Source organism: Cetorhinus maximus, chromosome 15 (assembly GCF_964194155.1).
Source record: "Cetorhinus maximus chromosome 15, sCetMax3.hap1.1, whole genome shotgun sequence".
Taxonomy (NCBI): Eukaryota; Metazoa; Chordata; class Chondrichthyes; order Lamniformes; family Cetorhinidae; genus Cetorhinus; species Cetorhinus maximus.
The window spans coordinates 84662668-84884110 of NC_135893.1; the positions used below are offsets into that span (position 1 = coordinate 84662668).

Below are 221443 nucleotides of genomic sequence, written 5' to 3' on the forward strand. Positions count from 1 at the left end.
TGGATAGCTCACTCTATTTCTGTATTTATTCCATGAGCCCATTGTTCAGATTGCTTTCTAATACAATAAACAAGGATTGAAACTCTTTCGAGTTACCAACAGTCACAGATTGCAACTTCTTTCAAGTACAATCACAGTTCTTGGTTTTCCGGGAGTGGGACATGAACCCACAACCCTCTGATTCAAAGGCGAGGGTGCTATGAACTGAGCCACAGCTGACACCTCTAAACAAGGATTGAACAAGAACAAACTTTTATTTCATGAATAAAATAGACACAGCTGGTTAACAGGTAAGATTAGAGTCTTTCCATTGCATGAATTCCATGAATCTGGTAACCAAATGGAGCATTAGAATCAGTTCCCACTCTGGCTAAATCCATGGGGTCCCACTTCACCATTCAATAGTTCACATGGAACAGGCCCCGACTCAGTGTCCTTAACTGCAATAGATTGGGTTAATTTGTCAAATATCCAAATTTATCAATCGAACCTAAACTACTTTCTTTTGAGAGAGAGACCCAAGATACTACAACAATTTCCAGTGGTGCAGAAAAAAGCTTTAATAGCATTTGTGGTTTTGATAGGGAAAGTTTCTTTCTCTTGTTGGGGGATTGGTAGAAATAAATCATCAAATTAATGGTTACCAGATTCATCAACACTGTGTTGATTAAGCTTTTTGTAAAACCTTGTACTCTATGGCAGGATAGATTTAAAGAAAACTAGAACTAGGCTATTTCATCCTAATAAATGGAAATCCTGCAATGGAAAGACTCTAATCATCAAATTAACATTCCATGAGCAGAGAGGTTATAAGACATTTCCCTTGGAAGGGTCTTATTTGCAATTATTTATTGGGGTATTGCACTGTCATCTTAACTCTCCAAGATTGTCACTGACCTTGAATACCAGCCTGGCTCAGTATTGGTGTCTAGAGTTGTCACTGGAAACTGAGGTTTTACCCACTCAGGTCCAATTGAGCAAGTAGCCAGAAGTCCATTAGTTCTCGGTGCTGGTAAGCTGTGCAGTGTGTTGGTTAAATTCCAGTGTTACCCCAGTATTCATTTGTGGGTCCAAATCCAGGACTCTACCAACCTGTAACTCAGCTGGCTGAAGGTAAGCAGTGTGTCCTTGCGAGGAAACAATGTGCATTCTACATCAGGCAAACAGAAATGCAATCAGTAGCTTTCTCCCCAGCTTGTTTATATTGAGCCCAGGAAGTTATCTATTTGTTTACTTGAATTTATTTTTGCACTAATCTATTTTCTACAACCATTGCCAGGCTTGTCACTGTTCCACACAGTGACCCCATGTGTTACTCTATCACAGGACACAGACACTTTGATGAATGAGCTATTCAAAGGGATCACATTACACACAGTCCCAGAAAATCACAAGGAATATGATCCAAATTCAATGGTCATAGATTCATCCAAATAATGATGCGTGTCTGTATTATGGACATGTTGATGCGTTGCTCTACTATAACATTGTAAGGCTAAGTACAGCAATGATGGTGGTTAGCCAGGTATCTGATGGTTTGGTTGGTGTTATGTTGGGCAATTGAATTGAGATGTGGGGTTAGGGAATTTGGATTGGAGAGATTGTATAAATGGAGAGCTTGGGATGGTGATTGTTTCGACAGCAATTCCCCATTTTAACTGATGGTTTTGAGGCAGTGTAAGTGGTTCTCATCCCTGGAAAGCAGAGGTTTCAAATATTTAAAAGTTGGAATCTGGTGATGTCATTGGTGCCTGGAAGCTATCCAAATCCCAAATTGTGCAAGTAGGGGTTGTGTCAGCGTAAATTGGACACATCCAGGGCCGGAGGCAGCAGAGAAAGGAAATTCTTGACATATTTTGAATGGTTTCCTTGTGGGCCAGGAGGAGTAGAATAAAACTAATATCTATTTCCATCTCCTTTCAGCCCAATGTTTAGTTTAGTGCAGTGCAGTTACTGTTCCCATCTTTGTCCTACCCTGTGCTTCTATGCTGTCCTGGTCCCAAAGTGGGAAAGACATAGAACAGCAGGCTGACTGGAGATAATGCAGACAGAGAGGAGGCTTGTCATTGCAAGCAGATCTGCCCTGTGACTGCTGGCAGTGCACTGACATCACTCCTGGATCTGCACACATATCAGGTCCTGTTAGAATTAAAGACATAAGAAATGCGTCATAAAGAGAGATCACACAGAGAACCATCTCAACACTAATCACAAAGATCTCACCCACACAAAAACATGAACATCTTAAAATAATTCACAATTTGGTCACACAATGCCGTAACTAAATACATATTACAAAAAAAACTTATGTCTGATATCAATTTTGACCATAAAATGCCCCGTGAGGAAATTATAGCGGAACAGTTTAATAACTTCATGTTAAAGACTTCCAACATCTTGCTTGTGAATGTCAGTCTATTGAAATTCAAAGGTAATTTTCAGTGGAGTAAAGAACTGATAATATTAGTCCCCATCTCATGACGAGTGTGAAGAAAGACAGAATCACTGTGAAGCAGACCAGGTGGAACGTGCAGCAAGTCAGCATCACTGTGAAGCAGACCAGGAGGAACGTGCAGCAAGTCAGCATCACTGTGAAGCAGACCAGGAGGAACGTGCAGCAAGTCAGCATCACTGTGAAGCAAACCAGGAGGAACGTGCAGCAACTTAGCATCACTGTGAAGCAGACCAGGAGGAATGTGCAGCAAGTCAGCATCACTGTGAAGCAGACCAGGAGGAATGTGCAGCAAGTCAGCATCACTATGAAGCAGACCAGGAGGAACGTGCAGTAACTTAGCATCACTGTGAAGCAGACCAGGAGGAATGTGCAGCAGGTTAGCATCACTGTGAAGCAGACCAGGAGGAATGTGCAGCAAGTCAGCATCACTGTGAAGCAGACCAGGAGGAATGTGCAGCAAGTCAGCATCACTGTGAAGCAGACCAGGAGGAATGTGCAGCAAGTCAGCATCACTGTGAAGCAGACCAGGAGGAATGTGCAGCAAGTCAGCATCACTGTGAAGCAGACCAGGAGGAATGTGCAGCAAGTCAGCATCATTGTGAAGCAGACCAGGAGGAATGTGCAGCAAGTCAGCATCACTATGAAGCAGACCAGGAGGAACGTGCAGTAACTTAGCATCACTGTGAAGCAGACCAGGAGGAATGTGCAGCAGGTTAGCATCACTGTGAAGCAGACCAGGAGGAATGTGCAGCAAGTCAGCATCACTGTGAAGCAGACCAGGAGGAATGTGCAGCAAGTCAGCATCACTGTGAAGCAGACCGGGAGGAATGTGCAGCAAGTCAGCATCACTGTGAAGCAGACCAGGAGGAATGTGCAGCAAGTCAGCATCACTGTGAAGCAGACCGGGAGGAGCATGCAGCAAGTCAGCATCACTGTGAAGCAGACCAGGAGGAATGTGCAGCAAGTCAGCATCACTGTGAAGCAGACCAGGAGGAATGTGCAGCAAGTCAGCATCACTATGAAGCAGACTGGGAGAAGTGTGTAGCAGATCGGGATCACTGAAGCAGACTGGGAGTAGCAAGCAGCATCACTATGAAGCAGACCAGGAGGAGCATGCAGCAGATCATGAGCACTGTGAAGCAGATTAGGATCGCTGTAAAGCAGGCAGGGAAAGGTGTGCACCAGGTCGGGACCATTTAAGTGAGAGGGGAAAAAAAATCAAACTGTGATATCATAGGAAGGCTGAAAGTAGATTGGCTGGTGGGTCTTGTTTCCTTTTCTCCAAAGTTAGGAGTAGGGAAATTAAAAGTTTCATTTTTTTTATAAGGGTTAAGTAACTGAATGAAAGTGAAAGATAAAAAGAAATTCTGAAATGCCATCATTGTTCAGCGCTGGACTAAAACTATCATACATTTTTCTTGTGGGTAATTAGCAGCTGTACGGAAGTGTTATGATCCTAGCTGACATTAATAGTGGACAAGTCACATCCAGAGTGAAACCTGGCTTGATGGACCCTAACTTTTTTTTTCTAGAAACTGTGGAAGAAAGTTACTGAACAAATTCACAGGAGTCTGCCGATAAGCATTTAACACAAAGAATAAATTATTTATTAAAACAAGAAAAATGAACGATATTACACCAGACAAAAAGGTTGGAAAGATCTCAATACAAACACAAGATGATTCAAATTCACACCATTTCTTCACCCCAGCAATATCTTTACAGGTACAAAAACCAGTGAAGAGTTACCACTGGCTTGACAGAAAGGCTTCTCACTTAGGATTGGCACAGTTGCAAACAGTTTTCTTCCAGTAAATTCCTCAGCATTCATTTGATGCTTCTCACCCAACTTGTATCTCTCCCTGTGACACACAAAAACTGCACTCTAAACTCAGTTTCTTTAACTGCAGAGCAAACAAAGGAATTCCCTAAACTCAGTCTTCCAGTAGCACTATTACTAAACCGATCACTTTACTAAGTCCTATGACTGATTTTTCAGTCAACTACTGTCCCAATAGCCTTGTAGTTTGTCTTCTTAGAGAGCTGAAAATCCCTGTCTTCTCTCTCTGATGAACATTGAAAACTCTCCCTCTCTCAACCCGTCTTTTTCTGTGTCTGTGTCACTAGATCACTGTTGCTAGGCAACAGTAAAGCTTTTCTATTTTTTTTTCCAGAATCACTTAACTTTCAATCTCTTTTACTCATCTCTTTAACTTCAGGGGTTATAAAATCTCATTATAATGTATATTTACAAACAAACCCAAAAGACCTGAAACCTTTTGGTCCCAAGTCTATCCAGATTCCCAGGGACTAAGGTCCATAAATAAAACCTAAATGAAACAGAAACCATTTTTACCTTTCTTTACACAAATATATATAAATTCAACTTAGAAATTATACATAGTTCATAACAGAAGTAACTGGATGAAATATTGTATATTTAAATGCTTGTAATTGTCTAGGAAAAGATTACTAAATAAAGATGCATTGAAAGTAAAGAAGCAGTTTCTAGGTATCCTACTTCAGGGTCAGTGGTGCTTTTCATCTTGCAGTAATAACACTATCATTCAGAAAAAATTTGTAAGACCACCAGTTAAATTTCTGAAACGTTGGAGCCCATTCAGCAATGATTGAGGAATTAGAACACAGAAATCAGTGCTAATAAAACTCAAGTGGTTTCTATTCCTAGCAGCCGATCTACACCACCTGTTTTACAGCTGCAAAGTCGGAAATCTATCGTCTTGTCAGTTTGTTAAATTCTGATTTGTGAGTTTATTCAGCAGATAGTGTAACACAACAGTAACTGAGATTAATGAACTTGCTGTGTCCTTTTAAAACATAAGGATTCTCGAACACTCAATATTGAGCTGTGAGTTTCCAGAAACCAGGGTGATTCAGGAAGATAAGCCCAGCAACTACAGGCCAGTCAGTTTAACTTCGGTGGTGGGGAAACTTCTAGAAACAATAATTTGGGACAAAATTAATAATCATATGGACAATAATAATACAAATAAAAACAGAAAATGTTGGTAAAACTCAGCAGGTCTGGCAGCATCTGGAGAGAGAAACAGAGTTAATGTTTTGAGTGTGCATGATTCTGCTTCAGAGCTAAAAACATAAAGTCAAATGTACAAATATGGGTTAATTAAGGAAAGCCAGCATAGATTTCTTAAGGGAAAATCATATTTGACTAACTTGCTGGAGTTTTTTCAAAAGGTAACAGAGAGGGTTGCTATTGCTGTAGTGACTTCCAAAAGGCATTTGGTACAGTGCCAAACAACAGGCTTGTGAGCAAAGTTATAGCTCACAGGACAAAAGGGACAGTAGCAACACAGAAACAGAATTGATAGAGTGACAAGAAATAGGGTAGTGGTTAATGGATGCTTTTCGTGCTGGAGGAAGGTTTGTAGTGGAGTTCCCCAGGGGTCAGTGTTTGGACTCTTGCTTTTCCTGATATATTTTAATGACCTAGACCTTGGCGTACAGGGCACCATTTCAAAGTTTCCAGACGATACAAAACTTGGAAACATTGTGAACTGTGAGGAAGGTAGTGTAGAACTTCAACAGGACATAGTCAAATCGGTTGAATGGGTGAACAGGTGGCTGATGGAGTTCAATGCAGAGAAGTGTGAAGTGGTCCATTTTGATAGGAAGAACTGGAGAGACAATGGAAAATGAAGGGTACAACTCTAAAGGGGGTGGAGGAGCAGAGGGTCCTGGTGTACATGTGCATAAATCATTGCAGGTGGCAGGACAAGCTGACAGAGCAGTTAATATAGCATACAGTATGCTGGGCCTTATTAATAGGGGCATAAACTACAATAGCAAAGAGATTCTGTTGAATTTGTATAAGTCACTAGTTTGGCCTCAGTATTGTGTCCAGTTTGGAGTGCCGCACTTTAGGATGTGAAGGCATTACAGGGGGTGCACAAAAGATTCATGAGAATGGTTCCTGGGATGAGGACCTTCAGCAATGAAGATGGATTGGGGAATTTATGACTGTTTTCCTTAGAGAAAAGAAGGTTGAGAGGAGATTTGGTAGAGGTATTCAAAAGCATGAGGGGTCGGGACACAGTAGATAAGTAGAAACTATTCCCACTCTGTTCTAGGGAGGTGATGGTGTAGTGGTATTGTCGCTGGAGTAGTAATCTAGAAACCTAGGCTAGTGTTCTGGGTTCGAATCCCACCATGGCAGATAGTGAAATTTGAATTCAATAAAAATCTAGAATTAAAGGTCTAATGATTATTGGAAAAACTCATCTGGTTCACTATTGCCCTTTAGGAGAAGGAAATCTGCCATCTTTGTCTGGCCTATGACTCCAGACCCACAGCAATGTGGTTGACTCTTAGCTGCCCGCTGAAATAGCCTAGCAAGCCACTCAAGTTTCTTAAGGGCAATTAGGGATGGGCAATAAATGCTGGCCTAGGCAGTTACACATCCCATGAATGAATTTTAAAAAAGCTTGTGAAAGTAATCTGCTTCTTTTACGAAAGTGTTATGAGTGGTTAAGGTCAGATGAAGAATATCTGAAAGGGAAGAATGTGCAGGGTTATGGGAAGAAGGCAGGAGAATGGTACTAGGTGAGTTGCTCATTTGGAGAGCCAGTGCAGATACGATGGGCCAAATGGCCTCCTTCTGCGCTGTAATAATTGATTCATTTGGGAATTATATCAAATTGAAGACAGATGACTTTGGAACCCAGGATTGGTCTCCATCACCTGGGTTTATTCCTACCCTTCTTACTGCCTTTGAGGTTTTCAAACACTGACTTATTCCCAGTGATGTTTAAGAAGTGAATAATCCTGAAGCTTTCAGGCACTTTCGTACATTCTTAGGCTAGACAGGGACAGAGAGCCCAAGTTTCAGCTGCAGCATGATTAGGATGTCATTTCTTGGTGCAATTGCTGTTTGTAATTCCAACAACTGCAAGCAAGAGAGCCCCTCATCTGAATTAATTTCCAGCATGGTTTGTGCTTTTGTTACCTCTAGATTGGACTATTCCAATGCATTCCTGCCTCAGCTTCTATATTCTATCCTGCATTCAATGAGGTCATCCAAAATATTGCTGTCCCTGTCTTAACCCGCTGCTAGAACTGTTCACTAATCACCCCTGTACTCGCTGAGCACATTGGCTCCTGGTAAGGAAACATCTTAGTTTTAAAATTTTCATCCTTGTTTTCAAACCCCACCATGGCCTAGTTCCTCCCCATCTCTGTAATCTCCTCCAGCCCCAAATCCTCCGAGACATCTGCGCTTCTCTAATTCTGGCCTCTTGTACAATCCTAATTATAATAGCTCCACCATCGGTGGCTGTACCTTCAGTCGCCTAGGTCCCAAACTCTAGAATTCCCTCCCCCAACTCTCTGCTTCTTTATGTTTTCCTCCATTCTGATGCTCCTTAAAACCTACCTCTTTGACCAAACTGTTGGTCATCTGACCTAATATCTTTTATGGCTCAGTGTCATACTTTGTTTCATAATGCTCCTCTGAAGCACCTTGGGATGTTTTATTATGTTAAAGGCGCTTATATAAATATTTGTTGTTGTTCTGGTTCCTGGACTCTGAGAACTTTCTTGTTCTCCACACTTGGGAGCCCAAAGCTTTTTTCCCACAATAATTACAGTCAACCTTCAAAACTGTGGAATTCACATTTGGGGTGAATTTTTTTTAATCTAAGCTAAATACTGAGATTATACCCATCAGTTATGTTGATGCTAGTTTTTATTAGTAGGTCTGTTTCCAACGGTAACCTCTGTTCAGCACTACTCACAACACACAAACCCAGTGTTTCATGGCACAGGCTGTGAGAAGACCATGCATTCAGTCTCTAAATACCGTTATTAAAGTCGAGCTTAGCTGCATGCTGGAAATACGAACAACTCTACCAGTCACTTCAACAACAACTTGAGCCATTAATGTGGTAATAGGTCCCAATGTTTACGGGAGCGATGATTTAGCAATTTGACATACAACAGGTTTTTTAGAGTAACTACCTGCACCTGCCTCTGAAAAACACTTCCATTTCTATGGCACCTTTCACAACTTCAGCATCTCACAAACCGCTTCACGGCCAATCAAGTTTCGAAATGTAGTCACTGTTGTAATGTAGGAAACACGGCAGCTGCATTTACACACAGCGAGCTCCCACAAATAGCAATGTAATAATCACCAGACAAATCTGCTCCAGTGATGTGGTTTCAAGGATAAATATTGGTCCCAGGACCTACTGAGGAGATTTAGCAGTTAGGATTTGTCACTCAGTAAGTTTACTCAGTAAAGCACGGGATCCACACTTGGCTCCAGGCTAATCCAAGTTTTGGGCCGAATTAACCAATCTCTGGCAGATTGGTGGGTGGGGGCAGGGACAGGGAATAATTAGACGAACATACAAATTAGGAGCAGGAGTAAGCCATTCAGCCCCTCAAGCCTGCTCCACCAGTCAATAAGATCATGGCTGATCTGATTGTGACCTCGACTTCACATTCCACCTGCCCCTGATAACCTTTGACTCCCTTGTTAGTCAAGAATCTATCTATCTACATCTTAAAATTGTTCAATGACCCTACCTCCACCGCTCTCTGGGAGAGAGTTCCAAAGATCTACGACCCTCAAAGAAAAACTTTATTCTCAGCTGTCTTAAATGGGAGACCTCTTATTTCTAAACTGTGTCCCCTGGCTCTAGTCTTTCCCACAAGGGGAAACATCCTTTCAGTATCCATACTGTCAAGTCCCCTCAGGATCTTGTGTTTCAGTAAGATCGCTTCTCATTCTTCTGAATTCCAATGGATACAGGCCCAGCCTGTCTAACCTTTCCTCATAAGATAACCCCCATCCCAGGAATCAGTCGATTAGCTAGTGTTCACACTCCAGCCCATGCTGGAGACAAGTGGATATTGAGCAAAAGCAGATCAAGCTTGGCTATGATGCCGCTTGTGGTGGAACATTCATTGTTAAACCTACAGAAATATAACTACTTGGGAATGTTTTAATAGTAACAGAAAATGCACTAATAAAAGGCAGAGAATAAAGGAAAAGTGCCCCATAATATTTAATATATAATTGTAAGAATTTAAATGTAAATAAATATACCCTGAAATATTTTAATCCTAAAAATATTTTGTACTTTAAGTGTTTAAAGATGTACTTCTAAATATTTAATACATACCAAAAATATTTAATATATACCCTGTAATAATGTCTCCATATATTCAATTTATAATCCACTATATTAAAATATTTTGATAATATTTAATAAAGACACATTAAATAGTTAATCTTCAGTTTCCTGAGAAACTATTGCACCAATTCTCTCAACTTCTTGTACATATTGTACACTAAACAGAGCCCCTGCGCACAATCACAATTGATGTCACTCTACATACACTAGTATATCACAGAGCACAGAATCAGAACAAAGATTCCAATTCATATGCAATCTTTCCACACAATTTGTCAAATATTTATTAAATTTTATGTTTTCAAACAATTTCCTCATTATACAGAATAACACTAAGCTCTTGTTTATTAATAGATTGTTTTTCAGTAACACAGATTATCAAGTATTGCTTTGATTATTCTGGTATAATGTTCAACTTTTCCTATGTCTGTCAATGTGTGTGGATCCCTGTCCAGGTCCCTATCCCTATGCCATTGTCCCCCTGTCCGGGTCCCTGTCCTCCTATCGGTGTGTGCCGCTCCCTGTCCTCCTGTCACTGTGTGCAGGTCCTTGTCCCACTATCACTGTGTGCGGGTTCCTGTCAGTGTGCGATCCCTGCCCGTGTGTGGATCCCTGTCCTTGTCCCACTATCACTGTGTGCGGATCCCTGTCCCCTGTCCGTGTGTATGGATTCCTGTCCCTGTCATTGTGTGCGGATTCCCATCCCCCATCACTGTGTGCGGATTCCTGTCTGACTATTTTACCCAGTTCTTGATGAATTACTCAGCAGAGTCTGTCTCCTCTTTTCTAGAGAGAGAGTTGACTTTTTATTCATGACCTAAACGGATGTCATTTTCCCAAAATCCTATTACAAGTAGTTACAGCGTGTCTGTCACAGGGATCGCTCTCTAACCCACGCTCTGTGAAACTCCTGAGATGTCTGCTTGTATATCAAACCTCTGATTTCCCCTTGATCTTGACTCAGCTGCTACCAGATCCAGGTTAAGAAAGTGAAACGTTAACTTGCTCGGGGTGACACCTCTGGACTTTGTACCTTGTTTGTTGGATGTGTCAAAAGCATCTGTATGCAGGACACAATGGCACAGAAATCCCATGCTCCTCAGATGATGAAGTGAAATGATCCTCGAAGGAAAGAATAAGAAGCATACAGAGCAGGAAGAGTATCAGAAATAAACTGACTGTTCTCATCCTTGCATTCAAATCCCTTCACAGCCTCTCCCCTCTCTATCTCTGAAATGTTCTCCAGCCCCACAGCCCTCTGAGATCCCGATGCTCCTCCAATTCTGGAGCTTCACTGGTTTTAATTGGTGGCCGTACCTTCAGTTACCTTGGTCCTAAGTTTTACAATTCCCTGCTAAAACCCCTCTACCTTGCTTTCCTCCTTTAAGGCACTGCTTAAAGCTAAGTTTTTGATCATCTGTCCTAATATCTCACGCAGCTCGGTGTCGAATTTTGCTTTGTAATGCTCATGTGAAGCACCTTGAGACAACTTACCATAAGATGTCATATCAATGTTAAGTTGCTGTTGCCACCAGATATTTTTATCTCTTGTAATTCATTAAACATTTCTGTAAAGCAGACACATTGTAAAGGATTCTCTCCCTGTTTTATATTTTAGACTCAACCTAAAATTTGTATCCGTCTAAAGTGTAAATGTGGCTCTCCCACTGGCTCAGTTAGTAAAGCTCGCGTGTAACTGGACACAATGGATTGAACGGCCTCCTTCTGTGCTGTGAGCTTCAATGCCCTTTCTCTCCGGACGTCACGAGCAGAAGGGCTCACGCTTGTGGATGCCAAAAGGTGGGTCGGGGTGGGAGAAAATAAAGTTAAAAGGTAGAACTGGCGTGACTTAGCAAAATGGCAGAGGTGGTGCAATGAATTGCTCCTGTTCCTTCTCTGTGGAGAATTCACTAATCTCAACCAGGGGGTTAGGAGAGGTTCCACAATTGGCCCAGGGACTCATTGATTGGACGGGTTGGTCGGCTCACCAAATCTCCATTGCCAGAGTCCTGCTGGGAAGGTGTGTGTGTGGGCGCGAGATAAAGACAGCACATATTCTATTCCAGTAAATTTCATAGAATTTACAGCACAGAAAAAAGCCATTCAGCCCAACTGATCTTATGCTGGTGTTTATGCTACCACCCTACTTCATGTCCTCGATCCTTCTATTCCTTTCTTCCTCATATAAATATCTAGTCAGCCCCTAAAATCACAGGGGGGGTGGGGGAAGGATGTTAAACTCTGGGTTTATTTAAAATTCTGTGTCACAGGCTGTATTCCAATGGTTAAACATGTAAGGCACCTACTATTTACAGTGCCTGCCTAGATTAGTTTTATAGTCATTAAAGCAGTTTAATGTTTAACCTGCATGAAAGGCAGAAATCAAAAACGTCTTGCAGCTTTGGGAACAAAGGTCAGGACTATTTGCCCTTCACTCCCACTTTCTACTGCATGATCAGCATTGGCACCCAACATCAAAAGCTCCTTAGATACAAAAGCAAAGAACTGCGGTTGCTGGAAATCCAAAACAAAAACAAAAATACCTGGAAAAACTCAGCAGGTCCGGCAGCATTGGTGGAGAGGAGCACAGTTGACGTTTCGAGTCCTCATGACCCTTCAACAGAACTCAGACCTGCTGAGTTTTTCCAGGTGTTTTTGTTATCAAAAGCTCCTTAATCCCTTCACATGAACTCTTTTTTTATTGGAGAACTAAGATGAAGGGACGAGGCTCACACAATGCAGGTAACCATATTATACATGTATATTTACTGGAAATCTACCATCATTCAGTGGCCAAGAAAAGTAAACCAGCCAGAACAATCAAAAATACACACTCACTCTGATTTTCATCTTACAACTTTACCAACAAACACACTGAAAGGTTAAAGTTCACATCCATATGCTGTGTGAATGAAGCTCAAGATTACAGGCCACACATGGTGTCTGTTGATCAATCATTATTCACTGATCAGGAATGCAAATGACCACATCTGGATTCCCAATCAGCCCTCATGTGATCAGTAGCTCACACCCTGGATAACACTGCATTAAATTCATTTGCATTGTTCAAAATAATCATGTAGAAACATAGTCCAACACAAAGTCAAATGCAAACTCTGAAAATATATTTATCTTTTCATTAAAGGAAAGGTACAGAAAGACTTTCTCATTTAAAAATCACAAGAATATAACAATTTATGTTTACTGACTCAAAGAATTTTACTACAAGACAATTTTTAGACAAACAGGAGCAAAGTAAATTCCAGTTCCACAGTTAACAAGCACAATGATCTGAAGATGTGATTAATGGTTTACCTCCGTCTGTTGCCTTTTCAAATTAGGTCTTATTCTGCCCTCTTTTCCTTCTTTGTAAACTGAAAACTGCAGCACAATATACGCAATGGGTGGCTGCAATCAAATTAGAAAACCTGCAAATCCGGATAGCTTGGTGAGTTGCAGCGACTGGGAAGGTGCCAGGTTCAATCTCTGGCCCCTGTTGAGGTAACTGATGTTAGCTGGGGAAAGCAACTAGGGACCAGTAATTGGCCTCTGAGCTCAGACAACGAGTAAGGTGGGGAAAGAGACTCCAGCATATTGATCAGGAAACCTGTCTTACCTGCAGCTTTCCCACTGGAGTTAAATAGTCTGCTACCCTCACTATAATGACCCAAATGCAACTAAAGATCACTTGGCCAAGGCACCAGAGGACAGCTGGTACCAGGAGAGAAGGGGAGAATGCAGACCAAATTCAATAGGGAAGCAAAAGGCACCTACAAGTGAAAGGGGCCGCATCAAAATCTCCTTAGCTGCTGATATTGGTCAGAACCATTCAATGATGGGTCATGCAATGGCCAAACAGGAGCACGAGACAAAACCCAATGCGTACATTGACATAACAGGCTGACATGCAAACATACATTTTACATGGACTGAACAGGATCAGGAGGCTTAATTTATTGTGGGAGCAGTAAATGTGTATTGGGTCAAATGACTGGGAAACTGGCAAAAAAGAGTTGGGAGGGCTTGGCCTTTTGGGAGTGTTAGCTCTTAGCTCCTTTGAGCCAGTCACTCTGGATGATTCTACAGTTGTTATGCCCACGACTGTAGTTTGGGGAATGGGGGAAAACAACTGGCACTGCAATCGAGACAGTTTTTTTTAAAACTGCACAGCAGAAAGCATTCACAATCCATCCTTCCCCTTGAGAGCAGCAAATCAGACAGACAAATGGCACGGTCCAGAGGAATGGGGCATGCAGGCATCGTGTTCCTGATCTTAGGTGCAGCAATGTGGAGTGGCAGTGAAGGAGGAGTCATTTGGAAGCAATTCTCAATAATTCCAGCCAACTGAGTCAGAGCAGCAATGGAGCTTGGAGACACAAGTTACCTGGTTTGAATATTCTCCTGCCAAATTAGTGGATGCTTTGGATCCAGAGAAAAAGTGGTAAAAATAACTAGTGGGAGGAAGAAGCAGAAATAAATTTACCATTTAAAAAAAACAAAAATCAAAGCAGAAAACATGCAGCATTTCACAGGAAAAGGAGAAATTTTCAGGGATATTGGGAAACAGCAAGGGAGTAGGAGGATAGTTCTAAGAGCTGGAACAGACATGATGGGCTGAATGGCTTCCTCTTGTGCTGGATCATTCAATCTCACTCCGCTTTGTAGATAGAAGAGTGCAAAGGTAATGAGAATTTGTATATTTTAGACCGTGTTCTCAGGGTCTGTTCTGTTAAATTTAATCATGTCCAACAAAAACAACAATCCCTTTTCAAAACTGACACCTAAATGCCATTGGAATACAAATGAGGAATAGAACAGACCTAAGCGTGATCCGCCATTCAGGTACAGTCTTGAATGAGTTTGGTATTGGAACAAATGCAATGCTTTTCTGCGTGAGAGTTCAACTGTTTTACAGGAGCTATATTTTCCATCACCTGAGCAAGCGTGAAGTCACATCTTATTCTATTTAAACAAAGCAGAGTGATAGCTTCTCCTCCAGTATCAACAGTCCTGTCTTGTATTGAAACCCTTGGACCCAATTTAATTTCTTGCCAGCAAAGAAATTCAAGCTGGTAAATATCCCTCAGGGATTAGAATTTACAACATTGAACCAGACCATTCAGCTAAACTGGTCTACGCTGGTGTTTATGCTCTGCATGGGCTATAACTAGATGATGTCAGCACAATAACATCTTGATGCTGTTCAAGTGATGCCCTTCTGGAGCTATAGCACTGGAACCTAACTACGATGTCCCAAGATATTTTTGGTGCCACAAACTAATTGCAAGAGGTTGGTAGGATGACACCAGGCATGAAATGAGCAAACATACAAGAGCTGCTCATTATTTCTCACAATACAAAGGAAATGTCACTTTTAATCAAGTGTCAGGGCTGTTCTTGGCTGAGGCAGTGACTCCAATTGACAGCTGCTGCACCAGAAATGGAAATTGAAAGGTTGCGTTTTCCATGTTGGGGCTAAGGCACGTCGGTAGCACAAGATAGACGGTTTGACATAGAAGATGCTAAGAGAGTCTAGAACTAAGGGTCAGTCTCAGAATAAGGAGCTGGCATTTAGGACTGAGGTGAGCAAACACTTCTTCACTCAAAGGGCTGTGAATCTTTGGAATTCCCTACCCTAGAACATGTTCAGTCGATGATCATATTCAAGACTGAGATTGATAAAGTTTTGGACACTAAGGGAATCAAGAAATATGGGGATGGGGATAGGGACCAAAAGTGGAACTGAGGTAAAGATCAGCCATTATCATATGGAAAGGTTTAGGGGGCTCAAGGGACTAAATGGTTTACTCCAGCACCTATTTCTCATTCTCTGATAGAAAGCACTTGAAATGGCGTGTCCCATTCGCCAGCATTCATATTTCTCATGTTATAAGCTCAAACATTAAACACTTTACAAGGTTAGGCACAAGGCTCCACAGAGCTGGTGAGCTAATAGCCACTCTGCCCTTTAAAGGTTAGTAGGAAGACAGAGAATGGATGAGGGATGGGAGTGGATTTTAAGTCCCAGAAATACTCTCTCTGTGTATCACGTTTATGACTATTTTATATTAGTACGCTTTTAATCAAACATGTACATCATAGGACAGTTAAACATGGAACACTGCATTTAAAAAAAATACTACTTTTTACCAAAAGGAACTCTATCACTAATTCACACTACAAATATGATCCAGTACATTGGATCTCAAAGCTGATGAGACAGGCCTGTGACCTGTAATGATAAGGACACTGGGCGTGTCACCTCCACCAGTCACATAATGGCAAAAATACAAAACCAAGAGATTTCAGAGCTAAAGGTGGGTAAATTAATTTGAGATACAGATCAGCCATGAGCTGACTGAATGGTGGAACAGGCTGGAGAGGATGAATGGCCTCCTCCTGTTCCTAACATCATGTCCCAAAACAGGAATTATGATTAGGATTTCAACACAGGAAGTGAGGAACTTGGAAAAGTCAACGATTAAGGACATGTTGATGTAAGTGAGATTTGAATCTTCATCAAATTCAGGAAAGGCCACTAAGAACTATTGAAAACAAGTGATTAAAGAAAGAGCTGCATCCTCAGGACATGTCAAGGCAGATAATATTCAATAAGTTACTTATTTTTTTGAAGTGTAGTTACTGTTGTTGTGTAGTTAAACACTGCAATCAATTATACATTAAGTGCATCATTTCCCTGATGGATGAGTTTGTGATATAGCTTTGTACCTGTTTATCCAGAGATGAGATTTTACAGAGATCGTGAGAATCAAAATTGTACAGATATTTGGTGCAGTTTCAGAAGCAGGTTGCTGTGGGTGTACGTGTACCCTCTCTTCTACACAGAGAGAGGCACTAACTAGACTGCACCGACAATGCACAGGCCTTTGTAGAATCCAAATTTCCGTTACTTTACTCAGCCAGAGCCTGCGAAGATGACAGGAGGTTATGGTCTCTGCACCAACAATATCTAAAAGTACGATGAAATACTCTGGGGTATTCTTTTCCTTATATGAAAAAATACATCAGTGCATCGAGTTGCAAACTCTGGTATAAAAATATTGTGAGAAACTGTTTCTCGTATCTTTGCTGATGTACCCTGGTTTTTGCTCACCCAATTATTCCACAGAACAGAGGGGTTTTACTTTACAATCAAGTAGCATGTTGTAAGAGGCTGACACTAAAATACATCGCCTGAAAAATGTGCCACTTGCAGTTTAACCAGGGCTTTGCTGGTGAACATGATGAGCTGCTTAGTGGAGTAGAGGAACAATAAGCCCCGAAGAACCAGGAGGTAGCAAAAGGACAGGATATGTTGACCAAATATTGAGATGAGAAGGTGCAGAGCTAAACACACATTGGTAGTAGCTGCCAACGGTGTAGTTGGAGTAAGTTAAGCAACTTTCCACAGCTCAGACTGGTCAAGTCTCCTGTCCAGTAGATACTTTAACAGTTATAGAGAGAAAAGTCCATTCTTACATGTCTTGTCAAAATACTTGGGCACAAGCTCCTTATTCAATTCTTTCACCATTAAAGCTGATTGCTTCTCCCTGTACCCCGAACCAAATCCCAAATATAGCTGTGAGTAAAATCCCACAGGATGGCAAATCAGCGCTCACTCCCCCAACGCTGTTAAGCTCCGCCTCTAGGACACCGTCCACTTTGTGCTGGCCAGCTGTCTCCTGCTATTTCTGCCTGGCCAGTGCTTTATAGATGCCGAGTCCCAAGAAGGCAACAATGGTGGCTCCAAATGTGATTCGTAGCCAGAAGGATGTGATGCTGAGCTCTGCATCATTCAGGTCACTGCAGGAAACGTAAGAGAGAGAGAGAGAGAGATAGAGGTCAGTGAGGATAAATGGGACAGCTGTGGGCCCCAGCTGTTGCTATGCAAAGGGACCAAGGTTACAGCAGGTGAATATGTAAACGGGATGTGATCATCACATGAAAATCATCAATGCAAATGCACGTTTCCTGGGGGCGGGGGAACTCAATAACCTTCATTTCCAGGCCATGAGATGTTGCCCAACTCATGGAAAACTCTATGGGAAGATTGGTCTCTGGGAGAACTTGCTTACGTACTGCAACCATGGCTCCTGCACAGTGCCCCTTACCATCTCTCCAAACACAGCTACTACGAGGCACTGAGCAGATAGCTGCAGTACTTCCAATGCAGCTGCAAAGTGGTCAACGGCAAATTGTAGTGTAGACAACTCACACTGTCCTGGCACACCCGCCCTCACCCCACCCCCCACTCCACACTGGTATTGACCGAAACCTTGCTGAGTGGATTCTTCAGATCCCAGTGACTGGTGAACACATTCAAGCTCAGGAGCCCAGTGAGTTCTGAATCCCAAAGTGATACAGCAATGTGAGGTTTATAAAATGAAGAAGGGAACAGACTGTACTTGAGTTGACAGTTTCTTCCAACCAGGGGTCACAATCTCAAGTTATTTAAGGCCAGATCAAGGTTAGAGGTTCAGGAGGTGGTCCTTTTCCCAGAGGATAGTGGATTTCTGAAACAGGCTGGCAGCTCGCGTGTGGATGCGGAATCACGGAATTCCTTCAAACGAGAGCTGGAGCCGTTTCTGGTTGGGGGAGGTGACCTTGTTCAAGAAGCAGGTACTTCAATCAGGGCCAGAATGGACAACCGATCTACTTCTACCAAATACTCAACCTTCCCTTCACTTCTTTAAACCCAACCACATCCATCTTCTCTATTCACACCCTTACTCTGCTCTCTGGCACAACCCAAGAACACCCCCACCTCCCAATTCCACCTGAAATACTAATCCCCTCCCAACTCATATTATCTGCCCATCAATCTGTGCCAATTGAACCCTCCCTCAGAGGGAAACCAGGGACCACAGCACCAGGTGAACTTCACAACAATCTTCTGGCAAAACCGGGAACATTGCAGGATACTCACGGGAATGCTGCGGCAAGTGCGAGCCGGGAGTAGATCTGTGAGTTTGTTGCTTCGTCGCTGTTGCAGCTGAAATGAAATGGGGCTGGGAGTCTGTGTTTGTAGCAGAATTCTACAGGCGTGATCCCATGTTCCTGCTTTTGTTCGGGCAAATCAGCCTTTGATGCGACAAAGATGCAGGGGATTCTGCTCTCCATGTAGTGTTCCTACAGAGACACAAACCATACAACTACTGTGGCTACAAGAGCAGGTCAGAGGCTGGGAATTCTGCAGCAAGTAACTCACCTCTTGACTCCCCAAAGCTTGTCCAACATCTACAAGGCATATGTTAATAGTGTGATAGAATATTCTCCACTTGCCTGGATGAATGCAACTCCAACAACACTCAAGAAGCCTGACACCACCTAAGATAAAGCAGCCACCTTAAACAGTCACTCAGTGGCAACAGTATGTACCATTGACAAAATGCAGTGCAGCAACTCACCAAGGCTTCTTTGACAGCACTTTCCAAACCCAGGACCGCTGTTGCCTAGAAGAACAAGGGCAGCAGACACATGGGAACAGCACCACATGCAAGCCCATCTCTGAGTCATACACAATCTTGACTTGGAACTATATCACTGTTCATTCACTGTCGCTGGGTCAAAACCCTGGAACTCCCACCTTAACAGCACTGTGGGTGTACCCACACCACATGGACAGCAGCGGTTCAAGGTGGCGGCTCATCCCACCTTCTCAAGGGCAACTAGAGATGGGTAATAAATGCTGGCCTTGCCAGCAAGAATGAATAATTTATTTTTTTAAATAGCTGCTATAACTTCACACTTCACTTGGGATGTGGAGTGGATGACCCTGGGTCTGGCGCTAGTTACACATCCTGTTCGACTTTTCTTTCTCTTGGAAGTTAACGGAAAGGGAGATTGGAAAGGGTGTACAATGAGCAGAAGCTCCAATATCACACCCCTCTCCTGGAGCATCCAATCAAAAGCCCTACTAGTGATGTCAATTATTCCCGTAGGTGGGCATCTGTATAAGAGTCCATCTTTCATACATTGCCAGTACAAGCAATGCACACCAATGTGACCATTTCTATTAGATATCAAGGTGGGGGGTAAAGAAAGAACTTTAATTTCTATAGCACCTTTCACAACCTCAGGACATGCCAATGTGCTTTACAGTTAATGAAGTACTATTTTTTGAAGTGTAAACACCGTTATAACATAGAAAAAGCCTTAGCCAATTTGCGCACAGCAAGCTCCCATAAACAGCAATGTAATAGTGACCACATAACTGGCTTTTAGGTGTACTTTGAGGGATAAATATTGGCCCAGGACACCAGGGAGAACTCCTCTGCTCCTCTTCAAAACAGTGTCATGAGTTCTTTTATATCTATCTGAGAGGGCTTTCAGGACCTCAGTTTAAAGTATTGAGATGCCCTGAGAGCAATAATAAAATTCAGTATAAATCCAAGGCTTTTGTTCCTCATTCCTCGGTCTGCAAAGGCCAACTTCCTGGAGTGCACAAGATACTACGGAGGCATGCAAAACTACCTCGAGCCTGTTCCAGATCCTGGTCTGTTACTTATGTCAATCAGACAGCAGCTCACCTTGTAAATACTGGCACAGTAGTTGAAGGATTTGGCATCAGTGATATCATACATCAAACAGGCAACATCACAGGCGGCACTGGAGGCTTTCAGGAACTCGGTATCAACATCCACCTCATGCAGCTAGGGCACAGAGAGGCACAAGTGAGCATATCATTCTATTGTTGGATGCAGAGAGACATACAAACAGTCAGAAACAGAGATAGAGGTGAGACAGAGGCATACATAAAGACATACAGACATACACAGAGGATGAATACATATATGTACACACACATACTGGGAGAGTGCATACACACATTCTGGGACACACAGACATGCAGGGAAAGACACACGGTGAGTACACACAAACACTGCATCAGTACACACCTCCCTCACAACATACCCGACACCAAAGTTTGAGAAAGCAGTGTACTGCAGTAACATATTAACATCTATTTAGAGTGTTTCAGTGATGATGTTAATGGTAGTAATTGTGCTGGAATTTATTGCTGCGCTGGTACGAATCCTCCACCACCTGTTATTCTAAGGACTCAGGTGCTTACTATTAAATACTTGTCCTGGCTGTTGACTTGCACAGTGTTGATTGTGAAGTCAGAGACATCTCTGCCCATCTCACTCTGCACCTGAAACAAAAGGACAAAGATCTTTAAAGAAGCATCATAACCCTGAGCTTTATTACAGTATGAACTTTCGATTTGTTTAGCATTGCAGTACGCCATGTGTGTATTTACTTGTTTGTTCTTGGAATGTGGGCAACACCAGCAAGTTTGCATTTAATGCCCATTCCAGTTGCCCTGATGGACCTTCTTAAACCATTGCAATCCGTGAGGTGATGCTATTCATGATGATGTTAGGTAGGAAATTTCAGGATTCTGAGCCAGCACTAATGAAGGAACACATGACCCATACCTTCATTTATATAGTGCCTTTAACATAGTAAAATGTTCCAAAGTATTTCACAGGGGCATGATCAAACAAAATTTGACAGCCAGTCACACATAAGGAGATATTAGGACAGGTAATCAAAAGCTTGATCAAAGGAGTAGGTTTGAAGGAGCATCTTAAATGCAGTGAGTTTAGGGAGGAACTTCAGAGTTTCCAGGAAGTTGAAGGCACAGCCGTCAATGGTGGAGCAATTAAAATTGGGAATGCTCATGAGCAAAGAGCTGGAGGAGCACAGATATTTCAGAAGGTTGTAGGGCTTGAGGAGCTTACTGAGATAGGGAGAGGTGAGGCAATGGAGGATTTTGAAAATAAGGATATGAGGCAGAGGGAGCAGGCAGGCTTTGGGCAAACATTCCTCAGTGGGAGCAACTCCACGTACATGAGCTAACACCGCACCCATGCCACACAACTAAGGGAGTAAGGGGGACAAGATCAACACCTGACTGATGTCCAATGGGAGGGGTATTAACCCTACCTTCAAACTCCGCCCCAGGAAGGCCTGCAAGAACGCCGTTTTCCCCGTGCCCTTTGGTCCGATTACTTTACACAGAAACACATTCCTCTGAGTCTGTCCTTTCTCCAGGTCCAGCTTCTTACTCCGAGTGACTGAAACAGTATTATTTTAAGATAAAAAGCATCAACCTTTTGGTGTGACGACAGGTAGTGAAATACATGTGAGAAATCCAGCAACGCTAAGCTTGGGAATCAGCCATGGGCATTATACAGGAGCAGGAGGAGGCAAGGTTCCACTCCTGAAGGCATCAGTGTGACAAGAATTAGTCCCACAGGTCCTCCCAAGGGACCATTCCTCATGTAAGTCCAACGAATGCCGGTGGGCTATTCCACTATAAGGTGCATCAAAGCAGTGTCCTCACATAGAAACAGGAGGAGGTATTCAGCCCCCTGTTCCTGTTCCATTATTCAGTTAGATTGAAGCTCATCTGTACCTTGCCCCCTTTGTTCTGTAACCCTAATACCTTTACCTAACAAAATCTCAGCTTTGAAATTTTTAATTGGCTCCCCAACCTCAACAGCTTTTTTTGAGAGGTGGGGGGAATGCAGGGAGAAGGAGATCCAGTTTCCACTATCCTTTGTGTGTAGAAAGATCATTCCTCAACAAACTTGCTCTAAAATCATCTTAAACACCTGAACTCTAGGCACATTCACACATGATAACAGAGACATCACAGAATGACAGACCAGGCTGATCTTTCTCCAGCTCAGAGGTACCGAAAGCAATTATATAGCTGTTTAAGCTCTGCTTCCGCGCATCCAGAGGTCCATACGCCATAAACACCATCTAAAGCTGTGGTGAGCCATTCTATAGATGGTGTCAGAGTGAGCCAAGTGTTGCTCCCTACCTGTGATGGCTGCTGTCTGGGATTCTTGCTCCATGATGGTGGTGTAACCCAGGTATCCCAAATACTCTATGCAGCGATGGACATCCAGGTAGGCTGTGAACCTATCCAGGAAAAACCAAAGGGGAGTGAGCTGCTTCTCAGTTAATGCAGAGTCCAGGCCAGGTGGCAAACAATAATCATTTCAACAGGGTCTGGGTTCAGGGGCAGCTGATTTAAGTTTCTTGCAGCTCCAGAAGCCTGCCAAACTTGTTGGACATTCAAGTGACCAATGTTTGAAACATGCTGCAAAGTTTTTCCTCCAATCAAAGGCTTTTTTCTCTCTTCATTTGCTGCTGATAGGCTGGACGAGCAGCAAAGAGTGGGAAGTCCCAGGGCCTGGGACAACAGGCAACTGAAACTGTAGGGCTCAGGGGAGCCTCAGCACGAAGCAGCTGGAGTGGTGGGGTCCAGGGGAGCCTCAACGGAGCGCGAGACAACTGGAGCGCGGCCCATTGGCGTCTGAGTGAGTGAGTCTGTGTGAGGGGAGAGGGGGACGGGGAGAGAAGAGACAGAGAGGGTGAGGGGCGAGGGGAGAGGGCGAGGGGAGAGGGCGAGGGGAGAGGGCGAGGGGAGAGGGCGAGGGGAGAGGGCGAGGCGAGGGGGCGAGGCGAGGGGGCGAGGGGAGGGGCGAGGGGAGGGGGCGAGGGGAGGGGGCGAGGGGAGGGGGAGAGGGGAGGGGGCGAGGGGAAGAGAGCGAGAGGGGGGGAAGAGAGTGTGAGAGAGAGAGTGAGAGTGGGGAGGAAGAGAGAGAGGGTGGGGGGGAGAGAGAGAGAGAGGGTGGGGGGGAGAGAGAGAGAGAGAGGGTGGGGGGGAGAGAAAGAGAGAGTTGGGGGGAGAGAGAGAGAGTGGGGGGGAAGAGGGAGAGAGAGAGACAGATTGGGGGGAAGAGGGAGAGAGAGAGAGTGGGTGGGGGGGAAGAGGGAGAGAGAGAGAGAGTGGGTGGGGGGAAGAGAGGGAGAGAGTGGGAGGGCAAGAGAGGGAGAGTGGGGGGGGGGAAGAACCATAGAAAAGTTACAGCACAGAAGGCCATTCAGCCCATCTTGTCCATGCCAACCATGAGGACACCCAGGTACCCTTCCTAATCCCACCTTCCTGCACCCGGCCCATAGCCCTGCAGCTTACAGCACTTTAGGTGCAGATTCAGGTACTTTTGAAGAGAGAGAGAAAGTGGGTGGGGGGGGGGGGAGGGGAAAGAGAGAAAGTGAGGTGGGAGGGAAGAGGGTGGGGGGGGAGGGAGAATGTGGGGAGAGAGAGTGTGGTGAGACAGTGATCCATATAAATTCCTTGGCTGTGATGGCCTGAGGATGTGAAATACAGTATAGTGTTTGTATTCCCTGCTGCCAGCTTTGCATGGAATTTACAGCACAGAAACAGGGCATTTGGCCCAACTCATCTAGGTTGATGTTTATGTTCCACACAAGCCTCCTCCCACCCCTTTTGATCACATTTTCAGGGTAACCTCCAGCTTCTTTCTTCCTCATGTTTATCAAGTTCCTTGAATGTATCTATACTAGAATGGTTACAGCACAGAAGGAGGCCATTCTGCACATTGTCTCTGTGTCAGTTCTCTGCAACAACAATTCAGCTAGTCCCGCTCCTCCACCTTTTCCCTGTAGCCCTGTTAAATCTTCTCTTCAAATAATTACCCAGTTCCTTTTTGAAAACCACAGTTGAATCGACCTCCACCACACACTCAAGGGGTGCATTCCAGATCCAATCCACTTGTTGCACAAAGTTTTTCCTCCTGTTGCCTCCGGTTCTTTTGTTAATCACCACAGGATTCTTGGCCTTCTGCCAATGGAACCAGTTCTTTCCCATTTACTCTATCCAGAACTCTCATGATTTTGAGCATGTCTAACAAATCTCCTCTCAACCTTTTCTTCTCCAAGGAGAAGAGCCCCAGCTTCGCCAATCTATCCACATAACTGAAGTCTCTCATCCTCAGAACAACCGTTCTTGTAAATCTTTTCTGCACCCTTTCTAAAACCATCACATCTTTCCAATTGAGGTTGAACCAGTGTTTTATGAAGATTCATAACTTGCTTGTTTTTGTACTCTGCGCCTATTTATAAAACCCAGGGTTCAGGTTAATTTATTAACCGCTTTCTCAACCTGCCCTGCCACCTTCAATGATTTATGCACATATACACCCAGGTGCCTCTGCTCCTGCATTTCCTTTAGAATTGTACCCTTTGTTTTATGTCACCTCCCCTCATTCTTCTGAGGAAATGTATCACTTCACTCTTCTCTACGTTAAATACCATCTGCCATGTGTCTGCCCATTCCACCAGCCTGTCGATGTCCTCTTGAAGTCTATCACTATCCTCCTCACAGTTCACAATACTTCCAAGTCTTGCATCATCTTCAAATTTTGAAATTGTGCCCTGTACTAATTGTGCCCAGGTCTAAGTTATAAATATAAATCAAAAAAAGCAGTGGCCCCTCTATATACCATCCCCTAGTCAGAAGTAAGTAGTTTTCTGTAATTCATGTTTTAGTAGGCTTGAATTAAATAATTAAATTGTTGAATAATGATTCAAAATGCCACATGATATTGGGCACATTATTTTTCACGTAAAAAGCGTAGTTTTACTGACATTTGGGGGCTCAAATGATTAATACATAGGAAAATGATGTAATAGTAGATTTAGAAATGATATGGCCAACACATTTTCTTAGAGCTCCTACACCACTGGGTGGATGGGAAGACTGAGTTGGAAGGTGGGGGATGGGGTGACTGGGTGTTGGGGCAGAGGAGGGGGTGAGGGAAAGGGAGAACGGGTGGTGGAGGAGAGGCTGACTGGGCGATGAGAGTGACTGGGTGGGGGAGGTGGTGACTGAGCTGTGGGGGTGACTGGGGAGGGGTGATGAGGTAGTAGTGGGAGGAGCCCCAACAATCCTGTCCCTTTTCAGAAATAATAAAAAAAACTACATGGCTACCATCAAATCCCTTTATTCCTTTTCTCCCTAGAAATGCATCCCATTGTCTCTCGAACACAACAGCACTGAAAGAAAGATTTTATATTTATACAACACCTTTTACGACTTCAAAACGCCCAAAGTTCTTCGCAGCCAATGAAGTACTTTTGAAGTGTAGTCACTGTTATCATGTAGGAAATGTGGCAACCAATTTGTGCACAGCAAGCTTCCACAAACAGCAGTGAAATGAAAGGACAGGTAATCTGTTTTAGTGATGTTGATTGAGCGATAAATTTTGGCCAAGATACCAAGAATAACTCCCCTGCCCTTCTAAAGAATAGTGCCTTGGAATCTCTTATATCCTCATGAGGCGGCAAACAGGGCCTTGGTTTAACATCTCATCCGGAAATTCCTTCAGTACTGCACCGAAGTGTCAGCCTTAAAGGTTTTGTGTTTTAGTCTCCAAGAGGCTAAAGGCAAGGAGATTTGAACTCATGATCTTCTGATTCAGGCGAGAGTGATATGCACTGAGCTGCAGCTAAGACTGTCCACTTTGGCAGTCTCACCTGAACGAACAGCCTACCACATTACTTTCTGAGACAAAAATCACCCAACTTAAGATTTTATCTAACTTGTCTCTTCTGCTATGTGAACTCTTTAGCTCTGTCTGATTTACTTAACCTTCTGGGGCAGTCAAATACATAGGTAGTACCTCCAAGGGGATTGAGCTCTGAGAACTACCCCAATAAATGTTAACAGCGTTGACAAACACACACAGTTACAGACAAACACTTACGTCCAGTGACACAGATAGCCATGAAGAGTGATCCAGCCCCTCTCATCTGTGCACACTGTGTTAAAGACCTCTGGGCCCCAGGGGAAGTAGGGAAATACAGTGAATAAATTCTTCAATTCAATTGGAGACAGAACGTTATCATTATCCTGTGAGCAAGAAAATCACAGGTGAGACAGGAAGCATGCCCCAAGTAACCTGCCCTTCCCTCCCACCCATGCTGCAGATCTCAAGAGAAAGCTACTTACTGCATCATACTTTTCAAAGATTTGCTGCAGGAACATGTAGGTGCAGTGATTCAACTCAGTTGTACAATTGTAAGGAACTCGCAACCTGCAAAGAAGTATGCAGCTGATGAATTACAGATTCCTGCAAACGTCCACAGCGTGATCCCAACAAGCTACTATAGCAATGACCACCATTATTGGATTAGAGGTCAACATGTTGCATGGTTTAAATCATGTATGTGGGGCAGGAGAGGAGATACTCTTTGTTTGTGCTGGAAACATCCAGTTGTATGGTTGGAACTGATGGCTATTTTAATTTGATAGAGTTTTTAATCCAGCTTTGTTCACTAGGCCAACTTAAAAACAGTTTCTGAATTGATAGCTCTTCTACACTTTGGGCTCAGATTCATGGAATATAGAAGCAACAACCATTAAGAGCAAATCATACTGTCTCTTCATCCCAAGTGCTCTGTGCTCCTTTGTAGACTTATTAACAGCTCCATGTGGGGATCAGATATCATCCATTAAACTTCTCAGTTGTGACATTAATTGTTCTAATTGCCAGTCTGCCCACATCAACAACATCTGCTGGTGTGCCCAATCTGAATTGAAGACAGACACTCCCAGAAGCATGACTGTAACACTATATCCTCAGCTTACTGTTACTTACGGAGGATGAAGGTAGTCGTCTGTCAGCTCCAAGTTATCATCGTAGCCGAACTTTCGTAGAACGGTCCATGTGGTTTCGTGTCTTCCGCGCTGGATAAACAACATGTTCAAGAAAAGGAAACCTGGGAGGGGTTAGGATGGGGCGGGGGTGTACAGGTTTAGTCAAATGTGAGCAGTGTGTTCAAACTGCCAGCTGTGCCTATTTAAATCAAGAACCGTCACCACCTCATTTACCAAGAATAAAACGTCACAGCTTTGCACTCTGCATGAGACACTGTAGTTCAGAAACAAATTAAACAGGGCACAGGGAGGCATCCCTCAAGCTGTTCATACACAAAACACAATCACAACTGTGCTGCTTTGAATAAGCAGTTGGGAGGAGAGAGGAGTAGGGTTGAAGTGGGGGTTGGCGGTCGGTGTGGAGAGATTGCTGTGAACTCTACATAATATCAGAAAGGCGGAGCAGGCAGGATCCTCATCAGTTAAGTTGCACAGAGTCTTCAAGTTTTTTTTATGTCATAAGTTCAATGCAGCTTCATTACTTGAGGATAATGGCTACTCTAGGGCCTGACCCAGCATTGCTGCCTTCAGAAAATATTCTATTGGTCTATTACTAACTATTACAAATAATAATAGAAATTTAATTTGAATATTGAACAAACACCCATTGAGCCTGTGCCCACCCTCTGAAAGAGCGACCCAATCAGCCTGATCTTTCCCCATAACCCTGAAAATATTTCCTTTTTAAAAATAAAGCTCTCCCTACATGTTGGATCTGGGTCATACATACATTGTTCAATCAGAAGAGAATTCTCCAGGAATAGTAACTGAGATCTTACCTGCTAATCTATTCTGAGGAGTGAAGTTCCCTTTGACTCTATGGGCAGGATTTCCCGGTCGACGAGCGGGGAGGGCGGGGCCCGCTCGCTGATGTCACCCCGCGTCATTTTCAATTTTCAGGTCGGCGGGGGTGCAGCCAAATCAGCTGTGTGCCCGCTGACCTGTCAACAGCTAATTGAGGCCATTGAAAAAGTAATTTACATCATTAATGGACCTGCCCGTCCAACCTTAAGGTTGGCGAGCAGGCCGGGAGCCCTGGCGGGCTTCAGAGAAAGCATGGAACCTCATCCACGGGTGGGATGAGCTTCATGTAGATTTTTAAAAATTTAATAAAAGTTTAACTAAAAGTGATGGACATGTCCCAGCTCAAGGGACAGTGTCAAATGAGGGGACATGTCAGGGAAATTTTATTTTTCTATTTTTAACGTTTTTTAATTTGGAGCTGATCTCCCTGAGGCAGCACTTAGCCTCAGGGAGATGAGTGCGCTCTTTCGTACGCATGCGCGAAAGAGCGCATTCTCGGCTTAGGGAATCCCCTCTACCGCACAGGGAGCACATAGCGCTTCCTGGTGGACGTCACACTGGGCGAGCCTTGATTGGCCCGCCCACGTAAAATGGCAGCATGCCCCCAATTGGGGGCGCCGATCGGAGGCAAGCCTGCACGTTACCGCTCCTGAACATTCCCGCCCACACCCAACGGGGGGGGAAAATTCTGCCCTATGGCTCGGATATGGTTCAGGTCCACTCTACAAGCCTCAATTCAACAGACTGAGCTTTGCAAACATCCCCTGACCCCTTGACAGAAAGTTAACATCTAAACAAGAAATCATGTTATATCTCTGGTGCATTTGAATTGTAAACCACTTACCACTTAAAGTCAGCCCATCATCCAGGATTCCATCAGGTGTGTTTTTCCAGACTACAGTTTTAACATCTTCTAAAGCTTGTGGTGATAAGGGGTTCCTGAAACAGTATTTCTGAATGAAGAAATCAGAAAGTACGCAGTGAGGTCAAAACTGTGATGTGGATTAGCTCCTGAAATACTTGATCTCAGTTTCGGGTCTGTTTGCATTTACTGATTGAGACTCTGTTACAGTCCCTGATCCAGTCCCCATCACACCTGGTGGGGACTGCCCAATGTCCATTATATGTACTGGAGTCCGTACTCACTCTCTGGTCCAATCTCTACTGCAGCACCTCAATCCACAGTTACCAGACCTGTCTATATTACATGCATTGGGATCCACCTAATCCACATCACCCATCTCCATCCTCACACTTCAAACCGCTTCAGTTACCAATCCAACTTTTGGGTACATTTCCACCCAAACAAATCCCTTATCAAACAAACTCTTTAACTTAAGTTAATCAAGTGAGTCCCTTTTTAAAGATGACCTATCAAGTGGGACTGCAGGCTAGCAAATCCCCTCTCATACAATCTTACAGCACAGAAGCTGGCTATTGGCCCTTTAATTGGATTATCCAAACAGTCCCATTCCCCTGCCCTTTCCCCATAGGTTTTCAAATCAGTCTTATCCAATTAATTTTGAAAGTTTCTACTGAATCTGCTTCCACCCGCCTTTCAGGCAGCACATAGTGGATCATGACTGCCCTCTGTAAAAACATTCTCCTCCCCATCCTTCTGGTTTTTTTTGCCAATGATTTTGAATGGGTAGCCTGGGAGAGCTGCTGTACAGTAAAATCTAAAGAAATTACAGGTTAAAAAAAATTGGAGAAAACATTAGCAAATCTAAAGCTCTACACCTGGAGAGAAGGCCTTTCATCAGAGTTATAAAGCTATAGAATTCAATTACAGTTAATGACTGAGGCAGCCTGGGATGGGGAGGAGTTGCCGGACCAGGCAGGAGGAGGGGCCAGATGGGAGGAGGGGCCAGACCAGACAGGACCAAAGGGAAGAAGGGCCGGACTGGACGTGAAGCGGGGCCAGACCGGACGTAAAGCCGGACTGGACGTGGGGGTGGTGGGGGTCGGGGGGTGGTGGGGGTCGGGGGGTGGTGGGGGTCGGGGGGGTCGGGGGGGTCGGGGGGAGGGGGTGGTGGGGGTCGGGGGGAGGGGGTGGTGGGGGTCGGGGGGAGGGGGTGGTGGGGGTCGGGGGGAGGGGGTGGTGGGGGTCGGGGGTGGTGGGGGTCGGGGGGAGGGGGTGGTGGGGGTCGGGGGCGGTGGGGGTCGGGGGGAGGGGATGGTGGGGGTCGGGGGCGGTGGGGGTCGGGGGGAGGGGGCGGTGGGGGTCGGGGGCGGTGGGGGTCGGGGGCGGTGGGGGTCGGGGGCGGTGGGGGTCGGGGGCGGTGGGGGTCGGGGGGAGGTGGGGGTCGGGGGGAGGGGGCGGTGGAGGTCGGGGGGAGGTGGCGGTGGGGGTCGGGGGTCGGGGGGGAGGGGGCGGTGGGGGTCGGGGGGAGGGGGCGGTGGGGGTCGGGGGGAGGGGGCGGTGGGGGGAGGTGGTGGGGGGAGGTGGTGGGGGGAGGGGGGAGGTGGTGGGGGGAGGGGGGAGGTGGTGGGGGGAGGTGGTGGGGGGAGGGGGGAGGAGGGGGTGGTGGTCGGGGATCAGACGTGAGTGAGTGGGTGAGTGAGTGAGGCGGGGAGGACACAAATGGCCAAACGAGGTGAGGAAGGGATATAAGGGGCCAAACAGGGTGGGGGTGAGGAAGAGGAGTCAGGTGTGGGGAAGAGGGATCAGACGGTGGGGGTGTGGTGGGGAGGTGCTTTCATACAGAGTTATGAGGCTGTGGAATTCAATTCAGGATTAGTGACTGAGGCTGAAACTGTCAATTTTCAAGATCAGGTTGGAAAAATGGATGAAAAAAAAGGGGTCAAAGGGAAATGGGAACAGAGTGGGTAAATCAGACTAGGATTATTTGCTCACGTGAACGGTAAACACTAACATAGCTTGGAAGGACCAAATGGTCTGTCTCATTATTTTAACTTCTGAGTATTCCGTGTATAAGGGGAACCTTACTGAGGTATATAAAATATTAACTGGCACAGATAAAATCAAGACAGATTAAAAAGTTAAGTTATAAAAGATTAAGTTATAAACAAGTATAACAAAAGATTTTTAGTCAAAGAGTGTGAGGCACAGAATAGGCCAAAAAATTCAGAATAATGATGCTCTAATGGGTGAGTTTGAGTATTGAGAAAGAAGTTTCATCGGGCCAAATGCCCTTTTTCATCCTGACTGATATAAGCAGCACAAAGTACATTAAGTTAACCTAGTGCGTTGTCCATTTGAACAATTAATTACCTGAAAAAAGTTCATCTCCGTGTCATTGAGAATCCGATCGTTGTCCAGGTCAGAGATGTTGAAGATCCGAGTCAGGGCTTGAACACACGAAGGTTTCAGCTAGAACACACACAGCTTCATCAGCCAGGAACAAATGGGCAATCTTACTGGGGTCAAATGCAGCATGACCCCTTAAAACAATATTTGCCAGGTAAAGGCTGGAAAGGTATTGGCCAGAGACGTGCTAAGTAATTAGACTCACACAAGTTTGATAAATAAAATCAGCAACACAGAACGCTTCACTTGGCTGTGATTCCCTTCCGATGAATCAGTGAGCTTTTCCTTCCCACTTTTAGGTGTCTTCTGGCAATTATCGTTTGGCCAACAACATGCGAGAGTGGCCTTTATTAAAAAATTAATTCTCGAAATATGGGCAACACTGACATATCTTGCCCAAATCTAGTTACCCTGAGAAGGTGGTGGTGATGGGCCTTCTTCTTGAACTATTGCATTTGTTGTAGCAGTTTGATACAACCAAGATGCTGCTAGACCATTTCAGAGGGCAGTTAGGAATCAACCATGACAGTATGGGACTGGATCACACATTGGTTCAGGCCAGGTAAGGACAGCAGATTTCCTTCCCTAAAGTGAACCAGAGTTTTTTTTAAGGCAATTGGAAGCTTCACAGCCACTTTCACCCATTAGGGGGAGGCGGTGGCATAGTGATATTGTCACTGGACTAGTATTCCAGAGACCTGGAGTAATGCTCTGGGTTCGACCAGTGAATAACTCAGGACCTGGGTTTGAACCTCATGGCAGATGGTGGAATTTGAATTCAATAAAAATCCGGAAATAAAAGTCTAATGGTGACCACAAAACCATTGCCGATGGTCGTAAAAACCCATCTGGTTCACTAATGCCCTTTAGGGAAGGAAATCTGCTGTCCGACATGTGACTCCACACAGACACCCATAGCAATATGGTTGACTCTTAAATGTTCTCTGAACAACGACAATTAGGGATGAGCAATAAATGCCTAGCCACCGACACCCGCATCCCATTTACGAATAGAAAAACACAGATTTTTAATTCCATATTTTTTACAAAAACTGAATGTGAATTCTCAAATTTGAATTCACGATCTCTGTAATGTACAAGGCTAATGGGTAGGCTAGTGCTTATCGTTTAAAACCAGTTTAAAGTTTAAAAGCCGTTTAAAACCCTGTAATGGCCTAACAGTTAACATACCTTTGGTGAAGCACAGAGACCAGATGGTCCCAAGTTCAATAAGTGCAAGGACTTTCTTAAAAACATAGAGCCACTGTGTTAAATTAAGCACAAAGAACAGTTTATTTCGATAGCATCTTTTATGACCTCAGAGCATCCCAAAGTCATTCTCAGGTTGGCAGGCTCTGACGAGTGGAGTCAATGCTTGGGACCCAGCTCTTCACAATCTATATCAATGATTTGGATGTGGGGACCAAATGTAATATTTCCAAGTTTGCTGATGACACAAAACTTGGTCAGAACATGAGTTGTGAGGAGGATGCAAAGAGGTTTCAAGGGGATTTAGACAGGCGAAGGTGGGCAAGAACTCCCTAGATGGAATACAATGTGGAAAAATGTGAAGTCATCCACTTTGGTAGGAAAAACAAAAATGTAGAATGTTTCTTAAATGATGAAAGATTGGGAACTGTTGATGTCCAAAGGGACCTAGGTGTCTTTGTTCATAAGTCACTGAAAGGTAACATGCAGATGCAGCAAACAATTAGGAAGGAAAATGATATGCTGGCCTTTATTGCAAGAAGATTTGAGTACAGGAGTAAAGGAGTCTTGCTGCAATTGTACACAGCCTTGATGAGACCGCACTAGAGTATCGTGTACAGTTTTGGTCTCCTTACCTAAAGAAGGATATACTTGCCATAGAGGGAGTGCAATGAAGGTTCACCAGACTGATCCTTGGGATGGCAGAACTCTCTTATGAGGAGAGATTGAGGAGACAGTGTCTATATTGTCTAGAGTTTAGAAGAATGAGAGGTGATCTCAGCAAAGCATACAAAAGTCTTACAGGGCTCAGCAGGGTAGATGCTGGAAGGATGATTCCCCTGGCTGTGGGAGGGGTCTAGAACCGGGCCCACAGTCTCAGAATACGAGGTAGGCTATCATGATTGAGATGAGGAGGAATTTCTTCACTCAGAGGGTGGTGAATTTTTGGAATTCTCTACCCAAGAAAGCTGCGGAGACTCAGTCATTATGTTCAAGATGGAGATCAATTAATTTCTACATATTAAAGACATCAAGGGATATGGAGATAGTGAGGGAAAATGGCATTGAGGTAGAAGATCAGCCATGATCTAGCTGAATGGTAGAAAAGGCTCAAGGGACCAAATGACCTACTCCTGCTCCTATTTCCTATGCTTGTGTGTTCCAAAGAATTTTACAGCTAATGAAACATTGTCACTGTTATAATATAGGAAATACAGCAGCCAACTTGTGTATAGCAAAGCTCCACAAACATCAGTATGATAATGATCAGATATTTTTAAGCGTTGGCTAAGGGACAAATATGGGCCAGGACACCAAAAGAACTCTTCTGTGTAGGTGCCATGGGATCTTTTACAGCCACCCGAGAGGGCAGACAAGGCTTCAATTTAACACCTCATTCCAAAGATGACACCTTCAACATTTTATTGGCTTGAGGTTGCGTTTCTTAGGTGGCATGAATTGTCAGCCAAAGAGGCATATGGACAGTGTACAATGGAGCTGGGCTCAAGGGCACATAGCTCCGTCGAAAGGAAAGTAACGTTACCTCGTTATGTTACCTGTTTATCTTCCGGGTTATATAGGGGTGCGGTTGGGTGCAGGACAGCCTTCTGTGCATAGAAGAACAGCTCTGAAATATTCTTCAGATTTTTAGCAGAACACTGCAAGAGACAAAGAAGCATAACATGTGAAACCGTGGTATGGGAAGGGTGAAAGAGAGAGAGAGGAGAGATGGGAGGCAGGCAGAGCCAGATGGACATCGTCAAGAAAGAAGGTCAGTTTTTCCCAGCACCTTCCCCTGCTGCCCAATAAGCAGGTGCGAGTATGGCAAGCTGACTGAGGTGTGGCACTTCACTGATAATCTATGAGATCAGAATTCAACAAATCAGGAATTGAAAATGAGAATCTGCGTTCTAGTCCCTCACGGTGGAACAGACTGGACATCCTGGGCACTGGTTATTAGGAGTGGTTTACTGCCTTTTAATGGGCGGGAGGGTGGATCTCAATGCACCCAAAGAATTAAGTTCACAGCAACCTTCTGCCAAACAGCTTGCAGCCCCGTGTCTGTATTTACCATGCAGTGAACACTAAACTGTCAGGATTGTCACAAAAACACAACTGGTTCACTCTGTTCTTTAAGAAAGGAAATCTGCCATCCTTACCTGGTCTGGGCCGATATGTCATTCCAGTCCCACACCAACATGGTTGACTCTTAACTGCCCTCTGAAGTGGGTGAGCAAGTCATTCAGGTGTAAGACCATCTTGTCAGGGCAATGGAGGATGAGCAATGAATGCTGGCCTTTCTAGTGGACTGCAGAAGGATGAGCAAACTGACCATGGCACTGTGGTACAGGGAGCCATTCAAGTGGGGCGCGTGAAAAGGAAGGTAGCAGTGGTGGTAGGTGACAGTACAGTTAGGGGAACAGACACTGCAGCAAAGATTGTGAGTCCTGAAAACTGTGTTGCCTGTCTGATGCCAGGGTTAAGGACATCGCCTCAGAGCTGGAGAGGATGGTGGAGTGGGAGGGGAAGGATCCAGTTGTCATGGTCCACGTGGGTATCAACAACATAAGTAGGAATAAGAAAGAGGCTCTGCTAAGGGAATATGAGCAGCTAAGTGCCAAATTAGAAAGCAGAATTATAAATGTAGTCATCTTTAAATTGCTACCTGAGCTACAAGAAATTGGCATTGGGAAAATAAGATCAGAGAGATGAATACATGGGAAATGGGTTTCAATTCACGGGGCACTGGCACCAGTACTGAGGAAAGAGGGAGCTGTTCCATTGAGACTGGCTTCACTTGAACCACAGTGGGACCAGTGTTCTGGCAAATCGAATCGAATTGAAGCCACAATCAGATAAGCCATGATCTTATTGAATGGCAGAGCAGGCTGAAGTGGCCAAATGGCCTCCTCCTGTTCCAATTTTTCATGTTCTTATGTTTAGCGGAACCCACATCCGAGAACAAATGTTTTATAAAAAGTGTTTATATTACTGGGGCAACTGTCTAATTATTTCCTGGAGTTGCAGTCTGTTTAATCAGAGATTTTCACATTGCATGTCTCACCTCCACACAGGTCTCAATTTCCATAAACTGGTTCATGATAGGTAGAATTGTTTCCATGGAGCTGGCTCCTTGCAGGTCTGATTTGTTACCCACCAGGATCACTGGAATTCTAGGAGAAACAAATGAGAATTCAAACAAAAGAGCTAGACTAAAAATAAATAATTGATAAAAACATGTGCCAGCAAAACACCTGGACCAGAAAGCCTCTAGTCTCTACAGCTCAGCTACTGAGATTTCAGGTATGTCATTTTCCTAACACATAAATCAACAGCAATACAATTATAAGGTGCCTTTAATATAGTCCCAAGGTGCTTCACAGGAGTGAAATCAGAAAAAAAACTGGACAGCAAGATCGCAATATTAGGAGGAAGAAAGAGTTGGTTTTGAGGAGGGGGGCGCGTTTAGTAGAATTCCAGAATGGCACTGTACTTCCGAGGGGCAGAATGACCTGCTCCTGTTTCCATAATTACCATTATTACTTTGCAGCATTGGGGAAGCGCAGATGAAATCGCCACTTCCCAGATTCTGTGCAGTCAACCCCAGAAACATGGACTTACCTGTTGCCCTTTTCAGTGCTGCCATTTACCAAAGGAATCCATTTACTCTGGATCTGGAAAACAGCAGCAAGAGAACAGTTTGACACTTCCATCTGAGGACAACTAAACCATCAGGTTGGGGAATGCTACATTAACCCCTTCAGTAATTGAGAGTACATTTAACTCATTTACCCCAGCAAATCTCACTGCTTGTTTCACAAGTTCACTGTCTCCATTAAATCCAGACTGAATTGGATAAGTTTTATTTCACCTCTGGTGATTCAATTGGCATTTCTATCCCGTTTTCAATATTTGTTCCTCATTTTCTTACACCCTGTAGTCAATTTGGAAAGATTTATATTTTAATTGGGAAAGTGTGTAAAGTTGCAGGCTATTCATGACATTCCTGGAATATTATATGTAGTGTAGAACACAGAAACAAACCACTTCGCTCAAACTTGCATAGAAATAGCCTGCTCACTGATGTTCAGTCTGGGTTCCGGCAGGATCACTCAGCTCCTGATCTCGTTACAACTTTGGTTCAAACATGGACAAAAGAGCTGAACTCCAGAGGTGAGATGTGTGACTGCCCTTGACATCAAAGCAGCATTTGACTGAGTATGGCATCAAGAAGCCCTAGCAAAACTGGAGTCAAAGGGAATCAGGGGGAAATCCCTCTGTAGGTTGGAGTCATACCTAGCACAGAGGAAGATGGTTGTGGTTGTTGGAGATCAATCTTCTCAGTTCCAGGGCATCACTGCAGGAGTTCCTCAGGGCAGTGTCCTCGGCCCAATCATCTTCAGCTGCTTCATCAATGGCCTTCCTTCCATCATAAGGGCAGAGGTGAGGAAGTTCACTGATGATTGCACAATATTCAGCACCTTTCGCAACTCCTCAGATACTGAAGCAGTCCATTTACAAATGCAGCAAGAGCTGGACAATATCCAGGCTTGGGCTGACAAGTGGCAAGTAACATTCACACCACACAAGTGTCAGGCAATGACCATCCCCAAGAGAGAATCTAACCATCGTCCCCTTGACATTCAATGCCATTACCATCGCCGAAACCCCCACTATCAACATCCTGGGGATTACCGTTGACCAGAAACTGAACTGGACTAGCCATATAAATACTGTGTCTACAAGAGCAGGTCAGAGGTTAGGAATCATGCAGCATGTAACTCACCTCCTGACTCCCCAAAACCTGTCCACCATCTACAAGGCACAAATCAGGAGTGTGATGCAATACTCTCCACTTGCCTGGATGAGTGCAGCTCCCACAACACTCAAGAAACTTGACACCGTCCAGGACAAAGCAGCCCTTTTGACTGACACCCCAGCCACAAACATTCAATCCCTCCACCACCAACGCACAGCGGCAGCAGTGCGTACCATTTACAGGATGCACTGCAGGAACTCACCAACGCTCCTTAGACAGCACCTTCCAAAGCCACGACCACTACCATCTAGAAGGACAAGGGAAGGATTCACATGGGAACACCACCATCTGCAAGTTCCCCTCCAAGCCACACACCATCCTGACTTGGAAATATATCGCCGTGCCATCGCTAGGTCAAAATCCTGGAACTCCCTTCCTAACAGCACTGTGGGTGTAGCTACACCACATAGACAGCAGCGGTTCAAGAAGGCAGCTCACCACCACCTACGGATGGGCAATAAATGCTGGCCTTGCCAGCGACACCCACATCCCATGAATGAATAAAAAAAAAAGTGCCAGTGTTTATACTTTACATGAGCCTTACCCCTCCCACCCCACCCCTCTTCATCTCACCCTATCAATATATCCTTCTGTTTCTTTCCCTCTCATGTGTTTATCTAGCTTTGCCCTTAAACATTAAACTCTATTTGCTTAACCACTCCCTGTGGTAGTGAGCTCCACATTCTCGCCACTCTGTGTGTAAAGAAGTTTCTCTAAAATTCCTTATTGAATTTATTAGTGACTATCGTATATTTATGACCCTTGGTTTTGGTCATGCCCACAAGTGGAAACATCTCATTTACATCTAGCCTACAAAATCCCTTCATTATTTTAGAGATCTCAATCAGGTCACCCTTCAACCTTTCCTTTTCTAGAGAAAGGGGCTTCAACCTGTTCAGTCTTTCCTGATAATTGTGCTTTCTCAGTTCTGGTTTCAGAATGTGTTTTCACAAAATGACTCCAACCAGGGGAGAGTTTCCCCCTGGTTCCCATTGACTCCAGTTTTGCTAGGGTTCCTTGATGCCACACTCGGTCAAATGCTGCCTTGATGTCAAGGGCAGTCACTCTCACATCACCTCAGAATTCAGCTCTTCTGTCCATGTTTGAACCAAGGCTGTAATGAGGTCAGGAGCTGAGTGGCCCTGGCGGAACCCAAACTGAGCATCAGTGAGCAGGTTATTGCTAAACAAATGGTGCTTGATAGCACCGTTGGTAACCCCTTCCATCACTATGCTGATGATCGAGAGAAGGCAGATGGGGCGGTAATTGGCTGGGTTGGACTTGCCCTGCTTTGTGTGTATAGGACATATCTGGGCAATTTTCCACATTGCCGGTTAGACGCTAGCATTGTAGCTGTACTGGAACAGCTTGGCTAGGGGCGCAGCAAGTTCTGGAGCACAAGTCTTCAGTACTATTGCCAGAATATTGTCAGGGCCCATAGCCCGGTGGGACAGGACATACCTAGGGATGGTGATGGTGGTATAAAAACAGAAAATGCTGGAAAAAAATCAGGAGGCCAGGCAGCATCTGTGAAGAGAGAAACAATGTTAACGTTTTGAGTCCGTATGCCTCTTCTTCAGACTCTTTGACCTGGCATCGGATATTAGTTAACCAGATGGGTTTTTAATAACAATCCAGATATTTATTGAATTCAAATTTCACCATCTGCTGTGGTGGGATTCAAACCTGGATCTCTGATTACTAGTACAGTGACAATAGCACTATGCCACCGCACCGTCTCCTTCCCTAAAAGCAAGTCTGGTCTGTGCAATCAATCCAAGTCACAGCATAAAATGCTACCAGCAGCTGCTGATTGGTCAGCCATGAATGAAAGAAGCGCTTTGCTAGACTACAGCAGGCTCCACATGCTGCAAAGCTGATTCAGGATCGCCTTGAACAGGGATTTAGGGCAGTGACAATGCACAACGAAATTAAAATTCAGTCATGTTGGTCGAGCGGGACTAAAATCCTCCTGATCGCAGTATTAATCTTGTGAAAGGATCGTCTTTGAGGAGGAGTTTCTGTGTTGTGATGCACTGAGAGGAACTGATATGAAATTAATCAGTCTTGTAGGTTTAGATTTCAGTCTAAAACAGACCTTTGGAATGGATGACCTAGATTTCACTGCACACAGGCTCCCAACACAAATTCTAAAGTTAGAAATTGAGCATGTCAGCACAATATATCAGGCACACAAGACATGCATCTCATTTATCAGTTGCAACTCTGCGCTCACTCAGCTACGAGTGGCAGGCAACGTTTAACAACTTTTCTAGCTCCCAGGTAAACACAAACATACATGCACCAAGCACCAGTTTCAGATCTCAGTTGTAACTCTCCATTCTTCCGTGCACACATTTACAATACCAGGTTGATGACGAGAGCTATGCTCACAGGGAACTGTGCGACCCGGCAAGGACAGAGTAACATTCTTTCCCCACTCCAGAGATTTGAGATTTCAGCAAGATGAGAATTTTTTAATTAAATAATGAGTTGTTGTGATCTGGAATGTGAAAGGATGGTGGAAACAAATTCAATAGCAACTTTCAAAAGAAAATTGAAGGATTGGTAGGGCAATGGAACTATGTGGATTTCTCTTTCAATGAGCCAACACGGGCATGATAGGTTAAATGAGCTCTTCTGAGCTTTATCATTTCGATTCTACGATAATCCAGGCCAAAACTCTCAGTGCAGCACAGAGGGAATGCTGTGCTGTCAGAGATGCCGTCTTTCCATGCAACAATAAAACCTGAGGTCTGTTTACCATCTCAGTGGACAGTGAAGGAGGGAGATCATCTGGCCCATCTTGTCTATTCCGGTTCTTTGTTAGAGAAATCCCAAATTAATCACATTGCTCCCACTCTCTCCCCTAAACCCTTTATCAATCCCAAACCAATCCCATTGCTCCTGCTTTCTCCCTGTAGTTGTGTATCAATACCAATTTAATCCCATTGGCCCACTCTCTTCCTGTAGCCCTGTATCAATCCCAAATTAATCCAACTGCTCTACTCTCTCCCTGTAGCCCTGTGCCAAGCCCAAACTAATATCACTTTCACCGCGTGCCCTGTATCAATCCCAAACTGGTCCCTTATCTTCAACTCCTTCAAATATTTATTCAAGTTTCCCTTAACAGATGATTCCCGCATCAACTACTCGCTGGGGCAAAGCATTCCAGGCTCCAACAAATCTGTGTGTAAAGTGATCTCTCCTAAGCTCACTCTCAATGATAATCTCTCAATTGTGACTCTCCAACCAGAGGAAACAACCTCTCTCTATTCACTCTAAAACTTCTAGTTTAAAAAAAATTCTACTAAATCTTCTCTTCACCTCCCCTGCTCCAGCGGGAACAGTTCCAGTATCACAAACCTCTGCTCAAATTCCCCATTGCTGGTATCCTAGTGAATCAATGCTGAGTACTTTGTAAGGCTTTATTAACGTTCCTATAACGGGGTGCCCAAATTGTGACCAAGCCATTGCCTTGTGCAAGTTTATCCTCATTCTCTTAAACACTATTGATAAAACCCAATTTATTTCTGGTCTGGTTTATGGTTTTGTTTATTGTGCAGAAGAAATTCCGATCATAGTCATTTGCTTCCTGAATGACCTCAGGTACAAGGTGACTCACTGAACTAATTTTTCCAGGAACCACTGCATATTATAAAGTGTAAAGTAACACAAGGTGGTACAGTACCTTTTCGATGGTGCTTTCTTTATTTACATCATACACAACGCAAACCACATTTGCCTGAAAAGAGACAGAGGAAGAAGATATAAGCACTTGGCGTATCAGTAGTGAATGCTTTGTCATGGGTTCTGTAGCAACTCTCAGGGACTGAGGAGTAGTACCTCTGATTCCAAAGCAGGGGAGGGGGAAGTTGGGTATGCAAAGAAAAGCCTAGGAGCTTCTGTAGAGAGTGGAGAGTCCAAGAGGAGGGAGGGAAAGAGTGGAGAAAGCGTGAGAGAGGGAGAAGCAAAGTGTACCACCCACCATGCTATACAACAGTGAGCAATCCAGACCTGACCCTCCAATTCCCAGTCTGTACTGCGTGAACCGATCAGTGCCTTTGGGCTAACAATCCTGATCATCATGGGTGTTGGGTATAGACAGGGTCAGTAGAGCAATGATGGCCCCATCTCCTTCAGGGAAACACTGATAGTTCTTTGAAGGAGTAACATGCAGTGCGGATAAAGGGTAGCCTGTAGATGTGCTGTACTTGGATTTCCAGAAGGCATTTGATAAGGTGCCACATCAAAGATTATTGCAGAAAATAAAAACTCACGTTGTAGGGGGTAACATATTAGCATGGATAGGAGATTGGCTGGCTGGCAGAAAACAGAGGGTATGCAAAAATGGGTCTTTTTCTGATTGGCAAGATGTCACAAGTGGAGTCCTGCAGGGGTATGTGCTGGGGCCTAATTTTACAATTTATATCAATGACTTAGATGAGGGGATTGAAGGCATGATAGCTAAATTTGCAGATGACACAAAGATAGGTAGGAAAGTATGTTGTGAAGAGGACATAAGGAGGTTGCACGCACATGTAGATAGGTTGAGTGAGTGAGCAAAAATATGGCAGATGGAGTATGATGTGGGAAAATGTAAAGTTGTGCAATTTGGCTGGAAGAATAAAAAAGCAGAGTATTAATTAAATGGAGATCGGCTGCAGAATTCTGAGGTGCAGAGGGATCTAGGTGTGCAAGTACATGAGTCACAAAAAGTTAGTATGCAGGTACAGCAAGTAATTGAGATGGCTAATGGAATGCTATCCTTTATTACAAGAGGAATTGAACATAAAAGTAAGAATGTTATGCTTCAGTTATACAGGGCGCTGGTGAGATCGCACCTCGAATACTGTGTGCAGTCTTGGTCTCCTTATTTAAGGAAGGATGTAAATACATTGGAGGCAGTTCAGAGGAGGTTTACTAGATTGATACCTGGAATGAGCAGGTTGTCTTATGAGGAAAGGTTAGATAGACTGGGCTGTTTCCACTGGAGTTTAGAACAAGTGAGGAGTGACTTGAAGTATATAAGATCCTGAATAGTCTTGATAAGGTGGATGTGGAAAGAACTTTCCCTCTTGTGGGTGAGTCCAGAATTAGAGGGGGGCACTTTAAAATTAGGGTTGCCCTTTTAGGACAGAGATGAGGAGAATTTTTTTTCTCTCAGAGGGTTGTGAGATTTTGGAACTCTTTGTCTCAGGAGACGGTGGAGGTGGGGGTCACTGAATATTTTTAAGGTAGAAGTAGATAGATTCTTGTTAGGCAAGGGAATCAAATGTTATGGGGGGTAGGTGGGAATGTGGAATTCGAAACACAATTAGATCAGCCATGATCTTAATGAATGGAGGAGCAGGCTCGAGAGGCCAAATGGCCTCCTTCTGCTCCTATTTCATATATTCGTATGTAAAAGACAAAGATGAATCATTCACGGTATCTTACAAAGCAAAGGTAACCGCAGTAATACATGGCAACCAGCGCAATGTTCCCCATTCATCAGGGATGATTGCAACTTGACTTTTCCCTCCTTTACCTGAATAAATGTGTTGTCTTTTTGAAGTTCTACATAACAGCCAAAGGGCTGAGCACACAGTTATTAAATATGGCACTAGCCATGAATCTGGGGGGTCCTTACCCGATTAATCTCATCTTGGAGCTCGTCATCTGTCTGCTCTGATGCTGCAAAAAACAAAGAGAGGTTACACACTTTGCACAAATACACACGTTTCACACCTGCCTGATGTCAATAACATATACCAAGCCTGCAATGGGAAAGGCTAGGGCACAAACACACCTTTCTCAAGAACTGGATCAATCTGGTTACCAAACAGAGTCTGGAGGCTCTCCCTGTTGTCCAGCTGGTTTCCACCCTAAGCTCAGGAGTTTAATCTTCAGGCTGTGCCAGGTTGGCTGATCACAGCTGAGACGGAGATCAGGGGGCTACAACAGACCCTGGACTAGGAAAGGGCAGGTAGGGGAATCAGGATTCCTGCTCCTGATCATTATCAAGCATCGGGCTTAAGGTCAGTCATCCTTGAGTAATATAGTGCCGCACACTGTCCTGGCTCAAACCTGAAGAATGACCACTTGGGATTGTATCCCAACATGTAACAGCCAGTTGTACGGTAGGAAAATACAGCAGCTAATTTGCAACAGCAAGCTGGCACAAAGAGCAATAAGATAATCTCTTTTTAGTGATGCTGGTTAAGGGATAAACATTGTTCAGGAGACTGGGGAGAACGCCCCTGCTCTTCTTCAAAATAGTATCATGGTAACTTTTACGTCCACTTGCAAGAGCAGACAGGGCCTCAGTTTAACACTTCATCCAAAAGAAAGCAAGTCTGACAGTGAAGCACTCCCTCAGCAGAGCACTGGAGTGTCAGCCTAGATTTTGTACTTAAGTCTTTGAAGTGGGATTTGAACGAACAGCCTTCTGACTCAAAGACACGAGTGCTACCAACTGAGCCATGGCAGACATCATAAAATACTTAATTGCAACATAAAAGGCAGCATCACTAGTTACAGTTCCAAGGTGACAGTGCCCCATTGAGCTGAAGACGCAGATACTATACCAGAGTAGTCAATGATGTGAGTGGGAATTCTCTCTGGAGTGACGTCTGCAGGAATGGTGATCTCCTCTGCACGTGCTGGCACCTAATGACAAACCATAAATACAGGAATCATTTCAACATTCATAAGTGAGAGAGTCAGCCAATTCTGCCCAACAACCCAGCACTGAGGATGTGAACAACCTTAGTTTAAAGAGATAGTCACAGTGACCAGCACTTGCCACAACATGAGATTTATTTCAGCAATGACAATGACCTCTGGTTCCCTAAATAAAGGTTATGTAACTCAGTGCCCATTTTCAACAGCTGCTGAGGTGCAACGACAAGTCTGATCTGACCAAGAAACAAGAGGATTCTGTTAAAGAAAGCTACCTGTTTTATTTTCCTTTGAAAATTTAGATGTTGAGTCCTATCCAGGCCTACATCTCATTAGCTGCTGAAGGAGGGACTATGAGGAAGCCAAGGAGATATCCTTTGTGGCCTGCTGCGCCCTGAAGGAAGAGGTGGCTGTTCCAATCCCAGGGTGGGGGAAACCACTGAATAGAAATAACCTGAATATTGTTTCAATCACATTCTGATAAGCCAAAATAAATAAACATTACTGTGTATTACACAGTACAGGACTGTGTAGTCTCAGGGAGTAAATATGAAGAGTACATATCTCAGCCTCTTACATTCAAACGCCAGCCAAGTTCCTCTTGGGACAGAAGTGCAGTCCTTTATCAGCAATCGCACATATGCAAGCGCAGCATTTTCAGGGCTCCAAGTCTCTTTCAACAGAGGAAAGTAAATACAGCTCGGATTGGATATCTTACAAAATAAGGAAGCTCCCACTCCAGATCTTCTACCAAAGCCAGTGACTCATGCTGAGGTACTCAACCAAGTTTCTTGGGTGCTGGCTGCTTCTGACACCTTGTGTTGGTGATCACTTTTCATATGGGGATGTTTGCTGATGATTACACAGTGTACAGCACCCAGGCTTAGGCTGATAAATGGCAAGTAATATTTATGCCACCCAAGTGCTAGGCAATGACCAACTCCAGCAAAAGGGAATCTAACCATCTACCCTTCACATTCAATGGCATTACCATCGCTGAATACCCCACCATTAATATCCTGGGGTCACAAGTGATCAGTTTAAAACAAAGACAAAGAAAAGTACAGCACAGGAACAGGCCCTTCAGCCCTCCAAGCCTGCGCCAATCATATTGCCCGTCAACTAAAACATTTTGCATTTCCGGGGTCCGTATCCCTCTATTCCCATCCTATTCATGTATTTGTCAAGCTGCCTCTTAAACACCACTATCGTACCTGCTTCCACTACCTCCTCTGGCAGCGAATTCCAGACACTCACTACCCTCTGCATAAAAAACTTGGCCCGGACATCTCGTCTGTAGTTTTCTCCTCTCACCTTAAATCTATGTCCCCTAGTAATTGACTCTTCTACCCTGGGAAAAAGCTTCTGACTATCTACTCTGTCCATGCCACTCATAATTTTGTAAACTTCTATCAAGTCGGCCCTCAACCTCCGTCGCTCTAGTGAGAACAATCAGAGTTTCTCCAACCTCTCCTCATAGCTAATAACCTCCAGACCAGGCAGCATCCTGGTAAACCTCCTCTGCACCCTCTCCAACGCCTCCATATCCTTCTGGTAATGTGGCGACCAGAATTGCACGCAATATTCTAAGTGTGGCCTAACCAATTTTCTGTACAGCTGCAGCATGACTTCCCAGCTTTTATACTCAATACCCCTGCCAATGAAGGCAAGCATGCCATATGCCTTCCTGACTACCTTATCCACCTGCATTGCCACTTTCAGTGACCTGTGGACCTGTACACCCAGATCCCTCTGCCTGTCGATGCACTTAAGGGTTCTGCCATCTGTATAATTCCTGCCTGTATTAGACCTTCCAAAATGCATTACCTCGCATTTGTCCGGATTAAACTCCATTTGCCATTTCTCCGCCCAAGTCTCCAACTGACCTATATCCCGTTGTATCCTTTGACAATCCACCTCACTATTTGCAACTCCTCCAACCATAGTGTTGTCTGCAAACTTACTAATTAGCCCAGTTACATTTTCTTCCAAATCATTTATGTATACTACAAACAGCAAAGGTCCCAGCACTGATCCCTGCGGAACTCCACTAGTCACAGCTCTCCATTCAGAAAAGCACCCTTCCACTGCTACCCTCTGTCTTCTATGACCAAGCCAATTCTATATCCATCCTGCCAGCTCACCTCTGATCCCGTGCGACTTTACCTTCTGTACCAGTCTGCCATGAGGGACCTTGTCAAAGGCCTTACTGAAATCCATGTATATAACATCCACTGCCCTTCCATCGTTGATCATCTTTGTCACTTCCTCGAAAAACTCGACCAAGTTAGTGAGACACGACCTCCCCTTCACAAAACCATGCTGCCTCTCACTAATACGCCCATTTACTTCCAAATGGTAGTAAACCCTGTCGCAAAGAATCTTCTCCAATAATTTCCCTACCACTGACGTAAGGCTCAGGGCCTGTAATTTCCTGGGTTATCCCTGCTACCCTTCTTAAACAATGGAACAACATTGGCCATTCTCCAGTCCTCTGGGACCTGACCCGTAGCCAGTGAGGATACAAAGATTTCTGTCAAGGTCCCAGCAATCTCCTCCCTTGCCTCCCTCAGTACTCTGGGGTAGATCCCATCTGGTCCTGGGGATTTATCCACCTTAATATTCTTCAAGACGCCTAACACCTTCTCTTTTTTGATCTCAACATGATCCAGGCTATCTGAAGAGCTGGGAGTTTCAGTTTGAAACAGCGAGAGGAGAGCGGGAGTTTCACTATTTGAAATAGTGAGAGGAGAGCAGGAGTTTCACAGCTTGAAACAGCGAGAGCAGAGCGGGAGTTTCACAGTTCGAAACAGCAAGAGGAGAGCCAGGAGTTTCACAGTTTGAAACAGCGAGAGAAGAGTGGGAGTTTCACAATCTGAAACAGTGAGAGGAGAGCCAGGAGTTTCACAATCTGAAACAGCGAGAGGAGAGCCAGGAGTTTCACAATTTGAAAAAGTGAGAGGAGAGCAGGAGTTTCACAGTTTGAAACAGTATAAAATCGATATTGTAATTAATTATTTTTACACCAGTAAAGTGTAAAGAGCAGGGGATTCTTCAACTATAAAGAGCAGGGATGCTGGAGTAATTAATTAATAAATTAAATAAAATGCGATAGTGATGACAGGACGGGTGATGTGTTGTTGCTGCTGCATGTGGGTGCTGCTGGACACCAAGGTGGGCCAGAGCAAAAACATCTGCAGTAAGCGTCTGCAGCTCGAGGAACTTTGGATCCGAGCTGAGGAGCTGGAGTCTGAGCTGCAGACATTGCGCTACATCAGAGAGGGGGAAAGTAACCCGGACACTTTGTTCAAGCAGGGGGTCACAACTCTCAGATTAGGTAATTCAAATTTGGTCTGTTAACAGGTGAGGCAGGTATGGGGACACAGGGGTGGCGCTCAATGAGCCTCTGCTCCTGCAATTGCCCAACAGTTATGAGTCTCTTGCAAGCTGTGGGGACAAGAGCGGGGACTGCAGGGAGAATGAGCGAACTGACCACGGCACCATGATACAGGGAGCCATTCAAGTGTGGGGAGGAAATAGGAATGTAGTAGTGGTAGGGGACAGTATAATTAGGGGGACAGACACTGTTCTATGAAACGATGAGCGTGAGTCCCGAAGGCTGTGTTGTCTAGCCGGTGCCAGGGTTAAGGACATCTCCTCAGGGCTGGAGAGGAACTTGGAGTGGGAGTTGTTGTCATCCACGTTGGGTACTGAAGACATTGATAGGACTAGAAATGAGGTTCTGCTGAAAGAATTTGAACAGTTCGGAGTTAAATTACAAAGCAGAACCTCCAAGGTAACAATCTTTGAGCTGATACCTGAGCCATGGGCAAACTGGCATAGGGTAAATAAAGTCAAGGTGTTAAATGCGTGGCTCAAAGATTGGTGTGGGAGGAATGGGTTTCAGTTCATGGGGCACTGGCACCAGTACTGGGGTAGAAGGGAGCTGTTCCGGTGGGACGGGCTTCACTTGAACTGTGCTGGGACCAGTGTCCTGGCGAATTGAATAACTAGGGCTGTAGAGAGGGTTTTAAATTAAATAGAGGGGAGGAGGGTTCTGGACAGGGGATACCGTAGGCTTACAAAGCAAAAGAATATGGCAGCATTGCAGGGCAGCTATTTGGGTAATCATATCCAGAGTGTGACAGGAAGGGACAGAGTGTACAAGCTTAAAAAAGCAGCAAATAGGGTCAAAGGGGAAAAAAGGGTAAAAATTAATGGCTCTTTACTTAAATGCATGTCGTATTCAGAACAAAATAAATGAATTAATGCACAAATAGAAGTTAATGGGTATGATCTTACAGGGACATGGTTACAAGGAGATCAAAGCTGGGAACTAAATATTCAGGGGTATGTGACTTTTCGAAAGGATAGGCAGGAGGGAAAGGGTGCTGGGGTAGCTTTGTTAGAACGAGATGGAATGAATACGATAGCAAGAAATGGTCTTGGATCAGAAGATGTAGAATCCATAAGGGTGGAGGTAAGAAATAACAAGGCGAGTAGTCTATAGGCCCCCTAATTGTAGCTATGCGGTAGGACAAAGAATAAATCAGGAGATCATGAGGGCATGTAAGAAAGGCAGTACATTAATCATGGGTGACTTTAATCTTCATGTAGACTGGGAAAATCAAATTGGCATTGGTAGCGATGAGCAAGAATTCATAGATTGTATTCAGGATAGTTTCCTAGAACAATATGTTGTGGATCAAACCAGGGATCAGGCTATTTTGGATCTGGTAATGTGTAATGAGGCAGATTTAATAAATGATCTCAGAGTAATCCCCTAGGAAACAATGACCATAATATGGTAGAATTTAGCATTCAGTTTGAGTGAGAAACTTGGGTCGGAAACAACTGTGCTAAATTTAAGTAAGGGTAATTACGAAGGAATGAGGGCAGGGTTGACTGGAGTGGACTGGGAAAGGAGTTTAGCAGAAAAGATGGTTGATGAACAATGGCAAGTGTTTAAGAAAATAGTTCATGACTCACAACAAAGATATATCCCAGTGAGGAAGAAGGATTCTAGGAAGGGGATAAACCAACCATGGTTAACCAAGGGAGTTAAGGATAGTATAAAATTGAAAGAAAAAACATACAATGTGGCAAAGATTAGTGGTAAGCCAGAGGATTGGGAAAGTTTTAAAACCCAACAAAAGATGACCAAAAAAAAATAAAGAGGGAGAAAATAAACTTTGAGGGTAAACTACCATGTAATATAAAAACAGACAGTAAGAGCTTCTTTAAATATATAAAAAGGAAGAGAGAGGCCAAAGTGAAAATGGGCCCCTTGGAGAATGAGGCTGGGGAAATAATAATGGGGAACCAAGAAATGGCAGTGGAGTTGAATAAACACTTTAAATCAGTCTTCACAGCAGAAGACATTAATACATTAAAACATTTCAAAAATACTAAATAATCAAGGGACAAAATGCAGGGCGGAAATAATTACCATAACTATCACTAGAGAAAAAGTGCTAGGGAAATTAATGGGGCTAAAGGCCAATAAGTCCCCTGGATGGGTTGCATCCTAGGATATTAATGGAAGTAGCGACAGAAATAGTGGATGCACTGGTAGTAATCTTCCAAGAATCCTTAGATTCTGGAAAAGTTCCAGAGGATTGGAAAACTGCCAATGTAAAACCCTTATTCAAAAAGGGAGGGGAACAAAAAACAGGTAACTATAGGCCAGTTAGCTTAACATCTGTCATTGGGAAAATGTTAGAGTCTATTATGAAGGGTGTAATAGCAAAGCATTTAGAAATGCATAATATAATCAAGCAGAGTCAGCATGGCTTCATGAAGGGGAAATCATGCCTGACAAATTTATCGGAATTCTTTGAGGAGGTAACAAGCAGGATAGATAAATGGGAATCAGTAGATGTAATATATTTGGATTTCCAAAAGGCATTCAATAAGATACTACACATAAGGTACCACAATAAGACAAGAGCCTGTTGTGTTGGGGATAGTATATTAGCATGGACAGAGGATTGACTAACTAATAAAAGATGGAGAGTTGGGATATGGGGGGCATTTTCATCATGGCAACCTGTAACTAGTGGAGTGCCACAGGGATCAGTGCTGGGGCCACAATTATCTACAATATACATTAACAACTTGGATGAGGGAAGTGAATGTACTATCGCTAAGTTTGCGGATGACACTAAAATAGGTGAGAAGGCAAGTGGTGAGGATGACTCAAAGAGTCTACAGAGGGATATAGACACGTTAAATGAGTGGGCAAAAACTTGGCAAATGGAATATAATGTGGGGAAATGTGAGGTTATGCACTTTGGCAGGAAGAATAGAGGAGCTGAACATTATTTAAATGGAGAAAGGCTGCAGAAAGCTACAGCACAGAGGGATTTGGGGTCCTCTTGCATGAATTACGAAAAGCTAGCATACAACTTCAGCAAGTAATAGGGAAGGCAAATGGAATGTTGGCCTTTATTTCAAAGGGAATGGAATATAAAAATAGGGAAGTCTTGCTAAAACTATACAAGGCACTAGTTAGACCACACCTAGAATACTGTGAACAGTTTTGGTCCCCTTATCTAAGGAAAGATATACTGGCATTAGAGGCAGTCCAGAGAAGGTTCACTAGGTTGATCCCGGGAATTAAGGGATTTTCTTATGAGGAGAAGTTGAGTAGGTTGGACCTGTACTCATTGGAGTTTACAAGAATGAGAGGCGACCTTATTGAAACATATAAGATTCTTAGGGTGCTTGATAGAGTAGATGCTGAGAGGTTGCTTTCCCTTTTGGGAGAGTCTAGGACCAGAGGGCATAATCTCAGAGTAAGGGGTTTCCTGTTTAAGACAGGGATGAGGAGGAATTTCTTCTCTCAGAGGGTAGTCAATCTGTGGAATTCATTACCACAGAGGGCTGTAGAGGCTGGGTCGTTAAATATATTCAAGGCTGAGATAGGCAGATTTTTAATCAGTAAGGGAATGAAGGGTTATGAGGAAAAGGCAGGAAAGTGGAGTTAAGGATTATCAGATCAGCCATGAACTCACTGAATGGCAGAGCATACTCAATGGGCCAAATGGCCTACTTCTGCTCCTGCGTCTTATGGTCTTAAACTTAACTGGATCAGTCATATAAATACTGTGGTTATAACAGCAGGTTGAGGCTGAGAATTCTGTGGTGAATAACTCACCTCCTGACTTCCCAACGCCTGTCCACCATCTACAAGGCACAAGTGTGTTACAGACAGGATTTGTGTGGTCCACTCTAGACTGTAATCAAGATGTTTGTGTAATGTGTGTGTATTACCTTACCATCAGAGTGATTTTTTTTCCTAGTTTCAAATAAATTTCAGCAGCAGACCTTTTAGTGATTTTTTAAAGAAAGGTTATTTAATATCACACATACTTGCCCCAGCTGTTTGAAACAAAACATCTCAATCACTCGTCTCACTCACACTATCACACAAGCGAAGGTTAGATCCAGATGAAGCTAAAGCCATAATTATAGAATCAAATTTATAACTCGGTCTTTATATCGATGCAGGTCTGATGTCTTCTTGGTTGAGTTGATACTTTAGTTGGAGTGAAGGACTTTTAGAAACAAAGGATTCTCAAGAAGCTACAAAGCCTCTACTAGACAAATAGCCAAGAGGTTGGTTCTCAGGTGGACTTGGAAGCTGGAACAAGTCTGGTATGGTGGCTGCACGTGAAGACTTTCAGCTGTTTCCTGGTGCTTCGGATGTGACACATGTACGCGCGCGCACACACTCACGTGCACACACACAGAACAAAGCAAATCTGTATTATACTGCAGTTCCTGACAGTTCATTTCAGTCACATGACTGCAGGGTCAACACTTCTGGGGTCCAGACCACCATGATACAATGGCATTTGAGAATGGCCATTCACTTTTACCTCTGTCCGCTTTAGCTCAAATAGTCTCCTTCGTTCAATATGGCACTCAGAGGTCAACATTCTTGAGATATCATATTCCTCAAATGCTGGTTCATCCTCACACAATGAGATGTTTAAACTTCACACTGGTGGCTGCATGTTTAACTAAATATTGGCCACAGGATTGAATACTGTCCACAGTTTAAATGTCTATAGTCACATGTTAAATTGCAGCCATCGTAACAGCCACTTTCACAAAGTATGATATTACAGTCCATACTATCCAATATCCTCATGCTTGGACTGAGCATGACAAATGTGATTAAATACTCTCCAATTGCCTGGATGAGTGTAGCTTCAAGGATACCTTCCAGGACAAAATAGCTTGCTTTACTGGCAAGCTATCCATCACCTTAAACATTCACTTGCACACATTGGCAGCAGTGAATATGGATTGGGGGTGGAGGGGACCAGAAAATAGTTGCTACCTCTGGAACACATATTTCAGTAACAGCTGAGAGTCTCCAGGTGAGATGGGGAAGAAAATGACGGAAGGGGAGACACTGTAAAAGCACATTATTTAATAGAAACTCACCTCCTCAGGAAACTCCTCGCTTACCAGGGACATGATCAGCGATGTTTTGCCAACTTTAGCTGCATACATGGAGAGGAGAGAGGCATCAATTGCAGAACCAAGAAGGATGCATTACACTAAGCGTAGTTTATGCTTTCACGAGAGACATTTTAAACCTCAGTTTAGACCCAGCACACCCATAATAAACGTAACATTACACTTATTTTAAATTGAAACAAAAAGTTTTAAGGTTTTTGTGCTTCCCCCAGGGTTCACAGAGCAAATTACTAAAGCACAAAACACAGAGAGACCTGCATTTATATTGCATCTTTCACATCCTCAGGATGTCCCAAAGCGTTGTCCCAACTTGAACTTGTTTGAAATGGAGTCACTGTTACACCAAAGACCAGGAAAGGGCCAGGTTCAATCCCAGCTTGTGATGGCAATGCAGCCCTGATCAATTAACAAAGAGAAGAGGCACGCAGGAATTTTGCCTCTGATTACAAGTACGTGACCAGTGCTGGAAATGGTGGGGTGCGGAATTTGACTGGGAAGAGAATCAGGAAACTGATGGGTGCATGTCAGTATTTCACATTAGAATTTGTTTTGTCAACCATCAAAATGTAACTACAGGTTGTAGTCACTAGGTTTCTTTGTGGAATGAGGTGCAGTGTCCCAAATCCATCGCCATCTTGTATATAAAAAAGATCTAATTCAGCTGCTGATTGACAATAGCTATTTACAAGGTTTTGAACATTTAAGTTTCTCATGATTATCTAGGTAGGGAGAACATGGAAAGACAATATAAAATAAAGGGTACAACTCTAAAGGGGAGTGGCAGAGCAGAGTGACCTGGGTGAACATGCATATAAGTCATTGAAGGCGGCAGGACAGGTTGAGAGAGCAGTTAGTAAAGCATACAGTATCCTAGGCTTTGTTAATAGGGGCATGGAGTACAAGAGCAAGGAGGTTATGTTGAACATGTATAGGACACTAGTTTGGCTTCAGCTGGAGTACTGTGTCTGTTTCTGGGTGCCGCATCTTTAGAAAAGATGTGATGGCATTGGAGAGAGTGCAGAAAAGATTCACAAGAATGGTTCCAGGAATGAAGAATTTTGGTTATGAAGATAGATTGGAGAAGTTAGGAAATTTTCCTTGGAGCAAAGAAGGCTGAGAGGAGATTTGATACAGGCATTCAGAATGATGAGGGGTTTGGAAAGAGAGGATAGGGAGAAGCTATACACACTGGTGAAAGGATCAAGAATGAGAATCCACGGATTTAAAGTAATTGAAAAAACTGTTTTCACACAGAGAGTGATTAAGTTCTGGAATGCACTGCCTGAGTGTGGTGGAGGCACATTCAATTGCAGCATTCAAATGGGAATTAGAGCATTATCTTTTTTTTTCATTCATTCATGTGATGTGGGCTACGCTGCTGGGCCAGCATTTATTGCCCATCCCTAGTTACCCTTGAGAAGGTGGTGGTGACCTGCCTTCTTGAACCACTGCAGTCCATGTGGTGTAGGTGCAACCACAGTGCTGTTAGGAAGGGAGTTCTCGGATTTTGACCCAGCGACAGTGAAGGAACGGCGATATATTTCCAAGTCAGGGTGGTGAGTGACTTGGAGGGGAACTTACAGGTGTTGGTGTTCCCATTTATAGGCTGCCCATGTCCTTCTAGGTGGTAGTGGTCAAGGGTTTGGAAGGTGCTGTTAAGGAGCCTTGCTGAATTCCTACAATGCATCTTGTAGATGGTACACACTGCTGCTACTTGCATCAGTGGTGGAGAGAGTGAATGTTTGTGGATGCGGTGACAATCAAGTGGGCTGCTTTGTCCTGGACGGTGTCAAGCTTCTCGAGTGTTGTGGGAGCTGCACTCATCCAGGCAAGTGGGGAGTATTCCATCACACTCCTGACTTGTGCCTTGTAGATGCTGGACAGACTATGGGGAGTCAGGTAAGTTACTCGTCACACAATTCCTAATCTCCGACCTGCCCTTATTGCCACAGTGTTTCTATGGCTAATCCTGTCCAGTTTCTGGTCAATGATAACCCCATGATGTTAATAGTGGGGGATTCAGTGATGGTAATGTCATTGAACATCGAGGGGCGATGATTGGATTCTCTCTTGTTGGGAGATGGTCATTGCCTGACACTTGTGTGGTGTGAATGTTACTTGCCATTGTCGGCCCAATCCTGGATATTGTCCAGGTCTTGCTGCATGTGGACATGGTCTGCTTCAGGAACTGAGGACTTGCAAATGGTGCTGAATATTGTGCAATCATCAACGAACAATGAACAAATCATCACTTTTGACCTTATGATGGAAGGAAAGGTCATTGATGAAGCATCTGATGATGGTTGGGCTGAGGACTCTACCCTGAGGAACTCCTGTAGTGATGACCTGGGCCTGAGATGACAGGCCTCCAACAACCACAACCATCTTCCTTTGTGCTAGCTATGACCCCAACCAGCAGAGAGTTTTCCCCGATTCCCATTCACTCCAGTTTTGCTAGGGCTCCTTGATGCCACACTTGGTCAAATGCGGCCTTGATGTCAGGGACAGTCACTCTCACCTCACGAGTTCAGCTCTTTTGTCCATTTTTGAACCAAGGTTGTACTGAGGTCAGGAGCTGAGTGGCCCTGGTAGAACCCAAACTGGGCATCAGTGAGCAGGTTATTGCTAAGCAAGTGCCACTTGATAGCACTGTTGCCCCTTCCATTACTTTATTGCTGATCGAGAGTAGCCTTATGGAGTGGTAATTGGCGGGGTTGATTTGTCCTGCTTTTTGTGTACTTGACATACCTGGGCAATTTTCCACATTGCCGGGTAGATTCCAGTGTTGTGGCTGTTCTGGGACAACTTGGCTGGGGGGGCAGCAAGTTTTGGAGCACAAGTCTTCAGTACTATTGCTGGAATATTGTCAGGGCGCACAGCCATGGCAGCATCCAATGCCTTCAGCTGTTTCTTGATATCACGTGGAGTGAATCAAATTGGCTGAAGACTGACATCTGTGATGCTGGGGGCCTCCAGAGGAGGCTGAGATGGGTTACCCACTCAGCACTTCTGGCTGAGGTTTTTAGGAAATGCTTCAAGCCTTATCCTTTGCACTGATGTGCTGGTCTCTTCCATCATTGTGGATTGGGATATTTGTGGAGCCTCCTCCTCCAGTGAGTTGTTTCATTGTCCACCACCATTCACGACTGGATGTGGCAAGACTGCAGAGCTTAGATCTGATCCGTTGGCTGTGGGATCACTTAGCTCTAACACTTGCTGCTTATGCTGTTTGGCACGCAAGTAGTCCTGTGTTATAGCTTCGCCAGGTTGACCCCCTCATTTTTAGGTATGCCTGGTGCTGCTCCTGGCATGCCCTCCTGCACTCTTCATTGAACCAGGGTTGAACCCCTGGCTTGATGGTAATAGTAGAGTGGAGGATATGCCAGGCCATGAGGTTACAAATTGTGTTCGAGTACAATTCTGCTGCTAATGGCCCACAGCGCCTCATGGATGCCCAGTCTTGAGTTGCTAGATCTGTGCGAAATCTATCCCATTTAGCACAGTGGTAGTGCCACACAACGTGATGGTGGGTATCCTCAATGTGAAGGCGGTACTTTGTCTGCATGACGACTGTGCAGTAGTCATTCCTACCAATACTGTCATGGAGAGATGCATCTGTGGCAGAGAAGTTGGTGGGGATTAGGTCAAATATGTTTTTCCCTCTTATTGGTTCCCTCACCACCTGCCGCAGGCCCAGTCTAGCAGCTATGTCATTTAGGACTTGGCCAGCTCAGTCAGTAGTGGTGCTACCGAGCCACTCTTGGCGATGGACATTGAAGTTCCCCACCCAGAGTACGTTCTGCACCCTAGCCACCCTCAGTGCTTCCTCCAAGCGGTGTTCGACACAGAGGAGCACTGATTCATCAGCTGAGGGAGGGCAGTACGTGGTAATCAGCAGGAGGTTTCTTTGCCCATGTTTGACTTGATGTCATGAGACTCCATGGGGTCCAGAGTCGATGTTGAGGACTCCCAGGGAATCTCCCTCCCGACTATATACCACTGTGCTGCCATCTCTGCTGGGTCTGTCCTGCCAGTAGGATTGGACATACCAAGGGATGGTGATGGTGGTGTCTGGGACACTATCTGTAGGATATGATTCCGTGAGGTTGACTATATGAGACAGTACTCCCAATTTTGGCACTAGCCCCCAGATGTTAGTAAGGAGGACTTTGCAGGGTCAGCAGGGCTGAGAGTGCCGTTGTCATTTCCGGTGCCTAGGTCGATACCGGGTGGTCCATCCGTTTGAAAAGGAAGAATGTGCAGGGTTATGGGGAGAAAGCAAGAGAATGGCACTAAGTAAATTTCTCATTCGGAGAGCCGGTGTAGACACAATGGGCCAAATGGCCTCCTTCTGCGCTGTAACAATTCTGTGATCCTATAGGAGCAACTTTGGTACCACAGGAAGACACTATAACTCTCTCTTACATTATGTAATTACTAAACAGAGCTGTAATTTAATGAAAATAGAAAGGGAGGATGAGGACACGGGTAGTCTTGTGTGTGTGTGTGTGGAGACCACCCAAAGTACTACACTAAAATCACATCTTATTACCCCCTTGCCTCCACTTCCCTCAGTCTCTATGCCCTTTAGTCCAACCTCTGTTTGTCACCCAGTACCTCCCTCCCTCCCTACCTCACCATCACCACCACCCCCTCCCCCCCCCCCCCCCCCCACAAGTCCATCTTTTCTCTCCTCCCTGTCTTTGCCGACCCCCCACCCGGAACCCCCCCCCCCCCATCTCTCTCCCCCTGTACTTTCACTCTATTTTAAGTCTGTGTTTTACTCACGTTCTCCCACCAGCAGTATCCGCACATCTTCCCTCATGTTCACACTCTCCGACTCTGACCGATAACGAGTGCGTTAACGTCGGTTGATCGGTGTAACTGGAGTACGGGCACGAATCGATCGGCACCCGATCCGGCTCCTGTGGCCCCGGCGCGGTCCGACCAGCCGAGCTCGGCAACTTCCGGAGAGCGGCCGCCGGCCATTCGGCAACTTCCGGAGGGATTCGGGCATTTTCGGAGAGAGGCCGGACTGGGGATTCGGCAACCCCCGGATAGAGTAGGAAGCAATAGCTAGGGTTGTGTTTTCCATCTTGGGAATGGTAATATTGGATCCCCATTCCCCAAAATGTAAAATCTTCATCCTTATCCAACTCCACCTGTCTCAGTTAATCTGCTGCAGAAACCCCGATTTCGTGTCTTCTGTTACCTCTGGAATCAGTGCACTCCTGGGTGGTCTATATATTCTACCTCACATAAACTTGAGGTCAACATCCAAAACTCTACTGCCAGTGTCCTACTGCCACGTCCTGTTCACCGGTCACTTTTGTGCCTGCTAACCCACGTTTACTTCTGGTCCATCAACACCTTGATTTTACAATTCTCGCCCATTTTCAAATCCTTCGATGGCCTCTTCCCTCCTTATCTCTGTAATCTCCACCAGCCCACAACCCTTTGAGAGATCTGCACTCATCTAATTTTGGCCTCTTGAACATCCACGATTTTCATTGTGCCAAACAACATAAGCAGCAAGTGATAGACAAAGCTAAGTGATCCCACAACCAATGGATAAGATCTAAGCTCTGCAGTCCTACCACATCCAGTCGTGAATGGTGGTGGACAATGTAACAACTCAATGGAGGAGAAGGCTCCACAAATATCCCCATCCTCAATGATGGAGGAGCCCAGCACAGCAGTGCAAAAGATAAGGCTCAAGCGTTTGCAACAATCTTCAGCCAGGAGTGCCAAGTGTATGATCCATCTCGGCCTCCTCCAGAGAGCCCGAGCATCACAGATGCCATTCTTCAGCCAATTCGATTCACTCTACGTGGAGGCACTGGATACTGCAAAGGTTATGGGCCCTGATAACATTCCAGCAATCATACTAATGACTTGTGCTCCAGGACTTGCCGCACCCCTAGCCAAGTTGTTCCAGTACAGCTACAACACTGGTATCTACCCAGCTATGTGGAAAATTGGCCAAATATGTCCTGTACACAAAAAGCAGGACAAATCCAACCGGCCAATACCGCCCCATCAATCTACTCTCGATCATCAATAAAGTAATGGAAGGGGTCATCAACAGCGCTATCAAGCTGCACTTGCTTAGCAATAACCTGCTCACTGGCCCTGGCAAAACCCAAACTGGGCATCACTCAGCTCCTGACCTCATTACAGCCTTGGTTCAAATATAGACAAAAGAGCTGAACTCCTGAGGTAAGGTAAGAGTGACTGCCCTTGACATCAAGGCAGCATTTGACCGAGTTCCTCAGGATAGTGTCCTAGGCCCAACCATCTTTAGCTACTTCATCAATGACCTTCCTTCCATCATAAGGTCAGAAGTGGGGATGTTCGCTGATGATTGCACAATGTTCAGCACCATTCGCAATTCCTCAGATACTGAAGCAGTCCATGTCTAAATGCAGCAAGACCTGGACAATATCCATGCTTGGGCTGACAAGTGGCAAATAACATTCATGCCACACAAGTGTCAGGCAATGACCATCTCCAGCAAGAGAGAATCCAACCATCGCCCCTTGATGTTCAATGGCATTAACATCACTGAATCCTCCACTATCAACATCCTGGGGGTTACCATTGACCAGAAACTGAACTGAACTAGCCATATAAATACTGTGGCTACAAGAGCAGGTCAGAGGCTAGGCATCCTGCGATGAGTAACTCACCTCCTGAGTCCCCAAAGCTTGTCCACCATCTACAAGGCACAAGTCAGGAGTGTGATAGAATACTCCCCACTTGCCTGGATGAGTGCAGCACCCACAACATTCAAGAAGCTGGACACCATCCAGGACAAAGCAGCCCACTTGATTGGCACCACATCCACAAACACTCACTCCCTCCGCCACTGACGCACGGTAACAGCAGTGTGTACCATCTACAAGATGCACTGCAGGAATTCACCAAGGCTCCTTCGACAGCACCTTCCAAACCCGACTACTACCACCTAGAAGAACAAGGGAGCACCATCACCTGAAAGTTCCCCTCCAAATCACTCACAATCTTGACTTGGAAATATATCACTGTTCCTTCACTGTCACTGGGTCAAAATCCTGGAACTCCCTTCCTAACAGCACTGTAGGTGTACCTACACCACATGGACTGCAGCGGTTCAAGAAGGCAGGTCACCACCACCTTCTCAAGGGCAACTAGGGATGGGCAATAAATGCTGGCCCAGCCAGCGAAGCCCACATCCCAGGAATGAATATAAAAAATTGCCCCACCATTACTGGCTATGCCTTCAGCTGCCAAGGACCCAAGCTCTGGAATACCTTCCCCACACCTCTCCTTCTTCCTTTAAGACAGTCTTTAAAATGTACCACTAAGACAAAGCTTTTGGTCATCTGCCCTAATATTTCCTTATGTCCTGACTCCACTTTCTTAGCCATCAGATTCTTCCCTATGCCACCCTCTAACCCTTTTCCCCCATTGGGCACAGCCCCTTCAATCACGTGGGTCCTGAAGTATGAAATTTCTTCCTCTAACCCATCTGCCTTACAACCTTTAAAACCTCCTAAGCACCCATCTCTACAACCAAGTTTATGTTCATCTTTCTTAGAATTTACAGTACAGAAACCAGCCATCAGCTCAACTGGTCCATGCCAGTGTTTACGCTACGAATCAACCTCCTCCCACCCATCTTCATCTCACCCAATCAGCATATCCTTCTATTCTTTTTCCCCTTCATGTGTTTACCTAGCTTCCCCCTAAATTCATTCATGTAATTTGCCTCAACTACTCCCATGCGGTAGCGAATTTCACATTCTCACCACGCTCTGCTTGAAACTGTTTCCACCCTCTGAATTCTCTATTCTCTCAATTCCCATTCTCTTCTGGCTCACCATGTTACCCATATGCCTACTTGTGATACACCTAGAACATTATTCACATTAAAGGGGCTAGTAAAGTGGAAGTATTAAGTATTTGCAGGTCAGATATATTATATAGCAAAATAATGCTCTTCACAGCAACATAATCTTATATTTATATAGCGCCTTTAATTTAATAAAACCTCCCACAGTGCTCACAGGAGTGTAATAAAATAAAATATGACACCAAGCCACGTAAGGAGATGGCCAAAAATTTGGTCAAAGAAGTAGGTTTTAAGAACTGTCTTAAAGGAAGAAAGCAAGGTGGGGAGGTGTAGGGAGGGAAATTTCAAAGCTCAGGCCTACGCAACTTAGGTGCAGCCATTAAAACCAGGGATGCTCAGGATGCCAGAATTAGGAGTGCAGGTGTCTCAGAGGGTTCTTCGGTTGGAGGAGATTACAGAGATAGGGAGGGACAAGGCCATGGAGGGATTTGAAAACAAGAATGAGAATTTTAAAGTCAAGACGTTGCTTGACTGGGAGCCAATGTAAGTCAGCGGGTGCAGATGTGATGGTACGAGTTAAGGCATGGGTAGTTGCATTTTGGATCACTTCAAGTTTACGGAGGATAGAACGTCAGAGACCTGGCAGGAATGCATTGGAATAGTTAAGCCTAGAGTTAAGCCTTTGGTGACATCATCCAAAAGCACAGCATTAGTTTCATATGTACGCTGATTACCCCCCAGCTCCCAGTAATTAGGGAACGGAGTTAGGAGTAGGGACTGAGAACAATGGCTTGAGTCTTCTCAATATTTAATTGAAGTGTTGAATGTCAGATGAATAGTATGATTGTTTAGCAACATCGGAGGGGTCGAGAGAAGTGGTTGTGAGGTGGAGCTGGGGGTCATCAGCCTACATATGAAACTAATGCTGTGCTTTTGGATGATATCACCACAGAGCAGCCTGTCAATGAAAAACAGAAGGAAGCCAAATATACATCCTGAGGGACAACACAGGTAATGCAGCAGCAGCAGGAAGAAAAGCCATTGCAAATGATTTTCTGGGTATGATTAGATAGATATGAATGGAACCCCGTGAGAGCAGTCCCACCCTGTTGGAGAAAGACAGTATGGTCAACCATGTCAAAGGTCTCGGACAGGTCTAGAAGAACAAGGAGGGAAAGTTTACTTTTGTCACACATAGGATGTTATTTATGACTTGGATAAGAGCTGTTTCGATACTGCAGTAGGGAAGAAAATCTGATTGGAGAGATTCAAACAGGGAGTTCTGGGAAAGATGGGAACTGATTTGGGAGGTGGCAACACATTCAAGGTTGTTTGATAGGACGGTAGGGATCAAGGGTTGGTTTTTTTTGAGTGGGATGATGTCAGCAGATTTAAAGGAGAGGGACAATACCTGCAGGGAGAGAACTATGTACAATATCAAGTAACATGAGGACCAGGAGGGGAAGTTAGGTGGTCAGTAGATTATTGGGAATAGGATCAAGGGAGTAAAGAGGGCATATGGGGAGATTGGTGAAAATCCTGAGAAAGGTCCAAGTTCAAGGCTAGGCCAAACAGGTGAAAATTTGGCCAGGTGGGCTAGTGGAAGGGAGGGACACAGCCAAGGCAGTTGATCCAATTGTCTCAATCCTAGTGACAAAGAAATCCATGAACTCCTCACACTTGTTCTCGGAGGTGAGACTGGATGGGGTTAGGGGAGACAGGTTTATGAGGATGGTTTGAGTGAGGATGAGTAGAGAGTAGTGAGCAATTTTCGCAGACCACAGCAGGACTCAATAGTGTTTTAAGTGGGAGCAGCTAGATCTGGCAGCGGATGGTTTGACCAATTGTCTGCCCAAAGTACTTGAAGTCATAACATGATTCATGAGGCACTTTGCAAATGGTGTTCATGTGATTCTTATCAAAACATTCAATGGACCAGATGCTACATTCCATTCAGGGTCCAAGTTCACAACATTTGCAGTCAATTACAGAAGGGTCTCTGCTTTGGGACGGTCCTTGTAAGATACCCTAATCTTGTATAAATAATTCGACATCGAAAGTAAACCAAAACTGGGATTTTTGCTTTCTTTTGACTTTTAATTGGTTTGAGGACTCGTACTCTAGCTACAAGTAATAAAATGGTAACTTATTCCAGGATGCTTTAAGGCTCCAAGTGTCAATTTACACTTTTAGCAGTTGAAATGTTCCAACTTAAAGTCACAGTAAATCAAAGAGTTTATCAAATGTACACATGCACAACTCGTACACACTCTCTGTTGCACTGTATTCCAAGCTTTCTGTACGTTGATCCAACACACTCATCGTACATTAGCAAAAAAATTGGAAAAATAAAACTACATTTCATTCCATTTAACAAACAATTTAAACCTGAACTTAAATATATATATTTAGCTAACTTTATCTATTACAACTTATGGCTGTGTTGTTCTGGTTTTACAGGCTTGGCAAATAATGAATAGCTGAAATGTTTAATTTCAGAGTATCAGGCTTTTCAGCAACATAGTGAAGTTTTTTTTATGTCTATATCTTTTTTTCCTGCCTCTTTCCACATTGCTCCCTTTTCCCAGCATCCTCTCCTGTTATTGATTATATCCTGGTCAAACATGCAGATCAAACTTGGTCCACAGGGTGGTTTGCAGCAGTGTTCTGTGGGTCAGGTGTCATTCAGGCGCAGCAAGGTTCCAGTAGTTGTTGGGATGCTGTTTTCAAAAACAAAATACATTAAATGTGGCTTCTACAACCCTCAACATTCCAATGGCAACACAAGATAGAAATTCAATCTTTTCACCTCATGTCAGCTTTTAAAAGAAGGGAAAAGTGGGTGAATATTTGAAAAATGAATCATCTTAAAAAGCATTATGAGGAAAGGGTGGAGCAACAGGACTAAGTGAATAACTCTTTCAGATAGCCAGTGATAGTACAATAGGCCAAATGGCCTCCTTCTGATTGGTAAGGGCATTGCCATGGAGAATGCAGCAGTGATGGTAACTGACAGTTAACTGCCAAGCATTGTCTACCAGAGTCCACTTGCCAACCAATCAGCACTCTCTTCTCATACATTGTAAATTGTTGTTTTCCCCTTATATTGGTATTCTTATGAAGTGTCCTGATGAGTGCAAGATGAAAAGCTTCGACAAGTCTCTTTTTTCAGCAATACTCAAGTTCTGTACTACCAAATGACTATTTTTGTATCCTCATCCTTTTTCAAAAAATAGCAAAAGAAAAAATCAAATATGTTAAAATCGGTTTCAAAAATTATTTTATCTGCAAGGTATTTCATTGTTGATAGTCCTTTTGTTCCCCTAAATCAATGGTTCTTGTGTAAGTTGCACATCATTTCCTTTCACCACCACTCCCCCAGCCAAGAGGAGATAAAAGCGACTTGCTCCCAGTGCCTCTGCTGTTCAGTACATGGCTGGTGGGTGCAGGACAGCAGCTTTCCATGGCCCATCTAGGAGTTGCTTTGCTTTCCCTTCTTTCCTTTCTGCAGCAGTGTGCAAACGGAGCAGAGCAGTAAGAAACCAAGCATCACGGCAGAGCTCTAATCCCATCCTTGCCCTGTGTCGACACACATATTTACCAGAGATCTCAGGATAGTGATCAGGAACAGGCATATTAGCCAATTTTCTCTCTCCCAACCTAAAATGCTAAGATTGCTAATTGTGGAATAGCAGCTCTGAGATCAGATAACTTAGCTCAGACTGGAGTTGAAGCAACAGAAGCTTCCTTATCCACACGGCTCATATGCTCTCCATTTCGTCAAATTGAAAGACAAATTCCTAGTAAGTAGTAAGTAATTCCTAGTAACTCCACATACTTGGTGCACATTGATTTAACTGAAGGGCTACTTTACCATTTCACCAACTCTGCTCCAACGATGTCATGAACATGATACTGGATCCCTAACTTTACTGTGGAGGTTACTTTCCGAGTTTCTAGGTCCGACTGCAAAACTTCATTGTATTTAGATTTCCGGATCATACCAAGAACAGCTTTGCGACCTGTAACATGTGACCAAGAGAGGGGTTTATCTTTTAACAGGTTACTGTTAAGCAACAGCGAAGAGCAACTCAGGGCAGCCAAGTGTGGTACCATCCCTCCCCATCAATGCAGAAAAAAACAGCACAAAACTGGGAGAACATTAGTGCAAACCTAGATTTTAACCATGGTGTGTTGAAATACTGTGCAAAAATCACAATGCCCTAATCCACACTGCTGCTGTTACATATGAATTAGGAGCAGGACCAGGCCACTCAGGCCCTCAAGCCTGCTCTGCCTTTTAATAAGATCATGGCTGACCTGATTACAACCTAAACTCCACATTCCGGCCAACCCCAATAACTTTTCACCCCCTTGCTTACCAAGAATCTATCTACATCTGCCTTCAAAATATTCAAAGGCTCCACTTCCACTGCCTTTTGAGGAAGAGAATTCCAAAGACTCACAAACCTCAAAAAAATTCTCATCTCTGTCTTCAATGGGTGACCCTTTATTTTCAAATAGTGATCCCTAGTTCTAGATTCTCCCACAAGAGGAAACATCCTCTCCACATCCACCTTGTCAAGATCCCTCAGGATTTTATATGTTTCAATCAAGTCGCTTCTTATTTTCCTAAACTCCAGCGGATATACAAGCGTAGCCTGTCCAACCTTTCCTCATAAAACAACCCGCCCATTCCAGGTATTAATCTAATAAACCTTCTCTGAACTGCTTTCAATGCATTTTACATCCTTCCTTAAATAAGGAAACCAACAGTGTACACAGCAATCCAGATGTGGTCTTACCAAGGCCCTAAATAACTGAAGCATAACCTCCATACTTTTGTATTCAATTCCCCTCACAATAAACAATAACATTCTATTAACTTTCCTGATTACTTGCTGTACCTGCATACTAACCTTTTGTGACTTATACACTAGGACACCTGGAGCCCTCTGCATCTGAGAGCTCTGCAATCTCTCACCATTTAGGTAATATGCTTCTTTATTTATTCTTCCTGCCAAAATGAACAATTTCACATTTTCCCACATTATACCCCATTTGTCAGATCTTTGGCCACTCACTTAACCTATCTATATCACTTTGTAGCCTCATGTCCTCTTCACATCTTATTTTCCTACCTATGTTTGTGTCATTAGCAAATTTAGCAACCATACCTTCAATTCCTTCAGCCAAGTCATTAATATAAAGTGTAAAAAGTTGAGGCCCCAGCACTGATCCCTGGTTCACCACTCATTACATTTTGCCAAACAGAAAATGACCTGTTTATGCCTACTCCCCATTTCCTGTTAGCTAGTGAATCTTCCGTCCATGCCAATATGTTAACCCCTACACCGTTAGTCTTTATTTTTCACAATAATGTTTGATGAGGCACCTTATCAAGTGCCTTCTGGAAATCCAAGTACAGTACATCCACCAATTCCCCTTTATCCACAGCATATGTTACTTCTTCAAAGAACTTCAATGACTTAGATAAACATGATTTCCCTTTCACAAAATCATATTGGCTCTGCCTGATTACTTTGAATTTTTCAAGTGCCCTTTTATAACGTCTTTAATAATAGCTTAATATCTATCATAGGGAAAATGTTACAAGCTAACTGGCCTGCAGTTTCCTGCTTTTTGTCTACCTCCCTTTTTGAAAAAAGGAGCATCATTATTTTCCAGTCTAATGGACCTTCCCTGAATCTAGGAAATTTTGGAAAATTAAAACCAGCGCATCAACTATCTCACTAGCCACTTCTTTTAAGGCCCTAGGATGAAGTCCATCAGGATCCGGGGACTTGTCAGCCCACAGCTCCAACAATTTGCTCAGCATCACTTCCCCCCTGAAGATTGTAATTTTTTTAGTTCCTCCCTCTCTTCCATTTCCCAATTCACAGCTCTTTCTGGGATGTTACTTGTATCCTCTATAGTGAAGACCGATGCAAAATACCTGTTCAATTCATCTCCCATCTCCTTATTTTCCATTATTAATTTCCCAGACTCACTTTCTATAGGAACAACACTCACTTTGTTAACCCTTTTCTTTTCTAAATATCTATAGAAACTCTTACTATCTGCCTTTATATTTCTATCTAGGTTTCTCTCGTACTCCAAATTTTCCTTCCTTATCAATCTTTGTCACTCTTTGCTATTTTTTTAAAATATTCTGTCCAATCTTCTGACCTGCCACGCATCTTTGTGCAACTATATGCTTTTTCTTTAAGTTTGATACTATCTTTAACTTTTATAATTAACCATGGACGGTGGGTCCTCCCCTTGGAATTTTTCTCTTGTTGGAATATATCTATTGACGTTTATTCTGAAATATCCCCTTAAATGTCTGCAATTGCATCTCTGTGGATCTATCCCTTAGCCTAATTTGCCAGGTCACTTTAGCTAGCTCTGCTTTCATGCCCTCATAATTGCCCTTATTTAAGTTTAAAATACTAGTCTCAGACCAACTCTTCTCTCCCTCAAACTAAATGTAAAACTCAAATCACTGTTGTGTTATAACATTAGATTGAGGTTTGAAATACTTGTATCACTTTCTGGAATACATTTTTAAAAATAAAAGTTTGAAGAACTAAAACACCTTTCACAATCTCAGGACCACCAATGAAGTACTTTAAAAGGGCAGCAACTGTTGTTTTGTAGGGAAATCAATTTGCACAAGATAAGTCCCATAAACAGCAATGTGATAATCTTTTTAGTGATGTGGGTTGAGAGATGAATATTGGTCAGGACAGCAGGAGAACTTCCCTGCTTTTGTTTGAATAGTGCCATGGAATCTTTTACATCCAGCCAAGAGGATTGATGGGACCCCAGTTTAACACCTCATCCAAAACACACTACAGCATTCTCTTAATACCAAATTAAGAGTTAGCCTAGATTATTTGCCCAAGTATCTAGCTTCTGAGCCACAGACAAATGTGCTACCACTGGGCAAGGCTGACACAACTTCATCTCCAGTCATTAAAATATTGAACAATATCTCAAAACCAAACAGGAAACAACCTGCAGCCTTCTGATTGAGCTCAAAATTGCTTGTGCCTGTCAATAACCTGTCACCTCTCAAATACATTGTGATGGGACTTGCCTTTCACAAAGTATTTCACAAATCGCCCAGCACCTGGAATAGCAAGCCACCAGCTTCCAACATCTCGTACTGTAAGAAGTCCTGCATTCACCAGCTGCCTGTCAACAAAAAGAATTAGAGTATTTATAAAATGAAAGTAATCTCTAGGCAATCTAATTTATAGGAACAGACTGTGTACATGTGATGGAGATTACAGCTATTCCATGGACGAATGTGAATCTGAATGAGGTTTTTCTAGAGTCTACAATCTGCATAAAACCCGTATGGAAGAAGCATCAAACCAAAGGTCCTGTTTGCCTGATCCAAGTGGACATTAAATAACACATGGTACTATTTGAAGGGGACTAGGGAGCTCTTCCAAGTGGTCTGGTCAACATTCCTCTCTCAGCAAACACCAAACATAGACTAACTTGTCATTCTTCTAGATTGCTGTCCTGAGTGCTAAAAAGCTGCTCAATCTGTCTATATAACAATAATTCCATTTCTGTGTAACTCACTGAACACAAAGAGCTCCGAGACACAGTAACTGCCACGAGTATGTTACAATGCAACACACCATTGACAATCTGACAACATTTGAACTTTTCTTCTTCACATAAATAAAAAAGGGAAAACCTTTCAGTGAAACAAACAGAAGTAATAAATTTGAGCATCTCTCTCAACCATGGAACCTGGTTCTGCAGAGAGGTTCAAATTCTACCAAAGCCTTTTTTAAAAAATGTTCTCATTAACTTTCATATTCTAAGTGCTGCTAATATACAAAGATTAATTACTATCTAAATGTGTTTCTTCAAATTACACAGAAAAGTGTCTGCATCTTTAAAAACTAAAAAACATTTATTTTCTAATTTAGGATTTTTACAGTCAGATGATTTTCTATCAGCAAGCAAAAAATCTGAGCACTTATTAAAAACAATGGATAACAATACAGCATCTGCTGGGGGGGAAGAGGAGAGAGAGAGAGAGAGAGAGGAGAGAGAGAGAGCCGGTTTGAAAAGTTTTTTTTAAAAATGCGATTAGGTGGGTATTCAAGTCACAAAAGTCTTTCTATAGTATACTAATTGAATTGTAGAACAGGCTTGAGGTGTTGAACTTCATTTTCACACAAGACACAACATAATTCTTTAATGTTTTATTCCATTGCATTATCCTGGGTACTTACGTTATTTCTTGGTCACGAAATGAAAAATCCTTCAGCATTTTATCTTCATTGAAACCAATATCTGTACATGAGTTCAACACAGTCTCCAGAAACCTTTGTACTGTTACAGCAGTCTCTTTTGTTGCTGTCGCAGCCAAAACTTTACTTTTGTAATCTTCAGTAAATACAATGCCGAACACATCTGTGTCAAATCCAAACTGGAAAATCCTAACATCTCCCAGGTCCTTCAGTTCATTCTGATCAAGATACAGGAAAAAAGACAGTGACATTATTCATCATTAATTTAGATAAATTTGATTATCCTGAGATTCTTAGCATGAGAGAGAGTAGGTGATTATAATCAGTCAAGGTGTCAGCCTTGGTTCAGTGGGTAGACTCTTGTCTCTGAGTCAGAACTTTGTTTGTTCACATCCCTTTCCAGGGACTTGAGCACATAATCTAAAATGATACAGCGATGAGGAAATGCTAAAGAAAAATCATCAACCTGAAATGTTAACTCCATTTCTCTCTCCCATAGATACTGTCTGACTGCCAAGTGGTTCCAGGGTGTTCTGTTTTTACTGAACAAGGAATTCAAATAGATATAAAGTGACCATCTGACCAAACTTCGGTCAGCTAGCACAGTTGGTCAGATGGCTACAGTGTGATACAGAATGACACCAACGGTGTGGGTTCAATCCCCATACGGGCTGTGGTCATTCATGGAGACCTGTCTCCTTGCCTTATGCTTGATGCAGAGTGGTGCCCTCAAGCTATATGATCACTTGTCTCTCTCTCTCTAACAAAGAGAGAGAGAGACACCTATGGTTATCCCTCATGGAGTACGGCTAATTACCTTGTTGACCAACATACATACATTTCTATAAAAGCAAAATACTGCAGATGCTGGAGATCTGAAATCAAAACACAAAGTGCTGAAAAAACTCAGCAAGTCTGGCATCATCTGTGAAGAGAGAAACAGAATTTTTCCTCAGAGTATGAATCTTCTTTGGAACATACATTTCTATCTCAGCCAGTTCCCCACATGCCTTGACAACACACATAGTAGCTTCGCACAACAACGGGACTTACCAGCTGACGATCAACTGTAGTTTTGTCTTTAACAATGCTGTAAAGTTGGTGTTTTAGAACTATAGGCGGAAGAGAATCATCAAATAATTTACGAGGAAATAAGGACGCTAAAAAAATCAGCGCGGACTTAGTATCATTTGGCACCCCTGTTAAAAAATGTAAAGATGAACAACTGTCAATTATTTGGATTCAAAAGCCTTTGCAAACAGCATTCAAAAATAATTATGCCATACCACTACAGTAATCCAAATGAAAATACATTTCTGTGCACTCTGTAGATAGAGCATGCACACTATTGAAGGCGTTCTTTCAACTATGATAAACTAACCTGAATTCAAGAAACTTGACCTCTAGCAGTAATATCTAGTGAGGATTAAATCAGTTGCTGTCATAATTTGGGTTGTCCAGTGATTTTTCAATAGCTTGCACTTTGTTTGAATTCTTACAATATGGGAAAGACTGACAAAACCAATATTTATTGCCCATTCCTAGACACCCTGAGAGATTAACAGGAAATTGAAGTTATGTGTAGATCCAAACTAAGTAACAGTGGCAGCTTCCTTTCTATAGTGAGCTGAATTCACAGCAAATCAGCATTGTTTCTGATACCAGCTCACAGGTGATCAGATTTATTAAATTCAATTCCACAATTTGCCATGATGGGAACGGAACCCATGACCACTAGCTTACTAATCCTGCAGTAGGCTACTGTACTCATAATTTATATAAAGGCTTTAGCATAGATGCATAACAGGCTTGTGGAGGTTGAGAAATCCTGGGATGAGGGGATTGTCCCATGAAGAAGGATTGAGTAGAATGGGCCTTTCTTCTCTGGAGTTTAGAAGAATGAGAAGTGATCTCATTGAAACCTATACAATTTTGAGACAGCTCGACAGGGTGGATACAGAGAGGCTGTTTCCCCTGGCTGTAGAGTCTAGAACTAGGGGTCATAGTCTCAGGATGAGGGGTCAGCCATTTAGGACTGAGTGGAGGAGAGATTTCTTACTCAGAGTAGTGAATCTTTGGAATTCTCTACCCCAGAGGGCTCAATCAATGAATATATTCAAGAATGAGATTGATAAAGATTTTTGGGCATTAAGGAAATCAAGGGAAATGGGGACAGCACAGTAAAGTGCCATCAAAGTAGAAGAACAGCCGTGACCGTATCGAATGGCGGAGGAGGCTCGGGAGGCCAAAGGCTCCTCCTGCTCCTATTTCTTATGTTCTTCGGCGTAACAAGCCAGGTGTTTTAAGAGAAGTGCAGCTGGGGTTGAGGGTTATAGAAGAAAAGAGTCGGACAACTGGAGGGTCCAGGTGGGGTTTAGAGCTGCTCTTTTATTAGCCAAGGCATAGAATATAAGAGCAGGGAGGTTATGCTGGAACTATATAAAACATTAGTTAGGCCACAACTTGAGTACTGTGTGCAAAAGAAAGGATGTAATTGCACTAGAGAGGGTGCAGAGGAGATTTGTGAGGATGTTGCCAAGACTGAAAAATTGCAGCTATGAGGAAAGATTGGACAGGCTAGGCTTGTTCTCCTTGGAACGGAGGAGGCTAAGGGGAGGTTTGATTGAGATGTCCAAAATTGTGCGGGGCTTGGATCGAGTGGCTAGGAATGGCCTATTTACTATAGCAGAGAGGTCAGTGACTAGGTGGCATAGATTTGAAGTGGTTAGTAGAAGGATTAGAGGAGAGATGAGGAAACCTTTTTTCACCCAGAGGGTTGTAGGGGTCTGGAACTCTCTGTCTGAAAGGGTAGTAGAGGCAGAAACCCTCATTTAAAAAGGTGTCTGGATACGTACCTGATGTGCCATAACCTGCAAGGCTATGGGCCAAATCCCGGGAGATGGAAAATTGTGGCAACGAGTGAAATTAAAGACTGTATTTTCCAATTGTATTATTCAAACATTAATAGTGTTACCGTCAAAGTTATTGGCTTCTGTCTTATCCAACAACTTGAAGTCTTCTGCTAATCCAAATTTACGTTTCTTAACCTGCCGAAAATTGGCCGATATCAAGTTTCTCTTCCGATTCATTGCTGCAATTAAAGAATGGAAAAAGATAGCAACTGAAACATTGCACAGTAAAAAATATTATGTCTGTAATGGTGTCAGTTTCAAAGTGCAACATTTTCACTTAACAACCATCCATTATAACATATCATATGATACTGAGTATAATTGAAACTGCTCTAAAAGGACTTGAGCCATTTCACTTAAAAAAAAAGGCTTGCATGTATGTACCTTTCATGACCTCAAGACATTTGGTTGAGGATAGCAGGAAAACTTCCATTCTCATCTTCAAAATAGTATAATGGGATCTTTTATGTTCACAAGGCCTTGCCTGAGGGTGTCATCCAAAAGGCAGGACCTCCAACAGTGTCACATGCCCTCAGTACTGGGAATTTGGCTGAAATGCTCAAGTTTCTGAAGCAGGACTTGAACCCACAACTTTCTGACTCAGAGGGTGAAACAAGAAACACAAGTGAACAGGATCTCTAATTGGTCCATGGTGGAACCACTCAAGTTTATAAAATCACAATTGCATTAATGTTAGCAAAGCATTATATACCTCTGACCAATCAAGTGATTGTGAATTCAAGTAAAATTAACAGGAGTTATCCATCCAACAATGTGAGAAATTGCCCAGGTATGTCCAGTCCATAAGAAGTAGGACAAATCCAGTAAGGCCAATTACTATCCTATCACTCCACTCTCAAATCATAAAGAAAGTGATGGAAAGTGTCATGTACAGTGCTATCAAGCAGCACTTACTCATCAATAACCTGCCCATTGCTCAGTTTGGGTACCTCTCAGCTCTTGACTTCATTACAGCCTTGATCTGAACATGGACAAAAGTACTAAATTTCAGAGGTTGTGAGAGAGACATCAAGGCTGCATTTGATCAAGTGTGGAAAACCATGGACAGATTTTTAAAAATTATTTCACAGGATGTTGGTATTGCCCACGAGGCCTGCATTTGTTGCCCATCCCTAATTGCCCTTGAGAAGGTGGTGGTAAACCATCTTCTTGAACGACTGCAATCCACGTGGTGTAGGCACACCTACAGTGCTGTTTCCAGGATTTTGACTCAGCAACAGTGAAGAAACGGCAATATAGTTCCAAGTCAGAATGATGTGTGGCTTGGAGAAGAACTTGCAGGTGGTGGTGTCCCATACGTCTGTTGCCCTTGTCCTTCTAGTTGGTAGATGTCACAGGTTTGGAAGTTGTTGTCAAAGGAGCCTTGGTGAGTTTCTGCAGTGCATCTTGTAGATAGTACACGCTGCTGCCACTGTGTTTCAGTCATGGAGGGAGTGATTGTTGAAGGTGGCGAATGGGGTGCCAGTCAAATGAGCTACTTTGTCCTGGATAGTGTCGAGTTTCTTGAGTGTAATTGGAGCTGCACTCATCCAGGCAAATGGAGAGTATTCCATCACACTCCTGAATTGTTCCTTGTTCCTGGACAAGCTTCGGGGAGTCAGGAGGTGAGTTACTTGCCGCAGAATTCCCAGCCTCTGACCTGTTCTTGTAGCAACAGTGTTTATATGGCAGGTCCCGTTAAGTTTCTGCCCAATAATAAACCCCAGGATAGTGGGAGGTTCACTGGTTCACAGGGTAGTGTCCTAGGCCTAGCCATCTTAAGCCTTCCCTCCATCATTAGGACAGGAGTGAGGACATTTGCTGATGATTACACAATGTCCAGCACTATTTGTGACTCCTCAAATACTGAAGTAGTCCGTGACCATATGCAGCAAGACCTGGACAAATTTCAGGGTTGATAAGTGGCAAGTAACATTCATGCCAAACAAATGCCAGGCAATGACCATCTTCAACAAGAGAGATTCTCTCACCTTGACATTACCATCATTAACAGCATGATAGAACAATAATCACCATTCCCTCACTGTCACTGGGTCAAAATGCTGGAACAGCACTGTGGGTGTTCCTACACAACGTGCAGCAGTTCAAGAAGGCAGCTCACCACTACTTTCTCAAGGACAATTAGGGATGGACAATAGATGCTTGCCTAGCCAGTGAGCTTTGAATCAAGACATTTCTTGACTGGGAGCCATTGTAAGTCAGTGAGCACAGGAGTGATAGGGAAAGGAGACTTGCTGCAAGTTAAGGCAGAGTTTTGAATAACCTCAAGTTTACGAAAGATAGTAGGAAACCAGCTAAGAGTTCGTTGGAATAATCAAGTCGAGAGATAACATCCCGATAATAAAACTACCCAAATCACAGGCTATAACCACCTCTCCCTTCACCAGAAGCCGCTGACGTCGACATTTAACAGCTGCCACACACGCGCAATCACTCCGCGACACCCAAACATCGGCGCTTAGAGATGACGTTTTATATTGTGCGCCTCTAATTGATGTCCGGTCACCCTGAATGAATTATTCATTTCCATTCATTAATCAGATACGGAATCAAAACATATTTCTTATTATTTAAGTGCATCACTTCTCAAAGTATAAATGTAGTTTCTTAAAGAGAAGTAAAACATTAACTGATCCTGTATTAGATTAAAATGTAACTGTTTCTCGGATTATGTTTCCCCCCGGAAGCTGAAGGCTGTGGTGCCCGCTTTCTCGGCGCCATTTCGCGCTGTCGCTCCGGCTACGGCTTGGTGGCGGCGCTTGCTCCTCCCGGTGTGGCGGAGAACGGTACCGTGTTCAAGCTGGAAGCGCGGGTTTGTTTCTCACTCCTCCTTTCCAGTGAACGAAGCCGATAATGGGCCTCGGGGAACAGGCTGCACCTCCTCTCCACAGTCCCTGGAGCAAGGGAGACTCCGACCTTTCTGCGGCAGAAAGGCCCGAAAGGAATCCGTGAGAGAGGGGCGGATGGGGAGATTTCCTGAATTCTACCCCGTTTGTGCTCGGGGGGAGGGGAGATGTGGGCTTGGATGCAGATTAAATTCCCCCTTCCCAGACAATTTACCCCACCCCCGGCAGTGAAATATCCTCCGCACTTAATATTCCCGCACCTGTCCTGTCTCCTCACTGAGAGAGATTGACAGTTTCCAGCTGGGAACTCGTTCCTCCGCTTGAGATTTTACCTAAACCCATTTATCGTGGGAGTCTTGCAGAGGAAAGAGATTTTCATCCCACCAAGCGACTGGATTTGAACCAGATCTGAGAAGTGAAAGGCTAGTGTCGCTAAACTCTCGTCGCTTTTTTTAACCTTGGACGTCTGATTTTTTAAAAACTGTCCTTTGAAATTATGGGGACTGTTGTTGTCCTGGCTGTGTTGCTTTGTCATAAGACAGAGATCCTTCCTTTATGTCTGTGCAGCCTGTAATTATCTGTCACGCATTTTGAAGTTAACAGTTTTTGTTGGTGTTATGTTGTTCCTGGACATGGTTTTGTCAGAATTTTAAATCTTTTTTGGTAAGTTGCAGTTAGGGATTTTTGACAATTTTTCTGGTTTAAAGACAACTCTACTGTAAATAAGTCAATAAATAACATTTGAGAAATAATTGTTGTGTTTGTTTCTTGGCAAGTAATGAGTCATCTGGTGACCTAGTCACTGAGGTTATAGAGTTCAGAAAGTGTTATTGCTACTAATGTTATCCAGACAGTTTGAGAAATGTTTGGCCCAGATGCACCTTAAGAGTGCCAAAATGGCTCACACTCAAAGCATGGCCACTTGGGTGAAGTAATTCTCATCCTGCCAGCCATGTATCCCATATTGATTCATTGCATTTGGAAAAAGAGGGGGAGAGAATTTGAAGTGGTGAGGGGAGGTTGTTCTGAGTGCCTCGCAGATTAATTATAAAATAAGAGGTGTTGTGGTTTCAGCACTGTATTTTAACTGTTGTACTGATTCCTTTTAATTAATCTTTTGCAAGAAAAAGTTCAATCCCTTAGTGATAACCAGTTGATTGAATTTATGAAACTGACAGAAGAAAAGAATGCATGTGATGACTGAGAAACATAAGTTTCCCTTACAAGCATTACCAAATATTCATTGTTGAACTGGTTATTGAGAGGAAGATTTTTTTTAAATGCTGAAAACACTTGGGTCTGGTAGCATGAATGAAGGGGAGAGAGATTGAGTTAACATTTTAGGTTGATGACCTTTCATCAATTTCTGATCATTGTCCAGCAACCCATGTTGGAAAGTGAATCTTTGATGGCAGGATTATGCATGAGTGTCCATGGTCAAATGGCTTGTTGAAACTCAATAACTAGGTTTATAATGTGAAGAATGCCCAGTCAGAATGACAGACCAGAGGGCAGCAATTGCTAGAGGAACCTAGCTCAGCAGAATTCAACACCTTCAAGCTGGACAATAAAAAGAATAGTTCACTAATCAAAATTCCATAAATTATCTCTGAGGCAAAACCCCATCATCTTGGTAATATTTCTGGAACATGAACTCATACTGCAGGTACAAATCACTTGGCTTACCTTCATGTACTTATTGGACAATGCAATGATTTTGCTGCAGTTTGATAGATTTTTATTGTGGTTCAGAGATAGACATGGTTAAAATCTTTTAAAAAGCCTGTTTTAAAAAAAACCTGAAGAATAGTTTTTTTTTTACATTTTTCTCTGGTACAAACCAAGATGATTCAGGCCAATTGGGTCAGAAAATTGCATGTTTTTGTGAGATGGAGTAAATATAAGGCAGGTCCAGGTCAGATGTGATGGAACAATTTTGCCTCTTGCTGTTCATGAATACTTGTAGGACATCAGATTTCACTGTCATGATTTCCATTCATTTATATCTAGACAAAATTATTACAAGACTCAATAACAAGTAGAAGTTTTCAGGCACATTTGTTCTTGACTAATTTCTTGAGACAGCTTAATTCAAATCTTTTACAAAAGTGAAAAAATAAGCAACTTTATAGTTTTTATTACAGTTTTACTTTTGGATTTTTCTCAAGGTTAAAAATCTACATTATACACCAATATTTCCTGTAATGGCCAGTATTTAGGTAGGTAACAGTAACACTGAACACCTTGAAAATTTTCAGCTGATCAGAGAAACCCAGCCTAGATTTGTGAAGGGTAGGTCATGCCTGACACACCTGATTGAATTTTTGGAGAGGTGACTAAAATAGTGGACAGGGGAATGACTATGGATGTTATTTATACAGACTTCCAGGAGGCATTTGATAAAGTACCAGATCAGAAACTGTTAGCTAAAATTGAATCTCATGGAATTGAAGGCAAATTATTGACCTAGTCCAGAGATTAGCTGAGTGACAGGAGATGGAAAACCGGGATAATGGGCAGGTACTCTTAATTGGCAGGATGTGACTAGTGGTGTCCCACAGGGATGTGCATTGGGACCTCAACTATTTTTCTGTATTTATTAATGATGGGATCTCCCATGTTTGGAGATTACACAAATGTAGGTGGCATTGTAAGCAGTGTAGATGGATCTGTAAAATTATAAAGAATGAATAGATTAAGTGAATGGGCAAAACTCTGGCAAATAGATTTCAATGTGGGCAATGAGAGGTCATCCACTTTGGATCTAAAAAGGATAGAACAGGATACTTTCTAAATGGTAAAATTCTAGAGCCATGGAGGTCCAGAGAGGCTTGGAGATCCATGAACATAGATCATTAAAATGTCATGAACAGATGAAAAAGGCTAATGGAATACTGACCTTCATATCTAGAGAACTAGAATACAAGGGAGTAGAAGTCGTGCTTCAGCTACACAAAGCCCTGGTTAGATCATGTCTAGAGTTCAGATGAGGGCACCACGTTAGGAAGGATAGATTGGCCTTGGAGTGACTGCAGCATAGATTTACTAGAATGATACCTGGACTTCAAGGGTTAAATTATGAGGAGGGATTACATCAACTAGGATTGTATTCCCTGGAATTTAAAAGGTTAACATGATTTGATCAAAGTTTTCAAGATATTTAGGGGAACAGAAAGGGTAGATAGAAACTATTTCCACTGACTGGGGAATCTGGGATAAGGGAACATGGCCTAAAAATTAGAACAATACCTTTGAAGGGTAAAATTAGGAAAAACTGCACAAGGGGCAGAAGATGTTTGAAACTTACTTCTGCAAACAGCTTATTGATGTGAGATGAATTATTACTTTTAATTCTGTGCTATCAAAGATATTACAGGATATGTAGGTATAGGGAGTTAGGTCACAGATTAGCCATGACCACCTTGAATGGCAAAGCAGACTTAAGGGGCTAAATGGCCTCCTTCTGATCCAGTGTTCCTAACTGAGATTTGTTGCCTCTAATGTAGTTAGCATTTACAGAAGGACTATAATAGGTTACCACTAATGCCCCCTTTTATAATTTTTTTAAAAAGTGCAGCTCCACAGGCAACAGCTCTCCACTACCTCATTCGAGATGCCATTTTTAGGACACAATCTGACATTGCGTGGAGGTGTGCAGGAGAAAATGGTGTATCAGGGCTGAGCCTCTCCCTATCCCCTTTCAAGGTCTGCATGCACTTATGAGCAGAGGTCATTGATCAGAAGTTGAGGCCCTGTTTTTTCCCCCTTCCTAGTGCAGCAATGCTGGGGCTAATTTCCACTACCGCCACCCCGCCCCCCCCACCCCCCTCCCCCATCACGAGGACCTTCCTGGTTAGCAACATGCCATATGATGCATTTCACCAGTGAACTCCATTTAAATTATACAAAATTGCACCAAAGGCAAATATGTAATGGAAGTTGATGTTTAAGCAGATAAGAAATTATTAATGCTGAGCCACATTCCATTCTGTTTATTAGGGGAAAAGTAATATGTGATTGACACTGACCTTGATTATTGGGTGGAGTATGATGAGGATTTGTGAATAGTCAAAAACTGATCTGTAAGAATTGGCATGAGATCGTCATTATTAAAATTAATTGTATGTCAGAAGATAATGCAAACTGCAAGGATGTCTGAATAATAGACGAGTAAGACCACACTTTCAATATTGGGTTAACTTTGGTCACCAAAGGAACAGAAGAGAGCAACAAGAATGGCCATTTCCAGCAAGGCAGGTTAAAGAGATAAAATTAATAAGAATGAAAGGACACGCATTTTGAAGGAAATACTTGCACATAACCCTACCAAACCTGGCTGGTGCAATATACAACCACAAAGAATCTTTAGCAAAAGGCACTGGACAATGGTGTGAGGCAAATTGGACGAGATTGTGATAGGTCTTGTTCAGAGAGGGGGAGCATGAAGGAATTGGAGGATATCAATGCACAGAGCCCAATTGCTACACTGTAGACACAGCTTGTGTGAACTAGGCCTAACCTCAAGCTACAAAAGGTTTCTGAAGTGTGCTTTGTACAAACCTTTCGATTGGATTAAGACCACACCACTTACCTCCATGTTCAATTTATGTGGTCTTGAGTGATAGGAAACAACAGGAATTGTTTCTTGACATGTATTCCTATTGCTGACCATCATACAGATCATTGTGGGTCACAGCTTGGTCAACATCACATAATAATTGACCACCCTTGTCCCAGATGGAACAACACCAACATAGAGCAGTTGGACCAAATTGCCTATCTCCACAGTGGAATTCTATGTAACTCATGCATCAGATACCCTTTTTTATAATTGGTACAGAATATTTGATAGATCCATTCTGTTAGTATGCTGTTCATGCAAATGATCAGGTTATTTAAGTATTTTAGGCAAAAAGAGCTTTGAATTGTTATGAGCATTCCATTATTACAAGTTTATTGTTTTAATACACAATACACTGAGTTTTAAATTCCATTTTATTTTTTTAACCGTCACCTGTCTTTCCTTGCACCGTTATGTTGCAAGAAGTGGAATTTATTATAATTAGGGAAGTTGAGAGGGTATTATAAAATTATTGACTTTGATACAGAATAGTACAGTGTAATCACATACTCTTTTTAATTGACTTAACTGTTTGATTTTATGCCAGTGTTCTGAACATCTTTATTGTCCTTGCCATTGTTAGAGGTTATTGTAAAATACACTACTTTGAATGAAATGTGACTTTGCTCATGTGTACGTGTGTCTCCTTGCTCAGTTTAAATGTATTTTCATCTCTAGTCCTGGTAGAACATACGATTTTGAATATTTCATCAAGAATAAACCTAGATGAATAGAAGAGTGCAAACCATTTTTCTCTTTCCTCTGTTGAAGGCACTCACTCAAGCGGGGGTACAGTTCCACAATTACCTATTCTTCATATCTGAAAATAGTTTGTAGGGATCAAAAGCAAGTCCACCCTGTCCTCACCCCCAACACCTACAGGCAGCAGGTCACTGGATGGCAACCAGGTGCCCTAGCTGAGTGCTTTACTTTCCTCTTCCCTCTGCACTCTTCAGAGGCTGTGAAGTCAACCATCAGACCTTGATCAATTAACTCAGCAGTGACTGGCAATCAAACATGGGATTTTATGGTCATTGTTTAGTTACATACTGCCTTTGTTTAGTTGCATACTGCCTTTATCAACTGAGCTGCTGAAAGAATCTCCCCACAACCTAAACTAAACATGTCACACAATATTGCTACTTCCCGTCGATTACATTGAATGTTATTTTTCTTAATTTCTTGCAGGTTTTTTTATTAAATCAAAAAACGTGACAATATGGATCGACAGTTCAACACCAGCAGGGGATCATCGAGTAGCGGAGTCTTTAAACGAAAAGCAAGTGATGCACAAGAGACTGAGATTAAATTACTGAGGACGGATACTGATAAACAATGCATTTCACACACAAACAATGAGGACAATTGTGAACTTGTCCTTCCTGTACAGCCAGACTATTATGACAAGAGTTTTCCTGATTACAGGCAGCCGGTTGAGATTGGCTGTTTCTCATTAGATTCACGTCGCCAGCTCTACAATGATGCCAGGCAGCTAAAATACTGCGTGAAACCCGTCAACAAGAATCCAAATTTCAATCTGCGGGATGGTTACAAAGACAGATACATAAAAAGGAACGATAACATTAAGGAAAAGCTGGACCATATCCTGAAGTGGATACTACTGAACAAACACAAATTTCCTATGCTGTCTGGGGATGATAAACCACCTGCTTTGTCAAAGTAAGTTGTGACGTTAGCTGTGAAATAATATATTTTTTTGTAAAGATCCTAAGGGAATGGAGCATTTTCAATTTCAGAATCCATCGTCAACCTCTAGCACTCTGCAGTTAAATGCAGAATGAAGTTCCTTTGATATACTGCCCTGAACTATATCCTCAGTTTGCTCCTAAGAAGAACTTCACCCAAATCCACACCAGCCACTGAGTGGAAGTGCCAGTTTAGTGTTGAATTAGGAACAGACTTCCACTTTGCCATCAGGAACTGATCTAGCTCATTTTATATACAACTCTTACAATCAGCCGGGAATACATTTGAACCCTGGCCCAGAGCTGAAATGCCAAAAATTAATAATACTTGATATAAAAGAGGAAACTTTAATCACATGCAGCTTCCTTCAGGCTCAGGTGATGCCAAGAGCCAGTGTCTGCCCAGGAGGCTTACTATGCGGCTTATCTCCCCAGTCAGGAAATATGAGCAGACATAACATTTTTAATTATATAGATGTTTAGTTCATTATGTTTTCTGCCAGGAACACAGCACTGTGTGGTTTATGATAATGACACAATAGTCGTTCAGCTAAAGAATATGCTCTTAAAACCATAGAAAAGTTACGCTGCAGAAAGAGGCCGTTCAGCCCATCTCCAAAAAGGGAAAAAAGAAACTAGCCGCTTATTTTAATCCCATTTCCAGCACCTGGTCTGTAGCCTTGGCGGTTACAGCACTTCAGATGCAGATCCGAGTACCTTTTAAATGAGTTGAGCATTTCAGCCTCAACCACCAACTTAGGCAGTGAATTCCAGACACCCAGCTTCCTCTGGGTGAAAAAGTTTTTCCTCATGTCCCCTCTCATCCTTCTACCAATCACCTTAAGTCTACACCCCCCTGGTAATTGACCCCTCAGCTAGGGGAAACAAGTCTTTCCTGTCTACCCTATCTAGGCCCCTCATAATCTTGTATACCTCAATTATGCCACCCCTTAACCTCCTCTTTTCTAAGGAAAACAACCCTAGCCTATTCAATCTCTCATAGCTGCAATTTTCAAGCCCTAGCAACATTCTTGTAAATCTCCTCTGCACTCTCTCCAGAACAATTGTGTCCTCCCTGTAATGTGGTGACCAGAACTGTACACAAAACTCCAACTGTCTGGAATCCCTAATTTTCTCTCCCTTTGCTTTATGTTCTGATGGGCACTTTAGAGACACTTTCTCAATGAGTGAACACGAGGTGCAAAGTGAACAAAGCTGAACTCATTGTGAAAATCAGGAATTAAGGCCTGAACTGATTCTGAAGTAAAGTGAGATTCACTCCTCCAGGGAATCTCATTCTGTTGTGACCTTGAGCTCTGACTGAATTCAGGCTGCAGTTGCACTATAAACAGAGGGTTGTTGTGAAGCAAGGGGTTTCCTGTTATACAATGAATGCTCCTTAAAGCTACAATTCCCAATATTACTGAAGGGAGAATGAAGCTCAAAAAAAAAATGCAGGAGTCGCTGTTGAGAAAATAGGAGTGAGTTGATGTTTTCTTGATAAACTCTTTCTTAGAACTCTAGTCATAGCTCTTTCTGGACAAAGCAGTTTCTCTTTAAAATAATACCATTGTAATGAAACTTAGGTCTATTTAAAATGTGCAGAAGCTAAATAAAATGGTATTACAGTACTGTCACCTTCATAAATCAGACTCCATTCCCAGATTCAAATCTCAATAATCTGCCCTTCATCCTACTGTGGTAGATAAGAGGAGAATCATATTTTAGAAAGAGGAATAAGCAGGGAATTGTGCACATTGCATGCCTGACTATTACAGTCAATAACAGTATCTACCTTTGTGTACCACTGGCTGTTTGGCAATGGAAAGAGATCAGCTGTGCTGGGTTTTTTTCTGTGTGTGTGTTCTGCTGGTTTGAGAAATTGTCCATTTCTACTTGCAGTCAGCTACATACCGACTTCATCACATGGAGAGGGCATCTGACTAAAATTCTAACCACCCCTTACGAGAACCGGGAGGGCTGGCTGTTGGCAGTGACTCGATTTAATGGAACCTATTACATGAGTGAGGTAGAGACAGAGGAAGCCAAACGGCAGAGAGAGCAGCGGACTGAAATGCAGGAGGAATTGATGTATGGAGGATACAAGTTTGAGCAGTATTTATGTGCCGGTGAGAGATTTATCCAAAACTTTCATTGCTTTGGGCCAGACCGGATGTCAAAGGATTGTAATGATTAGATGAAATTAGTTAAGATAACTTTACCTTTTCAGCAGCAAGTTGATTTTGTATTAATTGCTATGACCTCAAAGAGCTACAAGAACACAACTTAAAACTGCACATTGATCACCCATTGATGTGATGAATGTCACCAGCTTATTTAATATATTGATATCCATATGCTATTAGGAGGAAAATTGTATATATGTACATAATGCTTTGATATTCTTAATTATTTCACATTTCTCTTGCACTAAACCTCCTGTAGCTACCAATGTTTCAACCCCATATTATAAAGTTGAAAAGAGTCTCTCCGACCACAACCAAGTTTGAAAGGACATAATCTATAACCGTGTTGCTGGGTGCTTTTTACAAGGCAAGTAGATAGAGAGTGAAACTTTCCCATTATTGCACTTTACTGAAATCCTAACAAAGATGAGTGCTTATCCAATCTCATTTAAAAGACAAGAGGATTAAACTTTCAACTTAACTGATTGGTAGGTGCAGGTGCTGTTGTTTGTCTGAAAAAAGGCTGAGCAAATATCTGTCAGGAACAGGACTATGGTTATAAAGATAAGCGTGGATAGAGGTGTACAAATTCCTCACGGAATTCCCCAGATAATTACTGAAAGACCATACTATCAAAGAAGAGGTGTTTTGTTTGTAATTACCTGGCAATCTTTCTTAAATCTGATTTGTCAAAGGCCAATAAAGATCCCATTCTGTGCAGAGTTAACTGACCTCAGTCAGGGCAGCATCTGAGGCACTTTGATTGCTATTCAATGATCACCACTAGAATATGCACATCAGTTATAAAAACAGAAAATGGCAGAAATACTCAGCAGGTCAGGCATCTCTGAGGAGAGATAGGTAGTTTAATGTTTCAGACATTAACTCTGTTTCACTCACCACAAATACTGCCCAAACTGCCCATCCAGCATTTTGCTTTAATTTCAGATTTCCAGCATCCACAATATTTTGCTTTTGTGTAGATATTGGATAATTCTTTACATAGTCAAATAGCAGACAACACTTCCCTCCATCATAAGGTCAGAAGTGGGGATGTTCGCTGATGATTGCATAATGTTCAGCTGCATTCACAACTCCTGGATGACTGTAGTGCCAACTTGACACCATCCAAAACAAAGCAGCCCACTTGATGGGCACCCCCTCCACCACCAACACACAGTGGCAGCAGTGTCTATCATCTACAAAGTGCACTGCAGCAACTTGCCTAGTCTTTTTCGACAACACCTTCCAAACCTGCAATCTCTACCACCTAGGAGGACAAAGGCAGCAGATGCATGGGAACATCACCACTTGCAAGTTCTTCTCCAAGCCACACAGCATCCTGAGTTGGAAATATATTGCCATTCCTTCACTGTTGCTGGGTCAAAATCCTGGAACTCCCTCCCTAACAGCAGTGTGGATGTACTTCCACCACATGGACTGCAGCAGTTCAAGAAGGCGGCTCACCACCGCCTTCTCATGGGCAATTAGGGATGGGCAATAAACACTGGCCTAGCCAGTGGCACCCACATCCGCGAAAGAATTTTTAAAAATCTCACTATGCAGCATTGCATCTACAGCATGAAAATGGCCACATGAGCAAAACTGTAGGCCTCCTGGTACTCTTGGAGTTAAACCCTACAAAAATGAGTAGGACAGAAGATCAGGACATGAAAGTGGAAAATTGACTAATAATTACAGTATTTCTTTCAGATAAACCAGGTGGGAATCCTAATCCAGCAGGTGTGGTAAACACCAACGAAGCATATTGTTGTGTGGTTCGAACTCGGCTGAACGGCCACTCACTCGTATTTTCCGGTGAGGTGGACTGCAAAGATGATTCTGACCCGAGGTTAAAGGCCCCACAGTGTTATGTGGAGCTAAAAACAAGCAGGGAGATTTACAGTCCAAACCAAGAGAGGAATTTTCACAGGTTGGTAGCCTTTGCCTCCTGCACCACCACAATATTAAATTAAGCTGTCCTAAGCGGCAACCTGTCTTTTGCACATCCAGCTAATGAATATATTCCTGTAAACACCTGCAGTGTTGTTTGAGATGCTTGACCGAAGTGGTTTTAGAGAATCTTATAAATAGTAAATAGCTCTGCTAGTGAGCTCAGGATAAAATTGCTGCAGCTTTTTAAAAACCGTGCGAGTGGAACTGAACTATCAGTGATCTCTGTTTCCCAGACATCTTTGAAATGGGAAATAATACTTTTTAAAAATAGAACTACTGTACTTTTTTGGTATTTTATTGATAAATTTTCAAAATGACACCACAGACACAGAAGACTATTCATGTCAATCATTTCTGTAGGTGAAAAGACTAGAAGTAACAGGTCAGTACAGAGATGCGGATTATACAAATCCTTGGCATGACTAATCCCAGTAAAAAGGCAGAAGCCAGAATAAAGAGTCACAGTTCAAAGGGGGAGAATATGGCAACTCTGCAGAGATGGATGTTTGTGAGTGTGTTCATTAGCTGGATGATCACATGAAGGAAAAATATAAGTGACGAAGACTTGTTTTTAACAATAACCTTAATTTAATTCTTCTCCGTTATAGTTCACAATACAAACCTGCTCTTACCTGAATTTGTCAGTGAGCAAATTAACTATGAACTGCTGAGGGCAGTGTGGAGGAGGAAGGGGACAGGTCTACACTCTGATTGTCCCAAGCAATACTAAGGAGGGAGACCTCTCTATGGACTCTTGAATCTAAAGCATGCTTTCTCCACACTGTGTTAAATGTTATCAGTGATCTTAAGTGACCATAATACTCTTCACTCCCATTATTACGCAGCTGCTGCAGTCCTGTTTTGTGTACAGTGAGGCTGTAGGAACATGAGCTCCAGTTGCCAAATGTAACATTTATTAAATGAGATGCACCTCAGCAGTGGATACTGCAAAGGCATTTGGAATTTCTGACTATGTCAACCTTGTCTTTGCAGATTTAAATTGATCAAATGGTGGGCACAGTCCTTTTTACCTGGAGTACCTCGGATAATCGCAGGCTTTAGAGATGATAATGGAGTGGTTGTTTCACTTCAGTCTTTCGAAACAATGAAGATTCATCATCTTGTCAAGGTTTGCAAATTTGAACTCAATTAAATTTTAGAAATAATTCTCAGTTATGGACTGCCAGTTGCATAATTATTGATAAAAGGGGGAATTAAAAAAAAAAGACCAACAATCAAAACAGTGAAGTTTGCCAGTTCATTGCTTTTACCAGTAATATCCACGGAATTAGCACAAAACCATTGGAGCTAACTCGTTAACGGCAAGAATTGCAGGGGCACTAAAACAGAAATAGACAAACAAAAATCTGAGTCCTGTAGTTTCTGCTGCAATTGAAGTGGGAACAATCAATTTGTGATGCCTCACACGCACAGCAAATACACTTCCTTAAATAATGTAGGTTTACAATAATCACTCAGACCTACACTCCCACCACTTATTGATGTGGTAAAACATACTGGAGTCACTGATCAGTGCAGTTCTATGTAGAATTTCCCCCGACAATGAAAATGGGAACTTCTCAGATATAAGCAAAAATAGATCAGAATCCTTGTTTAATATTTGAGCACAGATCAAAGATATTTAGATAGGTTTCCTTATGGAAATTCTGTGCAAAATGGTCATGTAACACAAATGACCTCTAATTAGTATGGAGGGTTTTACCATAGCAATTTTATTAAAAACATGGTGGCAGCATTTTACTCCAGCTTGATGGGATCTCAAATCCTGTCATTAGTCCATGGTGCATAAATAGAAATGAATCTTGTTGCCCTTTTCTAGGGGGTGCCTTTCCCTCAAGAAGGAGATCTACTTCTCCCCTCCTCACCCCACCACAGGCTGTTTTAACTGAGCCAAGTGAAAGGTCCTCTAATGGCTAGGCTGAGATGGACAGGAGATCCCACATTTGATTCTCACTTATAATAGATCAGCAGTTGGGATACTGTATTTTGCCTATGCCCTTTCTGGAGAAGAGTGGTACCAAGTTTGATTCTCACCCATGATGGTTCATCGCCCTCAGAACATTGAATAACTTGGGCATATGCCACAATGGCACTCATTGGTAGTAATGAAGTGAATGGCCTATTTCTGTATTCCTGGGATGTAGTTTCGTGGAGAAATATGATTACTGGAGCAGTGCCCTTCTGTTCATGCCAGACTTCAGACTAAAGACACTTATATTTTGTTCCCGTCTCAACAGAATGAACAGAATTGCTGGAAGCCTGCAGTGTGTCTAAATTTCTGCAACGCTTTTCTGTCCTTTGTGAAGAAGGTGGTGACCCAAGATGATCCCCGGTATGAATTCATTGAGTTGTCCTTCAGAATTCTGAGAGCCTTTTATTTTCATTAAGAGGTTATTTCAGTTATTAAGCGCAGTCCTAAAGGAGCTTGTGAGAGCATTTGTAGACATATTTTTAAAAAGGTCTACTTTTGACCTTTATCATCATTACAGCAATTGGGATGGACAAAGCAACTATTCAGCCCAATGATTTTAATTCACCAGACTAACAGTTTAATTTAATATTTTCCTACATTGAATGTATAATCTGTGACTGATCAGGTCAAACTTCAAAACATCCGACTAGCTAAAAATATTGAGAACACAATTGATTTCAGCCAAACAGAAATGGATTTTCCGTGAGCTGATGCGAGATTCAATGTTGAAGACAGAACTAGGTAAGCTCTGCAAACAGTTTTTATTTTAAAAAAACTCACATTAAACAAAATATATAGGAAAAGATTAGCTAACAAAAGGAACAGAAGAAATAAATGTAATGGTAAATAAATACTAATTCAACCATTACTTTTTTATCCTAAGACTTAATAACTTTAGAACTAAAATGCACTCTGATGAGCACATTTTATTCTCTCACTTTATTTTCTCTTCTCCCCATATTGTTACAGAGGGAATCCCTACGGATATAGACCTCTCTGAAACAATTGATCTAATTAGTCTAAAAAGCCAATAAAATTACAGTAACATTCCTGAAAAATGCAACTTTAAGTGAAATGTCTTTAAACAATTCAGATTTTCCTATTAAAAGCAACGTAAAAAAACTGTAGATAGATTCTGTAGGATCTTTCTCATTAGAAAAAAACATTCAAACATTGTACCTTGTAAGTTGAAATACTATAGATTGCAAAATTCTTATATCGGTAAAAGGAATAAAATTGATTTTATTTTAAAAGTTAAACAAAAATACTAACTTTCTACTTACCTCCTGCTCGCTGTTGATCCTGCTTCCCGAAACACTCACTAGCTGACCCTCCTGGTCACTGTGACCATCCAATTCGTGGCCTCTGCCATTCCCTTTCACTGCTGACCCTCCAGGCTCAGGCCTCTCCCACTCCCTAACCATCCCCTTACTGCCGACTCTCCTGGCTTGCAACCTCTGCCATTCCCTGACCCTCCCAGTTGCTGCGGACCATCCACTTCACAGCCTCTGCTGCTCCCTAACCTGCCCTCTCACTGCCGACCCTCTGGGCTCACAGCCTCTGCCAATCCCTGACCTCGCCAAGCCTCCCGCTCCTTGACTCTCCCACTCACCACTTCCTTCTCCTGAACCCTCACTGTGAGCAAAGGGCTCTGGAGTTGAGCAGCGAGAGGCAAAAAGAATAGCTTTACCCTGCAGGAGGTAAGTGGTGAACCAGAGAGTCAGCAGGCAGCAGGAGAGGCCGTGAGCTGTAGGGATAGTGGCGAGAGGGTGGGTTAAGGAGCAGGAAAGGCTGCGAGTCGGAGGGTCAGCAGCAAATGGGTGGGTTAGGGAGTGGCCGCTCCAAAATGACGCTGATCGAGTCACTTAGCCCTACGCCAGACCAGCACAAAATAACTTTAAAACAAAACCCATGACGTTAAACGAGAATACATGCCCCATTGAATGACCAACATTAAAGCAAAACAACATAAAAACTGAGTCAACTTAAAATGGGAACTTGCTGTATCAGTAGTTACTGTGCATTGTAATTGTGGCAACATCTCTTGTGCAACTGTCAAATCTGTTTTGAGACATCCCTGTTCTGCTCTTGTTGTACAGATCATTAACATGGCTCTTATTTAAATCAGGTTAATATTCTCTATATGTTTTTTTTTTAGGATGGTGACCCTTTTCTCCTGGGAGCCCGGTAAAGATATTTCATATACAGTGCACACAGATCGCACTTACACTTTCATACCAGACTGGTATGTGGATAATATGATTGTACAGGAAGGTAACTAGAGCACTGTGGTTGAAAAAACAATTCCATCACCTGATTCAGTATCAAAGGATATGTAATGCTGAACTCCTGTGCTTTAATTGACAGTTCTATACAAAGTGACACTTCAAAAATGTACATAGTCTTCATAATAAAAGTTTTAAAATACACATAACCTTCCCCAGCCACGGAAACAAGTCTGTTTTATTTGTTTTGCTTCAATAATATACAACTTCCATAGTTAACTTCCCTAGTTTGAGGAAACTATTATAGTCCACATAGAGTAACAGTCAAATATCTCCAATCTGAGAGCTGGCATGTTCTATTAACTCCCCTCTTATAAATAATATCCATCCTTAACATTGAAAAAAAAATCCACAGATTCTTCACTACTGCTCCATTTCAGTCACTAGGCTTGACTGCACCCAGTTATGTAATAAAAACGCAATGTAGAAGCACAGAGCCAGTGTTACAAATTGTTACAAATTAATGCAGTATGTAAACATCTACAGAGACACCCTTAGTTCTTAAGTACACAATTTTTCAGTTTTATCCTGCAGGAAAACTGGATCCCCCTTTCCCTCATCTTTGTCATTTGTGGAAAAGTAAAATGAACCTAATGGCTGCATAATGTACAATGCTGTCCTTGTAAGGACTTCTGTTTTCTTTCAGTATTTGTGTTCCTCAATGTTGCAACAGCCTTGCAAATTCAGTGTACGTTATATTGGGTGCATCGTTTAACAGTGCAGTTTTCCCACGTTAATGTAATCCCTTCACGGAAACAAGATGGTATCACCCATTGTAATGTTACTTTGGCAGCAAATCAGAAGCTAAATGGTCTCCCTGCTGCACTTTGGTCAGCTTTCTGATTATTCACTTAGTGCTTGGCCACCTTAGATAATCCCATGATTTTGAAGGTAATTCCTGCAATCCTCTCGTAGACCAGAAACATAAGAGCGGCAGTAAAAACTGTCTGAAGTAACTTGGCTTCAAGACCCTTGTAGAGCCCTGAGAAACCACCTTTTCTGTTAACAAGAAAAAAATTTAAACATAGTCATTGTACATAATTATTTACTGAAAATTAAAGACTGTTTGAAATTATCAATAACTTGCTAGAAAGAGCAGTGCAAAATTGAATGCTGCAAATCAGATTAATGTCTTAGGCCGGCTCTTACTTAATCCTCTCGGATAGCAAGTTAATAACTGTACGGACGCTCTCCTGAAATGTATTCTTTGACTTCCTTTTATTTGGTTCAAACTGCAAAAGAAGGGGGATAAAGTAAAAGAAAAGATATTTGTGATTGCTGACTATTTGACCTTTTTTACATTCATTCATAGGATATGTGCGCCCTGGCTAGGCCAGCATTTATTGCACATCCCTAATTGCCCTTGAGAAGGTGATGGTGAGCTGCCTTCTTGAACAGCTGCAGACCCTGTGGTGTAGGTACACCCACAGTGTTGTTAGGGAGGGAGTTCCAGGATTCTGACTCAGCGACAGTGAAGAATGGGAATACATTTCCAAGTCAGGATGGTGTGTGACTTGGAGGGAAAATTCCATGTGGTGGTGTTCCCATGCACCTGCTGCCCTTGTCCTTCTAGATGGTAGTGGTCATGGGTTTGGAAGGTGCTGTCTAAGAAGCCTTGGCGAGTTGCTGCAGTGCATCTTGTAAATGGTACACACTGCTGCCACTGTGCATCGGTGGAGGAAGGAGTGAATGTTTGTGGATGTGGTGCCAATCGAGCAGGTTGCACTGTCCTGGTTGGTGTTGAGCTTCTTGAGTGTTGTTGGAGCTGCACTCATCCAGGCAAGTGGAGAGTATTCCGTAACACTTCTGACCTGTGCCTTGTACATGGTGGACAGGCTTTGGGGCAGTCAGGAAGTGAGTTACTTGTCACAGGACTTTGAGCCTCTGACCTGCTCTTGTAGCCACAGTATTTATAACGCTAGTCCAGTTCAGTTTCTAGTCAATGGTAACCCCCCCCAGGATGTTGATAGTGGGGGATTCAGCGATGGTAATGCCACTGAATGTCAAGGGGCGATGGTTAGATTCTCTCTTGGTGGAGATGATCATTGCCTGGCACTTGTATGGCGTGAATATTACTTGTCACTTGTCAGCCCAAGCCTGGATATTGCCCAGGTATTGCTGCATTTGGACATGGACAGCTTCAGCATCTGAGGAGTCGCGAATGGTGCTGAACATCATACAACCATCAGCGAATATCCCCACTTCTGACCTTATGATGGAAGGAAGGTCATTGGTGAAGCAGCTGAAGATGTGTGGGCCGAGGACAGTACCCTAAGGAACTCTTGCAGTGAGTTACTGGAACTGAGATGACTGACCTCCAACAACCACAACTATCTTCTTTTGTGCTAGGTATGACTCCAACCAGCAGAGAGTTTTCCGATTCCCATTGACTCCAGTTTTGCTAGGGCTCCTTGATGCCACACACAGTCAAAAGCGGCCTTGATGTCAAGAGCAGTCACTCTTACCTCACCTTGGAAGTTCAGCTCTTTTGTCCATGTTTGAACCAAGGCTGTAATGAGGTTAGGAGCTGAGTGATCCTGGTGGAACCCAAACTGAGCATCTCTGAGCAGGTCATTGCTAAGCAAGTGGCACTTGATAGCATTGTTGATGACCCCTTCCATCACTTTACTGATGATTGAGGGTAGATTGATGGGGTGGTAATTGGCTGGGTTGCATTGGTTCTGCTTTGTGCATTCAGGACATACCTGGGCAATTTTCTGGGTAGAGGCCAGCATTGTAGCTGTACTGGAACAGCTTGGCTAGGGGCGCAGCAAGTTCTGGAGCACAAGTCTTCAGTACTATTGCCAGAATATTGTCAGGGCCCATAACCTTTGCAGTATCCAATGTCTTCAGCCGTTTCTTGATATTACTTGGAGTGAATCAAATTGGCTGAAGACTGGCACCTATGATGCTAGGAACCTCCAGAGGAGACCGAGGTGGATCATCCACTTGGCACTTCTGGCTGAAGATTGTTGCAAATGCTTTTGTAGCCTTATCTTTTGCACTGTTGTGCTGGGCTCTTCCATCATTGAGGATAGGGATATTTGTGGAACCTCCTCCTCCAGTGAGTTGTTTAATTGTCCACCACCATTCACGACTGGATGAGGCAGGACTGCAGAGCTTCAGTCTGATCTGTTTGTTGTGGAATCGCTTAGCTCTGTCTATTGCATACTCCTTACGCTGTTTGGCCATGCAAGTAGTCCGGAGTTATAGCTTCACCAGATTGACACCTCATTTTTAGATATGCCTGGTGCTGCTCCTGGCATGCCCTCCTGCATTCTTCATTGAACCAAGGTTGAACCCCTGGCTTGGTGATAATGGTAGAGCAGGGGATATGCCAGGCCATGAGGTTACAGATTGTGTTCGAGTACAATTCTGCTGCTGAATATGGCGCCTCATGGATGCCCAGTCTTGAGTTGCTAGATCTGTTTGAAGTCCCCACTTAGCACAGTGGTAGGGCCACACAACACGATGGAGAGTATCCTCAATGTGAAGGCAGGACTTCATCTCCACAAGGACTGTACAGTAGTCACTCCTACCAATGCTCTCATGGACAGATGCATCTGCAGCAGGCAGGTTGGTGAGGAAGAGGTCAAGTATGTTTTCCCTCTTGTCGGTTCCCTCACCACCTGCTGCAGACCCAGTCTAGCAGCTATGTTCTTTAGGACTTAGCCAGTTCAGTCCATGGTGGAGCTACCAAGCCACTCTTGATGATGGACATTGAAGTCCGCCACCCAGAGTACATTCTGCACCCTTGCCACCCTCAGTGCTTCCTTCAAATGGTGTTCAACATGGAGGCGTACTGACTCATCAGCTTGGCGGGGGGTGGTGGTGGCAGTACGTGGCAATCAGCAGGAGGTTTCATTGCTCATGTTTGACCTGATGCCATGAGACTTCATGGGGTCCAGAGTCGACGCTGAGGACTCCTAGGGCAACTGCCTCCCTACTGTATGCCACTGTGCCGCCACCTCTGCTGGGTCTGTCCTGCCGATGGAACAGGACATACTCAGGGATGGTGGTGGTGATGGCGTCTCTTATTATCTGTGAGGTATGACTCCATGAGGATGACTATGTAAGGCTGTTGCTTGACTAGTCTGAGACAGCTCTCCTAATTTTGGCACAAGTCCCGAGATGTTGGTAAGGAGGACTTTGCAGGGTTGACAGGGCTAGGTTTGCCGAGCAGTCCATCCGGTTTCATTCCTTATAGACTTCGTAGCGGTTTTATACAACTGAGTGGTTTGCTAGGCCATTTTAGAGGGTGGTTAAGAGTCAACCACGCTGCTGTGGGTCTGGAGTCACATGTTGGCCAGACCCAGAAAGGACAGCAGATTTCCTTCCCCAAAGGACATTATGAACCAGATGGGTTTTTACAACAATCAACAATGGTTTCACGGTCATCATTAGACCCTTAATTCCAGATTTTTATTGAATTCAAATTCCACCATCTGCCGTGGTGAGATTCGAACCTGGGTCCCCAGAACATTACTCTAAATCTCTGGATTACTAGTCCAGTGACAATACCCACTATGTCCCCGCATACATTGCTCTCCATACCCGTAATATAGCCTGCACAATCTGCAAGGGGTAGGTCGCCATCGTGGCAATCGCTTTTGCTATGGCTCCAATCATAAATATTTCCCAGGACGGTATCTGCAAAGAGATTCATCATATCTGTTAAAGTCAAGTGTTCTTCTTTCTTTTGTAATACTGCTGATAATTACCATGACTTTTAATGCAAGAAAGATTATGTCCCCACACGGTTCAAGGAAGAAAAGCTTAACCGCAGTCCTGACGCTGAAATATTATTGCTCAGGCAGTGAGTCCATGAGCTTGCAAGTGCTAAACCCCTACAGGTACCTGTCTCCCTGCTTTGCTGGCTTTTCGTTTCAACCCCTCATAAAACATGAACTGGATTCCAGGATTACAGACCAAGATAAGGGATGGTAGGATCCCATTCCAGAGAGTTCCCACACCTTCGTTTGTGATGATCTGTTGAAAGGCATCTGAAGAGAAAGGGGCAGTTAAATTTGACAACACTTTTCCTCCAACATACCCTGACGTCTCACCCACTACATGTTGATTACAACACCCCCCCCCCACCCCCCCGCATCCCCAAATATTATGGCCAGTAATGTTCCTCAGTTTGGCACAGCTGGCATTCTGTGTGGCTAAGATATAATGACATTGAGTTATATAGAATATATAGTACGGAAACCCCAGACCGACCAACCCATGCCAGCATTGATGTTCCAATCGAGCTTCCTCCCATCCTTCCTCATCCTAATGCTCAGCGTGACCTTCTATTACTTTCCCCTCATGTGTTTATCTGGCTCACCCTTAAATGCATCCATACAAATCGCCCAACCACTTCCTATAATAGCAACTTCTACATTCTTACCACTCTGAGTAAGAAGTTTTTGAATTCTTTATTTGACTTCTTAACTATCTTACGTTGATAGTTGTATCTAGGTTTGCTCTTCTCTACAAGCGGAAACACTGCATCTACTCCATCAAAACCCTTCATAATTTTAAAGACCTTTATTAGACCCCTATTAAACAATGGTTTGTTTTTGCTTTTTACTTAGAATTCTACTAATCCAAAGAGAAGGTAAACAGCAACTGGGCTTAGCTGTGTAAATAGTTCAGATCAAGAGATTTAGATTTAGAGATCAAGTTGCCTCTTTTTTCTCTTCCACCCCACCATCTACCTCAACAAGAACCACTACCACTTATTCTATCCCTCAGCCAAATGCTGCAAATATTATTCATGAAGCTTCTTTATCTTAAAAAATTATACTTTGTTTACTTTAATATTTGCAACATATGCTAGTTTGGTGCAGCCGTGCACAGCACTACATTGAGTGCTTGTCCACAAAGTTCTCAATCCCAATCTGGCACAACAAGTGCCAAAGTGTCTGAGGCAAGAATCACAATGGGGCTGGTCTCTGGCACCTCGTCACAAGAAGTTTAGGTCAGCCTGTGAGCTATGATTTTGGCAGTGGCTGGTGGATTAAAGGCTGCGAATATACAAACTAAACAGTTGATAATTTGCCTAAGTAATCTCATAAAATAAAACAAATCGACTGGATTTTCCCTTTTGTTAAAGAAGAAATTGTGACTAATCTCTATGTTGCTTTCTCCACTCGGTCAAACTGAATTAAGTTCCTATTGAAAATGAGGAAAAGATTAAGGACAGACTAACATATTTTGACTTGATTGTGCAGTTTGGTCAGAATGCAAGAATATTTCATTTTCAGATATTGGGGGTCTGATGGTCTGGGGAGCAAAGGGGAACCCAACTTCAATATTTGTTACAGTTCCAGAACCAATTCAAGATTTTTATACTAAACAAAGTGGCCTGCTGTAAATAGTGATTTTCCACACCATCATGCTCACCCTCTCCCATTAGTCAATACTACAATTTAACAGTGAATGGGTTCCTTTTCCTTGCTGACACAATCACGCAAACTATTTTTAATTTCCACAGTAATTTTTCTTTGTATTTCTAAGTGCTGAAGCAGAAAGGATTTACTGAAAACAGTTCATTTACTAGTTTGAAGACTCACCGAGAATACCTTTGTACTCAGTCTGATGGACATCCTCTTTTCGAAACTTTGCTCCTTGCAGTTTCAATCTTGTATTGACTACCCACATTGGCGTTGTTAGGACAACATTAGTAGCACCTAACCAAACAAATAGGCGATTAATTCTACAAATTCCCAATGACGGCCCTTTAGTAAGTGCAGGTTGATCATTGTATACCAGTGCATAATATATGAATTCTAAATTGCTATATAATACATCACAGTTTGCAGCATGGGAATGGGCTTTCTCTTTTAAACAACTGTCACATTCTATCTGGAGATCTGATGGCTGCCTTAATTAAAGCACAATGTCAAGAGTTGTACCAAAAATTTGGATTTCATTTCAAAATGGATTATGCCAGCAAAGCAAAAGGACCAAGGTAAGTGGAATAACCCTGCCCCCAGCTGAGATCAGCTCATTTAGAATAGGCCGAGGAACTGAATTTGGGACATTCCTTATCGGTGCTGCTCAGCCCCTCAATGATGGATAAAATCAATCAGGCAGATAGCAAAACCCTCGCCTGTAGTTGCCTGACCCAATTAAACAAATGAGAAGGCTTTCTCCCCATAATCGCAAAGTTCAAGAATTTTACTTTGACTAGTCCTCTGAGTCCACCCACTATTGTGCATCTCATCACTTACAATCTCTCCTCAGTTCCATAGGCTCATCCAAAATTCTGCTACCCAGGTCCTGACTCGTATCAAGTCTTGAGTCCGTATGACTCTTCTTCTGAAGAGTCATACCGTCTCGAAACGTTAACTGTGTTCCTCTCCGCAGATGCTGTCAGACCTGCTGAGTTTTTCCAGCTATTTTTGTTTTTGTTTCAGATTTCCAGCATCCACAGTATTTTGCTTTTATTGTATCAAGTCTTGTTCACCCATCACCTCTGTACTTGCTGGGTGACATGTGCAAGTGGCCAAGAGCCAATCTCCACAATTTCCATTGCTCCACTATTGATGGCCGTACCTTGAGCTGCCTAGGCCCAAGACTCCTTAATTCCCTCTCCGAATCTTCCCGTCTCTTCACCTCTCTCTCTTCCTGTAAGGCGCTCCTTAAAATCCACTTCCTTGATCGAGCTTTTGATCATTTAACCTAATATTTCCTCGTGTGACTCCCGGCACATTTTGTTTTATAATGTGCCTTTGAGATGTTTTATTAAATGAAAGGCGTTATACAAATACAAGTTGTGTTGCTATGAAAATTTATTTTATCAGTGTTTGTCATTATCATTCAGGAACTAAAGATCAAATTCTTGGAGTGATATTCTAGCACAGTTCTCAACTGATTAGGAATCAGTCACAGGATTGCCTAGAATCTAACAATTCTAATAATGAAGTCTGGACACAGGGCAAAAACAGAATTACCTGGAAAAACTCAGCAGGTAATTCTGTTTTTGTTTTGGATTTCCAGCATCCGCAGTAGTTTTTTGTTTTTATCTCTGGACACAGGGCAGCTTTCAACCCCATTAAGCATCATTCTCTACCTGCAATGCAACCCATCAGCAGATCTTTGCTTGGTGTAGCCCTGCCATTACCCTTCACCAACATTGCTTTCAGGCTGTTGAATGTGTAGAAGTAAACAAAGTTCGAACAGCAAACACTAGAAATGACAGGGAACAATCCACGATACAGAGCTGATCTGAAACAGAGAGAAAAGGGAGGCTCAGCATTCTGTGCTTGACATTAGGAATCCCTCTGAGCAAACCAAACCACTAAGTATTTAGTAATTAACGGTCTCTAAGCCAGTTAGAAATGACACATTCCGACTCACAACTAGGTCATGGATCAGAGGAGCTAAACCTGCAAATGCTGCCAGACATTATTTCTTGAAACCTATTGATGAAGGTCAGCCAGCAGCTGCAAAGAGGGAAATAATGGTTTTGGAATTTTCTGTGTGTATATCCTTCAGAGAGTGTGGTTGTCTTATGAAGGCTACACATCTGAAACAGCAGGATCTGTTGGCTCTGCCTGGATGCTAATTGACCCATTGATTTCCTTTTTTATTTTACTTTGAGTGACCGATTAATTTTTTTTAAAAATCATTTAATCTGTTTGAATTGCATTGGTACAAAATAAACTGCCATACTTGAACACATCACTTATTTCTGAAACTTAATTCCCAACAATTACATAAAAAGCAGGAACAAATAGATTTACTTTGCACTCAGGCCCATTACCTGGTGAACATCACTAGCAGAATAAATACATTGAATAATGCAGCTGTTAAAAGATCAGCACTCTTTAATAAGGCAAGCCCAGATAAGCATAAGGGAGAAAGTATTGGAAGTATATGCTGATAGGTTGAGCTGAAGAGTGGTGGGGAGCATAAACACCAACATTGACTAGTCGGGCCGTATGGCCCACTTCTGTGCTTAGATTATGTAATACTCACAAGCCTTCCTCTTTCACAATTTCTGCCAGTATCACAGGTGTGGCGCTGGATTTACGTTTTTCATCAACTAAAGTAAATGCAGGCAAGAATGAGGGGAGTTAGAAATCGGAGTGACTATTCTTAAGCAATATACATTACTGGCCAAAAATATATATGTACTGACCTCAAAATTTAGACAAATACTGTGTTTAATTTCTTTGTCCTTAATATTAGAATACCTCCAACCTATGGTCATTCTGCTCCTGAATGATGTATGCTACTACACCAGTGTGCAGACAGACTCAGTAAATGTGCTTGTACAGCTACATTAATATATTCTCTCTCAGGTCCAACCCTGACTTTGTTATCAAACCTGCCGACAAGGGCTGTTGTTGTCAGGCGTACTGATCTCTACCTCGCAGAGGTTGAGCACCAACTCGCAGACACTTCCTCCTACCTCCCCCTGGACCATGACCCCACCACCGAACATCAAGCCATTGTTTCCAGTACTGTCACTGACCTCATCTCCTCTGGAGATCTTCCCTCCACAGCTTCCAACCTCAGTCTTCCAACCTCAGACAGCCCGCTTCTACCTCCTCCCCAAAATCCACAAACAAGACTGTCCCGGTAGACCAATCGTGTCAGTCTGTTCCTGCCCCACAGAACTAATTTCTTCCTATCTTGACTCTGTTCCCTCTCCCCTTGTCCAGTTTCTTCACACTTACATCCGCGATTCCTCTGATGCCCTACATCATATCAACAATTTCCAGTTCCCTGGCCCCAACCGCCTCCTCTTCATCATGGACGTCCAATCCCTCTGGACCATCATCCCCCACCAGGATGGTCTGAGGGCTCTCCGCTTCTTCGTTGAACAGAGGCCCGAACAATCCTCATCCACCACCACCCTCCTCCATCTGGCTGAACTCGTTCTCTCACTGAACAATTTCTACTTAAACTCCTCTCACTTCCTCCAAATAAAAGGTGTGGCTATGGGTACCCACATGGGACCCAGTTATGCCTGTCTTTTTATGGGGTATGTGGAACATTCCTTGTTCCAGTCCTGCTCAGGCCCCCTCCCACAACTCTTTCTCCAGTACATTGATGACTGTTTCAGTGCCACTTCATGCTCTCGTCTGGACCTGGAAAAATTTATTAATTTTGCTTCCAATTTCCACCCCTCCATCACTTTCACATGGTCCATCACTGACACTTCCCTTCCCTTCCTTGACCTCTCTGTCTCAATTTCTGGTGATAGACTGTCCACCAATATTCATTATAAGTCCACCGACTCCCACAGCGACTTCGACTACAACTCCTCACACGCCGCTTCCTGTAAAGACTCCATCCCATTCTCTCAGTTCCTTCGCCTTCTTCGCATCTGTTCTGATGACGCCACTTTCTAAAACAGTTTCTGACATGTTTTCCTTCTTCCTTAACTGAAGTTTCCCACTCATGGTGGTTGACAGGGCCCTCAGCCATGACTGACCCATCTCCCGTGCCTCTGCCCTCTCCCTCCCAGAACCATGATAGGGTCCCCCCGTCCTCACTTTTCACCCCACCAGCCTCCGCATTCAAAGGATCCTCCTCCAGCATTTCTGCCAACTCCAGCATGATGCCACCACCAAACACATCTTCCCTTCACCTCCCCCCCCCCCGTCAGCATTCCGTAGGGACTGTTCCCTCTGGGACACCCTGGTCCATTCCTTCATCACCCCAAACACCTCAACCCACCCCCACGGCACCTTCCCATGCAATTGCAGAAGGTGCAACACCTGCTCCTTTACTTCCCCTCTCCTCACCATCCAAAGCCCAAACACTCCTTTCAAGTGAAGCAGCATTTCACTTGCACTTCCCTCAATTTAATCTACTGCATCCGCTGCTCCCAATGCGGTCTCCTGTACATTGGAGAGAGCAAATGCAGACTGGATGACCGCTTTGTGGAACACCTTCGGTGTGTCCGCAAGCATGACCCAGACCTCCCTGTCGCTTGCCATTACAACACACCACCCTGCTCTCATGCCCACATATCCATCCTTGGGCTGCTGCAATGTTCTAGTGAAGCTCAACGCAAACTGGAGGAACAGCACCTCATCTTCCAATTAGGCACTTTACAACCTTACGGACTTAACATTGAGTTCAACAACTTCAGACCATGAACTCTCTCCTCCATCCTCACCCCCTTTTTTCAAATATTTATTTTTAAATTTTTCATTGTTTTATCCCCACCTTTTAGCCTATTTCAATCTTTTTTCCCACACCGTTCCCCTCCCCCCACCCCACCTCACCCCTACTAGGGCCATCTGTCACTTGCTCATTCTACTTTCTACTCTTAATGTAACCATTAGCACCTCCTTTAACCAGTATCACCACTATCACCACCCCTTCGATCTTTTGTTTATGACATCTTTTGCAATCTCTCCTTTGCCTCCACCTATCACTGTCCTTCTATCCAGCTTCAGCTGTCCCACCCCCTTAAACAGTATATATTTCACCATATTTTTACTTCTCTTTAGTTCTCAAGAAGAGTCATACGGACTTGAAACATTAACTCTGTCTTTCTCTCCACAGATGCTGTCAGACCCACTGAGTTTTTCCAGCACTTTTTGTTTTTGTTTCAGATTTCCAGCATCCGCGGTATTTTGCCTTTACATTAATATATTAACTAGTGTCCAAATTTTCTCTTTAGTGTCAGAATGTTTATTCACGGGTTGATAGCAAAACTTTTCTGCGTTAAGCAAAAGGTTACACTGCTAGTTTGTGGGCAGTCAAGGTCTCAAGTCTTGTTACCCAGACAGACGGTCAAGACCAGGACACTAGACTCATTTACTTAGAAAATGTCAGCTAGATCATGTCATGGGGAGGCGATAGGGCTAGTATTCTGAAAGCATGAGATCAGAATGGCCATTGGACCTTCTCCATCCAAAGCAGTCTTATGATCATGAGACAGTCAAGGAAATAGATGGAACGTTGCAAAATAGTAGAAGTGCTTGGACTGAATTCATTTTTCATTAGTGAAATTAGAGAACTGTTAAACAGGAAATAATTATCACGAGTCAGTAACATTCTAGGCATAAACGAGTGCAAGTTTTATGCATTTGTTTTTCTTAAATCAGCTCTATCGACCTACAAATCCATCTTGAGATCCTCATTTCACCTTCAAACAGCCACATGGCTTTGCTTCAGTGAAATATCAGAAGTCACCTCAGTGACTTCCTTCAGCCCCGTGTCCCCATTTACAAACCTTCGCTCATTCCACCACAACCCTGCCCTCAGGAGTACCCAACCAAAATCTGGAATTCACTTCACACAGAGGGCGAAGGCTGGGGTCCCATTAACCATATCGAGGGTTAAGATACAGATCAACCATGATCTAATTAAACGGCAGAGTAGGCTCGAGGGGCTGAGTGACCTCCTCCTGTTCCTAAAATCCTTCCACCTAACTCCCTCCTTCCGTTTTCTCTTCCATTGCTTGTTTGGCCTAGCCTCTTAACTCCCTCCACACTGGTGTCCATTTTACTCACAAAAACCTATAAATCTCTGGTACATTTTCCCAACACGGTCATAGCTACTTAAAGCACAAACTGTTGGTTCAAATTATGAATACCAGTTACTTGAAATATTTTAATCAAAAATAATTTCAATAATGAATAGGCGTACTATAAAAATCCAAATTGCAACAACATAAAAGCAGTTTGCTTTGTAATTCTATACAGTGATTTGGGGCTATAAGTAGTTTTTTTTTACTGTATAAGCTGTAGGTTCAGAAAAAACTGGATTATTTATGTTACAATTCCAACCTTGAAGTCGTATCCTCGCAGTGTCCAAAGGGAAAAACGTTGTTGTGGCAGTCACACTACCCTGCAGAAAACAAAGTGAGGGAAAAGAAGTGTTATCCTGCACTTTCCAAAAAGGGTCCTATAATAGTAATTGGAGGAGGGAGTGCTGACACATATTCCTCGCTCTAGTCCAAGGACACTGGCCTGGCCCAACCAACTCCAACCCAGTACCATTAAGTCATTGGGAGCATGTCCCACCTGTTTGGTTTAAGCTGATTTTTGAAAATTAACCAATCACATCCTGGGGTTCCTGGATCACAGGGTCAATAGACTGAACTTAGTTGAAATAATTGCAGTGAGACAACAATAGTCAACTAATGGTCTCAAATCATTTAGAAATAGGCAGGTTTTAAATTCATTCTCAATGTGTGGGCAACTCTAACACTTAGTTCCCATCCCTAGTTTGAAAGAGACTAAAATTGGAATGTTGGATATTAAAATAAGTATTTTATGTCAGACGATAAGCACAATTGATAAAACGTCCCCCTTGCAGTTTGATGACTTATGCAACTAAATGACATGACCTAGGAAATAGGAGTAGGAGTAGGCCATTCGAGCCTGCTCCGCCATTCAACTAGATCATGGCTGATCTTCTACCTCAATGCCATTTTCCTCACTATCTCCACGTTCCTTGATGTCTTTAATATCTAAAAATCTATCAACCTCTGTCTGCCTTGAAGATACTCCATGACTGAGTCTCCACAGCCCTCTGAGGTGGAGAATTCCAAAGATTCACCAGCCTCTGAGTGAAGAAATTCCTCCTCACCTCAGTCCTACCCTTTATTCTGAGACTGTGTCCCCTGGTTCCTAGAAGCTCAGCCCAAGTGAATCATCCCTTCCTGCATCAAACCTGTCCAGCCCTGTAAGATTTTTGTATGCTTCAAAGGAGATCACCTCCCCAAGCTTCTAAACTCTAGGGTGGGGCTTAAACCTCCAAACACCTGGTTCAGGGGCAAAACAAAAACAGAATTACCTGGAAAAACTCAGCAGGTCTGGTAGCATCGGCGGAGAAGAAAAGAGTTGACGTTTCGAGTCCTCATGACCCTTTCAACAGAACTGAGTAATATTAGGAGAGGGGTGAAATATAAGCTGGTTTAAGGTGGGGGGATGGGGGGAGAGAAGTTGGGGGGGGCGTTGTAGGGACAAGCAAGCAGTGATAGGAGCAGATAATCAAAAGATGTCACAGACAAAGGAACAAAGAGGTGTTGAAGGTGGTGATATTATCTAAACGAATGTGCTAATTAAGAATGGATGGCAGGACACTCAAGGTACAGCTCTAGTGGGGGTGGGGTGGAAAGACTAACAGGGCATTAAAGGTATAGATTTAAAAATAATGAAAATGGGTGGGAAAAGAAAAATCTATATAAATTATTGGAAAAAACAAAAGGGAGGGGGAAGAAATGGCCACTCCATTTATGTTAGTGACCTCTTCAAAGAAATTCACCACCTTTGTTAAAAAATAGCAATAAAGTTTGAAAAGTAACAATTAAGAAGAAAACATTAGTGACAGAGCCTTAAAATACGCAGTTGAGGTGGAGACAGGTGATACTCTATTGTTGATGAATATAAATATTACATTTGGAACTGGTAACAGGATAAAATCACATTTTAAAAAGACATTATCTTCATGTCAAATAGAGAGCTGCACAAACATATTATTGACACGCACATAAAAAAAGGGAAAACCGCATCAAAACACTCAAGTGACTAGAACAGCCCACATTTCTACAGCCTCTTTCCACAGTGTCAGAAAGGCTGGGAGCAGAAAACTAGACGAAGGGACGGTGAGTGGGATCGATGAGGAAGGAGAGCGGGGCAGGTAACCAACCCAACTCGATCACAGGGTTATTTCCCAAAAGATGCTGCGCGACCGAAACCAGATGGTGCGTTTCAGCCTCAAGTACATGAGCGTCTCCTCCAGGCGGCCCGCTTCTCTCGCCCCTCAAAGAAAAGTTTGATCAAACTGTTCCATGAAGACATCTTTTTTTTTTTCACCCCGTTTGAAAGAGATCTGGTCTGAATCTGGATTTAACAGGTGGGCCCTTTCACACAACATCACATCACACAGAGCAACACGAATGACTGCATTTCCGCATTGTCAAATCAAACAAGGGAACCGCTGTTGACACCCGAATAGAGCTCACCCTCGGTGCTCACATTTAAAACTCATCATTAAATCAGAACAGTTCAAGGGACGCTCGACTGAATCTTTAACCGTGCAATTACCAGGAGGAAGAATTCGACTCCAATTTCCACACTGCACTCATGCCTGGCGAGGTTAGACACAAGGGGCTGTTATGTGTTTCTAACTGGAGATCCCTGGTGCACGATCAGCCCCCCGCCGCCCCGGGTAAAGGTTCGTTCACTAACTCCACATCCTTACAACTTACCACAACCCCGGCCACGGCATGGACAAGGGTCTCGTAGGAAGCGAGCGGGGACCCGGCAGAGGCCTTCATTATCGCTCCAGCAAACGAAGGCAAAGACTGCCCGCCAAGTCAGCGGAGAGGAGAGACACTTCCTCCAACACCGGCTCCTCCCACTTGCAAACAGCCCACACCCTTTACACCACATCCCCGGGAAATACTCCCGGCAAGCGCCTGACTCCCCAAAACCCGAGTGCAGACACAACTGGGCGAGATGTAAACCCACTGGCACAGTTAAAATCGGACCCAGAGTTTTCCAGTAAAAACCCATTGACCAACCAAAGTGTGGTTATAGATGCAGCAATTTAGCCACAGACACTAAATTGGGGGGGAAAAAAACACACACAAGTGTATATTCCCCATGTGTTACTTGTGACCAGCACCAGCGACCAAGGAAATAATGCAGCCAAAATAAAAAATACACTCAGGTGCTCTACTTTTCATCTTACAAACGCACTCAGGGTTAAAGTTTACCCGGTACCATATATCTATTGTTTATTTCTCACTTATTAGAAACGGAATCAGCCGCCTCTGGCTGGTGAACGGCAAAGCAGGGGAGAAAGAAATGTGTTTAAAAAGATTGAGAAGAAAGATTGCGTTTCGGACACTTTCAAAAGATTCGCAGCCGCACAACCTCATCTTCATTTATTTTTCAAAGATGCAAAGTGTTGGAATTCGGAAACAACAATGGCAGAAATAGGGGTAGGAGCAAAGGACGGCCATTCGGCCCATCGAACCGGTTCCGCCATTCAACGCCGCGGAAAATGCTGCAAATATACGGCAGATCAGTCAGGATCTGGGAGAAAATACACAGTAACTCTCGACGAGGGGCTATAGAGACATTAATCTATTTTTCTCTTTGCTGGAGATACAAGACCCCCTGACCCAGGGGCTGTTGAACTTGCAAACCAGGAGCACAGAGTTACTTGTAAAGACCCCCTAAACAGCAGTCGGTACCGGGAGAGGTCAGTGTGAATCACCCCCGCCCGCCCGATGCAATGGCCCCATCCCCCCTCACGCGGCTGGCTGCATCAGCGGAGCCGATAACTTGCATTTACTTAGCGCCTTATGCAACCACAAAGCGTCCCAACCCATTTCACAGCCAAAGAAGTACTGCTGAAGTGTAGCCACTGTTGTGGTCTAACCCGGTGTCCAATCTGCACACAGCAAGGTCCCACAACCAACATTCACTAAAACCCCTTATCTGGTCACTATCACATGGTGGGAGTTTAGCCAGCTGGCTGCTGTTTCCTAATTCAGTGGCCGCACTTCAAAAAGTGCTTGTGAGAAATTGGTTGTACAGGAAGGGCTTAGGAACGTAAAAAGTGCTATTTAAATATCTTTCCACTATAGGCTGCATTTACTTTCTGTGCCATGTTGGGAGCCCCTGAAATACTGTGCAGTCACTTGAGTGTTGCTTGCCTAGTTTGACATGGACGGGGTCTCCCTATTCAATGACTGAATCCGTCTTTAATGGTTCACTGACCACCGCCCCCTCCCCTTCCCCCTCCCGTGGATCTCTGGCTGCCAGCGGCTGCGTCCGCACAGAAGAATATAATTATGAATATGAATTCATTATGCTTCTCAACCGGAATAATTTACTGCACTACAAGGACATCGAATGGAAAAAGAATTTCCAGTCTTGACATCAGCCTATAATCCAAAGGTCGGTGGGTGTTATAATGTTATTGCTCTTTAAGGTCGTTCCGCCCTTTCTAAATCAAAATGAATAATGCAAATAAAATGACACAAAAAAAAACCCCTGCTGAGGATTCAGTTGCAAATATTAGAGACACAACTGATGCAAAATAGCGAGAACGTTGCATTGTGGAAAAAAATCGCAAAAGCAAATCAAGTTCCTTTTTCCAGATGAACAGACATTGCGAGCGACCTCTGAAATGTGCAAACACATCAACTCATTTGTTTGCAATTCAGTTTAAAACGACAAATGGTTCCTTTCTTTTTGCAAAATGCGCCTTTTGCCAAACAAAAAGAAATATTGTGCTGAAGAACCGCGGGAAACAGGACCTGAGATTAGTTTGCCAGCTGGGCTACCTTAAATTGCAGTTCCTGGCGAGTGGACTTTGTCCTTAATGTCCCAGTTTGGGCGGTGCCGCTACATCTCTGGGTTCTCTCACTCACTGGCTGCTTGGCTCCTGATGCTTGCAGTGTGTGCGGGGGGCAGCCTGAGGATTTGAACCATGTCTGACAGGTACCACAAGGCAGCTAGGGATGGATACCTCGGCCCCCTTAAGGAGGCCACCAGGAGGGATCTCAACAATCCGGATGAGGATGGGATGACCCCGACCCTTTGGGCGGCGTATCACGGGCATCTGGAGGCTCTTCAGCTCATCTGTAGCAGAGGGTGAGTGTCAAAACCTGGTTCTCAGACTGTCATTCATGTTTTTTCTTGTCTGGTGATGCATGGGTTCTGGCATGTCGGCTGTTTCAGAGGGTAACACTCTCGCCTCAAAAGGAGTCAAAAGGTCGTAGGTTCAAGATACCCTCAAAAGGCTTGAGCACATAACCCAGCCTGAGCAGCACTGAGGGAGTGCTGCATTGCCGGAGGTGCCGTCTTTTAGATGAGACTTTAAACCAAGGCCCCATGTGGCCCCTCAGGTCGATGTAAAAGACCCCACAGTACTATTCTGAAGAAGAGCAAGGGAGTTATTCCAGGTGTTCTGTCCAACATTTATCCCTCAGCCAACAGCACAAAACCCTTCTATAACAACACTTCCAACACATCTTCCTTTGTCGTCAGCCAAGGATTCACCCGCCCCACTGTGTTTGACATGGATCCTCAACCATGTCCGACCCATTTCCTGCGCTTCTGCCCTCACCCCTTCCTAGAACCACGATGGGGCCCCCTTGTCCTCACTTTACACCTCACAAGCCTCCTCATTCAAAGGATGTATCTGCCACCAAATCCAGCATGATGCCACTACCAAGCACATCTTTCCCCTCCCCTCCCCTGCCCTGTCAGCATTCCAAAGGGACTACTCCCTCTGCGACATCCTGGTCCACTCTTCTATCACGTTCAACACCTCGTCCCCTTCCTAAGGCACCTTCCCATGCAGACACAGGAGGGATAACAGCTGCCCCTTTACCTCCTCTCTCCTCACTATCCAAGGCCTCAAACACTCCTTCCAGGTGAAGCAGCGATCAACTTGCACTTCCTTCAATTAGGTCTACTGTATTCGCTACTCATAATATGGTCTCCTCTACATTGCACTTCCGTCTGAGCATGGATTTTGCTCTCCCGGGCCCAGCAGCCACTTTCCACGGCCTTGCCAATGCAATCCGAGGTGCATTGCCCTTAGCCGCCTTCCCGGCCGGCTTCGGGACTTTCCCGGGGCTCCAACTGGGGCAAATCCGGTCCCTCAGGTGAGGGGGAGCCGTCCCCGGGCATGCCCAGGCTTCAGGCCACTGCTTTTCAAGCCCAACCAAAAGACGGGAAAAATGCCGAAAATGCACAAAAATGGCCGCCCGGCAGGGCCTCGCGGTCGGTTTGGCGGCAGCCTTGGTCGGTCCCTGCAGACCTGGAGGCTCGAGAAGGCACTTGGTGCTGTTGACTGAATCTTGATTTGCCACCTCCTACTAATCTGCAGATATTGGAAGTCGGACTAGGACCACTTTGCAGAACAGCTGTGCTCAGTCCACAAGCATGACCCTGACCTTCCGGTTGCTCGCCATTTTAATTAATCATCTTGCTCTCATGCTCACATTTCTGTCCTCGGCCTGCTGCAGCATTCCAGTGAAGCCCAACACAAGCTGGAGGAACAGCACCTCATCTTCAGGCACTGATCAGGCACTTTACAGCCTTCTGGACTCAACACTGAGTTCAACAACTTCAGAGACCATGAATGCTGTCCTGAATTTTAATTCCCCCCCCCACCCCCCCACCCCAAGTGCCAGTGTGTATCTAGTTCGGACTGAGCTGACCTTTGTTCTGCTATTTACACCTACTCTGGACTAAACCTTTGTTTCTTTAATACTATCATTACTGCTCCCTTTGCCTTTGGTTCCATGACATCTTTGCCATTTAGTCTCCCCTGCCCTCTAACTCTAACCAATCCCTGACCTCTTTTGCTCCACCTGTCCCTCTGCCCCTTTTTAACAGTATAAAACCCATTACATTCCTCCTTCTCTTCAGTTCTGAATAAGTCATATTGGACTCAAAATGTTAACTCTGTTTCTCTTTCCACAGATGCTGCTAGACCTGCTGAGTTTTTCCAACACTTGTTTTTATTTCAGATCTGCAGCATCTGCAGTATTTTGCTTTTATCACAAAACATTATCTGGTCATTATGTCATTGCTTTTTGTGGCACAAATTTAGCAGCCAAGTTTCCTATATTACAACAGTGACCACACTTCAAAAAATCCTTCATTAGCTGGGAAAGTGTTTGGGACATCTTGAGGTTGTGAAAGGCTCTATATAAATGCAAGCCTTTCACTATTTAATTTTACAAAGAACAGTTTAATCATTGTTATTTTTAAATATTTGCATGTTTTACATTTGCTTTCCAATGTTTCCTTTATTGGTTGGGAACTAATTTTGTAAATGTGTTTTGAAATGACAGACATTGAGAGAACTGCTACAGGTTATTCAAGGTCTAAGTTGACAAGCTTTCCTTAAACCATGTGTCATTTGGGGTAAAGAAGCAGACACAAAAAAACCCCAGATATTTTTGGAAACAAACAGTAGGTCAGTTTGTAGAAAGAAATTATGTATTAATATTTCAAGGGTGTGGCCCTCATCAACATGAATTGATGCCACAACCCAAGTCATGGTTCAGTGTTGTCTGCCTATGTCATTGCTAGTAGTAATTGTAAATAGATAGAAGTTATTTCCCGTCACTGTCAATACACACAAACCTGAGGGTTCAAAGTGTATAACCATTCCAGTCACACCCTGGGAGAAAGAAAAAACGAAATATTGGCATTTATGATAGCACTGTCAACCACAACCTCAGGTGTTCCAAAACGCTTTACAGTCAATGAAGTAATTTATGATGTGTGGTCACTGTTGTAATGTACAGATCGCAGTAGCCAAGTTACAGCCAGCAAGCTCCCACAAAGAGCAACAGGATAATGACCAGACAATCTGTTTCAGTGATATTGGTTGAGGGATAAATATTCACCAGGACACTGGGAAGAACTCCCCTGATCTTCTTTGAATAGTTCAATGGGATCATTTACATCCACCTAAGAAGACAGACAGGGCCTTGATTTAAATCTCATCTGAAGGACTGGCACCACTGACAGTGCAGCACTCCCTCAGTATTGCAATGGCTTATCAGCTTGGATTTAAGTGCTCAGGTCTCGAGTGGGATTTGAACCCACACCTTCTGACTTAGAGACCAGAGTGCCAAAAACTTTAATTAGTGGACACAGTCTGTCTCACAAGTTGTTAAAAGTGTTGAAAGTGTCTAGTAGAATTCATTGTCTTGCTCAGTTTGACACTTGTCTAGGCTAAGGCCTCAGCCTGCACTGAGTGAGCTGGCCTTTGTTGACTTTGATCTGGTTGGGAAATTGGTGAAGCTACTGTTGGCTTCAGCAGCCCTGGAGAGAGGGGAAGTCAGCCTCTTTTCTGCTTCTGATCTTTTTGGAAGCCTGTCAGTGCAGGTCACAAGTTAGATCAGGCTTGGCCATGATCCAGGTTAAAGTGTCAAGAATGTCCACTTGGGTAAAGTATCAGAGGGCCAGAGCCCAATATGTGTCACCAGCTCCAGGAAAAGATGGGTAAGGGGATAAAGTTAGAGAGGCTGCACCAAAAGACTTGCTGCATATTGTAAAACCCTGTACTAAATCAACTCTTTGTGGTTTGCCTTTCAGAGGCGATCCTGACATATGCGACATCTGGGGCAATACCCCCTTGCACCATGCTTCAACCAATGGCCACCTTCACATTGTCACTTTCTTGGTCAACTTTGGTGCAAACATTTGGGCTTTGGATAATGATTTCCATTCTGCCATGGATGCTGCAGCCAATAAGGATCGAATGGAATGTGTCCGCTTCCTGGACACAGCTGCCACCAAGCAAACCATCATGAATCCTAAACAAATCGCCAGGCTAAAGGAGAAGGCGATAAAGGACAGCGAAAAACAGATCAAAGTGTGTGAAAGACGCAAGAAAAAGCACCAAAATCGGATGAACAAGAAATATAGCCAGGAGATGGAAGGCCAAAGGAATGGTGCTGCCCCCGTACAGAGTGGGACTGTATCTAGTGTCAGTGATCTTTTCAAAGCAGGTGGATCACAACGCATAGGTGGCATTTCTTCCATCATGAAAGGATCCCTGCAGAAGAGACTTAAGAAGAAGGATAACAGCAAAAGCATCATGGAGCAGCAACTAGGAAAGGATGTCATCTTTGTCAGTCAAGAAGGGAGCAGTGGGATTCGGGCCAATGTATTGGATGTGTTTAATGAAAGAGATGAGGAGAATGCAGCCTCCCTCGATTTGAAGTGCTCTGAACATGATAATAATTTTGGCCATGAGTCTCTCTTCAATCGACCTGGTTTGGGGAATATGCTTTTCAGAAGGAATTTTGTCTTGGGTTTGAATGTGGAAGAGGAAATGTTCAGCAACAATGAGGTGGAAGATGTTGGTTCCAAATTGCGTAATGAAGTATTGAATCCCAAGGAAAATTTTACCGATCCTGAAACCTTTCATGGATTCAATGAAGAACAGGAAGATGATTTGCCCTGGAATGAGGATGATATAGGTCTAGATGATGACGAGCCTGAGACAACGCCACTTGAAACTTTCTTGGCATCTCAGAACATGACAGAGTTCATCCCGATCCTGGCAAGAGAGCAGATTGACCTGGATTCCCTCATGCTGTGCACTGATGGAGATTTGAAAGGCATCCATCTGCCACTTGGACCACGGAAAAAGATTATTTCTGCAGTGGAAAGAAGAAAATTAATCTTTGAAACACCAAACAAACTAGTGGATACCGTATTGTAAGTATCACAGTGTTAAAAACATATAGTGATGTTTGCTACCCAGTTAGAGATGTGTTGTGTTCTCCATTAATAAGTATTAAGTACCATTTATTCATTACATCCTTCTTCATCTAAGGATATCTGCAGCCAAAGGGCAAAAGCCTTTGTGACTTCAGTAATACTATAAGGTAGTTCAGTTGGTAGCACTCTCACCTCTAAGTCAGAAAGCTGTAGGTTCAAGTCCCACTGCAGGACTAGACCATTTAATTGAGACTCAGTCCAATGCCATACAGAGGAAACTGAGGTGCCGGGTTTCAGATAGGATGTTAAACCAAGACCTCTTCTCTCTTCTCAGGCAAACGTAAAAAATTCCACAGCCACTTTTTGAAAAAGAGTGAGATCCTCACAGCTGACTCTAGCCTACACTGTTTGGTTGACTCTTATTGCCTGCTGAAGTAAGCAAACTGCAGTGTTTCAGAAAGAAGCCAGCTCACCACCACCTTGTCAGGGCAGTTAGAGATGGGCAATCATTGCCAGCCTTGCCAGTGATGCCCACATCCCAAGAACAAATAATAATAAAAAATGTTGCATCAGTTTCTGCCTCTACTCAGGAGTTTCAGGAGAACATTGGCCTCATTCAATCATCTGATGATACTCTGTGTGTCAGGTTGCTGGGTTTCATGTGGCTGTGAGCCAGAGATGCATCTTTCTAAACAAGCATCTCTGGAACCTCAACCTATGGGTTCTGGATTGGAACTCCTTTGGTGAGATGATGAAAGTCATGCAATGTTTTTCATTACACCCCTATTATTTATGCCCAAAATATCCTACCTCTTTGACTATGCTCAGAAACAGAGGCAGTGGAGAGAAACCTGATAGAAATCGCCATAACAGTCCATGAGAAAAATCAAAGCAGTCTGGAGTCAAACCAAACAGAGGGAGAAAATAACGCAAACAAAAATAGGCAAAGGAAGGTAAGACACAAGAGATAAGTGACCCTATGAAAGAGGACAACGTATCTCTTGTGTCTCAGGTAAGGTATTAAGCCATAACCTCAGCCACAAGATATAGAATACATCCAAGCCTGCGAGAACCATATCAGAACCAATTTACAACAGCTTATAACTCACTCGGGTGAGGTAAGAGTGACTGCCCTTGATATTAAGGCAGCATCTGACCAAACGTAGCATCAAGGAGCCCTAGTAAATTGAGGTTATTGGGAACCAAGGAGAAAACTCTCCACTGGTTAGAGTCATACCTAGCACAAAGGAAGATGGTTGTGGTTGTTGGAGGCCAATCATCTCGGCTCCAGAACATCACTGCAGGAATTCTTCGGGGTAGTGTCCTAGGCCCAACCATCTTCAGCTGCTTCATCAGTGACCTTCCCTCCATCATAAACTCAGTGGGGATGTTTACTGATCATTTCACAGTGCTCAGTACCATTTGCAACTCCTCAGATACGGGAGCAGTCCATGTCCAAATGCACCAAGACCTGGAACATTCAGGCTTGGGCTAATAAGTGGCAAATCACTACTCACAGTTGCCAGGCAATGACCATTTCCAACAACAGAGAATCTAACCATCTCCCCTTGACATTCAATGACATAAACATCGTTGAATCCTCCACCATCAACATCCTGGGGATTACAATTGACCAGAAGCTGAACTGGTCAGCCTTATAAATACTGTGGTGACAAGAGCAGGGCAGAGACTGGGAATTCTCCAGAGAAACCAACTTCCTGACTCCCCAGAGCCTGTCCACCATCTACAAGGCACAAGTCAGGAGTGTGATAGAATAACCTGCACTTGCCTGGATAACTGCAACTCCAACAACACTGAAGAAGCTCCACACCATCCAGGACAGCCCACTTGATTGGTACCTCACCTTAATCATTCACACCCTCCACTACTGGTGCACAATGTTACCATTTACAAGATGCAATGCAGCAACTCGCCAAGCCTCCTTCAATAGCCTCTTCCAAACCTGCAACCTCTACCACCCAGAAGAACAAGAACAGCAGGTGGATGGGAAAACCACCACCAGCAAGTTCCCCTACAAGTCACACACCATGCTGAACTTGGAAGTAAAACGCCGTTCCTTCACTGTTGCTGGGTCAAAATCCTGGAACTCCCGCCATTAGTCCTGTGGGTGTACCTACACCAGATCGACTGCAGCAATTCAAGAAGGCAGTTCATCACCAGCTTCTCAAGGGAATTTAGAGATGGGCAACAATTTCCAAACATCCTATAATTGAGTAAATGAGCAATAGGTTAGACTTTATCATAGTGATTGCTACAGTTTAATGGGCAATGTAACCAGTACTTGAAACAATTGTTCTTCACAAAGTAACAAGCTTTAGAACACAATAGTTGTATGTGATACTGTAACACATATTTCATTTATACATTTCTACTAGCTCTGATTTATAAAGCCCAACTAATACAGTGGAAGAAAGTTGCCTGCTGGGAATGTGCACCACCCGGTATGGTACTGAGCCAGAAAAACACTAAGATGCTCCATGGTCAGTTAGTCACTCCCACCTGGAACCTGGACAGGTGTTGGCCTCAGTGGTTCTTATGTTACAACGGTGACAACACTACAAAAATATTTAATTGGCTGGAAAGCACGTTTGGGCCTCTTGACGTCATGAGACATGCTATGTAAATACAAATCCTCCTTTTTCCCTAACAGGAAAAATCTAAAAGATGCAGTACTTTACTGTGAAACTAAATCCCTTCAATTACCTACATTTTCAGTATATAGTGTGCTTTGGCCTTCACTATTAACATGTAACATTCTTTTAACATGAAATAGGTAAACAAGTTTGCACACCATTGAGAAGAGTTGCAGCCGAAGCAATCTCCAGCATTTAATCCGGGACCACCATCATTCCCTGGAAATGACAGAATCAGCCAGTATGATATGGAGCAGAAAATACAGCAAAGCCTCCATTATCTATTGTACTGGGGGAGGATAAATAGAAATTAGAGGATTGTTAAAAGTATCCAAATTTTTGTCTTGCATGTTTAGATTTAGCAAATGGGAATGGAGATGTGTTCAATACACACAATTAGAAAGTTTTGGTGTCTTACACACGGACATGTTATAGGACATTCTGGCAAATAATTTGAACATGGAACATGGAGGTTCCAATGTACAAGAAATTTCTTCAGAATCGATGACTCGAATCCAAAGATGTTCATGTGCTTTATCTGGGGTTAGAAACTGTTCCTCATCCATTCATCAGGGGCTCATCTACAGCTGGGCAGAAGGGTGTTGTTGGGGAAAAACAGGGAAGGCTTTACCCTGCATCTGCCTGTATTATCCCTGACCTGGGAGTTCTTGGTGCCAACACTAACTGGCTGAAATGGGAAAAGTTCTGCCCTCCAGCACTGGCATCCCTCACCTCAACCAGCACAATGGTTCTAAGGAAGGAACTCTGCCTGAATGACAACTTGTATTGCACATGTGGCCCTTTTAAATGTTTCTTCAATTCCTGTGTTGTTTAATCCTTAAAATTTATTATAAATTGCCCTGTAACAGGATGGAATCACATGCCCTCCCCTGTGGCGAGTTTGGTGGGGGAGTTTAATCTAGTGGGAGGGTGTAGGTGGGAACCCTGCCACATTCCCACCTCCACCCTGATTAAGTCCATGGTGGGAAGGCCCACTTAAGGGCCTCATCCCACTGCCGCTGGTATTAACCCAGCAATGGGGGTGGCGGGGAGAGATGGGAGGGTGTGGGGAGGGACTCACCATGCAGGCAGCAAACGCTGGTGTGTTTGTTCTGGAGGGGCGGAGGCTGTCACTCATTCAAAGGCACTCAGTACCTGATTGGGGGTCTTGCTACTGTCCACCAGCACCCCACCCCCCAGGACCCTCACCCCATGATCCCCCTCCCACCATCACTCACGTGGCCTGGGCCTCTCCTCAATCCGAGGCCTCCCCAGTTGCACTGCTGAGTCCAGAAAAGCTGACGGCCTCTGGTTGGCAGCTCTCAGCAGGTGGGACTTCCACCCCTGGGCTCCTTGATCCTGGGGGAAGGCCCACTGCTGACCTGTTTAGTGCCTGAATTGCACAAGGTGCAGCAGGCCTTCTCAAAAAAAGGTGACACGGGGAAATCACCGGCTCTCCAGCTGGCAGCTGAGACCCACCCCCCGGCACCTCCATAAGGTTCTGCCCTTTGGACCTTCAAATTTTATTGGAGCTTCCTTTAAACTGCTCTACACTCACTTGGATGTGTAACATTGTGCAAATATAAAAAGTTTCAAGTCACCCAGGTCCAATGATAAGAAATTGTAAAATGGTAATTTTAAGTGGAGTGCATTGCACAGTCCTCTAATATAAATATGATGGTCACCAATAACTTCAATAGGGAATTCAGGATAAACTTCTTTTTCCAGAGAATGGTGACAATATGGAACTCACTACCACAAGGAATGGTTGAGGTGAATAGTATAGATACATTTAAGGGAAAGCTAGATTAACAGATGAGGGAGAAAGGAATACAAGATTATGCTGACAGGGCGGGATGAAGAGTGATGGGAGGAGGCTCGTGTGGAGCATATACACCAGTATGGACCAGTTGGGTGGAATGGCCTGTCCCAAATGGCTGTAGACTCGATGTAATTCTAACTTCTGTCGCTGCAGCCATTGGTTTTTTTGATGTGACGAATCACATTCAGTTCTTCTCTCCTGAAGATGCAGAGCCTGACTTGGCCTCTAACCATAACATGTTGAACCCTAACCTCCCTCTGATCTGTGCGAGAGATGCCTTTATGGCCTCAGCCCCACCAAGGGATATCTGGAATGGAGAGGTGATGTTTGCGTGGGATACAGGATGTATAAACCTGAGCTGGTTCTCGCACAGTTGATGATGCTGCCAGTCTATCTTCATGCCTCTCCCATTCCTCTGCCATTAATAAAAGGTTTTCTGCACAGCATAGAATTTGTGAATGGAGTTGATGAATTTGTGCCCAAAAGAGGAAAACTCCATATTGCAAATTGACACAGTCTAAATGGACAAATCAAGCAGTCTCATTAAGGGACAGTAATAAATCAAAAGCAAAAATAGAAACCTGGATATTCCATTGTTGGGATGTTCCATATCCCAGGAGCAAGAAACCTCCCTCTGGGCTTCTGGCAGTCTTCTGCTGATGTTACACAGTGAAATTATGCTTCACAAGGGAATCCAGCTTCCAATTATGGAACATGATCCTAAATTAATTCCAATACCTACATCAGGAGTCCTCTCCACATTTTCCCAATTTCCACCATAACTACACCCCATCTACAGAACCTGCTCTGTGTGCTCCTCACTGCACATGACTGGCATCCCACCTCATCAAAGCCTTTTCCAAATGCTGTCACTGGACCATATTCAGTCTCATGCTAAGACTGTGTTAAAATAAATCTTCACTCCAGACAAGAAAGGACAGTGAAGGTACAAAACAGAGGAACTTAAGGCTTTTTATTTCTATTCAATGTAAAATCAACTGGTAATCTCATTAATAACTTGCTCTACAGATATTGTAAGGACAAGGTGTCAATTTGGCTCATTTTAGCAGCTTTTCTTTGAAATGTTTTGACACAAGGTATATATATAAACACAGTTACAATTAGAGATGAATTTGAAAGCAGACATTTACAGGGCTGTGGGGAAAGAGGAGGGGTGTGGGACTATTGGGATAGCTCTTTCAAACTCAATAGCCATCGCTGTTTCATTCTGTGTGGTTCTATAAGGTCATGAAACCAAACATGTAAAAACATTGGTAACAGTTGGGTTGAAGTTTAACAACTGATACTGTGTTTGTGTAAGTTAAGAGGGTTTGTTCCTAACTTGTTGCTATCAGGTTTGCTTTTTCACGAGCTGAATTAAATACATCATTAATTTCTTTCAGTTGTCCCATTATTCTGATTCAACATCATCTCATTCAGTGAAACAATCTTCAGTAGAAGGGAAACTGTATTTTTTTTTATGTTATGATTTCTGTTTATTTTTAACTTCCCAACGATCGTAAACCAGCTTTGCAGTCACTGTGTCTTCAATGGCCATACCTGGAAGAAATGAACAACACACACAAAAAAAGGACTTCAGCACACATACCTTCATTTAACAAAGCTCCTTGGTGAGACCACAGCTGGAGTACTGTGTGCAGTTTTGGTCTCCCTATCTAAGAAAGGATATACTTGCCATAGAGGGAGTGCAGCGAAGGTTCACTAGGCTGATACTGAGGATGGCAGGACTGTGGTATGAGGAGAGATTGGTTTGACTGGGCCTGTATCACTAGAGTTTAGAAGAATGAGAGGGGATCTGATTGAAATGTATAAAATTCTAACATGGCTAGACAGACTAGATGCAGGGAGGATGTTTCCCCTGGTTGGGGAGTCTAGAACCAGGGGCCACAGTCTCAGGATATGAGACAGGCCATTTAGAACTGAGATGAGGAAAAATTTCTTCACTCAGAGGGTGGTCAACCTGTGGAATTCTCTGCCACAGAAGGCTGTGGAGGCCAGGTCACTGAGTATATTCAAGAAAGAATTTGATAAATTCTTGGATGTTAGGGGGATCAAGGGGTATGGAGAGAAAATGGGAATATGGCATTGAGATAGAGGATCAGCCACGATCATATTGAATGGTGGAGCAGGCTCGAAGGGCTGAATGGCCTACTCCTGCTCCTAGTTTCTAAAGTGACTGGCTTGGTGCAGATTTTGCGCACTGGCCACACCCATTCTTGTGCTCACTAAGGTAATGCCAAAAGTACATACGCAAAGGCGGATGGATCTTTCTAAAGTTTAAAAGCTTGCTTTGCGGAAGTTCTGCCCTTTCCCATTGTGGAGTTGGGCAGAGAGGAGGATTAGCCACTAACTGACAAAAAGCAGCAAGGTCCTGGGTTCAATTCCCACTCCCCCAGTCCGTGCTGATTCCACTAGTCTCAGTGCTCATAGGATGTAAAATTAGCCAAATTTCACCCTTAATTGCCAGTGAACCCGGCTGGAAATACATGAGAGGCCAGGGGAGGACAGATCAGACGCGGTGATGCTGCAGCAGTTCAATGACCTGCTGATGCTCATACACACACGAAAAAAATCATAAATTGGAGGGCAAATGGTGCTGTGATATGGTACCTCAAAAAGCAGTCAAAGTGGAAATAAAACAGGAGCTGTACTGTACTCACTAGGTCAATGCAAGACCAGAGTTATACTGCACTCTGGGTCAATGCGATGCATGAAGCAAAGTTTTCAGTTTAACTGACCGATAAAACACATTGTTCAAGTGGACTCTGTACTATTGTGATGCAATTCTGTGAATTATTTATCCTTTAATGAAAAACTGCAAGAATTAAACAAATTCTACAACTGAATAAAAATATGTCCAAAGGTTACATTTTTTTGATTAAATTAGAAACTGTATTGAAAATTGCAACACAGCACACAGCCGAAGTGAATGACGAGCTTTGTCCTGTCATCAGCTCGCTTAATAATGGCTTGTTTGTTCTCACCCAATGATTTGAAAACTGTGGTCCTCTCACACAGAGCAGGTTTGGTTCCTTTCACCACTTCTCCCAGTTCTGCAAAGATCTCAGCCTGTGAGATCAATTGAAAAGAAGCTTTGATAAACAGCTGCATTCCTTGTTCCATGAACATCAATCAACAAATGCTTTACAATTAGAGATTGTTTATGACTTTAATTGAAGGAGAAGTTAAATCCAACAAGTGGCAAATGAAGGGCAGTTCAATGCTTGCACACAATCAGGATTTCATTTTAGCAAGTATCAATTTAATAGTATATACACAATCTTCCTAGAATTTCCCTTTTAAATCTTACTGCACTCATTTTCCTGCCTTGACAACTTTATCTGCTTATCCCCTTCTGGTTTCTTGCTCAAGTGGTCATTCTTCACCTGTGAACCTCAACCATTGTGCCTATTTGACTTTGGTGTGCATCATCATCTATTCTCACTGGCTGGCAGTACACATGCACTTTCCAGCAATGGAGGAAGGGAAGAGGGAGCAAGATGTCACCAATTAGTGATCAAGAGCAGGAATCCTGACTGCTTTCCCTTCCTCCAATCCAGAGGCACCACGAACAAGGTAAGACAACCATCTCGACCTGAGAGAACTTCCTGGTCTTTGTGATTCAGAAACTCGCCAAAGCATCAGGAAAATCCTGTAATCATTTCTGCGGAATGTGGTGGGTGATTAAATTCACAGGATGTATCTGGAGCAGTATCAGAAAGTATATTTATCTTAGAACAATGGCACGGCAACACAGTGGAGCAAGGAAGAAGTTGGATTCTGAGTGACCTCAGCTGGAGGTCCCCAATCAGAGAGTTGGAAGAAAATGATGGAAACAATGAATTGACTGTCGTGTCATGCAACCTTCAGTGCAGCAAGAGAATTAAGAATTAGTGAAGAGCTAGACAATAACATCAAACACCAATGAAATTACAGAACCAAAGCGGAATGCATCACCTCTGAGAGGATGACGTCACCTGACTCCCTCATAGCTCCCGCTCTGCTATCCACATACAGGACAGCATCCTTCATTAGCCCATCATCCAGCTCCCGCCAGTTTGGTCGACAAGCTCCAACAGCTGAAAGATTAAATAACGTGTCACAAACACACGTTAGAGAATTGAACTGGGAAATTCTAACACTTCACAAACAGCTGTTTTGTGAGCTTTTCCCTTCTCCTGTAGGCTATCAGAAGGTTGTGTGTTCAATTCCCACTCCAGAGACTTGAGCGCATCGTCCAGGCTGAAACTCTCAGTGCATCACTGAGGGAGTGCAGTGCTGAGTGACCACTGTATTGTTGGAGAGGCAGTACTGAGGGAACACTGCACTGTTGGAGGGGCAGGACCGAGGGTGTGCTGTACTGTTGGAGGTGCCATTAAATTGAACCTCTGGCTCAGATAGATGTTAGAGATCCCAGAACCAGTTTCAGGAAGAGCAGTGAGCTGTCCCCAGAAAACATTCTTCCTCTGGCCAACACCAGATTAACTTGCCACTCATTTAATTTACTGTCTTGTGGGATCTTGCTGTGCATAAGTTTTGCTTCTGTGTTTATCTGCATAAGAACAGCAAATACACTTTCATTGATGCTTAACTGGATGCAAAGCAGGTTGGAATATCCTCAGGATATGAGAGAAGGATGAGAAAAAGTGGGGAAAGAACCAAAATCAACAAAAGGAGGAGCTGGATACATAAGACCATAAGACATAGGAGCAGAAATTAGGCCATTTGGCCCATCGAGTCTGCTCTGCCATTCAATCATGGCTGATAGGTTTCTCAACCCCATTCTCCCGCCTTCTCCCCGTAACCTTTGATCCCCTTACCAATCAAGAACCTATCCATCTCGGTCTTAAATACACTCAATGACCTGGCCTCCACAGCCTTCTGTGGCAATGAATTCCATAGATTCACCACTCTCTGGCTAAAGAAGTTTCTCCTCATCTCTGTCCTAAAAGGTCTTCCCTTTACTCTGAGGTTGCGCCCTCGGGTCCTAGTCTCTCCTACTAATGGAAACATCTTCCCCACATCCACTCTATCCAGGCCTCTCAGTATTCTGTAAGTTTCAATCAGATCCCCCCTCATCCTTCTAAACTCCATCAAGTATAGACCCAGAATCCTCAAACGTTCCTCATATGTTAAGCCTTTCATTCCTGGGATCATACTCATGAACCTCCTCTGTACCTTCTCCAGGGCCAGCACATCCTTCCTGAGATACGGGGCCCAAAATTGCTCACAATATTCTAAATGTGGTCTGAACAGAGCCTTATAAAGCCTCAGCAACACATCCCTGCTTTTATATTCTAGTCCTCTCGAAATAAATGCCAATATTGCATTTGCCTAAACAAAAACAGAAACAGAAATACCTGAAAAAACTTAGCAGGTCTGGCAGCATTGGCGGAGGAGAGCACAGTTGACGTTTTGAGTCCTCATGACCCTTCAACTTCCTAACTACCGACTCAACCTGCAAGTTAATCTTAAGAGAATCCTGGACTAGGACTCCCAAGTCCCTTTGCACTCCAGACTTCTGAATTCTCTCCCCATTTAGAAAATAGTCTATGTCTCTATTCTTCCTACCAAAGTGCATGACCTCACACTTCCCCACGTTGTATTCCATCTGCCACTTCTTTGCCCATTCTCCTAACCTGTCCAAATCCTTCTGCAGCCTCCCCGCCTCCTCAATACTACCTGTCCCTCCACCTAGCTTTGTATCATCTGCAAACTTAGCCAGGATGCCCTCAGTTCCTTCATCTAGATCATTAATGTATAAAGTGAAAAGTTGTGGTCCCAACACTGACCCCTGCAGAACTCCACTAGTCACCGGCTGCCATCCTGAGAAGGACCCCCTTATCCCCACTCTCTGCCTCCTGCCAGACAGCCAATCTTCTATCCATGCTAGTACCTTGCCTCTAACTCCATGGGCTCTTATCTTACTGAGCAGCCTCCTGTGCGGCACCTTGTCAAAGGCCTTCTGGAAGTCCAAGTAGATAACATCCATTAGCTCTCCTTTGTCTAACCTACTTGTTACCTCCTCAAAGAATTCTAACAGATTTGTCAGGCATGACCTCCCCTTGATGAAACCATGCTGACTTTGCCCGATTTTACCATGCACTTCCAAGTATTCTGAAATCTCATCCTTAATAATGGACTCTAAAATCTTACCACGACCGAGGTCAGGCTAATCGGCCTGTAATTTCCCGTCTTTTGCCTCACTCCCTTCTTAAACAGGGGGGGTTACATTAGCGATTTTCCAGTCCTCTGGGACCCTCCCTGACTCCAGTGATTCCTGAAAGATCGCCACTAACGGCTCCACTATCTCTTCAGCTATCTCCTTCAGAACTCTGGGGTGTAATCCATCTGGTCCAGGTGATTTATCCACCTTCAGACCTTTCAGTTTTCCTAGCACCTTCTCCTTGGTAATGGCCACCATACTCACCTCTGCCCCCCCCGACTCTCTTGAACTTTGGGGATGTCACTCGTGTCTTCCACTGTGAAGACTGGCGCAAAGTACCTATTCAGTTCCTCCGCCATTTCTTTGTTCCCCACTACTACTTCTCCAGCGTCATTTTCCAGCGGCCCAATGTCCACTTTTGCCTCTCTCTTACCCTTTATATATCTAAAAAAACTCTTGCAATCTTCTTTTATATTACTGGCTAGTTTACCCTCATATTTAATCTTCTCCCTTCTTATTTCTTTTTCAGTTGTCCTCTGTTGGTCTTTGTAGGCTTCCCAATCCCCTGGTTTTCCACTGCTCTTCGCCGCATTGTATGCTTTCTCTTTAGCTTTTATGCTGTCCCTGACTTCCCTTGTCAGTCATGGTTGCCTCGTCCTCCCTTTAGTATGCTTCTTCTTCCTAGGGATGAATTTTTGCTGTGTCTCCCAAATTATTCCCAGAAACTCCTGCCATTACTGTTCCACTGTCTTTCCTGCTAGGCTCATCTCCCAGTCGATTCTGGCCAGCTCCTCCCTCATGCCTCTGTAGTTGCCTTTATTCAACTGTAATACCGTTACATCTGATTCCAGCTTTTTCCTCTCAAATTGCAGGGTAAATTCTATCATATTATGGTCACTTCCTCCTAAGGGTTCCTTCACCTTAAGCTCCCTTATCAAATCTGCCTCATTACACATCACTAAATCTAGAATCTTGGGGGTTGAATCTGGACCACTCAACATGATTCCGACATCCCAAATCCTGGGATTGAGCCAATCATGCTTTCCTGATGTGGTTTTATGCTTTTGAAAGCCATAAGCCCTTTCATTCCCCAGTTACTGTAATGTTTCCTTAAGTTATGCTTTTTAAACATCCTCCAAATGTTTTGTTTAAATTCTCAACACACTGACTCCAAAAGAAACACTAAAGTAAATATTTTCCTGCAACCCCTCAAGTCCCGTTAGGTTGTTACATACCATTAACATGGGCTCCAGGCTTTACCCATTCTCCAAATAGGATGGGCTCTGTTGCCATGGTGACTGTTATCACCACATCAGCATCGAGAACAGCTTCTTTTGCCGATGCACAAACCTGCACTGGTCCCTTAACTGTTTCAGCAAACTTCTGAGCCCTCTCTCGAGTTCGGCTCCACACTTTCACCTGTGATGACCAATGAAGCAGAAGTTACTTTAGTTGAAAATGTAACAGATAAATAAACAGTGCAAATATTTCCAGCAGAGCAAAGAAGCCAAGAAGAGATTTAACCAAGCTCGTTAAAATTACGATGGGAAAGATTATTTCCTCTAATGGTTCCACAAACAGCAATGTGATTGTGACCACACAATCTGTTCCTGTGATTTTGATAGAGGGATAAATATCAGCCCAGGAAAGGGGAGATAACATCCCTGATCTTCAAAACAGTGTCATGGGATCTCTTATATCCACGTGAGGGAACAGATGGGGCCTCAGTTTAACGTTTCATCCAAAAGTTGGCACCTCCAGTGGTCAGCATTCCCTCAGCATTGCACTGGAGTGTCAGCTTTGATTTTTCTGCTCAAGTCTCAAGTTCAGCTTGAACCCATGACCTTCTGATTCAGATATGACAGGATTGCCCACTGAGTCACACAGAGGGCTGTTGAGTCACAAAATCCTTTGCCACAGGTTGTGGTTCAGGCAGAGACCATGGTAACTTTTAAGGGCAAATTGGATGAAAATTTGAAGTAGAGGGAGATACAGGATTATGAGGAGACAGTAGGACTGGGGGAATTAGCTTTGGATCACTCCAGTAAAGAGTCAGTACAGACACAATGGACCAAACGGCCTCCGTGGATAATTAGTTTATTTTTATATTTGCTTGTGAAACACTGAATACTGGCATTGTGTAACTCAAAAACCTTAAAAAATTCTTCAGCAAAAAATTAATATTAAAAGAGGGCCCCCCCTCCCCACTTTACCAACAGAACAAACACACATTCGCATAGACACACACACACACACACACACACAAACAGCTTCGGGGGGTAGGGTGAGACTTGCATCTTCACTTATCAACTTGTGCAGGAGGACAGGGTTTAGTTTAAAGAGCCCTGATTTCTTCTCTCACCACCCGTTCGTAAACAGAAAGGTGTTTTGATTTTGATTTCCCTCTTTATCAGTGGTGGCATATTTCCCAACCCCTCAGTTTTGGTGTGATCCAATTCCTATTAATAGCCCCACAGCAAACATGAGATAGGGTGAACTTAGAGGGGTAGTTTATTTGCACACACTCAATACGTGGGAGGGAGTGTCCCTACATAGCCCCCTATGCATTCATACAGTAAACGAAAGAGAGAGAGAGAGAAAGAAAGATTTTCAGGGCAAAGACCACAGAGTAAATAATTATTGCTTCACGTGAGCTCAGAGTCCAGAATCAAAGTCCAAAGATGTATTCCTTCACAGAGGTCAGCAAGCTGAAAACTGATTCTGGATAATTCACTTTTCCAGTAGAGATGACTTCCACGGTGAGATAAGCACACAGAGGTGAATTAGTCTTGTAGGCGATGGTATGGAAGTTCAGAAGTTCTTGTAGAAACAATGTAAATGGGGGCCAGTCATTCAGACCTGGACAGAGCCCCTTTTCTGAGTTGCTGCTTGAAAGGTGGAAGATGACAGACTGATTTGCAGTACAGCAAGACAGTATAACTGGTTCTCCTAGCTGGGGGTTGGTGGAGGGGTCATATCACATGACTCCCACCTCTCGATTTCGGCCTTGACAAAGGGTGTATATTCCTTTGTCTGGGTCCTGAGATTGTTAATGTTCCAACCATTAAGAATTTGAAAAGAGGTTGCAGGGCCCTTTGTCCTAGCAGACTAGTAGACTCCAGTGGACAGGCCTAACTTATGAGATGTAGATGACCTTTATATAATTCCCTTTGAATTTGGTCTCTGCAGTCCACAGGGTCATTGGTGTCTCTTCAGAGATAATGAGGTAACAGCTTCTCTGATACTGCCAGAAAGTTCCTTTTGTTCAGGGCTACAGGCAGACATAGCTTCAGCTTTTTAAAAGTCTTTGTCCAGTTTTTAAAATTTTAGAAATTAGCCAGAAGGACATCTAAACATTTAATTAAAATATTGAGTGTGAGGTATTAGCCCCCCTGACACATACAATCCTGAATATTGGCAGCTCCCCTTCTCAATTAAGACCCTCCAAATAACAGAGGCATCAAAGCTTGGCAATGCAGATGTCAAGAGGCAAACTACAGAGAGTGGGCAATCCCATGGGGAACCCCCTGGCTCCTCTCAGACCCTCCCAGGAACCATGTAAATTGTGACGCAGGTGCATGATGGACAGCAGACTGTCCTTCTCCTTCCCCTTTGTGGCTCTGGTATTTGAGAAGAGAGGGAATAATAGAGAGGGTTCTGCACTAATGTCTTATTAACACGTGACTCTAATTAGCTTGTGAAAAATTGAAAAACTGAGATCGATAGATTTTTTCAGCTAATGAAGGATATAAAAGAATATGAAGCCAAGGCAGGTGGATGAAGTTAGGGTAAGGATCAGCCATGGCCTCACTGAATGGCGGCAGACCAGGCTCAAGGGGCTGAATGGCCTCCTCCTGTTTCTATGTTAAGGTTATTTCTTTTTCCACACACACGTATGCACACACAAGCACAGACACAAATATGTACATGAAAGATGGAGAAAAGAAAAGAGAGAAGAATTGTTTAAGTACCTGCTTGAATGGAAACATTTGGGTGAAGATTTCATAGTGACTCACAGCCACAGGCCCGGCTCCCAAAATACATAACACATCCAGGTTCTTCCGCTGCAGGTACTGAAACAAAATGGACAAAACTGAGATTTAGACAAAGAATCTGACTTGAACAAAACAGCTTTGGTTTTCTTCTCTCTCTGAGGTAGCAGGGTGTATGATATGTGACAGCCTGTGGGACTGGCATTACAAGCCTGAGTGGCCCATCCCCCAGGCCTGCAATTGTTCCTACGGCTGTCACTACATTGAGAAAGGAATTGATTTACTGCATCATGTGCCTGAACTACTCTGCAAACATACTTTGAAGTGAAGTGACTGTTAACCAGGGAAACATGACAGCCATTATGCACACAGCAAGATCCCACAAACCGTGATGAGATGAAATACTGGTTAAAAGCAAAAAAACTGCGGATGCTGGAAATCCAAAACAAAAACAAAAATAGCTGGAAAAACTCAGCAGGTCTGGCAGCATCTGCAGAGAGGAACACAGTTCCTTCAACAGAACAAATACTGGTTAACCTGTTTACGGTGGTGTTAGTTGCGAGATGAATGTTGATTGAGGGCACCAGGAAAATCTCCCTTCCTCATCTTTGTGATTTTTGTGGGATCTGAATAGGCAGACCTATTTTAAGACCTCACCTGAAGCTGATATCCTGCCTGAATTCTGTCAGGGTCTCCAGGTTAGAGACCTGGCCCCTACTTCACTCTGCTGTATATACATTTCTGGGAGAATTTGTTGTTATAATTCTTAAACTTGAATGAATAACTTGTGGGCTTCCCTCAATGGGGAACTGTCCCTCCTCGTTGACACAGATGAGGAAGCTCCACAGGGATAGGGAGGGGCAAAACCATGGAGGGATCTGGAAACATGGATGAGAATTCTGAAAATGGGCGAATTTAACGCTCCCACCAGCAGTGAGTTTGGAGGTGGGTGGAGCAGTTAATTGGGTGGGAGGTGCAGCATGCAACACCCTCCCCCCCACCGACTTCCTGCCTGGACACTAATTGAGGCATTCATGCGGACAATTAATGCCCACTTAAGGGCCTCATCCCACCTCCAGCAACGGGTGGGGGTTGCCATGCAGGGAGCCTGAGAAGCAAACTTTGTTGGGTTTGCTTGCAGGCTTCTGGGGAGGGTACCTCATTCAAAGACAACACTGCCTGATGAAGAGACTGCCCACGCCACCCCACCCTGAAACCCCCACCCAGGCATCGGAAAGTCCGGGAGTGACCCACTGAGAGCCACCCCCTACCCCCCACACCCCACTCCTAGCCAGCCACCCCCTGCCTAAAACCCCATCTCACCCTTACTCACCTGTGACCTGGGTCCCTCATCAATCCTAAGCCTGTAGTGGGTGCATTACCAGCATAATATGCAACATGAGCTACCAGCCTCTGATTGGCTGGCAGCTCTTGGAGGCAGGATTTCTATCCCTATGGTCCTAAATCCTGGGGAAGGCCTGACTGGTCAGGTAAGTACCTGATGGGCACTTAATTCATGTGGGCCTTCCCAGTGGAGGAAACACGGGGCTCCTGCCGGTTTTCCAACCAGCGGGCAAGACCCCCGTTGCCAACATCAAATTCTGCCTGTGTGGGTGAGGTTAGAAATGGGTTTGAATAACATGCCCTTGTAGTCAAACAGCCTGCCAGCATCCACTACGCTCATGTATGAATGACCACTCAGGTGGACTAGAATACAAACAGATGGAAGTTATACTTCAGCAACACAAAGCCCTGGTTAGACCACACCTGGATACTGTGAGCAGCTTTGGGCACCAGACCAAGGAAGGACACACTGCCTAGGAGGGAGTGCAATATAGACTTACCAAATTGATAGCTAGAGTCCAAGGGTTAAATTATGAGGAGAGATTAAACAAGGTAGGGTTGCAATCCCTGGAAATTAGAAGGTTGAGGGATGATTTGGTTCCCATTTTCTAGTTATTAAGGGAAGTAATTTGGGTAGATAGAGAGAAACTATTTCTGCTTGTTATGGATTCTGGGGCTAGGGAACATTGTCTAAAAATTAGAAACAGACCTTTCAGGAGTGAAATTAGGAAGCACCTGGAATATTGTGTCTCCTTATCTGAGGAAGGATGTACTTGCTATAGAGAGAGTGCAGCGAAGGTTTACCCGACTGATTCCTGGGATGGCGGGACTGACATATGAGGAGAGATTGAGTCGATTAGGATTATATTCGCTGGAGTTCAGAAGAATGAGGGGGGATCTCATAGAAACCTATAAAATTCTAACAGGACTAGACAGGGTAGATGCAGGAAGGATGTTCCCAATGGTGGGGGAGTCCAGAACCAGGGGTCACAGTCTGAGGATATGGGGTAGACCATTTAGGACTGAGATGAGGAGAAATTTCTTCACCCAGAGGGTGGTGAGCCTGTGGAATTCATTACCACAGAAAGTAATTGAGACCAAAACATTGTATGATTTCAAGAAGGAGTTTGATATAGCTCTTGGGGCGAAAGGGATCAAAGGGTATGGGGAGAAAGCGGGAGCAGGCTATTGAGTTGGATGATCAGCCATGATCATAATGATGAAGGATGGCAGAAGTTTGGAATTCTTTTCCGCAACTGATGCTAGACCAATGATTAATTTTAAATCTGAGATTGATAGATTTTTGTTAACCAAAGGTATTCAGGGATATCAGGCAAAGGCAGGTATATGGAATTAGGTCACGGATCTGTCATGATCTCATTGAATGTCAGAATAAGCTTGAGGGGCTAAATGGCCTCCTCCTGTTCCTGTGTGAGCTATTAGAAGATAGTGAATGGCCTGCTGCCCATGGATTCAGAGCCCAGCACAAAGTATCCTCAGGAAATGAGAACAGAAAGTAAGCCCTTCTCACTGGAAGATAAACCCCTTCCCATCACCTCATGTGGTGATTTTGCCCACACTGACAATTTTTCATTACCTTAGTTGCTATGGCAGAAACGGCAGCAGTCCTCTTTTCAGTGATCACTGCTCCGTCCATCACCTTCAGAAACAACACAGAGAAAAAATGAATCACCCTTCAACAGATAACACACAGCACAACCCCTCGCCCCACCCCCCACCATCGACACTCCAGTTATCAACCCAGTTTTCGTGGAAAAAGACCCTTGCTTCATATTCCCTTAATCCCAATTCCCTCCGTCTGTTACAAATCAATTGCAGCACCCAAGGAAGCAAAACTCAATTTGTTTTAGACTCGTCTTCATGACTGTACCAAACCTACCAAATCAAACCTGGAGTTCTCCACTCTCTAATTCCCAGTATTGAAGAAGGAACCCCTGCATTGGGACAAAAAAATGGAGGTCCCATTGTACCACAGTTTAATGTCAGTGATTGAAAGATATAAATTTTACAGATAAACCAGAGTGCAAGTGTTGTTCACACTCTTCCCTCAATGTGAAGTAGGAGAATTCCCAGGCTGATTAACAGTCTGACAAGCTAACATCAACACTCGCTGGCCATAACCTTCCTTATGCCAGCCAATGGGGGATTAATTCTATGCCGCGTGAGGGTTATAGACATCCACAACCCATAAAATCTTTTTAGGGGCAGGAGGGAGCACACCTACACCCATAGCTGATACACACAGACTGAAGATACAGGAATGGGGCATACACAACAGTTATACAGTGAGTGGACAAACAGGTACAGAGATGGAGCACACACAATGCATACGTACTGCCTTTAAGATGCCATTGCTTGGGTCAAACAGCAGCACTGTAGCATGATGAGATGAGTTGGTAGGACTGGTTGTTTGATAAAATCTGACGATTTTTGTCACCAAGGCATCATCCTCCGCACTGTACGCTGGCATCACTCCTAAAAAACTGAGCAATGTTTAACCATCAGTTCAACAGAAAAGGTGGAAACAAGGTGAATATTTACATAAAGCAGAAAAGATTTGACAAGTTCCCCTATTTACAAAAAGCAAACTGAGACAATATTGTGCGTTAAACACCTGTCCAACTCCAAAATGATCAAAATATGACCAAGGGATTTCCCAGCAGTGTGGGTGAGGGATGAGGGGAGGAAAGAATTGGGGTAAAAAGATGAGATCAAGGGAAAGCGGAAGGGCGTTTTGACTTGTTCCCGGACATGAAAAGTTACAGCAAACACCGCACAACAACACAAAGTATAAAATACATTGATGTGGCACAAGTCAGGAGTGTGATGGAATACTCTCCACTTGCCTGGATAAATGCAGCTCCAACAATACTCAAGAAGCTCAACACCATCCAGGACAAAGCAGCCTGCTATGTCGGCACCCCATCCACCACCTTCAATATTCACTCCCTCCACCACCGACACACAGTGACTGCAGTGTGCGCCATCCACAAGATGCACTGCAGCAACTCACCAAGCCTCCTTTGACAGCACCTTCAAACCCATGATCTCTACCACCTAGAAGGATAAGGGCAGCAGATGCCAGCAAGTTTCCACCTGCAACTTCCCCTCTAAGTCACACACCATCCTGACCTGGAACAGTATCACCGTTCCTTCACTGTTGCTGAGTGAAAATCCTGGAATTCCCACCTTACCTCCACCACATGGACTACAGCAATTCAAGAAGGTGGCTCACCATCGCCTTCTGAAGGGCAATTAGGACTGGGCAACAAATGTTGTGATGCTCTCATCCCATGAAGGAATAAAAAAAATATAGTCTCCAGCACTGGTTGCTGGAGCTGGGCCCTATCTGCTCATTTGGTTGTTCATTGATGTCCCAAGTTTGATGTCCCAGTGTGACCTCCTCGGCCCTGGGATGTGGACTGATTGAGAATGAGCGGATGGAACACATTGAACCCTAAAGCTGGCAGGTGGACGGGAAATATTTCTTTGGTCCTGGTCTGTCTTGGACAGCTGCCAGCAGGAGTTTTTGCAAGAAGTTAGCGTTGTTTTTGACAACAACAAAAAGTGGTGCACTAAGTATAAACATGTCCCCGAGCTCCCCTCTGCAAGCTCAGGATCCCGGGCTGCTTTACTTTGATCGTTCTCAGTGCGATCTCTGGTAGAAAGTTCTCACCCGTTGTACTTGGCCACGGGCACCGTGCTCCGGACCGGCTGCTCCACTCCGCCGCCGCCTTCGCTCGAGAAATTGGCCAGAGCTCTCTCCAGCACCGGGAGCAGTTCCGAATACTGCAGGAGCTGTTCGATCTCCCCGGAGCCGATGTAGATCAGCTGGTCAGCCATACCGAGAGGGCAGCAGGACTCCTGCCCGATGGTCACGAGTTTGGAAAGCTCTTCAATTTTACCTCGGCAGTCCTAGTCTGTTCACTAGTGACTCGGAACCAGAGAGACTCAATCAAGCACAATTTGCTGAACGACCTGATTAAACATTAGCTTTTTATAATAATGCTTCAGTAATATGTCACTGATAATATGCACTGTGTATCCAATAATGTGCACTGCCAGCCAGTGAACCATTGGGACAGCCTTATTTGCATTTTTCTATAAAAACTTCACAAACTATTAATCTGAAGAAGAGTTAAAGATATGTTGCGTTTATGCAAAGAAAATAAGTGTAAATTGTAAGAATTTGGTGATAGATGAGGGAAAAAAATATTCGTTCACGAAATGTGATGTCGCTGGCATAACCAACATTTATTGCCCATTTGTCATTGCCCTTCAGATGGTGGTGGTGGTGAGCCAACTTCTTAAACTGCTGCAGTTCCTGTGGTGTAGGAACGGTCATAGTGCTGTTAGAAAGGGAGTTCCAGGATTTTAACCCAGTGACAGTGAAGGAACGGCAATAATAGTTCCAAGTCAGGCTGGTGGGTGACTTGAGGGAGAACTTGCAGCTGGTGGTACCTGCTGCCCTTGCCCTTCTAGGTGGTAGAGGTTGTGGGTTTGGAAGGTGCTGTTGAATGAGTTGCTGCAGTGCACCTTGTTGATTGTATACATTGCCAATGTTGTCAGGAATGAATGTTTAAGGTGGTGGATGGGGTGCCGATAAAGTGGGCTGCTTTGTCCTGGATGGTATTGAACTTCTTCAGTGATGTTGGAGCTGCACTCATCCAGGCAAGTGGAGAGTATTTCATCACACTCCTGACTTGTGCCTTGTCAGGAATGCAATGCTTTGGGAAGTCAGTGGATGAGTCACTCATGACAAAATTTCTAATCTCCGCCACAGTATTTATATAGCTGATCCAGTTACATTTCTGGTCAATGGTAACCCCCAGCATGTTGATGTTGAGGAATTCAATTATGTTAATGCTGTTGAATGTCAAGGATGGATGCTTGGATTCTTTATTGTTGGAAATGGTTCTTGTGTGATGTGAATGTTACTTGTTACTTATCAGTCAAAGCTTGAATGTTATCCAGGTCTTGCTGCATGAGGCACTTATCTGAAGAATTGTGAATGGAACTGACATTATTAGCATATGTCAGTCTTGGTTTTGCTCATTACGCACAAGAGGGGGGTTAATTTAAACAGCCCTGATTTCTCCTCTCGCCACCCATCCCTAAACAGAAAGGTGTTTTGATTTCCCCCTTTATAAGCGGAGGCATATTTCCTAATCCCTCAGTTTTGGTGTGATCCAATTTTGTATTAATAACCCCACAGCAAACTCAAGATAGGATGAATTCAAAGGGTTAGTTTTTTAGCACATTCTCAAATGCGGGAGGGAGGGTCACAATGTAGCCCCCTTTGCATTCATACAATAAAAGAAGGGTAGAGAAAAGAAAGATTTACAGGGCAAAGTCCACAGGGAAAATAATTATTGTTTCACATGGGTCCACAGTCCAGAATCAACATCCAATGAGGTATTCCTTCACATAGATCAGCAGGTTGAAAACTGACGCTGTATAATTCACTTTTCTGATGGAGTTGACTTCACATGATGAGATAGGCATGCAAAGATGAATCAGTCTTGTAGGCAATGATACAGGAGTTCCAGTAGTAAAAGTGTAAATGGGACCAGATATTCAATCTGGACAGAGCCCCTTTTCTATGAGGCTGTTTGTAGATGGTAAATGGCAGACTAAGTTCTGCAGTTCCATAAGGCAACATTACTGGTTCCACAAGCTAGGTCCAAGCCACATGACTCTCACCTCTCCACAACGGCTTTGACAAAGGGAGTCCCTTTGTCTGGGTCCCTGAGATTGTTAAATGTTCCAACCATTAAGTCTTGAAAGGAAGGTTGAGTGTTCTTTGTCCTGGCAGGTGAATAGGCTACAGTTGACCAGTTTGGCTTATGAAATGTAGATTGCCTTTGTGTAGTTCTCTTTGAATTTGGTCTCTGCAGCCCACAGTGGGTCATCAGTGTCTCTTCAGAGATAGCCAGGTGCAAGTTTCCGCGATAGTGCCATGGGACACAGACAGGCATAGCTTCAGCCATTTTAAAATGTCTTTGTCCAGTTTTTAAATTTTTAGAAATATCCATGAGAATATCTATATCTATATATAAAATGTCCAGCATGAGGCCTTAGTCCCCTCACAATCTCATCTCTGCATCAGAAATTTGTGGGTTCAAGTTCTACTCGTCTGACTTGAGCATAAAATCTTGACTCATGCTGCCAATGCATACTGAGGGAGTGCTGCACTGTTGGAAATATTGTCTTTTCAATGAGACATTAAACCAAGGCCCCTTCTGCTCTCTCAGGTGGATGTAAAAGATCCCATGGCACTACCACTCAAAGAACAGCAGGTGTCCTGGCCAATATTTACTCCTTAACTAATGTTACTAAAACAGATGATATGGTCATTATCACATTGCTGTTTATGGGAGCTTGCTGTTTGCAAATTGGCTGCTGTATTTCCTACAACAATTGAAAAAGTATTTGCTGCACTTCAAAAGTATTAATTTGCAGCAAAGTGCTTTGGATATTCTGATGTTATGGAAGGTGTTAAAGAAATGCAAGTTCCTTCTTTATAGGCATATGTTTGCATATACAAGATGGAGACAAGAGGGAAGAATATTTCAAAGTTATTAATCTGGGTATCGAGTGGCACTATTGTTAAGGAAAGTCTAACTATATATATATATATATTTAGCATTGCTTAAAACATCTTTCTCTCACTACAAAGGCTTAGCTTAATAACTGGGTTTGCATACAATATACAGGGAGAATAAAGCTTAATTGCATATAATTAACATGTGGTTTTGGAAGTCTACATTTATATTTAGGGATGTCATGTCTTTGGAAGTAATGTTAATTACAGTCATGTAATTATTTGGTACATAATACTTAGCTATTTATCCTTCACTCATCGCATATAGTTCTTGTATGTATCTTCATGTAAATTTGACCTCATTAAATTACAAATTATTCTCCTGGGGAAATGAAATACATTGTAACAACCTGTGATTCTGCAAATTGCCAAGGAAATGTTCATAATAAAAGCATCAAAGTTATTGTTAAATATTCAATTTCTAAATTTTCATTTAAAAATGTAACTTTACTGATTAATAAACAGCATTGCATATTCACTTTATTTCAATTTTTCTGAAGGCCTGCACCCAATAAAAGAACCAATCTCTCTGTCTCTCTATTCCATTTGCCATCTGCACATTTCTGTTAAATGTTCCATTTGTAGAATTGTACTGTCTTAATGCCATGTCACATATTAATTCCTTCATTACTGTCAGGTACCAGGAGGGCAGAGGAAATGTTTCAGGGATGTCCTCAAAGCCTCCCTGAAAAAGATGCAACATTCCCACTGATTTGTGGGAATCTCTCGCTCGAGACCACCCAAACTGAGAAGAAGGTGATTGAAGGAAAGGGAAATAAAGGACCACGAGAGCAGAAATAAAAACAGAAAATGCTGGAAAAACTTAGCAGGATCAACAGTATCTGTGGAGAGAGAAATAGAGTTAATGTTTTGAGTCCGTATGACTCTCCTTCAGACTATGAGAGCAGGGCAGGCACATGAAATCAGGGATTCTGCTAATATGGAGGATGAACACCAACACAGGCTGTTTGGGCGGAATGTCCCATTTCTGTGCTGTAATTTTATTATTAATTTTGCATATCATTGTATATTATGCAGTGAGTTGTTATGATCTGGAATATGCTGCCTGAAAGGGTAGTGGAAGCAGATTCAATAGAAACTTTCAAAGGAAAATTAGATAAATACTTTTTTTTATTATTTCACAAAGTGGACATCACTGGCTAGGCCAGCATTTATTGCCTATCCCTAATTGCCCTTGAGAAGGTGAAGGTGAGCCACCTTCTTGAACCGCTGCAGTCCATGTGGTGTAGGTACACCCGCAGTGCTGTTAGGAAGGGTGTCCCAGGATTTTGACCCAATGACAGTGAAGAAGCAGTGATATATTTCCAAGTCAGGATGGTGTGTGATTTGGAAGATGTTCTGCTGCCCTTGTCCTTCTAGGTAGTAGAGGTTGTGGATTTGGAAGGTGCTATCGAAGGAGGCTTGGTGAGTTGCTGCAGTGCATTTTGTAGATGGTATGCAATGCTGCCACTGTATGTTGATGGTTGATGGAGTGAATGTTTAAGTTGGTGAATGGGATGCCAATCAAGCAGGCTGCTTTGTCCTGGATGGTGTTGACCTTCATAAGAGTTGTTGGAGCTGCACTCATCCAGGCAAGTGGAGAGTATTCCATCGCACTCCTGACTTGTGTCTTGTAGATAGTGGACAGGCTTTGGGGAGTCAGGGGGTAAGTTATTCGCTGCAGAAGGGGAAAAATTGGTAGGGTTATGGGGAAAGAGCAGGGGTAGATGGAACTGATTGAATAGCTCTTTCAAATACCTGGCACAGGAATGAATGAACTCCTTCTGTGTCCTTGGCCCCCTCCTATTTTTTATTTCAAACTGCCATTCAGCAATATCATCCAAAAACACAATGCCAATTTCCACAGTGTTGACACCTAACTCCACTTCACCACCACCTCTCTTGACTCCCCCACTGTTGCTAAATTAACAGACTGCTTGTCCAACAACCAATACTGGATGAGAAGAATTTTCCTCAAAATAACCATTGACAAGATCAAAGCCATTGTCTTCAGTCCCTGCTACATATTCTGTCCCCTATCAATTGCATCCCTCTCCCTGGCAACTGTCTGAGGCTGAACCAGACTGTTTGCAACTTTGGCATCATATTTGACCCTGAGATGAGCTTCTGATGACGCATCTGCATTGACATCAAAACCACCTATTTCCTCCTGCATAATATCACCCAACTTTGCCTTTGTCTCAGCTCATTTGCTGCTGAAACCCTCATCCATACCTCTGTCATCTCTAGACTTAACTATTCTAGTGCACATCTGGCCAGCCTCCCAGGTTCTACACTCTGTAAACTTGAGGTCATCTAAAACTCTCTTGCCCATACCCAAGCTCACACCAAAATTCCATTCATCCATTACCTCTATGTTTGCTGATCTACACTGGCTCCCGGTTCAGCAGCACCTTGATTTTAAAATTCTCATCCATGGTTTTGTCCCTCACTATCTCTGTAATTTTCTCCAGCCCCACAACCCTCTGAGATCTCTGCGATCCTCCAACTCTGGCTTCTTGAGCATCCCTATGACAATCACTCCATCCATCATTGCCAAATGCACCTTTGACCTTTTTGGGCCCTGAGCTCTGGAATTCCCTCCCTAAACCTCTCTACCTCTCCTCTTTCAAAACTTTCTTTAAAACCTATCTTTTTGACCAAGCTATTGGTCATTTGCCCTAATATTTCTCTGCTATAATATTGTTTGATAATGCTGGTGAGAAGCGCCTTGGGATGATTGTTAAAGATCTTAATGCTGCATAAATACAACTTGTTGTAATAAAATTCTATGAGAGATAAACATAGGCCAGTTATTGGATTGGACCTTTCTTCTACCCCCCTGAGTTAAAATTCCATGATTTCATTGCCTGGTCCCTGCTTTTTGATTCCTACAATGGTGTGTGTGTGTGTGTGTGGGAATGGGTGGAGCTAAACTAGCGGAAATAAGGGCTGGAGGATGATTTCCGTTTCCGACTACAGTTCTAGTGAAGGAGTGGGTAGTGCAGCCAGGTAGGTGCGTGCAGTGATCAGGTTGGGTGATTGACAGCTCTCGGGACTGACAGTGACTCGGTGGCAGACAGAGCGGGGTTCCCGTCTGGGGCGGCTTTCCGCTAACACTCTTATTGCAAATTAAAGGATCAACAGCCCAGCTTGTGCCTATTATTGCAAAAATTGGAAGAAAGGTCAATTGAGCATTTGAGAGCCGTCCCATCGATCACTAAGCATAGCGAGGGGAGGATTTGGGTTGTGTTGGTGAGGGGTGTGCCCCTCTAATCGCTTCATGGTGCATGAGCTCAGGTGCTTCTTACTGTTACACTGAGTAAGTGATTCCACCATCACTTTCCTCAGTTGAATATTGCAAGTGCTGCGTTTCAGTGTGTGCCTAATTGCCTATTGCTTAAACTGGGTGTGTTAGTGACAGAGTTCGGCTGTATTCATTAGTAGTAACGCATGCATTGTAATAATAGGCGCATGTGTAGTGAGGCAATGTTATTCTGTTCTACCCTTGTGAAAGTGGCTTTGTTTTCCATTTTAAAAATTGCTTCCTTGGTTTATTTGCCAGATACTGCAGTGATGTAATATTGCTTTGAGCTGTCTCATTTGGTTAGAAAGTTATCATTGTAGTGGAAAATGGCAACAGTGTTTTCTGTTTATGTCTCTCTTTCTCCTCTCTTCTCTTCCCCCCCCTCCCCCCGCATGTTGTTGATTAAATAAATTGTAGTTGTAGAGAGAGCTCCTCTTAGGAATCCTGCTACTGTCTTAATTCAGGCTGGCGTTAGCAGCCAAGCTGTTGCAGGTTGATGTTCTGAAGCTTACGAATTAACATATGAAGTGCCAGGAGCTTTGGGTCGCCATGCATTCCTTGGGGTGTCTTGATTGACTTCAGTGCAGTTCTTATGTTGGCAGGCATCTTTCTGCTGGTAGGTGTTGTTCCAGTTTAAAAGCAGCTGTCAAATGCTCTAACAACCAATAACTGCTATTTATATACTACCTTTAATGTAGTAATGTCCTGAGGTGCTTCACAGGATTGTTATAAGGTAATGGGACTGGAAGCCAAAAGCTTGGTTAAAGAGGGAGGTTTTAAGGAGTGTCTTAAAGGAGGAAAGTTGAGAGTTAAAGTTTGGGGAGGAGGGTGGTGGGGGAATTTCAGAGCTAAGAGAAGCCTAGACCACACTATGAGCTACTGCTATAGTGATTAAAGTTAGGGATGCTTAAGTCAGAGTTGGAGAAGCACTGAGATTTCTAAAGGTTATAGGTTTGGAAAAGGTTACAGAGGGCATGGGAAGATGTGAAAACAAAGATGAGAATTTTAAAGTCAAGGTGTTGCTTAACTAGGAGACAGTGTGGGTCAATAAGTACAGGGGGTAATGGGTGAACAGGACTTGGTATGAATAAGCACTCGGGCTTCAGAGTTTTTCATTTCCATCCCTCCTTTGAGGCCCTGTCCCTTCTCTTCTATCCAAGTGAGCTTTTAGTCTTCCTTATCTTAAACATCTGACAGCCAGTTGTTGGAGGAGAACAGAAGTTGATCTTTACTGTGTTTTAGATTCAATCATGGTGAAAGATTACAAATGTATAGCTCCTAACTCTACAAACCATCACCAGTGTCAATAAGTGTACCTTTATACTTTTGGTGAAACAAAAATCAATAAATGAAGGGATGACAGCCCCTGGTGGGGCATTGTAACAACAATCAAAATGTCAAAGGAAACTTAATAAATTGAACCAAAATATCATTCCTGGGGGTGGTGATGCACCGCAGTGTCTCTTTATATGTGCTCAAGTATTCATCTAATGAATGTTCTCCACCTGTATATCTTTAATTATCCAATTAACACAACACACCAGTGGTTTTTTAGTTAGTTTTCTGGGTTTGTACCCAGATCTGTAACTCAATTTAGTTTTAAGAGTATTGACCTGCAGTGGAGTTATTTGCACTATAGCTGGGATGTATCTGTTATCTAGCTTTTCTTGTTATGATTTTATGATTTTCAGCTGTTTAGGTATGGCTAGTCCCAGGACAGGTAACGGTTGGACAGATGACTATTTGCTTTTGTTGCTGTCCTGAAGTCTCCTGTATTTCTGTTTTGTATCCAATAAAGGGAAATATTCTGTTTGAAAGGTGTTTAAAATGTAGCAGAAGTTGAGTGAAAGCAACACTTCCTGGCCCCCAACCAGAGCTCAGCAGTTTCCAGCAATTCAAACATGAAGGGATCTGTTCTTCCCTATCGAATCTGATGTCGGCTGATTCCTGGCTAAAGGAGTCAGTCCCCTTATTAATGAGAGGGGGGCTTCATCGGCAGGGAGAGTTGAATCTGTGTCTCCGTGCTGTTACACTGGGGTATGGTTCTGTGAGTGTAGTCTTTATTCCAGAACCTTGTCTGATGGTTGTTCTTGCTGTCAGTCTGAGCAGTGACCATTGGTTCACTGTGTGAAATGGCCTAGCATTCTATTCAGTATCAGACCTCTACAAATCTACATGTATTACAGCAGTTTGAGTGCTCACCCCTCTCAGGGCAGCTGGGGATGGGCAATAAAGGCAGGATTTGCCAACAATGACCATATTGCCAGAATGAAATAGGTAAAACTAAAACAAGGAGGGTGTGTATTACAGCCCATTAGATAATTGAGACATCATGGAGTCAACCTTGGGGCAACTACAGATGATAGGCTTGACACCTGCTTTTCATGCCACTGTGCCCATAACTAAAGATAATTCTGTTTATGCTCCAACTAGAGAAGTAATCCACCTCTATAAATGTTAGCTGTGGCTCAGTGAGAAGCTCTCTGGCTTGAGTCAGGAGGTCGTGGGTTAAAGCCTTTTTCCACAGATTGGTGCAAGGTCTACCCATAACTTACTATCTTTGTGCATAGTTTGGTCAGTAGAAGCTAATAATGCAGGAGGATCATCTTCCCACAAAATGGCTGCTCTCTGGTCACCTCTAATCTGTTGTTCGAAAGCAGTAGCTCACAGTGTGGTCTGTGAGGGTGCTCCAGGTGATCCAGGGCTGGTCTAAAATACAAGTTGCTGATGCTCAAGGCCATGGCTGAGGTAATGAGAGAACAGGCTAGAACTCTCCTTCCTGCCACTCCGTGTGATGTGGTACAACCAGACTGGTTCCTGCATGTGTGGCAGGCATGGTCATTAGAATGAGCGACAATAAACTGTATTTATAAAACGACATTAATTGTTAACATGTACAACTGCAAGATCTGATTTTCAACACTTGGGTTTGAAAACCAAGAGGAGAAACCAGCTGAATGTGGAAACAGATCAGACTGAAGCTCTCTAGCTTGGAATTAGACATCATCTTGTTGGTGTTTCGTCAAAAGCAGTGTCATTCTACCTATTAGTTGTGGTTTTTTTGCAGTTGGAAGCAAAAATGGGATGAGTAGGACTGGCAGGTGGTCCACAGGGTCTCTTGCTCCACCTAAGTGGTCCATAGATGAAAACATTTGAGAACCACTGTTCTAAAGCAACAAATGGGAGTTAATAGGAGAGACTGAGATGTTTCAACCTCTGCCCTTTGATCAGCTTAGAGACATCTTAATGATGCTGGCACATTGCTCCTGACCAATGATTTGGGTATCTTAAGTTGGGGAGTTTTTGTCCAAGCCTTCCAGCCTAATTGGATTTGGTGCTATTGTGTTAAGAAGGTGTACATCATCCTTTCTGAGCCCCATGCAATGACTACAATATTATTTTCCTTAATACATGGTGACCTGTAGAAAATAGTGCCACTCCGGCAAAGGTTAAATGCCCAGAAAGTTCTTAGTTTGACAATGACTAAAATGAGATGTGCCTGCTCAGCTAGAATTGGTGCCAGATTTTTTATTCATTTACAGGATGTGGTTGCTGTTGGCTAGGCCAACATTTATTGTCCATCCCTAATTACTCTTGAGAAGGTGGTGGTGAGCTGCCTTCTTGAATGGCTGCAGTCCCTGTGGTATAGGTACACCCACAGTGCTGTTAGGGAGGGAGTTCCAGGATTTTGACCCAGCAACAATGAAGCAACGGCAACGTATTTCCAAGTCAGGATGGTGAATGGCTTGGAGGGGAACTTCCAGGTGGTGGTGTTCCCATGTGTCCTTCTAGATGGTAGTGGTCATGGGTTTGGAAGGTGCTGCCTAAGGATACTTGGTGAGTTTCTGCAGTGCATCTTGCAGATGGTACACACTGCTGCCACTGTGCATTGATGGTTGAGGAGTGAATGTTTCTGGATGTGGTGCCAATCAAGCGGGCTGCTTTGTCCTGGATGGTTTCAAGCTTCTTGAGTGTTGTTGGAGCTGCACTCATCCAGGCAAGTGGAGAATATTCCATCACACTCCTGACTTGTGCCTTGTAGATGGTGGACAGGCTTTGGGAGGTCAGGAGGTGAGTTACTTGCCCCAGGATTCCTAGCCTCTGACCTCCTCTTGTAGCCACAGTATTTATATAGCTAGTGCAGTTTCTGGTTAGTGATAACCCCAGGATATTGATAGTGGGGGAGTCGGTGATGGTAATGCCATAGTGGAGTGCCACAAGGATCAGTGCTGGGGCTTCAGTTATTTACAATATATATTGATGACTTGGATGAGGGGAGTGAATGTACTATTGCCAAGTTTGCAGATGACATAAAAATAGGTGGGAAGGCAAGTGGTGAGGATGACACAAGGAGTCTACAAATGGATATAGACAGGTTAAGTGAGTGGGCAAAAACTTGGCAGATGGAATATAATGAGGGAAAATATGAGGTTATGCACTTTGGCAGGAAAAATAGAGAAGCTGAACATTATTTAAATAGAGAAATACTGCAGAAAGCTGCAGCACAGAGGGATTTGGGAGTCCTTGTGCATGAATCACAAAAATCTAACATATAAGTTCAACAGGTAATAGTTTAGGCAAATGGAATGTTGGCCTTTATTTCAAAGGGAATGGAGCATAAAAATAGGGAAGTCTTGCTAAAACTATACAAGGTGCTAGCTAGACCACACCTACAATACTGCAAACAATTTTGGTCCCTTTATCTAACGAGAGGTATACTAGCTTTGGAGGCAGTCCAGAGAAGGCTCACTAGGTGGAGGGATTTTCTTATGAAGAGAGGTTGAGTAGTATGGGCCTGTATTCATTGGAGTTTAGAAGAATGAGAGGCGACCTTATTGAAACATATAAGATTCTTAGGGGCTTGACAGGAGTTGAGGATTATCAGATCAGCCATGATCTCATTGAATGGTGGAGCAGACTCGATGGGCTGAATGGCCTACTTCTGCTCCTACGTCTTATGGTTTTATTGAATGTCAAGGGGCGATGGTTAGATTCTCTCTTGCTGGAGATGGTCATTGCCTGACACTTGTGTGGCGTGAATCTTACTTGCTATTTGTCAGCCAAGCCTGGATATTGTCCAGGTCTTGCTGCATTTCAACATGCATTGCTTCAGTATCTGAGGAGTCGTGAATGGTGCTGAACATTGTGCAAACATCAGGGAACATCCCCACTTCTGATCTTATGATGGAAGGAAGGTCATTGATGAAACAGCTGAAGATGGTTGGGCCAAGGACACTATCCTGAGGAACTCCTGCAGTGATGTCCTGGAATTGAGATGATTGACCTCCAACAGCCACAACCATGTTCCTTTGTGTTAGGTATGACTCCAACTAGTGGAGAGTTTTCCACCTGATTTCCATTAACTCCAGTTTTGCTAGGGCTCCTTGATGCCACACTCGGTCAAATGCTGCCTTGATGTCAACGGCAGTCACTCTCACCTCATCTCTGAAGCTCAACTCTTTTGACCATGTTTGAACTAGTGAGGTCAGGAGCTGAGTGACCTTGGTGGAACCCAAACTCAGTGAGCAAGTTATTGCTAAGCAAGTGCTGCTTGATAGCACTGTTGATTACCCCTTCCGTCACTACTGATGATGGAGAGTAGATTGATGGGGCTGTAATTGGCCAGGTTGGATTTGTCCTTTTTGCATACACGCAGCTGGGTAGATGCCAGTGTTGTAGCTGTACTGGAACAGCTTGGCTAGGGGTGTGGCAAGTTCTAGAGCACAAGTCTTCAGTACTATTGCCAGAATATTGTCAAAGGCTTTGGGCTCTGTAGTATCCAGTGCCTTCAGCTGTTTCTTGATATCACGTGGAGTGAATCAAATTGTCTGAAGACTGGCATCTGTGATGCTGGGGACCTCTGGAGGGTGCTGAGATAAATCATCCACTCAGCACTTCTGGCTGAAGATTGTCGCGAATGCTTCAGCCTTATCTTTTGCATTGATGTTTAATTGTCCACCACCATTCACGACTGGATGTGGCAGGACTGTAGAGCTTAGATCTGATCTGTTGGTTGTGTAATCGCTTAGCCCTGTCTATCACTTGCTGCTTATGCTGTCTGGCATGCAAGTAGCCCTATGTTGTAGCTTCACCAGGTTGACATCTTTTTAGGTATGTCTGGTGCTGCTCTTGCCATGCCCTCCTGCGCACTCCATTGAACCAGGGTTGATCCTCTGGCTTGGTAATGGTAGAGTGGAGGATATGCCGGGCCATGAGGTTACAGAATGTGTTTGAGTACAATTTTGCTGCTGATGGCCCACAGCACCTCATGATTACCCAGTCTTGAGTTACTAGATCTGTTTGAAATCTATCCCATTTAGCACAGTGGTAGTACCACACAACATGATTGAGGATATCCTCAATGTGAAGACGGGCGTTTGTCTCCACAATGGCTATGCAGTGGTCTCTCCTACCAATACTGTCATGGACAGATGCATCTGCAGCAAGCAGGTTGATGAGGATGAAATCAAGTGTGTTTTTCCCTGTTGTTAGTTCCCTCACCACCTGCCGCAGACCCTGTCTAGCAACTGTGTACTTTAGGACTCAGACAGCTCAGCCTGTGGTGGTGGTACCGAGCCACTCTTGGTGATGGACATTGAAGTCCCCACCCAGAGTACATTCTGTGCCCTTGCCACCCTCAGTGCTTCCTCCAAGTGGTGTTCAACATGGAGTACTGATTCATCAGCTGTCGGGGGGATACATGGTAATCAGCAGGAGGTTTACTTGCCCATGTTTGACCTGATGCCACGAGACTTCATGGGGGCCAGAGTCGATGTTGAGGACATATTGGGACTTTAGAAATTGAATTTACCATGACACTTCTCCCTGCAGATCTTGGACGGACAGCAAACTACCTACTCCATTGCCTGAAATTAAACGTGCAAATATCAACAGTGACTAAACCAAGAATTCTGATCCAAGCTTATGTTTGCTGATTTTACAGAATCTCTCAGCACAGATGGAGGCCATTCAGCCCCTTATGCCTGTGTTCGGCCTTTGAAAGAGCTATCCAATTGGGCTCACTCCCCTGCTTTTTTTGCTTCTGTTATTGGGTATGTGACACTTACGTCAGGTGTAATATATCCAGAAATGTGCCTCACATTGATGTGTTGTCCAGCACAAACTTTAAATACTGAGTTCTGGGGGTCTGAAAGCAAAAACAGAAAATGCTGGAAATACTCAGCAAGTCAGGTAGCATCATTGGAGAGAGAAACAGTTAATGTTTCATATTAATTTTGACAATTGGTCTGTTTTGCTCAGCAGTTGAATATTGGATCTTGCAGCAATTAAACCTCATGGCCAGAAAGGGGGGAAAAGAAGGCACCAACATTTTTATATAGCACCATTCACATGCTCCAGACATCCCAAAGTATCTTGCAGCCAATGAACTGTAGTAGTAGTTAATAGTAATTGCTAATTAATTACTGTAATTAGTGGTCACTGATGTAGGAAACAGTGGCCAATTTGAGTACAGCAAGTTCCCACAAACAGTAATGCGTTAATGATCGGGTAATATGTGTTTTTAATGTTGGTTGAGGGCTAGGGATAAATATTAGCCAAAGAATATGGGGCATTCTCAATTGCTACTGTTCCGATAGTGCTATCATATGAGTGGCACTCGCCCACCTCCCTGAGCTGCGCTGGAGTGTTGGCCTGAATTGTGTGGTTAGGTCTCTAGAGTGGGACTTGAACTTCTGACTAAGGTGAGAGTGCTACCAGTGACATAAGGATTTGTACCAAGTTATGCAGTGGCCCTTGGCAGCAGAATAATACTGTGCGTTATGCAATACACAGACTCTTCCAAGGTGGCACAATGGGCTGATGCCCTGCTGTACTGTAAGATTCTGTGATACATTGGTTAACCCTGTATCCTCTGGTGTTGTGTTGCCATGAGGAGATCTGTTGGCTTTTCAGCTATTGATGTTTCCCCTTTTTATTTGACAGGGGCACTTTGGAGTGATGGATGATATGGAACCGCCCACTGAAGACACTGTGAGTTACTTGGAGTCTGAGGACTACATGTTTCTTGAATCAGAGCATTCAAGCAAAGTTCTGGATGGACTCAACAGCCTGCGACTGAACAACGCATTCTGCGATGTTATTCTGTGTTGCGACGGTCAAGAGTTCCCATGTCACCGCATCGTGCTTGCCTCCTTCAGTTCCTACTTCAGGGTCATGTTTTCCACAGATCTGGTCGAGTCCCGGCAGGAGCGTGTGGCGATAAATGGTGTCGAGCCGCAGATGGTGGGACTGTTGGTGGCGTATTCCTACACGGCCCACGTGCTCATTACGAGAGCCAACGTCCAGGCCCTGCTGGCAGCTGCCAACCTGTTGGACATCATGCCTGTGCGGGAAGCCTGCTGCAAGTTCATGGAGCGGCAGATGGATGAAACAAACTGTGTGGGCATCCACTGCTTCGCTGAGGCCCACTCCTGTGTGGAGCTGCAGGCCAAGAGTCTGAACTATATCCTGCAGCATTTCAACGTGGTTTACATGCAGGAGGAGTTCCTCTCGCTCTCGGCAGAGAAGCTGACAGAAATCATCGCCAGTGATGACCTGAGCATCCCCTCGGAGGAGATGGTCTTCGAGGCTGTCGTCCTCTGGTTGGAAAAGGATCACTCAAGAAAACAGAACTTTGAGAAAGTAAGGGTATCCTTGAAGTTCTACTCCCTTCATGTAGTGACCTGATTGAGATGTTTATAACTTACAGTGCTTGGGGGGAGTTTGATAGAAGTGGCGGTTAGTGGGGAGGGGGTGGTCTATAACGAGGGAGTGTGAATGCGAGATTTCATGGAAAAAGATTTGGGACCGAAAGAGAAACATTTTCCCTACACTGGAGTGCACTCAACATCCTCATAAACCTGGAGTCGGTGATTGAAACAGAGACCAGGTCAACATTTAAGTACAGGTTTGCAAAGTAATGTATTGCCTTTGTGGAGGATAAACACCATCACAGATTGAAGGTTCAAATGGCTTGTTTCAGGATTATTTCCATGCAATTTAACTCTAAGGAGTAAATGACACTAGCAATTTAATATAGAATATTACAGCAGATAAGGAGGCCCATCCAGTTTGTCCCAGCTTTCTTGAAGAGCAGTCCACTCACCTCTTTCCTTATCTCTGCAATTTCTTTTCTCCCAGGTATTCCTGAATGAATTGTTTGTAGATTAACTTCCAACAGGAGCAGCTAATTGAACCTGCTTTGCCTAGTTCTGTTTTTATTTTATGAATCTCTCTGTCCTCAGATCTCTGCATTCCTCCAACTCTGCAGTTTTAATCACTCCGCCTTTGGCCGCTGTGCCTTCAGTTGCTGGGCCCCAAGCTCTGGAATTCCTACCCTAAACCCCTCTACCCATCGCTCCTTAAATCTACTTGTGACCAATCTTTCAGTCACCTGATACTTTCTCTGTCAAAAATTAATATGCCTTGTGATGTTTTGCTATGTTAAACGTACTATATAAATGCAAGTTGTTTATAACTATTTTATAAATCTCTATCAAATTACCTGAAGTGACTAGATCCTGGATTTTTGAGCCTCTGAGCATCCACATTTTTTTTCAAGCTGGGAATCATTCTTATGACTGGTGTCATGATGATGTGACTTGTGCATGAATGATATTAATCTGTAATTTCATCGGCTGATCAAACATATACATTGAACTGTTTAAAATAGACTTCCAAAAAGTAAGAAAAGATGCTGGCTGCACAAGTCTCCTGACATCTGGTATTGCAAGTTGACCAGTTTCTGGAAAGTTCCATATGTGAATTATAACAGTGAATTCTCACGAGTCTTTTACTGGTATCTGTGGCTGCAGCATATTTTTCTCCATGGTGATCTTGAAGCTCCATATATAACTGCGATTGCCAGAGACAATTTATTTTTTAAAAACATTCTTTTCCAGAAGTTGATGATTTTTGCACCTGAGGCTCCTTTCGATGGCAATTCACTAGCTGTTCTGGATTTTTAATAGGACCAGAGATGGGGCCGCCTTTTGGGAGAAGAGAGCTCATTAGTGTATAACTAGCAGCTTTTCCAGACTCCTGTTTCAACAGCTTTCATGCAGTAATGAAAGAGATCCGAAAAAATGGTCATTCCTGTTAGGAATCCATTTCTTGTGCATGTGTGCATGTGTTACACTACCGGACTAAAAATTGTATGCTAACCTGTTTTTGCAACATTTTTTGAAAGTTTCATTTCATAATTAGTCATTCTGAGTTTACTGAAAGAAGCCTGGTTAAAGTCTCTTTTGTTCTGGATCTAACAGTAGCAAAGGTAAACAATTGGCTATTTTTTTTGGTGAGTGAATTAAACATTTACACTTATGGAGTGACCTGTGAAGTAGTGTGACTATAGAGAAACTGCGCACTCCTCCCACCCTGGTTGTAACACTCCAGTCACATGACCTCTCTTCCCAATGTGATTTCAGAAGGCATTTGTTCAGCTAATGTCCGAACAGATTGTGTGGCTATTGTCCCATGGCCTATAATGTCCCAGCCATTAGCTCCTGAATGATATAGGAAAACATATTTTCATATATCTATTGTTCAGGTAGACTTTGTCTCACTTGAGGTAGCCTTATAGAAATATAAATGTGAGGTCCAGTCCAGTTTCACCAAACATTATGAAATGGTTCTTGTCATCAGGTGGGAAATTCCATGAGGATGTCATGGCATGTCTGAATTGTAATTCACATTGGAACTTGCTAGAAAATGATTAACTTGCAATACCAGACAACAGGTGACTTGTGGCAGCCATCTTCAGTCAGTATCTTTTCTTCCTTTTTAAGTCCCTTTTAATATGTTTGATCAACTGATGAAATTACAGATCATTCATGCACAAGTCACATCATTGTTACACTGGTTATAATGTACTTCCTTGCCTCTTCAACATGAATATCTGCACCTACAAACACTTGGGATTGCTTAGTATAAATCTTAGTACGATTCCAAGATTCTCTTGCGTTTATTTATTTGCGTTCTGTTTCTGTCCTTGCATTATTTTCCTTCCACAAATGCGCTCTAGTCAGTGTGCTTCCATGGTGCAAGTGACTTGATGCTGTGTGCCCACGGTCTCACTGGTGCAGATGGGAAGGTAGAACAGTGTCTGATGCTGGTGGGGGCTGCGATCGTCGGTGAATCCAAGTCAATCTCAGGATTTTGGAATTGAAATGGATATGGTTCTCGGACCAGTAATTATTCAGACCACCCATTTGAAATTTGAGTCCCACCAGTCTGTTGTTTCCTCTTGTGGAAATCAATGGACATGTGATTTACTAAATTTAAGTAATTTTATCCACAATCCATTGAGATCTGCTGATCTAGCTGACTCTTCAGAGGTGGCTCTGAAACCTCTCTCAACCTGTTGCAACAGATTCTACCACTTTCTGATTAACATTGAGTAGGGTCACTGAATCATTGAAGGATACCATCCAGCCCATTGTTCCTGAGCATGGTCAGAGGAATGTTTTGATCTATTGCTCTCAAACTGGGACTGGGGGAGAATTCTGTGCGCTTTTGGCAAGGGTGTATTTTATTTATATAGAAAACTGCAGTCACTTTTATTTAAATCCTTTCAGATATTAGAACACATTCGTCTGCCCTTAATTAGTCCTTATTACATCCACGACATTGTAGAGTCACTGAATGTCATCCAGGAATCTCTTCCTTGCCAGCGATTGATTTCCGAAGCAAAGGACTACCTCTTGTTACAAGATAGACGTGGGGAACTCTACAGCTCCAGGACCCGTCCTCGCAGATCAACAGGTGAGTGCGGCAGCAACCAGGCTGTTACTTTGCACACAGCAAACTCTCAAACAGCAATGTGTTGATGGCCAGATAATCTGTTTCTGTGATGTGGGGCGAGCTCCTCTTTGAAATAGTGCCACGGGACTTTTTTTACACCCACCTGAGAGAGCAGACCTTGGTTTAACATCTCCTGAAAGACGGCACTCCCTCAGTAATGCATTAGGAATGTCAGCCTGGATGATGTGACTGAGTGGGACTTGTACCTGTGACCCTCTATCCCAGAAGGTATTATAGGGAATGCGAGAAAATGTAATCTTCAGTTGGTCCGAGGTAAACTGTTTAAGTTGTCAAATCAGCATCTCATTAATACTAACAAAGCAGCATATACTTCTGACCAATTAACTCATTGTTAGATACATAAATTTGGTTGAATTTGCAATATGAAAATTGCCCAGGTATGTCATAGATCATAAGAAATGGGAGTGGGATTATTAGGCCATTCGGCCCCTTGAACCTGTTCTGCCATTCAATAATATCATGGCTGATCTGATTGTGGCCTCAACACTTTGCTGCTGACCCCACCCATAACCCTTGACTCTCTTGTAGACCAAAAATCTGATTAACTCAGCCTTGAATATATTCAATGACCCAGCTGCCATTGTGTTCTCTGCAAGAGAATTCCAAAGACTAATGACCCTCAGAAGAAATTCCTCCTCATTGCTGTATTAAATGGGCGACCCTTTATTTTGAAGCTCTGCCATTTCCCCCCACAAGGGGATATCTCGGCATCTACCCTTTCAAGCCCCCTTAGAATCTTATCTTTCAATAAGATCACCCCTCATTCTTCTGAACTCTAATGAGTATTGGCCCAACCTGCTCAACCTTTCCTCTGAAGACAACACCTTCATCCCAGGAATCTGACTAAAATAGCTTTCCCTGCGCCGCTTCCAATGCGAGTATATCCCTGCTTAAGGACACCAGAACTGTATGTTGTACGCAGTACTCTAGGTGTCATCTCGCCATGCCATGTACGGTTGTATCAAGACTTAGCTACTTTTATACTCCATGCTCCTTGCAATAAAGGTCAACATTTCATTTGTCTTCCTAATTACTTGCTGTGCCTGCATGCTAACTTTGTGTACAAGGACACCCAAATCCCTCTTCTGCAGAATTCTGCAGTGTCTGGCCATTCAAATAATATACTGCCTTTCTATTCTTGCTGCTGAAGTGGACTACCTCGCATTTTCCTATGTTATACTCCATCTGTCAAATTTTTGCCTACTTGCTTAACCTATCTATGAACCCTTTGCAGACTTTGTATCCTTCTCACAACTTACTTTCCTACCTATCTTTTGTATCATCAGAAAATTTGGCTACAATACAGTTGGACTGTTCACCCAAGTCATTATAGTTGAAGCCCCAGCGCTGATCCCTGTGGCACTGCACTCATTACTGTTTGTCATCTTGAGAATTTCCGACTCTGTTAGCTAATCCTCTATGCATGAGTTCTTAACTTGTGCAGTAACCTTTTATGTGGCATCTTATTGAATGCCTTTTGGAAATTTAATATGCTGTATCTACTGGTCCCCCTTTATCTACCTTGCTCTTTACAACCTTGAACACTAATTTGTGTCTCACTTTTCTTTTTCACAAAACCATGTTGACTCTGCCTGATAACATTATGATTTTCTAAATGTCCTGCTACTAACCTCCTTAATTGATTCTGGTATTTTTTGTGATGTTAGACCAGCTGGCCTATAGTTTCCTGCTTTTTGTCTCCTTTCTGTTTTGAACACAGGTGTTATATTTGTGGATTTTGAATCCTTTCCATAATCTAGGGAGTTTTGGAAGATTACAGCCAATACATCCACTATCACTGCAGCTATTACTTTTAAGACCCTAGGATGTGGGTCATCAGACCTAGCAGACTTGTCAGCCTTTAGTCCCATTAGTTTTCCTAGGACTGTCTCTAATAATTATGATTATTTTAGGTTCCTCTCTCCCTTTTCCCCCCCCCTGCTTTTTTACTATTTTGGGGCGCTTTTTGTGTCTTCCGTTTTAAAGCGGATACAAAATGCTTGTGCGAAGTCTCTGCTGGTTCCTTGTTTCCCATTATTAATTACCCAGCCTCATCCTCTTAAGAAAGCAACACTTACTTTAGCCAGTCTTTCCTTTTTATATACTTGTAGAAGCTTTTATTGTCTGTTTTTATATTTCTTGCTTTTTTAAGTAATCTTTTGGGAAAATTTTAGAAACCAGCAATCTTTTGGGCTACCACTAATATTTTCAGTATTTTGCATCTATTCTTTCAATTTGATGTCATCCTTGCTTCCTTCGCTAGGAAAAGATTGGTGTATCCTTCTCATGGTCTTTTTTTCCTCAACAGAATATATCTTGGAAAGAAGATATGAAGTATCTCCTTAAATGTCTACAACTGTTTCTCTACTGTTTTACCTTTTAACATATTTTCCCAGTCCACTTTAGCCAACTGTCTTCAGACCCTTGCATTACCTTCAGTTTAAGTTACTAATTTCAGATCCACATTTCTCACTCAGTTTGAATGTGAAATTCATCATGTTATGATCACTCTAGAGGATCCTTTACTGAGATCACTTATTAATCCTGTCTTATTACCAGGCCTAAAATAGCCTGTTCCCTGGTTGGTTCCAGAACATATTCTCAAACTGTCCTGAATACACTCTGAAATCATCCTCCAGGCTACCTTTGCCACTCTGATTTGCCCAATCTGTATGAAGATTAAAATCATCCTCATTGCAGTATCTTTCTTATAAGCCCCCACTATATCTTGATTTTATACCCCGTCCTACACTGTAGCTACTGACAGGGGGGCCTATAAACCACTCCCACCATTCCCCTCTATCATTTGCTATTTCTTAACTCCACCCAAATTGATTCTAGATTTTCATCCTCTGAATAAGATAACTTTCACCACTGGACTGAGCTCATCCTTTATTAACTGAGCTGCCCCACCTCCTTTTCATTTCTTCCCACCTTTCTGACATGTCAAATATTCCTGAACATTCAGCTCCCAGCTGTGGTCATTTTGCAACCTCTTCTCTGTAATGGCTGTCATATCATATTCATTTACTCTATTTGTGTTATCATTTCACCCATTTTATGAATGTTGCATGCCTTAATAGCCTTTCATTCTTTTTTTTTTAACCATTTTCCCCTACTTTGACCTCTTTGTGCACTCTTACACTTGTACGCTTTAACTTGTCCTGTCCAACAAAAAAAAAAGGGACACACCCAATTATTGTCCCATCTGTCTACTCTCAATCATTAGTGGCTGCGGGATCTTTTACATCTTCCAGAGGGGGCAGACAGGACCACAGCCTAATGTCTCATCCAAAAGACAGCACCTCCAACATTGCAGCACTTGCTCAGTGCTGCACTGAGAATGTTAACCTAGAATTTGTGCTCGAGTCTCAGGAGTGGAAGCTGAACCCACAGCCTTATGACTCGAACGTGGGAGTGCTACCCACTGAGCCAAGGCTGACATGCAGGTATTGATGCTGGGATATTGCAAACAAAAACCACGAGAATGCATTTTCCCCGTCCTGAGATGATTATTTAGACAGAGCTGAGTTACTAACAAAAGTTTTGATTTCCCCTTTTTTTAAGATTCATTCTTGAGAACTTTCCCGTATCTAAAGAATGTTACCACCTCCTTCCTCAAATTTCCCCACCCCTGTATTTTGACCTCTTTTATTTTATATAGAGCTCCATTCCAGTGCAAAGAGCTTAAAATACAGAACAAATTCTGCTCAGCAGAATCATGCCGCTCCCTCTGAGGGTCATTGTCCAGTTTGAATAATGGTTTCGGTAGAGGGAGTGCAACTCGAGACCTGTGGGATTGAGCCTGCCCATACCAAAACTAAATTGTAAGCTCATGGGTATTGGTGCAAACTTTACAACCCACTGCCCTTCAATGGAGAGTCGAGCTGTAAGGCGGTAAAAGTGCACCCAGTTGGATCAGTCCTTTTTAAAATAGCTTTATCCAGCTCAGATGCACTTGGCAACATTGTCTGAATTATACAGGGGCTTCACCTGGATTCTGTGTGGCACCTCTCCTACAAGATTAGTCTGCGGAACTTGTCCTGTAGCCTGTTTTTATGGAGTGGACTGTAATACTTGTGCAGTGTGGGGAGAAGGTTGCTGACAATGTCAGCTGTTAATGTATACTCCTCATATCCGTTGCTTTCTCTTTCCCCACTCTTACTCCACACCCCCTCTGCTTTGACCGTGGACCTATCATGGTATATATGGATAAACCTCAGTGAAACAGAATATAACCAACCATGGTTCAGTGGGTAGCACTCTACCTCAAGGTTATAAGGGTGTGTGTTTTAAGTCGCATTCCAGAGACCTGTACACACAAACTAATCTGACATGAAGTGCAGTACCGTGGGAATGCTGCAGTGTCAGAGGTGCTGCCTTTCAGATGAGGCATTAACCTGAAGTCCCCTGTGCCCTTGGGTGGATGTAAATGATCCCATGGCACAATTTTGAAGAAGAACAACAGAGGAGTTCCCCTGGTATCCGGACCAATATTTGTCTGCCAACCAACATCACTAACACAGATTATTGGGTCACTTTATTTTTGTGGGAACTTGCTCTTTCTATGCCCAAATTAGCTGCCATGTTTCCTGCATCACAACAGTGAGTACACTTCAAAAATATTCCATTGGCTGTGAAATGTTTCAGGACATCCTGAGGTCGTGAAAGGTGCAATAGAAATGCAAGCCTTTCTTTTATACTAGTTATAGGTGATATAGCTTTTAAGTTTTTAAGAATGGTGCTGGCCATTTTCTGTTCCAGGTACAACTGAGGTGATAATTGCGGTTGGAGGGGAAGATGATAAAGTGGTTCTCCGCAGTGTGGAAAGCTTTGATCCCATTGGCCGACAGTGGAAGTGCCTTGCCTATTTGCCCTTTGCTGTTAGTAAACATGGGCTTGTCGCTTCAGGTATGGCTGACATGGACCTTTAATCGCAGTCACACTTAATTTGACTGAACATTTTCTATTTCACAGTGAGTTTTGAATGTTTTTTCTTGGAGGTTTTGCAGCACCTTTTGTAATGGAAGTGATGCCCTCCACAATTTTTTATATAGATATGGGGTCAAGAACAGTGAATGGGTTGCATAGGATGTACAACACAGAAACAGGCCATTTGGCCCAACTAGTCTGTGGTGTTTATGCTCCACTTGAGCTGCATCCCATTTTTTCTGATCTAAATCCACCATTGTAACTATCTATACCCTTCTCCCTCATTTGCTGGACTAGCATCCCCTTAAATACATCCGTACTCTGTTTCAACCACTCTGTGCTCATGAGTTCCACATTCTCACCATTCTTTGGGTGAACAAAGTTTCTTCTGAATTCCTATTGGATTTCTTGGCAACTATCTTGTATTGATGGCCTCTATTATACTCTTTCCCCCATGAGGAAATATTCTCTCTCTCTTCACTTTATCAAAACTTTTCATAATTTCAAAGACCTTTATTAGGTGACCCCTCGGCCTTTTTTCGAAGGGAAAGAGACCCAGCCTGTTGATCCTATGTATACCCATGCATTTATACTAGCATCCTTGTAACATCTTCTCTGCACCATCTCCAGTGCCTTTTTGTAATATGGTGACCAGAACTGTATGCAGTACTCTAGGTGTAGTCTAACTTAAGGTTGTACATGTTTAGAATAACTTCCCTGCTTTTGATTCTGTCCCTCTAGAAATAAAGCAGCGCTTGGGTGTTTTTTGTTTTTTTTCTTGTGGCCTTGTACCACAGGTTAACTGTGGTTAGTTGTTGGTGTATGTGACCTCAGAGACCCCTTCATTCCTGTACTCCACCTAAACTTGCACCTTCCAAGTAACAAGTGACCTCCCTATTCTTCCTACCAGTTGTACTATCTATACTTACCTAGGTTGAACTTAATTTGTCATTTATTTATTTATTTTTTATTCATTTACATGATTTGGGCGTTGCTGGCTAGGCCAGTGTTTATTGCCCATCCCTAATTGCTTTAGAGAAGGTGGTGGTGAGCTGCCTTCTTGAACCATTGCAGTCCCTGTGGTGTAGGTACACCCACAGTGCTGTTAGGGAGGGAATTCCAGGAGTTTCCAGCAACAGTGAAGGAACGGCAATATATTTCCAAGTCAGGATGGTGAGTGGTTTGGAGGGTAACTTCCAGGTGGTGGTGTTCCCATGTGTCTGCTGCCCTTGTCCTTCTAGATGGTAGCAGTCATGGGTTTGGAAGGTGCTGCTGAAGGAGCCTTGGTGAGTTTCTGCAGTGCTTCTTGTAGATGGTACACACTGCTACCACTGTTCGTCGGTGGTGGAGGGAATGAATGTTTGTGGAAGGTGTGCCAATCAAGCAGGCTTTGTCCTGAATGGTGTCAAGCTTCAAGTATTTTTGGAGCTGCACTCATCCAGGCAAGTGGGGAGTATTAGACTCAGAGGTCTACAGCACAGAAGAAGGCCTTTCGGCCGATCGAGTCTGTGCCAGTCAAACAAGTACTATTCTAATCCCATTTTCCAGCACTAGGCCCATAACCTTGTATGCCATGGCATCGCAAGTGCACATCCATATACTTCTTAAATGTTATGAGGGTTTCTACCTCTACCACCCTTTCAGGCAGTGAGTTCCAGATTCCCATCACCCTCTGGGTGAAAAAATTCTTCCTCTCATCCCCTCTAAACCTCCTGCCCCTTACCTTAAATCTATGCCCCCTGGTTATTGATCCCTCCACCAAGGGGAAAAGTTCCTTCCTGTCTACCCTATCTATGCCCCTCATAATTTTATACGCCTCAATCATGTCCCCCCTCAATCTCCTCTGCTCCAAGGAAAATAATCCCAGTCCATCGAATTTCTCCTCATAACTAAAACTCTCCAGCCCAAGCAACATCCTGGTAAATCTCCTCTGCACTCTCTCTAGTGCAATCACATCCTTCCTATAATGCGGGTTCCAGGACTGCACGCAATACTCTAGCTGTGGTCTAACCAGCGTTTTATACAGTTCCAGCATAACCTCCCTGCTCTTGTATTCTATCCCTCGGCTAATAAAGGTAAGTATCCCATATGCCTTCTTAATCACCTTATCTACCTGCCCTGCTAAGGGACCGGTGGACATGCACACCAAGGTCCCTCTGATCCTCGGTACTTCCCAGGGTCCTACCATTCGTCGTGTATTCCTGTGTCTTGTTTGTCCTGCCCCAGTGCATCACCTTAAACTTATCCAGATTTAATTCCATTTGCCACTGATCAGCCCATCTGACCAGCCTGCCTATATCCTCCTGTAATCTAAGGCTATCCTCCTCACTATTTACCACCCCACCAATTTTTGTGTCATCCACAATCTGGATCCAATTTGCCAAATTGCTTTGGATGCCATGGGCTCTTACCTCCATTATCAGACTCCCATGCGGGACCTTATCAAAAGCCTTGCTGAAGTCCAAGTAGACTATATCAAATGCATTGCCATCATCTACACACCTGGTTACCTCTTTAAAAAATTCAAATTGGTCAGACATGACCTCCCCTTAACAAAACTATGCTGACTGTCCTTGATTAACCCCTGCCTCCCCAAGTGTAGATTGATTCTGTCCCTCAGAATTGCTTCCAATAGTTTCCCCACCACTGAGGTTAGACTGACTGGCCTGTAGTTCCCTGGTTTATCCCTTCTTGAATAACGGTACCATGTTGGCTGTCCTCCAGTCCTCTGGCACCTCTCCTGTGGCCAGAAAGGTATTGAAAATTGCCAGCGCCCCTGCTATGTCCTCCCTTGCCTCACTCAACAGCCTGGGATACATTTCATCTGAGCCTGGAGATTTAACTACTTTTAAGCCTGCCAGACCACTTAGAACCTCCTGCCTTTCTATGCTAATTTCTTCAATTAGTCCTTCTGCCTGATTTCCATACCCATGTCATTGCTCTCACTTGTGAACACCGACACATGGTATTCATTTAGAACCCTACCTACGTCTTCCGGCTCCACACACAAATTATCACTGTGGCCCTTAATGGGCCCTATTCTTTCCCTAGTTATCCTGTTATTCTTAATGTACTTGTGAAATAACTTTGGATTTTCCTTTATTTTACCTGCCAATGTCCCCTTTTTGCTCTCATAATTTCCTTTTTAAGTATCCCTCCTATACATTCTATACTCCTCTAGGGTCTCTGCTGTTCTGAGCCTTCGGTATCTGCTATAGGCCTGCCTCCCTTTTTCTCTTTATCCAATCCTGTATATCCCTCGACATCCAGGGTTCCCTGGATTTGTTGGTCCCACCCTTTGTCTTTACTGGAATATGTTTCCTGATTTCCTTCTTGAATGAGTCTCACTGCTCTGACGTAGATTTACCTAAAAGTAGTTGCTTCCTGTCCACTCTGGCCAAATCATATCTGATCTTATTAAAATCGGCCTTTCCCCAATTTAGAACTCTGATTTCTGGCCCATCCTTGTCTTTTTACATAACAACCTTGAATCTAATGGAGTTATGAACACTATCTGCAAAATGCTCCCCCACTGAGACCTCTAACACTTGCCTTTCATTCCCTAAAATTGAGTCCAGGACCTTGTAGGACCTACGTACTGGCTTAAAAAGCTCTCCTGGATGCATTTTAAGAATTTCGCTCTCTCTAAACCTATCACACTATAACCCAGTTAATGTTGGGGAAGTTGAAATCCCCCACTATTACTACCCTATTATTTTTACACTTCTCTGAAATTTGCCTACATATCTGCTCTTCTATTTCTCTGTTTGTTTGGGTGCCTATAGTACACTCCCAGCAATGTGATTGCTCCTTTTTTGTTTATAAGTTCTCCCCATATGGCTTCCTTTGAGGAGCCTTCTAAGAGGTCATCCTTCCTTACTGCTGTAATTGATTCCTTGATCAATATTGCGATACCCCCTCCTCTTTTACCTCCTTCCCTGTCTCGCCTGAGCTGCCAATCCTGCTTCTCTCTCAACCACATCTCTGACAGCAATGTCATCATACTTCCATGTGTTAATTTGTGCCCTCAACTCATCTGCCTTATTTGTCAGACTTCTTGCATTAAGATAAATACCATCCAACCTTGCCAAGCTCCCTTGTGCCTTAACTGGCCTATAATTTCTATGCCTTCCAGACTCACTTGCTCTCTCTTACAATTTTGACTGTGCATCTCCCCCTGCTGAACCTCCTCTCAGGATCCCATCCCCCTGCCAAGTTAGTTTTAAGTATTCCATCACACTGCTGACTTGTGCCTTTATAGATGGTGGATATTTACCCATTCTGTAAGTTTATTAACTCCCTTCTGTAATTTGCAGTTCTCAATTTGCTAGACAACACATTTAATCAATGTCATTGAGAATATCATTGTTTGTCAATATTTCTGCAGAAAAGTTGCCCCCTTTTCAACCCCCTCACTGTGCCTCAAATTTTGTCTTTCTCCCCATGTTTGGGGCTGTGGTCTCTGTTCCATTCTTAAAAGGTTATTGCTGCTGCAAAATGTAATCAGTAGTTTAAAGTCTATACTTGCCTTCCCATTGTTTTAAATTCTGAATTATGTGAACCTTCTGATGGTAAATCGTTGAGCTGTTTGAAAGATGTTGCTGAATATTTTTAATATGCAGTCTCTGCTTTTTGCTCATTCTGTCAGAGTTGAATCTGTTCATTGATACTTTAGGAGAAAGAATGAATGAAATGGGCCAATAAGAACTAATAGGATGTTAAATTGAAGGAATGTCTAACAAAAGAAAAAAGCTACTCACATTCCTGGTCACTTAATATTTTGGAATGGCTTATGCAATTGGTTTCGTTAAACACACCTCCGATTAAAGTGAGAGATACACCAGGGGAGCAACATTTGATGCTGCTTAGTCATATTAAAAAAGCAGAGAAACAGGTCCTTCGGTCCATCATGTCCATGCCAGCCGTCAAGCACCTATCTATTCTAATCCCATTTTCCAGCACTTGACCCATATCCCTGTATGCTATGGCTCATCTAAATACTTCTTAAATGTTGATATTGACCCACTCATCCTGGGCAACTGTGAAGTTAGTTGCCTTATTTTGCTTGCCACCTCCACATACTGAAAATCGGGAGACTTGTAATCCTTATGTCACTTATTGCCAGCTCAGTTTAGTTGGTAGCACGTTTGTGGTCCTCAGGCACCACCTGCATTTATGTAGCATCTTAACATTAGTAAAATGTTAGTAAACATTAGTAAGATGCTTCACAGGAGCATCGTCGTACAAAATATGACGGAGCCCCATAAAGAGAATTGGGACAAGTTACTGAAAACCAGGGCAAAGAGGTAGGTTTTTATGGAGCAATTTAAGGGAGGTGAAAGAGATGGAGAGGCTTAGGGAGGGATTTTCAAAGCGAACACTGGAACATTATGGTATAACCAAGGGGAAATTATTAACCTGTGGCATGCTGTTCCACCAAGGGTATAAATTTTGGACTACTATAGACACTGCCCAAGAACACGTGCAGTTTTGGAATGAGCAAAAATTCAATAAATGCTGTAAGAGCAACTGGAGAAATGTTGATCCTGAACAACAATATGGCTTTTCCCAGCACTGGATATTTTTTTTTTTGTAGGTGAGCTTGCTGTGTAATGCCCACAAAACATGCATCTTATGCTGGGCCTGTAAGTTTATCCAGGCCAGAATGGCTGGATGAGTTTGTCTGACATGTCAGGTAATTGAACAATAACCGCCAATTTCTTTACGTAGGTTCTACCCTTTTCTTGGCCGGAGGAGAATTTCCTGATGGTTCTGCGAGCAAGGAGATGTGGCGCTACGACCCGTGTTTTGATATGTGGCACGAGATGGCAGCAATGAACGTGGCCCGTTCTGAACTAGGTAATTGTTTTTACGAAAAATTACTCTTTCTTTCGCTCTCGCGTTCTCAAGTTGTCTAGTCCTGATGTCCCACCCAGAACTGCTCAAAACTGGTATATGTGTGTGTTCATAGTTGAGTAGCGGTGATCATCCTCAGCTAGTGCCTCCTGCAGGACAAGCATGGCTCAACATTCATGAGATGTGAACACTTTTCCTTGAGTGAAGGCCTGAGTTGGAAAGATCTGTTTGACATGAGGGTTTTTTTAAGGTGTGGCATGTCTTAAGGCCTTGGTCAGGTGTTTAAAGCCTGTAACCATGACGGCAGTGAATGAGACCACCCACAACTGGTTAATCTGAGTGAAGGTTAAGTCACCCACCCTCCTACAGACTCTGCCAGTGGCTTTTGAAGGAGGTGGACAGGGCCCTTCAATGGAGGAAATGTCATCAAAAGGCTGATGAGCTAATTGTTGAATTAAACAGCAGCCTCTGCAACCTGCAAGTGACATGACTCCAGTATAGAACAAAGTCACGAATAAGTGACTATGATGTATGTTAACCAGCTTCCCTAGATTTTGTGTAGCTGGGACATTCTTGGAATCTAGGACCAGGGGTCCTGTTGGGTTAGTGAAGTCCGTACCAACTCTATTGTTGTTTTCAGTTAGATTTGTTTCTAACCCTCTAACAGCAGAATGCTGACTGCACAAAGCAAATTAGTCTGAGACATGGGGGTCATTGTTTTTGTTATGTATCCTTGAACTTTGGGGTCAACGTGAAGGCTGGGGAATAGTTGTGCATTTAATGTTCATATCCTGGTTGTGGTGCTGCTGCTGGATGGAGTAAAGCTCCTTGTACTGTGCCTCACAATCACTCCCTGGTGGCAACACTTTCACTCTCTTTTGTGTCCAATTCTGTGTCTGGCTAGCTCATTCTGAGTTGGTGCTTTGGGCTGCTGGCCTGTGACTACACAAGGCTGATCAGCACAGCCACTGACACGCAGGAGACTTCTATTGGGAATTTAAAAAATGGATCCTCAGAATGTGGACATTGTTAGCAAGGCTGTTATTGATTGCCCATACCTAGTTTACCTGAGAAGGTGATGGTGGGATTTCTTCTTTAACTGCTGCATGTAACATTTTGACACAACTGCGTCTCTTGCTGGGCCACTAAAGAGGACGGTTAAAGCCAACCACATTGGTGTGGAACTGGAGTCAACAGACCAGGTAAGGATGGCAGGATTCTTTCCCCAAGGAGACACCAGGGAACCAGTTGGGTTTTTGGACAATTTCACAACTTCATGGTCCCTTTTACTACTTAATTTTCAGATTATTTTCAAATTCTCAAACTGCAGTGGTGGGATCTGGTACTTGTACTTTGAGTTACAGTTCAGTTGAATTTTGATGGAAGCAACTGGCTGGCATATAATCCACTATACTGTTTGATTTCTGCCATCCCCAAAATCTGCTTTCTAGATGTATAAGCAGTTAAGTTGGTGCTAGTACAATTTGGGACCCAGAAATTGTATTGATTTTTCTTCCCACCCCTTTCTCACAGGACTTGCCATGTTGGATGGCTTTGTTTTCGCTGTGGGAGGCTGGGAAGGATCATCAAGACTGGATTCCGTGGAATGCTACAATCCCCACACAAATACCTGGCACTTCCTGGAATCCATGAAGATGGCAGTCACAAGTCCAGCTGTGGTGGCTCTTCATGGGCTCCTATATGTAGCAGGTAAATAAAGAAAGTGAAACTTGTTAAGGTGTTGGATGTAGTTCAGTAGGTCTTAAGGTATTCGTAATCTTGGGTAGTTCAATAGTAAGTATTTATTAACGACTAGAAACTAATGTATGTAGATACATACATATGTAGATACTTGAGCACTCCTGCTGGCTGAAGTAAAAATAGCATCAGTTTTCACAAGGGTGAATTGGAGTATTTGGGGCAAATGAGGAAAGGAAAGGCTTCAAGAAAAACAACCAGTGCTACAAATTTGAATTCTTGAAGGTTTGTTGAAGTTGGTGAAATGTAATGCTAATGAGGTTTGACTTTGCAGGGGGAGCTGTGTTGGAGGATGGTGATGGGATGGATCTGGTTCAGGTGTACAATCCTAAAATAGATTCCTGGTTCGAGGTGGCTCCAATGCAGATTCCACGCTCTGGTTCGGCTGCCTGTGTCCTCCAAGGAAAGATTTATGTCATTGGTAAGAAGTGAGAAAGGACAACCCTATCACATCTTCATGACCTCACATGTCCCAGAGTACAGCATGGCCAAGAACTTGCACCATCTCATTCACCCATTACCCCTGTGCTCGCTGATTTACGTTGGCTCCCAGTTTGGCAATACTTCAATTTTAAAATATTCAACCTTGCCTTCAAATCCCTCTGTCTGCTCGCTCCCTACCTCTGACTTTGTACAACCCTCCCAGATCTCTCTGCTCTTCCAATTTTCTCTCTTGTGGATCTCTGTTTTTCTTTTCTCATTGGTGGCTGTGCCTTCACCTGCCTAGATCCTAAGCCTAGGAATTCTTAACTCGACCCCTCCCTCATCTTTTAAGATGCTCCTTAAGAACAATCTCTTTCACCAAGTTTGGGCCATCAATCTAATATCTCCTTATGTGGCCCAATAATGCTCTTGTGAAGTGCCGGGATAATAACATAAGCAGGAGGAGACCATTTGGCCCCTTGAGCCTGCTCCACCATTCAGTAAGATCATGGCTGACCTGATTGTGGCCTTGACTCCACTTTCCTGCCTACTTGTCTCCCATAACCTTTGACTCCCTTGTTGATCAAAAATCTATCTAATTCAGCCAGCAATATATTTAATGATCCAGCCTACACTGCTCTCTGGAAGAGAATTCCAAAGATGATTAGCTCTCAGAAGAAATTCCTCCTCTTCTCTGTCTTAAACCGGAGACCCCTTATTTTGAAACTGCCCCCCCAGTTCTAGATTCCGCCACCGTGCCCCCCCCCCCCCCCCCCCAACATGAGGGAAAGCACTCAGCATCTATCTTCTTGAGCCCCATCAGAATCTTGTATGTTTTAATAAGATGTTTTACTATGTTAAAGGTGCTGCAGAAATGCAAGGTCAGCATTTGTTGCCTTTCCCTAATTACTCTTGAACTGAATGGCCTGCTAGGTCATTTCAGAGGGCAGTTAAGAGTCAACCACATTGGGGTGGGTCTGGAGTTGCATGTAGGCCAGACCAGATAAGGACGGCAGATTTCCCTCCCTAAAGGACATTAGTGAACCAGATGGGTTTTGACAATCGATGATTGATTGTTTTGTGGTCACCATTACTGAGACTGGCTTTCAATTCCAGATTTATTAATTGAATTTAAATTCCACCAACTACCATGGCAGGATTTGAACCCTGTACCCAGACCATTAGCCTGGGCCTCTGGATTATTAGTCCAGTGAAGTTACCACTATGCCACTGTCTTCCCTCAGATTAAGATTATTGCTATATTATAATCTTGCTACATTTGATTTAGGAAGAAATGTTATGTTGCCTGTCTGCTAAAAACATAAGGATAGAAATGTTTGGGAGGTTGAATCTGGTAATAATGGTGTGTTTTGCAAATGGATTTGGTGGACGGCAGCCTGCAAGAGGTCTATGTATCTGGTTTTTATTCATTCTTGTGAATATGGGTGTCAGTGGTAAGGCTGGTATGTATTGCTAATCCTTAATTGTCATAGAAGGTGGTGGTGAGCCACCTTGAACTGTTGCTGCTGAGTTGGGGATGGCATTGGGTCATTTGCCTGCACTCTATTGGAGAAGCACTGTAGAGGAGTAGAACTGTAGGTTCTCGGTATACCCTCGGGTTAAGGGAGCCGGGTTAAGTGTAAACTGATATGCTGATCCCTGCCATTGCCCCCTTCTGTGCGATCAGCTCGGTGTTGTAGAGTGGATCCAGCACACAGTGCCCGGCCACAAGCTAACAATAGTAGAAAGGCTGGGGAAAGGTTGACTCCCCTCTCCTGGATGGGAACAATGGGAAGTGAGGTACATGTGTTTGGGAAATGACGATAATCCTGCCATGTGTGTAAGCTGATGCATTTCTTCTCCAGGTGGTTGGCATGCCTCAACGGAGAACACTGACAAGGTGGAGCAGTATAATCCCAAGACCAACACATGGAAGATGTGTGCCCCAATGAACGAGAGACGCTACCGCCCTGGGGTGGCTGTGATTGATGGCAAGATCTATGTATTGGGAGGAGAAGAAGGGTGGGATCGGTGGGTGCAAACAATTCCATCATTGAATTAGACCATTGCTGATCTGTATCTTAACATCATTTAACAGTTACAGGATGAAGACAGATAATGTCCTTGCCCAGCAAAAATTCGTCAACCTCAACTTTGATGTTTTCGAATCAACCCCTGCCACCTAGTCCCCACAGCTTAAATGGGGGAGAGTGTTCCAAATTTCCACTATTCTTTGTAAATTTGGAAGACTTGCTTAGTTTGTGCCTGGCAATACTGAACTCGAATCATTCTAAGGTGTTATTGCAAAATGATGAAATAACCTCCAGAAACAACAGTTACTGTGTTTGAGAATTTTTTTCTTTGTATGACTGCATTCCACTCCTTCCTATATAAATTGGTGAGTGGGTTTACATGGATAATGGCCTGGATCTTCTGAGCAGCAGTAATGATCATCGGATTGTCCCTCCTTGCAATCAAATTCCTCCGACTCAACCCGCTGCACATTTCTTCTGGGACCTTCCGAGCCTGGCTTTCCCAGAAACCCTTGGGGAACTCTGAAACAGAGTAGAGTCGGGGGAAGATGGCACACGCCCCCTTTTTAAAGCACTAGCTACCATATGATAAGTTGAATGTTAGTGGGTGAGTGTTAGGTGTGGGAGACCAGAAGATTTAGCCCAATGAGTATTTGAAGTCTCTATCTAAGTAGCACCCATGAAGAGGTTGAGACTAATTGTTTTTATTCCTTAGTGCCGTATACCAATTCACATACAGAAAATTCCTGATCAATTTAGATTAGAATATGAGAAACCAAAATTTCAAAGTAATTTACTTTCCGCATTGTGCTACAGGGCTTGTTTCTGACTATCGTACTTATTCTGTTTTTATTGTTTAATGTCACATGGAGGTCCCAGTGATTCTGAAGTGGTGAGAATGGCTGCTGCTTTTCCTCCTCCTTCTAGATAAATAGACTTGGGTATAAGACAGCACAAAATTAAGCCATTCAGCCCATTGTGCATGTCCTGGGTCTTTGAAAAAGCTATCTAATTAGTCCCATTCTCCCCTTTTCCCATAGCCCTGCAGTGGTTTTTTTCCATTGGAAAACCATTTCCATAGCAACTTGAGTCATGACTCAGCCCCTTGAGTCTTAACAGCCAATCGGGGGAAACCAGTGTGATGGGTTGATTTCTAAGTGAATTATCCAGCTCCCGGATTGAGCTCGGGGACTTGCTCCCTTAAATTCCATGCTTGAAACTTGTTCTTACACTTTTTAAGGACTTGTTTTGCAATTTGCTGGCTTGTTTATATTGGCAAATGTTCTGGGTAATGAGAGAATTTTGAAAGTGGCGCTTAATGTTCCCCTTTGAAGATTGCTCTTGCTAATTAGATTTAATCCCAGTAGGTGAGAAATGAGAGCTTGGTTTCCCCCAGTAGCTGTTAGGCCTTTTTAAGTAGTCTCTAAAACAATTATACTTTTAATGTGGAGTTTACATCTATCCCAGATCTGACTCAACTCAAGTAATATTGTTGCTTATGTATTTGTTACATAAAGTGGTGGCGAGTCATGTTTGAAAATCCACTTGGACTAAATATCTAGAGAGAGGCTCCATCTCCTAAATTTCTCCTCCTCTAGGTGTGTCACGTTTTCTCTGCACCTTGATCTTCTACTGCATTAAAGATGCTCTATAAATGCAAGTTGTTTGACTAGAAGCTCTTGGAGAAACTGTTGCTGCTGACTCTAAATAGTGTGGAGATATTTAATGAAACCAAATGTAAGACACAGATAACTGCAGCATTTGAGATGGATGCCAGTTCCAAAGCTGCCAGATTCTGTTCCACCAAATGGCTGTGTTTTGTAGCTATTACCAGTTAGGGTTACACATTTTTCAGTTGTGTGAGGGGAGGGGGGCATTGGCGGGAGAAGCGAGGGAGAGAAAGGAAGAGGTGGGTCAATCAGGTGAGACAACATGGGATTAACTGCTTGTGAAATGATCCTATACAAGTCTGCTCGATGTACTTGCTCCATTGTTGAACGTCAACTTAATGTGTTGTCATGGAAACCTGGACCAGACCTTATATTGGAGGTCCAACTGAATATCAAACTTTTGGTCACCTATCCTGTTTCCTCTTTTGGTGCAGGTGTCCACATTTTTGGTCTGATTCTCCTGAAACATCCAAGGACATTTTATTACTTGCGAGTACTATATAAATTCAGCTGTTATAACTGCATTTCGGGTGGAGGTGTTTCTCGGGGGCTGTAATGTCATGCCCTTGGACAAGCTTTTTTGGGACAAAAACAAAAATTGCTGGAAAAACTCAGCAGGTCTGACAGCATCTGTGGAGAGAAAGACCAGAGTTAACGTTTCAAGTCCATATGACTCTTCTTCTGAACTAAAGAGAAGTAGAAATGTGGTGATATACTGTTTAAGGGGGATGGGACAGGCGAAGCTGTATAGAGGGCCAGTGATAGGTGGAGGCAAAGGAGAGATTGCAAAAGATGTCATAAACAAAAAGTTCAAATTATGACATTTTTTGCAATCTCTCCTTTGCCTCCATCTATCACTGACCTTCTATCCAACTTCACCTGTTCCACCCCCCCACCCCACCCCAAAACAGCATATATTTCGCCACATTTCTACTTTAGTTCTGAAGAAGTCATACGGACTTGAAACATTAGCATCTATGGAGAGGAAGACAGAGATATCAGACCTGCTGAGTTTTTCCAGCAATTTTTGCTTTTTGTTTCAGATTTCCAGCATCCACAGTATTTTACTTTTACCTAAGCTTTTTTTGGAGGTGGGATTAGCAAACACTCAGGCTGTGAGGATCACTGACTTCACCTTTCCAAGACCTGTTTTACTTCACAATCATTCTCTAGTCATTATAGCACAAAAGGAGGCCATTTGGCTCATCTAGTCCATTCAGCTCTGTAGAGCAATCCAGTCAGTCCCATTTCCCTTGCTCTATCCTTGTAGCCCTGCAAGATTATTTCCCTCAAGTCTTTGATTTAGTTTGTATTGCAACTTTTGTTGTACACATAAACTCTTTGTATTGAAAGGGAATGTTGATTGTACATGAGATGATCTATTAAAAGCTCCTGCCCCTCAATTCACTGCACAACTTGTAGCAACTGTGATCAAAGGCAACACAGAATAGTGTATTTATTGATGTTTATCTGATTAGCTGCAGAATTCCTTAAAGGTCTCATTTTTAATCCAGTTTTATTGTGTGCAAGATAAGTCCTGTAATCTTTCCCTTGTTTGCAGATACCATGACACTATTGAGCAGTACAGTGAAGAAACCGGCAAATGGGAGATATTTGGAGAGATGCTCACAAGTCGCAGTTGGTTAAGTTGTGTCTCAGTGAAGATACAAAAAGATGCATGGCCCAGCCACACAGACGATCAAGAACATTGTGCGAATTGATGTGAAAATCTCCTTTCTCGCATGCTGTGGATATGTGCCATTGTCAGCAATCTTGTGTAAAAGGCTGTTAACTGCAATTTGCAGAATAAGAATGTGAGAAATCATGTGGAAGACTTCCAGTTCCACCAGCTGCAAATTTATAGAAGTGCACTGAGACTAACTTTTAACACTGCAGCCCAGGTAATAACTTGGTGGAGCGAGAAACAACCCTTTATAAAACCTGCCTGGATGTTCTATCATCCATTTCAATGCTGAAAACTGGGTGGGTCAGTTCAACAATGGGACTGAGGTGTGATGGGGGGTGGAGTCTAAGTACTGCCTGGGTGGGAAGTTGAATATTCCCTTCTGTTTCATACAACACAAATCTCTGAAATCCTTTCAATTTGGCATACACTGAGAAGAGCTGACCACATTTTCATGACAATGATACCAGCTCTCTTGTTTGGGTGCTTTGACTCTGCAAGCAATATTTTTCTTGTAATGAAGTAAATTTATCCTTTTGCTGCAGTAGCTGTTCTTTTTTCCCCCAACTGCTGATGTTTCTGCTGAATACCTCCTGTATTGAGATTTATTTTTGTTCCAGTCCCTCTATCCTCCTCCTCCTCAAATACAAACCCCAATGGAAACCATGACTGAGGCTTCAAAATAATTAATGAATTGGCTGTGATGTGCTTTGTGGAAGGTGCTTTATACAATGCAAATTTCTGATTCTGGAGATGAATTAAGCTTTCACTTTTAAAGCATTTAGAATGAGCAGACTCATTCCCTCCTGCAGTAGCATTCAGATACACAGGTTAATTTCTGTGCATTGTATTTTTCTGCATCTTTCTGCTACTTGCAGATGCTGCACATGTTCCAGAGTCCAGTTGTTTTGATGAGGTTTAACCATTATCATCTGCTATAAATTTACAGCTTGGGTTAAAATCTCACTACTTGTCCAAGGGAACGTTTTAAACTGGTTCTCACTCTGGAAAGGCTTCACTTGCAGGTACAAATTTTAAACCTTTGGTATCCCATACTCTACTATATTGAAATCCATTTTGAGAAAAGCCAACCTGTTTGATGGGCTGTGGTTTCTAATGCCAGAAATATGTTGTTATCCATTGAAAACTGTTGGTTTGCAGTAAGTACTCATTGCAAATACTGGCTCTTATTCTCCCTGGATATCTTGATCAAGATTGTCTTATCCTTTAGGTCACTAAAACTTTTACATAAATACTGACCTGTTCTGCTTTTGAGATATGGGGAGAAAGTTGAGGTGAAGTCACTTTATGGAAGGGTGGGGAGAAAAGACAATGCCCTGATGTCTCTTTCTAGGTCACACTGGCAAGGTTTGAATCTGAATGGAACACTGGGAATGTCCCAGTTGCTAATAGTGCCTTTGGGTTTAGAAAGGGTTTCTGCTCCTGCTCTTTATATACAGTTATTCCCCCTGGAGCCTGGTGTGCCCACCTGACTGAGTTTTGACCACTCTTTGGCAGTTGACCACATGATAGCCTACTTGTTGTACATATGTTATTGGCAGCTGAGTGAGGTTAGATTGCTGCTCTCTAGAACTATACCTCCATAAGGAAGCTGGTACCTTCAAATAGTCGGGGGATGCACTTTACAAACTACTAGAATAGGAGTTGATTTTTAATGGTAGCTGTGGTTCTCTATCCCCCCCTTTTGGCGGTGCTGTTTCTTGCTGTTAATGTTTGTCAGCTAACTGAAAAATGATGCATCATTTCCAGGGTTTGAGAGTGTTGACAAATTGATCATGATTCTGACACTTGACCAAATCTAACCTTCCAAATAAATTCATGTTTTAAGAGCTTCACAGGTGTTGTTGCACTTGAGCAGTGCTGTGCTTAAAGATTATATCTCTCAAACTATGCAATAAAGATATTGTAGCTGTAACTATGTATAATCCTATGGGTTTTTAAAAAAATCTGTTAATGTGTACAAATGCATTTGTACCTTAAATGTAACTAAAGCTGTCAAATCATTTAATACAAATATTGATAATAAAAAATTTTGTATTAATATTTTAATTGCTAATTCAATCATTGATGTTTGAAATTCCAGCATACTTTTGCCACCATCCATAAGGCACAAGTCAGGAGTGTGATGGAATACTCTCCACTTGCCTGCATGAGTGTAGCTCCGACAACTCAGCTTACCACCATCCAGGACAAAGTAGCCTGCTTGGATCAGTACCCCCTCCACCAAGGCACACTGTAGCAGCAGAGTATACCTACCTTCAAGATGCACTATAGCGACTCTCCACGGCTTCTTCAACAGCACCTTCCAAACCTGTCACCATTACTACCTAAAAGAACTCAATGCGTAGGAACGTTACCTTATTCCTCCAAGTCACATATCATATTAACTTGGAAATGTATCACCGTTTCTCCACTGTCACTCAAAATCCTGGAACTCCCTCCCAAACAGCACTGTGTACCTGCAACATGCTGTGGTTCAAGAAGGTACCACCACCCTCAAGGGCAATTAGGGATGGAGAATAAATACAAGTCTTGCCAGTGACACTCGTTCCCCATGAATGAATTAAAATCCATATTTCCACATCACCTAACTCTATCCCTGTCTCCATCCATCAACTGTCGCAATTCTCACTTTTGTCAACCCAACCTCAACTATTCGGAGGTGTTCTGGGCTGGTGTTAACTTTCAGCATGCGCAAGCACTTTATTTGCTCCCTGACATACAGCTGTTGTCAATGCATAAGCACCTCATTTTAAGTCTTGCCTCTGACTTAATTCCCCTTCTTGAGGTTGTAGGGCTTCTGACTCTGGCCTCTTTTGTAGCTGTGCCTCCAACTGCCTGAATCTTAGAGTCTGTAATTTGCTCCATGATTCCCCCTGTTTTATAATTTAAAGCCCTAAGAAATTTATAGCACAGGAGGCCATTTGGCCCCTCATGTTCATACCTGCCAAAAAAAACCCAGCCTAATGTGTGTTATCAACTCTTGGCCCAGAGCCTATGGATTGTGGAACTTTCAGTGCCTATCCAAGTATTTTGTTTTAAATGCATAAACTTCTGCCTCTACCATCCTCCCAGGCAATGAGTTACAGACCCCCATCACCCTTTGGATGGAAATATTTCAACTCCCCTCTAATTTTGCTGCCAATTACTTTAAATCTATGCTCCAAGGCTGTCACTTTGATTCCGAACAGTTGGATGTATTTCTACTATAAATGAATATATGTCCTTCAACTTTACCACCTAGCTTTTCTTCTGAACCATGTTACATGTAAATATCATTCCCTTTGTCATGCCATCTTGGCAGGATGCCAAAGTGTGGGATCTTGCTACACACACTTACCTACAAAACAGCACCTTCACTTGTAAAGCAAGCTGGGAAATCTGGTGGATGTGAAGAGCAATATATAAATGCAGTTGGTTCTTTCCTTTGGCTTGCCTTGTTAAAAAGCCAAGCACCACTTCTGCTCCTAATTATGTTCTCAGACTCTTATGGCCCCTTGAGCTGCTCTGTCATTCAATATGATCATGGCTAATCCTCTATCTCAACTCCACTTTCCCACCTATGCCCCCGTATCCCTCAACTCCCCGAGATCAGAAATCTGTCTCTTGGTCTTAAATATACTCAATGATGGAACATCCACCACTCTCTGGGGTAGAGAAAAGGTTCACAACCTTCTGAGTTAAGAAATTCCTCTGCATCTCAATCATAAATGATGATTGACTCCTTATTCGGAGGCTGTACTTTCATGTTCTACATTCCCCAGCCAGCAAAAACCTCTGCTTATCCCATCAAGCCACTTCAGAATCTTGTCTGTTCCAATGAGATCACCTCTCATTCTTCTAAATACCAGAGTATAGGCCCAATTTACTCAGCCTCTCATCATAGGACAATCTTCTCATCACAGGTACCAATCTAGTGAACCTTCATTGCTGGATAAGCAAGTGGTAAGTGTTTCACAACTTTACAGACAGCTAAGCTCAAACTCTATGTGATACCTAGTTTATGACTGGTATGCAAAGTAAAGTACACTTTGGTGCCTTTGTTAGTCTCAATTGCTTGAGTTTGGTGTCATTAGCAAAGCAACCACAACTAACCTTCACATTTCCCACGCTGCTCACATTTAGTGCACAGTAGCATTGTGATCATGATGCTGGACTAATGCTCCGGACCCAAACTCAAATCCCAAGGAAGCTGGGGAATATACATTCAGTTAATTAATTTGGAATGAAAAAAGCTAGTATCAATATTGTTGGCCATGAAACTACCAGATTGCCATAAAAATCCAATAATATCCTTTAGACAGGGAAACCTCCCACCCTTATCCCATCTGGTCTACACATGACCCTTAACTGCCCTCCAAATCAACCCATCAAACCACTCAGGTTTATTCAAGATGGTTCACCAGAACCTTAAGGGAAATTAAGAATGGGCAATAAATATTAGCCTTTCCAGGAATACCCACAATCCCTGATTAAATAAATGCTGGTGGAGACTTAACCCATCAGATTGTATCTAAACCCACTACCAATCAGAGCCTCTACTTGTGCTAAATAGGTCAAAGGCAGGATAAGAAAAGCTTATATTGAGGGAAGGATGAATATTTATCTTTTTGGATTAGAGATAGCTGACCTCCAGTAGTCAGTACTGCCATCTGAAGTCGGTAAAGGTGAGTACTTTGTTATTTAGTGCCAGTCCAAAGGGCAAGTTTCAGGGTTGTAGGCAGTATTCAGGAGAAACTTTTTATTGCAGAAATTAAAGTACATTACAAATGTGCCCTGCAAACAATCTTACCACAATGTTCAAAAGCAATTTAGAAAAAAAGTGAAATGTACACGACTGATGGTTGGAAGCCATTTCCTGTTCAGCCGCTAAATATTCCACTGACTGTCACAACAATTCAAACCAATAAACGCTCAACTGCTTGTTGAACAGACTGAATCTGTGGCTTCAGCTGAGACCCTTCCTTTATGGTGACGGAGGATGCAATGACTGGCCGACACACCCCACACGCACGGCCCAGAGCCTGCTTAGACCTTACAAAAACGTAAGGCACATTTTTGTCTTCACAGAGAAGAGGTAAATGAAGAATAATCTCCAACGGTTCAGCATCTGCAGCCATCACGATGAACTCAGCAATTCCTCTGTTCAAGGTCTTGGTGGCTGCAAAGGAAAACATGCCAATTAATTATAACCTCTGCTGTTAGAGAAGCAAGGAGAAAGATAAGGGAAACACACTACCCCATCCACCGACTTGCTGGGGGAAAGAGTGCTCCCCACTTGCTGGGGAAAGAATGCTCCCCACACTGTCCCCCTCCACTCACTTGCTGGGGGAAAGAATGCTCCCCGCACTGTCCCCCTCCACCCACTTGCTGGGGGAAAGAGTGCTCCCCGCACTGTCCCCCTCCACCCACTTGCTGGGGGAAAGAGTGCTCCCCGCACTGTCCCCATCCACCCACTTGCTGAGGAAAGAGTGCTCCCCGCACTGTCCCCAACCACCCACTTGCTGGGGAAAAGAGTGCTCCCTGCACTGTCACCCCCAGCTCTGTTAACAATTTTGATTGCAATCTTTGCATTCAGTATATAAACAATGGTGTGAATTTACTTTTACCATACCTAATGCCAGATGTACAGCCAGCCCCTCACCCTTCTCTATACTGTCTCTCTGCAAAATGGAGCAGGCCTGAATCAATCCGTTAAAGAATCTTCCCCGCTATGCCTCCCATATCCTGATCAATGTACCCTCAGCCAATAAGACCAAACTGAGCTCAGTGACCATCTGCGTGATCTTGCTGTGCACAAACCAGCTGCCACTTCATAAGGAATCGTTTGGTGTACAGCATTTTGGGACAGATGTGATAACCTGTGATATAAATGCAAGCTCGTTCTTACAATAGCAAGAACTGGTGCAGTCGCTTCCAACTTAAAAATAAACCTTTACCGGCAGATTACAAGTGACCCGATTGCTCCAATTTAACATCCAAAATTACCCAGGAAGGCTAACATATAGTACCTTCATTAGCTCCCTTTCGAAGTTGCTTATAGTTCCCTGCTTGCTGCACAAGATCCAGTATTGTCTTTGTTAACTGGGCATCCGCAAGAGGATAGGCTTTTGGGTTAACGTCTTGTTCTGTCTACAATAATGGAAAAAAATATAGTTGCATTTATTAGAAAAGAGCCCTGGACAAAAGCAGATTAAGAAATTATATGTTGTATCCATCACAACAGTGGCTCCAGAGAGCACTGGGGTCTAGAATTCCCTGTCTGAAAAGGGTGGTATCACAGATTAGATACAGCACAGGAGGCCATTCTGCCCGCTGTGTCCATGCCGCCCGTTGCAACGCAGCGTTTCCCTGCAGCCCTGTAATTTCTTCAGATTATCATCCAACTCCTTTCCGAAAGGCACAGCTGGAGGGGGCGGGTGGACCGGCCGGGGGTAACCAGCCTCTCCGTCTACCCCCCCCAGGCTTCTGAACAGGGGCGGGGGGGGGGGGCGGGAGGAGCGCGCGGGGTGGGGGGCGCAGGAGGAGAGGAACCACACGGTGCATTGACTCCGCTTCTGAAGCGGCATGGCCGTCGGACCGGGACCGACTGCTGAACCGTTAACCTGGCACGATTCAGTTCCAGGAGCCGCGCTGAGAGCAGGCAGCCTCGGCTGTGTCGCAGCGGCCGCTCCGGGCCGGTGGGCCGGGGAAATGCGGGTCGGAGCCTGTGGCCTCGACACGCGAGATATCCACCGGCCTCCCTCCGCTTACCGGCGCCGGCCTCACTCACCATCTCCTTCGTGATATAATCCAAGCTGATGACTGGTTTCCTGCTGCCTTTCCCCGCTGTCCCCTCGGCTGCCGCTTCACTGAGGACCGAGAGCCGACTTCACTCGACTAACCGGCGCCGCGCTCACCTGCCTTCACTCAACCCGCGCAGCAAAGAGGCAGCAGCGCACATGAGAGCACTCACTTATCACCAGCGCCAAGGGAGGGCCTCACAGCGCCACCTCCGCTAGGATGTATTCATTACACAAGAAGGCCACTCGGCCCATCTGTAGCTTATTTCATCCAGAATGACTGGTGGGCCTGGGCGATACAATATCCAGTGCATTTTTACATGATTCATTGGAGAAAGGATCAAAAACCAGAGGACACCGGTTTAAGGTGCTTGGCAAAAGAAGCAACGGTGATGTAAGGAAAATCTTTTTTACACAGCGAGTGGTTAAAATCTGGAATGTCGCACTTGAGAGTGTGATGGAGGCAGATACAATTGTAGCTTTCAAAAGAGAATTGGATCATGAGGGAAGGGCAGGGGAGTAGCACTAGGTGAATTGCTCTTGCAGTGAACTGGCACAGACACAATGGGCCAAATGGCTTCCTTCTCTGATGTAACCATTCTATGATTCTATGTTTGCCGGGTTTATTGGCTCTCTACTATATCCAGCTTCCATAATGGTGGACTTTGCAAGGTGTCATGCTCAGGTTATATGCTCATGAACACATGAAGACGATGGACATTTTTACTTTTTAAAGGAGCACAGGATATGGACAAGTTACCTGGACAAACAAAGTCCAGAGGGTCAGCTGTCCCTCAATTCGAGGATGACATCTATTCAAGGGCACGAGTTCCTGCCATGGGTCTTCATGTGACTGAACAGGCTGATCCTCGACTCACAGATCTTTGGGCACATAGGGCAAGACATCCCACAAGCTGGTGGGATCCAGAGTGCGGGATTTACTTCCTTTTCTTTCTTTCTTTGTCACTGCTCTGCCTCATCGCTCAGGCATTTGAACTTAAAGCATGATGGAGCTTGATGGACTAGTTTCGAGCAATTGGTAGCAAGTTCCTCTCAGTCATTAATGTCAATGCTGCCACACTTCAAGGAGAGCTTCAGAGTATCTTGAGAGTGTTTTCTTACAAACAGCAATACCCAATGGTAAATTTTTGCATAAAAGTATGACCAAAAGTTATGAGAACTGGAAATAAAGTTTATCAACAGGAAGTGCATGCCCTATACAAGCTTTTCAATAATAAATTAATGTAATAGAACTGGTATTCTTCAAAGTAAGGATGCAGGATTTTACAACAAAAACAGAAAATTCCAGAAGCATGGAAATCAACATCTGTCGAGAAAACCAACAAGTTACATCAATGATAGCCAGTTGTAACCAAGAATCTATACTTAAAATATTAGCTAATCTGTTTTATCCACAAATGTTAACTGGTCTGTTGAATGTTTCCAGTAGTTTCTATTTTTGTTTTAGATTTCTAACATCTGCAATTTTAGTATGATTTATATATGCAGAGTATAATTCAGTATTATCATACAAGAATTGGAGCAGGAGTAGACCATTTGGCCCCTCGAGCCTTCTCCACTGTTCAATAAGATCATGGCTGATCTGACTGTGGCCTCAACTCCACATTTCTGTCTGCCCCCATAACTCTTGACTCCCTTGAATATATTCAATGACCCAGCCTCCACTGCCTTCTGTGGAAGAGAATTCCACAAACTAAAGACGCTCTGAGAGAAAAAAATTCTCCTTATCTCAGTCTTAAATCACATAGTGTAATCCAGTAGACACACAATACAACATATATAGCAGATGATACAGTAAAATGCAGGTCACATGCACACATTAGACTTTACATATAATCCAAGAAATTATGGTATAAATCCAGAGAGCAGTTCATAAGGACCTTTAAACATTACTTGCCGGTGATTGACTGGTGCCTCCACGTAGTGTGGGAAGGGCAACTGCTGCCAAATTATGTCAGGTGACCAACTCTCAGGGAAAAAATTAAGTGACACTTTGGCATGTGGACTGTATGAGTGAGGGGGTGGCATGGGGTGGGTGCTGGCAAACCTGTTGAGAGCGGGCCACTGGGAGTACAGCACAATGCACAAGTGCGTACTGCACATGTACGAAAATCATGGATTAAAAACATGGAACAAACCGTGTCCTAGCAGCAAACATGACATGGGAAACAGGACAAATGCCTCAAATACAAGACTGTCCCATAGAATCTGGGGCAGTTGGTCACCCTGTATTATATGTGTTTTGGCGGTGGTAGGGGCCACCATATTTTTTGTATCAAAATGCAAGTCATCCTGTATGTGTGAAGAGCTTCTCTCCTTAGAGATATTAGGGGCCCTGGCAGTGATTTTCAAATCCTCTCTGGCCACAGGTGAGGTGCCAGAGGACTGGAGGACTGCTAACTTTGTCCCATTATTAAAAAAGGGAGGAAGCGATAGACCAGGAAATTACAGGCCAGTCTAACCTTGGTGATGGGGAAGTTACTAGAAAGAATTCTGAGGGACAGAATATATCTCCACTTGGAGAGACACGGATTAATCAGGGATAGTCAGCATGGATTTGTTAAGGGAAGGTCGTATTTGACAAATTTGATCGAATTTTTTGAGGAGGTAACCAGGAGTGTTGATGAGGGTAATGCAATTGATGTGGTCTACATGGACTTTAGCAAGGCTTTTGATAAGGTCCTTCATGGCAGACTGGTCAAGAAAGTGAGAGCCCATGAGATCCAAGGCAAAGTGGCACGTTGGATCCAAAATTGGCTGAGAGGCAGGAAGCAGAGGGTGATGGTAGACGGATGTTTCTGTGACTGGAAGTTCATTTTGAGTGGGGTTCCACAGGGCTCGGTGCTGGGGCCCTTGCTGTTTGTGATGTACATAAATGATTTGGACTTAAATGTAGGGGGTATGATCAAGTAGTTCGCAGATGACATGAAAATTGCTAGGGTGGTAAATAGTGAGGAGGATAGCTGTAAACTGCAGAAGGATATCAATGGACTGGTCAGGTGGGAAGAGCAGTGGCAAATGGAATTCAAGCCGGAAAAGTGTGAGATAATGCACTTAGGGAGGGCTAACAAGGCAAGGGATTACACTATGAATGGTAGGACCCTGGAAAGTACTGAAGATCAGAGGGACCTTGGTGTGCATATCCATAGATTCCTGAAGGTAGCAAGGTGGTTAAGAAGGCATATGAGATACTTGCCTTTATTAGCCGAGGTATACAATACAAGAGCAGGGAGGTTATGCTGGAACTGTATAATATGCTGGTTAGGCCACAACTGGAGTACTGCATGCAGTTCTGGTCACCACATTATAGGAAGGATGTGATTGCACTGGAGGAGGGTGCAGAGGAGGTTTACCAGGATGCTGCCTGGGCTGGAGGGTCTGAGCTATGAGGGAAGATTTGACAGGCCGGGGTTGTTTTCCTTGGAGCATTGAAGGTTGAGTGGGGATCTGATAGAGGTGTATAAGTTTATGAGGGGCGTAGATAGGAAGGCACTTTTTCCATTAGTAGAGGTGTCAATAACCAGGGGGCATAGATTTACGGTAACAGGTAGAAGGCTAAGAGGGGGGTTGAGGAGAAATTTTTTCACCCAGATGGTGGTGGGAGTCTGGAACTCACTGCCTGAAAGGGTGGTTGAGTCAGAAACTCTCGTAACATTTAAGAAGAATTTAGATATTCACTTGCGTTGCCATAGCCTCCAGGGCTAAGGGCCAAGCGTGGAAAATGGGATTAGTGTAATCAGATCTTTGTTGACGGGCACAGGCACAATGGGCCGAATGGCCGCCTTCTGTGCTGTCGGTGCCTATTAGTCTTATCAGTCCCTCAGGATTGAAGTAAGCTTCCATTCCAGTTCGATGGGTTCCGAGATGTTTAATATGTCCAATGTGCAATCTGCAGACTCTGCCACACGCAGGGTGGTGATGCCTGATGGGTCGAGTAGATTAGGTGTTTTTTTGACAGCTTTTATGCTCTCTCTCTCATGCCTCAACTTTGCCTCTGCATGCTCCTGACAAAGTTACTCAATGTGTTCAGTGCCTTCTCAAATAACCTCCTGCATTTTGGTCAGTCACAAGTCAGAGACTCCCATGAGTACATGAAAATGTATGAAGGATGCTTTGAGTTTCCCTTAAGTGTTTTCGCTGTCCTCCTGAAAGTCTCCTGTGAGCGAGTTTCCAGAAGAGCAGCTGCTTTATTGCTTTATCAAGAACAGTCAAACATATTGGGCATGTTCCAAAGCCGCTCCTTGGTGAGCCGCCATATTGTGTGGGTCACAGATCTGGTCGCTGGTGAGTCGCCATATTGTGTGGGTCACAGATCTGGTCGCTGGTGTGCCGCCATATTGTGTGGGTCACAGATCTGGTCGCTGGTGTGCCGCCATATTGTGTGGGTCACAGATCTGGCCGCTGGTGAGTGCCGCTGCCGAGACGATGAGGTCGGTGAAGGGAGTGAATTCTGCGCTCGCAAATCTTGTCGTAAGTAACTCGATACGTATCTGCGCCAAGGGACAGGTTACTTGCTACTCGACCAAAAAGCCCTTGGTCCGGTGTCTGTAGAGAAGGGAAAATTACCGGTGACCCTGGTGAGGTGCCGTTGAGGCCTAAGGCGCTGCCCAAGTAGGAGCGGCCGCTCGGAGCCTCGGCGCCTCCCCACATCCCCCCCGCCGCGCCGGCTCGGACTCGGTCCTGAACCCATCCTGATCCTCAGTATCTCCAGCCCCGGTGGAAGCCCGGTCACCGGGAGAGCTGGTTAATGGGGCCGGTGTTGTGAGATTACTCAAGGTCATCCCCACTGGGTGAATGAGAAAGTCCAACCTCTGCGCTCAGTTAAACCAGTCAGAAACCCCGAATCCCTCTCTTCCATGATCTCTACAAAATTATGCCTTTAAAAAAATGCACTACTATATATCCGCACTCACTAAATGCAGCTAGTACCTATGTAGGGTTTTGACATTGCAAAGGTTATAACACCAGCTGCACAATTCTTGCACTGACAGGGCCTCCTGTTTTATATTTCTAATTTAAGTGATTATTTTGGTGTGGCGAGGGAAACTCTACTTTCACCAAAAATGTGAAGCATCTTTATCTTTGCCCATATCACCACCGTCAACACCCCTTTGTCCTTTTGCCTATGACATCTTTGGCAATCTCTTCTTTGCCTCCATCTCTATCCAGCTCTACCTGTCCCACCCCCCTCAACCAGCTTATATTTCACCTCATTTCTATATTTCTTAGTTCTGATGAGAAGTCATCTGGACTTGAAACGTTAACTGTATTCCTCTCGCAGATGCTGTCAGACCTGCTGAGTTTTTCCAGCTATTTTTGTTTTTGTTTCTGATTTCCAGCATCTGCAGTATTTTGCTTTTATCTTTGCAGTATTTGTTAGACTGATTATTCATCAATAAGTGTGGTTAGATTGTCATTTAATGTTCATCTAAATTTTGCTTTGCATCAACAATACACACGAATATATGAATTAGAAGAAGGAGGAGGCCAATTGGCCACTGGAGCCCTGCAGCACCATTCAATAAGGTCGTGGCTGATCTGATTGTGGCCCCAACTCCACATTCCCACGTTCCCTGATAACCATTTACTCCCTTGTTATTCAAGAATCTATCTGCCTCTGCCTTAAAAATATTCAATAACCCTGCCTCCACTGCTCTTCAAGGCAGAGAGTTCCAAAGACTCACAGCCCTCTGAGGGAAAAAATTCTCTTCACCTCAGTTTAAAAATAAGGGGTCTCCCACTTAAGACAGTGTCCCCTAGTTTTAGTCTCTCCCATAAGGGGAACATCCTTTCAGCATCCACCTTGTCAAGTACCCTCAGGATCTTATATATTTCAATATGATTGCACAATGTTCACCATTCGTGACTCCTCAGATACTGAAGCAGTCCATGTCCAAAATTAGCAAGACCTGGACAATATCCAGGCTTGGGCTGGCAAGTGGCAAGTAACATTCATGCCACACAAGTGCCAGGTAATGGCCATCTCCAACAAAAGAGAATCCAACCATCACCCCTTGACATTCAATGACATTACCATCATTGAATCCCCCACTATCAACATCCTGGGGGTTACCATTGACCAGAAAATGAACTGGACTAGCCATATAAATACTGTGGCTACAAGAGCAGGTCAGAGGCTTGGAATCCTACCACGAGTAACTCACCCCCTGACTCCCCAAAGCCTGTCCATCATCTACAAGGCACAAGTCAGGAGTGTGATGGAATGCTCTCCACTTGCCCGGATGAGTGCAGCTCCAATAACACTCAAGAAGCTTGACACCATCCAGGACAAAGCAGCCTGCTTGATTGGCACCCCTTCCACAAACTTTCACTCCCTCCACCACTGACACACAGTGGCAGCAATGTGTACCATCTACATAATGCACTGCAGAAACTCACCGAGGCTCCTTAGGCAGCACCTTTGAAACCCATGACCGCTACCACAAAGAAGGACAAGGGCAGCATGTACATGGGAACACCACCACCTGGAAGTTCCCATCCAAGCCACTTATCATCGTGACTTGGAAATAAATCACCGTTCCTTCACTGTTGCTGGGTCAAAATCCTGGAACTCCCAACAGCACTGTGGGTGTACCTTCACCATAGGGACTGCAGCGGTTCAAGAAGGCAGCTTCTCAAGGGCAATTAGGGATGGGCAATAAATGCTGGCCTAGCCAACGAAGCCCACATCCCGTAAATGAATTTTTAAAAAGATGTTACCATCCTATATCAACTCCATTTTGACTACTTGTGGCACAGAAAAGGCAAGAATTAAGAATCACAACATACAGATGGGTTTTATGTAGTGGGTCATTGAATACAAAATCAAGGAATTTTTGTTGAATTTACCCAAGGCATTGGCCGGATCATGTTGGAATATTGCATACAGTTCTGGACACCTTTTTTTAGGAATGATATTCAATATATAGAAAGGGGACAGTGAAGATTCACTAAATTGGGGCATCTAGTAGAGATTTAGAGAGGGTAAATGGTAACAGCTTGTTTCTGTTGGTTGTCAGGTCAGTAATGAGGGAACATAGACTAGGTTATCATTAGAAGAAGAGCGAAGTTGGAAATTACTTTACACTGAGGTTCATGAGGACAGGGAATGACAAGTGGTTATTGAAGCAGGTTTCTAGTATAACCAAAAAAGAAATTAGATAGTAAAGAGCAGCCTACAATGGTGAAGTCAAAGTTGGTTAATTTCTATAACTGCTGTTTGAATTAATAGTTAATATTATTTTCTTAGAGAACAAGTCTTTGATAGGTCAGGAAATGCTGGAAAAATTCTGCAGGTCTGGCAGCACCTGAGGAGAGATGCTATGGAGAAATTTCTCCACAGATGCTGCCAGACCTGCTGAGTTTTCCCAGCATTTTCTGTTTTTGTTTCAGATTTCCAGCATCCACAATATTTTGATAGGTTAGGAATAGACTGCAATAGAAATAATAATGGGAAAGGAGATTGGAGCAGATAACTGCAGTTGAATAGTTAGCAGCAGCACAGGCAGTCCAAGTCAAATGGCTTATTAACTTGTCATTTCTATATTCTGGTTTGTTTTTTAAAGATGGTTGATCTTTGACTCACAACTGGTAGATGAAGACCAATATGGCTTTAAAAGCCTATTTAACAAGGAGAAAATGAACCAGTTTAAACAAACTCCTTGTTGTGGTGTAGCACAGTGTTGTACCATGAAGCGGTGGTACACTCTACATTGAGTTCCTGTGTTGAGGTCTGCACTGTAAAGAGGAGCTAAGGGAGGTCAAAAGAAAGAGAGCTGTCCTTGGCCTCCTGTCTCAGAACAGCAGTGATGGAGACTTGAGCAGGATGTCCATTCACCTTCCACCGTGGGCCGGGATAAGTAGCCGAAGCTGAAAAAAATTGCTGCATTAAAAAAGCTCCTTTGAAGAACAGTTTATGTGGTCTGTATTGTACCATTAATTAAACTTTTAATGGTAATTAGTAATGATTAAAACTGAATAAACTGGAAACACTCAGAGGGTCAGGCAGCATCTATGGAGAGAGGAACAGAGCTAATGTTTCAGGCCGATGACCTTTCAACAGAACTGGAAAGAATTATCAGTGTAACAGATTTTGAGCAAGCGCAGAGGCATGGAAGGGGTGGGAAAAACAGAAATGAAAGCCTGTGGTAAAGTGGAAGACAGGAGGGATTAAATGGAAAAAGGAATGATGGTGTAAAATATTAACTCGGTTTCTCTGTCAACAGATGCTGCCAGGCCTGCTGAGTATTTGCAACATTTTCTGTTTTTATTTCAGAATCCCAGCTTCTGCAATATGTTGCTTTTGTAAAAGTTTATCATGAGTTATAATCACTAAAAGATCAGCTTGCCCCAGATTTTGGGCTAGGGATTTTCCTTATAACCTATAACATTATGAAATGGAGCTTTAGTTTCTTCCACTATTTAAATAAATATTAAAAACAAATGGAGCAAAAACCTTCACTGAGATATCCAGGATACCTTTCTGATACCTTTTAATTGATTGCTAATGCTGGTATGAATTTTTGATTTCAGACGAAGAGGCTTTATTCACCCAAAGCTGCGCCTAAGTATGAGTTTACAGCAGCTGCAGAAAAAACACACCTTCCACCTCAGGAACTGCAGGTCAGTGAACAACTAGTCACGGCTTCTATATCAGAAGTGTGATTCCACCTTGACTATCTTTTTGAGTGAACCCTTCAGCGGCACCAAGGCTTTGTGCCACCTTGAGCTGATTGCCCTCAGATGATGTCCATGGAGATGCCCTAGGGTATATTGCAACAGTGTGCTGCATGCCACTGAGTTGCTTGCAGCCTGCACTTTGTGTTACTGTAATCCTAATCATTACTTCAATTTGCTGTTTAAGAAGCTTAACGAGACCTGAGCATTTGTACCTCTTTTGATCACTGTTCATAAGATACAGAAAAAAAACCCAAATTTAAGATGTTTGAACTTGGTTCATTGATCTGGTGAATAGCTGAGTTTGTAGACCAGAAAGTCAAGGGTTCATTGTTCTGTCGGTGCTGAGTTAACTAACTTTTACCAGAATGGGGGTAGGGACGTGGTTGTGGTTTTTCAGTTCCCTCGCTGTCTAGAATTGCGCATGATGATTGACCATCGCAGCACGACACCAGAGGGAGCATGGGCCCTATGGAACCACCCAGCAAGGCATCGGTACTTTCATGAGAGGAATGGAAAGAGACAAATTATGGTGGAAAAGCAATTGGAATACAATATTAGAAATACTTTGCACTGAGTTAAACCATGACACTGTATATGTGTCCTGATAATTTAAATGTACCTTTCACGTCCTCAAGTTGACTCAAAGTGCTTCACATCTAGTGAATTTCCTTTGAACTGTGGTTATGATTGTAACGTTGGAAAATGTGGTAGCCAATTTGAGCACAGCAAGGTCCCAGAAACAGCAGTGAAATGAATGATCAGATATTCTGTTTGTTGGTAACATTGGTTGATAAATAAATGTTGGCCAGGGCTTTGGGAGAACTCCCCAGCTCTTGTTTGAACTGGTAAATGGAACCTCAATTGCCATCTTTTGGATTACACTCTGAAGTTCAGGGCTCCTTCAATAATATCCTAAGATGTCAGCCAAGATTATGTGCTCAAATCTCTGGGGATCTGAGTTTATTTCACTGTCCAGTTAATAAACTGAAGTCCTATTATTTTGTACATGTATTTCCCAGTGTGTTAGATAAAACGGGACAAAAACACCATCTAGTAGCTACAGCCTCCAACTACCATATCATCAGGACAAGTTCACATAGGAGAATTCAATCATAGGTTATTAAATAAGCAATTTCAATGTTGAGATAAAAGTGTGACCAAAAATCATAACAGGAAATTAAGTTGAAAATTCATGTAGGCTCAGGATTTTAAATTTAATATGAGGATCAAGTCTTTACAGGAGCTCAATTTTTCTCCTACAGGTGTCCAAATTGCCAAATGGGTTGGTAATTGCCTCCCTAGAGAACTACTCACCAATCTCAAAGATTGGTGTCTTTATAAAGGCAGGCAGCAGATATGAGAGTACCAATAACTTGGGCATCACCCATGCCCTTCGCCTCGCAGCAAACTTGGTGAGTTAATTTTTAATAAAAAGCTTAGCATTTGGAACAACTTTTCACCTTTGAAACACTTATTCAAGATTTATTTCTCGCTAAGCCATCTGTTTTAAAGCATTGAAATAAATTGTGTTGCTCTCACCATCCTGAGTGGGTAGATTATTTTAAATAGTCTTATTGAACTGAATGGTTTACAGTTATGTTTGTGTGGGTAATGCTGTTACTTGATATCACAAGGTAGCATTTACCCCCCTACCTCCAGGTTTACTCACCTGTCCTCCCCCTTTCTCCCAATGACAGAATCTCACAGTGCAGAAGAGCCCCTTCGGTCCATTGAGTCTGCACTGACACGTGAGAGACACCTGATCTACCTACCTAACCCCATTTACCAGCACTTTGCCCATAGCCTTGAATGTTATGACATGCCAAGTGCTCATCCAGGTACTTTTTAAAGGGTGTGAGGCAACCCACCTCCACCACCCTGCCAGGCAGCGCATTCCAGACTGTCACCACCCTCTGGGTAAAAAAGTTTTCCCTCACATCCCCCCTAAACCTCCTGCCCCTCACCTTGAACTTATGCCCTCTTGTGACTGACCCTTCAACTAAGGGGAACAGCTGCTCCCTATCCACCCTGTCCATGCCCCTCATAATCTTGTACACCTCGATCAGGTCGCCCCTCAGCCTTCTCTGCTCCAACGAAAACAACCCAAGTCTATCCAACCTCTCTTCATAACTTGATGTTGCCTGGGATGAAACATTTCTGGTGAATCTCCTCTGCACCCCCTCCAGTGCAATCACATCCTTCCTATAATATGGCGACCAGAACTGCACACAGTACTCCAGTTGTGGCCTCACCAAGGTTCTATACAACCCCAACATGACCTCCCTACTTTTGTAATCTTTGCCTCAATTGATAAAGGCAAGTGTCCCATATGCCTTTTTCACCACCCCACTAACATGCCCCTCCGCCTTCAGAGATCTATGGATACACACACCAAGGTCCCTTTGTTACTCAGAACTTCCTAGTGCCATGCCGGTCATTGAATACTTCCTTGTCAAATTACTCCTTCCAAAGTGTATCACCTCACACTTTTCAGGGTTAAATTCCATCTGCCACTTATCTGCCCATTTGACCATCCCGTCTATATCTTCCTGTAGCCTCACTGTTAACCACCCGGCCAATCTTTGTGTCATCCGCAAACTTACTAATCCTACCCCCCACATAGTCATCTATGTTGTTTATATAAATGACAAATAATAGGGGACCGAGCACAGATCCCTGTGGTATGCCACTGGACACTGGCTTCCAGTCACTAAAGCATCCTTGTCAAATTACTCCTTCCAAAATGTATCACCTCACACTTTCCAGGGTTAAATTCCATCTGCCACTTATACTAGTTGGGATACGATTCTCCTGGTGCTAGCAATTCTCTGGCTCTTTGCCCACATGGCCATTTCATGTGTGTGATTCTGGAGAGTGAATGTTGCCAGACTATTCGACTCTGTTGGGCATCACAACAGAGTCTGATCATGGCCTCACCTGATCTCCATACATGTTAACTTTCCAGCAGGAATCACTGGATATTGATCAGGAGTAGGAATTATTGGAATATTGATCAAGAACAAATCCCTAGCTGATTTTCTGCCAATAGTATTAATGATGTGAAGTGAAGCCTCTATATATCAAAACACAGGAATCAGGACACATCGGTTAACTTCACAAACGGTTTGGTATATTACTGCCTTGAAGAATGGTCTTGGCTATGAATTATCCTCTACGTAGCACACTGTCACTATCTGTTGGTCCCTCAGCAAAGTGTGATCTTAGTGCACACACTGAATTATCCAGTTGCAGTCCCTGCATCCTTTAATGTACTTTTAATAGAGATTAATTTTATAACATCTTAAAATATGTAATTTTTTCATTTTTATGTTGAATTTAGGGTACAGATCTCCATTAACAACCATACTCTTTTGGTTTTAACCAAAGCTTGTTCCGTTTTACAGACTACAAAGGGAGCTTCGTCATTCAGAATAACCCGTGGCGTAGAAGCTGTAGGAGGCTGCCTGAGGTAAGTGTATTTATTTCATGTTTTCAGCTCAAATTCTGTATTCATCAGGATGAGAGATATCTGTATCGGCAGTGGGTCACTTTCCCTGATGGGCTGGAATCGGGTAGTCCTAGCTCGATGGGTAGAACTCATGTCTCTAAATCGGAAGGTTATGAGTTCAAGTCCCATTCCAGAGGCTTGAACACAAACTGCAGGCTGACACTCCCAGTACAGTACTGAGGCAGTGCTGGATTATCGGAGGCGCCATCTTTTGGGTGAAACATTAAACTGAGGTACCATATACTCTCAGGTGGACACTAAAGATCCAGTGATACTATTCAAAGAAGAGCAGGCAAGTTCTCACCAATATTTACGCTTCAACCAACATCACTTTTATATATAAAAAAAAATTATCTGGTTGTTATTCCATTTCTGTTTTTGGGATCATGCTGTACACAAATTTGTTGTCCCATTTCAGTCAACAGTGACAACACTTCAAAACCTACTTAACTGGCTGTAAAGCACTTTGGGATGTCATGACGTTGTGAAAGGCACTATATCAATGCAAATTCTTCCTTTTTAGCCTCAGGGTCAGATATTGCATGGCTTAGATGCAGAAGACAAACATACGGTGCTCTACAACTGCCTCAATGCATTATATTTCCAGAACTCTTCCCTACACCAGCTATTACAGCCTGTCTGATTGAACTTGCCAGTTTAGTGACAAACTTTGACAATTTTTTTTCTGCTGTGGGTCCATATCCACTGGGAACTGGTTGAGACTGGCCAAAGTCATCTCACACTGGACTCTTACAGGCAGCACACACCAGAAACTTTCATTTCAGCAACATGCGTATCGCCCAGTCTCCCAGTTTTTGGTTCTAAGTAGATTGCATCCAATTTGTGAAGATAGTCCTAGTTTCACTCAGTTTGATGTGAATATTTGCTTCCTGGAAATCCTATTGCAGAACAAGTTTGCATCTCATTGAACTATAGATTTCAGTGTCTGACCCACCTGGCCACAGTTACTGAAAATAAACCCTTGCCTGTTTTAATCCTAAAACTATTTTTCTGTAGATCAAAAGTGTTTGAATTTCCCTGTGTTGCTATGTAGCAGACAGATTAATTGCTAGAAACGTTTAAGAGGGTTTACAAAGACATCTCTGATCTTCAGCTGACTCTAGTTTAATTTCATCCAGAAATTACTGGCCATTTCTGCTTTTGCAGTGTGACATCTACGAGGGAAAACATGATCTACGCAGTGGAATGTATGCGAGACTGCGTGTGAGTATTAAGACACGTTTTATAGACAGCCTCTGCTTTTCACACCTTTTTAAAGATTGGAATTTTACAAAAATCATTGGCTTTAAAGCCTAGGAACAGGAGCAGCCCATTCAGCCTCTCAAGCCTGTTCCACAATTCAATGAGATCATGGCTGATCTGCCTGCATCTTAACTCCATCTACTTGCCTTGGCTCCATATCCTTTTATACCCTTGTCTGGCAAAAACCTATGCAGCTCAGGTTTAAAGTTATTATGAGCTACCATCTACTGATTTAATTTTATTATGGTCTTGCCAGGTTTAACATCCTCAATTGATGCTACACAGCTATCCTCTTTGTGTTAGGTGGCCTGTTCAGCACCAACTGGTACAAGACCTTTCTGCCACTCGCTCGTAATAGATGATGGTTTGTAGATAATACACACTGAAAACTTGTACATCAAACTATCGTAACTCCAGCCTCTCGCCCTGGCTGCAGATCCATACTTCATTTTTGTTTTTCAATCCGCTCTTCCCCCTCTCTTGGCTGACTCCTAGGTCACTTTCCACATTGTTTTCTGCACAATATGAATGCAAGTTGTTGTGGATATCTAGCCCCTGATATTTTTCCCCTCAGTGACACAGTAATGGAGTATCTGATCAATGTTACTGCTGCCCAGGAGTTCAGGCCGTGGGAACTATCGGAACTCCCTCCGAAACTGGAACTGGACAGAGCAGTCGCTTTTCAGAATCCACAAATAGGTGAGATTTGAAAGACATGTGTTGGGCAGATATTAAAACAACTGGTCTGCAATGCTGATTTTATTTGTGAATTAGTGACATTGTAACACTGCTTCTAGACCACCACTGAACCTAGTGTTTACTGGCAGCTGGGTGAGCTGTTGAGTAAGTTACGTTAGGTTAGGTTTAAGCTTAGGTTAGTATCCTTGCAGACTGAAGCATTAAACTTGATCCTGTGGAGGTAGCTGATCCTTCCAACACAACTACACCACAGCCCTCATCACTAATGTTATTGGCAGTCACCTCCCTAAGATACTTCAGTATTTAAATGTATAGGGATTTCCTTGCAAATATAACAGGGAAGCCTTGTCAGTCAATAACTGCTAAGGTGTTGCTGCTTAGCCAAACAAAAGCAGAAGTTTATACAGAGGAAGAACCCTTTCTCACTGTACTGAGTCCTCTCCGAGGCTGGTTTTACATATATCTTTATTCAGCTGGCACATGCAGGATGGGCTGACTGGCCTCCTCTTGCATTGTATCATTCTTGGGATGTGGGATTTGTTGCCCATATCCAGTTGCCTTTGGGAAGGTGGAGATGAGTCACCTACTTGAACTGCAGTTTATGTGGTGAAGGAACTCCCACATTGCCATTAGGTGGGCAATGCCAGGATTTTGTCCCAGCAACGATGGAAGAATGGCATGTCAGTAATTTAATGTTAAGCACAGGTAAAGGACAGTGGATGTACGTATGCAATATGTCACAGTCTGGTATGGTTAGAAATAGCTGCTCTTTTTTGTTACTATATTTTGTCAAACTTTTGTTTTTGGAATGTAGCACTCATACCACATGGTGTAGTTGAGGTGAATAGCATAGGTGCAGTTAAAGAGAAGCCAGATTAAGTACATGAGAAATGAATAGAAGAATATGTTGATAGGGTGAGATGAGGTGGGGGAAGGACGTTGTAGAGTATAAACATCAGCATAGACCAGTTGGGCTGAATGGCCTGTGCAGTACGTTCTATGTTATAATGCCTCGTGAGTAATTCTGTATTCTTGCTGAGGAAACAATCATGATTTTCTGGCGAGCATTCAAATGTGGAAAGCAAGTGTATTTGATTTTTCTTTTATAGGTGTTCTGGAGAATCTGCATTCAGCTGCTTACCGTAACGCCCTGAGCAACCCCCTTTACTGTCCTAAATTTATGATTGGCCATCACACAGTGGATCAGGTAAGAATAAAACACAAAATAATCTCCACAAAGAAAATCTTTAAAAGAAACAAAATTTTGATGATTCTCTCTAATACGTGCATGACTCTTAATGTCTCCATAGCTGCACGAGTTTGTACAAAACAATTTTACAAGTGGAAGGATGGCTCTCGTAGGGCTGGGTAAGCGTCACATTAGCATAATAAGTTATAGTTTTCAATGCTCCTTTTTGTCAGTTTGTTTCTTGGCAACTTTTTTCTATCACAAAACAGTGACTACACTTCAAAAATACTTAATTGGCTTTGAAGTGCTTTGGGATGACCTGAGGTTGTGAAAGATGCTACAAAAATGCAACTCTTCAGTTTTTGCTTTCTAAACAGCCTTTGAGAAACAAACCAGTGTATTTTTCAAATCTGAATTTAGCATGTTATGATTTTAAAATTAAACACCCAGTTGGTTACAATAAGGTGTGTAGTGAGGTATTGCACTCTGTCACACTCAAAAGAAAATTTAAAGTATAGATAATCTAATTGTGTTTTTATAAATATTCATAATTAAAGTACTGGTGAGCTCTGTTGCAATTTATTCTGACAGATCAAAAGTAATCAAATTCATTTAAAGACATGGGTTCAAATCCCACCATGGCAGCTGGTGGAATTTGAATTCAATAAATCTGGAACATAAAGCTAGTCTCAGTGATGGTGACCATGAAACTATCATCGATTGTCGTAAAAACCCATCTGGTTCACTAATGTCCTTTTAGGGAAGGAAATCTGCCATCCTTACTTGGCCTGGCCTATATGTGACTCCAGACCCGCAGTAATGTGGTTGATTCTTAACTCCCCTCTGAAAAAGCCCGGCAGGCCATTCAGTCCAAGGGCAACTAGGGATGGGCAACAAAATGCTGGCCTTGCCAGTGACTTCCACATCCTAAGAAGGAATAAAGAAAAAAAAATCCGTTGGTCTCCAGGTGTTTCACTTTAGTTTTATTTTAGTTCTAGCAGCTGTTTTAATATTGAAGGTGTCTTAGAGGGTTATTGTAGTGTGGGATTGCACAACCAGCATACCACACTGTTGCTTCTCTTCCCATCCACAGGTGTGAACCATACGGTATTAAAGCAAGTGGGCGAACACTACTTGAACATGAGGAGTGGTACTGGTGCAGCTAGTGCTGCACCTAAGTTCCGTGGAGGTAAGCGTTGTGAGCAATGTGTACAGATGTACAGGGTCTGGGGTTTAGTATATATATCAGCATAATACATCTACTGAGAAGTTAAGTGGATTGTATGGCCATTTTAAAAATATTAGCCATAGAAGACTTCCTGAGTCTTTTCCAGAGCTTGTTTTTCCTGGAACAGGTCACTATCCTGAAGCCAGGAGCTATAGTTTGAAGGGCACCAATCTGCATCAAGCGTGTCTGATCAGGAGTGTCTCCTGCTCTTACCCCCAGCCATAGTCAGGTTGGAAGGACTTGCAGGTTAACAATCAACTGTTTGGCCACATTATGGTCATCAAGTCCTGGAGTGACACTCAAACCCAGAGTTTCTGGCTCAAAAGGTAGGGAGCCTACCCACTGCACCACAGACCTTTTAAGATCTTAGCTTTTCTGATAATTAAATGCAGGAGTTGCATCCTTAGTCACCATTGAGAGGCATTCATTATGTCAGCTTTACTCAACTATGATGCCAGGTAATTTTGCCACACATATTTTCAGGATATACAGTAAGGTGTCTCTGCATCTCTTTGTCCCAGCCTAGCTGTTGAGCTCCCACCTTAGGGGAAAATTAAATTCCTAACTTCCCCTAAAAAGGATCAGATAGTCCTGTTAATGTCTCTGTAGTGCCTAGGCCCTAAACCCTGGAATTTTCTCCCTAAACTCATGCATTCCCCACCCCCTTAAAGCCACTTCTATCTCCAAGCTTTTGTCCTGAAATTTCCTTATGTGATCCGGTGTTAAATCTTGTTTGATAATGGACCTGTGAAGCACCTTGGATGTTTTACTATGTTAGAGGTGCTATATAAATGCAAGTTGCTATTCAATTCCCCAGTTCAACAGATCTCAATCACTACATTCTATTTAATGATACCAGTAGATCCTGAATTATGATTTAAAGTAGTTATCTTCATTTTAAATGGGGGCAAGAATTGAATTTCATCCACTTAATCTTCTGAAGATATTAATTTAGTCTGTTAACGAAAAAAAACCCGAAATGCTAATTCCTGCTGAATACTTTTAGTTAATTTTCAGTTTAATGTTGGTTCTATACAGCCAAAATAAAGTCCAATCAAAGTAGTGCAGATTAAACAAGCAAAACCCCTCCAAGATTGACCTTATTCAGCACTGGGTTTTGATGTACGTTTCTTATATAATTTGAATCTTAAAGAGTTGTACAGCAGAAATAGCTTGTTGTTAGTGTGTGTGGTGTGTGAGAATATATTTATTTGTGTGTGTATATATAATATATATATATATAATATATATATATATACACATATATATATTAATGTCCCCATAACATTCCTTAAGAAAAGTGCTTTTTTAAGCTGAAATGTAAACTAATTGGGATAAAGTTCATCTTTCATAACCTGTGATCTTTAATTTGTATATCTGCAGGTGAGATTCGTGATCAGAATAACGACCGTCTGGTTCATGCGGCTGTGGTAGCTGAGAGTGCAGCCTCTGGTACACCTGAGGCCCGTGTGTTCAGTGTCCTCCAGCATGTTCTTGCTGCTGGCCCATATATCAAAAGGGGTAGTAATGTGTCCAGCAAGTTGTATCAGGCGGTAATGAAGAAAAATGCAGAGCTGTTTGATGTGAGTTTTGTAACTGCACCAAATGATATCTCACGTTTTAAATCCATTTTTGTTTTGAATTGGCATATTGTAGACTGACTTTTACTTAAAACGTATTCCTGTAAACAGGTTTCAGCATTCAGTGCAAGTTACTCTGACTCTGGGCTGTTTGGCATTTACACCATCTCACAGGTGGATTCAGCAAGTGACGTATGTATCAACAACGCTGTAACCTTTTTGTTAAAATCTGCCAGCTTTCAGATGATTACCAATCTGCTATTGCTCAGTTCATATAAGCTGCAAATCACAGCTACATCATCTGTAACTGACATTTATAACATTTGTTGTATGGGGAAATAGAAGGGAAAATCCTGTTGGATTGACCAGGCTGGGGCTCTTTTCCCTCAGAAAAGAGGCCAAGGGTGACCTGATAGAGGTCTTTAAAATAATAAAGGATTCGATAAAATAGATGTAGAGAAGATGTTTCCACTTGAGAGGGAGGATCCAAAGCTGTGGGCCATAAATATAGGATAGTCACTAATAAATTAATAGGGAATTCAAGAGAAACTTCTCTACTCAGCATGGTGAGAATGTGGAACTCTCAACGATAGTGTGTGTTTAAGATAAAATAGCATGGATGTATTTCAAGGGAAGCTAGATAAATACATGAAGGAGAAAGAAGTAGAAGGATATGCTGACGGGGAGATGAAGAGAGGTGGAGGTGGTTCATGTGGAACATAAACCTGCTAGGCTGAATGCATTGAGTTTGTGTTCCAAATTCTAAATAACTTTTTTATACACACAGCATAACTACATTTTCAAGTGTCACAGATGATTATAATCTTGACTTACTAGTCGGTTTCTTGTGGCATTGCACACACACAGGACCAAAAGTAGTTTTTGGGTGAAGGATGGCCCAGAGAATAGAGGATAATTGGAACAAAGTACTCAGATGTAATTCCATCTTCATTTTAAAGTAATAAATTATGTTCTTATTCGGTACAATAATTCAGTTTTATATTACTGTTTATAATTAAACATCACAAAAACAAACAATCTAGTCATTGCCAATTATTTTTAGTGGGAGCTTGTGCACAAATTGGCTGCTGCCAATTAAAACAGTCTACACTTCAAAAGTACTTGATTGGCTGTAAAGCACTTTGGGACATCCCATGGTTGTGAAAGGTACTATATAAATACAAGTCTATCTTTCTTTAAACAGTAACATGTTTTCCAATTTGGGCAGCAGAGGGAATAGAGCTGGTTGGAGCATGAATTTCCCTGCGCAACTGGCTGAGGGACTAAAACATTCAAAACCAAGCTGCAACAGCACCACCATTGACGAGGGTGTAATTACCCTGAAACATGTTTACTTAGGCACTTTATATCATAGATGTGGACATAATTTATAAAGGAAAAGGCTTACAGGAAGCTAGTGAAGGTGCATGATCTTTGGTTTATGTTGTAGGTTATGGAAAAGCCTATATTCTAATCAGCATCAATATTAAGTTCCATGTTCTCTTTGTCATCTTTCAGCAGTTTGATAGGTGTCTTCAACCTTTTAATCCAATACTCTGATTAGCAGTTGATAAAACTAGGACTGTATTTTAATAGGATGTTTAATAATCTGCCATCTTTACCTGGTCTGGCCTACATGTGACTTGATCCACAGTATTATGGTTGACTCTTAACTGCCTTCTGAAATGACCTAACAAGCTACTCAGTTCAAGAGCAATGAGGAATGGGCAAATGCTGGCCTTGACAGCAACGCCAACATCCCATGAAAGAATTTTTTTTTTAAATGATCAAAAATATTTTGGGTTTTGGTTTGAGATTTGTTGTTGAAAAATGTAAACTTTTAATTGCAGGTAATCAAGACTGCAATATCTGAAGTCAAGAGCATTGCTCAAGGAAATGTCACTGAGGCTGATATCACACGGGCCAAGTAAGCTGCCGGCTGTTTGTACAATGAAATGGTTTAAGTCACATCCAGGGACATTGAGAGTAAATCCTATGTTGTGGGCTAGAAATAAAAACACAAAATGCTGGAAACACTCAGTAAGTCAGGCAGCATCTGTAGACAGAGAAACAGAGTTAACATTTCAATTTGATGACCTTTCTCTGGAGAGCAATGAGTGCCAATGAAGAGACACCCCAGGAACAAGTGAATACCAGCAGGAGAGAATTGGCAGATTAGGGAAGGAAGAAAGGAGTAAGTTGAATACAAAGTTCAGGTCGTAGAATCGCACAACACAAGAGGTCATTCAGCTGATTGTGCCCTTGCCAGAACTCTGAAAGAGCTGTACAATTAGTTCTGCTCCCCCCACTACTTCCCTGTAGCCTTGTAGATTTTCCCCATCATGTATTTATCCAACTCCCGGTTGTAAATTACTATTGAATCTGCTTCCACCACTGTTTCAGGCAGTGAATGCCAGATTATCATAAATTCACAATTCTCACTTCTCCCTCTGCTTCTTTTGCCAATTACCAACCCTTCTGCCAGCGGAACTGCAGGTTTTAATTTCTGCTGCCAGTTCAAATCGTTACAGAGTAGAGATATAAACAAGTTGTAACTTTTTTTGGGTGATCATCCAAACTACTAATGTAAAAGTATTCAGTTTGAACATTTCATTGCTTCCTCTCATGGTGCAGTTTTGATGGACACTAGATTATTTTGCAGAAACCAACTAAAAGCCAAGTGCTTGATGGCAGTTGAACCGTCTGAAGGACTGCTGGATGAGATTGGCTCTCAGGTACTGCTAACTGGTGCATATGTGCCCATACCTGATCTGGTTCAGCAAGTCGACTCTGTGTCCATCAATGATGTGGTGAATGTAAGTAAAATTTTGATTAACCATTCACAACATTGGAATCATTTCACCTCCCTATTCCTATTGTCTGTCCCCAAATGATGACACTGAATGCCAGTTTGTACCTTTTTGTATGTATGTGTGTATATATACACAGTTTGTCAGCAGATGATTTGGCTCTGCATGGTGGGGAGGGCATCACAGCTTGGCCCTAAGCCCCACTTTCATCCCATGCCCAGATACAAGTACACCTCTCAGGAAATAAGACCAGAGTACAAGGGTCCAGTGGCCGGCCACCAAAGCCTGAGCCAAAATATTTCAATAATTTGTGGGAAGCTTGGTTGACACTGATGTTTATTGCCGATACCTTGTCACCCCACGAATACAGAGCTTTCTGGTGGTGAGGAGGGGGAGATGATCTTAGGTTGGGCGTGTCTAGCGTGTGATGCTGAACCAACGACTACGTACGCCCAAGAAATCAGCAGGCTCAGCACAGACTAGATCCGTAAAGTTGCATCTCTTGACTGTTCCACTCCCCTTTGAGTTGGCAGGACCACTCAGCTATACTTTTTGCTTTATGGGCCTCAGCCTTGTGCTTTGAGAATGCTGGGGCAGTGTGTACTGTGATGACCCATGTAACTTTGGGAAAAGCCTGTATTTTCTTATGTAATGTCTCCTTTGAGACCAAGGTGAACTGGGGAGTATTTTGAAAGAGGGTTGATTGGTTTCCTGATTATGATATCATTAGGTCCCAAGAAATTCAGATGTGATCTGAGGCTGCCATGAGGATGAAAAGCTAAGAATCCAAAGAGTAAATGGAAAGCTAATTGCAGTGGTGTTGGATTTCAGCCTGACTTTGTGGCACACAGTTCAGAACATACAGAATTGGTACGAGTGGAAACAAGCAAGGCTGTCCACGAATGGATCAGTTTTCTGTTTGGTATTTGAGAACAGATCCTTGTGTTGAAGTAGATCTCTGAGAATAGAGCAGAGATAGTGTTACTGTGTGTGTTAAAGTATTGGAAAGGATAGAGAGCCGAAGACAGGAAGAGCAAGAGATTGTGAATTTGACGAGGCCCACTGCTACAGTTACAGTATTGCCAGAGCCTACCAGACTATTTGAAGGGATAGAGAGAAGGGAGTCTCTGGGGACTCTATACCCTATCAGGACCCCCATGACCTAAGTGAAAACGAGTTCGTAGACGTGTGCCTCGTTGGTGTTAACTATGTCCAGGGACATCGGATAGAATACATCTGTTGGTGAATGAATCTTGGGGCCAAATCAATTGAGTGAGAAGTGAAAGAATCCTACATTGCAAAGGTTGAGTTGGAAAGACTGAGATTGCATGTGGCGCCACATTTGTGTGGGAAGTAATGCAAGTGCTTGTAACTATTTGAGATGTATCTTTGTTGTATTGACTATTTAAAGTGGAACTTGCCTTTTTAAAATATTTTTCACTTGCTAATTGTTTGAATTTGGTTGGTTTTAGTTGGTTTGTTACAGTAAATGTTTTAAAAAGTGAAATCTTCTCTATCGGTTTTCTTTCTGTTGACATCGTGGGGATTCCTTTCTCTTGAAAGTCATCAGTTTCTACTGGGATCATAGCAGTGTCGAAAGGTGCTTTTATATTGCAGGGCGTTCGACCGCTCCACTGCATTCCACAGTTTGAACAGGTATTTTGGAGAAGGCCATTATAAACTCTGGAAAGTGCTGTCACCATTCACGGCCTCAGCACAAGCTGTCACTCTGATAGCAGACAACAGAGAAGAAAGAATTGATCCATCCCATCAACAACTTGCATTTATAACGTGCCATTAAACATAGCAAAATATACTCAACTGTCCAGCTGGGTCTCAAATTTGGAAAGAGTTGACTTCAGATTTTGAAATTGCTATTTAAGAAGCTTATTCCAGGTAGGGGCAAGCAGACTTGTGATACCATGTCTAAGTACAAGCACCTAATATATTCTCTTTGCTTTTCAGGCTGCAAAGAAGTTTGTGTCTGGTAAGAAGTCCATGGCGGCCAGCGGCAATTTGGCCAACACACCTTTCCTTGATGAATTGTAAATTTATTCTTCCAACCATCCAACTGTAGAGCTGTATTGGCACTGTCACTACTAATAAAATATATATCATGGTTCCAGGAAACAGGCTCATTATTCTTTATTCACATGCTAATGGTCATGGGAGGAAACATATATCTAAACTCCAATGTCTGAAGAATCATTATAGTCCTGACACTTCTTTGTGCATCTGTTACTTGTCTGTCTTTGTTGGCAAACCGAGGATTCCCTTGCTTAACTGTATATCCTTCTTTCTGCTAAATGTAACTCATTCTTTAAACTTAATGCAAGCATTAGCACCACATGCTGGTGGAATGGTAAACTCCTGGCTGTAAGTTGGGCAAGTTTCTTATCTGCTTGGTGCAATCATTTGCACACGCTGCTAAAAATCCACTCAGCATCAAATGGAAGGTTGATCTTGAAATCCTCGCTGAGAAGCAAAGGGGGAAGGTTAACAAGGACGTAAAAATGCAACAAAGCAGTGGGGGTCATTTCTAGAGGAATGGAATTCAAATGCAGAGAAATTGTTTTACACTAATATAGAACTTTGATTAGACCACATTTTGCACAGTTCTTACCAAGTTACAAAGAGGATATAGAGAAGATGCAAAAAGATGATACTGGGGTGGACAGAGAAAATGTTTCAACTTGTGGGGAGACAAGAACTAAAGCTCATAAATATAAGATAGTCACTAATAAATCCATAAAGAATTTAGGTAAAACTTTTTTAGCCAGAGAATGGGGAGAATGTGGAACTCACAGCTGGACTCCTTGAGGCAAATAGTATAGATGCATTTAAAGGAGAAGCTAGGTAAAGATGAGGAAGAAAGAAATAGAAGGATATGCATTAGGGTTAGTTAAAAGGAATGGGAAGAGATTCATGTGGAGCATAAATGTCAGCACAAACATTTGGGCCAAATGGCCAGTTTCTATGCTGTAAATTCTACGTTTAGAGAAACAGCTATCTTGTCATCTTGAGGTAGAATCGGCTCCTCTTCCTAGGTACAGAGTGAGTTTTGTCAACAATTGTGTCTGAACTAGAAGATTTTGTCATCTGATCCTCTGTTGAAGTAGAAGTTTCTGAGTCTGTATCATTGGATTGTGTGGAGCTGTTTAAGGATAGACTCTGGGAATTCTGCAACAGGGATTCAGTGCTGGAGCTTGTGGAACTCTCTAGGGTAGTTGTGTCAGTTGTAGATTCAGTGGTTTCCACCTCCTCCCCCTGCTGCTGACCCTCTAGGCTTTCCACTTCAATGGGTTGCTCTGGATGTGGGCTGGGACCCTGTTGAGATGACTTGCCCAAAGGATTCTTGCCACCAATGGAGCTTGGAGCATTGAACTGATGGATCCACTGTGAGTCTGTGGGTGATGAGGAAGATGATGTGGAGACTGACAGCGCAGTCCACAGGGAGTCAAGATTGGGCACTTCTTCTTCACCATCATTTGAAATAGCATCATCTTCAAAAACTTGGTGGAACACAATGTCACAGCCAACATGGGGGCCAACAAGGAGTACACTCTGGTTCTTCTTTGGTGCATGCCATGCTCTGGAGATGGGTGGGATGTATATACCCATATCATGCCAAAATAAAGAAAGGGGCCTAAAGTTCTTGAACTTTATACTAGACTGTTCACTTTTGTCGTCTTCATCACTGCTGCTTGACCTGCCAGCCTCCCCTTCCTCACTCCTGAACTGATTGCTAGAGAGAGAAAATAAAGACTTGCATTTATACAGCACCTTTCAGAACCTTATCTTGTACCAGAGTGCTTTATAGCTCATCAAATAGCTTTGAACTGTTGTCACTGATTTAAGGAAAAATGCAGACGTGCTGCAGTTAACAGTGCAGCCTTTTTCTGCAACCCCTCCAAAAATTCAATATCCTTTCTGAAATGGAAAAAAATTCATGCAGCGTTCCAAATGCAACAACAACTTGAATTAATATAGTGCCTTTAACAGTAAAACATCCCAAATGGATCCCAATCAATTCCAAAACATCCCAATCCCTTGCTATGCTTCCCAGCATTCTGTTTTCTCTTTTAACAGCCTTGGAACATCATGCTGGTTTAGAGATTCCAAGATCCCTCTCCTACTCCAATACCTTGTGCACTTCCATTTGGCACGTAACACCTCATTGCAACAATGCTCATTGGCGTTTAGAAGAATGAAAGGTGACCTTATTAAAACATAGGTTTCTAAGGAGGCTAGATGGTGAGAGGATGTTTCCTCTCGGAGAGGAATCTAGAACTAGGGAGCACGATTTCAAACTAAGGGGTCTCCCATTTAAGTTAGAGTGCTGTCTTGGGCTGCACTTGAATGCTTCAGTTGGAGTTTGGTGAGTGAGGAAGTTTTAAGGGTTAATTTATATCTACAGTCTAGACTTTCCTTAATTAAGCAATTAACTAAAAATTGCACTTTGGGTTGGGAGAAGGTAAATTTTAGTCCAGCTTTAAAACAGGGCTCATTCAGGCTCAGCTTGCAGCTAGTTAATTGGACAACTGGCTTAAACAGGTTTTCAGAAACTAGATACAGGGAGCATAAAAGCAGGCCATCTACAGTGCTGCCTTGGGCTGCATTTGAGTGCTTCAGTTTTGGTTTGGTGAAGGAGGTGATCCTTTCATTTTCTACTTTTCCTCAGAAAGAAGAGCAGCAGCCTTGGTTAGTAGGACTAGGTGAGTATTTCTACTGTCCTTAATATTTAAACTCGAGGAAGTAAAAGTAAAGTGAGTAATTTAAGGGTAAGTCATTGCAGGGAAGCTCAATCACATGGAATGCTCCTCCTGTGAGATGTGGGAAGTCATGGACACTTCCAGTGTCCATAGTGACCACGTGTGCAGGAAGTGTCTCTAGCTGTGGCTACTTGAAATCTGCATTTTGGATCTGGAGTAGCGACTAGAATCAGTGTGGAGCATCCGCAGGGCAGGGATCTTCGTGGATAGCATGTACAGTGAGGTGGTGACACTGAAGGTAAAGAGTGCACAGGCAGTAAGGGAATGGATGACTGCTAGAGTAAAGGCACTAAGCAGGTAGTGCAGGAGTTCCCTGGGTCCATCTCCCTCTCTAACATATTTTCCATTTTGGATACTGCTGGGGGAGATGGTTTCTCAGGGGAATGCAGTGTGAGTGAAGTCCATGGCACCACGAGTGGTTCAGCTGCATGGAGCGGGGCCAGCGGGGAGAATAAAAAATGGGAGAGCAATAGTGATAGGGGATTCTATCGCATGAGGAACAGATATTTCTGCAGCTGCAGACATGACACCAGGATGGTATGTTGCCTCCCTGGTGCCAGGGTCAAGGATGTCGCTGAGCGGCTTAAGAAATTCTGAAGGGGGAGCGTGAACAGCTAGAGGTTGTGGTCCATATCAGTACCAATGCCATTGGTAAAAAGAGGGATGAGGTCCTGCAAGCAGAATATAGGGAGCTAGGAATTAAATTAAATAGCAGGACCTCAAAGGATCTGGCTAGCATGTGCACTGAAAGTAATCTCAGTATTACTCTCAGTGCACATGCTAGCCAGATCAGGAATAGGAGAATAGAGAACAGAGGATGAATGTGTGGCTGGAGAGATGGGTATTGGGACTGACCCTGGGGACGATGTGACCTGTACAAGCTGGACGGATTGCACACCAGCAGGACAGGGACCAATGTCTTCACAGGGGTATTCGCCAGTACTATGGGGGAGGGTTTCAACTAGATTGGCAGGGGGATGAGAACCTGAGCAGGGAGAAGGAAACAAAAATAGAAATGAAAGACAGAGAAAAGTAAAAAGCAAAAGTGGAAGGCAGAGGAAACAGGGGCTAGCAGCAAATAGGGCCATAGTACAAAAATTGATGTGTAAAAGACAAGTCTAAAGGCACTGTATTTGAATGCATGGAGAATTCACAATAAGGTAGACGGATTAACAGTGCAAATAGATGTAAGTGGGTACGATATGATTGCAATTACAGAAAAGTGGCTGCAGGGTGACCAAGGCTGGGAACTGAATATCCAAGGGTATTTGTTACGATTTAGGAAGGACAGGCAAAAGGAAAAGGAGGTGGTGTGGCATTTTTAGTTAAGGATGAAATCACTGCAATAGTGAGATGATATTGGCTCAAAAAATCTAGATGTAGAATCAGTCTGGGTGGAGCTAAGAAGCAACAGGGATGAAAAACATTAGCGGGAGTTATCTATAGGCCTCCAAACAGTAGTGGTAAGGTAGAGGACGGCATTAAACAGGAAATTAGAGAGGCATGGAACAAGGCTGCTACAGTAATCATGGGTGACTTTAATCTACATATAGACTGGGCAAACCAAATTAGCAATAATACTGTGGCAGATGAATTCCTGGAGTGTGTACGAGATGGTTTTTTAGATCAAGGAACCAACTAGGGACCAGGATATTTAGTTTTGTGCAATGAGAAGGGGCTAATTAATAATCTTGTTGTGCGGTGTCCTTTAGGGAACAGTGACCATAACACGATGGAATTGTTCCTTAGGTTGGAAAGTAAAGTAGTCCAATCTGAAACTAGGGTCCTAAATCTAAACAAAAGAAACTACCAAGGTATGAAGCATGAGCTAGCTAAGATAGATTGGGGATAGGCAATGGCTAATATTTAAGGAACAAATGTATGCATTGCAACAATTATATATTCCTTTCTGGTGCAAAGACACAACAGGAAAAGTGGCCCAACCATGGCTAGCAAAAGAAATTAAGGATAGTATTAGATCCAAAGAGGAGTCAGATAAAGTTGCTTAAAAAATAGTAGCTAGCCTGAGGATAGGAAGCAGTTTCAAGTTCAGCAAAGGAGGACCAAGAGATTGATTAAGCAGGGGAAAAGAGAGAATGAGAGTAAACTTGCAAGGAACATAAAAGAAGACTGTAAAAATTTCTATAAGTATGTAAAAAGAAAAAGATTACTGAAGACAAATGTAGGTCCCTTATATTTCTGAAACGTGAGAACTTATAATAGAGAACAAGGAAATGGCAGAGAAATTAAACAACTATTTTAGTTCTGCCTTCACAAAGGAAGACACAAATAACTTTACAGAAATGCTAGGGAATCAAGGGTCTAGTGAGAAGGAGGAATTGAAGGAAATTAATATTACTAAAAAAGGCAATGCTGGAGAAATTAATGGGACTGAAAGCCGATAAATCCCTAGGGCCTAATAGTCTACATCCCAGGGTACTAAAGGAGGTGGCCATGGAAATAGTGGGTGCGTGGTTGTCATCTTCCAAAATTCTGTAGATTCTGGAACAGTCCCGGCAGATTGGAGGGTGGCAAATGTAACCCCACTATTTAAAAAAGGAGGGAGGGAAAAAACATGGAAATTACAGACTGATTAGCCTAACATCAATGGTAGGGAAAATGCTAGAGTCTATTATAAAGGATGTGATAACAGGACACTTAAAAAATATCAACAAGATTAGACAAAGTCAACATGGATTTATGAAAGGAAAACCATGTTTGACAAATCTACTGGAGTTTTTTGAGGATGTAACTAGCAGAATCTATAAGGGAGAACCAGTGGATGTGGTGTATTTGGATTTTCAGAAAGCTTTTGATAAAGTTCCACATAAGAGGTTAGTGTGAAAATTAAAGCACATGGGATTGGGGGTAATATATTGGCATGGATTGAGAATTAGTTAGCAGACAAGAAACAGAGAGTAGGAATAAATGAGCCTTTTTCGGAATGGCAGGCAGTGACTAGTGGGGTACCGCAGGGATCAGTGCTTGGGTCCCAGCTATTCATAATATACATCAATGATTTGGATGAGGGAACCAAATGTAATATTTCCAAGTTTGATGACGACACAAAACTAGGTGGCAATGTGAGTGGTGAGGATGATGTTAAGAGGCTTCAAGGCGATTTAGACAAGTTGAGTGAGTGGGCAAATACATGGCAGATGCAGTATAACGTGGATAAGTGTGAAGTTATCCACTTTGGTAGGAAAAACAGAATGGCAGAGTATTATTTAAATGGTGATCGATTGGGAAATGTTGATGTACAAAGGGACCTGGGTGTCCTTGTACACCAGTCACTGAAAGCAAGCAAGCAGGTGCAGCAAGCAGTTAAGAAGGCAAATTGAACGTTGGCCTTCATTGCAAAAGGACTTGAGTACAGGAACAAGGATGTCTTAACTGCAGCTATAGAGGGCCTTGGTGAGACCACACCTGAGGTATTGTATGCAGTTTTGGTCTCCTTATCTAACAAAGGATATAATTGCGATAGAGGGAGTGCAGCGAAGGTTCACCAGACTGATTCCTGGGATGGCAGGATTGTTGTATGAGGAGATTGGGCTGACTAGGCCTGTGTTCACTGGAGTTTAGAAGAATGAGAGGGGATCTCATTGAAATGTATAAAATTCTGACAAAGATGGACAGACTGGATGCAGGGATGATATTTCCTCTGGCTGAGGGGTCCAGAACAAGGGGTCACAATCTCAGGATATGGGGTAGGCCATTTAGGACCGAGATGAGGATAAACTTCTTCACTCAGACGGTGGTGAACCTGGGGGATTCTCTACCACAGAGGGCTGTGGAGGCCAAGTCACTTAACATATTTAATAAGGAAATAGATTTCTAGATTCCAAAGGTGTCAAACGGTGTGGGGAGAGAGTGGGAGTATGGCCTTGAGATAGAGGATCAGCCATGATCCTATTGAATGGTGGAGCAGGCTCGAAGGGCTGAATGACCTTCCCCTGCTTCTATTTTCTATGTTTCTACGTTTCTAGAGATGAGGAGCAATTTCTTCTCTCAGAAGTCATTAGTCTTTTCCCAGAGAGTAGTGGCGGCTGGGTCATTGTATATATTCGAAGCTGAGTTAGACAAATTTTGATAGACAAAGGAGTCAAGGGTTATTGGGGGCAGGCAGGACAAAGGGAGTTAAGGCCACAATCAGATCAGCCACAAACTTATTGAATGGTGGAGCAGTCTCAAGGGCCAAATTGGCCCTCTCCTGCTCCTTTTTCTTACGTTCACACCAACCCTCCCTCTGCCAAATCTCTAACTATACGTTTCACTGCGTTAAATCAGACCAAGTCAACTCTGAAAAGTCAACATGGGACGCTGTTGAATCTTGTGCACAAATGGTAAAGGCGCTGTACGTAAGGGGATGAAGAGAATTTGGGAACTTGGCCAACTTCACCTTCAGGTACTGAAGCAGTGCCACTTAAATTTGGTGCAACCTTTGACGAAAGGTAAAAAAAGAAAAACTTAGATTTATACAGCGCCTTTCACAATCTCAGGACATCCCAAAGCACTTTACAGCTAATTAAATACTTCTGAAATGTAGTCACGGTTGCAGGAAATGTGGCAGTCAATTTGCACACAGAAAGTTCCCACAAACGGCAATGTGGCAATGGCCAACGATGTTGACTGAGATATAAATTTTTGGCCTGGGTCACCAAGGATATGTCTCCCCCTCTTCAAAATAGTGGCATGGCATCTTTTATATTCACCTGAGACAGGCAGTCAAGAACTTCAATTTAATATTTCATCCAAATGACAGCACCTCCAACAGTGCAGCAGCCCCTCAATAGTGGCATGGGGAGTGACAGCCTGGGACTATGTGCTCAAATCCCTGGAGTGGGGCTGTCTCAGAGGTGGGAGTACTACCAACTGGGAGGCTGTTTCTTCTTCTGGGGAATCTAGAACTAGGAGGCACAGTTTCAAAATAGGTGAATGGAGATGAGAAGGAATTTCTTCTCTCAGTGGGTCATTAGTCTTTGGAACTCTTCCAAAGAGAACAGTGGAAGAGGCTGGGTCATTGAATATATTCAAGCCTGGGTTGGACAGATTTTTGATTAACAAGGGAGTTAAGGGGTTGGGGACAGGCAGGAAAGGCCACAATCATCAGCCATGATCTTATTAAATGGCAGGGTGGATTTGATGGGCCAAATAGCCTATTCCTGTTCCTATATCTTATAACCTTGTGAGTGAAGCTTGATAAACAAATCAATTTGCCTTTTGCTCTGTTCTTAAATTACCAAAATTGAATGTAGTTCAGCTCAGAAGTTGAACCATCAAACTTCTAAGCAGTACCTCTCGTTTGAATGTATAGTTTCTGCCTGTGCTTCCCAGTTTTCTGGGAGTTCCTTATAATTTCTGTACACGATAAGCTGTAGTTGAGTTCCTATTGGAATTTCACCCACTAGGCGGCGCAGTTCCCGCAGATTGTAGCCCAGGACATTTTTGTTGCCGATTTTAACCAGGATGTCTCCTGTGTGTAAAAACAAATGCAACAAGAAAACTGAAGGGACAATTAGACAGACTGACAGAAATTAATGCAATGTGGAGATTTCCTCCCCCCCCACACCCTCCACCGCGCGTCATCTCACTGTTGTACCAAATGTAGCAATATCAGATCTATGTAAGAGGTATTTAAATGGGACTTACGCCACTCTTATTTTGTTTAATGTGCACAGATTTGAGAATCACTTCCTTTTCTCTCAATCATTCATGGGTCTGGGTGTCACTGGCAAGGCCAGCATTTAATATCCATTCCCAATTGCCCTTGAGAAGGTGGTGGTGAACCACCTTCTTGAACTGCTGCAGTCCATGTGGGTTAGGTACACTCACAGTGCTGTTAGGAGAGAATTCCAGGATTTTGAACCAGCAACAGTGAAGGAGCAGTGATATATTTCCAAGTCTGGATAATGTGTGGCTTGGAGGTGATGGAACTCCTGTGCACTTGCTGCCCTTAAGCTTCTAGGTAGCGGGGGTGGTGTTTTTGGGAGGTGCTCATGTTCAATTTTGCAATAAGAGTTCCTGTTTCATCAAGTCCTTGAAGTACAATGAAAGTTAGGAGAAAAAACATGGCAAGCCAACACCAGATTATCATGGCAACAGGCGAACATATGAATTAGGAGCAGGAGTAGGCCATTCGGCCCCTCAAGTCTGCTCCGCCATTCAGTAAGATCATGGCTGATCTGATTGTAACCTCAACCCCATATATCTACCTATCCCTGATAATCTTTCACCCCCTTGCTTATCACCCCCTTACTTGTCAAGAATCTATCTAGCTCTGCCTTAAAAATATTCAAAGACACTGCTTCCATTGCCTTTTGAGGAAGGGAGTTCCAAAAACTCATGACCCTTAGAGAAAAAAATATCCTCATCTCTGTCTTAAATGGGTGACCCCTTATCTTTAAACAGTGACCCCTAGTTTTAGGTTCTCCCACAAGAGGAAACATCCTTCCCACATCCACCCTGTCAAGGCCCTTCAGGATCTGATATATTTCAATAAAGTCGCCTCTTACCCTTCTAAACCCCAGTGGATACAAGCCTGCCCTTTCCAGCCTTTCCTCATAAGACAACCTGCCCATTCCAGGTATTAATCTAGTAAACCTTCTCAACTGCTTCCAACACGTTTACATCCTTTCTTAAAATAGGAGACCAATACTGTACACAGTACTCCAGATGTGGTCTCACCAATGCCCTGTATAACTGAAGCATAAGCTCTCTATTTTTGTATCCAATTCCCCTCACAATAAACAATAACATTCTATTAGCTTTCCTAATTACTCGCTGTACCTGCATACTAGCCTTTTGTGATTCATGCAATAGAACGCCCAGATACTTCTGCATCTCAGAGCTCTGCAATCACTCACCATTTAGATAATATGCTTCTTTTTTATTCTTACTGCCAAAATGGACAATTTCACATTTTCCCACATTATACTCCATTTGCCAGATCTTTGCCTACTCACTTAATCTATCTATTTCCCTTTGTAGCCTCCTTATGTCTCAACTGAAGTGTGTGGGGTGTCCTTGAGGGCAGCAGCTGAATGGGGAGCAGGGTCTGGATGGGGAGCAGGGTCTGGATGGGGAGTAGCATTTGGGGGAGAGTGGGGTGGGTCTGGATGGAATCCAGGGTCTGAATAGACATCAGGGTTTGGATGGAGAGCTGTGTCTGTGGGACAGTCAGGCATGTCTGCATGGAGTCTGGGGTCTGGATGGAGGGCAGGTGTTGGGTCTGGTGAATCTCATTGTGCAAGTCAACATTCACAGCAATCACTCTGATGGAATCCAAGTTCCATTTGCAATTGCTGGACAAAAGATTAAATGCTGTATACTGAGGTGTCTGGTGTCCTATAGCCTCATGCCAGAATTCCAAACTTTGGTGAAAAAGAAAGACTGCAAAGTTGCAAACTGAATGGTGGCAGGTGTTTGTTAAGTAGATGACCACATGTGAAGCATATTTACTTCTATTGTTGGTGAGGTGTTTTTGACTAGAATTAGTTGTGACCAAAGAAGACGTCATCATAACAATACCTCTAGCTAGTCAGTGATTTCAACTGCCGACACTGCAATTGGTATGTTCCATTATTGTTTCCCTTGGGTTGATGGTATTGAAAGTTCCTCTTTCAGTGATGGACTTATCCTTAGAGGTGATATTTTAATCTTTAACTTTGGGTCAAAGCCTGAAGTTTTGTTCAGACACTTGCAGAAACTATGTTTGTAATTTGTATAATTAATCCCCTTAAGTAGTTTAAGAATGATTGCTTCAAGTTCTGTAACATGCATTTAGATCTTGAATTATGCAGGATTGACATTTTCTAACTTGATTTCATGTGTAAATTTAATGTATTAGCATAATTGAATCATGTTATCCCAAATGGCATATTGATTTTACCCACATTTTTAAAGATGGAACTTTGGATGTTAAATGAGAAGCTAAATATATTGAGAAGTAATTTTAATTTTAAGTACTTTCCAAGCAAAATGCTTTAAGTCTCTTACTCCATGGGTGAAGGACGTCATTCTTAGTTTTGTAGGGGCCTGCTCAAAGTCATTAGGAAGCCATTCAGATTGTTCAACCATGGCTCAGTAGGCAGCTCTCTGACCTCTGATTCAGGAGTTATGGGTTCAAGCCCCACTCTAGAGACTTAAGCACAAAATCCAGGCTGACAGTCCCTGTGCATTGCTGTTGGAAGTGTCTTCTTTCAGGTGAGATGTTAAAACAAGATGTTAGTAAAAAATCCCACAACACCATTTGAAGGATTTTTCCCTAGTCTGCTGTGCTAATATTTATCCCTCAGCTCAAAGAGATTATCTGATCACCATCCAATTGTTTGTGAGAGCTTGTTGTACACAAATTGGCTGCTACATTTCAACAGTGAATACACTTTTGAAGTACTTCATTGGCTGTAAAGAACTTTGGGATGTCCTGAGGTTGTGAAAGTTAATATAAATGCGAGTTTTAAAAAAATTTTCTAATCTAGACATCTTAGAATTATCATTCTGAAGGAAGAGAGCCGAGACTTTAATGTATGCAGTTTCTCCAAAAAGACCAACATCAATGCAATACTGAGTTTGAGAGCTGCAATATGGGCTGAATTTAAACAAAGACTGGGGATTCATTGACTTGAGAAACAATGCTAAAAACAAAAGGAAAATACTGCAGATGCTGGCAATCTCAAAATCATGTACCACTAACTTATCATTAACCATTTACACCTCTGATACACCCATCTTTTGTTTCTTTATTTGTCTCATAACTGTCTCCTTTTGCCTTGCATCATCATCCTTTAGTTATTTAATTCCTGCCTCCAACCTATCACAGACCTTCCCTTTGTTTACAATCTGCAAAATCTCTATATTCTTCCAGTTCTGGTGAAACATTAATTCTGTCTCTCTCTCCACAGATGCTGCCTGACTGGCTGAGTTTCCAGCATTTTCTTTTTTAATTTTATTTATAATAGAGACAGAACATAGAATTTACAGCACAGGAACAGAACATTTGGGCCAACTGACCCATGCCTCCTCCTTTTAAAGCCTCATCCCATCCCTCCTCATTTGGATAGGTATTGGGGCTGACTAGCATATCCTTCTAAAATAAAAACAGAAAATGCTGGAAATACTCAGCAGGGCTGGCAGAATCTGTGGAGAACAGAGTCAATGTTTCAGGTCAATGACTTTGCATCGGAACTAGAAAAAGCATATCCATTCCTTTCTCCCTCATGTCCTCAGTGTTTATTTAGCTTCCCCTCAATATATCCTATTAATTTCAACCTTCCCTGTGGTAATGAGTTTCACATTCGCACTACTCTCTGGGTAAAGAGGTTTCTTCTGAATTCCACAAGTGGAAAGACATATCTACTTCTCATTTCTTTTTTATTCATTCATGGGATGTGGTGTCACTAGCAAGGCCAGCATTAACTGCCCATCCCTAATTGCCCTGGAGTAGGTGGTGGTGATGAGCCACATTTTGAATGCAACTGAGTGACTTGCTAGATCACTTCAGAGGGGCAGTCAAGAGTCAAACATATTGCTGTGGGTCTGGAATCATATACAGACCGGATGGCAGATTTCCTTTGCTAAGGACCTTAGTGAACCAGATGGATTCTTACGACAATAGTTTCATGGTCACCATTACTGATACTACCTTTTTATTCCCGATTTATTTAATCAATTTTTAAAAATTCTTTCACAGAATGTGAGTTTCACTGGCTGAGCCAGCATTTATTGCCCATCCCGAGTTGCCCTTGAGAAGGTGGTGGTAAGCTGCCTTCTTGAACCGCTGCCGACCATGTGGTACAGGTACACCCACAGTGCCATTAGGAAAGGAGTTCCAGGATTTTGACCCAGCGACAGTGAAGGAACGGCGATACATTTCCAAGTCAGGATGGTGAGTGACTTGGAGGGGAACTTCCAGGTGATGGTGTTCCCATCTATCTGCTGCCCTTGTCCTTCTAGATGGTAGTAGTCGTGGGTTTGGAAGGTGCTGTCGAAGGAGCCTTGGTGAATTCCTGCAGTGCATCTTGTAGATGGTACACACTGCTGCTACTGTGCGATTTTGGTGGAGGGAGTGAATGTTTGTGGATGGGGTGCCAATCAAGCGGGCTGCTTTGTCCTGGTTGGTGTCAAGCTTCTTGAGTATTGTGGGATCTGCACTCATCCAGGCAAGTGGGGAGTATTTTATCACACTCCTGACTTGTGCCTTGTAGATGGTGGACAGGCTTTGGGGAGTCAGGAGGTGAGTTACTCGTCGTAGGATTCCTAGCCTCTGACCTGCTCTTGTAGCCACAGTATTTATATGGCTAGTCCAGTTCAGTTTCTGGTCAATGGTAACCTTAAAGATGTTGATAGTGGGGGATTCAATGATGGTAATGCCATTGAACATCAAGGGACGATGGTTGGATTCTCTCTTGTTGGAGATGGTCATTGCCTGACACTTGTGTGGTGCGAATGTTACTTGCCATTTTTCAGCCCAAGCCTGGATATTGTCCAGGTCTTGCTGCGTTTGGACATGGACTGCTTCAGTATCTGAGGAGTTGCGAATGGTGCTGAACATTGTGCAATCATCAATGAACATCCCCACTTCTGACCTTATGATGGAAGGGAGGTCATCGATGAAGCAGCTGAATATGGTTGGGCAGAGGAGCTCCTGCAGTGACGTCCTGGAGCTGAGATGACTGACCTCCAACAACCACAACCATCTTCCTCTGTGCTAGGTATGACTCCAACCAGCGGAGAGTTTTCCCCTGATTCCCATTGACTCCAGTTTTGCTAGGGCTCCTTGATGCCACACTCTGTCAAATGCTTCCTTGATGTCAAAGGCAGTCACTCTCACCTCACCTCAGGAGTTCAGCTCTTTTGTCCATGTTTAAAGCTGTAATGAGGTCAGGGGCTGAGTGGCCCTGGCGGAACCCAAACTGGGCGTCAATGAGCAGATTATTGCTAAGCAAGTGCCACTTGATAGCACTGTTGATGACCCCTTCCATTACAGATGGTCGAGGGTAGACTGATGGGGTGTTTATTGGCTGGGTTGGATTTGTCCTGCTTTTTGTGTACAGGACATACCTGGGCAATTCTCCAAATAGCCAGGTAGATGACAGAGCTGTAGCTGTACTGGAACAGTTTGGCTAGGGGCGTGGTAAGTTCTGGAGCACAAGTCTTCAGTACTATTGCTGGAACATTGCCAGGGCCCATACCCTTTGCAGTATCTAGTGCCTTCAGCCGTTTCTTGATATCACGTGGAGTGAATTGAATTGGCTGAAGACTGGCATCTGTGATGCTGGGGGTCTCTGGAGGAGGCTGAGATGGATCATCCACTCAGCACTTCTGGCTGAAGATTTTAGCAAATGCTTCAGCCTTATCTTTTGCAATGTTGTGCTGGGCTTCTCCATCATTGAGGATGGGGATATTTGTGGAGCCTCCTTCTCCAGTGAGTTGTTTAATTGTCCACCACCATTCACAACTGGATGTGGCAGGACTGCAGAGCTTAGATCTGATTTGTTGGTTGTGGGATCGCTTAGCCCTATCTATCACTTGCCGCTTATGCTGTTTGGCACGCAAGTAGTCCTGTGTTATAGCTTCACCAGACTGACAACTCACTTTTAGGTATGCCTGGTGCTGCTTCTAGCATGCCCTCCTGCACTCTTCATTGAACCAGGGTTGATCCCCTGGCTTGATGGTAATGGTAGAGTGGGGGATATGCCAGGCCATGAGGTTACAGATTGTGTTCGAGTACAATTCTGCTGCTGTTGATGGCCCACAGCACCTCATGGATGTCCAGTCTTGAGTTGCTAGATCTGTTCGAAATCTATCCCATTTAGCAAGATGGTAGTGCCACACAACACGATGGAGGGCATCCTCAATGTGAAGGTGGGACTTGTCTCCATGATTGTGTGGTGGTCGATTTCCAGAGCTGCTATGCTGAGATTTGAATTCATGCCACTGGATCATTAGTCTCAGCCTTTGGATTACTAGTAACATAGCCAATATATTACTGTCAACTCAAATGAAATTTAAAACAAACAAGTTATACCTGTAGCTTTAGTTAATTCTGCCCACCCGCCCCTGCTCCCTTGGCCAATTATTTTTGAAAGTTTCACTGGATGATTCATTAATAGGCAGTGTTTTTTTTTAATACCTGGCTTTAGATTTGTTGCTCTGTTGCTGTCTCCGGAACTGTCCCCAACAATACTCACAATCTGCAGAAAGGATCCATGTTCAATCAGGACCAAACCCAGTCCGTTGACATCCTTTTTGATTAAAGTTTTTAGGCTAGGCCCTAAGTTATGCTCTGGATTTTCTTTCATATCTCCACCTGGTTCTGCAACACACAATAGCCTTGTTTAGCTCATGGGAATATACCTATCATGTATTATTTGCATTATGTGCTGTGCATCTGTGAAATAGATACTGAAGAAAATACAAAAATAGATTCACAAGGATAATGCCAAAACTGAGAGGTTATAACTATCTGGAATACTGGAACATGGGATCTAGTCGTAGAAAAAAAAGCTGAGAAGTGATCTGATACGAGGTCTTTAAAAATTATAGGGTAAACATAGAGAAGGCATTTCCAGTGGTGGGGAGACTAAAATTCGGGGCCATCAATATAAGATAGTCACTAATAAATCCAATAAAGAATTCAGGAGAAATTTCTTCACCCAGAGAGTCATGTGAATGTGAAACTCGCTACCACAGGAATGGTTGAAGCAAAAAGTATAGATGCATTTAAGGGGAAGCTGGATAAACACACAAGGGAGAATGGAATAGAAGGATATGTTGAAAAGTTAGATGAAGAGAGGTGGGAGGAGGCTTGTATGGTGCATAAACAGCAGCATAGACCTGATGGGCCAAATGACTTGCTTCTATGGTGTAGACTGAGTGAGATTCTATGTAAGACAAAAGTATCTTCAGGTTATTTTGCACATATCATGGGCTCAACAACAGCAACAATTTGTATATATTATAAAATAGGACAGGTGACCAACAGCTTGGTCAATGAGGTAAATTTTAAAGAGCATTTTAAATGAGGAGAGTGAGGTTGAGAAGCAAAGGGGTTTAGAAAGGGAATTCCCAGAGCTTGGGCTGAAGGCACGGCCACCAATGTTGAAACGAAGAAAATCAGGATGTACAAGAGACCAGAATTGGAGGAGCGCAAAGATCTCAGAGGGTTGTGGGTCTGGAGAGATTACAGATATGAAGGAGTGAAGGCTATAGAGAACAGGGGAATGAGAATTTTAAAATCGGGACATTGCTAGACTGGGAGCCAACGTAGGTTAGAGAGCACAGGGGTGATAGGTGAACAGGTCTTGGTGCGAGAAAGGGCAGGGGCAGCAGAGTTTTGAATGACCTCAAGTTTACAAAGAGTGGAATGTGGGATGCCAGCCAGCAGGGCATTGGAATGGTGAAGTCTGTAGGTAACAAAAACGTGGGTGAGGGATTTAGCAACAGATGAGTTGAGGCAGGTGAGGGGGGCGGGGCGGGGCGGAGGGGGAGGTGGTCTTAGTGATATAGAGGATACAGAGGTCAGAAGTTCATCTCAGGGTCAGGTAGGAGTGCAAACCTTAAGACGCTCCTTAAAACCTACCTCTGACTAAGGTTTTGGTCATCTGTCCTAATATCTCCCTATGTCAACATTTATTTGATTAAGCTCCTGTGTAGCGCCTTGTGACGTTTAAGTACGTTAAAGGCGCTATATACATGTTGTTGCTGTTGACCATAATGCACCGTCCATTGTATAGCCTGAATATGTACCATAGGTTGTAAACCAAAGGACAACTGCACTAAAAAAGACTGATTAATTTGAACTCTTTCCCCCCTCAAACCCACCTCTTATGGGGCGGACGTTCCAATCTTCGGCTATCATGATCGCAAAAGACCTGGGTTGAGAGACGGTTTTAACAGCCACACACACACGGGAGTTGCTGCAAATTGAGGCCGGTGTGTGGTTAACTTGGTTCTCGGTAACGACAAGCGAGAAGCCCTCTGACCCATTCAAGTCAAAACCCCCAGATCTCCCGTGGCAACAGAAAACAGTTTAGGGAACCTTTCAAATTCGGCAATTATAATCGCTCTGGAATGTTGCAAATCCAATGCTTCCAGACTGGCTGGGTCAATAAACAGAGCCAGGGAGTAGCAGATCGTCTGCAATTCGAAATGATCGAATGGATCCATTTCAATGCAGCAAATACAATTACTTTTCGTTAAAAGGGGAAAATTTTAAATGCGAGTTATTAAACTTTTAGCGCCGAGTTCAGGCGCTTCGTGTGAGAAACAGTTATAAACTGTGCGGGTTGGGAAATCCTCCTGCAACTAACTGTAAGAGGAGAGTTTGCGAACGCTGGGTTATCTTCCGGGGGGGGGGGGAGTAACAATGTATATCAATCTGCTATCATGATGGACAATAAGGATCCTGAGGAGAATTTGAGTGTTGCTTTTTATTTGGATCTCCCTACCAGACTGAAAAGTTGATGTGACACTTCATTCTGTGTCTCTGAAACGCTTCAGTTACAACTGAAACACAATCACTACATTTCCAGGTAGCCCGCCTTGTCCTGGGAGGCTATATTGACATTATAAGGTACAATGTAATCTCCTTCTATTGTAGTCTCCCACATGCCCAGCATCTTTTTGTTCCATCCTGTGCTGTTATTTCATTTTGCCCAGACTTTGACGCTCTTTAGGTTTTCCAAGATTTTAGAATCAAACACTTCTGAAATCATCCTTTTTTTAAAATCTGGAAATATTTATAATAAGTTCAGTAGACCTGGCACTGTGTGGCAGTTTTAGAACGTCATGCCCTTTTACCAGACTTAAATTCTTACAGGGCTTGACAGGGTAGATGCTAAGAAAATGCCTCCCCTGGCTGGGGAATCTAGAACACAGGGTTACAGTCTATGAATAAGGGGTCAGCCATTGGAGAAATTTCTTTACTCAAAGGGTTGTAAATCTGTGGAATTCTCTACCCCAAGGGATCTGTGGGGAGCTGTGGATACTCAGCCACTGAGTATATTCAAGACGGAGGTTGATGATTTGGGGGTATGAAGTGAAGTAAGGGATACAGGGATAATGCAGGGAAGTGGACTTGAGGCAGATTAGCCATGACCTTACTGAATGGTGGAGCAGGCTTGAAGGGCTGATTGGCCTATCCCAGCTCCCATTTCTTATGTTCCTTTGTCTGTGACTCGCTCCTTATGCAATAAGTGCAGAAGTATTGGAACTTCAGAATTGTTATATTTCTGAATTTAAAAGGTTCCCCTCAACAGTTCTCTGTTGCCATGGGAGATTTGCAAATGTTTGCAAAGAGAGAGTGATGATGTGGCTCTCAGTGGCTTTTGGGTGCCCCTCTAGAGACTACTCCACTGTTATTAACAACAACTTGCATTTATATGGCATCTTGAACATAGCAAAACATCCGAGGGTCTTTATAGGAGTGTTGTAAAGAGAGAGTTGATTCCAAGGCACATAAGGAGATATTAGGTCAAATGGCCTCAAGCTTGGTCAAAGAGGTAGATTTTAAGGAGTATCTTAAATGAGGAAAGAGAGGTAGAGAGAGGGGGAGGCGTAGGGAGGGAATTTCAGAGCTTGGGCCCCAAGTAACCGAAGAAATGGCAACCAACGGTGAAGTGATTAAAACTGGGGATGCACAAAGAGCCAGAATTAAAGGAGTGCAGATATCTCTGTTGGTTGTGGGGCTGGAGAAGATTAGTGAGATAGGATGGACAAGGCCATGGAGTGATTTAAAAACAGGGATGAGCATTTTAAATCAAAATGTTGCTTAACTAGAAGCTCATGTAGTTCAGTGAGCACAAGGGTGATAGATGAATGGAATTCAGTGCGAGTTAGGACACAGGCAGCAGAGCCCAAGTTTATGGAGGGTAGAATGTGGGAGTCTAGGGATCTGAGTTTGTAGAAGGGACCAAAGGCAATCATTTCAATCCTCCCAATATTTAATTGGAGGAAATTTCTGCTCTTCCAGTAGTCTGATAATTTAACAATCATGGACAGGTTGAGAGATGGTGGTAGAACTGGGTGTTGTCAGGGACATATGAAAACTAATGCTGTGTTTTTGGATGATGACACTGAGCAGCAGCATGTAGTTGAGAAACAGGAGGGGGCCAAAGTTAGATCCTTGGGGACACCAGTGGTAATTGTGTGGAAGCCGGAAGAGAAGCCAGTTGTTAGTGATACTCTGGCTACAATTAGATAAGTATGAATGGAACCAGGCAAGTGCAGCCCCACCCAGCTGGATGACAGCGGTGAGATGTTGGAGGAAGATGGTCTGGTCAATTGTGTTAAAGGCTGCAGACAGGTCAAACACAAGAGATAGGAGCAAGAGAAGACATTATGCCCTGTGAGCCTGCTCCGCAATTCAATATGATCATGGCTAATCCTGGACTTCAACTCCACTTTATTGCACCCCCCCCCCCCCCAATCTCTTGATTCCCTGACAATCCAAAAATCTGTCTAACTCAGCCTTTCAATAATGGAGCATTCACAACACTATGGGGTAGAGAATTCCAAAGATTCACCACCCTTTGAGTGAAGAAATTTCTCCTCATCTCAGTCCTAACTGATCGTCCCCTTATCCTGAGACAGTGCCCCTGTGTTTTAAATTCCCCAGCCAACAGAAAAAGCCTCTCAGTGGCTACCCTGTCAAGCCCCTTCAGAATTTTGTATGTTTCAATGAGATCACCTTTCATTCTTCTAAACTCTGTAGAGTATAGGCCCAGTTTACTCAGCCTCTCATTATGGGACAACCTCCCTCATCCCAGGGACCAATCGCTGTATCACCTCCAATGCAAATTTATCCTTCCTTAAATATGGAGACTAAAATTGCACATGGTATTCCAGAGGCCCTCACCAGAGCCCTCTACAATTGTAGCAAGATTTCTTTATTTTTGTACTCCAAACCCCTTGCAATAAAGGCCAACATGCCATTTGCTTTCCTAATTGTTTGCTGTACCTGCGTGCTAACTTTGTGTTCCTTGTGTTCACTTAAGTCTCTTTTACAACATCAACATTTACAAGTTTCACACCTTATAAAAATATTCTGTTTTTCTATTCTTCCGACCAAAGTGAATAACCTCATACTTCCCCATATTATACTCCATCAGCCATCTTATTGCCCACTCACTTAACCTGTCTATATCTCTTTGCAGCCTCTCTGTTAACTCCTCACAACTTACATTTCCACCTAGTTTTGTATCGTCAGCAAACTTAGAAACATTACTTTCTAACTCTTTGTCTAAGTCATTAATATAGATTGTTCTAGCTGACGCCCCAGCACTGATCCTTGTGGAACTCCACTAGTCACAGGCTGCCAATTTTAAAATGTCCCATTTATCCCTACTCTCTGCTTTCTTGTGTTAACCAGTCCTCTATCCATGCTAATACAGTATATCACCTCAATTCCATTAGCTCTTTTTTTTGGAGGGAGGAACAGCACATGAAGATCGAGAACCATTAAAAAAAAATCAGCTAACATGGGGACCATCAGAAAGTTGGGTGTTGAGCAGTTTAGTAGGAATAGGATTCAGGGAGCAGGAGGTAGGTCTTATGGACAAGATAAGCTTGGAGAGGGCATGAGAGGAAATAGGAGGCAGGAGAGAGGGACTTAGGAGAATGATTTGCAATAGAGAAAAGAAGCTGGGGGTTATCTTTGCATTCCTGGAATATCCTGGAATACGGAGCAGTTTTAGCATATAAGAGCCAGGATAGTTGACAGTCACGTAGAATGTAATTTGTGACTTTGATGAGTGCCATTTCGGTAGTGTGGCAGCGGTATTGATTACAATCCTTTGGAACATTGAGGTAAATCCACACAGTTATGCTAGTAATCATGTAAATATGCTAGAAACACTTGGCAGGTTTGGCAGCATCAGTGGAGAGAAAAACAGAGTTAATATTTCAGGTTGATGATCTTTTGCCTGAACAGTGGTCAACAGTGTCTTTTAGTCAGACAGAATCACTGCATTAACACTCTGGACCGTCCGGTCTCCATTCCCTGCATTTCTAGCTTCTCACCCACCATCCCTTTCATCTCTCTCCCCTTCCTTCCCTCTTAACTTCGATAAGATGACAAAGTGCGTGGCAACCCCCAGTACTGCCCCTCCGACAGAGCGGCACTCCCTCAGTACTTCACTGGGACTGTCCGCTTTGATTTTCGAGTCTCTGAGTGGGATTTAAATCCAGAACCTTCTGATTCTGAATGTTGTCCACTGAACCAGGATGAACACCTCCCACACCCCACTGGAGCCCGAATTCTAACATTCGCCTAAGCTCCTGCAGAGGGCGCGCGCCTGCACCTGGTTGAGAGAGAGAGAGAGAGGGAGAGAGGGCGCGCGCGCTCCCGCTTCCGCTTGCGTTCGGGTGCCCGCGGGCAGGCGGCGTGCGCCGGGGGCGCGCACGCTGCCGTTGCGGGCGCCGCCGAGTGAATCGCTGCCCTCGTCGTTCGAGGCTCTGCCAGGGCTGAACGGCTTTCGATCGGGATCCATTCACACCCCCTTCCCCCCGGGCCCTGGTCACTCATCACCCCACCCCCAATGGAGACGGGAAACTGAGGGAGCGAGAACCGAGGGGGATCAGCAGGAGCCGCTGCCGCGCTCGGGGTGAGGGCCGGGGTCTGGGCTCCGCGGGCCGGGCTCGGGCGATGCTCCGCGGCTCGGGGCGGGCGGCCGGCTGCCGCCACGGTCTGGATGCGGAGTGAGGGCGGCCGCTCTCCCATTGCCGCCGGCTGGGACCCGCCATGGATAAACTGACCATTATTTCAGGGTGTCTCTTCTTGGCCGCCGACATCTTCGCCATCGCCAGCCTGGCCAATCCTGACTGGATCAACACTGGGGAGTCCGCAGGTGGGTGTCCTCCCAATACCCCCCTCCCCTCAATACCCCCCCTCCCCTCATACCCCCCTCCCCTCAATACCCCCCCTCCCCTCAATACCCCCCCTCCCCTCAATACCCCCCCTCCCCTCAATACCCCCTCCCCTCAATACCCCCCTCCCCTCAATACCCCCCTCCCCTCAATACCCCCCCTCCCCTCAATACCCCCCTCCCCTCAATACCCCCCCTCCCCTCAATACCCCCTCCCCTCAATACCCCCCTCCCCTCAATACCCCCTCCCCTCAATACCCCCCTCCCCTCAATACCCCCCCTCCCCACCCCCCTCCCCTCAATACCCCCCCTCCCCTCAATACCCCCCTCCCCTCAATACCCCCCTCCCCTCAATACCCCCCTCCCCTCAATACCCCCCTCCCCTCAATACCCCCCTCCCCTCAATACCCCCCTCCCCTCAATACCCCCCTCCCCTCAATACCCCCCTCCCCTCAATACCCCCTCCCCTCAATACCCCCCTCCCCTCAATACCCCCCCTCCCCTCAATACCCCCCTCCCCTCAATACCCCCCTCCCCTCAATACCCCCCTCCCCTCAATACCCCCCTCCCCTCAATACCCCCCTCCCCTCAATACCCCCCTCCCCTCAATACCCCCCCCTCCCCACCCCCCTCCCCTCAATACCCCCCCTCCCCTCAATACCCCCCTCCCCTCAATACCCCCCTCCCCTCAATACCCCCCTCCCTCAATACCCCCCTCCCCTCAATACCTCCTCCCTCAATACCTCCTCCCCTCAATACCCCCTCCCCTCAATACTCCCCTCCCCTCCCCTCAATAACCCCTCCCCTCAATATCCCCCTCCCCATAATATCCCCCTCCCCTCAATACCATCCTCCCTCAATACTCCACGCTAATACCCCCTCCCCTCAATACCCCCTCCCCTCAATACCCCTCCCCTCATACCACCCTCCCCTCAATACCACCCTCCCCTCAATACCACCCTCCCCTCAATACCCCACACTAATACCCACCTCCCCTCAATACCCCCTCCCCTCAATACCCCCTCCCCTCAATACCCCCTCCCCCCAATACTCCCCTCCCCTCAATACTCCCCTCCCCTCAATACCCCCCTCCCCTCAATACCCCCCTCCTCAATACCCCCTCCCCTCAATACCCCCCTCCCCTCAATACCCCCCTCCCCTCAATACCCCCCTCCCCTCAATACCCCCCTCCCCTCATATACCCCCCTCCCCTCAATACCCCCCTCCCCTCAATACCCCCTCCCCTCAATACCCCCCTACCCACAATACCCCCCTCCCCACAATACCCCCCTCCCCACAATACCCCCCTCCCCACAATACCCCCCTCCCCATAATATCCCCTCCCCTCAATACCCCCCTCCCCTCAATACCCCCCTCCCCTCCATACCCCCTCCCCTCCATACCCCCTCCCCTCAATACCCCCTCCCCTCTCAATACCCCCCTACCCACAATACCCCCCCTCCCCATAATATCCCCTACCCTCAATACCCCCCTACCCTCAATACCCCCCCTCCCTCAATACCCCCCTCCCCTCAATACCCCCCTCCCCTCAATACCCCCCTCCCCTCAATACCCCCTCCCCTCAATACCCCCTCCCCTCAATACCCCCCTCCCCTCAATACCCCCCTCCCCTCAATACCCCCTCCCCTCAATATTCCCCCTCCCCTCAATATTCCCCCTCCCCTCAATACTCCCCTCCCCTCAATACTCCCCTCCCCTCAATAACCCCTCCCCTCAATATCCCCTCCCCATAATATCCCCCTCCCCTCAATACCATCCTCCCCTCAATACCCCATGCTAATACCCCCTCCCCTCAATACCCCCTCCCCTCAATACCCCCTCCCCTCAATACCACCCTCCCCTCAATACCACCCTCCCCTCAATACCCCACACTAATACCCACCTCCCCTCAATACCCCCTCCCCTCAATACCCCCTCCCCTCAATACCCCCTCCCCTCAATACCCCACTCCCCCAATACTCCCCTCCCATCAATACCCCCCTCCCCTCAATACCCCCCTCCCCTCAATACCCCCCTCCCCTCAATACCCCCCTCCCCTCCATACCCCTCTCCCCTCCATACCCCCCTCCCCTCCATACCCCCTCCCCTCCATACCCCCTCCCCTCCATACCCCCTCCCCTCCATACCCCCTCCCCTCCATACCCCCTCCCCTCAATACCCCCTCCCCTCAATACCCCCTCCCCTCAATACCCCCTCCCCATAATACCCCCTCCCATCAATAACCTTCTCCCAATACCTCCTCATTATCCCCTCCCCTATACCCCTTTCCTCGCCTCCAACCTCCTTAAACCCTCGCCCAAATCTGTGTCCCCTTCAAACCCTCCCTGCAAAACCTCCCACGGCATCCCCCTCAAACCCTGCCTGCAAAACCTCCTACGGCGTCCCCCTCAAACCCTCCCCGCAAAACGTCCCACGGCGTCCCCTTCAAACCCTCCCTACAAAACCTCCCAGTGTCCCCCTCTCAAAACCCCCAAACCTGTGTTCCCCCTCAGACCTTCCCCCCCAAAGTTCCTTTCAAAACCTCCCACTGTCTCCACACAAAATCTGTGCCCCCCTCAAACATTCCCCTCAAAATTCCCACAGTCCCCCACAAAGTCTCACCCAAAACCTCTACGTTCCTCCTCAAACCTA

At 43.6% G+C, this 221443-nt stretch overlaps 9 protein-coding genes across 22 annotated transcripts; 4 read left to right on the forward strand and 5 right to left on the reverse strand.

Annotated features, from left to right (window-relative positions):
• Nucleotides 1-12736: 12736 nt before the first annotated feature.
• rhot2 (ras homolog family member T2) lies at nucleotides 12737-57379 on the reverse strand. 7 transcript variants are annotated; one of them, XM_078558804.1, is made up of 19 exons: nucleotides 57226-57379; nucleotides 52402-52460; nucleotides 43851-43932; nucleotides 42914-42957; nucleotides 40973-41026; nucleotides 36084-36136; nucleotides 35527-35635; nucleotides 34019-34120; nucleotides 31218-31316; nucleotides 28827-28935; nucleotides 27120-27240; nucleotides 26471-26555; nucleotides 26226-26371; nucleotides 22472-22572; nucleotides 21586-21716; nucleotides 20708-20788; nucleotides 20163-20285; nucleotides 18560-18762; nucleotides 12737-17436 (listed from the first exon to the last, which is right to left on the reverse strand). In XM_078558804.1, the coding sequence occupies exons 1-19, from the start codon at nucleotides 57260-57262 to the stop codon at nucleotides 17319-17321; spliced, it is 1857 nt and encodes a 618-aa protein (XP_078414930.1). In that variant the 5' UTR covers nucleotides 57263-57379; the 3' UTR covers nucleotides 12737-17318. The 7 variants fall into 7 exon arrangements, with proteins under 7 accessions (XP_078414930.1, XP_078414931.1, XP_078414935.1 ...); XM_078558805.1 differs by lacking the exon at nucleotides 52402-52460; XM_078558809.1 differs by lacking the exons at nucleotides 40973-41026; nucleotides 42914-42957; nucleotides 43851-43932; nucleotides 52402-52460; nucleotides 57226-57379 and adding an exon at nucleotides 38743-38772.
• Nucleotides 57380-62347: 4968 nt separating this feature from the next.
• Nucleotides 62348-73928, reverse strand: LOC144690915 (winged helix repair factor 1-like). Of its 4 annotated transcripts, XM_078558816.1 has the most exons (8): nucleotides 73859-73928; nucleotides 71850-72060; nucleotides 71528-71644; nucleotides 69607-69752; nucleotides 68536-68771; nucleotides 67374-67471; nucleotides 64146-64293; nucleotides 62348-62991 (listed from the first exon to the last, which is right to left on the reverse strand). In XM_078558816.1, exons 2-8 carry the CDS (start codon nucleotides 71902-71904, stop codon nucleotides 62946-62948), a joined length of 846 nt encoding a protein of 281 aa, XP_078414942.1. In that variant the 5' UTR covers nucleotides 71905-72060; nucleotides 73859-73928; the 3' UTR covers nucleotides 62348-62945. The 4 variants fall into 4 exon arrangements, with proteins under 4 accessions (XP_078414942.1, XP_078414945.1, XP_078414943.1 ...); XM_078558819.1 differs by lacking the exon at nucleotides 71850-72060 and having other exon boundaries at nucleotides 73837-73923; XM_078558817.1 differs by lacking the exon at nucleotides 71850-72060 and having other exon boundaries at nucleotides 73859-73917.
• A 260-nt stretch (nucleotides 73929-74188) lies between these two features.
• Nucleotides 74189-89228, forward strand: dxo (decapping exoribonuclease). Of its 3 annotated transcripts, none has more exons than XM_078558812.1 (7): nucleotides 74189-74298; nucleotides 80142-80633; nucleotides 82562-82788; nucleotides 84559-84778; nucleotides 85795-85930; nucleotides 87060-87154; nucleotides 88953-89228. In XM_078558812.1, the coding sequence occupies exons 2-7, from the start codon at nucleotides 80173-80175 to the stop codon at nucleotides 89074-89076; spliced, it is 1263 nt and encodes a 420-aa protein (XP_078414938.1). In that variant the 5' UTR covers nucleotides 74189-74298; nucleotides 80142-80172; the 3' UTR covers nucleotides 89077-89228. The 3 variants fall into 3 exon arrangements, with proteins under 3 accessions (XP_078414938.1, XP_078414939.1, XP_078414937.1); XM_078558813.1 differs by having other exon boundaries at nucleotides 74192-74272; XM_078558811.1 differs by having other exon boundaries at nucleotides 74195-74995.
• Nucleotides 89112-104419, reverse strand: slc25a17l (solute carrier family 25 member 17-like). 2 transcript variants are annotated; one of them, XM_078558814.1, is made up of 9 exons: nucleotides 104261-104419; nucleotides 101832-101892; nucleotides 98056-98122; nucleotides 97148-97302; nucleotides 95646-95762; nucleotides 93937-94082; nucleotides 93634-93729; nucleotides 90229-90311; nucleotides 89112-90078 (listed from the first exon to the last, which is right to left on the reverse strand). In XM_078558814.1, the coding sequence occupies exons 1-9, from the start codon at nucleotides 104327-104329 to the stop codon at nucleotides 89931-89933; spliced, it is 942 nt and encodes a 313-aa protein (XP_078414940.1). In that variant the 5' UTR covers nucleotides 104330-104419; the 3' UTR covers nucleotides 89112-89930. The 2 variants fall into 2 exon arrangements, with proteins under 2 accessions (XP_078414940.1, XP_078414941.1); XM_078558815.1 differs by lacking the exon at nucleotides 93634-93729.
• A 457-nt stretch (nucleotides 104420-104876) lies between these two features.
• On the forward strand, nucleotides 104877-117140 carry anks4b (ankyrin repeat and sterile alpha motif domain containing 4B). The gene is made up of 3 exons (XM_078558820.1): nucleotides 104877-106661; nucleotides 110133-111263; nucleotides 114061-117140. Exons 1-3 carry the CDS (start codon nucleotides 106498-106500, stop codon nucleotides 114062-114064), a joined length of 1299 nt encoding a protein of 432 aa, XP_078414946.1. The 5' UTR covers nucleotides 104877-106497; the 3' UTR covers nucleotides 114065-117140.
• On the reverse strand, nucleotides 116701-131280 carry crym (crystallin, mu). 2 transcript variants are annotated; one of them, XM_078558822.1, is made up of 8 exons: nucleotides 130963-131270; nucleotides 129622-129769; nucleotides 128863-128925; nucleotides 125901-126002; nucleotides 123165-123348; nucleotides 119721-119842; nucleotides 118748-118832; nucleotides 116701-117302 (listed from the first exon to the last, which is right to left on the reverse strand). In XM_078558822.1, exons 1-8 carry the CDS (start codon nucleotides 131127-131129, stop codon nucleotides 117226-117228), a joined length of 948 nt encoding a protein of 315 aa, XP_078414948.1. In that variant the 5' UTR covers nucleotides 131130-131270; the 3' UTR covers nucleotides 116701-117225. The 2 variants fall into 2 exon arrangements, with proteins under 2 accessions (XP_078414948.1, XP_078414947.1); XM_078558821.1 differs by lacking the exon at nucleotides 116701-117302 and having other exon boundaries at nucleotides 118408-118832; nucleotides 130963-131280.
• Nucleotides 131281-137452: 6172 nt separating this feature from the next.
• On the forward strand, nucleotides 137453-169446 carry LOC144690919 (kelch-like protein 24). Its single transcript, XM_078558823.1, has 9 exons — nucleotides 137453-137813; nucleotides 145142-145840; nucleotides 148774-148960; nucleotides 153785-153931; nucleotides 159683-159811; nucleotides 161342-161518; nucleotides 161841-161987; nucleotides 163855-164020; nucleotides 167254-169446. The coding sequence occupies exons 1-9, from the start codon at nucleotides 137790-137792 to the stop codon at nucleotides 167411-167413; spliced, it is 1836 nt and encodes a 611-aa protein (XP_078414949.1). The 5' UTR covers nucleotides 137453-137789; the 3' UTR covers nucleotides 167414-169446.
• A 2657-nt stretch (nucleotides 169447-172103) lies between these two features.
• On the reverse strand, nucleotides 172104-174335 carry LOC144690920 (NHP2-like protein 1). Its single transcript, XM_078558824.1, has 3 exons — nucleotides 174170-174335; nucleotides 173409-173529; nucleotides 172104-172558 (listed from the first exon to the last, which is right to left on the reverse strand). Exons 1-3 carry the CDS (start codon nucleotides 174170-174172, stop codon nucleotides 172296-172298), a joined length of 387 nt encoding a protein of 128 aa, XP_078414950.1. The 5' UTR covers nucleotides 174173-174335; the 3' UTR covers nucleotides 172104-172295.
• Nucleotides 174336-178537: 4202 nt separating this feature from the next.
• Nucleotides 178538-197286, forward strand: LOC144690921 (cytochrome b-c1 complex subunit 2, mitochondrial-like). Its single transcript, XM_078558825.1, has 14 exons — nucleotides 178538-178670; nucleotides 182733-182822; nucleotides 184142-184291; nucleotides 186284-186348; nucleotides 187555-187611; nucleotides 188225-188349; nucleotides 189459-189556; nucleotides 189660-189717; nucleotides 190632-190727; nucleotides 192150-192349; nucleotides 192458-192538; nucleotides 194197-194273; nucleotides 195009-195162; nucleotides 197122-197286. Exons 1-14 carry the CDS (start codon nucleotides 178626-178628, stop codon nucleotides 197203-197205), a joined length of 1380 nt encoding a protein of 459 aa, XP_078414951.1. The 5' UTR covers nucleotides 178538-178625; the 3' UTR covers nucleotides 197206-197286.
• Nucleotides 197287-221443: the final 24157 nt, after the last annotated feature.

Coding starts and splice junctions, on each gene's coding strand:
- dxo (XM_078558812.1), top strand. CDS start 80,173: ATGGATCGACAGTTCAACACCAGCAGGGGATCATCGAGTAGCGGAGTC. Junction 80,634..82,561: donor AAACCACCTGCTTTGTCAAA/GTAAGTTGTGAC, acceptor TTCTACTTGCAG/TCAGCTACATACCGACTTCA. Junction 84,779..85,794: donor CAAGAGAGGAATTTTCACAG/GTTGGTAGCCTT, acceptor TTGTCTTTGCAG/ATTTAAATTGATCAAATGGT.
- LOC144690915 (XM_078558816.1), bottom strand. CDS start 71,904: ATGAGAATGGAAGTTTTCCTGCTATCCTCAACCAAATGTCTTGAGGTC. Junction 67,472..68,535: donor TTTCGTGACCAAGAAATAAC/GTAAGTACCCAG, acceptor TTTTGTTGACAG/GCAGCTGGTGAATGCAGGAC. Junction 64,294..67,373: donor TGTGAAATACTTTGTGAAAG/GCAAGTCCCATC, acceptor CACATGTTACAG/GTCGCAAAGCTGTTCTTGGT.
- LOC144690921 (XM_078558825.1), top strand. CDS start 178,626: ATGAGGTCGGTGAAGGGAGTGAATTCTGCGCTCGCAAATCTTGTC. Junction 189,557..189,659: donor GCCATCACACAGTGGATCAG/GTAAGAATAAAA, acceptor ATGTCTCCATAG/CTGCACGAGTTTGTACAAAA. Junction 192,350..192,457: donor AAAATGCAGAGCTGTTTGAT/GTGAGTTTTGTA, acceptor TCCTGTAAACAG/GTTTCAGCATTCAGTGCAAG.
- LOC144690919 (XM_078558823.1), top strand. CDS start 137,790: ATGTTGGCAGGCATCTTTCTGCTG. Junction 148,961..153,784: donor CCGTCCTCGCAGATCAACAG/GTGAGTGCGGCA, acceptor TTTCTGTTCCAG/GTACAACTGAGGTGATAATT. Junction 159,812..161,341: donor CGTGGCCCGTTCTGAACTAG/GTAATTGTTTTT, acceptor CCTTTCTCACAG/GACTTGCCATGTTGGATGGC.
- slc25a17l (XM_078558814.1), bottom strand. CDS start 104,329: ATGAAGGCCTCTGCCGGGTCCCCGCTCGCTTCCTACGAGACCCTTGTC. Junction 95,763..97,147: donor GCTGATGGGTTGCATTGCAG/GTAGAGAATGAT, acceptor TTGTTTGGTTAG/GTGCTACTAATGTTGTCCTA. Junction 90,079..90,228: donor TTGCTATCCGAGAGGATTAA/GTAAGAGCCGGC, acceptor TCTTGTTAACAG/AAAAGGTGGTTTCTCAGGGC.
- anks4b (XM_078558820.1), top strand. CDS start 106,498: ATGTCTGACAGGTACCACAAGGCAGCTAGGGATGGATACCTCGGCCCC. Junction 106,662..110,132: donor CAGCTCATCTGTAGCAGAGG/GTGAGTGTCAAA, acceptor TTTGCCTTTCAG/AGGCGATCCTGACATATGCG.
- LOC144690920 (XM_078558824.1), bottom strand. Junction 172,559..173,408: donor TCGAAAGGGAGCTAATGAAG/GTACTATATGTT, acceptor TTTCCTTTGCAG/CCACCAAGACCTTGAACAGA.
- rhot2 (XM_078558804.1), bottom strand. CDS start 57,262: ATGAGGGAAGATGTGCGGATACTGCTGGTGGGAGAAC. Junction 43,933..52,401: donor GCGAGGAGTTTCCTGAGGAG/GTGAGTTTCTAT, acceptor GTTTGTCATTAG/GTGCCAGCACGTGCAGAGGA. Junction 26,372..26,470: donor TCTTTGAAAAGTATGATGCA/GTAAGTAGCTTT, acceptor TCTTGCTCACAG/GATAATGATAACGTTCTGTC.
- crym (XM_078558821.1), bottom strand. CDS start 131,129: ATGGCTGACCAGCTGATCTACATCGGCTCCGGGGAGATCGAACAGCTC. Junction 129,770..130,962: donor CCCGTGGCCAAGTACAACGG/GTGAGAACTTTC, acceptor AACATTGCTCAG/TTTTTTAGGAGTGATGCCAG. Junction 119,843..123,164: donor GCCTGGAGCCCATGTTAATG/GTATGTAACAAC, acceptor TTAATCTTTCAG/CTGTTGGAGCTTGTCGACCA.